Here is a 288,358-nt window from a genome sequence, read left to right as displayed (position 1 = left end):
AATCTGCACTCATTTCTTTCTTTGCCCTTCACATTGCCTTCTCATAGCTACACATTCCCATTTACCACTTGCTCCTAAGCCCAGGTCCAAGGCCTCCCAGTATTACAGGGTAGGGGAATTATACTTGATATATTTGGTAATGCAAAGACCCATCCACTGACAGTGAAATGTGGAATGACTATACCAGTGAGCTCTGCCTCATATCTCTCTACTAGGAGAACTCAAGGTGCAGAGTCACCAAGTCAGGGGTCTCCCCCAGACACATTTCTACTGCTCTTAGAAACCTTTCTCTGGCCAATGTTACTGTTTCCTAAGGATTTATAACCTGGTCCATGTTACCTTTTCTCCCTAGTCTTGCTGCCAAAATTAACTATGGTGTATTAATCTCCTTGAGATACCATAAAAAATCCCATAGACTGAGTGGCTTAAACAACAGAAATTTATTTCTAAGAGTTCTGGAAGCTGGAAGTCCGAGATCAGGGTGACAGCACAGTCAGGTCCTAGTGAGGGCTCTCTTCCTGGACTGCAGAAAGCCACCTTCCTCATGTGTATCCACATAGCCTTTCCTCTATGTGGTTGACAAGAGAGAGAGAGACATTAATCTCTCTCTCCTCCCCTTATAAGGCCACCAATCCTATTGGATTGGGACCCAAACCGTATGACCTCATTTAACCTTAATTACTTCCTAAAAGCCTTGTCTCCAAATACAATCACCTTGGGGTTAGAGTTTCAACATATGAATTTGAGGGGAACACAATTTAGCCCATAGAATATGCAACTCTTTCCATTACAGGTAGTAGAAATCAACTTTATTTTATATTTTAAAAAAATGGTTTAGTTTTACTGAAATAAAAGGTATAGTGGTAAATGCACAATAGCCAGGAACTTATATACCGTCCTCAGGCTCTCTCTTTCTCTCTCCCTCTCAGTCTCTTTCAATTCTGCTTGCAAATGCTGTTTCCATTCTGAGGCTATTTCCAAGATAGTAATACAATGGTAACTGTATGTACCTAGCTCATATAGCTTTTTTTAACTGCAAACTCAAAGAAAATGGCAATATTTTCTCAATAGCTCTGGTAAAAAGTTCCCCAGAGAACTCTGACCCAATTTTAGTAATGTGCCCATTACTCATACAATTATACTGCGGCCAGAAGAATGAAGGACTAATTGACCAGGACTGATCACCCTGGACCACTCTGGAACTGGGGTTTGGGGATTTGTTGAATCAGCACAAGAAAGGTTGTGTTACCAGAAAGAAGGGAAACTTACCAGGAGATTCGCATCATAGCCACTCTATTTCTCTGTAATGGGCTGGCTCCTTTTAAGCATTATTTTCAAATGTCTTTTTTGTACATTAGTCTCAATGCCCCCTGAAGAGTCTGCTCAAGTGTTACTAACTCCCCTGAGCCCAGATTTCTGCATATAAGAAGAGGTATTTATATTTATTCTATCCAATATTTTGTTTGAAATGGATACACTCCCAACCCAAGTACTACTAGAAAGATGGTCCCCCATAGAAATGAGAGCCTCTCTTCCTCTGGGATCCTTTTCGTTTTTCCCAAAAGTGAAAATCAGGAATATAATGGTTGTCTTTTTTTAATCCACAATTCATATTATTGCACAAAAGTACTTTCAAGTATTTTTAACATGTTAATGTTTATATATCATGAAGTATGTCCTAATTGCACATTTTTAGCATTTGAAGAACTTGCTTAACAACTGACAGTTAACGTTACTTCTATAGTGTGGTTTTCTGTGAAAACTATTTTCCTCTCTCTTCAATTTTATTTAGCTTACACCTCCCCTATACAACGTTTCTAAGATGGAAGTTCCAACAGCAGTGTGGAGCGGTGGACAGGACCCTGTGGCTGATCTCAAAGATGTTGGGAATTTACTCCCTAAAATTACCAGGCTTATCTATTTCAAGTTAATTCCACACTACAGTCATGTGGATTTTTACCTTGGGCAGGATGCACCCTATGAAGTTTACCAAGACCTAATTAGATTGATGGAGGAATATTTGCAAAATTAAATACACTTTCCTTTCTCTAAGGAAGCGGGTTTTTGTCATAAGAATGTGGCGTACAGACCCTAAGGTGACCCCTCCAATAATTTTCACCTTCCAGTGTCCATGAGTTTGTGTAATCCTCTCCCCTTGAGTGTGGGAGGGACCTGAGACTTGCTTCTAGACAAGAGAATTGGCAAAGGTGATGGGATGTCACCCACTGATTACATTCTATTATGTAAGAATCCATCTTAGCAAACTGGAGCAAGAGATTCTCCTTGTTGGCTTGATAAGGCAAACAGATATGTTGAGGAAATCCACATGGGAAGGAACTGTGTGTGACTTCTAGGATCTGCAGGTGGCTTCCAGCTGATAACATGCAAAAGATTGGGACTCTCAGTCATACACCTATGAGAAAATTAATTCTGCCTAAAACCTGGATGAGCTTGGAAGCCCGTTCTTTCCTAGTAAAGCCTCCAGTTGAGAAAGCAGCCTGTCTAACACCTGGATTGCAGCCTGGTGAGACCCTGAACAGAGGACCTAGCTATGCCATGCTTGGACTACTGACCCATGGAAAGTGAGATAATAAATATATGTTGTTTTTTGTTTTTTGTTTTTTTTTAATTTATTTATTTATGGCTGTGTTGGGTCTTCGTTTCTGTGCGAGGTCTTTCTCTAGTTGTGGCAAGCGGGGGCCACTCTTCATCGCGGTGCGCGGGCCTCTCACTATCGCGGCCTTTCTTGTTTCGGAGCACAGGCTCCAGATGCGCAGGCTCAGTAATTGTGGCTCACGGGCCTAGTTGCTCCGCGGCATGTGGGATCTTCCCAGACCAGGGTTCGAACCCGTGTCCCCTGCATTGGCAGGCAGATTCTCAACCACTGCGCCACTAGGGAAGCCCTATATGTTGTTTTAAACCACTAAATTTGTGGTAATTTGTTATGCACAATGGTAATAAACTACTACTATTATTATTAATAATAAATTATTATTAATATCGTTATCTTTATTATTATTGTATCTCTGGTTAGAAGCTTGAGAAACCCAGTTTCTTATTTCCATTATTTCCCTGTGTCTTATTTCTCTTGTCATGATGAACTTCCTTGAATATTTCTTGTTTTGCAGATCACTAATGCTCCATTCTCTCAGTGTTTGTCTGAGTCAATTTTGCATTTCTTTCTTTCTTCCTTTCTTCCTTCCTTTCTTTCTCTTTCTCCCTTTCTTTCTTTCTTTCTTTCTTTCTTTCTTTCTTTCTTTCTTTCTTTCTTTCTTTCTTTCTTTCTTTTTTCTTTCTTTCTCATTATTGTAGTAAGGACACAACGTGAGATTTACCCTCTTAATATATTTTTCAGTGTATTTTTAAGTGGGTCATCTACCCAGGGGTGCAGGCCTTGACTATACTGCATCTTCACCCCTCGTTCCTGTCTTGTTCCTTTTTTATATCTTTATTTGTGGAAAATATTTTCTGGTAGTTTTCAGGTCATTATCATTGATAGTTGTTCTATAAACAGTTGTATTTTGGTGTGCCCATGGGAGGAGTAGAACTCAGGGTCTTCCTACTCTGCTATCTGGGTCACTCCCCCCTACAACATTGTATTTCTTAATCAGGTAGGATTTTCTTGTTTTTATTCCTACATCTTAAAAATATTCTATCTTAATTTATAATTTATTTTCAGTAGGAGTCTCAAGGTACATCACCATCATTCTCACCAATCATATCAATTTAATACTTTTACTTTGATTTTGTATTTCATGTTCAGGAACCTGAACTAGAAGCTTCTAGAGGGGAGAACACTTTAACATGGAACCATTTTTCAGTTCCACTATAAGCCCACTTTGCACAGGACTTGGGGAGTCACAGTCTCCTGGGTGATAGGGTGTCTTTGTAATCCTTACCAGTCGTTAATATTAAAAAATTTACTCTGCACCTTTTGTGTGTTAGAGGCTGGAGATATCTGATGAAACAAGGAAAACATGGTTCTTACCCTTTTAATTTATATTGAGTTGAAAATATGCTGGGGAATTTCAACCCAACAGGGATGTAATAAAAATAACTAACATTATTTGGCACTGGTTAACTTGTTTAGCATTTATCAAAGGCAAGGCCAAAGCCATCTATTTCTGCCCACATCTCTGTGATACAGGTACCATGCTTATCTTATTTTAAGGAATACCACTGATGCTCAGAAGACTTAAATACTAGCTAAGGTCAAATATTTAAGAATTAGAATCAAATCTGGATCTTGAGCCCAGAGTTACCTGAATCCAAATTCTAGCTCTTGTTACTTCTTTGTTTTGTTCCCCCTAAAGATATAGATGAGGAAACCCAACGTAGATTGTCCTAATTGGACAAGGTCCTGCTTGTTAGAGAATTTCTGAGGCTCTGTACAGTGGGTAAGGCCAGAATTTAATACATTTTTAAAGTAAACAGTGACACAAAAGCAAAATCACCAGAGCAACAGAAAGGAGTGGTTGAACCAGAAACAGGGACAGGGGATGAGACGGGTAATGTCAGGACAGAAGAGGAATGTGGGTGAGTATGTGAAACAGGCTACCCAAGTTCTGAGTCAAAACCAGGTTGGCCCACAGCAAAGCCAGTTTTGGCAGCCTGGTTGGTATTTATCTGACAATCTGTTGATAGGTGTGTTGTTATAGCTTTTCCATAGTCACAACACTTTAAGGAGCAGAGTCACACACTTGACCCTACCCAATGTAATTCATATCAATGAAGCCCTGTCCTGCAACACTGGAGAATTACCCAACCCTCAGCATAACAATCCTCCTTTCTATATTTAGTAGAATCAGAAATTTTGGAAGGTCACTATTCTTTGTAAGTAAAGGCCTTTCCTTTGTCTTCAGACCTGAGATTTCCTACATGAGGCTGAACATTTCACACTTTTTAAGTTCCATCTTCCAGATCTAGTTCTTTCAGCGTTGGTTCCAACCAATGCGTCCTGCACACCAATATGGTGTTAGATGGATACATTTGACTTAGTGAAATGAACTAGTTCTGTTAGCCTTTCCTTTCAAGGACATCAAGGATAATACCAATAGTGATAAAGATAATCATAACAAAAATCACTCTCATTTCTGAACCACTTCATGTTCTATTCAAAGTGCTTTCACAGCTATAATTACCTTCCTTTTTATTTTTGAGAGGTAACAAGGAATGGCTATGTATAAGTGCTCATGTCAGCATTAGCCATTGGAAGTTTCAGATCCAGTTCCACAACTGATTAGCCATGTGACCCCGAAAAAATCATTTATCACTGATTCCAGAAATTTCCTTTTCTACAAAATGGTGACACTATTTTCTGCCTACCCCATCTTCTGTCACGGAGACCAAAGATGTACATGAATCATATTTGCATAGCACAGCACATGGGCCTTGAAGTCACATTGTTTAAGTTTGGCTCCTAGCTCCATTATTATCTTTATATCCATAGACAAGTTAATTAATCACTCTAATCCAAATTTTCCTATCTGTGAAATGGAGATAATGTTAGTACCTTTATTATTGAGTTGTTATGAGATAATGCATTAAAAAGATTTAACATAATGCCAGTTACATAGAAAGAGGTTAATAAATATTTTTTATAAAATGCTATATAAAGATAACTGCTTAAAATTTTATTCATGAACAAATTCCCATACGGAAAAATAGAAACTTAATTTACATAGGAATTAATTATTCCAAGACATTAAATGACATATGCAAAGTCATATTTAATCGTAAGTCCTACTTTCTTGCCCTCTTAAGATTTTGATATATTTATCTGAATAACATTAAAAATAGAAATCATCTCTACCTATTATTTTGAAACACTTAACATTTGCCAGGCATTATACTAAGTGCTTTCTATACATTATCTTGTTGGATTCTCATAATAGTCCTGAAGATGAACTCCATGTGGCTTCCATTTTACATGTAAGAGACTGAATCTTTGAAAATTTAATAACTTCCTGAAGTGGTAGACCCACTTTTTTGGGGGGGAAATGACTCCAAAGCTGTATCACTATAGGGGCCAGTGCTGTTAATTAACATGATGCTATACTACTTCTCACAATGCAGTATTGCCAGAATATTAGTATTTGTTAATCAATTATTCTCCATTTATTCACAAAATCAGTTAAATAACCTCTAATATATTATCCAATGCTGTGATCAAAAAATAGTTGTTGAATGGCTGGGAATGCCATCTTTGTCCTCCAGACACTTGATTGGGTCCTGTGGAAACTGGAATACTTTTAAGACATGTAATTAATATATATTTGGCTAAGACTCATTTCTCAAAATTTTCTTAGCATACATAATTAAAGGGGCTGTAGAAGTGAGGGGGAGGGTATTAAATAAGATCTGAGCCTTGACAGGGGAATGCTGGCTGGCAGGGCACAGAAAGGCTTCACAGGGAAGCACCTCTTTGGTGACTATGGCATGTCAGACTGGCCAATTCCAACACCTGACCTTGTCAGTGTCCTAGAAATAAATTGCACTTACACATGCTGAGTCATATAACTGAAACTTACAGGAAGCTGCAAAGCATAAACCAAAGCATGTCTTTATAATTTACATTTAAAACTATAATTGTTAAAAGAACTATATCAATTTTTTTGGCCAAAATAGTGCATTCTTTCCCTTTAATAAAACGCGTAGGAAGTTCTAGTATAAAAATGCTACTTGTTTGTGCAAGGGAATAAAACACAGAGGAAGTATGTGGTTTAACAAAAATCATCACCTACACAATCATTCAAGTACACTGAGCCTTCTTCCATAAGGAAATAACAGTGTAAGCACTTTACACGAATTACCTTATTTAATCTTAACAATAGCTTTATAAAATGGTACCATTCTTATCCCTACTGTATAGATTAAGGAATTGAAGTTTGGAGATATTGGGCCACTTGCCCCAAAATATCAGTTCTCTAACTCTGGAATCTTGACTTTAGATACCAAGCTCTTAATCTTTATGCTATAATGTTGTGAGTATTTATTATGAAGTAGCTAGGCATTCAGAACATGAAGAGTAATAAGGTAGACACTGTTCCTTCCCAAGTGGAACTTACAGACTAATGAAAAAGGCAGATATTCTACAGCTGCTTACTCACATAATTAAATCTTTAATTATAACTGTAATGAATCCACCAATAAGAAGTCCACTCTCATCAAGGTGGACAGGGAATTATTCTTTGAGGAAATGAAATTTTGGCTGAGATCTGTAAAATCTGCCAGATGGGACTACAGGCAGGGAACTAGCTCAGGTGGCAAGGAGCTAGGTTTACCAACGGAAACTAAGGAAGCACAGGGAGCCAGGTTGGAAATGGGACGAGATGAGTTTGAAGAGGTAGAGCATAGTTTTACACCTTCCTAGCCACTCACAGAATTTTGAATGTTAAGCCATTAAAGAATTTTAATCTCAAAAGTGCTTAAAACAGAATCGGATCTGTGATTTAAAATGATGACAATAGGTACAATATGGAGAATGAATGAGGTGGTTGTAGGGAATCTAGTTGGAAGGTTGCAGTGGTCCAGCTAGTGATGAAGATAGCTTGGGCTATTACATGGCTATTGAACTAACCATGAACAAATAGTTCAATATTGAGGAATCAGCGCTCTTTTGGGGACAATTTGTATTGATACCCATGGTCTCAAAGCAAAATCTCTCAAGTAAGCTGCTATGTTACTTATACACATATGTATCAGTTGCTTTTTATTCAATCAACACTCTCAGAAGCGTTAGATCCAGGAAGCTGTCAAATGTGTAAATGATTTTAAAAAATAACAATTATTTTGGTGACATTTTCTCTATTAGGAAATGTTAAATCATCAAAAAAAACCTTTTAAATAATAGTTTGGCGTTTGTTATTGGATAGAGTCAGTGTAACAAGCCATCCTTCCAGGTTTAGTGACTTCAAGAACAGTGGTGGATATCATGCTTTTGATAAAGGACTATAGCTAAATATTTGTGCATATGTCTTTTTGCTGGACAATAAGAACTCAGAGCTCATTTGGGGAGCAGAGGTCAAGCACTTGAGAAGGTACGTTTGATGGTTCAAATAGTAGGAAGTTTGATAGGCAGATATTCAATTCAGGTCAATCTATGACACAAAGTTATATATTTGGGATGAGTACTATATGAAACAATAACGAATGTGGTTGAAGAAACGTTTCAACAACAAAAAAGAAAAAGCAGCATAAGACTGAGAGCACACAGCTACACTCTCCAATACATGCCATTAGTCAGATGTGGCTATTTAGCACTTGAAATGTGGTTAATACTAATGGAGATGTGCTATCACTGTAACATAATATTCAGATTTCAAAGACTTAGTGCAAAAAAAAGAATGGAAAATCTCTCATTAATAATAATATTGATTACATGTTAAAATGATAATATTTTGGATCTATTGGTTTAAAAGAAATAAAAATAGAATTAAATTTTATTTATAAAATGAATTATAAATAAAAATTTGATTTCATCTGTTCTTTATGCTTTAAAAAATGTGGCTGTAAGAAATTTTAAATTGTATATGTAGTTCACATTACATTTCTATTGAACAGCACTGGTATAGAGAAAAGAGTAAAGGTAATTATCCCCAAAGAAATCTGGTTATTTGTAGAAAAATTTGAATAATTCTGAATTTATAAGATTTTTTTAAAATGTATAGAGAAAATGAGAGAATATAGATTGTGTGAAAGATATCAGATTGTGCCATAGCAGTTACCAAGTTTAAGGATAATTTGGAGACTGAACAGCAGAAAAATTATTATTGAGTAATAATCTGTTATTGTATTCGTGTGCAATGCATTTTATGAATAATAGTGGATTTATTCCAGATTAGTACGAAACAAGATTGCTCATTGCTATGAATTTACTGTAAAATTTATTATGTAACTCATATAAAATTTACTATATTTATATTAAATTACTATTAATTACTATATATTGATGTTAAGAAAAATGTCCTTTGAAACATAATTAAAAGGAAAGAGACCTAGTAGAATTTGCAGCCAAGCTGGTAGTGTCTCAAAGTAAAACATCTGACATGAAGTAAATACTCAATAAATAATTAAGAATTCACTATTATTGCTAATAATAACTTTATCATATTCCTCAGTAACTAAGCAACATTCTCTGGATGCCTAGATTTATCCACTAATTCATTTATTTACTCAGCAAATTTTTGATGTTGATGGTGATTAGGAAAAGGATGAAACACAGATACTATGATATTAAAAGCCATCTACCCATTTTTCAGTAGTGCTGGGGAGATTTGAGGTGATTTTACTGTAATTTAACCAAATAAAAATTCAGGAAAGAAACAGGAGCATATATCAAAATAGCCAGTGTTACCTTTTTACATATTCTAATCATCATTTATTTACTTACATAAATTGATGAAACTATTAATATATCTAAAACTAGATTCAATTGGAATTTTCGGTAAGCATTCCGTGTGTGTTTAAAAAGAAAATCTCCATTTGAATATACCTCCTACAGGAATTCAAATACAAAATGAGCTGTAGAGCATGCCATACATAAACTCTGCACATTAAGTAAGCAGTTAAGCAGTTAAACCTACCTGGAGGAATGGAGGGTATAAATTTCCTTCTATTCAGTTGTATGACCCTTCCTCTTCATTCTCACAAGCTTTGATCTTTGCCACCAATTAAGTTCTGATCCTGCCCCTACAGGCCCTGGATGTCCTTAAAGACAACTTCCTGAACTTTTGGCTTTTGGTATTAACTTCTCCTTAAATGTAAGTGATATTTCCTTTGAGCCTTTTGGATTGTGATGGGTGTACATTGGATTATCTTATTACGGCCTCTTTTCAAAAACCTTAATATTTCAGTCATTTATGACAGATAGAACTTTGTATTTGTCATTTCTCTCTGTGCCTCTTTGTCATAGCCATACTGTGTTTGAAGGCGGGTGTAATAAAGTGGAGCTGAAATGGGGATTCATTGACACCAACCCTGAAGAGAACATGTTCCACTCTAGTAGTAATCTGAAAAACAAACATCATTTCTTATAGATATCATAAACCCTGCCAACCTTGCTTTATGAGTAAACAAAATTTTTAAATGTAATTTAAAGTGCCTTTTCTAAAGCCAAAGTGTGCTAATCTATCATTTTACACACACATACACACACACACACACACACACACACACACATACCACTTATGGCTTTCTTGAGTCCTGTTGGAATTTTAGGATGCATAGTGGATTAGACAAATTATCTAGTGGGCAAGTGACAAGTTCCATGTTCCTGTTCATGCAAGGTATTTTACTCAGGGCAAAATCTGTCTCAAAGGTGTGAGACTTTAAATTATTTCTTTTCCAAAATTCTCCTTAGTTTCTATTTTGTTGGTTATAGCCTAATCTTTTTAACTTTACATTGTTTTCAAGGGGAAATTATGCCCCTTTTGATACAAAGTCATGTGTTAAGGAAAAGCAGTCTTTGGGGAGAAAGAAGCAAACTAGTAAACAAAAAAATGAGACATTGTAATAGCAAATGTATTTTGAATTAGAACATTGGAAAGAAAATAACAATCATTTTCATAAATAAGACACCAAGTTCAAAGATCTATGTTCAACGGTCTATTTTCAGCCATCTTGATAATGGACTGGGTAGCCACCATTAACAATTGGTGATATGATCCTTGGGTCAAGATAGCAGAAATGCCACAGCCCTTCTGAAAGGTTGTCCCTTAATCTACATTTTGCCCAAGATCCCTTTCCAGTTCTAATATCATCTAGTTTTATGAAAAAGAAAAAAAAGCAGGGAAAATTTGACCCTCTAGAGAATAGGAGTCATCATTTTACATTTCACAGCGTGAAGGAAGAAGTTTCAATGTCTTTTGTTTTAATTCATTTCAACATATTGAATACTTATTCAAATAGCTAGGTTACATAAGAAGAATGACGAAAGCATTTGGAAAAGACTAGCTTCATTTATTTGAGACAACTTTGTGTCTGTACAAGAAAACAGATAGAAAGAATTCTCCAGATTATTTAGATAAACCTCAAAGTTGAGTAAGAATATGGGAAGGCAATGGTGTAGAAATTCTTCTGAGTTTTAAGCTAGTCTACAATCCATAAAGCCCTGAGAAGTTTAACTATAGTCATTCTATTTCCACATAAAGTCATGACAACAAAGCAACATTAATAATCTTAACATTGTGCTTCCTAGAACTCTCCAAAGAGTCCACTGAAATTTTCTTAGAAGGGATTGTTTTTAAAGTCCTCACCCATGAGTGGATCCAGGCAAGTCCACACCCCTCTGCCATTGACACATACCTTTGCCCATTGTCATTCAGGGCAAAGCATGGTTCGTCTTTCACCAAAAAGACTGAATGAGTATGGACTGGTACATAAGCTTTCCACCTATTCCAGCAAGCTGAGTTCTTCCTTTCTCTCCATGTTTGTTTAATTGGCTCAAGTGGAACCGATCTTAGGATTTGGACAAATATGAATGTTTGTTTTTGAAAGGATTTGGGGATGAGTCCAAACTAATAGAACTGAAACTTCTTCATGCTGGGTAGCAACTGACCCTCCTTCCCACTGGGAGATGAAAGAGATTCAGTTACTGCTTGGGCTTTACCGGCATAAAAAGTGAAGTAGAAAATGGGGGCACTTCTGCCTTCATTATCCAGTATTTCTGGTGGAGCTTATGTTGCAGCAAAAAATAGAAATGAAGTTTTCCCTCTCCTGAGAACAAGGAAAATAAAGGCAACAGTGAACAGGCTAGAGAAGAAACATAAACCGGCCTGAGTTAATCAATCCTAGTTTTAACTGTTACTAATCTGTAGTGTCTGTAGTTAGATTTGTCCTTCACAAAGCTAACCTGTCACCTCTAATCCTGTGTAATTTAGGCAATTTACATTCTGCACCTGGTATTTGCTCCCCCTGTAATCTCTTGTAGCAAATCACCCCTTGTAGCTGTTTGCATTTCAGAAAGGAGGTCGCAGACCGTTAACCCAGAGACTACCGGACCCAATTACTAGGTTGCCCGACTCCAGCAGTGACTGTTTTGAAATAATGCAAGAAGAAGAAGAATGCAAGACGTTCACCATTTTGATGCTTATCACTCACTTCGGACTGCGAACTTCCCTATAAGAATCCCTGTAATTCCGCAGGAAAGGGGGGCACAGTTCTTGAGGTGCTAGCCTACTGGGTCTTCCCTTTGCCTGGCAAGGAAAATAAAAAGCCTCTCTATTTCTTATCCTCCAAATCTCTGTCTCCATATTTCTATTCGGCATCAGTTCACAGGGAGCCAAAATTTGTTGGCAACACTTAGAGCTAAAATGTCTTCATTCTCCTCAGGTCTCTATGCCAAAGTTAACAGCAGGTCGAATCCCTTTGGCCTAAGGATTTTGTTTCCTCTGCTAGTTCCAAACCCTTTCTGGCCTCAAAAGTGAGTCAGGCTGGCCTCAACTTCTCAACGGAGTTATAATCAATCACTTTCCTGCACATTACATGGTTGACATCAGTAGGTTCACAAACATTGCTTCAGTTAACTCTCATAATGAACTCTGGTGTTGAGAAGGTAGATATTGTTAACTCTGATTTTGTCTTAGGATCCTGAGTACATACTTCCACTTTTGACCCCTTGTTTTGAAAATGTGTCTGAACCCTCCCAACGGTGACAGACACTCTGTGGAAACGTGGAGGATTCAGTCAAACTGGTTATTTGTCCCTAGGCATGTGTCACTGTCCAGGGTTTCTTCATTTCCATGGGCTTCCTGTCTCTCATTTCTCTAGTTTCTAACTTCAGTCATATCTCATTCTTCATTTTGTCACATGCAAAATTTCAGAAGTTCTTCATCACTGAGAGTCCTCAGGAACAAGGGAAGTTCACCTAACTAGGTAAGATCAAGATTTATAACAATCGGGAGACAGGTTGGGAGTGGTAGCCAGGTGTAAGGGCTCTGTGCTGAGGCTGCCTTTGTTCCTGTCCTAGTTCTGTCACCTCTCTGTTCTGTAACCTTGGGCAGATCTTTCATCTCTCTAAGCCTCTGTTAATTTCATTGACAAAACGAGAATGATAAGAGTAGCTGCTTTCTGGCATTTCTCTGAGGTTTAAATAACACGATGTGAAGCATTTAGAACAGTGTCTGACACAAGCTAAGCCCTCAATAGATATTAGTTATTAGTTTCTAAATGTTTTTAATTATATAACATTTACAGAAGTAAAATCATCTTCATCCAGATAGCAAATTTATGGAAAGCTATTTCACTTCAAAAGTAAATTCTGAATTTCTAGAAGTCTGTCATTAATTTGTTACAGTAAAGCCTCTCTGATGTTATTCTCTTGTTCGTTCTTAGATTTTAAAAAAATAGTGAAAGCTCACACTGGGCTTAGTGCTTTGTGTGTCACTTAATCCTCCCTACAGCCCTATAAGGTAGGTTACATTGTTATCCTAATGCTACCAGCGAGAAAACCAGGAGACAAAGCTACTGAATAACTTGCCCAAGGTCAGAAATCTTGTTCATGGTGGGGCTGGACTTCAAACTCAGGCCATTGGACTGCACCTCCACTATGATGAGTAATCTGCATTGTGATTATGGTCAGGCTGGTTTGAGGAGACATGCTTTTAAGCCGTGCCAAGGAAGAGACATTGCACATTTAAATGTGCAAAATTTGCCTTTGGGCGTCCACAAGAAAAATAATCACATCCCTTAAAACTGATCATAAGTCTGTTTGTTTGATGCTTCGTTGTTCGTTGCTCTTGTTGTTTTGGGGGGTTGCTGGATGAGACTAGAGGATAACTCCACTTGTAGCTTTGCCATGGTATGGAAACTTGTCCTCTGAATCTTTATGTGTTCTGGCAACTCACAGGTGAGCAAAGATTTAAATTAATTGAAAAACTTGGATTAAAATAAAACAAAAAATAAGCCTTCATACTAGATTGAATTCATTTCATTTCTGGAAGTGGACTATGTCAGGGCAATTTCTATGTGAAAAAAATAGATTAATAGTGCTCGGAGTTAGCTCACTGTATTTACTCCCTTCCACACTGTCTCAGCTTTCTCAGGATGTTAGTCAAGTTTTCATTAGGGGAATATTTTAATTTCGTTAATCAACTTTGACACATAACATTAATCTGTGGTTATTAAATGTTTTATGCCAGGCATTCACATGATGTGGCTGTTTTTAACAACAACCTGTTTGATTTGTGGAACTTTAAATGCTGGCAGATTCTTTAATTTGGAGAAAGAAGCAAATCCTGAAGTGTGGATGAATATTGTAAGTGATGGAAAATTCCAAATAAATTTTATAAATAAATAAAGCAGATTAATTGATTGTGAGATATTAAAATTCCTGTATGGCAGAAAAATCTCTGATAAGAAAACATAAAACATGGGTGATTTTTAACATTTCTCCAAGAGTTAAGCTAGGTAGATCTTTTTTGGCTGAATAAGTAATAATTTCTAGCAATATAAAGCAGAATTATATCTTTTATAGATAACTTCCTCTTTTGAATTTACATTTTTAAGAATATTAAGAATTTCTATTTTAAGCCCTCTGGATGATATATATGACTGCCCTCTACTGGACTATGGTTTTATTATCTTTAAACCAAGAGGGGTCTCAAAAGACAATTGACACATATATATGTATAACTTAATCATTTTGCCCTATACCTGAAACTAACACAACATTGTTAATCAACTATACTCCTATATAAAACAAAAAGTTTAAAAAAATGTGGTATACACACACACACACACACACACACACACGTACACACACACACAATGGAATTTTACTCAGCCATAAAAAAGAATAAAATAATGCCATTTGCAGCTACATTGATGGACATAGAGATTATCATACTAAGTGAAGTAAGTCAGAAAGAGAAAGACAAATACCATATGATGTCACTTATATGTGGAATCTAAAATATGACACAAATGAACTTATCTACAAAACAGAAACAAACTCACAGATGTAGAGAACAGACTTGTGGTTGCTGCGGGGTGGGGCAGGGGAGGGTTTGGGATTAGCAGATGCAAACTATTATATATAGTATGGATAAACAACAAGGTTCTATTGTCTAGCACAGGGAACTATATTCAGTATCCTGTAATAAACCATAATGGAAAAGAATATGAAAAATAATATATATAATACATATATGTGTGTGTATATATATATATATATATATATATATATATATATATAACTAAATTACTTTGCTATACACCAGAAACTAACACAACTTTGTAAATCAACTATACTTCAATCAAATATATATATGTATACTTAAAAAAAAAAAAGACAAATGACTTGAGAATATAGTTTTGTCAGAAGAGTGGGTCAATGCTAGATATTATCTCCAACCCCCCGAAAAATTTACTACTAGCAGACATTTTCTAATAGTTTACTTTTTTTTCTATCAAGACTTTATGTAGTAAATTAATTTTACAGTTACCTGGGGCTACAGATTTCAGATAATTTACCCCAAAAAGCACACACTAGTTGCTTTTTTCTAGTTCCTTTTGATAATCTTTAGAGAAGATGTTTAGCTAACGCTCATATTTTTACTGGGCAGAGTGAAATCATCACCTACAATGGCTACCCCAGTGAGGAGTACAAAGTCACCACTCAAGATGGGTACATACTCAGTGTCAACAGAATTCCCCATGGACGAAGAGACACTAGGAGCACAGGTAGAAGATGTGTCTCTCCTGAGAAGGAGAATTGCGTATGACTAAAGTTTATTGCTGACTGTTCATTAAGACAATGACTGATTTATCAAAATTGGTTTGAATTTTGGATTAGTCTTTACATTGCTAACAGGGAATCTCATTCTTTTCCAATTCTCTGAAGACAGGAAAGAACCTAAAATTACAAAGAGCAAGACTGATCTTCTTGACTGCCGCCAGGCTTTCTTCTTAGGGAGTAAATGCAGAGGTGGAGCCTACATTTTGTTAGCTCATTACTGATTTCTCATGTGGAAAATTGCTGTATTCCGAATAGTGGATTTCCTCACTGTTGGAAAGAGATTGGCTGGGTTGTATGAAGCTGGCTGTGGGGTATCCCAAGAGTCTCTCCTGCCCCCTCTAGAATCAACAGGCCTCCCTCTGCAGGATAAAAAAAAAAAACCCAATTAAATGACAGTGGCATTTCTGAAACTTTTTCCAGGAAGGAAAACTTTAACATTCATGTATGCTTTGACCGAGGAACAGACAGTTTATGCAATGAAAGAGCATGGGGTTACTAAGGCTTCATTCTAGAATGTGGAACAAGCCATGCAAAAGCAGATGAATTACACTCTTTAAAAGGGGAAATATAACTGCAAAGCCCCTGAGGAGGGAGAGAGAAGAGCAAGCAAAACATCTGCAAAGGCCCAGTGACCTTTATCTACCAAATCATTTACCATGAGATGATTCATGGTAAATGAGACCATTTACCATGAATCATCTCATCTCCCAGCCACATTCAGAGGCAGCTAAAATCATGTAGTTCAAGAATTCAAGAGTTTCACAATAAAAACTGGGAGTGGGACATGGGTAGGATTACTATCTAAAATATGAGATGCCCAGTTAAAGTTGAATTTCTGATAAACAGCAGATGAGTTTTTCGTGTAAATCTCACTTTATGATGTACTTATATGAAAAAGTTATTTATTGTTAATCTGAAATTCATATTTAACAGGGTATCCTGAGTCGTTTTATTTATCTTTGTTTTTGTTTTTGGTAAATCTTGCAATACTAGGCACAGCGAGGGGTGGGGTAGGGAGGTGCTATGAAACATAAAAGGAGAAAACTTTTACAAGAAAGACTACTTAAGGAGGGAGAATTTGGGGAAGATTTAGAGTTAAAAGACATTTATTAGGTGTATCTTTCTAAATGCTTTAAATGAATTAAGTCAATTAAATCTCCCAGAAACCCTATGAAGTTGGCACTATTAATAGTTATCATTTTACAGATCATGAAACTGAGGTAAAACAGGTTATGTAATAGGCTCGAAGTCACACAAATGGCAAATGACAGAACCAGAATTCAAACCCAGAAAGCCTGACTCCAGAACCTGTGCTCTTAACTACTAAGTTCTAGAATCTTCCATCCTGGTTCTCTTCCTCAGAAACTTGAGAGTTCACAAGAGGGCATTGAGTTGATTTTACTGCTATAGTTTTCAAATATTCTTCAGTGCGCAGAGGCTGGGGGTTTGACTGGAAGTTTGGTGAGGAACTGGTCATGGTCCATTTATGCTCACCTCCCCCTCCTCCTGGAAGAGGCATAAGACTCCATGAAACATGATCATCTTCATGTCTTTGTAAGTCAAACCCAGGAGATATGTAAAAGCGAATACATAGTGAATACATGTAAAAGTGAATACATAGTGCAGAGCAGTTACAAGCACACACTTTGGCATGAAACAGAACCAGGCTTGAGTCCTACCCATGTACCTTATTAGCTGAATGACCCCTTAGGAAAGTTACCTAACTACCTTAAGTCTCCACAAGTATAAAATGAGGATCCTCAAAGTAGGAGCTACTTTATAGAGTTATTGTAAGAATTTAATAAGCTCATGCATGTCAACCAATCAGCATAACACCAGGTACAAAGTATGTGCTCAAAAAACTTGTTACGTGATTACAACACTCTACACTAATGACAAGGGGAAAAGTGAATGCTGTTTTTGGTTTTTGCTTTTCCCAGTGGGGTGTGTGTGTGTGTGTGTGTGTGTGTGTGTGTGTGTGTTTCTGTCATGTTCCTGAGATGCTCTATTTATTATAAATTTCTCTCTCTTCCTTCCTCCCTCCTTCCAGGTGCCCAGCCAGTTGTATACTTGCAGCATGCTCTGTTTGCAGACAGTGCCTCCTGGCTTCAGAATTACGCCAATGGCAGCCTTGGATTCCTTCTAGCAGATGCAGGTTACGATGTATGGATGGGAAACAGTCGGGGCAACACTTGGTCAAGGAGACACAAAACACTCTCAGTGAATGAAGAGGAATTCTGGGCCTTTAGGTAAACTATATCTATGAAAGTTCATGAAGGCAATTTGAGACAAGTCCTTTAAATCTAATAGTGTGGGTGGTATTAACAATAATGTATGATACTTGGAGTCACAAAGCTCCTTGTAATTTCTATTAACATCTTGAAGGAAATAAATAGCAAGAAGCTCTGATTTCCACTGATTCTCCAACAAGCGAATTATATCATTTCAACAGGGTCATTTTAACATACAATTCTCTCCAATACTATACATTATAAGTATGCCCCAAGGGACAGCTTAGGAAATTCCTGTGACCAAAGTATGCACTCACTCAACCAATGTTTATTGAGTGCCTACTCTATGCACTGTTCTAGGCCCTGAGCATTCAAGAGTGAACAAAGTCTCTGCCCTCATGAAGCTTATGTTTATCCTAGTGATGCTATTACAAGTCTTTTCTCTTGGACAGCCAATCAGTTTTGCAAAGAAGATGTGTATCAGTACCATATTTTACCTACAGAAACTGTGGTTGAGAATGTATAGAATACCATTCTCAGGAAAGCTTTAACATGAGATCTTTAAAACTTTGTTAATAGGCAATAGAAAAGAATCTTTTGATATGCTGACTGCTTCTTTTAATGAAAGTGTTTTCTGCTGTCACCAAAGGACAGGCTGATGCCTGCAGTGGACATTCTTTCTCAGGCTTAAACTCCCTGTTGGTTTAAAACCTGCTGCTAGAGCAAAACCATATTAATGAAATATTCAGTACCCACTGACAAGTTGGAAGGAAAGAAAGAATAGATGAAATTGTTAGGGTCAGACCTTTTGCCCCAGGTCAAGCATTGGGAAATATTTTGTGTGGTTGGTCCTTGGCTGGGAGCTTGGAGCTTATTTACTATAAGACATCACAGCCATTCTCTTATACTGGAGAGTACCAATCTATATTTCCTCTCATGTTCTTCTAATAAGCAGGCCCTTAGTTCCTGAGGTACCTAATTCTACTATATGTTATTTAGGCCTTTTTTGTTCTCTTGTATTAATGTTGGTTGAACTGGTACTATAGGATTTTGGCATATATTGAATATATCTCTATATGGACAGAAATATTAATAATAGCAACATCTGACTGAGTGTCTAATAGCAGCCAAAGTCATTCCTTTAATCCAACCCCTATAGCAGCCCTGCCATATAGCATTATCATGTTCATTTCACAGATAAGGAAACTTAAGCTCAGAGCATTTAAGTAACTTATGGAAAGTTACTCAGCTAGCACATGGTGGAATCATGATTTACAACCAGTTCTGTTTCCAAAGCTGGGTATTAAGTGGCCCTAAGAGTCTTGAAGTTCCCTGGGGGAGACTGAAGTAGAGGCATGCAAACCAGGTAGGGAAAGGACAGCAAAAGAAATGCAAGAGAAGGGAACAAAAAGGAAGAATGACAAGATTAAACTTCAGATAATGTAGTTTACACAAGTCTCAAATCATTCCTGTTATCAGAAAGTAACACATATAAGTGCAACAAAGAAAAGCTACAATAGCCTATATGTAACTGAATAAATAATGAAATACAAACCAAGTAAGTGGACAGCACAGAATTCTGTGTGTAAAAAATAAAAAAGCAAGTGCTCTGAGTTTTGAACTTACTTGGGAATATTTATAAGTTTCTGTTTTATTTTTCAGCTTTGATGAAATGGCCAAATATGATCTCCCAGGAATAATAGACTTCATTGTAAACAAAACTGGTCAAGAGAAGTTGTATTTCATTGGACATTCACTTGGTACTACAATAGGTATGTTTACAAGGGTCAACACTTTACAAGGGTCAGAGCCATGCAAAAGTTCACCTTTGAATTGGAACAGAGTAACTGTTTTACATTTATGGTGTCCTTAATTCTCTGTCCTGTGTTGGACACATAACCCTAGTGCCCTAAGTGGCTGTGAGCCTGAATTCCAGAGACTGTGAGTATGTAGGACGAGCCTTTCATCTATTTCCGGTCACCGCAACACATTTGTAATGGTGATGTAATTTCCCAGGAATAATGTGTGCTCAAAATCCAAACAGGTATTTCCAAAGAGTAAGTCTCTAGATCTCCTCCAAGCTGAAAAAGTAAAGCCAAATGCCATGAAATATCATTATCAATATCAAACATGGAATTTTAAAAAATAAAAAAGAGGGGCTTATACTCATATTTGAACAAATTGAAAAGGTATGGTAACATTTTGTTTGTGAATCAGGCCACAAAAGCTTCCTACAATAAATCAACTGGGCTTATCCATTTAGTGTATGATTTAATATTTATGGAGTAGCAATTAATTGTAAGCACTATATAGATTTTTTTAAAAGTCCAGGAAATGTACTTTGAATGTGTGGTTCCTAGATTTTTTTAAAAGAAATCAATAGTCTAGTTCCAAATAAAAATTTAAAGGAACCCATACTATTAAAAATATAAATTTGTTAGTAATCTTCCACTAAAGTTTCCAGTTTTAAGAGACTGGGTTATATGAAAATGCAGTATTTTAGTTTGGGTGAAACTGTGCAAGAGACAATAAATATTCCTACAGTAGTCTCATTATCACCATTACCATCAGGAGCAAATAGGTGTTTACCAGTGCTTTGTACTGATAGGCAGCTTAAAATTTAGACTAGGCAGTGAGCATGAGAGCAAATACACTAAAAGAACTAATCAGGGGACCCAACCCCACTCCCCAAAAAACTGTCACTAACAGGAAAATAATTACACCGTAATAGCTAAGACTTAGGAGACTTTACTATGTTTAGGGTCCTCTGTTCAGGACCTTTCCTACAATCTCTCTGTCTAAGCGTCAGAACAATCCTACCATTATTATTTCCATCTCATAGAAAAGGAAACAGAAGTTCATAGAAATTAAGTGGCTCCTTCAAAATCTCTTAATACATAAGAGGTGGCACATAAATTCAAACCAGGTCACTTTGACTTCACCGATGGGGTGCTTGGGCGCTGTGGAGAAACTGTAGAGAGAAGGATGACTTGAGTGGTGTCTTGAAAAGTGGATAGGACTTAGATATGCTCTCATATCTGATTAGCAGAGAAAACAGTAAATTTGATCATCAGGGCTCTGCGTTACATTTAGGGCATGAAATTTTTCGGTGAGCACTATTTGCCTTTTGAGCAGAGAAATTTTTGTTATGTGGGAAGGGCCTACTCTTTATAGGACATTTAACAAGTCAGGCCCTAGCCCCTTAAATAATAGTTGGGCTCCCCAGTCAGTATGACCATCAAAAACTCACCTCCACACATTTCTAGACATCTTCTAGGGGGAACAATTATGCCTGTTTCAGTCTTTGTATCAATTACTCAGCCAGTTCCTTTTCTGGCTAAGAGAGTTTCAATATTTCAACAAGAAGTTCAGAAGAAAAAAAACCCCTGCTATGGCTATGTACACACACACACACACACACACACACACACACACACACACACACAGTGGAGGGGGGCCCAGGAAAGTACCTCAGGGAACCAAAACACAGAGATCCTCCACATAGCCTTTCCTGTGTGAGGCTGATCCCTGCCCTCAACCTCAGAGTGCTAGATATGGATGCAATGCTATTACTGAACAATCAGAGCAAATGGAGACATATGGTCCTTACTGGGACCATGGTGGACTGAGGGAAAGCCCATTCCCTTTTGGATGCAGGGAAGATTCCAGAGGTTTTGGTAAGCATCCAGTGAAGCACTGAGAGCAATGAAATCTCATTCGACTGTGAGAAAGAAAAACTGTGGAATAACTGGACGATAGTGCAGAAAGAGCTGATTGATTCACCTCCCATGAACTGATTATTTATTTCTAGAGGCTCTGTGACTCACTCTGACATCTCAGAGTTGGTGGTAAAGTGACAATATTGCCAGCACTTACCCCACGCTTGGGAAGTGAAGGTGTCCCCAGTTTACTTGGCAGGAGTTGCTTCAGCAACTTATCCTTCACTTTCCCCAACCCAGTTAAATTGTCCAGAATAAGAGAAAAATGGAGACTTGAGAGCAGAGAGGGCTGAAGGCAGATTAACTTTGCAGGATAACTTAGAAGAGTTTCCCAATTCATCCCCAAGATCAATGCAGTAAAAGGATAAAAATGACAAAGCAGAGTCCCACTTTTGTTAGTAGAAACATTGCCTAAATACTTCTAATTTTTACAAGATTGTCTTGTCTCCTGTTCTCTCAGGGTTTGCAGCCTTTGCCACCATGCCTGAACTGGCACAAAGAATCAAAATGAATTTTGCCTTGAGTCCTGTGATCTCACTCAAATACCCCACGGGCATTTTTACCAGTTTTTTCCTACTTTCAAGTTCCTCAGTCAAGGTAGGCGCTTCCTTTTGCCAAAAAGTATATGAGAATCTCCTTTTGGATGATAGATCCTTATTATTTTAAAATCTATTATGAAACAAAAGTAGGACATTTAGATGAAATCTGTAGAAACCAGACTCTGGGATCATGTGCTTGGAGTGTATGTGCCCTTGTGTGTGTTTGTCTATGCCACAATGTCTACAGCTCCCATATACAATTCACTATACTCAGTTATTAACAGACCTGAGTATAAATCAGAATTTCTAACTGAGCTGACTGCCGTGTCAGTTTAAGATCTACTCACAAGTTTCCTTGTTCCATTCTTATTCCCCTGGGCATGTCAATGAATTCACAGTGCCCAAATGGAAGACATTTTCCAAGTTACATGTGATCACTGATATCCCTGACTTTGATGTTAGAAAAGCCTGAATAATATAACCCTTCCCATATGGGAGCTTGCTCTAATTTACTGAAGCTAAGATTCCAAAGCGTAAATGTCTTAGAGCTGAATTATTTATTTAAGTATTTATTGGTTATTTTCCAATGGTTGGAAAAGTAGTTTGATGGTCAGTTGTGAGTTTGGGATTTTATTCTTTGAAAGTTTTTTTCTGTTTGCTTTTTGTTTCTCTAAAAAGGTCATTGCCACAATGAACATAGTATTTTATCAAGATTGCCCCTCAAATTTGGGGCAAAGGATAGAATAAATTTTGGCCAAAATGAAGTCAAGGAGACCAATTAGGGTATCACAATAATTCATATATAAAATGAGGTCCTGGTTTGAGGTGAAGAGGTAGAAATGGGAAAAAAAGTATTTGTGAGCTAACACAAGGAAGAACTTCCATGAGGCCTAATGATTGGTTTGATAGTAGTTTTTTGGTATTGTTTAGTAAGCTCAAGTGATGTAACTTCCCTTTTTTGTCGTTGATAGTTCTATTTTAAAGTGTGCCGACATCAGTTAGTTTTAGATATTTACTACATTTGGGCAGAGTTGAGCAGACAAATTAGTTGAATTAAATTCAGAGATAGACACCTATTTCTAAATACACCAGTTTTGCATATGTGAGGCTTTGCCTACATAGGTCGGGTCTGAGGCACATATTGTCCCTGACTTATCTCAGTTTCTTATCCTCTACTGTCAAACTTCCCGCCACTTTAAGTCCCATTCTCTGGCCCACCCCCCATTTCATAATATCCGTTGCCCCTAGAAGCTCCAGTCCTCTCATCAGAGATGCCCGCCCAAGCTTGCTTTTCCAAAAGCCCTAGAAGTTTTAACTATGCTGCCTCCCAAGACATCAATTGTTTTTCTGTCCAGTGGCACCCTCCCTTCAGTACTCCATCCTCTACCTTTCAGCACAAAAGCTGGCTACTCTGGAACACTACCAGAAAGGTGATGTGTACACAAGTAATAGGGAAAAACCCTGCTTTTCCTTCCTATTCAAGGCAATATTTGACCTTAAGGAGAAACTGCTCTACCTTTCTTGCCATTTAAAGAGAAATACAGGCAATCGCTGATTGGACAGAATGTGGGGGAGCTTCACCATGGAGAAATTAGCTAATTTGAGGTTGAGGGTCCTTACTGCAGTCTCCTTGTAATTTATGTTTGATGATATTAGCTGGGTGGAGACCAATTCATAAATAGTAAATTTTCCTGAATGACTTGATCTCCTTGACCAAAACAGCAAATAAATATACAAATATAAGTAGAGCCCCGAGAATTCTCATTCCTGGGATGAATGGAATGTCAAGAAGTCTGAAAATGGTCCTCGAAAGAATAATTATTTTTTATTTTTACAGAGGCTTTTTGGTACCAAAGGTTTCTTTTTAGAAAATAAAATAAGGAAGTCACCTTCTACCAAAATCTGCAACAATATAATATTACGGGTGATATGTATTGAATTTATGTCTTTATGGGCCGGATTCAACATGAAAAATGTGAACATGGTATGTATAATGATTCTGGGGCCATTTGATGCTTTTAGAAATTCCAGCTTTTCTTTGATTCATTTTGATGTATCTATTATACTACATAAATTAATGTGGCATTCTAAACTTAAGGGCAGAGATTTGCTATGCATAGAAGATTAGATATTCAATGGACCATGAATGTGAAGACTGAGGAAGACAATAGGCAGCTTCATCCTTTCATACCTGGTCAAATTTAAGAAAATAGTTGTTCCACAATAGGTAGTGGTTTCACATGTTCACAATCAGCCACCACTTAACTACAGTCAACTTGATTTTATTTCAGTACAACACAGTGCATTAAAAAATAAAATAAGATCCTAGAAAAGAAGTACATACAAGCATTAAATTTATTCCATGTATGCCTTCACTTGTTGGGTGAATTTAACCTCAAATAAAATTCATCATTTAACTTGGAACATACAAGACAGAATGGAATGGAGTGTAATCCCTTTCCTATGAAAGAGCAGAAGTCCTGTTTCATCAACTCCTTGTTTCCTGTTACTGAGAATTCAAGGAGGAGGAGGAGTTCAGACTAAAGACCAGTGTGGCTGAGTAGTTATCTCTGTCATATTCCAAATGGCAGCCAGCGAGACTGTTACAGTGAAGCTAGTTCCAAAATAGCTTTTCTCGGCCAGCCACCCAGCCCACATTCTTTAAGAGGATAAGTTGTGTTAGACCAAAAACCTTGAGGAACAATTGTTCAAAGCCTGCTTCTTCAAAAGTAAAGATTTTTAATAGTTTCCTTGATTTGTTCCATTATATTCTATACATACAATTATCAGTACTATTTTATGTCTACAATTTTCATCTCTATTATATTTATGAAGATTGAAGTACAGTACACATGGAAGTGATTGATTTTTAGCTTTTTTTTGCAGTATTTTATTTCTTCCTTACAAGAGCACAGCAAATTGGTAGTATGATTTTTAGCATGTCCATTTAATAGATGAAAATACAGAAACTCAAAGATGATAAATAACTTCCCAAAGTCACAAAGCTTATCATTAACAAAGTTAGGTCCTGAACTCCAGGATTTTTGATCTATTGATCTGTGACCATCACATCTGTGCACACACACACCCGCAGCCCCACACACATGCACTTGCACAGAGTGCCTTTCTTGGTTGCTTTGCTCCATGTCCACTGTTGCTTCTGCTTCAAAATAAGCAAATTATCCTACAGCTTCAGAGCTGATGCAGGTTTGCTCTCAAGCAGCCCATGCCACCAGTCAGCCCATGGTTCACCCACATTCAAGTGCCTGACATGAATTTGTAATTATCTAGATGATTCTTCCTTGCCATTTTCAAAACCGCAATATTTGTTTATTAGTTCTTAGCATAATTATGATCTGCTTCTGAAAGGCATAGTTTTTTCGTTGGGTGATTAATGCTGTAATACGTGTCCTCTTTCCTTCAGAGCCGAATGGATGTGTATATGTCCCATTCTCCCACTGGATCGTCAATACAGAACATCCTGCATATAAAACAGGTAGGGTCTTTGTCATGGAAAACTATTCCCTTAATTTTCTTTATATACAAAAGGACAGAGTTAGCATGTCTGTTCTAAGAAACTTAGCAGCTGGCTTCCTTTTTGCCCTTGTCACCATCTTTATGGTTTGATTTCCCTGGATTTTAAGAGAAAGAACAAGGGATGGGGCAGACCAAGTAGGTGACATAAATGAACCCCATCTTAAATCAGAGCTTGTAAAATAGGCCCTGAGCTGAAACAAAAGGTAAACTGGGAGAGTCTCAGGAGAACTGAGCCTTCCCCAGAGAGAGAAATACCTGAGATTTGATTTCCCCCCAATGAGGCTTGGTTTTCCACTAGCTTTTCCTTCAAACCAAGGAGATCTTTGCATCACTTTCTGTCGACCTTGTTTTTCATACTGGTAAAATTTATTGATATCTTTCTGGTGATCCCGAAGCCTTATTTTCTTCCCAGCGTACAGTGCTTTCCTAAGATTTGCTGTTAACAATCATGATTCTTACTGTGAATATTATTTTTCTATAAAACATTTAATTCAGCTTTACCGATCTGATGAATTCAGAGCTTATGACTGGGGAAGTGAAGCTGAGAACATGCATCATTACAATCAGGTGAGCTCTTCAGAGTGACCCCAGAAGGGTGGCTTTGAAAACTTACAATGATAAATTATTTGAGAGTAAAAAGAATCCTAGCTGGCAATTGGTCTCATTCACATTGGTTGATAGAGATTTTTTTTTTTAAGTCTAGTTTTAATATGTATTCATTTCAGAAAATCTGGAAATAAAAGAATTATATACTAAGGGAGTTAAGTCATTTATAATCCCTCCACCCAGAGATAACTATAGTAGATGTATCAATATTTTATTACATTTATTCCAATCTCAACATCACTGCTTTTCCACAACTTTCAATCTTGCTTTTTTATTTACAGTCATAGCAAAACATAACCAATGTTACTGAGGGGTTTTTTTAAACATTATTTTTAATGGCTGCATAATAATGAAAATTGTTTTATAAAAATCTATAAAAATTTACAGAGTAAATGAATACACGCTTCTTGATACCAACAGAAGAAAACTAGGATTACACATAAAAGAGAATTTTCCACCCATGAAGTGTTGAATCTTAAGGCAACTTTTTCCCTCTAACTTTACGCACCAAAATTTATAGACTCATTTACCCTTCCTATACTTTTAATCAATCCTGTTGCCACCTTCCTTTTTCTAAGTCAGGGGCTGGGCTTCTCAGTATGAACTAAGCACATTTTTCTGATGTTTTCCCAGACTGACATATTTAAGGCTATTACTGCAAACATAGATCGATGAAATTGTTTCTGAACATCAAATCAGTCAATCAGACCAGTCAATTTCTCAGTAATGGATTGAATTTTTAGAGAAATGATTCTACTAGCCCTTAAGACAATGAGAGCTATATATAATTTTATTATTATTTTTAATCAGCTTAAGGTGTGATTTACATACAGTAAAATTCACTGATTTTATGTGTCTAACTCAGTGAGTTTTGACAAATATATTCATTCATATAGCCACATCACAAGCAAGATATTGAATATTTTCATTACCCGCAAAGGTTTTTTCCTGCTCCTCAGACAATGTATATTTACAAATGCATATATTTGCAAATGCTTAGAAAAAGGCCAGAAAATAAATAAACAGCAAATGTTAAAGTGATAACTTTCAAAAAGGGGAAGAAAGGAAGAGTGAAGTGGATGGACATGAAAGAGTAAAGGAGGCTCTCATTTTGGATTTTACATACATTTGCTTTCTGTCATTATTGTAATGAGTATGTTATAGTTATATATTGTTTACATTTACAAGAAAATAAAACAAAAAACACACACACACATAAGACCATTATTGTCAAGTTCAGCTTTATTGAGGTAAAACTGACCAAAAAATATTTAAGATTGAAGTGTACAACATGATGACAAGTATTGAGAGTGTAAATGGCCTCAGAATTTACACACAGTTAGCTAGCTGGTCCTACCCTACTCCAGGTCAATCCTGTTTTATTTGTTTGTAATTTTAGATCATTGGAAGCCAATTTTTATTACATTCAGAAGTATCAACAGTTTGTCCTCTCCTTAAGTTCCCAGCACAATCTCTTTGTCCACTCTATGTTTTTTTAAGAATAAGAGGATTAACCCATGTAAGCCTCATGAGGGTAGGAATTTCCTTCTCTTTTGTTCACCAGTATTGTCTCACCTGGCAGAGTACCAGGAACTTACTGGCCCCTTAATACTTGTTTGTTGCATGAATGAAATTTTTTAACTTCCCTCTAATCCACCTTAAAATCTCTGTCTTCTTGATTCTCTCCTTCCTTTCACTCTCAGAAAATGAAGGTCCTCTTATTATCCAAGTTATCCTGATCTTGTGCCCTCGACCCCATCTCTTCTCATATCTTCTTACTGGCTTCTCTTATTATCTTAAATGAACTCCTATCCCTTATGAAAAACAAACAAAAAACCTTCCGTCAACCCATCAATTCTATCAAGTCATCCTTCCATCACTCTGTTTTTATCAACATTTTTTAATATTTAAAAGGGAAGTGGAGAAGTATCTCCACTTCTCCACTCACTCCTGAACCCTGGAAAATGTAGTTTTGGTCTTCATCTTCTTATTATAGCTACTCTATTTAAAGTTGCTTGTGGCTTTTAATTGCCAAATATAATTGCCTATTCTCACCTATATCTTGTGTTAGTTACCACAGTCTCCTTGCAACTCACCCCGCTGATTTGGACTTCCATAATATAACGATCTCTGATTTTTTTCCTTCCCTTTTTGATTGCTCCCTTTGTCCTCTGACTGGCTACTCTCTGTCCCCCACTGCTCTCAAATTGTCAGAATTCCTCCAAAATTCTTCAAATCTCTCTCCCCTTTGTCTTTGGAGAATTTAGCCATCCTTATAGCTTCAGTTACCCCCTTATGTGGATCATCCAAACTGCTTGTCTAGATTTTTTTCAGGACCCATTTCCAACCTATTTATTCTTCAAGTCATCCCACAAACTGATACCTATACAATCATCCTAAGACAGAGCTCTGAGAAATGAACTTGCCTTGTCTCCAAAACTTCTGAAAGCTGCCCAGCTGCCTCAGCCTTTCATTTAGACCTTGACTGTCTCCAATCTTATATCCTACAGTATTCCCTTACATATTTTCTTTTCTGGGTACACTGGACAGCTTGCCATTCCTGACCATGGCATACATGCTATTCCTGCCTGCTGGAAAGCCCTGCCACCTTCATCCTTGTCTGTAAAATCCAACCATTCCTCAAGAGTCATTTCAAATGACTGCTCTTTATATGAAGTCCCAGTTGGAAATAATTTCTTCTTTGTCTTCACTTCCATTGCATTTGGGGAATGTTTTATAGCATTTAATATACCCTACATTGTTTACAGAAGTTTATTTAGCCATCTTGCCTTGTTCCTTCACACTCCTTGAATATAGAGCCCATTGCATGCTTTCTTCCTTTGGTCATAGTAAAGATTCAGTAGTCTCTATTTATTTGAAGTCAGTTGTTGCTCTGAGGAGCTTCCGCTCATGAATGCACTTTCTCTCTCTTCCATAGAGTCGTCCCCCACTATATGACCTGACTGCCATGAAAGTGCCTACTGCTATTTGGGTTGGTGGAAAAGATGTCCTTGTAACACCCCGGGATGTAACCAGGATACTCCCCCAAATCAGGAATCTCCATTACTTCAACCTATTGCCAGATTGGAACCACTTTGATTTCATCTGGGGCCTCGATGCTGCTCAACGTGTGTACAGTAAAATCATAGATTTGATGAAGTCATTTCCCTGACTGCAATACATCTACTCTTCAGGTAAAAGTTGCTTCCAAGCCCATAAGAGGCTTTGGGGAAAATACTCATCAGCAGTGAGTTCTACTCCAGCATCCTTCACCTTGTTGCTGTCGCTGAGGTTTTCCCTTATCACGGCATCCCAGCTAGGAATTATATCTACTGTGCTGCTCTTTCTCTAAGAAATGTCCACATCTGAAATCTTAGAATCTTCCCCTCAGTCAGGGCTAGGTCCATTTTTTCATCTAAGCCCTAGTAAACTCTTCTCTACTAACTGTGCACTTCAGGGAGGAGTTAAAAGAGGCCTTTCTCTTTCTTATTTCAAATAAATATAGTGGCTTCATGCAAATGATACTCACTCCCCATCCCCTTTTTCCAAGGATTGAATATCAGCATACGAGTGCTGGCCTAGAAAAATCTTGTCAAGGGAGTCATTTGGCAATATGTTTCGGGTGGCTGTGATCTTGTGGCTTTCTTGAAATCACAATTAGCGCAATAGTCATATGGTCATCTACAGACAAGCTATGAAATAAGTCTGATCCACATCAAGCATGAAAAAAAGAGCAGAATGGAAAACTAACCAGATTTAAGTACTCCAGGAGTTTGTTTTACTGTTACAAGCTAGGGGGAAAACTAACTCTTAGTAAGCATACGACTCAACTGGAAGAAGTGGAAGGATGTGGCTGTAATAGATTAGCCTACTAGTTATGAACATTTAAGAGGCATTGGACATCGGTTGATATGTTTACAGAGAGAAAAGAGGGCATTGGTTAATATAAGAATCTGGTTAAGTGGGGGTCAGTTAAGAGAGCTCCTGTGGGATTTGTCTTATTCATCTACTGCTACAACAATGCTTTGTAATAAACAACTCAGTGGCTTACAACAACAAACATTTATTTTTTTATGCTCACAAGTCCACAGTCTGGCTGGTATGGCTCTATTTTACACTGAGATCACCTGGGCTTGGCTCAAAGCTGTGGGTTGGGTCCAGGTCTGCTCCACATCTTCTCTTCATTCTGGAACTAGCAGCTCTCAGGGTTATGTTCTTCACATGACAGATGCCAAGAGCACAAGAGGGCTAGCTAGATCACGCTAGCATATTTGAACCTCTGCTTGTTCACATGCCTTTGGCTAATTCAGATCACATGACCAAGCCTTACCTCAGGGGGGTAGAATAGTCTGCTTCACCTACAGTGGGAAGCTGCAAACCACATGGCAGAGAGTGTGGATATATAATGCTATTATACAGGTAGTGCAGAATTGGGGAAGATACTCCATTCTACCATATATAGGCATAAAATTCAAAAGACAAAAATAGGGAATACAATAAAAAGTAAGTCTTCCTCTTTCTCCCAACTCTTGTCTTACACTCTCCACTTCAAAGACACCTAACTCTTACCAATATTTTGCGTATCCTTCTACAGACTACGCCATGCATATTCTAATGGATCCACAGATACCCATTTAGTTTTTTCTCCTATCTGTACCGTACTATTCATACTTTTTCCACGTCTTGCTTTGATCACTTAGTATATCTTGGAGATCATTCCCCATCAGTTCATATGGAACACTATTAAAGGTTACATGGAAATTCATCATTAACAGAGATTAAGATGAATTAGGATTTTTTGTAATTACACACAGTGTTGTAGAAAATAATGTACAAACATAAGTTTATACTTTATACAAATATCATTTATACCTACAGGATAAATTATCTTTGAACCAGTAATTCTGGTTCAAAGAGCATGTAGAATTTTAATTTTGGATGAAAATATTTTTTAACTTTGTTGGTTGACATGAAATCGCAAATCATAGCTGTTAGGGTGGCTATTATCATTAAAACAAAAGACAACTAGTGTTGACAAAGAAGTGGAGAAATTGGAACCTTTGTACATTGTTAGTGGGAATACAAAATGGCGCAGTCTCTATAGAAAGCAGTATGGAGGTTCCTCAGAAAGTTAAAAATAGAACTACTTTATAATCCAGCAATCCCACTTCTGGGTATTTATCCAGAAGGAATGAAATCAGGATATCAAAGAGGTATCAGTACTCTCATGTTCAATGCAGTACTATTCACAATAGCCAATGTAGAGAAGCAAACTAAATGTCCATCGACAGATGAAAGGATTAAAAAATGTGATTGATAGATATAAATATAGATATAGATATAGACATAGACATAGACATAGATATAGATATAGATATCTCACAATGGAATTTTATTCAGCTTTCAAAAAGAAGGAAATCCTGTCATATTCAATAACATCGATGAAACATGAGGACTTTATGCTAAGTGAAATAAGCCAGAAAGACAACTACTGCATGATTCCACATACATGAGTTATCTAAAATAGTTAAACTCATAGATGCTGAGACCAGAATGGTGATTGCCAGGAGCTGGGGGTAGGGGACAATGGGGAGTTATTAATCACAGGTATAAAGTTTCAGTTTGCCATTTGAATAAGTCTAGAGAGCTGCGGTACATTGTGCCTATGGATAAGAATACTGTATTGTACACTTAAAAAACATGTTAAGAGGGTAAATTTCATGTTAAATGTTCTCACCACAATAAAAAATTATTAAGCTATATATTTATAATGTGTGCATTTTTCCTCTTATATATATTTGAATTAAAACATTTTTAAAATTTTTTTTTAATTTAAGCTTTTCTACTTTAAATCAGTAAGTTGAGAAATATAGAAGAATGCCCCACTCTTACCAATACTACTGCTTTTTTACATATTTTATACTTTAGCTCTGCATATGATAGCAAGTATATTGACTATTATAGGTCAGAGTGATAGTTTACTTTTGGTTAAGAGTTCTACCTTAAATATCTCTTTTAAAACTTATAACCCCATGAGATAGTACTATGGTATGGTCATCTTTACAGATGAGGAAACTGAGACACAAGAAAACTGAGGCATAAAAAGTCAATTTGCCTAAGATTGTGTAAGTGAAGGAGTCATGGTTTTAACCCAGGAAGTCTGACATCCCAAAACCCACACTGCAGCATATACTTGTACAACTGGGCTCAAATGGCATATGGAACACCATAGAGGTCATACTTGTATTACTCTAGACTAAAATTACTTGGAAAATTAAGGCAGGAGATGGGAAAATGGTTTTTTATTTTTAAATTTTTTGTTTTGCAAACTCTAACTTTCAAATTGAGATGAGTGGATAGAAGTACCATATGATCTAGCAATCCTACTTCTGGGTAAATATCCAAAGAAAATGAAATCACTATCTTGAAGGAATATCTGTATACTCACATTCATTGCAGCATTATTTGCCATAGCCAAGACCTGAAACAACCTAAGTGTCTATTGACTATGACACTTAGGTAATGAGAATGTGATATATGTATGTATGTATATATATACACATACATACATATATGTTCATATATGTATATACAATGGAATAATATTCAGCCTTTTTGGAAATCCTGCCATTTGTGACAACATGGATGGACCTTGAGGACACTATACTAAGTGAAATAAGTCAGGTTGAGAAAGACAAATACTGTATGACCTCACTTATATGTGAAATCTAAAAACATCAAACCCATAGAGACAGAGAGTAGAATGGTGGTTGCCAGGGGCTGAGGGGTGGCGGGAATGGGGAGATGTTGATCAGAGAGTACAAACTTTCAATTATAAGATGAACAAGTTCTGAGGATCTAATGTACAGCATGGATGGTGACTATCGTTAACAACACTGTGTTGTGCACTTGAAAGTTGATATGAGAGCAGAGCTTTAATGTTCTCACTGTAGCAACAAAATGGTAATTATGTGAGGTGAAGGATGTGTTAGCTAACCTTATTTGTGGTAAACATTTCACAATATATAGGCATATCAAATCATCACAATGTATACCTTAAACTTACGCAATGTTAAATGTCAACTGTATCTCAATAAAGCTGGTAAAAAATTGAGATGAGTGTAAGATTTCCAGTCAAGTCAATTATAACACATTTTCATTATTTTATCCAAAATATCAGTATCCTTGCATGTAGGCATAGAGTCTAGCAATCCATCATGGATGAGGAACTTGGCTACAGACTTTGTAATACAAATTTATGGAAATTTTGGCAATGTTTCTCCTTTTTGTCTTAACCTTGCATTTATGCGAAGCAAGAAACTCATGCTCACAACCCCATAACAGGCTCATTATATTACTATAGTTTCCCAAGCTTAAACAACTCACTGATATTTTTTAATGGAACAGGTAAGTGATAACATTAATTTCAATCAATGCAAATTCATGTCAAATGTAAATTCTTTGGTGAATTTCTTTCAGGAAGTGTAATCAGTTTCAGAGAGGTGAAACCAGACTAAAATAATGGCTTTCTGAGACTCATTAATCCAAAAGCTAGGAAGATATTTGACCATCAGGGGCCTTGCTCAGCTCCAACCACTTCCCCATTCTCCTCCCATGGGAAGCTTACCCACATCTTCCAAGGTCTGGCCAAAACACCACCATATCTGAAAAGTTTTTCCTGAACCTCATGCTCCAAAATTAATAGTTCCTCTTAATAAATCTTTTTTGTTATGTTCCAGAATTATCTCTTTGAAGAGTTTTGTGTAAATCTATCTTCCTAATAAATTTTAGGAAGAGGACAGGAGTGATGTCTTTCTTATCTTTTAACTTTTTAAAAACTTTTTATTTTGAAATGATATAGATTGGTGGGAAATTGCAAAAATAGTACAGAGAGGTGCCACCTACTCTTCACTGTTTCCCCCAAAGGTAACATCTTACATAACTATAGCATACTCTCAAAGCCATGAAATTGACCTTGGTACAATCCAGAGTTTATTCAGATTTCACCAGTTTTATACGCACTTGTGTGCGTGTGTGCGTGCGAGCGTGTGTGTGGGTGTGTACAGTTCAGTGTAATCTTATGTGTAGGTTGTGTAACCACTATTGCAATTAAGATATAGAACTGTCTGATACCACAAAAATTTCCCTCATGCTATCCACTTATAGTCAACAACCACTCCCATCACCCCCCATCCCTCCTTGGACCTAACCCCTGGCAACCACTAATCTGTTCTCCATCTCTATAATGTTGTATAAATGGAATCATGCAGTATGTGACCTTTTGATGTTGGCTTTTTCTCTCAAAGCAATGCCCTTGAGATCCATCCAAACTGTTAACCTGTATGTTTGTTCCTTTTTATTGCTGAGTAATATTCTACAGTATGGATCCGCTATGGTTTATTTAACCATTCACCCACTGGAGTACCTCTGAGTTGTTTCCAAGTTTTAGCTTTATGTTTTAACTTTTCATTGCTTTCAGCAAGGGGACTTGACAACAGAAAACACTCAATTAGGATTCATTAATTTGAATTAATTCCTAGTCTCACCCAAAGCTGAATTCTGTGCTGATACCATCTCTAACATATATACGGACCTAGAGGGAAATGTCAGTTCTCTAAAAGCTTCCATTGACTTACTACACCATTCTCCACTCATATTTTAATCTGACATTTAGAGATTACAAGATATTGATGTGCTCTGTTATAGGTAATGAACACCTGGTCCCAGACTGTCAAAGCATGTCATCAACAGTGTGGGATGGAGAAGCTCTGCACATTGAAAACAGAAGCCAACAAATCAGCATTGGGGTGGAGCAAAGGGAAAATTACTAACCACATACTGTACAAGACTTATCATAAGGCTATGTGGTGATAAGTTTTATGTTTACAGTTATAATGAAACAATACTATTCATACTATAAAAATAATATACGTGTATGATGGAAAATTAGGAAATGCAAATGTTATTAAAATTGTTTAATACTAGGTAATGTCTTTAAATAGATTTGGGGGGGGGGGGCATGACATTGGTGTAATGCATATCCGTATATCCAGTTATTTAAGGTTTGAAAGGCAAATACAGAAAATTACAAGTTTTTAAAAAACTATTCTTTTATTGAAAGGACTTAGTTTTTCTAAGTAAGCAAAGATCTGATAACGACAATATGAAGTACAGGAAATATTTAATATGACATAGAATCTTTGCTTCTTAGGCAGATTACATAAAAGGCAAAGAAAAACTTTTATAATCTTTTAATAACAGAAGACCCATGATCTAAGATATCTTATGACTTTAACAAAGAGGAAATTAAACTCCAGTTTTGTATCAGAACATTATGAGCAAGTCTGGGAAGGTACTCAGGAAACTTTTCTAATACTGAGGATGGCATCAAGGGAAAACCTAAAGTGTTGGCAATGATGAAGCCGCCACCTCAAACGCCTCCTGGGGAAATTCCTGGAGAAAAACTGTCTTCACGATGAAGAGTTCCTTGATCCTCCCCATTCTCCCTCTATTCCATTTTCACCCATCCCCTCTACCTTCAAGCTGAAGGGGTCATCTCCCTGTCTAAACTCTGTAGTTCTTTATTGCTCCTTGTCCTATGGACCTGGCCCTTTCCTACCTTATGTTGCCCTGACTTATAGTCATCGACCAGAGCGAGACCACCTGCATGCAGGGACTTTCCTTTACCCCTCAGCAAGACTTGCAAGGAGGTTTACACTAATCCAATGTCCAATGCATGATATCTCACAGATTTTCCATTGGTGATTTGCATTCTTCATGAATGAGAAGGAAGGTGTTTTTCCCTGTCTTGCTGGCTCACCCTCTACCATCTACAGAACCAACTGTCAACAGAGGCAGAAGGGAAATTCCATCAGTTCATCAGGGGAGGCCTCATGCAAAACAAAGTGAGGGGCAGAGTCATCCCTGGATTCCCTGATTCTCCCCTAATTTTAAGTAGGGTGGTGTTCTACTAAGGCAATATTTCCCAAACTTCAGTCATTCACATTCCTCATTCACAATGTTTGCCCCATCTGTATGCCACCTATAATACTGCTTATTTAAAAGTCTCAAAATCAATTTGCCTATTTAATTAAATAACTTTTTAAAAGAAACTTTCTACAGTTACTGTAAATGGGAGGAAAAAGTATTATTTGCCAAAATTTGAGGATAATAACAATAAAAAGGAGATAATTAATAATAAATTAGATGACTAGTCAGGACACTTGAGTTTCAGAACTGCCTTCTTTTTGTTAAATATGTGCTCTTTGTTTGAAAGAGAGATTAGCGAGTGCTAGAAACAAAGACATAAACCAAAGTTAGACTTTCTTCTTGATGCACACAAAAGATTGAAAGAAATTTGAGAGGGAGACTATGGTAGGATGAATATTGCCCCCCCCCAAAGATGTCCATGTCCTAATCCCAGAAACCTGTGAATATGTTACCTTACATGGCAAGAGAGACTTTACAGAGGTGATTAAGTTAGGATACTCGAGGTGGGGAGTTTATTCTGGGTTATCTGCATGGGTCCAATGTCATCACAAAGGTCCTTATAAGAGGGAGGCAAGAAGGTCAAAGTTAGAAATAGGAAATATGACAATGGAACAACCAGAAGTTGAAATGATACACTAGGAGCCAAGGAATGCAGGCAGCCTCTAGAAGCCAGAAAAGGTGAGGAAACAGATTTTCCCCTGAAGTCTCCAGAAAGAATGCAGCCCTATCAACCTCCTGACCTTAGATTTCTAACCTTCAGAACTGTAAGAGAAAAAACTTATACTATTGTGAGCCACTAGGTTTGTGGTCATTAGTTACAGCAGCAGCAGGAAACTAATACAGAGACTAACTCTCACAATCATGTGATTCAGCATTATTTAATACCATGCACATGTACCAGTTAAAATCTTCCAGAGCCCCAGCGGTGTATACCTACACTTGGGAAACACTGCCTAATGAACTCCACTAGGGCATCAGGGAAAACGGTAGCCACAGATTAAAGCAACTGTAGAAGAATTTAAGCCTGAGGCAGTGAAGCTGGTTACTAAAATGGTACCTGATTATAGGGGAAGCTCTGTGTGGTCGGTGTCCTGCTTCCTCCTCTGCTTTGGCCTCCCTTTATACTGTAGCACCTGAGCCTGAGCAGACAGCATTCCTGAATCAGCCTTCCTTCAGTGAATGGACTCTGTACTGAGGTAGGTCATAGCTAGAGTTCCTTCTACTCCTTAATTACATTGCCTTTCTCTTAGATTAAAATAGACTTGGGAATATTTTCTCAAGTTAAAAAAAAAAAAGACTTACTGTGTTTTTGTACCATTGCAAAAGTAAAATTGTTTATTACAGACATTTTTAAACATAGAGAAAAGCTAACAAAGAAAATAATAAATAACCAGTAACTTCAGCTCCCAGAGGAAACTACTTGATTAGTATTTTGATAGATTTTTCTCTGGTCTCATTTCTACTCATGTCTGCTTATAACTTAAAAAATATTCAGGGCTTCCCTGGTGGCGCAGTGGTTAAGAATCTGCCTGCCAATGCAGGGGACACGGGTTCGAGCCCTGGTCTGGGAAGATCCCACATGCCGCGGAGCAACTAGGCCCGTGAGCCACAATTACTGAGTCTGCGCGTCTGGAGCCTGTGCTCCGCAACGGGAGAGGCCGCGACAGTGAGAGGCCCGCGCACCGCGATGAAGAGAGGCCCCCGCTTGCCACAACTAGAGGAAGCCCTCGCACAGAAACGAAGACCCAACACAGCCAAATATAAATAAATTAATTAATTAATTAATTTAAAAAAAAATATTCAATAAATACTGTGTAGTAGCCTTCATTTTACCCATTAAAACATATTATGAATACTTTTGTATTAGCTGTAATACACATCTACAATATTTTTGTAATGACAGAACAGTATTGTGTTGTAAGGATCAAGTAGAATTTCTGTAACCATTTCACTCACATGGCTATTTATGCTGTTTCCAACTTTTCACCCTGTTCCTTATAAATATTTTTGTTCACTATTGCTGGCCCCTAGAAATAAATTTCTGAATCAAGAATACTTAAACTTTTTATACATATTGCCAAATTTCCCATCAGAGAGTTATAAAAATTAACATTGAAAAAGAATGTTTTTAAAAGAGAATTAAATGCATGTCTGAGTAAATAAAAGAGAGGAAAATAAGTGATAACCTTTTGGGAGAAGAGAGTAAGAAGAATATTTCATATTTTATATGATAAGCAGGGGAATATGCTTGCCTGTTTCTTGACTTGACCATCTACTGGAGAAAGAAGAGGGCAGAAGGAGATGCTCTGGAAATGGAGTGACTTCTTAGAGGGGAAAAAAATAAGTGAGGAAATTTTTAAGGGTATTTAGATGAATTAATAAACACCTCTAGAATCAGTGTTTTCGGGTTACAGAAAGGTATAGCAGATGGACAATCCCCATTATGGCAAAATGTGGAAGGTCTTTTCAAGGCCATTGCCTATTTCAGAAAAGTCTTGTGGAAGGTACACACTCAACCAATAATAGATTTGATGATTTAATCGATACAGACAATCAAATTGTGTAGACAAAGTAAATTTCTGCGTTGGCTGTCTACACAAATTATTAGTTGGAGAACTTCGAAATTCCTCACTTGCTAGGTGCTGTCAAGGGAAAGCCCATGGCATCCACAGCAGCCTAGCCCATCCAGGCAGCTTCGCCTAGACCTCACATGGCAAACTTTATCCACTAAAGAGCATGGTCTGTTTTCGGGATCACCCATTCCAGGTTCCGTATACATTAAAATATGAGGTAGAAAATTTCCAAGTAAGCCTTGTTTTCAGTCTTCTCCACCTCAAGCCAAATTGAACAGAATCCCAATAATAAGAACAACAACAATAAATAACAGCAACATATTCGGTAGCTTCTGGATGCCAGGCATCACTCTGTGCACCTCACACATATTTTACTTAAGCTTTACAACAATGCTGCAAGAAGGTGTTATTATTATTAACTTATAGGTAAGAAGAGAAAAAATCAGAAAATTGTCCAAGGGTCCACAGCTGGTGAGAAGCAGAGTTGGGATTTGGACCCAGGTCTGTCGGATTCCACTACAGTTAATTGTCCCTTCCAGGTGGGACTCCCTGCTAGGTGTCCCTGTGAATTGAGGCCTCAGTTGGTATTTCCAGGCTACATAACTAAACCTACACATTCTCACACTTACCCCTTTAATGACCCTGGGAAAAATTTTTAAAGAAACTCAGTGACGGCTAGAGTCTTTTATAATCCTCAATTGTACCATCCTTTATTAGGTGTATTATAGGTTTTAAAGAGCAGGAAAAAATTGTTTTTCTTCTATATCTTTAAGGGCATTGTTTTAAAATTGTAAAGTTTCTAGATTTTTCATTGTTTGTTTTGATCTATTTTATTTGGTCTGTATTAATGTGATTAATAATAGGCTGCATATTCCCTGTTGGAAAGATATACTAGACATATCACAGACAATCAAATAAACATTTCAAGACAGGAACCCTTGGGGAGAATCTTTGGAAATCATACATCATGTTAGTAACAGGGTGAGGTAGGCGATCAGCTGCTATGTTCTGGGAACAAAGAGAGTCTCAAAATCAAGGCTGCTCTTGCACTGCTGGTGGGAATGTAAATTGATACAGCCACTATGGAGAACAGTATGGAGGTTCCTTTAAAAACTAAAAATAGAAGTACCATATGACCCAGCAATCCCACTACTGGGCATATACTCTGAGAAAACCATAATTCAAAAATACACATGTACCCCAATGTTCATTGCAGCACTATTTACAATAGCCAGGACATGGAAGCAACATAAATGTCCATCAACAGATGAATGGATAAAGAAAATGTGTATATATACAATGAAATATTACTCAGCCATAAAAGGAATGAAATTGGGTCATTTGTAGAGTCTGGACCTAGAGTCTGTCATACAGAGTGAAGTAACTCAGAAAGAGAAAAACAAACATCGTATATTAACGCATATATGTGGAATCTAGAAAAATGGTACAGATGAACCTATTTGTAGGGCAGGAATAAAGCTGCAGACGTAGAGAACGGGCATGCAAACACAGTGCGGGAAGGGGAGGGTGGGATGAACTGGGAGATTAGGATTGACATATATACATTACCATGTGTAAAACAGATAGCTAGTGGGAACATGCTGTATAGCATAGGGAGCTCAGCTCGGTGCTCTGTGATGATCTAGATGGGTGGGGTGGGGGGATGGGGGGAGGGAGGTCCAAGAGGGAGGGGATATATGTATACATATAGCTCATTCACCTCAGTGTACAGCAAAAACTAACACAACACTGTAAAGCAATTATACTCCAATAATAAAAAAAAAAAAATGCATAGAAAGGAGAGGCAACCTCTGAATACAGAGACACTTACCATCTAATGATTTTACAGGGGGACAGTGGATGTTGCTAGGACGTCCCATCCCATGAATGCTAGTGAGGTGATAGAAGGGGCCTCTATTTATCCTATTTCCTCTCGAGACCTTCTCTCTGTTTTTACTCCCCATGCCGCTTGCTTTCCTTAGTCTCCATCATGCTGAAGTTGGTCTTACACATTTGGGAAAGTTGTTTCCCTCTTCTGGGCCTGTTTTACCTGTGAAATAAACTAGTTGATCTGTTAGGTGTTTGTTAATCTCATTGTGCTTTATTCCTATAAATGTGATCACTTAAAAAATCAGGGCAGATGAAAGCAGAGTTGAACACCAAGTACTTCCACACCCCAGCAGCCAGGGAAATTCCAGTGCCTGCCACTTTAGTGTCTTTGCATGACCCTTTCTGTGGTTTAGTTCCCCTCTCCCTTCATAAGGATCTGTAGTACTTCATGCTACTCCCTGTCTGACCCCAGATTTTAAATTTGGATCCACCCAAGCCTGATTCATCTTTCAAGTACCCCTGGACTAAAATAATTCCAGCCATTTCTCTACTGCCTACATCAAAATTTTCAAAATCTCAAAGGGTGACAATATAAGTAGAGACCCTGCTTCAGCTGGTTTAGGGTGGGAACTGAAATCAGCATCATCAATCAGATGATTCTCAGTCTGATTTTCTTGCAAATGAGAGGTAAAATCAAGTCTGAAAACTTCTTCTGCACCTGGTCCAGTAAAAGCCAGTGCTTTGAAACGAACACACAGTTGATATATGTATTTGTCATCCAGAGGATAAAACACTGTGTTCTACAGTTGGTGAGCATAAAATATTTTACTTATGAGACTAGGGAGCATCGCGTAGAAAAGACAATGAGGAAAGGTCACATTTTTTCCTCAACTGCAAAACAGACAGCTACTAAATCATGATAACAAGCTCATATGCAAAACAACTCTAAGAGGATTTGTCAACGGATACAAAAAAAGCAATGATTTTAAATACTGATTTTAAAAATATGTTCACATACCTCTTCTAAGTAGAATTTTTTTTCAGATTTATATTCATGTACTGTGATGACTCTAGGTCAAGATTTCTCAACCTCAGCATTACTGACATTTGGGGTTGGGAAATTCTTTGTTTTGCAGTCCATCCTGAGCATTGTAGGATGCTTAGCCGCACCCCTGGCCTCTAACACTAGATGCCAGTAACATTCCTATAGTGATGACATCCAAAAAAGTCTCCACGCATTGCCAGAACTCCCCTGGGAGATGAAATCACTCCCAGCTGAGAAGAATTGCTCTAGGAAAATCTTGTAAGCTCAGAGGCTTCAGGATTTTGTAATATAAGATGAAAGTGTAAAGGTGGCTTTCATGGCAGTGGAATCAGAAAAGACTATATAGTAAGTGATACTGGTAAAATTAAACAACTACTTAGAAAAAATAACCCAGATTCAATACCTACCCATACTAAAAAATAAATTTCAAATGGTCCAGAGTTCTAAATGAAAAATATTGTAGAAATATTGAAAAGAATATAAACTATATTTGTATAACCTTGGAGTAGAGAAAAACTGTCTTAAAACTCAGAAAAGCCAGAAACCCAAAATGAAAACCTCAAGAGACTTAACTCATAACATTTTAACACTTCCGTATGATGAAGTAATAACTAAAGAAAGGCACCACAATCAAAAAGTTTAAGAGAGAAAGAGAAAATATTTGCAATATGTATAACAAACCGTTGATCAATATTCGTAAAAAATTAAAAGCCCAGACAAATTTTTTAAAAAACACAGAGAAAACAGGCTAATAATTTGCAAAGGCAATTCATAAAAGAAAATCAAATAGCCAAAACATTTAAAAAGTCTCAATTTCATTATAACTCAAGAAAATGCAAACTAAAATTACAATGAGATGCCTTGATCCCATCATATTGGCAAAATTAAAAAGATTTATGAAGTGCAGAATTGATGAAGGAAGATGTGGAGAAACAATCATGTTCATGCCCTATTAGGAGAACTTACATTGGTTTGGTCTTTTGGAGGCAACTTAGCAGTATCTATGAAAATGTAGATGGCATACATTACAGTATAGATTTATATCTATAAATCTTTTCTATAAAAATACTCTCATATGTGCTCACTATATATATATATATATATATATATATACAAGGGTAGTTGCTATGGTATTATTCATAATAATGAAACATTGCAAACAAGCTAAAAGCCATCAACAAGGAATATTTGGTCCATCATCATATCTTGATACATACAATGTGGCTTTATGCAGTCACATAGAATGAGATAGTTTAAAATATTGAAATGGAAAGGACTTTTTATATATGAAAGAGACTTTCAGAGCTGTATATAAATATGTAAATATACACATATTTATGTAAATGAATTCATTCATGTAAATAATGTTATATGTATGTATAATTATCAGTATGCATAATTATGTATATATGTAAACTTATAAAAAGTGTCTTAAAAGACACACATCAAACTATCAATGGGAATTAATTCCAAGAAGAAAAGTAGGATGTACATCTCATTCCATGTGTTTCATAGTGTTTGAAGTTTCACCACAAATATGTATTCTACATACTACATAATTTTTTAAGAAAAGTGATAAAGTTGAACTAAATGATTTCAGAAGTGTATGATTTGGGCTCTAAGAAACTATGACTTAATCCTAGTTTAGAACTAAATCTGAAAACTTAAGCCACCAAGCTTGTGTCCATATCACAGGATCTTTTAAGAAGAAAAGATAAAGGGAAAGGAAAGACAGTTCTTTAAGCACCCACTATGTGCTTATTCCATTTGCATACGTTTTCCCATTTATCCTGATAGCACCTCATTTTTTGTTTTTTAATTTTTTTTTTTAATGCTATTCTTGTCTGCTTACATTCTTTTTATTTATGTATGTATGGCTGTGTTGCGTCTCCGTTTCTGTGCGAGGGCTTTCTCTAGTTGTGGCAAGCGGGGGCCACTCTTCATCGCGGTGCGGGGGCCACTCTTCATCGCGGTGCGCGGGCCTCTCACTATCGCGGCCTCTCTTGTTGCGGAGCACAGGCTCCAGACGCGCAGGCTCAGTAGTTGTGGCTCACGGGCCTAGTTGCTCCGCGGCATGTGGGATCTCCCCAGACCAGGGCACGAACCCGTGTCCCCTGCATTGGCAGGCAGATTCTCAACCACTGCGCCACCAGGGAAGCCCGCACCTCATTTTTACTGAGGCTCTGAGAGGTTAAGTGGTTTAACAAAACTCACAGGGCCAGGAAGGGGCGGAGTCAGGATTCGCACTTGGACCAGTCTGTGGGGGATATGATTGCTGCTCTCTACATCAGAGGTTTCATAGTTTCACTAGTTGATGAAGACATTCCAGCTTACCTTATAAAAGTCAGATCAAAGCACAGAGGGCCATGACTCCACAAGAGCCAGTGTGCCCACAGTTGGGCTGGCTCTTGCTCTCTCCCCAGTCCCCACCACGATGTGTGTGTCTGCAATCAGTCCCCGATCCCTAGCTGCTGGACCTGAAGGCACTACTGAGGGCCCCAAGAACACTTGCAGTCACTGTGAGCCCTGTAGCACTCACCAAGGACCACACCGCTGTCGATACTGTGGATCCCAGCAATCTGAGCCCAAGACACATCACTCCCTGGTGCCACCACACACTCCTGTACTTGGTGCCCTGCACAACTCGACCTGAGGCCATAGCACACTTCAGCATGCCCCATCCACAGGTAAAAGTCTTCCTTTACCACAGTCAGACCATAAAGTCTGGAAGAGACGACTGTGTGTCCAAATACAGACACCTACACAAGGCTTTAAGGATCACAAAGAATGAGGAATACAGTAAACCTTCATGAACTGGCCCCAGAGAAATGGAGAACCAGGAATTGCCCAAGAAAGAATTATAAACAATTGTTTTAAAGATACTCAGCTACAGGAGAACACAAATAAACAATTTGATGGTATCAGGAAAATACAAGAACAAGATGAGAAGTTCAACAAAGAGATAGAAAACATATAAAGAACCAAACAGAAATTTTGGAGCTGAATAATACAATGACTGGTACTGAATAATAGAGAATTTCAAAGGCAGACTGAAACAAACAAAACAATGAATCAATGAGCACGAAGACAGATCAATTGAAATTATTCAATCAGAGGAACAGAAAACAAAAGATAAAGAAAAGGAACAAAGAGAGTCTATAGGACTTACAGGATAAATTAATGAAAACAATGTACACATCACTAGAGTCCCAGAAGGAGAAGGAGAAATTCCCAAATCTGGGGAGAAATTTGGACATCCAAGTTCATGAAGCTAATAGTTTGCCCCAAAATATCAATTCAAAATGACTTTCTCCAAGATACGTTATAATAAAACTATAACAAGAAAAACGATAGAAAAAATCAATGGAACACTGAATTAGTTTTTTGAGTAGATAATCAAAATTGACAAACTGTTAGCTAGACTATGAAAAAAAAGAGAGATGACTCAAATAAATAAAACTAGAAATTAAAAAAAGGCAACATTACAACTGATACCACAGAAATACAAAGGATCACATGAAACTACTATGAACAATTGCATGCCAACAAATTGGATAACCTAGAAGAAAGGGATAAATTCCAAGAAACATCATGATGTTAATGGACCAGTACTGTATATTCTTGAATTTTCTAGAACTTCATAAGGTGATAAGTTTAGGTATAAATATTTGTGTTTTTAGAAACCAACTCACCTACAAAGGTTATACCTTCTATAATACCAGCAACCTCAATATTGTGCCATGGTTATTTTAAAATCCTGTAGTTTTCCTTGTGCTTCAGCATAAATATAAGTACATTCTGTTGTCTTATTTTTCAATAATCTTTAAAATGTTTTCCCAAAGATCTAAATTTTTTTAAATTTAACTACAACTTATTTTAGAGATTAATAACTTTATTTTAAGACAAAACAATTTATATTTTAAAAAAAGAATCATCACATGTTGATTAATGCAGCTGAGAGATATTGATTGGTGTCAAAATGACAATCGTATATTTTCAGGCATGTCTAACAAACTGGGAGGGCAGATAAACCAAGAGAGCATTTGCCTGATGGCCCTGAGTCTCTTGTGAGATAATTCATATTGAGAGAAGGAGTAGGGCATCCGTTTGTACAAAAGTTTTGGTCATTTGATCATAGAGTGATTCTGACGAGAGCACTGACTTGGACCTTCAGGCAGATTCCATGGCACAGCCTTCATTGGACTTGAGGTTTTGGATTATAGAACCTGAAAGAATTGTTTTAATAAAACTCAATTCAACCTTGGGGGAAAGCAGCACTTGAGAGCCCTTTAACCTGCAACTCAAATAGAAAAGAGGAATTCACTCCCAGTTTTGATTTTTTTTATACTCTTGTGTTACCGGTGTGTGTGTGGAGGTCGGGGTGTCCTGTTTTGTTTAACTGATTCAATTTTTTATAATTTTTACACACAGTACATCTATAGGTAATGATCCTCTATTCACTTTTTTCTTAGCTTTTCCTTAATCTCTCTCCTATTTGACCTGTCCCTTTTAATGTAATTTTGATATTTAACTGATTTATAGATAGTGCTCATTAGGGGAGATGCATTTTCTTAGTTTCAAGATGTCAGGATACTTCAGATCCTCCTTTGTGTATTGAGATGTCAAAAAACCCATTTTAAAATATCACAGCTTTCCTTGATGGAAACTTCTAAAGAGAAATCTCTCAAGATAAACAATTCCAAGTTGGAGGTCACACTGGCACATTTGGATTCCCCGTTCTCTATAATGATAATTTCCACAAGCTGTGGGTTGCTCAGGTGTTGAGGGCATTGTTAAAATTCTGCAGTGGGGAAGAGCTATACTTATTTCATATTTGTTCAAAACGTAGCTCTTTGAGGTGGACCTTGCATGTCACTTTCTTGCTTCCAAACTGACAGTTGTGAGCTCATAAAGTCACCCAAGAATTTGATAGCCAAATTGAACTCTATTTTCTCTACATTTGCTTGTATGCAAGGAGAGCACAGTTTCTAAAGGCTGTAAAAGAGGCCGTGTTGAAGGGAAGTAGTCCTACCATCAAAAACGTAGGATTTTTTCAGAACTAATCAGTTTTTTGGCATCAGTTCTTTCATTAATAAGTCTATACAGTATTCACATGTATATTATGTGAGAGTTGACCTCACCTGAATATATTGGAACAATGTGAGATTATATGTCCCAAATTTATAATGAAATTATTGAGAATTGTTCTGAATTTTAAATCCAGAGAGAACTTTTAAAGAGGCAATTCACAGAAACTGATGTAATTGCTTTCGATAGTAGGTGAGCCTTTGTCCTTGAATGCAGAACATTGAGATGTTACGTTTTATTCCCATGCGTTAATAATATTCAATGATGAATTAAAACACCTGAATTTTAGTTATGGCCTTGCCACAATCTAGCTAGGTAATGTTGGACAAGGCTTTTTAACATATCTTCCCAAATGAAAATGAAAGGGCTGAATGAGATTTTCTTTCCTTCTGGCTACATAACTTTTTTTTTTAATTGAAGTATAGTTCATTTACAATGTTGTGTTAGTTTCAAGTATATAGCAAAGTGATTCAGTTATATATATATATACACACACACATATATGTATATTATACATGTATTCTTTTCCAGATTCTTTTCCATTATACGTTATTACAAGATAGTCAGTACAGCTCCCTGTGCTATACAGTAGGTCCTTGATATTTACCTATTTTATATATAGTAGTGGGTATATGTCTGGCTGATTAACATTTTAAAATCCTAAAATGTCAATATTGGGAGCCCAAGTTCTTTTCCAAAATTTTATTTTGCATAAGTTCGGAGTGAGCTCAGTGGGTGCTGAGGACCTGGGGCTCTGCCAAGTGTTGGGCAAATGCTCCCTCTGCCCTCCTAAAGTAGGTCAGATCGCTACTCCGTAGCACACATGAGATCACTAGTGGTGGGAATGTTGAGACTGCTCCAGATAAGAGCTGCAAGCTCACCTCATGACACCTATGCAGGCGGCCCAGAGTGGGTGAGGCTGAGAGTGTGGGCAGCTGTCTACACACAGACTCACCATTCCTGTTCTGGCTTCCCCTCCTTCACCAACCCACATTCCAAAAGCCTCTCAATTAGTGTGGCTGCTGGTAGCTCAGTTCGGAAGAGCTGATGTAAAAGTAAAGAAATATTTTACTTTAAATAGCATTTTTTCGTAAATTCTAACACATTCTTTACTTAAAATGACAATAACTATTCTCCTGGCCTGCTTAAATATTAGTAGGCTAAGGAATTGCTCACATGGCCACATAGTTGATTGAACTGGGGCATTTAGTTCATGAAAATAGCTAGGTTGCAACTCCTTTTAGTTATTGCAGATAATTTAATGACCAGGTATCCATCAAAGGAATCTCTCAGCAATTAACTAGTGATTACAAACCCAAATAAAACTTTTCATGTCTATTTAGTTGAGCTACCTAGAAATGGCCTAAACATGGAAGATTCATTTTCTTCCAATCAATGTTCTTGCCCATAACTAAAAATAGAAAATGTCCTAAAATTTTTTGACATTCTTGATAAGTAAAAATGCTTATCACTACATTGACCTTCAACCAAAGGACAGTAATCGTTGAAGCCCCAGACTGTGACTCTAAAGGGTCATAAAGTTTTCTGCAGACTTCATACCTTTCTACCTATAAAAGATAGATAAAAACTAGGAAAAAGTTCATTTGTAACCTTTTTTCAGATCCCACATATAAGCAATATCATATGATATTTGTACCTATTTACAAAACAGAAATAGAGTTACAATTTTCTACAGGTGTAGAAAATAAATTTATGGTTACCAGAGGGTAAAGGGGGGAGATAAATTGGAAGATTGGGATTGACGTATACACACTACTGTATATAAAATAGATAATTAATAAGGACCTACTGTATAGCACAGGGAACTCTACTCAATACTCCATAATGGCCTATATGGGAAAAGAATCTAAAAAAGAGTGGATATATGTATATGTATAACAGATTCACTTTGCTGAACACCTGAAACTGACACCACATTGTAAATCAACTATACTCCAAAAAAAAAAAATTTTTTTTAAAGAACTAGGAAAAAAAGAAAATGATGCTTCCTATGGTCCATATTACCTGATGATGAACAGGGATTTTATGAGTTGTATCATATCACATAACTCCAGGTTGCATCAAAGAAAGTTCTTTCTACACACCAAGTTGTGTGAGAGAGTGGGAGGAGCAAGATAGTATTGGGACATCCTGGATGTTGTTTCCATTCTACTCTATATTCTTTTGTTCCTGTCAACCAGGCTTGTTTAAGTTGCTTCAGAATTTGGAGAAGAAATTACAGCTGGAAAATATATGAAAGAGTTTTTAAACCTACAGATTCTTCTGACTTTAGAATCAGTTGTTATATTACCAAGAACAGATAAATGCAGATGTTGGACCATGTCAAAAATCTTGTCAAGAGAGTGGATTGTTTCACACAGAAACGAGATGTGTCTTCTGATTCTGATGGCACATTTGTTCCAGAGAAATGTGAATTCAGGACATATGCCAACGAAAGCTGTGGACCCAGAAGCATTCATGAATATTGTAAGTTGGGATTTTCCATATTTGGGGGGAAACAAAGTACCTTACATGTTATTGTTTGTCTCTGTGTATTATCTGCATTATATATTATATTTATATGTGGTGGTGATTTCTGCTAGTAGAGCATAGTTGTAAATTAACATATTGTACTGGAAAGAACACTAAGTTGGGTGTGGGTAAACATGGGTTCCTCTTCAACAATTTCAGTAAATTTAGGCAAATGACTTAATCCCTTTGAGCTTCAAACACAGTTTAACTTTTTCTTGAATTCTTAGGTTCATTCCAGGAGCAGTTAAATCATTGCAGTATCTTGGGTCAAGCTCAGACCCATGATTATTTCCACATTGTCTGTGCTTTCTGTTCTTTTTCTACTTTTTCCAATATTAGAACGATGTTAGACCTCCTCTCATACTCTCAGGACAGCCATTCTAGTAACACCCTGTGCCGCCCAATCTATTTAATCCTAGTTTGAGCTGGTAACTCTGTGGATTAGAAATAAAAGGACCCCTATGAATGCTAGAGAGGTCCTCCTATGAGTAAACTTCATGAATGAAGTGAAATTTCTAGGTATCTCAGAGAATACTTTTTGGCTTACTTTCACATTCTTAGTTGAATTTTAACAATGTCCACCATATAGTAATACTTATCCCATAGCAGACATTGTGATGAAAGCTGTAGAGGTACTGTTTGATTTTCTCTTTTTTGTTTTTGATCATCTCAATAGGTCAGAAAAAGCTTTTGATTTTATCTTCACTGCCCTATGCCATAGATAGGACCATCCTCATTTTTCCAGTCAAGGAACTGAGATTAAAGAGGTTAAACAACTCAAATCAGGCCACGCCCCTGGTAGGTAGAGCTAGAATTTAAATCCAGGCCTGCCAGAACACAAAGCTCATAATTGTGACAACTATGCAATAAACCCTTCCAGGGAAGGAGAGGCTACCTCCAGTTGAGTGAGGTGATTGTGTGTAATGTTCATGTTCCACACATTTATCATAGATTTAACATGCTTTTATACAGATTTAAGACCTTTTTTACAGAAGCCTCCTTGAATGAATTCTAAAATTCTGACAGGCTACAGAAATATTCTGAATCTACATGAATGCCAAATATCAGGTTTCTTTTGACCATTCCAACTATTGACTGTCTTTTGATGGTTTGTCCAGATAGTTAGCAAACTGGTGTAGATCCTTAAGGGCCATCCTTCTGGCCCTGAGAAGTTCCCATACAAATTCCTCTAGGTCGTTAAGTGAAGGGGATCTCTTTAGTTGTAGGTAAAGCCAATCTCCCTTGGCCTCACCCACTGGGTGTGGCCAGCACCTACACACTGTTTGGGCTTCAGGAGCCCTAAGACTAAAATCCAGTGAATTGGACTCTGTTATTTAGCAGTCATGCATGGAGAGGCAAAGTAAGATAGAAAATTCTTGTAATCTCTCATATAAATTAAATGAAGTAGAATAAAAAGTGCTTCAGAGTCTGAATGGGTTTGACTCTGAGTACTAATTTATATGGATATAATTTATCCTGTATTTTGGTATACAACTGTCCTCATTCAGGTATTTTTCTAGCTAGTGTTAGTTGAGCACCTATTAGGCCCCGATACTGTGTTATGCACTGAGGTTACAGAGAGATCTAAGCGCCCTGACTTCATGGAGTTTACAATCCAGCAGAGAAGACAGAAACTCAATTCCTAATCACTCAAAACTAATCACAAGAGAAGAGAAATCAAAGAAGAAAACATAAAATAGGGGGACTTAGGGAATTTAGGAAAGTTTTTCTGAAGAAAGGTTTCTTAACCTGAATTCTAAAAGATGAATAGGAGTTACTTGAAAGGGAGGGCACGGGTGATTTTTAGTTATAGTAGTAGCTAATGCTCATTGAGTCCCTACTATGTGTCAGCCAATCTTGTTAGTGTCATATATGCATTATCTTTTTACATTCTTTGCAATAATCCCAAGGACTATAAACCACTGGTATACCTAATTTACAGACGAATAAACTGAGGAATAGGGACAAGTTAACTAAATTTCCTAAGATCACACAGTTAGTTTATGCATTAGTGTGAGAGCCAGGATTTAAAAACTCAAGCAGTGGGACCCCAGGACCTTTCTCTTAACTATTATGCCCTTTTGTCTTATATACTACACTGGGCATTTAGCTTTCTCCTCTCTTTTTCCTTTAAAAGCAGCAGCTAATAGAAATAATTCCCTCCTTCTCTAACTACAGTAGGCAGAAACTGAGGATACTGAGGAGATCGCAGCAGTTTTATATTTTACAAAGAGTTTCTATATGTAACAACTGTATTGAGTAGGGGTCCTTAACCAGGAGTCCATATATAGGGAAGAGGAAATCTGAAACCCCTGAAAGTATATGGTGTGTCCATGTGTATATCCATTTTTATATTTTCCTCAAATTCACTGAGGGATCCTTAACCTAAAAGTGTTAAGAACTACAGTCAACCCTCCATATCCGTGAATGCAGAACTCGCCAATACGGAGGACTGACATACTACCCCATTTTATGTAAGGGACTTGACCATCCTCAGATATTGGTATCTATGGGGTGTCTTGGAACCAATTCCTCGCAGATACTGAGGAACGACTGTACTGCTCTTGAGTCTGGTTTTAAAGCTGAAAAGAACCTCAGGGAATACATGGACCAGGGGTTCTCATAAGCTGTCCTGCCCCACTGGCTACATTGGAATTCCCTGATCCCTAACCCAAAGTGGGCCCAGGAATATTTATGTTGAAGTGTCCCAGATGTTTCTGACACACACCCAGGTTTTGGAATCAGTGTTCTTTTCCAGTGGGTCTCAAATATTAGAGTGCATCAGAATTTTCTAAGGAGCTTGTTAAGACACAAATTGCTGGGCCCCAGCCCCAGAGTTCCCAATTCAATAGGTTTGAGTGGAGACTGATCATTTGCTATTGCTACCAAGTGCCCAAGTGATGCTATGCTCTTGGTCCAGAGCCCACATTAAGAACTACCCTTCTAGTTCGATCTCCACATTAAAGATAAAGAAAATGAGCACTGGAGAGGGTTTGCTAATTTTTTTTACAATAACATAATTAGCTAGTGAAAAGCAAGGAATTTCTTGTCTATCTCTTCCAGCATCAAGGAATCTACTTTTTACCGTATAATCATTGAGAACATAACCATACAGAACTGAACTCAAAAAAAAATTGTGTTTTTTCCATAGAGTGAAATCATCCAACATAAAGGTTATCCCTGTGAGGAGTATGAAGTCCCAACAGAAGATGGGTATATTCTTTCTGTTAACAGGATTCCTCAGGGCCTAGTGCAACTTAAGAAGACAGGTATGGTTCACCCTATGTTACCCCAACATAGCAATCCTTCCTACATTAAACACTTCCTTGTGATGTGAGTGTATAGAGGGAGTCTGGGCTCTTGGTACAGACTGGACCCATTGTTCCAGCCAGAAGATGCCTTCAGCTACCTCACAATCCCCATCACCACTGCCCCATCCCCAATTATCTCAAATAAACATAGTGTTTGCTTTTCAAAAAACACCTTCAAGTAAAGTTCATTTCTTGATCCCTTCTAGTACTTAATTCATTCCCCAAACCCCTCCTATATAGATATTCTAGAATATCCACTGATGATCTCTTAAGCAGATGACGCCAACCCTTGCTCATGAAGAATGCAAACTCTGCCATGGCATCTGACCCCCACCCTAGCACACTCTATATTCCCCATCCAGACAGCCCTTTAAATATTTAAGACATTGCCCAGTTTTTCACTAAAGTCTTTTAAAAAATTGGGCACTATGTGTACATTTAAAATTTTTGGTACATGTTTCCATATAATCCCTTTTTTTTTCTGTATGGGATTTTTGGCTATTGTTGGCTTTTAAGAAATTCACCTTCATTACTATTAAAGTGTAATAGTACACTATTGCCCATCCTTCATCTCTGTTTGGCTCTATTCCTTTTAATACTCTAGCTCTATGTTTATAGCAGCAACTACATTATCTGTCATGTGTACAGATAATGTAATTCCTTATTGTGTTCTTTCTGTATGCCAGGTACAATGCTAAGTGCTTTATTTGTGTTAGTCTCATATAAGTTTCACAATAATCCTGAGAAAGTGCCACTCACAGAAGTTAAGTAACTTGCCCAGAGAGTCTTTGCTAGTCCTTGCTAGTATGCTGCAAAATCTGCACTCAAATTAAGATTTGTCTGCCAGTGTAGCCCATGCTCTTACCTAGAACCAGAAAATGCTGGGGGAATGTGATTGAGCTTTGGTATAAAGAAGCTGCAGGGTTCTGTTTTATTCCAATTTATATTTGTGCAGCTTTTTGAAAACCAGCTTTTTTTACACCAGCTGAACAGCCGTGCCTTATATATGTCCAGCATGCCCTTATCTCAGTGCCTTTGAAGTTGCAGTTCTCCTTCTGGACAACTGTTTCATCAGATATCCATGCAGTTTGCCTTGGCCCCTCTTTCAGGCCTTCTCTTTCCCATTCTTCCTTCGACCACCCTATTCAAAATTGTAAGCCCTTGCCAGCTACTGAGATTTAGCCCCTAATCCTGCTTAATTTTCCTTATAGCACCACTGATATGATAGATATTTGCTTGTTTGTTTATTATCTGTCTCTCCCAACAAGAATGTAAACTCAGCAGGCACAGAAAATTTATCGATTTTGTTCAAGGCTATAAAAAGTACCTAAAAGAGTGCCAAGCACATGGCAGGTGCCAATAAGTATATGTGGAATGAATGAATGAATTTTATATAAATAAATGTATAGCCTGGAGACACAGAGAGAACTTTTTCACTAAGCTCCACAAATCGGGAGACTGTGGCAGTTCATAAGCTTAGGGGTCACCTGCAGCACCTATTCATGGATGGAGTTCTGTTTTCTCACGTCCTGTTTATTTAGACTGTTCACTCTTTGCCCAGGCGATTGGAGTTCAAGGTATCAGCCTTTAAGGTCCAGTCGGTGCAGAATACTCCCCTCTAGTGTCTGATGTTGTTCTTGCAGCTCGCGTTGGCCTCTTTAAAGAAGAAATCTCCCAGCCATGAAGGAAAAAAAGATTTCTAACCGTCTCTTCAAAAAGAGGGCCAATGTTTTCTTTTTTTGTGACATCTTCGTCTGGTTTTGGTATCAGGGTGATGGTGGCCTCGTAGAATGAGTGTGGGAGTGTTCCTCCCTCTGCTATATTTTGGAAGAGTTTGAGAAGGATGGGTGTTAGCTCTTCTCTAAATGTTTGATAGAAGTGGCCTGTGAAGCCATCTGGTCCTGGGCTTTTGTTTGTTGGAAGATTTTTAATCACACTTGCAATTTCAGTGCTTGTGATTGTTCTGTTCATATTTTCTATTTCTTCCTGGTTCAGTCTTGGAAGGTTGTTCTTTTCTAAGAATTTGTCCATTTCTTCCAGGTTGTCAATTTTAGTGGCATATAGTTGCTTGTAGTAATCTCTCATGATCCTTTGTATTTCTGCAGTGTCAGTTGTTACTTCTCCTTTTTCATTTCTAATTCTATTGATTTGAGTCTTCTCCCTTTTTTTTGTGATGAGTCTGGCTAATGGTTTATCAATTTTGTTTATCTTCTCAAAGAACCAGCTTTTAGTTTTATTGATCTTTGCTATCATTTCCTTCATTTCTTTTTCATTTATTTCTGATCTGATCTTTATGATTTCTTTTCTTCTGCTAACTTGGTTTTTTTTTTGCTCTTCTTTCTCTTCTAATTGCTTTAGGTGTAAGGTTAGGTTGTTTATTTGAGATTTTTCTTGTTTCTTGAGGTAGGATTGTATTGCTATAAACTTCCCTCTTAGAACTGCTTTTGCTACATTCCATAGGTTTTGGGTGCTCATGTTTCCATTGTCATCTGTTTCTAGGTATTTTTTGATTTCCTCTTTGATTTCTTCAGTGATCTCTTGGTTATTTAGTAGTATATTTTTTAGCCTCCATGTGTTTGCATTTTTACAGTTTTTTTCCTGTAATTGATATCTACTCTCATAGCATTGTGGTTGGAAAAGATGCTTGATACGATTTCAATTTTCTTAAATTTACCAAGGCTTGATTTGTGACCCAAGATATGATCTATCCTGGAGAATGTTCCATGATCACTTAAGAAGAAAGTGTATTCTGTCGTTTTGGGATGGAATGTACTATAAATATCAATTAAGTCCATCTTGTTTAATGTGTCATTTAAAGCTTGTGTTTCCTTATTTATTTTCATTTTGGATGATCTGTCCATTGGTGAAAGTGAGGTGTTAAAGTCTCTTACTATGATTGTTTTACTGTCGATTCCCCTTTTATGGCTGTTAGCATTTGCCTTATGTATTGAGGTGCTCCTATGTTGGGTGCATAAATATTTACAATTGCTATATCTTCTTCGTGGATTCATCCCTTGATCATTAGGTAGTGTCCTTCTTTGTCTCTTGTAATAGTCTTTATTTTAAAGCCTATTTCATCTGATATGGGAATTGCTACTCCAGCTTTCTACATGCCAATATCACTGACGAACATAGATGCAAAAATCCTCAACAAAATACTAGCAAACAGAATCCAACAGCACATTAAAAGGATCATACATCATGATCAAGTGGGGTTTATCCCAGGAATGCAAGGATTCTTCAATATATGCAAATCAATCAATGTGACACGCCATATTAACAAAGTGAAGGATAAAAACCATATGATCATCTCAATAAATGCAGAAAAAGCTTTTGACAAAATTCAATACCCATTTATGATAAAAACTCTCCAGAAAGTAGGCATAGAGGGAACTTACCTCAACATAATAAAGGCCATATCTGACAAACTCACAGCCAACATCATTCTCAGTGGTGAAAAACTGAAACCCTTTCCACTAAGATCAGGAACAAGACATGGCTGCCCACTCTCACCGCTATTATTCAACATAGTTTTGGAAGTGTTAGCCACAGCAATCAGAGAAGAAAAAGAAATAAAAGGAATCCAAACCGGAAAAGAAGAAGTAAAGCTGTCACTGTTTGCAGATGACATGATACTATACATAGAGAATCCTAAAGACTCTACCAGAAAACTACTAGACCTAATCAATGAATTTGGTAAAGTAGCAGGATACAAAATTAATGCAGAGAAATCTCTTGCATTCCTATACACTAATGATGAAAAATTTGAAAGTGAAATTAAGAAAACACACCCGTTTACCATTGCAACAAAAAGAATAAAATACCTAGGAATAAACCTACCTAAGGAGACAAAAGACCTGTATGCAGAAAATTATAGGACACTGATGAAAGAAATTAAAGATGATACAAATAGATGGAGAGATATACCATGTTCTTGGACTGGAAGAATCAACATTGTGAAAATGACTCTACTACCCAAAGCAATCTACAGATTCAATGCAATCCCTATCAAACTACCACTGGCATTTTTCACAGAACTAGAATAAAAAATTTCACAATTTGTATGGAAACACAAAAGACCCTGAATAGCCAAAGCAATCGAGAAAGAAAAACAGAGGTGGAGGAATCAGGCTCCCTGACTTCAGACCATACTGCGAAGCTACAGTAATCAAGACAGTATGGTACTGGTACCAAAACAGAAATACAGATCAGTGGAACAGGATAGAAAGCCCAGAGAAAAACCCACATACATATGGTCACCTTATCTTTGATAAAGGAGGCAAGAATATACAATGGAGAAAAGTCAGCCACTTCAGTAAGTGGTGCTGGAAAAACTGGACAGCTACATGTAAAAGAATGAAATTAGAACACTCCTTAACACCATACACAAAAATAAACTCAAAATGGATTGAAGACCTAAATGTAAGGCCAGACACTATCAAACTCTTAGAGGAAAACATAGGCAGAACACTCTATGACATAAATCACAGCAAGATCTTTTTTGACCCACCTCCTAGAGAAATGGAAATAAAAACAAAAATAAACAAATGGGACCTAATGAAACTTAAAAGCTTTTGCACAGCAAAGGAAACCATAAAGAAGACGAAAAGACAACCCTCAGAATGGGAGAAAATATTTGCAAACGAAGCAACTGACAAAGGATTAATCTCCAAAATATACAAGCAGCTCAGGCAGCTCCATACCAAAAAACAAGCAACCCAATCCAAAAATGGGCAGAAGACCTAAATAGACATTTCTCCAAAGAAGACATACGGATGGCCAACAAATACATGAAAAGATGCTCAACTTCACTAATCATTAGAGAAATGCAAATCAAAACTGCAATGAGGTATCACCTCACACAGGTCAGAATGGCCATCATCAAAAAATCTACAAACAATAAATGATGGAGAGGGTGTAGAGAAAAGGGAACCCTCTTGCACTGTTGGTGGGAATGTAAATTGATACAGCGACTATGGAGAACAGTATGGAGGTTCCTTAAAAAGCTAAAAATAGAACTACCATACGACCCAGCAATCCCACTACTGGACATATACCCTGAGGAAACCATAATTCAAAAAGAGTCATGTACCACAGTGTTCATTGCAGCACTATTTACAATAGCCAGGACATGGAAGCAACCTAAGTGTCCATCGACAGATGAATGGATAAAGAAGATGCGGCACATACATACAATGGAATATTACTCAGCCGTAAAAAGAAATGAACTTGAGTTATCTGTAGTGAGGTGGATGGACCTAGAGACTGTCATACAGAGTGAAGTAAGTCAGAAAGAGAAAAACAAATACCGTATGCTAACACATATATATGGAATGAAAAAAAAATGGTTCTGAAGAACCTAGGTGCAGGACAGGAACAAAGACACAGATGTAGAGAACGGACTTGAGGACACGGGGAGGGGCAAGGGTAAGCTGGGATGAAGTGAGAGAGTGGCATTGACATATATACACTACCAAATGTAAAACAGATAGCTAGTGGGAAGCAGCCACATAGCACAGGGAGATCAGCTCGGTGCTTTGTGACCACCTAGAAGGGTGGGATAAGGAGGATGAGAGGGAGATGCAAGAGGGAGGGGATATGGGGATATATGTATACGTATAGCTGATTCACTCTGTTATACAACAGGAACTAACACAACATTGTAAAGCAATTTTACTCCAGTAAAGATGTTAAAAAAAAGGAGGGCCAGTGAAATTCATCCTGAAAACAACTGAAAGATGTCTATAAGCTTGTGACAAAAGACTTTTTAGGTACTTCCCTGGTGGTGCAGTGGTTAAGAATCCGCCTGCCAATGCAGGGGACATGGGTTTGAGCCCTGGTCCTGGAAGATCCCACATGCCGCGGAGCAACTAAGCCCATGCGCCACAACTACTGAGCCTGAGCTCTAGAGCCTGCGAGCCACAGGTACTGAGCCCGCGAGCCACAACTACTGAAGCCCTTGCGCCTAGAGCTCGTGCTCTGCAGCAAGGGAAGCCACCGCAATCTGAAGCCTGCGCACCGCAATGAAGAGTAGCCCCCACTCGCCGCAACTAGAGAAAGCCCGCGTGTGGCAACGAAGACTCAACACAGCCAAAAACAAAGTAAATAAAATAAATAAATTTTTTTTTAAAAAAGACTTTTTAAACTTTTATTTTATCAGGTTGGCTTGTGGGTTTTTTTCACATGAAGGCCTGTAATCATTAAACCATTACATATATATATGTATACACACACACATATTTATGTATATATATGGTAATATTAATATATATACACGTGGGCTTCCCTGGTGGCGCAGTGGTTGGGAGTCTGCCTGCCAGTGCAGGGGGCACGGGTTCGGGCCCTGGTCTGGGAGGATCCCACATGCCGCGGAGCGACTGGGCCCGTGAGCCACAGCTGCTGGGCCTGCGCGTCTGGAGCCTGTGCTCCGCAGCGGGAGAGGCCGTGATGGTGGGAGGCCCGCGCACCGCGATGAGGAGTGGCCCCCGCTTGCCGCAACTGGGGAGGGCCCTCGCACAGAAACGAAGACCCAACACACCCAAAAATAAATAAATAAATTAAAAAATATATATATATATACACGTATATATGTATATATGTGGTAATATATATACACTCACATATATATACACATATACATGTATATATGGCAATATTAATAATTATATATACTCTATAATACTATATAATATTATATATTAGTTTTATATTGTATATTAATTTTATGTTAATAGAAATGTTACATAGTATACATTATAGTATAACATTAATATATACACATATATTCATGTATAATTCTATAATATATAAAAATATATTAATATATAATAACATAATTTCTTTTTATTAATATATAGTAGCTATGATTATTATATATAATTATCTTAATCATTATACTATACTACCTCCTGGGGCACTTCCAATTTTCTCTGATCCCAGACAAGTCTAGTAATAATAATAACTACACAAAAGCAACAATAGAGGCCAAACTTTATTGATTCTTTCTCTGTGCCAGGCGTTGTGCCATCTGCTTCTTTTTTTTTTTGAATTTTATTATTTTTTATACAACAGGTTCTTATTACTTATCTATCTTATACATGTTAGTGTATATACGTCAATCCTAATCTCCTAATTCATCCCACCACCACCACCACCACCACTCCCACCCCCGCTTTCCCCCTTGGTGTCCATACGTTGTGCCATCTGCTTCTTGTGTACTATTTTATTTAATCATAACAAAAATACTATTTTTTTCACGAGGCAATCAAGGCACAGAAAGGTTAAGTAACTGGCCAAGATAATCAAGCTAGCAAGCAGCTGAATCAAGATTTGAACACAGGTTTGTCTAACTGGAAATCTTTCTCACATTAAGGGATAACGAGAAAGGTGTAGAATATTTCACGCTGTTGAAATTCACTTCTTTGTAGGTCCCAGGCCTGTGGTGCTACTGCAGCATGGCCTGCTTGGAGATGCTAGCAACTGGATTTCCAACCTGCCCAACAACAGCCTGGGCTTCATTCTGGCAGATGCGGGTTTTGATGTGTGGCTGGGGAACAGCAGGGGAAACACCTGGTCTCAGAAACACAAGACCCTCTCCATAGACCAAGATGAGTTCTGGGCTTTCAGGTATATGAAAATCTTGAGAGTGGAGGTGGACACGGATGGCTTTGGGAGAACTGGGTAAAGAATTATGGCTTCTGGTATGTAGATAAGTTACTTTGGTTGGCTCATCAATATCCCAACATAATATCTCCCAATTGGCTTAACTGACTAGTGATTCTTTGGATTATGTAAATTGGGTTCCCCAAGTAGAAGGTTAGTCTGGTGAATGGGATGAAAATGGTGGTTAGTGTTAGGTGATTGAGACCGGAATGGGACAAGTGTAGGTTCCTCTCCTTTCAGATGAATATCCTGGGACTAAGTCTTCCCTGAGTGATGACAAGGACTAGTACCCCCAGAAGAAGATGAGGCCAGGCAGTATTAAAAATATACGGGGAACTAATAAGCCTTAGGGACCATCAATTTGATTAACACATCTCTCACACTCTTACAAAAGTTTTTTAGTCTTTTTATTTAAATTACCTATTGATATTCAACTTTCTCTTTATCCATTTCACCAGAGAAAGGCCCTTGCAACATCTTTAATACTTTTCATATAAAGAATCTGAATGGCCCTGTGCTGTTCTGCTAATAGAATAAGAGGACACCTCCACCAGCAGGTGGAGCTTGTGCTAACTAAATGTTCATTAAGATGGTTATGTCTCTATGATAATATCTAGAGAAAACAGCAGTTTGCTAACAGCCTGTGACCCCAGAGGCACCTATGCATCACAGGTTTGAAACAAGTCCATTCTGAGTGTTGTAAGGGGCACAGTAACAAGCTGATGGGGTCAACAATTCAAGGCGTTGTTTGTAAACCATGGGGGCTGCTTTTGTTTGTTCTGATTATAATTTTTCATATAACTTTGTCTTTTCCCCTTGTAGTTATGATGAGATGGCTAGGTTTGACCTTCCGGCAGTCATAAACTTTATTTTGCAGAAAACGGGCCAGGAAAAGATCTATTATATCGGCTATTCACAGGGTACCACCATGGGTAGGTTCCAAAAAAATCGGGTTTGTATACTCAGAAGAAATGTGAGCAAATGACGCACAGCCAGGCCTGGGATGAGGCATCGCACACTTCTCTCTGATCTGGCCTTATCTGCTTCAGGGCCACGGGATTCTAGTTTCTCTCTGCCCACCCTTCTCCTCCACAACCTGCAAATATCAGCTTAAACAGAGAGTATACAGGCTCTTTTGAAATAGACCCATAGTATTTCAAATATAGTGACCATGCCCTGGCTGTATATGATAGCCTTTTCCTCCCAAAGGCTCCAAAGAGATTGTCCCTTTGTAATTGGGAGAATTAGTCTCTACTTTACAGGTATAGAAACCTACACCTAGACTTAACCGGTGTCCCGTACCTGGTCTATGGAAGAAATAAGAGTTGGACTCCAGTTCACTAGACAACTTGTCTACTAGATTATGTTCCAATTTGGGTTCCAGAAAAGTTAGAGATCCAGGATAACAAGCAAAACTCTGCTATCTCAACACCCATTATGTTACAGAACATGCTTCTTATCAATAAACAAGACAATTTCTTTAACTCTCGCTTTCTCTCACTGTAAAGATTTATTAAAAATACCCCCAAGAATCTGAGAATTAAACAAGAACCATGAAAGTCTCCTGCAAAGTGTCTAACATATAGTTACCTCTCAAAGTCCATGTTATTGGACTCAATAATTTAATTTAATAATTCACTGAGAACCTAGTACTGGGCAACAAGTATCTAAATGTCAGAGGGAACACAGAGCAGTTGTCGCTGCTGTTGTTTTTCCTTGTCAAGGAGCTTATAATTTCACAAGAGAGTTAAAACACAGTCACGTGTAATTGCTGAAATATCTTGATAAAAGTAAAATAAGCACTTTATTAGTTCTAGGATATTCAATATCCATGCTGACATATTTCTCTATTGCAGGCTTTATTGCATTTTCCACCATGCCAGAGCTGGCTCAGAAAATAAGAATGTATTTTGCTTTAGCACCCATAGCTACTGTTAAACATGCAAAAAGCCCTGGGACCAAATTTTTGTTGCTGCCAGATGTGATGATCAAGGTGTGTGACTCCTCAGAAAATTCCTTGTCTAGGCACAAGAGTTTTCCAGCCCATTTGCTAAGACATACACTTTTACGTTAGAGACACTTCTTTTGACTGTAATGTAATGACTATTCCATTTCATATTTTACAGGGATTGTTTGGTAAAAAAGAATTTCTCTACCAGACCAGATTTCTCAGACAGTTTGTTATTTACCTTTGCGGCCAGGTGATTATTGATCAGATTTGTAGCAACGTCATGTTACTCCTGGGAGGATTTAACACGAACAACATGAACATGGTAAGTGGGAGCCTAGTAAATTCTCAGTGTCCCAAAGCAAAGTGAGGAGTTATTAGTCTCACTCCTTGAGGGTGAGCTAATGCCAGGGAAGACTTAGAGAAACTATACTCCAAGAAACTCCGTTTTCTTCAAATCGTAATAATATGCGGAAAACGCTTCAACATGGTCTGAGTCAAGGTTAACACAAGGGCGTGACTACACATTAACTTCATAGATTAAAGATCGAAAAGGTCTGAAAGCAGCTTTACTACAGTGAATCAACAGATGCAAAAAAAATATGATTAGAACCCAGAAGTCAAAAGAGAAAACTGCCATGCGCCACCTACTTCTTCTTTCTACTAGGGTGCTTCCGGTTTGTAGCTTAAGTCCTGTGATAGGCTGTCTGGGAGTTTCGGTTTGGCTAAGGCATAGCTACAACTTGGTAAGTGTGACAGTGGGTTCCCCAGGAAGCATACTGTGAGATGGAGATTTGTGTGCAGAATGATTTGAGGTTAGGCCCTTGGGATAACATCTAGAGAAGGGAAGGAAACAGGATTTGGTGGATAAAAAAAAGTCCAGCTGTGATGCAGTCCCAGTGGGAAACTCAGTTGATCCTCTAGGGGTCTGTGAAAATGGGATGACCCTTCAGAATTGTCCCAAGTTAGCATCAGAGGGCTGGGTCTTTATACCCCCATATCAACTAGTCATTTAATGCAGACGACACCAGTAATCAGGAGACATTGGGCAGGGCAGCTCTTTGCAGAGGGAAGAATACCCCAAGGACACCAGACAGCGAACGGGCTATCTGCCAACAGCTGGAAGAGCATGTTTGTAATTCCTGAGGATTGTTTTCCTTTTTTAATTAATGATACGATTAATAGCTACCTTTTGATAAGCATTTTATTATATGCCAGGCTGTTAGTCCCTGTAACAACCCTATGACACAGGTATTATCAATATTCCCACTTTATAGATTAGATTTAGTGGATTAAGTAATGTTCCCAATTTCACTTAAAAATTATATAGCAGAGGTGAGATTTGAATACAGGCCCAGTTCCTGAGCCTTCATCTTTAATTACCCTAGGAAAGTTTTTCAAAAGATGAAGTCAAGATGTCTAATGAGAAACTTTTCTCTGATGAAGAATATAGGATACGTTCAGTGGCATTTTTTTACTTATGTGCATGTGTATATTCCTGTTTCATAGATAACTGCTGATACTTTAATGATGTTCCCATTTCTTAGTCTGAAGCCTGGAGATGTGGTCTTGACAAGGTGCACATCTTGTGAGTTTTTCCACGTCCCACTAACTACTCATGCTTTATTACAGAGCCGAGCAAATGTGTATGTCGCTCACACGCTTGCTGGAACATCTGTGCAAAACATCCTGCACTGGAGCCAGGTAAGGATGCTGAATTTGTAGTCTTTGTTAAGGGTCTTTGTGCAGTTTGTCTGGAATAGTTAAAGGATGCCCTTTGGACAGCCCAGGGGTTATTTCACATTTATTCCAAGATGACTCGTGATTCTGTCAACGCTTTTTCAACTGTGAGCTTGATCTAGAACACTGAAACTTTTCAGGATATGGGAAGAAAGGATTGGCCCTGGGACATCTTTAGTGGACCTTAAAAGTGTGAATTCAGATGGTTCAAGTGAGACCTTTCTCAGTCTCTAGCCATCTCAATGATGAGGCTGGAGATCACGTTTCCACATTCTCCTTTCGGCTCTTCCAGCAAGACAGTGTGGTCAAGTAGTCATAAAAATGTAAATGTGGACCTAATTACCCAAGGAGATTTTCACAGGAGTCCTTTGTGCCGCAGATTTCACCTGAGGTCACAGGAGGGAATGTCCTGATTACCAGTCACAGGAACTGTCTCTAGGCGCTGTGTGGTGGGTTCCTTCAGAATTAGTTCAAGGACAATGTGGCTGCTAATTATTCTTTCACATGTGATGAAACACTGAACCTAATATTGCTTATTATAGACGATACTATAGAGTGACCCCGATTGGCTGTGGAAATAAGAATGTACATAGGACAGAGAGCTAAGCATCACCAACCTTAGATTCTTACCTACTAAAAATACAACTTTGTTAAAAAAAAGTGGGAGACTTTTAACTCGAGCAAAAAGTTTTAATAGTGATGATGACACCTATGAATCCTAAATATTGGTCCTATCTGTTTTTCTAACAACTTAGAACCTAGTCAAATTTTTCTTCAAATGTCATTGTTATGTTTTAGTATGTGTGTGTGAGAGAGAGAGATTTTATAATCAAAACCAAAGAAGAATTCTACACTGGATTAAATGTTGGTCAACTTCTCCCAGAATCACCACGTTGCACAACTCTAGGGGTTGCTCTCCCATTGTAGCCTACAGAGTTGTGCAGGATATCCCTCTACGTAGACTACAATGGGGATACACTTTTTAGAGTTGTATAATATGGTGGTCAAGTATTTCTATAGCACATTTTTCTCCCTGAAAGAACCTTATTCTTGCCTTTACACTCTCCCGAAGATTATCCTAAAGTTGAACCGTAGAGCAGCCTCAGCCTTTGTTCTCTGCTTCCCTCACAATTGCAGACTTGGTAGCACATTTTCACCCCTCCTCCCACCGTTATCCCATGACACATTTGAATGCCATGTAAATTTTTGTTTCCTTTTAGGCAGTGAATTCTGGGGAACTTCGGGCATTTGACTGGGGCAGTGAGACCCAGAATCTGGAAAAAGGAAATCAGGTAACAAAAGCAAATACCATCTGCTGAAAATATACCCTTTTGAAATGTGTGAGAGGGAAGTTATACTGGCAGTTTATTCTAGAAATGGGAGTAAAATACAAGAATTCAAGTAGAATGGAATACTACTCAGGCATAAAAAAGAATGAAATAATGCCATCTGCAGCATCATGGATGGACACAGAGATTATTATACTAAGTGAAGTACATCAGAAAGAGAAAGGCAAACACCATATGATGTCACTTATATGTGGACTCTAAAATATGACACAGATGGACTTATCTATGAAACAGACTCACAGACATAGAGAACAGACTTGTGGTTGCCAAGGTGGGAAGGGGATGGGGGGAGGGATAGACTGGGAGTTTGAGATTAGCAGATACAAACTATTATATATAGCATGGATAAACAACAATGTGTCCTACTATACAGCACAGGGAATACAATGGAAAAGAATATGAAAAAGAAACAATTCAAGTAAAAATAATTAGTTCTGGTTCACCTCCATTTGAAAATGGAAAAGTTCAAAGCTTAGCCAAGAGACTTTTTTTTTTTTTTTTTTGGCTGTGTTGGGTCTTCATTGCTCCTCGAGGGCTTTCTCTAGTTGAGATGAGCAGGGGCTACTCTTTGTTATGGTGCGTGGGCTTCTCACTGCGGTGGCTTCTCTTGTTGCAGAGCATGGGCTCTAGGTGAGCAGGCTCAGTAGTTGTGGTGCACGGGCTCAGTAGTTGTGGCACGTGGGCTCAGTAGTTGTGGCTCGCAGGCTCTAGAGCACAGGCTCAGTAGTTGTGGTGCACGGGCTTAGTTGCTCCACAGCATGTGGGATCTTCCCAGACCAGGGCTTGAACCTGTGTCCCCTGCATTAGCAGGCGGATTCCCTGCTAATGAGATGCCAGGGAAGCCCAGCCAAGAGACTTTCAAGGGTTAAAGAGAACCACTTTTATAATGCAGTAGGAGAACTTTTTTGATGAGGCTGCCTCCATAAACAAGGCACGGGGCTTCTTAGGAGCAAGATGGGTAGACTTAGTGAAGGGAAGGGTGTAGTCTGTGGTGGCTGCTAGAGGATTTTTCAAGATTAAAAACAACAACAACAACAGAAGAAAACCACAAATGAGAATGGCAGGGGTGAGGTTGGTTCATGGTACAGTAAAAAGAGTATTAATGACAAGTGAGAATTACTGTATTAGTTTTGCCTCTGCACTACAGATTTGTGTGATCATGGCTAGGCTGCTTTGATTCTTCAGGCCTCAATCTCTTTCTCTTTAAAATAAAAATTATTGGACTAGATAACATGTAAGAGTTCTCCCTGGTCACACTTTTAATGAATATGTAATTTGCAAGTGAAAAATATAAAAAAATATTACCCAAGAAAATCTGTGTGTGTAATCAATGTTATGGAATAAAATTTAAAATAAAAGTTATGGAGAATTAGAAATGAGTATTAAACTTTTCTAAGCATAAAATCTTCACTGAAGATTATTAGTTAGCTTGTGTGAGAATGTAAGCAAATATTGACCACACACATAAAGCTGGAGGGAGCAGAATACACACGCAGGCTAATCTTTGAGAGTCTCATATCACACTTAACATCCACTTCTGTAGATATACTTCTGTATATCTAGATATAAAAGTCTCGGAAATTGGACAGACCACTGTCATGCCTCTGAATAGCAAACTCTCAATCACAGGTACCAGCTACATTTTTAAGATCCTTCTTCATTGTTTCCTAAAATATATCTTTAGAGAAAACATCCCAGTTCCAAGATAAGATTTAATTTATCAACATTTAAGGTCATGAGTTAGAGAGAATGTGACTTGTGCAGAGCAGGTGCCAGAAAATGGTCATGGAAAGAAAGAGAAAACACACATGCAAAAAGGTGTCACAGACTCACAGAGCCTTAGAGCCAGACCTGACTTTCAGTTCAGTCTTTTCACCTGTTAGATGAGAAAAACATATTACAAGCTCCATAGAATATTCCAACCTTTCATATCTAAGTGACTCTATAAAAGAAAGGTCTGACCACCAAATTCCAGTATATGTGTGTGGAGGGGAGTTTCTCCCCATGAACAAACAATTCTCCAACACCAGGTGGGTGACAGAGTTTAACTCAATTCTGACACTGTCTACCCAGAGATAACATCAGATTCCACAGGTTGAGGGCTCGGTCCCACAAGACTATCCTCCAGTTCGGATGCCAGTTGCAAGCCCAGGTTGTCACCTGTGTGTCTGACCTGCTGGCTATAATTCAGAGGTTCCCATGATCCCCTTCTCAGGCTGAGGTTTGATTAATTTGCTAGATTGGCTCATAGAACTCAGAGAAACACTTTACTTACTAGATTATTGGTTTATTATAAACGGATATAACTCAGGAACAGCCAGATAGAAGAGATGCACTGAGCAAGGGAAGGGGAGCAGAGCTTCCATGTCTTCTCCATGGGGCCACTATCCCCACATTTTCATGTGTTCACCAACCTGGAGGCTCTGAACCCTGTCCTTTTGGGGTTTTGTGGAGGCTTCCTTACAGAGGTCCAATTGATTAAATCATTGGCCACTGGCGATTGAACTCAATCTCCAGACCATCTCCCCTCTCCAGAGGTCATGAATGGGACTGAAATTTCCAACTCTCTAATCACTTGCTTGGCTCCACTTCTGGAGCTCAGCCCCCATCCTGTTCAAAAAATCACCTCATTAATGTCACAAAACACACCTTTATGGCTCCTGTCACTTAGGAAACTCCAAGGGTTATTAGGAGCTCTGTACCACAAATGTGGATGAAGACCACATACATATGTCTTATTATAACTCACAGTATCAGATGCTATAACTTCAAATTCTTAAAAGCCACAAAGAGAAACAAGGACTGCCGGGATTGGAACCCCGGCTCCTGGGTGGATTTTCTGAGTGAGAAGCGGACCTTGACATGTCTGTTGAAAGTTCTGAGTGTTGGTTAACTTCAAGGGCTCTCAGTCAGCCAGCTTGATCTAGCAGATCTGTTTGAATAGGGAAGTTCTCAAGAATTAGGAATCCTAGATAACCTTCTTTGGGTGATGTGGGACTGGACCCGGAATCTAATTTTTATCTCCTCTTGGTCCAACTCCCTGAGTTCCAGTGCCATTGACTTCCCCATGTTTCTGGAGACACAGTCAAGCTGGGCGTGCCCCAAGGGCTTTCTGTTAGGACAGAAAACCCCTGTGAACACCCAAGTCCTTTTCAGTAGGTTCCATCCTCTTGTCTTTCTCTGTAGAGTATCTTCAAATCTGACCTCATGAAACTTTGTGAAATTATCTTTGAAAAAGATAGGAGCGTTAACTTTTAAAAGGCACTTTGTGTGTTAAATATTTATTAATAGGAAGGAAAAGAATTGAACATGTAATGCCTAAAGTGCTAGGCAATTGAGTGAGATGTTTTCTCATTTAATCTAGTAAATTATTTCAGATATCATCCCCATTTCGCAGATGAAGAAACTGAGGTTCAGTGAGGCTAAGTCATTTTTTTACCTTCAAGTAGGGGCTGGAGCAGAAACTCTTAATGCAGTTCTATATGGCTTTAGTGCCCATGTACCTTTCATTACAACACAAGGCATATTTACTGTGTTTATTAGAAAAGTAAATTATGAGTCTGGAAGTCCAAATGTTACCTACAGTTAAAAACTATTCCTTTTCTCTAGCCAGCTCCTGTAAGGTACAAAGTTAGAGACATGACGGTCCCTACAGCAATGTGGACTGGGGGTCAGGACTGGCTTTCAAATCCAGAAGACGTGAGAATACTGCTCTCCGAGGTGACCAACATCATCTATCATAAGAACATTCCTGAATGGGCTCACGTGGATTTCATCTGGGGTCTGGATGCTCCTCACCGTATGTACAATGAAATAATACATCTGATGAAGCAGGAAGAGGCCAGCATTTCCTAGGGAACTGTCAGTATCAGATTGTGAAGCATCTGATAATGACAAGTCTTAGGAAAAATCTCATGAAAGATGGGGCCGGGATACATGAATGGAGGACTTCAAAGATTTCCAGCACTGGAAACCTACCATATTAGTAGAAGGGAAGTGGAGAAGGGAAGGCAGAAACACAGTATACATTCCTTCAGATTTTCTGCATTTGGCACTAAAACTGGCATTTAATTTTTTCAATTAATTAAATTACTCATTGGGTGAACATACTTTTCATGTGCTATTATGTGCTCTGCCATCTTGAAGGGTAGGTTTTACCTGACAGCTAGAAATTATCTAGACATTCTTTATGTCATTCAGGTACATTTCCTTAAAACATTTATTTTTTTGTCTACGAGCCATATTTTTGGAACAATAAAGTAAAAAGACAAATTGGGGTCAGAGGTCTTAAATCTCTGGATTGTTGTTGAATTTGACAAAATAAGCTAGACGTTTTCACCTTATTGCTACAGAGACGTAACACTACCTCAGGAAGCCAAGCTGCTTTAACCAAAAAAGAAAAAGAAGGGACTTCCCTGGCAGTCCAGTGGTTAAGACTTTGCCTTCCAATGCCATGGGTGCGGGTTCACTCCCTGGCCGGGGAGCTAAGATCCCACATGCCTCGCAGCCAAAAAACCGAAACATAAATCAGAAGCAGTATTGTAACAAATTCAATAAAGACTTTAAAAATGGTCCACTTCAAAAAAAATTTTTTTTTTTAAAAAAGAAAAAGAAAAATCAATGTACAAGTAGAGATGAAAAGACCAAGTTTTGTAGTTGAGTGTCAGAGAAGATAATTTTGTAGGGTATTTTGAGTTTTCTAATAAATGCATTATGCATTGCGTAAAGCATGCACGTGTATTTCAGTACCTAGGTTCTAGTCCAAGCTTGTTTGAGAGTTTACAGCTTGCGGCTAGGAGACCTTCTGGTTTCCAATGTCTGGCCCAGGTTTCTGCCTTCAAAAATTAAACGCTGGGGGCTTCCCTGGTGGTGCAGTGGTTGAGAATCTGCCTGCCAATGCAGGGGACACGGGTTCGAGCCCTGGTCTGGGAAGATCCCACATGCCGCGGAGCAACTGGGCCCGTGAGCCACAACTACTGAGCCTGCGCGTCTGGAGCCTGTGCTCCGCAACAAGAGAGACCGCGACAGTGAGAGGCCCGCGCACCACGATGAAGAGTGGCCCCACTCGCTGCAACTAGAGAAAGCCCTCGCACAGAAACGAAGACCCAACACAGCCAAAAATAAATAAATAAATTTTAAAAAAAATTAAACGCTGGGAAGAAAGTTTTAAAATGTCATGAGCATAATAAAACATTATGCTTTGATCTTGACAAAGGTACTATTAGACAATCACCCCAACTCATTTATAAATCTGGATTTATTTCTTTAGAAAATTGTCCAATTTTCACACAGTTTCAAAGACAACAGTTATAAATAACATGGCATGGTAATTTTGCGAAACTCTGGCACCAAATTGAAGGTATACTGGCAATGTGTTGAAGGTATACTGATGTGTGAAGTTTCACTTGCTTTTTTTTTCAATCCTCAGGGTCACCTGATAACTCAGTTCAATGTGAATGGATCTTAAATAATGTAGAAAGAGACGTTTAAGGGCTTCAGAACCTATATCTAGGTACAACTACTTCCCTCACAAAATATGTGCCTTAAGGCACTGTGCATAGTTCAATAAATATTCCTGGATTTGATTTTTATTAGACCTTTGCTCTGTTCAAGGATGGTAAATCTTTCATTCTTAGACTATATTTGTTACCACACGGTGTGGCTTAGTCCATGTCTAAAAATATTCATGATTCAGTCTTGCTTTGCAAAATTCAGTCATTTTTATTTTTTTAATAAATTTATTATTCATTTATTTTTCGCTGCATTGGGTCTTTGTTGCTGTGCACGGGTTTTCTCTAGCTGCGGCAAGCGGGGCCTACTCTTCCTTGCAGTGCACAGGCTTCTCACTGCGGAGGCTTCTCTTGTTGCGGAGCACGGGCTCTAGGCGCTCGGGCTTCGGTAGTTGTGGCTCGCGGGCTCTACAACTCAGGCTCAGTAGTTGTGGCGCATGGACTTAGTTGCTCCGCGGCATGTGGGATCTTCCAGACCAGGGCTCGAACCTGTGTCCTCTGCGTTGGTAGGCGGATTCTTAACCACTGCGCCACCAGGGAAGCCCTCAGTCATTTTTAAATGTGCTTATTTCTGCTCTGTGTCACTGACAAAGGACTTGAGAGAGATATATTGATATTCACAATCTCTCCTCTAGAAGTATAATCCAGACACTACCTCATCATATAGCTCTCTTTCTTGTAAAGAATTACTTTATCCAAATAATTGACAGTAATAGTTTTAATTTTGTGAATAAAAAATAAACAGTCCTAACAAGATTAGTAACTGCCTTGCATTCACAAGAGAATCATAAAGCTATTTTTCAATAAACAACTTGATAGTTACATAATCTTGTTCAAAATCAAGATGGCTCTTATTTGTAAACTGATAGCAAAACATCTAGAGGTATGCTGGTACACTGGCTCCTTGGAAAGGAAAACAAGGCTCTGACTTGTAGCATTTGCCAATATCTGTGGTGACAACTGATAGACGATTTTGTTGAAGCTGGAATATGTATATACGAATCTCTAAACCGGCACACATACACACACCATTCTATACAAATGTGCATGCTTTGATTCTTCCTCTTACTACTCAAAGGAGCCTCAGAAGAACAGTTTTTGTCCTGGGGCAGGATATGGACAGGACAGCCTCTTTATAAGAGCAACACAACTGAAAACAGATAACATGGATAACGCTGATCCTCTCCTTCAGGGGAGACTGAGTTTGAAACATCACCCTTTTTTGACTGAAGTGGAGAATCCGACAGCTATAGTGTTTCCGCTAGAAGGATTTTGACCACAGTGAACTCCACTGAGCAAAAAACATTAGAAATACAAAGCTCTTCCAAAACATTACCCATGGCAACCATAGTTATCCTCATACCATGGTGACCTCCAGATTGAGTGGTCTACAGACCAACAGTCCAAGATGGAAATAGAATCCAGTCCTTTTTGTACTTCTTCCTATGAGGTCATAACGATTATGATGCTTTCCTTAGCAGTAATTCAATCTGGGAAAATTTTAATCTCCGTGCAATATCCAGGGAACTCTCACCATGCTGAGGAGAAAAAGAAATCTTAGCTATTTATCTCCGAGAAAGTCAAATGTCAATGCAATGACCATGTCATCCTATTAATGCTAGAACCAAATGACAGACAATGTTGACTGTCATTCGGTTCTAGCATTAATAGGATAACTTGATTCCTTAATGAGGACAATTAATTTGCTCTTATCAGAGGCAATTAATTTATGTCAACACAAAGCCAAAGTGAGAAGGTTATGATGATAGAACCTCAGACCATGGTCCACAGATCCTTACCTTATTCTTTATCATGGGGTCTGCATGGGCTTCAAGGAGCAGAGGAATGAGAGTCTGGTTTTTCATTTTGCAGGCATAATGTAGCGCAGTGCAGCCATACTGAAACACAAAGGATCAACGTCAATCGGAATCCTTACACACTGCAGCATATGGCTTCTTTAGCAAGCACTTTTCATATTTTGTAATGTACAACTAAGCCAAACAAACAGTCTGCAAACCATCTTTGTGGAACTATTTCACGCAAGTAAACTTTTGGGAGAAGAAAATGATTGCAAAGGTTTGGGGCAAAAGGTGAAGACAAAACCTTATAAACAGGAAGAATTTAGCCTATGGTACTCCTGTTATCACTGTTCTTACTGTCATTTGGATTTCTCTTTGACCTTTGTCCTTATCTTTCCTTAGTTTGCAGATGGGGGCCTTCTCACCAGTGGGTTGGGATCTTGGCTGCAGCAGCAGCTGTTAGGATTCATTGAGCACTTACTATGTGCCAGGCACTCTGCCCAATGCTTCACATAATGATCCCTATAAGATTGCCAACAAACACATGAAAGGATGCTCAACATCATTAATCATTAGAGAAATGAAAATCAAAACTACAGTGAGATATCATCTCACACCGGTCAGAATGGCCATCATTAAAAAATCTACAAACAATAAATGCTGGAGAGGGTGTGGAGAAAAGGGAACCCTCTTGCACTGTTTGTGGGAATATAAATTGATACAGCCACTATGGAGAACAGTATAGAGGTTCCTTAAAAAACTAAAAATAGAACTACCATATGACCCAGCAATCCCATTACTGGGCATATACCCTGAGAAAACCATAATTCAAAAAGAGTCATGTACCAAAATGTTCATTGCAGCTCTATTTACAATAGCCAGGACATGGAAGCAACCTAAGTGTCCATCAACAGATGAATGGATAAAGAAGATGTGGCACATATATACAATGGAATATTACTCAGCCATAAAAAGAAACGAAATTGAGTTATTTGTAGTGAGGTGGATGGACCTAGAGTCTGTCATACAGAGTGAAGTAAGTCAGAAAGAGAAAAACAAATACCATATGATCCCTATAAGTAAGGACTAGTGATGTTCCCATTTTACAGATGAGGAAACCGAGAGTCAAGTAAGTTTAAAACTTGCCAAAACTCACATAGGTAAAAAGTGGCAAGCCTAGGTTTACACATAGGCATTCTGACTCGAGCTTAACTACTGATGGTGGAATTTTGTAATCAGAGCCTGTATTTTTCTTAACTCCCCACCAGTGGTGGAGCAGTTCTTTTAAAAATATTCTATATTCAATAAAAATGTTATTCCCATGAGTTCAGTGGCAGAATATAAACAATATCAAGGTTGCCTGACGCAGTAAAAAGGAAGGAAGGAAGGAGGGGAAGGGAGCAGAAACTAAACGTACAAGTGTTTCGGAAAATAAAGCGAGCAACTTTATAGATGACAACTACACTACCCACAAATACCATTTGCAATGTTATTTCAAAGTGACTAAAAATATAAACTTACACAATCTATAGCATTAACTTCTGCACCAGCGTTAAGTAGCATTCGTACAAGAGACTCATTCTGCTTTGTCTTTGATACCTATGACAAACAGCAAGCACGAGAACAAGAGAGGTTTATTTACAAACATTGTCTCCCTCTTACGTCTGGAGTATTCCAGTCAATAGGCTTCATTTTAATCCCAACACCCCTATGCGTCTATGCATCTTTCTTAAACTCTCCCCCACCTCCTCACTGCCCATTAATATCAATTAGGTAAAGCCATGGTTGCCAGAGTGTGGTCCTGGAGTAACAGCATCTGCACCTTGGGACCTAAAAATGCAAAATCTGGGGCCCTACCCCACACCTGCCAAATCCTACTGAGGATGGAGTCCAGTGGCCCGTCTTTCCCTTCCTTGCTCAAAACCCTTCTATAGAATCCCATTGCTCCGGGGGCAAAAGCAAAGTCTTCAGCCTGTGACAAGGTGCCATATATTTTGCCCTCCACTTATGGCCCCAGCCATCTCATCCACACCCCCGGCTCACCTTGCTCTAGGCACATTGGCCTTGGTTAGTCTTTCATTCCCACCAGGCTCCCCCGTGCCATAGAAGAGCTGCCCTGAATGTTTCTTCTGCCTAGAAGGCTCCTCTCTCCTCTTTGCCTGGTAAGTTCATGTTTAATATCTCAGCCCAGGCCCTTCTCCCTCCAGGAGGCTGTCCCTGACCTAACTGTCCAGGCGACATCTCTCTCCTCTGGGCTCTCCTAACACTGACCATCTCTCTCTACCAACTACCTCATAGGAACTTCACATGTGTTCTGTCACTATTGGATCAATGACTTATTCTTCACAATCCTCTAACTCTCACGAGGACAAGGACTACACCTGTTTAGTTCATCATTGTATTCCTAACACCCAGCACAGTGTCTGACACATAAAAGTCTATAATAAGTATGTGTTGAATGATTGAACACATGAATGAAATTAACTAGGCTCCTCAGAAATCCACTTTTCCTGCCTCGTTCCCTGAGATTCTGACCACAGGACACTTTGAGCATCCCCCCACCATCCTATTCCGTTAGGGATCGTGGCTTTCTCTGCTCAGGTGGGCATGTCCTGGAGTTCAGTCCCTTTACCACTTAGGAAGCGCCACCCAGCTGTCTTCTCTTTGGGCTTCCCTCCTACGTCAATGTCTAAACTGCCTTTCTCCTCTTATCTTCCTCTAATATAACACAGTCTTTTCTGATCCTTTCCCCTATCATTTCCTCTCATGTCATTTATTCCTTAGGCATCACAAATTTACAATTTCAGGCCCCATGAATTAAGATAAAACACGTGCAATCAGAGCTGAGTTATTCATAATAATTCGTATATTTGCCCAGGGCTCCAGCTTTAAACATTTTACTGTCTTAGAGAGCAAGGTTGTGTGTCAACAAATTCTGAATGAGCCTTGCCAATCATAGTTGTGATTTTTTTCTTCATAATCTCCAAAAGCATTTGAAAATGAATGGCAGGTTTACCCCACCCCAAAACTACAAATATTCAAATGCTGTGTACTAAATACACAATTTTTCAAGAACTTTTCAAGGGTATAAACAGAGTATGTGTTTATCAGTGAATTAGAGTTTCCTCTCTCTCATAAATCCAAGCATCAAAATCAATGTTATCATATTTAATTATAGTTCTTCAAAATGTAAAACATTTAATTATCCAAGGAGATAATAACATTACCTACTGGCAGATTTTGTTCTGGAGTTTATGTTAACAAGAATAACTAACACCCATAGTCTATTAGCAAGAAGAGAAGGGAGTTGGTCATTTAACTGGAATAAATTACGTATCTGTTGAGTTATCTCTCAAAGGCAGAACTGGCCACAAGAGGAACCAGATGGAAAAAAAGTGAATGAGTCAGTGCAAACCTGTCGCTCTATTTGGAAAAAAAAAAACAAAACACCTCAAGCTTCATCTTCTACTCATAATATGACTGCATTCCTCTACAAACTACATCTTCCTTTATGGAAGCAGCTTACTGCATGCCAAAGGTTCCTTCAAACATGAATAAATCTACCAACGTGAGAGGTGGGCTTCAAATTCTCTGTAAAGATCTCCTGTGTTTGTCAGCTTCTGGTGCAAGTCTCCTGGGATCTGTTTTTTAACTCACACCAAGATGGGTCCTTAAAAATCAGAAACTCAAAAAGATATGTACAAAAATCTAAACTCTTCTTACAAAAAAAAAGGAGAAAAGAAATAGTAGGGGGGCTTCCCTGGTGGCACAGTGGTTAAGAATCCGCCTGCCAATGCAGGGGACACGGGTTGGAGCCCTGGTCCAGGAAGATCCCACGTGCCGCGGAGCAACTAAGCCCGTGCGCTACTGAGCCTGCGCTCTAGAGCCCGGAAGCCACAACTACTGAAGCCCGAGCGCCTAGAACCTGTGCTCCGCAACAAGAGAAGCCACTGCAGTGAGAAGCCCGCGCACCTGAACGAAGAGAAGACCCCGCTCAGCGCAACTAGAGAAAGCCTGCGTACAGCAAAGAAGACCAATGCAGCCATAAATTAATTAATTAATTAATTAATTAATTAAAAAAAAAAAAGAAATAGTAGGGAGGGGATTTTTTTTAATATTCAGGATTTTTGCTTTTCCTTCAGAAGATTCTTGAACAAATTTAATTTATTTTTCCTAATAAACATTGCACAGATTATTTTACCATTGACTGATTTCCCTGGCTACCTTTCTTCTTGCTTTACTTCAGTCATAACATTGCATGTATGTTAGAGATGCCATTTGTAGAATACAAACCAAGAGCTTACTTTGTTACTATTTATTTACATCTCACCAACTTGGCAAAATTTAATGACTCATGCTGTCGATCTCTTACTCATTTATACTCATTTATCTTTTGCTCTCACGAGTGTTGTACTCACCATGAGGAAATAGCCAATAAGCAGGACAGGCATTAAGAGGATAATGAGTAGATAATCAAAGAAGGTAAATCTTTTCTTCACAGCATAATGCAAGCAGGTTCTCTGTTTCTAAAAAATTAAGAAAAGGACTATTTATTAATAAAATATTGTTTTAAACTGCATATTTTTAGATTACCCTATCAAAAAATTTAGTCTGCACTTTTTATTTTTGTGGTATCCATGGCATCTCTTTCTGTGGAATAAATCTAATTAATAAACCCAGAATTCCATTGACCAGAATATTGAACACAGTACAGTCTGAAGAAAAAGTTGGGCCATAGAAAGACAAGTGAAATGTACATTTTACGAATCATCAAAAGATTCTCACATTCACTTTGGTTTGGGGAAAAAAATACATTGAGATATAAACATAGGACAATTTAGTATGAAAAGCTATAGTTACTCCTTAATCATCTATGGTACACAATTATTCATTTTGTGGTTTGTTTATAGGAAAATTTTAACCACATGGCAATTTTTCCATGTTCCTACATGAACACAAGCAGTGCTGGACGAATGGAAATAACTCAATTTAATTCTTCAAATACATGAATAATTATCAGGTGACAGATTTAAGCTTCTAGGAATTGCGGGGGATATAAAACCTCAGGGCCTCATAATCAAGCAAAGGTAGACCGAAACACACACAAATAAGTGTAATGCAAAACAAGCTATGGTGACTGGAATTCCAACCAAATCAATGAGAAGAGAGGAAAGTCAGGAAGAAAAGAGAGGTTCATTTCTACTCTTCTTAAATAAGAGTATTTTTGTTTTTCTAATATCAAGGTATCTGTGTTCTCTGTAAAAATTTTATAAACTAGACAATAGTATAAGGATAGAATTTAAAATCACCCATTATCAAACAGCCCAGAGTTAACTGTTGATATTTTGCTGTATCTTCCTCCAGTCTTTAAAATGCATATATGTGGAATTTTTCAGTGTAGGATCATACTGCACATGCAAAATTATATCTGCTTTTTTTTCAGTTAACATGTAGAATATGTGCATTTTCCTATGCCATTTAATATTTTTAAACACGTAACTGTTATGGCTGCACTGTTTACCGTTCTATGGAGCTGTTCGAATTTATTTAGCCAAACCCTACCTGTTGAACATTTCAAGTAATTTTAACTTTTCATTTTCACAAATAACATTGCTTGAATCCTCATGTATAAAGCTTTATCAACATTTCTAAATTTGCCCTTAGCATAAGTTTCAAAAAACAGAATTCCTGGCATAAAAGGCATTGATGCTTCTCACACCGTACTGCTAAATTGTGCTCTGGTAAAATTATAATGATTTACACTTCCTTCCTGATCAGCATTTGATTTTCTGTCTTAATCCTGGTCAATCTGGCACACCAAAACGAACAAACAAACAACACAACAAAAAGATATCTTTATGTTTTAATTTAATTTGCTTTCCATACAATCCACCACTCTGTTAGGCATGTATGTACGTCTGTACCAACACCAGAGCTTTTTGTTCGCTTGCTTTTAAGGCCTCTGTTCAGTACTTCTGAAGATAACTCAAATATAGATTTAAGAAACAGGAAAGCACCAATTCAGATTATTAATGTACAAGGATTAGTATTGGGGAAAATGGAAAGGATTAAACCTTTAAAAACCATTAAAAATATTTTTTAAATGGACAGTTGCAAACCAAACACTTCTCATAAAATCTCTGCTAAGGTATCCACTGAAGTCCTTCCCAGGATTTCCATAAGCAGCCTGGCTCACGTTCTCTGCAAAACAGAGATAAGCATGCCTCCTCAGCCCCGTCCCTGTGTTGACAAACATCTCCCTCCCTCAGCTTCCTAACCAGCAAGTCTCCTGAGAGGGCACCAACCCAGAGACATCTGTCTTGGCCACCCCATCTCACCACAAGGCCACACACCTGGTTCCTCAGCTGGGTGCTGGGGCAATCATGTCACACTCCACTAAGCAGCCTATCTGTTAGATTAACGCAGCCGTGACTTGCTTTTAAACCCAACCCACAAAAAATAGGAAGCACAAACAAGAAAGTCCAGTAGTGGACTTCCCTGGTGGCACAGTGGTTAAGAATCCGCCTGCCAATGCAGGGGACACGGGTTCGAGCCCTGGTCCGGGAAGATCCCACATGCCACGGAGCAACTAAGCCCGTGCGCCACAACTACTGAGCCTGTGCTCTAGAGCCTGTGAGCCACAACTACTGAGCCCAGGTACCACAACTAGTGAAGCCCGCAGGCCTAGAGCCCGTGCTCCGCAACAAGAGAAGCCACCGCAATGAGAGGCCTCTGCACCACAACGAAGAGTAGCCCCTGCTGGTGGCAACTAGAGAAAGCCCACGGACAGCAACAAAGACCCAATGCAGCCAAAAAATAAATAAATAAATAAATAAAATTTAAAAAATAAAAAAATTAAAAGAAAGTCCAGTAGTGATCCATTTTCTGATAATATATTATTACTCCCAATGAGCTAGACTTTAAACTGACTTGGAAGGGAGAAGTGGGGCCCTATAGGCTATTTTCCCTCATTGAATGTACTTGAGTGGGTACAGGGCATTCATAATTATTACAAAGAGTGACTTTTTATATTGACTTAGTGTACTTTAAATGTTGCCTTTACTATGATGCAGATACTGGATGTTCCCATGGGGTTCTGAAAGGATGTTCACAGCATGTCCTGCTCTTCCTTAGTTCTGAAGACTCCATGTCAGCTAATAACACGTATTTAAGTATATTCTTCATGCCTTTCTGTCTGGTTTCAAGTAGCCTCTGGTTCGTGAGCATATTTGTTCTTGGCAAATTTCTCAGTGAAATTCTTTTATTCCACAAGCATATTATAGGATCTTCTGGAGATCAGAACACTGATATAGTAGGTAAAAATCCAACTAATGAAATAGCACCACCAGGTCAATACTTGTTTCCCAGGAAATCTTTCCTTTTACTTCTGTAATAGTGAGGAAGAGGAGCAGGGAGAGAAGAAGGGCAAAGAAAAGCATGGGGAGGAGGAGGAGGAGGAAAAGAAAGGAAGAAGCTCTATCCAGAAAAATGAGTGAACCATTCCTTTTTTTTTTTTTTTTTTTAAGAAATACAAGGACATAATTAGCCATGAAACCCACAAAATATGCCTGTTCATTGACCTATGTTTTATTTTGCTTTTTAGCCTGGTAATATGGCCTCAGTGTGTGTCAGTCTCTCTAAAGTAAGGCCCAAAAAAATTGTTGGTGTTAGGAGCTACAAACAATAAGCAAATGACATCCACTACTTCCACTGGTGCGAGGAGAAAGGAACTACCATGGTCATGGCCTCACCTGGTTTTTGAGGTTCACATCAGCGTTTCTTCTCAGAAGGAAGGAAACGATTCTCAGGTGCCCTCGCCTGCAAGCGCAGATCAGGGGGGTGTCTCCATTAAAGCCATCTTGAACGTTGATACAGTTGCCGTCTTCCCTCACCCACTGCCACACTTGACCCAAGTTATTCTGATAGGCCGCCTGGCAGATGGGCTGAGGAGAGGAAAACAAAAGCAGGTTTTGAAATATAGGAATAGTTAAACCACACCAAGAAAAAAAATCACCCGACACCTTAAAATTCCATATTTCCAAATTGTAATCTACTGCTTTGTTGATGAGATTTGGGGTCTCAGTGATGTCTAGCCATAAGTCTAGAACAAGCGTAGGGCCACCAGGGACCCCTTACTATTTCCTAAATTGCTTGGCACACAGGAATGTTCACTGAATGGACGAATGAGTGAAAAGATGGATGCAATATTGCCAACTCAGTAAGGAAATTGTGTGTTGAGTTCATGGATAAATGATGCCTGTCAGAAAAGCAGGTTTCTACTCAAGATAAAATCTGCATATCGGAGGAGTTTAGGGCACCACTAAGTAATGGGACAAAGACGCATGGCCCCCTGTACTCAAGGAAATCTGCACAGTGGGAAAGAGCTATTTTAGACAAATAATATACAAATAACGAATTATATAATTAGCTGCAACTAGATGCTTTTTATTTTAGAAAGCATTATAAGGAATTTTGCAAAGCACGATGGGAGTTTAACAGCAAGATCTGAGCAGACATCATCTTGCCTACTTTCCCTCTCTTCTCTCCCTCTGGACTTCTCTCTTTTTTTCAATATCTCATGTTTAGTTTCTTCCATTGGGGCCTCTGCCCTTACTCTACAAAACAAACAAACAAACAAAAAGCCAAAAAAACAGCCACTTTTTCGCCTCTCTCTTCACCTGGCTAACTGCTAGCTCATCCTTCATGTCATAACTTATTTTCATTTTATCTGTCTTTCCTGAGTCCAGCATTCCTTCACAGCAACTGACAAAACTATACCTCTTTTCTTAATTATTTATAATTGTGTGTTGCAAGCTACTGTGAACCAGGAGGGGTTGAGGCCACAGTGAGTGAGGGAAAGCACTGAAGTTCAGGCTATAAATTCCACATGAATAGAGGCTACTTCATTCCATTCACTGCCATAGCCCCAGCATATATATAACACAGCACTGGGCACATGGTAGGCACACATTAAATAGTTTCAGATTGATTTTAATTAGACAGTATAAAAAAGCACTTAGAATACCTGGCACATGAATGATGCTGAATTTATGGAGGTTATTATAATTGCTTATTAAGTATTAATTAAATTAATTAGCGATATCTGCCAAGAGGTAAAGAAGTGATGGTCAGAGCGGTTGCAGGAGAAATCAGAAAAAGACATGGCCCCAAAGGAGGCAAAGTTTTTTTAAAAAGTTAGAAAATTAAATTAAATTACTAGACATCACGTAGTGTTTTGTTGCATGAGGTGTAAAAGCAACTGAAAAGGTTCTATGCTGTTATAAACTTTGTCTCCACTAGGGGGCAGCTCAGGGTCATAAAAGCACTGACAACATAAGTCTATAATCCGAGGGGACGGAAAAAAGTCTGTTAGATAGAATTAGCTCTATGGAAAAACCTACTTCATTTTTTAAAAAAATTTCGCATACACCAATGAAAATTTGCCACTGATGACTACTACTCACGGGCTAGCACTTGGAAACTGATGGTCTTCTACGCAGAACTTGAAAACAGGTGGCTATAGAGTTAATTTTTCTGCTAAAAAGTAAAATGTCTTCCTGGCTCACTTAGACATCACATACAAATTGTTAATTCTTCTTTTCCTAGCATTTTAATTTACAGTATTTCAAAAGCTGGAGTTTTTCATGTAGTGATCTGGCTTTCCAGATTCTCTTTAAAAATTGAAAGGTTTGACAACACTGGGCCCACATTCACACAGGACACCACACAAAGCTCCCTCTGCTTGGGCTCCTCAAAATCTTCACTGAGGGCTTCCCTGGTGGTGCAGTGGTTGGGAGTCCGCCTGCCAATGCAGGGGACGCGGGTTCGAGCCCTGGTCTGGGAGGATCCCACATGCCGCGGAGCAACTGGGCCCGTGAGCCACAATTACTGAGCCTGCGCGTCTGGAGCCTGTGCTCCGCAACAAGAGAGGCCGCGGTAGTGAGAGGCCCACACACGGCGATGAAGAGTGGCCCCCGCTTGCCACAACTAGAGAAAGCCCTCGCACAGAAACGAAGACCCAACACAGCCATAAATAAAGAAATAAATAAATAAAAGTTAAAAAAGAAAGTTTTTTTACCCCTCCCTCAGCTGCCTAAAGAATTTAGATAAAAGATTCTCTGACATAAATCATACCAATGTTTTCTTAGGTCAGTCTCCCAAGGCAATAGAAATAAAAACAAAAATAAACAAATGAGACCTAATCAAATTTACAAGCTTTTGCACAGCAGAGGAAACCATTATATAAAAAAAAAAAGAAAGCGCCTACAGAATGGGAGAAAATATTTGCAAATGATGCAACCGACAAGGGCTTAATCTCCAAAATATACAAACAGCTCATACGACTCAACAGCAAAAAAACAAACAACCCAATTGAAAAATGGGCAGAAAACCTTAATATACATTTCTCCAAAGAAGACATACAGATGGCCAGTGGACACATGAAAAGATGCTCAACATCACTAATTACTGGGGGAGAGATAAATTGGGAGATTGGGATTGACATATACACACTACTATATATAAAATAGATAACTAATAAGAACCTACTGTATAGCACAGGGAACTCTACTCAATACTCTGTAATGACCTATATGGGAATAGAATCTAAAAATGAGTGGATATACGTATATGTATAACTGATTCACTTCGCTGTACAGCAGAAACTAACACAACATTGTAAATCAACTATACCCCAATAAAAATTAATTTTAAAAAATCACTAATAATCAGAGAAATGCAAATCAAAACTACAATGAGGTACAACCTCACACCGGTCAGAATGGCCATCATTAAATAGTCTACAAATAGGGACTTCCCCGATGGTCCAGTGGCTAAGACTCCAAGCTCCCAATGCAGGGGGACTGGGTTCGATCCCTGGTCAGAGAACTAGATCCTGCATGCTGCAACTAAGAGTTCGCATGCCGCAACTAAAGATCTCACATGCCGCAACTAAAAGATCCTGCATGTGGCAACGAAGATCCTGTGTGCTGCAACTAAGGCCCGGCTCAGCCAAATAAATAAATAATTTTTTTTTTAAAGTCTACAAATAGCAAATGCTGGAGAGGGTGTGGAGAAAAGGGAACCCTCCTACACTGTTGGTGGGAATGTAAGTTAGTGCAGCCACTATGAAGAACAGTATGGAGGTTCCTCAGAAAACTAAAAATAGAATTACCATATGATCCAGTAATCCCACTCCTGGGCATATACCCAGAGAAAACCATAATTCAAAAAGATACATGCACCCCTATGTTCATAGCAGCACTGTTCACAATAGCCAAAACATGGAAACAACCTAAATGTCCATCGACAGATGTATGGATAAAGAAGGCATGATACATATATACAGTAGAATACTACTCAGCCATTAAAAAAGAACAAAATAATGCCATTTGTAGCAACATGGATGCAACTAGAGATTATCATACTAAGTGAAGTAAGTCAGAAAGAGGAAGACAAATACCATATGATATCACTTATATGTGGAATCTAAAATATGGCACAAATGAACCTGTCTACAAAACAGAAACAGACTCACAGACTGTTGGTTGAGATCAGACTGTGGTTGCCAAGGGGCAGGGGGAGGAGAGGGATGGACTGGGAATTTGGGGTTGGCAGATGCAAACTATCACATTTAGAATGAATAAACAACAAGGTCCTACTGTAGAGCACAGGGAACTATATCCAATCTCCTGGAATAAACCATAATGGAAAAGAATATTAGAAATAAGAATGTATACATGTGTAAAACTGATTCACTTTGCTGTACAGCAGAGACTGGCACAACATTGTAAATCAACTCTACTTCAATTTTTAAAAAAAGCGGGGGTGAGGGGGCCCTGTTCTGGAATAGAGCTTTCAGCAGAGATCGCTGCAAAGAGTATGGGGGAAACTCAGCAGAGCCTAAAGATCAGAGTTCACTCTGTGTCCCATTGTCTCTGCAGGCCCAGCAAACATTTATTTACCAAACATTTGCTTTTCCATCTTTTGTGAATTACCTTCCTCCCCTTCAAAGTCCCAAATCACTACCACCAACACCCTCTCTGTCTTTAGCTGAAGATGGTATTTAACGTGAGGGTTTCAGCCATTTTGGTGAGTTATTCAGTTTTCCTGGGTCTCTCCCATGTATACATGTTATCAAACTTTTGTTTGATTTTCTCCTATTAATCTTCCTCATGTCCATTTAATTCATAGACCAGCCAGAAGAAGAGGAAGGGTACGTGCCTGGCTTTCAAAATAGCTGATAACTGTTTTCCAGGCCCTAAAATTTAAGAAGCGCCTCTGGGGAGCACAAGACACGTTCAGTTTGTTGATGATTAACTAAACTATTCTGTATGGGTTATTTAACATAACCGTGTTTTACACTGCTCCAAGTTAAATAGAAATCACAGCCGGAAAAATAGTTGACATTATTTGAGTACCATGGAGGAAACTGAGCTGCTTGCACTGTAACAGAGGTCTTGAAAAGCAAAGTTTTTTCCCCACCATCCCCACTTTCAGTATTGCTTCCCCTGAAGTGTAGTGGATCCTCCCTAATTGTCAGTCTAAAGAGGGAGACTTTGGAACTCTGCCTTGATAAGTTGCTTATTAACCGTCTCCATGCTGCAGCTCCCCCCATTTAAAACGTTCCCTAACAATTTCTGAGGAGAATCTGTGGGTTTTTGGGGTTTTTTTAAAAAAAAAGCTTCCAGTCTTGGTGTCTTCCTAACTGATTTAATAGATTTTTTTTTTAATTAATTTATTTATTTTTAGCTGCGTTGGGTCTTCGTTTCTGTGCCAGTGCTTTCTCTATTTGCGGCGAGCGGGGGCCACTCTTCATCGCGGTGCGCGGGCCTCTCACTATCACGGCCTCTCTTGTTGCGGAGCACAGGCTCCAGACGCGCAGGCTCAGTAGTTGTGGCTCACGGGCCTAGTTGCTCCACGGCATGTGGGATCTTCCCAGACCAGGGCTCGAACCCGTGTCCCCTTCACTGGCAGGCAGATTCTCAACCACTGCGCCACCAGGGAAGCCCAAATCTGTGGTTTTTGATGCAACACGGTTCAGATAGTGTACAAGAGAAACGTGTACACTAATGAAATGTCTTCCCAGAAAAGGCAAGAAGACGTTTTCTTCCTCTTCAACTTAGGAAATCTTAGGGAATAATAGTGAAGGTTTTATTTTATTTGTACAATAAAGCTCAAGCCTTTCCTTCTGATGACTCATTTCTTCACATACCGTGATTTAAATTTCTTAGTAAATTCTTTCTTTCAGATAAATAAAAAAGGCACAGGAATTTTTTTTTTTTTGTCGTAGGTCCACTTAACCTTTATGTAACATAAAGGACAGCCCCAGCAGTGGTTGGATTATGAGGAGTAGTAACAGTGAAGGGGAAATCAAGGAAGGGCACACATTTATCTGTTTTCTATTCCTTCTCCAACAAGGTCTTTTCAAGAATATGATGTTGTCTTCACAGCCAGGAAGTTAAAGAAGCTTCATTACCACACTTGAGACCTGAGAAGCTCTGAGGCCAGGGCAGGGCAAGAAAGCCTTTGCCTCCAATCATGAGGAGAAAGGACGGAGGAAGGGTGGGTTCTAGCTACTTGATCTAGCCAATCGGAGGCCCTGATATCTCCCTACTACCTCAGACCACCAAAGAGGTAAATGCAGGGCTTTGAGGAAGCAGTAGTGTCACTCTCACTGCCTCCTGGGCTCCAGGACTTTCTGCCAAACAATGGCTGCCCAAGGATGGGGATGACCATGTTAAACTGACATTATTTAGAATTACTGGAGCACCGTGATGACAAAAAGCAAATCAACCTTTAGTCAGTATTATTAGTCTCTAAATTCGGAATAGACAATAAAACTTATTGCCTGTACCTAGACGAACTGCTCTCACCCATACCTTTCATATACCACTCAGTTATTCCAACTGGCCCAACTTCCCATGCTTCAGATTCTCCATACATACACCCCTTCCGGAGAGTCCGGAACACTCTCCCCAAGATTCCCAAGACTAGATTCGTATTCCTCAGAGTTCAGCTCGAATGTCACTACCTCATTGGAGCCTTTCAGGTTAAATCTAATTACATATGTACACCCCTCTTATATACTCTCTCTTTATCCTGTTGCTTCCTTGATTTCTCTTTTCACTACTTACAATTATTTTTTTTTTAACTTGTGTATTCATTTTACATTGGTAGCTCCAAGAGGTCAAGATCTACTCTTATTTATTTATCACTATGTACCAGGAGCTAGCATGTGCCTGGAATATAGTATGTGATCAATAAATATTGTTGATTAAATAAATGGATGACTGAATGAATGAATAAATATTTACAAATGTTTAGTGCCGGTTTCTGTTCATACATTGAAGCTATCATTTCCTTTTTAAAATGTGATTTAGTACCACATTATCACTTGTAAAATACTTAAAATATACAAGGAAAGAATCAAGAAATCAGTTGGGATAGAACCTATTTGGTGCTCTTTTTAAATATACAATGCCAGGGCTTCCCTAGTGGTGCAGTGGTTAAGAATCCGCCTGCCAATGCAGGGGACTCGGGTTCGAGCCCTGGTCTGGGAAGATCCCAACTGCTGCAGAGCAACCAAGCCCACGAGCCACAACTACTGAGTCTGCGAGCCACAACTACTGAGCCTGCGAGCCACAACTACTGAAGCCTGCATGCCTAGAGCCCATGCTCCGCAACAGGAGAGGCCACCGCAATGAGAAGCCTGCACACCCCAGTGAGGAGTGGCCCCCGCTCGCCGCAACTAGAGAAAGCCTGTGCACAGCAACGAAGACCCAACACAGCCAAAAATAAATAAAATAAAATATTTTTTTTAAATAAATAAATATACAATGCCAAAATCTTTAAAGGGTTCAATACCCAAACTAAGTAGATAGAGATTGTGAGGGAGGCATTTTTTTCAATTGCCTTTGCCTGTCCTTTTCCCTTATCATGGAAGGACACAATGTTTCATGCTGAACCCGATCTCACCCAGCTATCCTGTTTTATATATCAAAACTGTGACCAGAAGAAGTTAAGTGATTTCCCCCAACTGCCCCGAGTTTCTGGCACAGTGGGGACTAAATTCTAGGTTTCCTGGATTTCCGGTCCAATGGCCTTCCCATTCATTACATCTCTATTCCTGTTCCCCCTGAGTTCTCCTCCTCGATGGTACCAGCTCCCCCAAAAAGCCCTGCTCAGCCTAAATTGCTTTCTCTGGACACTGTATATTTCAATATGATCCCCCTCTTCTTTAAACCATTTGCTCTTTTTCTATGGTAACATCTTCCCATCTGAAAAACAGATATATTCCTAAAACATTAATATTAAGAGTGCGTGTATGTGTGTATGTGTGTGTGTGGGTACCACTGTTCATAGGTAACTTTAACATTAGACTTTCCCAAAGTTTAAAGGGATACATCATTATAATATAATTTTCTAGATATTCCTTTTAAGGCCTTGTTTCCCCACCTGACAAGGACAAGAGCCTGGAGAATGTTCTTTAGATCTCCTAAGCACAAATTCTTGAGCTCTTCAAGTTCTTATACAACTTCCTTCTTTCTAATTTTTGTAATACTTTGCAGTGTGCAACACTTCTCTACAGGGTGGGAGTAAAATTTACCTCATTGGAACCTGGATTTAGTTTACCCTATTCTTCTAACAAAGGGAAAAGGACAAGAGTGTAACTTCGTGGGGAAGAGCGTTGGCAGAAGAGCAGAGTGGTTAAGACTAGCTTATTTATGGAGGGTGACATGCCTATTGAGAGAGCTTTAGGGAAAGAACTTAGCATGTTCATCAGGACATGAGCACAATTTCCCTGAATGTACACAGGTCTCTAGCCAGTAAGTACTTTTTAGCTGCATAACTCTAGGCCAGTTCCTGAAACTATCTTTGCCTCAGTTTTTTCACTTGTAAAATAAGGATAATCATAGTGACTCTTTTATATGGTTGGGTGAGTATTAAATGAGTTAATACCCTTAAAATGTTTAGAACACAGCCAGGCACATAATAAAGGCCTAATTAAATACTTGTTATTATTGCAAATAGTATGAACAGATATGTGTGATAAGGGTTTAAATCAGTGGACCCCAACCTTTTTGGCACCAGGGACCCATTTCATGGAAGACAATTTTTCCATGGACCAGGGGAGGGGGGGATGGTTTCGGGATGATTCAAGTACATTACGTTTATTGTGCACTTTATTTCTATTATTATTACATTGTAATATATAATGAAGTAATCATACAACTCACCATAATGCAGAGTCAGTGGGAGCCCTGAACTTGTTTTCCTACAACTAGATGGTCCCATCTGGGGGTGATGGGAGACAGTGACACCCGAAGTCTGTTGCTTATGTCCAGTCTGCTCCATAAGATGCAGCTTAATTGTCACTTGCCATTCACAGATAGGGTTTTGATATGTCTGCAAGCAATTGATTTATTATGGTGTCTGTGCAGTCAAACCTCTCTGCTAATGATCATCTGTATTTGCAGCTGCTCCCCAGCACTAGCTTCACCTCAGATCATCAGGCATTAGATTCTCATAAGGAGCGTGCAGCCTAGATCTCTCACATGCGCAGTTCACAGTAGGGTTCGTGCTCCTATGAGAATCTAATGCGGCCACTGATCTGACAGGAGGCGGAGCTCAGGCAGTAATGCGAGCGATGGGGAGCGGCTGTAAATACAGATGATGCCTGCCCGCCGCTCACCTCCTGCTGTGAGGCCTGGTTCCTAACAGGAGTTGGGGATCCCTGGTTTAAATGAATCAGACCTGTTTAAAAGTCTGGCCTGCATAACCGGGGGTGATCAATCCAAGCTTAGTTCTCTCACTGAGCTCTAAGCATATCCTCTACTGCAGAGGTTAGGACCCACTCTGGGACACCCCCTCATTCTCCCCTTCTTTCTTACAAATATATTAGAAACAACCTAAATGTCCATCGATGAACACATGGATAAAGAAGATGTGGTACATATACACAATGGAATATTATTCAGCCATAGAAGGAACAAAATTTTACCATTTGCAAAAACAAAGATGGACCTTAAGGGTATTATGTTAAGTGAAGTAAGTCAGACAGAAAAAGATAAATAACATATGCTCTCACTTTTATGTGGAATCTAAACAACAACAATGAAAAACAACAAACAAATAAGCACACACACACACACAAAAAAGCACATGAATATAGAGAATAGATTGGTGGTTGCCTGAGACAGAGCAGGAGGTCAGAGGTGTGAGAAATGGGTGAAGGGGGTCAAAAAGTACAAATTTCTAGTTATAAAATGAATAAGTCATTGGGATGTAATGTACAGCATGGTGACTGTAGTTAATAATACTGCATTGCATGTTTGAAAGCAGCTAGGAATGTGGATCTTGAAAGTTACCACCAAAACAAAAATTTGTAACTATGTGTGATGACAGATGTTAATGGATTTATTGTGGTGATCATTTTGCAATACATACAAATATTGAATCATTCCTTTGTACACCTGAAACTAATATAATGTTATGTCAATTATACCTCAATAAATATATATGTATATGCTATATATATAATAGCATAACTATTAGCAATGCAAGGCTCTAGAGGGTAGCAGAATATGAACCTCAATTTACACCTCTTAGTGTAACAGGTATTTTGAACTAAAGGCAATTGAGAAGAAGCAGATACAAAGAATGTTCTCTGCCCTCCCCCTCTTTAGCTAAAAGCAGGACATAAATATGTGAAGGTGTTGCCCCTTCTTTCTCTACCAGGAAGGACAAAATTACCTTTGTCAGCCCAGAGAAGTCACCAAAGTATTTTACAGAGTAAAATTTCTAACTAGCCCTTGTCTTCCATTAGCTCCCCTACATATTTGCCTTCCCTCAGTTTGCTGCCTTAGAAACTCAAAGTACTTTTCCTTTGTCTTGCCACTCCTCTAAAAATTTATTTTTCTTTTGTTAAGATGCTATGTGAGCCCAAGTTCAAGTACCTCTTTGAGTTACTCAAAGTAGTATCACTTGTGGTACTGAGTTGCATGGAAACACCATTTATCCCGACACTACTTAAGACTACTGAGAAATAAAATATTGCCTGCCATATCAGTAAACAAAGGATGTCACAGTCATCAGCAATTGCAGTCACCACCAGCCACCAAAGGTGAGCCGGGGAGCCCCGAGGGAACTCCGAAAGGAAACAAAGAATACCTGCCATCTAGCAGCCATCAGACTGCAGCCACTCCAAAGGTGAGCCCTGCGGAAACTCAGGATATGAAAACACAGGATCCTGGCCCCATATAGCTGAGGTGCATATCAAAGGAGTGATTTTAGTGAGCCCAGACTCTTGCATCTTCCCATACATAGAAAAGTACTAAATTCCTTAACTTGACATATCTAGTTTTCTTTTATTAACAGTAATTTTTTCTTCCTACTACCTGCCCTTTGTTGCAAAACTCCTATCTGTCCTAGCTCACCCTCACCTCCTCGGAGCAGTTTTCTCAGGGTTATTTGACATGCTGCCTCCTGGGCTTGAAGTCCTCAGTGTGTCTGCTGAATAAAACATAACTCTCAATTTTTAGGTTGTGCATATATTATTTTAGTTGACACTAGCTTTGATTCAATGTTAATTATGAGCTTTGAATAATTACTTATGAGCTTCTAGGTAAGTTAGGGTCTTTTAGGGGTGTGTGTATACGTGTGTGTGTGTGTGATTGTCGTATTTGCTTTCAGATATCATAGTAGATTCCACATTGCTTTGTCCTCAATATATCTGAAAAGTGAAAAGTTCATTCCACTTCCGGGGATATTCTCACTGATACTTATAAGTATCAATGCCTTGCCTTGACTCAACCACTTGCCAAATCCACACCCCATCAACAAACAATTACATTGCTCACACAAAGACTTCCTTAAGTAATTATTTCCAGGACCTAGACTGTACGCTACAATCTGGCTTCTCACTGCATGGTCCAGGACCAGCAGCATATTGCAGAGATGAAATGCATTATCTTATGCCCCACCCAGACCTACAGAATAATAATCTGCATTTGAACAAGATCTTTGAGTGATCTGTATGCACATTAAAATTTGAAAAGCACTAGCCGAGGGCAGCATTTTTCTCCCAGGGGTGGTAAACTGATCACCTACATCAGAATCACTTGGGAGGCTCCCCTAAAAAGCAGGCTTCTGAACCGTACCTCAAACTGAGTGAAACAGACTCTCTGGGTTGGGGGCCCTTGAAACTGCATTTTCAACAAGTTCCACTTCCTGGTGCTTAGGCAATCTAGGGCTTAAGAAAGGCCAGAGTAGCATTTTAGAACATTACATGTGTTGACATTTTCATATATGTGAGTTCTTCACCAGCCTAAAGTCACTGGGCAAGACATATCTAGAAATATAAACTAATCAAAGAAAAGTTGACTACAGAAAGACACACACACACACACACACACACCTGGCATTAGACATAACTGCCAACACTGAGAAACTGCCTTCAGTATTAGAAGAAGCGCCCAAAGAGGTTCTGTTGAGCATCTGCAATGAAATGCAGACCGACCGGTTATTTGTGTGAGAGAGGAAAGGGAGCAAATCATGAATAATAACCTCATTACACCTCTTGGACTCTTGTTTAAACATGACTCTCTTGTACTCCTTTGAAACATTGTTAAAAATCTATTTGATTCTAGTAGGTTACTCTCAATACAGGAAAAAGCATTTCTGTATCCATCAGCTGTGAAAAGAAAAAACTCAAAATATCAAAACTACATTCTGCTTTTATCCTTCTTCTACACAGGGATAGACTTTATTAGTAATTGCTAGAGGTGAATTTCCTTTCAAATATCAAGCGGAAAGGCATTACTCTATACCCACATTTCCATAAAAGAGCCAGGCTATCTTTAGTCTGCTTAGAAAATCCAGTTGAAGACAATTTTCACTTGTCCTCTGGATGTTTGACATCAGAAAACACAACTCCATTAACTCCCTTTTCATAAATTTCATTTTACAGATCCAAATTACCCCCTCAAACATCTGGACATCATGACATGTATACTATATGGCTCTCTACTAGCTACTATCTAGCTAAAGTTTTAGGATTGCAAAATAATTTGCCTTAAAATATTAAAATATCAAAAAGACTAGCACACTGGACTTTGTTTTGACTTAATGCTCTTACAGAAAGTTAGACAGATGAAAAGGAGACATTAATAGGGATAGGAAATTCCATTTGAAAAGCATAAGCAATTTTTAACATCTTGGGAATCTTATTTCCAGAGAAGTTACATACCTCAGAGTATAGGATTCCCATGCTGGTCCTTCACAGACTTATTTCACAGCTTCTTGAATCTTCTGGAGGTATTTCCAATTAACATCAAAATCCTTCCCAGTCGAGAGAAAGGTCCCTAGAAGCCCAGGTTGGTGGCAAGTCCTTTCTTTCCACACCTGTGAGTGTTCTTCCAGCAACCTACACAGCAACACCCCTTCCAGAGAGCCCAACCCAATGAAACAAGGGCATTAGTTTACCGTGTAATGAATCACCCAAGTTGTGCATCATCTAATGTTACAACCCCGAGGAACTGGTTTCTGAGTCATACCTACTCTGCCAGTGGTGACATGTGGAAAAAAGGAAACAAAGATGAGGCCGGAAGAAAAGTTCTCACACGGGCAGAAACGACTCAGGGCTCAAAACAGGGTACTGTGTTTAGGACATTTCCTAATTGAAATCTGGTTTTCAGTGGCTATTGAGAAAGGCTAAGTGCAAACAAACTCGCTTGTTAGAACCATATATGTCTGCATAGGACTTGACCTTCATGAAAAATAATCTTTAAAACTGATGGATTATTGCTGTCTTTATGCACACATAAGTTTATTTATTATTCCTTGATATTTTTTATTAATATAGACTAATTAAAATAATAAAGTCAATTTATGAGCTATAGTATTTTATATACATAAATGTGCTCATAATCACATTCAAGGGCATCTTTGAGTAAAGTTTGAGCAACTCAAATTAAAAAACCTAAACTTTTTGAAATATCAGTCCCATTTACATTCTAGTGAATTCAATTATACTAAAAGGTTTAAATTACACTTATAGTATTACCATATTTGATTTTCCTTTATAAGCACTTTAATTCTGAGCGTAGTGTAATACATTCCCAGCTAAACGATCTTGTAAATCTAATAAACTAATAAACTAAACTTACTCTAATATAATAAATATTAAGTCATCCTAAACATCCTAATACTGTTTCCAAATTTAGTCAATTTATAATATTCCATTTTAAAATCATGTCTAAAATCAATTACTCTATTATACATCAATTACTCTCTTATACATTTTAAATGGAAACACCAGGCCACTTGGTCAAACGTGCTAACATGCCAAATCTCTTAAACATCGTAGATATTTTGTATACCAAATATGATACCAAATATTCACACATTTTCTCTGAACTTAACACAATCACAGCAAAGTGCTAAACTTTCCCAGAATTAATACACACAGCCATGAGAGAAAGCGTTCAACCATCCCAAGCAAACTGATTTGATCAGTTAAGGTTCTTTGTGGCCAAGATTTGGCGCCAGGATCCAAGGCCTAAGCCTATATATATATATATATATATATATATTTTTTTTTTTTTTTTTTTCAGGGAAATTCTTCCTACTCCAATGATGGACACAATGGGCTATTCTTATCATTGTTATAATGAGACTTAGACACTTTACTATGGACTTAGCTTTGGGGCCTACCTCCCAGGAGTTTTAAGAATTAGCTAATTCTTCTGTTGGAGACGGAAGCCTGCAATACCCACTAAGATTGCAGCTGACTTCCTCTTTGGCTTAGTGTCATTTCGCATTTCTTTATTTCCTAAGACATTTAAGTGTCTTTCCCACTGACTTAAATCCTTTGCTCTCTTATGCAAATCTTTCGTAATCCCCTTCAGCTTTCTTTGTAACCTCTTCTAACTAATTTGTAGTTTCTGCAAACTCTTTTCACCCTAACTGAACTCAAAAGTCTTCTTTAGGGAATTCCCTGTCAGTCAGTCCAGTGGTTAGGACTCTGCACTACCACTGCAGGGGACAGGGGTTCAATCCCTGGTCAGGGAACTAAAATCCCGCCTGCCACGTGGTACGGCCAAAAAAAAAAAAAAAGAGTCTTCTCTAATTTCTTATCAGGACCACAACTCCTCTATTTGGATTCTGTATCTCTCCCTTGACTGCATCTTGAAGGTGTAAGGGTTCAGGACAAGCTTCCCCAAAATGTGCCACTTTGGCATGAGGATTATTTTGAACTAAAGGCAATCAAGATCCTGTGGGTTCAAGGGAAACTATTGCCCCTCCCTTAACTACCTAGAAGAACTTAAGTTGGGGTTTTTTCCCAGAAAAACGTTATTACTGGAGGTAAATTTTATCTAAGTGGCCCAATTAATATGGCAGGGCAAATATTACTAAACATGTCCTCTTTTTATTATTATCCCGTGAATGAACTTCCTGTCCTTGGAAGCCCCAGGCCCCTGTCCCATTCCCTAGCTCAGGATGGCACACATACCTTATTTTACTTTTCTGTCACTGAACCTCTCATGTATGTTAGGTTCCTATATGTACAAAATTAAATCTGAGTTTTTCCTGTTAATCTGTCTTTTGTCAATTTAATTCTTAGACCAACCAGAAGAACCTAGATGGGTAAAGGAAAGGTTTTTTTCCTTCCTGACAAAGGGTAGCAGAATGTGTCACCCTAAAATATGTCTTTTTAGCATAAGGATTATTTTGAATTGATTATTCTTGAAAAACTGCAGATCTCTGAAAGCAGTAGAATTTACCCTTTTGTAAGGGAGATTTACATTTATAAGGGAATTCTCCATTTGTAAAAGTGTCTCCCTCACTGTACCAGGAAGAAAAGGATGACTTCTGGAAATTTATCAATGGAGAAGGCAATGACTTAAATCTGCATAACACCCTTACCCCTGTTTTCTGTGCTTTTCTTGGTCACCTCCCATAACTGCCCCTCCCCCAACATCTTCTTTTGTCTTTAGCTGAAGGAGGTATTTAAGGTGGTGGCTTGGCCATTTCCAAGAGTTTTCCTGGGTCTCTCCCATGTGTACATGAGGTATACATGTTATTAAACTTCTGTTTGATTTCCTCTTGTTAATCTGTCTTTATTACAGGCGGGTTCTCAGCCATAGAACCTAGAAGGGTAGAGGGAAAATTCTTTTTCCTGCCCTACAATCTGGTTCTAAAGGCACAATACACATTATAATTGTGAAAGATGAAATGTTTGAATGGACGGATGACACTAAAAACAAAGTAATAAAAAAGCAGTTGATTCATTGCAAGTGGCGAAACACTTGCACTTGTCTCTAGGCCAGTGAACATTGACCAGGGATGATTTTTTTCCCCAGGTAAGACTGCCAGATCTAGCAAATAAAAATACAGGGCACTCTCTGGAGACATTTTTGGTTGTCACAACCAGGTGTGGGCATGATACTGGCATCTAGAAGATGGATGCCAGGGATGCTGTTAAACATCCTACAGTGCACAGGGCAGCCTCTCACAGACAAGAATTATCCTGCCCAAAGTAGTGCTAAGGTAGAAAAAACCTCTTCTAGGCCAACAGGAGAACTAAAGGTGAAGAAAGAGGACTTGGATCACTTATACTGTGAGAATGGAATATAGTCATAGAGGAGGAAAGAAAACCTTTCTCTTCCTACCCTTCTAGGTTCTTGCTGGGGCTCAACAAAAGACAGACCAACAAGAGAACAGCAAAGGGAAGTTTGTTAGCATGTATATCTTACATATACATGAGAGAAACTCAGGGGATGTGTAACTCCAAGAGGTGTTTAGAATTTAGGACTAGATACCATCTTAGGCTAAAGGAAAGGTGTTTGGGGCTTCTGGAGAAAGTTGGAAGGGGAGCGGAGGCAAGTTATGGAGAGGTGGCAGGAAAAGTGAGGTAAACAAGGGTTAAGTGATAAAGTTTGTCAGGCAGATTTAAGTCAGTGCCCCCTTTATTGCTACAAGTTGTTCAGTGTCTTCTACTAATGTCAATTTCCTTTATAGATATAAATTTCCTTTACGAAAGGAAAGCTTGTACCCTGTTTTTAAATCTTGTCTTGCATCTGCTGGTTCTCAAAAAAATAATCCATATGCCAAAGAGGTCTGAGAAACAGATAATTTTTTAAAATTGTTTAGGGTTCACTATCTGGCAAACTGAGCCTTTACAAAAAGGCTTAATTACAAAAACAGAAGAGAAAAAGTTCTAGGAAACAACTTTCACGCATGAACATCTATCAAGAAATAATATTTGAGTCAGACACTACAGGCGTAAAATTAAAGATGTCCATTTCTTATGGCTGTGTTTATAGCCAACTCCAGCTGACCAGCACCTAACTCCCTGTGAGGAAAAAGAGGCTCCTTCAAGGTGTAGCCCAAAGACTTGACCCCCAAGAGAGGTTCAGTAGAGCATACCTAGGGATCTTAACTCACCACATTGTCTAATGGCTCCCACTGGAAGCATCTGATTAAAGGAGTGTCATGATCATAATTTCATTTATATAATAAAGCCAACACTCTGCCCATTGTGTGGAGAGTGGATTTGAGGCAGACAAGAGAGAAAACAGCAAGACCAGTTAGGAGGCTACTGCATTAGGTCAACTGAGAGATTATGGTACCAAACAAAGGCAGAAGAGCAGCAGTGGGGATGGAGAGAAAAGGAGGAACTATGAAGGACGTAGGGTGCCACGTCAGCAAACCAAAACTTACATAACTTTCGTGTCCTTGTAAATGCTCTGCTTGACCAGAAACACAGTATTTCCAGCCAGTCAGTCCTCAAACACCAAGAATCTGTTCTGATATCCTTGTTCTAAATAAGGTCAGATATGCAACCCCAGGGTAATCAATTTAAGCCAAATACATTTTCCTTATGCCCTAATTGACCTGCTAGCCTTGTGAAGAACTCTCCAACCTCCTAACCAATCATGCCCTATTTCTGTGTTGCTGCTTCTAACAAACTTTACAACTCACTCCTGCCCAAACATCCTTGGAAAGAGGACTCCACTGTTTCTGAGGCACTGTACTCCTCCAACCCATTGATTGTTTCCCCTTAAATAAGGGACATCAAACTAAACGGTTTTATTTTCGTCATTTGACAGCTACTACCTCCTGGCACCAAACACACTTGTTTATATTTTGTTCTGTGATGCTGACACTAGCTCCCTGTGGACTATATTTCTTTTCTCCCCACTGACCTCATGTTAGATTCTCCCAATAGGGACCCCTCAAGGGAGACTACAAGGCTAAGGAGGGAGAAAGAGACCCGCTCATTCCACGTTTGCTGATCCTATCAGTTTAAGCCCAGCAATAGTATTTCATTCTAGAAACAGCCATTGGGCCAACTTTTTTTTTTTTTTTTTAATATTTTGGCCCCATCGCACGCTGCATGTGGAATCTCATCTCCCCGATCAGGGATCGAACCCGTACCCCCTGCGGTGGAAGCGCGGAGTCTTAACCACTGGACCGCCAGGGAAGTCCCTTGGTCCAGCTTCGTTTCACACTCCCTGAACCGGCCTAATCACCCCCGCAGAGGCCCCAGCACCAGCTGTCTCCCCTCCCACTGCCAACCTGATGCAACTTCTCTGCTGAGCTCCTCCAGCATTAGCAACTGCCAGACAGTGGCCCCTCTTCAAGCCTGGGTCCCAAGAATTTCAGGGTCCTTCCCCCAAGTTCCTAAATTCTGATAACCCCAAGCTCTGCTCTCTGTTCCTCCAGTCCAAGAAGTGGTGGTTGCCCCCTGCAATCCTCTCTCCGTTACCTCGGGGTTCTCTCTTTCCCTTTTCAACCTTCTGATACCCACTTAACTGAGTCCTTATATTAAATCTTTCTGTTGAAATAACTAGTGTGGTTTTCCTTACTGCACCCTGGCTGATATAATATTCTAGAGATGTTTAGACACTAGAAATAGCAGGAATTCTTACTCTGATATGAGATACATGGGAAATAGCATATCAAGGATGACATGCATGTTTGCTCCTTGGGAAATCTGGCAGATTTTGATACCTTTCACTGAAATTCAAAACACTGGAAGAGGAGTCAGACTAGGGAAGGGCTGGGGAGAGATGATTTGTTCCAGTTTGCATAAGTTGTGAGTAAGGGACACAAGTGTAGCACAGGTAAGGAGAGATATCCAAAAGTAAGTTTGTTATGTGGTTTCAGAACTTTGGAGTAAGAGTTGTTCTAGAGATAAAGGTTTTGAGAATTATTAGCATATCAACCAGTAGTTTTCAATGTAAGAAATGAGAGAGTTTAGATACCTTATTTTAGACTTTTTTTCTCATCTACAGCCTGTATAAATTCCTTGGTTGTATAGGGTTATTTCTTCTTTAAATAACGCAAGGACATTGGCTTTTCATTTGAGCCACCTTTTTAATGCTAAGAATTGCTATTTAATCAAATAAGTACTTTTGCTAATCAGAATGTTTCTGTTTCTGAGTTTTATGCGTTGGAGTCCTGCCATCTCATTCTGTAATTCTCTCTTGTTCTGTCAGCGCTTTTTATATCATTTGTTCACTTAAAATTAAGTCCAGGATTCAGAAGCCAAACAGCAGTAATACTTCTTGTTTTGTACTAATATAGGGTTTTTACTTCAAGACTTAAAAAATCTTGTCAGATTTGAAATCACTTTTGAATTTTCCAGTAAATACAGAAATTTATGGTAATGGAGAAGGAAGTGGGGTCAGCCAAACTTTAAAATAAAAAAAATACCGGCATTGCAAGTTTAAATTTAAAATAGGTTATTTAATTGTTTAGCTCTTATGCAATGATTAATTCCACAGTGTGTTCTATTTCTGTGTCATCCTTTACCATGTGCTTACAGAATTAGTTATTATCATGTGCTTTAATGGAAACTCAAAGAGTAAATATCATGCTTGTGGTCCCATAGTCATTGGAATGCTGAGATTTTTGTTTCTTAATTTTGTTAGATAATTTAACATATCTGAGACAAGAGAGTTAATTTTCATTTCTTGGTAAAAACAGAAAATAAAACTAGGAAGTAAATATATTTCTGACAAATCCTGTTACACTGGATGGCTGTTTCAAGATACAGTCACCTACTTCTGCAAACTTTCCACTATTTCTCCACTGACTCAAGAATCTGCTGGATGACTTAAATTGTAAGTCTCTTTCAATTCCGTAGTAAAGCCAGTTTCACAGTATGAGACAAGGTATACACTTCAGGGTGTGAGTTTACTACTCTGACCCACGATGAAGAATGTAGCCCACTTTACCCTGTGACCTATAATTTTCTTTTATTCCTGACGTCTTTCAGGGCTTAAAAAAGAGATGATTTATATCTACTCCCTTATGAGGTCCTAATGTTCATTGTATTAGATTCAGCTCCAAGCCTATGAAATGCAGTCTCAAGTTCTTATGGGATTTTGTTTGGTTGGCTCTAGTTTATAATAAAGTGTTTTTTTGGTATATATACCCTTCCAATCTTCTTCCTATGGAAATGTACACTTTATTTATTTATTTATTTGAAAAAATGAGATTTTTGGCATGATTTTTTTGCATCTTATGTTTTCCCTTCAACAGTACGTATTGACACCCTTCCATGTTACAAAATAGTCTTTAATATCATTTTTAGTGACTACCTAGCATTGCCTTGATATCAAAGATAACAGCTCTCATTTATTTAGCACTTACCATGGGTTGAGCCCACTGCCAGCTGCTTATCATATATTGCCAAGTTCAATCCTTGTAGTAATCCCTTGAGATAATAATAAAAAATAATGGCTAGCCTTTATTGAGTGCTTACTGGACAGATCTCAAGAACCTCATCCACCTTACCCCACTCAGTGCTATTTTACAATAACCCTGTGAGGTTAGTACTATTATCACCATTTTTATGATGAGGGGACTAAGACTTCGAGAGGTAGGATTACCTGCTCAAAGTCAGCAGCCGGCAAGTGGCTGAGCGTATCCAAAAGCCTTTCCTTGAACTACTGTGCACTCCTGCTACCTCTAAGAGACTGTAGTGCATTTGATCTTAACGTGCTTTAGACCTCAGAGGCAAGTAGACTTCTTGCTGTTATGACAGTTTTTTGGTTTCCAGATGTTTGTGAGCAAACATCTGTTCAGCTCCCCAGACACCACTAGACCACAGAAACTCCATAATGCTTGTCATGAGCTTGGATTCCCTGAACTTTTAAGAATCCAACTCGGGGACTTCCCTGGTGACTCAGTGCTTAAGAATCAGCCTGCCAATGCAGGGGACACGGGTTCGAGCCCTGGTCCGGGAAGATCCCACATGCCACGGAGCAACTAAGCCCGTGTGCCACAACTACTGAGCCCGTGCCCTAGAGCCCGGGCTCTGCAACAAGAGAAGCCACTGCAATGAGAACCCTGCGCACCGCACCGCAAGGAAGGGCAGCCCCCGCTCGCCGCAACTAGAGAAAGCCCACGCGCAGCAATGAAGACCCAACGCAGCCAAAAATTTAAAAATTAGATAAAAAAAAAAAGAATCCAACTCAACCAGCTATTGTCCTGTTACATTTTAACACAGGCCTTATTAACTCTGACCAAATAAATGTCACAGAAGAGAAATCCACAGCTCTTAGAATGTTCCCCTCTCAGAGCAGGCCCTCCTGACATGAGCTCTGAGGCTAACAGCCTCATTTGCAGGTGGTCAAACAGAAGGCTGAATGAGCTAGGAGCTAGGGTCAGGTTTCCTGTACAATTTCCCAGCCCCTCGCCTCACGGCTCCTCTTCTCCCTGTAGCTCCTTGTCACATAGGGCAGGTGAGAAATGTCTGTTGGTTCACTTCTGCCTCCTGGATGACTGAGCACATCCTGGAGCCCAACAGTTGGCAGCCCGTAACACTCAGACGAGAGGATGGGGAAATGCAGCCAACACAGCTGGAGAGTCTGGTGAGCTCACACAGCAGGCACTTCTATGGGCTTCCAACCCCTAAGGACAGTGCTGGACCTTGGCTTGGGCTGTGGCATGAAATGTTAGGACACCAGATTTCCAATTCCTGCTCTGATTTTCTATGTGAATTTGAACATGCTTAGACTTCACTTTCCTCATCTGTGAAGTGAAGGGGCTAGACAAGATTATTTCTCAAGTCTTTGAGTTCAGAGTTGTTTAAGTTTATGCCGAAATGGTGTCCTAACTAAATATTTCAAAAATGAGAGACGCTGTGGCATAATTGAAATGAACATGGGCTTTGGGATCTAAGCGACAGAGGTTCTATTCCTGGCTTTGTTACTAAAAGGCTGATGACTTCAGACAACTTTTCTGACTACTGGTTTCTTCATCAGAGAATTGAAAAGGTAATCATCAAAATTAAATGAGCTAATGATTAGAAGTGTCTAAATTATAGCAAACGTAGGAAATTGTAAAGAGAGTCATCAATTCCTCCCATTCCTGTGCACGCTTATTGCTCTTCCCATCAATATGGGACAAGCTTGTGATTTGCTTGACTAACAGGATGTGACAGAAAGGATGCTACGCCGATTCTGTACCTAGGCCAGTTTATTTCTCACCTTTACTTGGGATCCAGCCATGCTTAAAAAACGTAGGCTAGACTACTGCATGACGGGGGGCCAGAGAGAAAATCCCACCCAAACTCCGGTGGCTTCAGCCACCCAGCTGAGGCACCAGACATTTGAGTGACAGCATCTTGGATGTTCCAGCCCCAGGAGCTCCCAGCTGAATGCAACCACATGAGTGACCCCAGCAAACACAATGTGAGATAAAGGCACCTCCTAGCAGAGCTCAGCCAACTCTCAGAATCATATGTCTTTTTGATTCACTAAGTAAATTTTGGAGTGGTTTGTTACACTGTAAGAGATAACTGAAACAATGAACACGATAATTCATAACTGATATGAATATTAGTTAATGTATTTTGATCTCTAATTCTTTGCTACTTTGTTTTCACTGGAAATTCATGGTTTTTAAGCTGACTGCTTCCACTGATTAGTTTTCCCTGTCCTCCCACTTCTCCCCTTATAATCAGACTACATAACATAGGAATATGACTGCAGTGTATATAGTCAGAGTTTCTCCACAGATAGAATTTCCCCTGGAAACAAAGGGAGAATCCAAGATGACAAAATGCACTTAATATGAGCTCTCTGGACTCCAGAAGAGGATAGGCCTGGCTTGATTTAGAAGAAACCAGTTTTGGGTGGGGTAGCTCATTGACCCTAAATGTTCCTTCCAGCTCCTGATTCTCTGATTCCTTACGTCAAGAGCTGGGTTAGTCATACGGTGTAGCCAGAATATTAGATGCTGGGTCAGATATGCTTGTTGGAATGACTGGTGATACATTTGCATCAAAAACATCAGGGATCAAAAGATTGAGGAAAACATTTGGACTCCTCTTTTGATAAATCTTACCTCCCTCCAACCTCCTTTCACCTCTGGGTTCAGTAGCTCTTTTTGCATCTTGCCGTTGGTAGAGCTTACAGTGACATGCAGTTAGTGTGATCACTGAATGGAGTGCATCTCTTTTCAGTAGTGAAAGTTAAGAGCACATGCTCTGGACTCAGAGATGGATCGACTTGCTCAAAAAACCTTCATATTACTTTTATTTATTTAGTCAATAAATATATATTGATTACCTACCATGTGCAAGGCTCTATTTTATTTTATTTTAATAAACTTATTTATTTATTTTTATTTAGTTTTGGCTTCATTGGGTCTTTGTTGCTGCGCCTGGGCTTTCTCTAGTTGCAATGAGCAGGGGTTATTCTTCGTTGTTGTGCACAGGCTTCTCATTGCAGCGTCCTCTCTTGTTGTAGAGCACAGGCTCTAGGCACGTGGGCTTCAGTAGTTGTGGCACGTGGGCTCAGTAGTTGTGGCGCACGGGCTTCATTGCTCCACGGCATGTGGGATTTGCGGACCAGGGCTCGAACCCGCGGCCTCTGGATTGGCAGGTGGATTCTTAACCACTGTGCCACCAGGGAAGTCCCAAGGCACTATTTTAAATGCTCAAAACCAGTAGCAAAAAAGAATGATAATGTCTCTGGCCTCATGGAATTTATTCCTCTAGTTCTTCACCTATAAAATGGAGGTTTTAATAGTTCGTACCTCAGAGGGTTGCTCTGGGGTTAATAAAACATTATGTATATAAATAACACAGTAAAAGAACTCAACAAATATTAACTATTATGGATAATATTATTCAGCCTAGTCTACTTAGAAATAGAAGCTAAAGGAACTTGTAACTTTTAAATTGCCTTGCTAGTCTTATTTTATTTGGATATATTCCATAAAGAAAAAAATGTTTAAGTAACCATTTCAACAGAAAAAATATTAAATATATAAAATTTAATGTTTTTCACATATTATGTTTAAAATATTAAATAGAAAAGACAGTAGCAAAAATTTTTGTATTTACCCATGGCTATTTTTTGTCTCCAAGGAGAAGATAATAATATTGCTGTTTTCCAACTGTTATCACCCATACTTCAGTGCACGTGTCAGAGTTGAGTTCCCCATGAGCTATGAACCTGGTTTGAACCAAATATTGATCCCTAGTTTATAATTCCAACCTTAGGGGACCATATTCAGGAATTTTGGCAGGGACTCAGAAAGAAACCAAGAGTGGGGAAAGGAAAGAGCTATCTGACAAAGAAGGCGGTGACTTAGCTTGTGCTAAGAAATATGGGACCTTTACCTACATTCCGTCCAAAATTCTGTTAATGACTCAAAGACGTTTGATGATCCAAGATGGAAGATTCTATACAGCTTCAGAGCTTGATGTCCCTCAAAGTTTAGCCCCAGTGCAGGTGGGAGTATAAATTGCTATAGCCACTCTGTAAAATTGTCTGGAAGTATTTACTAAAATTCTGCACATGACTATCCCATGACCAGGTAATGCTACTCTTAGGTATATACTTAAGCAAAATGTAAGTACCAAAGACATACAAAAATGTTCAAGCAGCATTATTTATAATAGACAAAAGTTGGACTCAACCCAAATTCCATCAATTGTAGAATGGATAAATAAAATTTGATATGGTAGTATAATGGAATACCACACAGCAATAAAAATGAACACACTATTGTTACATGCAAAAACATGGATAAATCACACAAATATAATGTTGAACAAAGAAGTCAGACACAAAAGTGTATATACTTATAATTCCATTTTTATAAAATTCAAAAGAGCAAGCTAATATATGATGTCAGGATCAGAGTAGTGTTTACCTTTGGGAAAGAGAAAGAGATAGTAATTTGGAAGGCACTTGAGAGAATTTCTGGGGTATTTGCAATGTTCTATTTCTTGATCTGGGTTATGATTTCACAGATATATTTGCTTTAGGATAATTAATTGAGCTTATGAGCTGCACATGTTTCTGTATGTATGCTACTCTAAAATTAAAAATAAAACACACATACACACACCAAGGTCAAGGCTTCTACATGATAAAGGGACTTAACAAATATGCTCTTCTAGGACCCTCTCCCCCAGTGCTGCTTCCCCACTCCTAGCAACTTGCTGTTCTCTTAGAGAATCTTCCCATCTTCAGTCTTGCCTCTTTCCTTGTTATCCCAAGTGTTGGTGACTGGCTTCCACCTATGGTTCTGGCAGGCCTTGGACACCTGTAACTTGCCTCATCCTAGCCGTGAATAATCCATGGCTCCATAGGAAAGCATCTTCTTTGAGATATATGAAAGGAAACACTGGAATTTGGCCATATCTCTCTTCTTCTCTTGGAAGGATTCTGGGGTACCCCAGCTTGCCTTTCTATGCACAAGTCATAAAACAAACAAAAACAAAACAAAAAATCCCCCAAATCATCCAAAACAGTTAGAAGAAAGCAGAAGTATCATTACCACTTAGAGTGCCATCTGGTGTATTTTTTGCCTCGTGGCATAAACATCACTGCCAAGAGCCATGGAATTTAAAGCCTTTCCCTGAGGGATATTATAGACCTCTTTCTTTAGATCTAACCATTGACAGAGTCCTAAGAATTCCGGCTATGTCTCAATTTGAGAAATATAGAATAACTACTGATGCAGTGAACATTTGTCTGTACTTCTGCCTGTGTTCCTAAAAGCTATGTTTGGAGACTTTCCCACTGTGAAAACTGTAGAAAAACAAATATTGGATTTCCCGGACTCCTGTTCACCTCAGACATGGGCATATGACCTAGGGTCCACTGATTAGAAGCAACTGCCACCTGAGCTTAGTATTGGAAGTTTGGAAGAGAAAAAAGGCTGAGACTGCCATTTCCATTCTAGTGGTGGCCTCCAGTTTCTTAAGACAGCAATGGGAGTAATTCTAGCAGCAAGGTGCAAAAACTGATGGATATGAGGTTTTGCCCTACTTTAAGCTAATAGGTTCACGTGCCACAGTTGGATGGATGCTAGTAGAAGACACTAAACCCTTGGGTCAAAGACAAAGGACTCTATTAATCATGGCACATCAAGCTGGATGAATATTAGCATATGCACTAGTTAGCTGCCCTTGATCCTAATTTTCATGGGAGCAATGCAAATGGGCCAGATAGATGCCTGAACACGCAGTGGTTGTGTTACAGGAGACGAACCTGGATCCTTTATAATGGGCAGTGAGCATGTCTACTCTTTGCTCTGGAGGGAAATACGATATCTTCTAAGGCTTCTGCTGTGCGAACATCCTTGAAAGATAATCTGAAACGAAGGCAATCAGTGCCTCTGCTTGCAAGACATGCAGAAATGCAAGACGCCAATGAAGAAGTGTCTCCTAACACTTCAAGGACCAGTGTTGATGGAACTGGGGGCGTTAATTGCAGTGACTCATCTGAACAATGGTGTCAGTGGTACCTTTACCAGACCAGTTCTGCAGCATTATTTTCAGCACTGGCCCAGGCTGTACCATCTCCAAATCTGATTCTTGGACCCATCTGGAGTTAGTGAGCTCTGGCCAATATTTTCTACTTGATTTCTTTCACTCACACCTATCAATGCTGACTGATATATTAAAGAAGTGGTGAGAAAATGCCTATACAAAACCATTTCTTGTCCTTTATTTTGGTTGGTTCGTTTAGTCTCTTAGGTGTTGGGTAAATCATCTGCCTTCTCATCCCCCAAAGCAAGTATAAGCTCTCTCCTCGGTCCAGTCTTAAAGAAAAAAGGAAGTGATATCTGTATCACCTCAAGATCCCGGACCTGAGTTAAAATCCCCAGATAATACAGTTTCTGAAGGTGCTGGATCTCTGGCCTGCAAATTGCTAGAACCCTAGAGATTTTGTCTTAATCAAGAATACAGAGAAACTCAGCTTCATGAGGACCATTGATGAGTTTTTTCAATTGTTGTTCTCTTTCTCCACAGCAATGCTCCCTAGGATAGCGTTTCATGGTTCTTGCAAGATGTAATTTTTGTTTATTGATTGTTGAATAATGGTCTTAGTTTTAATATTTCTTGATTAGCATACACTACCATTGCTGAGAATCATAAAAAAAAAAACTTAGGCTTGAAAGATTACTTCTCAAATAGTTCACAATTTGATATTGACTTTCTTATCTAAAAATGTTATTCAAAGTTTCACTATTGTCTTGATAGTGAAAAATACTTTTCTAACAATTTTCCAAGACGGATTGTGTATATTGCATCATCTTCCCTCTAAGACCAGCTACTTTGATTATATTCCAACTCTACATTTCCAGTTAATTAAATATCACATAATACTCCTTCTTAATTTAAAGAATCATGGACTTATAGAGAAGGAAGGGGCCTTAGAAGTCATCTTCTGGTTTACTGCTTAATTTTAAAAGAAGGAGGGAATCCTACCTGCTATAAATTTTAATACTCTTTCTATTTCTTTTAAAAACATTCCATTTGTTATATTTCATTTGAAACAAAAAAGTAATACTTGCTTATTTTTTTTAGTTGGAAAATAAAGAAGCCAGTTTTTTAAAAGTCACCCAGAGAAAATTCATTATCAGTGTCTACATGCATTTTTCCCAAGCTCTTTAGTTCTCCCTGTATGTATATTTTCACACACCTTAAATTACAATGTGTATTTCATTTACATCTTGGCTATTTTTCCACTAGTTGCACATCACTTTTTTCTTAAAGTGCCAGTGCTTCTTATAGATGTCCTACCTTTTTGCCCAAATGATGAGGAAAGTTAACAGTTTTATGAAACAGTTTTCAGATATTAAGTTGCTTTCTAATTTATTTTTCATTTTATATACATAGTCTGTTGTTAAAATAATCTCTTCCCAAAAGTAATTTTGAATTGAAGGGCTTCTTTAGGTTTAAATGGTATGGTAAACAGTAGAGTGTACGTGGCTATGATAAAATGTAAAGTTAGATTTATGTGCCCTGATGTAAGTGAAGACTGTGCTGGTTCTTTCTAAACCAACATGGGCACTTACGTGTCCTGGAACTATATGACCCCGAAGAAGAGAAAAGAATGTGGGAATTCCTGCTGGGAAATGGAACAGCTGTGCAAGATCAGGATAACAGATGTCATTGAGAAGTGTGGTCAGGACAAGCTAAATAACATTATTAATAATGGTAATAACGTTATTTAATATTGGCTGAGAGTTTGCTATATGCTAGGAACCATACCTTAAAGGCACTGTCTTACTTAATCATCACACAAACATCAAAGTAGATATTATTATCATTACTATTTTAGAGATCTGAAAATTGAGGCATAGAGAGGTTCAGTAACTTATCTAAGGGTGAAGAGTTTGTAAGTGACAGAACCAGGACTCTTGAAGCATCTCTCTTGGTGCTAGGCATTTAGAAGTCATCCAGTAGGGCTTCCCTGGTGGTGCAGTGGTTAAGAATCTGCCTGCCAATGCAGGGGACACGGGTTCGAGCCCTAGTCTGGTAAGACCCCACATGCCACGGAGCAACTAATCCTGTGCGCCGCAACTATTGAGCCTGCGCTCTAGATTCCACGAGCCACAACTACTGAGCCTGCGCTCTAGATCCCGCAAGCCACAACTACTGAAGCCCACGCGACTAGAGAGAAGCCCGTGCTCCGCAACAAGATAAGCCACCAAAATGAGAAGCCTGCGTACTGCAATGAAGAGTAGCCCCCGCTCGCCGCAACTAGAGAAAGACCGCACGCAGCAATGAAGACCCAACGCAGCCAAAAATAAATAAAAATAAAATAAAATAAATAAAACATTAAAAAAATATATAAAAAAAAGTCATCCAGTAATGATCTGTTGAGCTGACATAGCTGGATGTAAACATTATATTTTAGGAATGTATTTAAAGATGTAGGGGGAATTCCAGTGGTTAGGACTCTGTGCTTTCACTGCCATGGGCCTGGGTTCGATCCCTGGTCGGGGAACTAAGATCCCTCAAGCCATGTGGCACTGCCAAAAAAAAAAAAATAGATGTGGGAAAATGTTCACAATATGTTAAGAAGAAAAGGTTATTTAAAATACTCTAATGTACATTCTAATACTAATTAGGTAAAATAAGTATATAGAGTGATATATGGAGTGTATATATGCACGCGCATGTGTGTGTGTGTGTATAGATGAATCTGAGAACAAATACAACAATGTGTTGGTTTTTTCTGGGTAGTTAGATCACCGATGATTTTTATTTTCCTCTTTGAGATCTCTATTTTAGAAATAGTCTCGTTTTATAATAATAGGAAGCAAATAGTGTGCTGTTTGCCTCAAAATGTTGGTTGGGTAATTGGTTAAATGGTATATTAGTCAAAGGTTTCCAGAGAAATGGAATCAATGAGGTAAATATAGAGATATGTATATAGAGAGATTTATTATGAGGAGGGTTGGCTCCCACTGTTATGGAGGCTGATAAGTCTCATGATCTGCCGTCTGTAAGCTAGAGGCCCAGGAATGCTGATGGTGTAGTTCCAGTCTAAGCCCAAAGGCCTAAGAACTGGGATCACCTACCTACGTTTGAGGGCAGGAGAAGGTGAACGTACCATTTCAAACAGAGGGAGAAATTTTGCCCTTCCACTGCCTTTTTGTTCTCTTCATGCTCTCATTGAATTGGATAATGCCCACTTACATTGGTGAAGGTGATCTTCTTTACTCAAGCTACCAATTCAAATGCCATCTCTTCCAGAAACATCCTCACAGACACATCCAGAAATAATGTTTTCCCAACTATCTGAGCGTCTCTAAGCCCTATCAACTTAACACATAACATTAGCCATCACAAATTGTATCCTACCAAGCCTGGGGTAAGAGGGGAGGAACGTGTTATCATCATAAACAGGCCAGTATGCAAGCAGATGTGGCTACCAAGGGTATCTAAGCCAAGCCTCAGAGTCTCATCCTAGATTTACTCTATAAAGCACCCACTGGGGGTTCTTAGTTTAAGGCAGGGCCTCAGGGGCATAGCCTAGATACCCTCAGCAGAAGACTCACTGGAGGCCTTAGCTTTTATAAAACCTTCCGATCAACCAGGTCTGTCTCCTGAAACAAAGGCTTTATCCCAGCCTCACCTTCCACCCTCAACCCCTCTGGCATCTTCAGATATCCCTGTCCTTCAGTGACAGATTTTCTTTTCCGTGACCAGGAAGACAAAAAAAAAAAGGAAAGAACATATTGGGGATAAATCCAAAGTTTTCCATCTTACTCCCAGATGCTTACCTCCAAGTCCTCTCCTCTCCAAACCATTTTTTTTCTCTTTTTTTTGGCCACTCCGCTTGGCTTGTGGGATCTTATTTCCCCAAGCAGGGATCGAACCCGGCCCCGTCAGTGAAAGCGCCGAGTCCTAACCACTGGACCGCCAGGGAATTCCTTCCAAACCATCTTGAACAGAGTGGGCCGATTTCCCTTTCAAACTGGTTTTTCACATTGATGTGTTTAGTGAGAGAGATGTATTTCCTTAATAACTTAAAAAAATTATTATTATACTTGTAATAGGTGCTCTTGGCAGAAATATTGAAAAAATAGAAAAATCATACAATTAGAAAAACTACAAAAAAAAGAAGAAACTAAAAATCGCATATAAATCCATCCCCTGTCATCCAAGAGCTTCCAGAATTCAAATCATTCTCTAGGCACTAACACAATGCTAGAGTAGTTATTCCTATTGCAAGGGCTTCCTTAGGCTAAGTCAATACAGATTTTAATCAAGTTAAATCAGATCTTAATGAAACATCTGCTGACAGATGCATTTTGTCTCCTTAGTCTAGCCTGCATTGCAGATATCTCTTTTGGGCTCAGATATCAGGGCTGAAAGAGTATCCAAATGCTTACAGGTAGAGCACACCACTTTCCAGGAAAGTAAGCTTGGATATTTGCATGCTAAATGGCCTGTAAGTAGATAGGCAGACTCTGTGCCCCCAGCCCTCAGACCCCACTCCATACACACACTATTCTGTGGCTAAAGAACTTGCAGTATGGCTCAGGGATGTGTCTCCATCTGACTCCGCCCAGCTGACTGCCCCGCTAACCGGGACTCCTCTTTCACTACCAGCTGTATTGGTGACTATTTATTGAGTGCCCACAGGGTGCTGGTCACTGTGCTAAGTACTTTACTATAACAGCTCAGTGAATAGTTACAAACTCCCTTTGAAGTATATTATTATCCCTGTTTTATGGATGATGAGGAAACTAACATTCAGAGAAGTTAATTCACCCGCTCAAAGGTCACACAGCTGCAAAGTGGCAGCATTAAGATTCAAACCCAGGTCTGCTGACTCCAAAGCCCTTTCTCTTAATCATTGCAGTAAATGTCCTCATTTTTTGCAGACATGGTCCACGTTCATGGTTCTGATGATCCAAGTACAGAGGAAAATGCTGAACCAAGATTGTGTAAAGGGTCTCCCACTCAAACCTTAACTCCTTAAAGATCCCACCTGGAAACCTAAAATTGAACACTCAGGGGTCAGTAATTACTGCATGGCTGACGTCTGTTGAATTTTTATATTTGGTAAGATAGTTCCTATCTCCCTGAAGCGCCTCTACCTGATGGGATGCTAAATCAAAGAACTTTGTTTTGGGATGGATACCACATGCCTTCGACCCTATACTTTTCTTTTCATCCTTTCCTTCTGCCACTAGATGACTTGCATGTGACAAGAATACATGTTCATATATGTTCTCAATTTTCCACTCTCTTCTTGGACTTGGAGAGGTAGCAGGAGGTGGTGAGAGGCTTCTTGCTTATAAGTTAATTCCTGGTCTCTCTTTCCTTGTAGGGAATCTGAATAATGTGAGAATGAGTCATTGGAAAGAGTCTAGGAAGCTATGTAGATTTCACAATAAAGACAAGGGGCTTGGAGTAGAAAAGGAACACAACAAAAACCTTGGAGTAACTGCCATTTACAAGATACTAAATAATGAGGGGGGGAAAAAACCATTTAGCATCATGAAAACAAGTCCTTTGGCATCTTTGTGTCACACAGCAAAGTTTTAACTTGCTATCTAAAGTCTGGATGCTGAATGGATGTTTCTTTGAATGCAAGAGTGTGCTAAGAAAGAGTTCCAAGGCAGTAGAACATGGGAAGTTTGGTTCTCTTGTTCTGAAAACAAGTCCTCATGCCTGCATTACTGATACCATCCTTCAAGATCTTACTGTCTTCATTAACTCTTTCCATATTCCACAGTCTTCTATCTTCCTTTTGCCACCAGGTCTTTCCCTCTGCTTCCCTGCCTGGAGGAAGAAGTTACTAGGCTCTGGTTACCCCCTGATTACCAATCTAGTCCTTGCCTTCCTTTGGGGTAACTGGTGCACAGCTGGCTCCCCCATTCCTTTCCCAATACCCCCCTCTTCACTTCCCTGTAACATGGTGGATGTGCCCACCCCTCTTCTGAAAATGTACTCTTCACGACCAGTGACTTATACATGGGAAAATCCAATTGGCCTCTTTCAGACTTTGTTCTCCTTGCCATCTCTGCAGCATGTGGGCCTGTTCACCACCCCTTACTTCTTCTGTCCCTGTGGTTCAGAGTGCCAGCTCTCATCATGTCTGCATCGCTCCGTATTCTCACCTGGAAATAACGAGGGTGATGATACGACCTACCTTGTTGGGGTGTGTGGATAAAGTGAGGTGATGCAAGCAAATCACTCAGCACAGGGCCTGGCTCAGAGAAGGGCCAGTAAAGGGTGGCGGTTTTGTAATTGATATTCCCCACACTCAGTTATGCCTGGCTCTCTTCTAAGATTGTCCTTTTCTGGCTCTTCTTCCTTCTGCAGCCCAGTACACATGGACATTTGTTAAGGTTCAATCCATGGTGCCCAGGCCTTCCCCATCCATCCTTGAGGCTTTCATCCATTTTCTGGCTTTTACTTATTACCACTCAGCAAATGTCCTCCAAATCTACACCTTAAGGTTAACTTCCCAGGATTACTAGGCATTTCCACCTGACTGCTCTTCATTCACCTCCAACACATCACCGTCTCATATAGCCTATACTATTGCTTGATTTTTTTTCTAGCAATAATAATGTGAAAAATAATAAAGGGAAATCTCACAAAAATGGAATTGAGGGGCCAGAAGAGTGAGCTCTCCCACATATACCACTTGCCATCAGTACAGATTCCAACAGGGACTTCCCTGGTAGTGCAGTGGTTAAGTCTCCATGCTCCCAATGCAGGGGACCCAGGTTCGATCCCTGGTCAGGGAACTAGATCCCACATGCATGCCTCGACTAAGAGTTTGCATGCCACAACTAAGGAGCCCACGTGCTGCAACTAAGGAGCCTGCCGCCACTAAGGGCCAGTGCAAATAAATAAATATTAAAAAAAAAATACAGATTCCAACAGAAAGAGGCATACCTTGCACCTCTGGCGGGAAGAGACACTACTTTACTACCACCACCAGGAGGAAGGAAAATTTTCTCCTTGCCTGGTAATAGCTCAGCTAATGAGAGTCTGTCACAACTCGGCCAATGAAAAGCCACTGTACTTTGAACCCCTCCCAGTATCTTCCAACGGACTTCTTTTTTATAACAGCCCCTCCCACCTTCCCAGTCTCCTCTATAAAAGTAGAGTTTCCTCTCTTTTGCTTCATCAGACTTGCATGTGGTTTGCCATAGCTGCACGTCCTGAATTGCAATTCTTTGCTGCTCCCAAATAAACCCGTTTTGCCATAAAAATAACTGGCTATTTTATTGCTTTAGGTTAACAATAGCACCATTCTTTTTGTAGTCCAGGCTCTAAAACCTCCTTCCACCCCTTCCTGCCTTACACATAGTGCTAGATGCTTTATAGATATGCTTTTATTTACTCTTCATAAGAATTCCATTGGGACTTCCCAGCTGTCCAGTGATTAAGACTTCGTGCTTCCACTGCAGGGGGCGCGGGTTCAATCCCTGGTCTGGGAACTAAGATCCCACATGCCTTGTGGTGCAGCCAAAAAAGAAAAAAAAAAAAATTCCATTGTAGTTACCCATCAAGAAACTGAGGCTTAGAGAAATTAACCAACTTGCCTTTGATGTACAATTTGTCCAACGAAAAGTACCCATTTTTTGTGCTCAACTATCCTGCCACTTCATATCCAATTTCACAAATTCATTTATCCTTTATAATATGTAACAGATACCCATTTGTTTCTATGTGGCATTTGAGTTCCACTTTAATTCTGACCCTTATTGTCATATGTTTTGCAGATTTGCAGTCTTCTGTCCTCCACACCTTTAGATTGTACCCCTTCCTAGATGCACAACCCTTTACCCTTTGGCCTCACATATGGCCTTCTGATTTCACAGGGTTAAGAGAACCAATTGACATCATGTCTGGGAAAGGCATGTACCGTCGGTAAAGGTAAAATCTAACAACACTAGCTAGTGGCGAGCTAACCACGTTTCCTGACTGTAATGGAACAGACTCAAGACTCGCCTGTGGTGCTGCAGTCTACAGTGACCTTGACAAGTCAACGCCACTTTCACAATCTCAGTTTCCTCCTCTGTGAAGTAAGGAAGTTGGACTAGATGATATCTGTGATAACTTCTGATTCTCAAATTTGAAAACTCTGCTTGTTCAGGAAAATGTACCCTATTTTCCACCTCAAAGAATGGTAAAGATCTTTCTGACTAAAAAAAAATGATTAAGTCAAAGAAAGGCAATAACAACAACCTCTTAGAATTTCTCCCTTCTCTTTTTGGAGGGCAGAGTGTGTTTTGTGTTTATTCGAGCCTCTGAAAACATAATGGATTATGACAGAGTGACCTGTGATGGCAAAGTTTGACATTTAGTCAGAGAAACTGAATAGATGAGTGCATAACAATGACAGAGTCATGCTTATTTTGTGGCTTGGGGTCAAAGAATCCTGCAGTTTCTACGAGACTTGTATGAAACTATGTGGCTTCATTCAAGGTCTATTTTGGACTTACTTCAAATGGCAAATAGGTTGCTAGCAACTGAATTGGGTCTCCCCAGATGTGACTCAAAATGACCGTACTTAAAGACAGAACTTTTAGGGAGTGATTAAGGTTAAATAAGGTCATAAGGGTAAGGTCCTAATCCTACAGGACTGGTGGTCTTATAAGAAGAGGAAGAGAGAGAGAGATCTCTTTCTCCCCTCTACCCCCATATGAGGACACAGTGAGAAGGTGGGTGTCTGCAAGCCAGGAAGAGAGCCCTCACCAGGAACCCAGTCGGCCAGAGCCTTGATATGAACTTCCCAGTTCCCAGAACTATGAGAAAAAGTTGTTGTTAAGCCACCCAGTCTGTGGTATTTTGTCACAGCAACCCGAGCAGACAAAGATATTAGTGTTTATCTACATTATGAGCCTAAGCTTTAAGCCCAGCAGCACATGCCTAAATGTATATTTAGAGATCTGCTATTTTTACTATTTGTCCTTGGAAAAGGTCATGCCTTTGCTTACATAGCAATAGATAAGTTTAAGAGTTGTATTTTAGGAAGGTATTATTCAGTCCAGTGAAAACTTCAGTGGGCACATTTTTCTATAAACAGAAGGTATTCTTTTTCTGTTGACCAAAGACATTTTAAATTTAAATAACAAGTACAATGCTATCTTGTGTGTTTTGCACTGTTTCTGCTCAAACCTACTGAATAGCTGTTGAATAACAGTCAAAGCTTACCATAGAAGGATTTCTATTGCATGAAGCAGCCCCAGGGGAGATGTGACCGTCACAGTATATGTTTTGACAGTGAGGGTGAGGGTCAGATGCTTTTCTACCACCTCCTTCCCGCTCTCTCTCCACCTGTCTGCCCCTCCCCACACATCCTTTGTATCTGTAAGTCAGCCTGCAAAAAAAGGTCTTTAGAAAAAAATCTATTGCTCCAAACACTACTAATATTTGTTCCGCATTTATCAATATCTTATGTACCTAAATCCAAGAGATTAAATAATGTCAGCTGAAGAGAGAATTCACATTTTCATCAAATGTCTGTCTGGATGTTGAAATGTTAAATAGTAGTAAGCCTTATATCTGTAAAGCACATCGTAATTTCCAAAATGCTTTCATATGTATCAGCTTCATAACTACCTTAAGAGCTTCCCAGCTACCTTTGTAACATGGCCATCATTCCCATGTTTTGATGGAAACACTAGGCTCAGAGGAATGAGGTTCCAGGAATTCTGAAACCTCACCTAGTATCCAGTATACTGGATATGAGAACATAATGGACATAGAATTCTCCAAGCCTAAATAATTAACAGGAAGAGAGCAGCAAAATAAATCTCAGGGGAGTGGAAAAACTCAAACGTGCCTGCAGTTTCCATTTTTGAAGCAGTTGCTTCCTGCATTTACTGACACAGGCTAGTTGCCACAGTTATAATTCCTCAACGAGGTTTGAGGAAAAACTAGGTTATTCAGAGCTTATTAGTTCCTTAATGGCACAGATTAGTGGTTTTTGCAAACTTTTCAGTCTCAGGACTCTATACAGTCTTTTTCTTTTTAATTTATTTTTTATTGAAGTATAGTTGATTTACAATGTTGTGTTAGTTTCAGGTGTGCATCTATACAGTCTTAATCTTAAAAACTATCACGGACTCTAGAGAGCTTTCATTTAAGTGAGTTATATCTATCCATTTTTTACTATACTAGAAAATAATATAGAGAAACTTAAAATATTTATCAATCTATTAAAAATAATAAACTGATTACACGTTAAACTAAACATCTCATTTTCATTACAATATAATGATATTTTTCCCAAACACAACAAAAACTAGTGAGAAAATTGGCACTGTTTTATATTATTACAAATCTCTTTCACATCTGGCTTCATAAGAGGTGACTGGATTCTCACACTTGCATCTGCATTCTAGCTGTGGCGACATCAGCCATGTAGCTCTGGAAAACTCCACTGCAAACTCATGAGAGAATGAAAAAAAAGTCAAAGAATGGATTTGTGTTTTCGTGAAAATAGTTTTGACCTTGCTGAGTAGACTGGATAGTTTTGACTGTCTGAAAAGATTTCAAGGGTCACTTCCATACTTTGAGAATTATTGGTATAAACAAAAGCAAACCCCAGAGTTTTAAGAACACATGTTTTTAAGAATATAGTCATTTCTGAGGTACATGCTTTTAAGTACACAACCTATGAGATGAATTTTTCTTCTAATAGAATGAGTTGGGTATTTTAATTCATTTTTCCCCTTGATTTTAAAGATAATCCAGAGCCAGGAAATTCTATATCTGTGAAACAAAGAACAAGAACTCCAGTCCATCTGGTCTCAGCAAGGACCTCTGGTAAGGGCGGTCATTACCCCAAGGAGCACCATTTTATGTGCAAACACCAAACAATTACAGGAGGGCACAAATTAATTTCAGCTTCTCAATCAATGTAAATTCAACACTGCCCACTTTCTCCTTGTACTGTCAGTTCCAATAAATAAGATTCTCTTAGGATGTCGACTGATGGGGAGAATAAAGGCTACTCCAAACTCGTCTCCAAACCCGTGGACTTTTGGGTGTCCCAAGGAGAGTGGCAGACCTCCATGTGATGGCCAATCAGAGGCAAGAGGTTGCCTCTTTTTCTTGAATACCAGCACCCTGTGCTCATCCAGCTTCTCTGAACAGATCTATCTCTGATGTTGTGGAACAGGAGAAAAATCTGAATGCTGACTCCCTGTTACTTATACAGTGAGAAAGGTATTAATGTTTCACCACTTATCACATTTGGGAAATACTCCAATGCAGCATTACTTAATAAAGCAATTTAGAATGTAATGTCCTGTTTCTATATGTACCATCAACTAAACAAAAGACAGGGGAGTCCCTTAATTCATCACTCTTCTTTGTGAAATAGTGTGTCCTTCATTTTTTCCTCTCTCTCTTCTTTGTTCCTACCTTTGTCCTTTTCTCAAACATTTATTATGTACCTATTTTGAATGAGGCACTGTGATAGATACAACCTTATATTTTTCTGGCTTCCAATATTGTTTATTTTTAATTATTAAATATTTCTTTTCCTTAAATAAGATGAAATCATGCCCTTTATAGGAAATTTAAATTACAGTAAAGTATGAAGAAGGCAATTATAATTGCCTATAACTAATCTCTAGGGATAATTTTAATAAATTCTCCTAGATGTTTTCCCTGTGTTTTTACCTACTTGAGATTATATGTTTATGCAGTTTTGTATAGTTCTTATTTATTTAACATTGTATCATAAGCAGCTTCATCATAAACATAACTCTAATGCCCAAAGTTGGTGATAAATATTCCAGTGGAAAAATCTGATTCCTCATTTCAGATTTCCTTAGGATACATTGCTTCCTGGAAGTGGAATTACTTTGGGCAAAGGGATGTGCATATTTTACAGCTTCTGTTAACATACTGTTAAATTCCTTCCCTGGCAGTGTATCCAAATTATACCACCAGATGAGGGGGCTCATTTCATTGCATCCTCACCAGTACTGATGGGCAATGTTTATTTATACACAATCTTTGTTAATATAATTGATAAAGGCAAAAAAATTCTATCTTTTAAAGGGATTTATATTGAAATAGAATCTTTAAAAGTGCAAGCAAAATTATGGAACACTTTAAAATTCTCTAAGATAAAAGATGTATAAATATTTCTGTGCCCACTTTTCATTAATTCAGTTAATGAAAGGGAGGCAGAGCTTGGATCAACCCAACCTCACTGTGTCAGAGTTCTCATGGCAAACACTAAAACCAATTCTGGTAACTTAAGCAGAAGAGAAATGTCTTGGAAGGCCATTACATAGAATACCAAAGAGACAGAAAGGTTGGAGAATCCGGCTCATGAAAACAGGCAGGGCAGCTTGGTAGCTGGAATCAGAACAGGCCACACCACCCAAGCAGCCCACTTAGGACACCACTGGTACTGCCATTGGACAGTCCCACCTCTCACCGCTGGCACTGCTGTCTATGGGCACGAAAGCTACTCCACAGATAATGGTATTATTTCTAAAATGTCCCTTTGAATCAGACTGCAGATTCAGAGACTTGGGTAGGAGACTCTGATTGGCTGCACTTAGGTCACATGATGCTAGCTGCTAAGGGGAGGAGACAGTGAGTGCTGAGCGATTTTGCCTTTTATGAGAGTTTGGGATTCCAGGCAACAAGACTACGATCAATGACCACTATAAATATTTATGTGTATTCTTTGTTTCATAATACTTTTTAGGAATCTGATTAATCTTTTTTTTTTTTTGGCTGCCTAGGGTCTTAGTTGTGGCACGCGGGATCTTCATTGCTGCACGTGGGACCTTTCGTTGCAGCACACGGGCTTCTCTCTAGTTGTGGCATGCGGGTTTTTCTCTCTCTAGTTGTGGCACACAGGCTCCAGAGCATGTGGGCTCTGTAGTTTTGCAGCATGCGGTCTCTCTAGTTGAGGCGCGCAGTCTCAGTAGTTGTGGCGTGCAGGCTTAGTTGCCCTGCGGCATGTGGGATCTTAGTTCCCCAACCAGGGATCGAACCCGCCTCCCCTGCATTGGAAGGCGGATTCTTTACCACTGGACCACTGGGGAAGTCCCTGATTAATCTTAATTATCACTGAATTTTAGATTGTCTAGTAGGTCATGAGATTATCTAGTTCCAAACTACACACTCAAATGTCTACCATATCCTCAATGTCAGGGGATGGGGCATATAGGAGTGGTGGGGACTGGGGAAAACTGAAGAGCATCTTCCCAGTCTAAAGGATACACCTACTACTTAGTTCTAGCTGATGGCTGCTAGAACCCACCATGAAGCAAAAGTTGACAGTCCTTCCAACTTTCCAGCACATGCCCAAAGTCTGAATTTTTGTTAAAATTTAGACTCAAATACAAAATTAGAAAAAACAATGACACCACTGCTTCTTAAAAACCAAGGCTGCAGGCTGCCTGTAATAGTCAGACCTCTCCATTTCAAAAACCAGTGCAGGGAGATGAGGCCTAAGAGGGTGAAATGCCTTAGGCCAAACAGCTCACTTGGTGGCAGAGCCGGGGCTAGAAGTTTGGTCTCCTGAAGAAAAGCAGGTTAGAAGAAGTTCATGTTCCATTACCTCTCTCTGCAGTCACTTCCCTCTCTTGGAAGTAACCTCCCAACCAAACTCAGGAAAAGTAAAAAAATGTCTGCGTTTCACCCAGAAGTAGTAGTGTTTGTATAATGTTTACACATTCAGAGATTTACACATTAAAAGCCAATAGGAATAGCCTTTGGTGTCTGATCAGAATTTAAATCTTAACTTCTACAACTTTCTAGGTGGGTCACCTGAGACAAATTACCTTGCTTCTCTGTGCCTCAGTCATGGGAAAAGTAAGAGTACCTTTTATAAGGGCTGTGGAGAGGATGAAATAAGATTTTATGTAGAGTGCCTGGCTCAGTGCCAGGACCATACTAAAAACACCGCACATGATAATAATATAATATCCAAAAGATATCATAATAGCCTGCATTACCCCAGGACACAGAGCGGGGAGAGGGGAAGAGGACCTAAACTGTTTCACGGTGGGGGGTGGGTTATGGATAAATCTCAAGTGTAATTCCTAATACGGTGTAAGTGGGGTTTTCACGAAAACCCTAGCCTTCCTCTGACTGCGATGCGAGTTCACGGTCAAATCCAGCTGTATCACCTCACGTGTTACACTTAAAAGGCACCCACTCTGGTCCACCTCAGTGAAACTGATGGTGGAGCGAAATGAGAGTTCAGGTGGTTCTGGGCTGAGAAGGGGACGGGCAGGGTTTCAGAAGAGAAAGTCGCACCCGATTGTTTCACATTCGCTCTAGGCCGAACCGCGGGGACCTGCTTCCACCCGCGAGCGTTTTCTGCGGAACGCGGGAGGCCGCCGCCGAGGAAGGGGCGGAGGCAGAGGCGTAGGCGGCACCCAGGGGCCGGGGCAGAGGAGGCCGGGACCATCGCAGTGACAGTTTATTTTCCTGCGGCGGCGGTGGCATCAGGGACGGCTGCTGCAGGCTCGGGATCGCCAGGCCTGCGCGTGGGTTTTCGAGGGAGCTCTCTGCGCTGGGCGCTGGGGAGCTACGGCAGCGAAGGGGAGGAGGAGGAGAGGAACGCACGGAAGCCAAACGAGTGAAGGTAGCAAAGCTCCGTCAGTCCGCAGAGAAGCGGAGGAGGGTCGGCAGAGTGAAGGGAGCGGGCGCCTGCTCGCTGGGTGCCCTATCACCCTACTGCAGTGCCTTCCAGCAAAAGCCACCGCGGCCCGGGCTGCAGCGGCCAGACGGATGCCAAGGCCACACGGCAGGCGCGGGGACAGCCGTTGCAGTCGCCATCCCACGCGGGCTCCGGACATCAGGGGCTGGTGGTGAGTAGGCGCGCTCGCGTGTGTGTGTGTGTGTGTGTGTGTGTGTGTGTGAGTGTGAGCGCGCACCGGCACAGGCGAGTGTGCACGCCGGGCGCGTGTGCCCGGTGGCCTGGCGCGCGCCGGCCCCTCTTCCGCTGGCGACGTTCTGTCCCGGGCTTGCTCCGCGGGAGGAAAATGCGCTTTGCGGCCGCTCACTTCCTTCCTGCCAGTCCTGCGGTCGGCTGCCTCCGCCTGCGTTGCCTCTGTCCGCCCCCCAGCGGGCTCCGAGGGGTTAGTTTCACCTTGATGGGGAAAGCAGGAAGCTGTGGCTCCTGGGGGCAGGGTGGGACGCCGGCAGTGATCTACCTCCACGCGGGTGTTTCTGGTTTAGGCTTGGGGCGCGGCCTCGGAGATGGTGTCGGCGTTCAGAGAGACCCCCGCATTGTCTTTGGGGGTGCGTGGTGTGGGGAGGGAAGGGGCGGCGGTTGGAAAAACAGGCGTCCTTGCAGGACCGTGTGTCATGCCTTTCTAGACGATGCTTACTGTTACGCCGTTTATGAGCCACTCATAAGGCATTTTCCCTCACCTGAATAATTTATAAGCCTTAACGAGAGCCTTTAATGAAATGCACAAAGAAGTGGAATGTCACTAAAACATAATTTTCCAGAACTCTCTGAAACAACCCACACCGCTGATAGCCAAGAGCCTAAGGTGCTGTAATTACTGAAATTTAAATATAAATAAATAAACAATAAGTAATTCGGGAAACAGAACCTGATCGAGAGGATTGAAGAAAATCTTAAGTGTCTGGGTGTCTTGGGGGTGGCTTTCTGGAAATCGGTGTTTGAATCTTTGAATCTTTCAAAGTAAGCCCCAGAGAGCCCAGTGCTTTCCAAACATCCTGCTAATCACTGAGAATAAAATGAAGTCCTAGGCTTTAAGGCATTTCTAAGTTTATAATGGATATCACCAGGATGCTGATTTATGATCTCATGATTCAAGGCCCTGTCAAGGTCAATATGGCAGATTTGTTCCAGCAGTTCAATTACACGTGAATGTTTGATTTTCTGTTTCAGGTTTTGGGGAGTAGTTTTCTATGGTTGTTTTACACAGAGTTTAAGCCACTATCTTCTATGCTTTTCCAGACCTTGTTTCAGTTGGCAGTCTTATGTTTGTGGGATGGATGCTAAATTGAACTTCAAAAAGGTACTCTGTTTTAAAATATATATGTATAAAAAATGTACTCTGTGACTCTATTATTGTAGACATTTTATAGCTACACTGTAAACATCTATGTTTCTTTTTAATACTGAGTCAATACCTTTGGGAAGGCACTGGGAAGTAGGTTCCTCTTGTTTACCGTTTGCTCCATTACATCTTCATTCAAAGGCATGAAATGTTATTAGAATCTCCCTGGAAAATGAACAGGCTGCTTGTTTTCTGTTCAAGCGTATATGCAGCAATTTGCTTGCCTCTTGGGAATCGGCTCTTGAATATACTACTTCACCTGTAATTTATGTATTAGCTGGTTCTTGGGAATTTTAAGAAGAAACTTGTTTTCTTACACTCTTTTGTAACATAAGCACCATTTAAATCAGCAGGCAGAGAATCCAAGTCCTTTACCCATACTGTGGTCTTCAGGGCCAGTTTCTTGCGTACTTTTGCTCTGTTTGATAGGACTCATTCCCATTGAAAGGCTTGGAGGGAGAAATGGGAGCATCGTGGTCCCAAGGGTGTCCTCAGCAGAGAGATTATTCCTGGAGGGGAGACTGTTTTGGGGATCGGCTTCTGAGAAGGACTGATAAAAAATAAAGAATTGTTAGTAATAGTTACCTCTGTTTACTTTTGGCACAAAGGTCTTAACACAGTTCGATCACATTCCTCCTTCAAGGACTCTTCCCAAGCCTACTTACAGCTACAATCCAGAGAGCGAGGTTGCCTTTTATAGAGAAGAAAAACCTGGTAGTTCTTGCTCAGGATCTGAGGGGTAGAAGAAATAGTAGATGCTGCCCAGAAAATGCCAGGTGCCTTCAGGGAGGATACATTTACCAATTAGACACACTTATAAACCACTGGATTTGTGATTCTGTCTAATCCTAGCATTTTTTTCTCCCCCCATGAAAGATTTAGGAGTAACTTCAATTGAAACTATGAGAAATGACTCATGGTCATCCTTGAAAATATGAGAGTCAGTTCTCTACCCCTGAGGGCTAATGGATGTCAGCTGCCCATTAAATATTTGTTAAATGAATACCAATTCTAGAATCTTCCCAACCTTACTACATCACCTCTTCTAGTATTGATTATTTTTAGCCATAACTTTATATGAATCATCAAACGTTTCATTAAATTGGAGCCAATTGATATAGTCAACTAAGACCAACTTCCTCAACTGAAGGAACAATAACGATCCCGCTAAAACAAAACAAAACCAAACAAAGAAAAAAAACACTGTATTGGTACTTACTGACTTGCTTATTTCAGCTATCTGAACATGTGAATTGTCCAGTTGGATGTGTTGAGTGTACATTCAGAAATCCTGAGTTGACATCGTAATGTTCAACTCAGGAATGATCTAGATGTAGCTACATCTGGATATGCCTTTTGTCAGAAATTAGTTGCATTTCTAAGCAAATTAGATGAACTTCTAGTACAATCCTTCATCTCCTCATGTTGAGTAGAAAAGCCAGTTAAACATTTGGCAAATTGCTAAGTCTTCAAAGTTCATATTTGATTTTCTTTCTAAATTTTAAATTAAATCCATGTTATGTTTGTCCATTGATGTGGTTGGCTTACAGACATTAATTCAGACCACTGGCTACTTAGTAACTCATATTTATTAAAAGCAGCCCCTTGATATAAGCACCAGTAATTCATATGTTTTGATTAGCTCTAGCTAGCCTTTCAAAATACTCTTGGAAATGAGTGCATTGTGTGATCTTGAATATGAAGAGTGTTATGCCTTCCCTTTTTTTTTTTTTTTTTTTAAATAGTTCTGACTTTCCGTCCCCAGTCATTGGAGGTTTACCCTATGATTCATGATCTAATTTCAGGATGAACGATTAGAAAGCTGACTGAAATTTGTCTGGATATTAACATTATGGTGCATATAATAATGCAGATTTTTCTCTGATATTCTTCCCTTTTTGTCCTCCAATCAAGCTTGTTTCATCCTGAATAAAAATCAAGTGAGATCCTTAAACATTTAAAAATGTTTTCCTGTTGGGCTGTGTCCAAAATAAATAAATAAAATTTAAAAATTGCTTATTACTGTTGTGAAGTAACACAAACACTACTACTATTCTCTGCATAATGAAACATGGCCATTCTTTTTTTTTTTTTTTTTTAAATTAATTTATTATTTATTATTTATTTTTATGACCGTGTTGGGTCTTCATTTCTGTGCAAGGGCTTTCTCTAGTTGTGGCAAGCGGGGACCACTCTTCATCGCGGTGCACGGGCCTCTCACTGTTGCGGCCTCTCTTGTTGCGGAGCACAGGCTCCAGACGCGCAGGCTCAGTAATTGTGGCTCACGGGCCCAGTTGCTCCGCGGCACGTGGGATCTTCCCAGACCAGGGCTCGAACCCGTGTCCCCTGCATTGGCAGGCAGGATTCTCAACCCACTGCGCCACTAGGAAGCCCGAAACATGGCCATTCTTATCTAGTATTCATTTGATAAGTAGGCACCTGAGCACTTGAACTAGAGTTAAAGGCATGTTCCTTCCATGTCTTATTAAGGCCCTTGAAAGCAAGGGGGTGGAATTTTGATTTAGATAAAGTAGCCAATTCAAGGTAGGTTCCTTGAAAGGAGTATGTATGAAAGCATCTTTTGGGAAGAGCACTTTGGCAGTTGGGTGGGGAGTGAGTGGGTTAACAGAAGGAGAGAGTGGAGGTGAAATCTGATGTCAGATAATGACAGCCTGACATAAGATCCCAGAGACACTGAGATGAAGAAGGGAAAACTTCAGACAGCCAGACATCAGGATTCTTTGTTTTATGTGGAAGAGGAATCGTAAACCTGGGGCATAGTGTGATCACACACGTATTCCACATCCACGGGACACCTCACCAGTTGACCACAGCATTCTTTCCTGCCGAGCCCTGGTGTAACCTCAGAATCTTGCAAACGTTTGACAAATAATTATTAATAAATATTAGTTATTAAACATGTGCTATATGCCAGGCACTGTACTCAGCCTTTACATTTGTTATCTCAAGGATGATGGAGTGGTTAGGAACGTGAATTCTTTTTGCCATTTACGAGTTGTGGGTCCTTGGGTAAGTTACTAACTTCTCTGAGCTTCAGTTTCTTCATCTTTCAATTGGGATATTAGTTTCTGTCTCATAAGAGTTGGGGAAGGATTAAATGAATAAATAGGTATAAATGAAAAGTACTGAGAAGTGTCTGGCACAAGGTTAACTGCTACATGTATTAGTTGTTACTATTGTTATTAATTCATAAGACAACCTTATGGAATAGGTGCCATTTTGCAGATTAAAAAATTGAGGCACAAAAAGGCTAGGTAAATCACTCAGGGTCATAGGCTGGGATAGAGTGATAGAGCTGGGCATCAAACCCAGACAATCTTGACTCCGGTGTTTGCTTTCCTAACTTGTGTGTATCCCTGATCACATGCCAGGTGCTGGGGACGCTGACTGGGGAGAGAAAAGTGGGGGCTTGTCCTAATGAGATCCCGGGCTGCAGTCATTTCCACTGCAGAGTTTGTCTTCTCCTATATAGAATTAGTACCCAATTATTGTACAAAATTTTGGCTATTTTTCCTTGATGTTTTGGTATTTTGTAAATGTGTTTCATTAAATACTTTAAGAAGGGGTCCAATTTGTGTTTTCACATATGCTTTAAAAATAGGTTATTTTTTGTTTTTGCCTAACAGTTGACATATGCAATACATATTATAATCATTTGTAATATCTTTCCTTGTACCTAGTGATCCTTCGCTGGAGGCAGCAGGATATGTCTCCCTAATATAATGTATAATATATACATTATATGTTTTATATATATTGTGTGATGTAATATTATTTAACTATATAATATATATTAGATGCATTTTATACAGTGTATGTCGTGTATACATAATATAATGTATACATTATATATAAGGTATGTATTATAAAATATATACATTATACTACATATTATATGTAATATAATACATACTGTATAACGCATTGTGTTAGGGAGACATTTACGTTAGATGTAAAGAATCACTGGAGAAGAGAGATGTTACAAATGAGTATGTGTACATTATATTATTGGAAAGGTATCAGTATTCTGAAAAACTTCTATGCCATCCACCTTTGTCCACACTCTCAGAGTCTTATATATCTCCCATTCAGAAGCCATGTGAAGTTATGATGACATTTCATAACCATTTTTATTCAGAATATTTTATAGAGTAAAAGCAGAGTAAATTTTAGCTGTTCTTTGACTTGACATAATTACGTCTAATTATAAAAGGCCAGACATTTTTATTATTGGACCTGCCATTAACATTATATTATACTTTGACTATACCTCAATTTAAAAAAAAAAAAAAGAGAGAGAGGCCAGATTTTAATTATAGGTGGGAAGACTGCTGTAGCAACAAAGAATCAAAAATTCTGAATTCCTCCAGAACTTCTTTAGCAAGGAGTATGTCATCACTGATTTCAATATTTTAACATTACATTAGTCCTCATAATTCTTTATTCTCATAAATAAATTTCAGAGATTTGTAACTAGTATTGTTTTTTTCTAAGGAGGCAAAAACTTTTCTTGGTCTTGTGTAAAGTTCACGGATACTATTTAGTTGAGGAAAATTTTTTAAATCTCATTTTAAAAAATACAGTCTGCATTGTTTGATTTTACCCTTTTGTTCAAATTACATAATTATTTAAAGTCCAGTTTCTTTTAAAGGAACTATTTAAAAATGTTGTGAGTTTAAACTTGACTAAGTTTGAGTTTTGGTGAATTTGGTGTTTTATTTTGTTTTTAAACTTTTGCTGTACTTAGGTTTCAGTGCTTTCACAGTAACTGAACCAAAGATTCAGCCCAGGCTCATACAAGAGATAGCTAGCTGTTCAGGGACTCATCACAAATTACTCATTTTGATTGCTTGACTTGATTTGACTCTGGTTTATTGGAAACAGGAGGCCAGTGATGACTCATTTTTAACCCTTCCAGTCCCCAGTTAACACTGCCTGTTTTGCCTTTGCAGGTACTCAGGGGGAAACTCCACTGTGGGTCTTTTTTGGGAGTGTTACATTTCAAACTTGAGTGGCTAGGACAGTAATCAACTGTGCACCTTTTCATTAAAGGCATAAAGAAAACTGCAGTCAGTAATGGTGATCAAGTTTAAATTCAGCTCATCTAAGGACCCTGTAATTTTATTTAATCTGTTGCTGGAGCCCTGTCTTTTAACACCGGAAGTATGCATTTCAACCACTGAGAAGAAATATGGAGAGGCATTTATGCCTGTGGGTTCATGCTTCAGTCTTCTGATAGATTGACTTCAGTTCTTTTTCCAATCTGTTTTGTCCTTGAGAGGTTGGTTTATAAACTGTTCCACAGGATACATTTTCTTTAACAAGAGGAACAATTGGAAGTGGTAGATAGAATGAGATTAGAAAAGAGAAGCCTGGAATAAATCCTTCATACGTTCCTGTTTTTGTAAAATGGGGCGGAGAAACTGCTTACTGAATCAATATAGTACTTTAAGGAAAAAAAAGATGAAAATCACTTAGAATCATTGGTGGGTGTGGAACTTTTTTTTGTCCAAGTATTGAAAAGTTCAAGAAATTCAAATGTGGCTCTTGAAAGAAATGTAAATGACCATCACATTCTTATGGCATCAAGGTTCTTTGTCTTTTGTCAAATGTAATATTATTGAAAGACTTAGAAAGGTAACTAGGGCAGTGCATTTCAAACTAGTCTCAAAAAACCAGAATGACTTCCATGCCACCCCCATAGGTTATTATTTAGTAAGTTTGGGCAGGGCCTGGGAGCCTTATTTTAACAACCTTTTCAGAGGATTCTGATGCAGGTGGTCAATAAACCATACTTAGAGAAAAACCTATTTAGAAGCTAAATCTAATTTTATATGCAAATTTGTTCTTCTGTTTTCAAGCTTTATGCATTTATTCCTCTGATTTTCATATACATTTTTATGGAATAACATATCCATCAAGGCTGCCTTGGAGTTTTTGTAATGGCACCCAACACTGTGTTTAGTTTTCTTATGAATACCTGTTTTCAGGTGGAAGAAATCAGAAAACCACAGAGCTGGCAGGAAAGAATGTTGCACCTCCTTCTGAATGGCAGATGCTGGGATAGGGCAGAGAGGGTTTGATCAAAAAGAAAAGTAGGGGAAGCCTTATATATTGGGAAGCAGTGGAAAGCAAAGTCTAATAATGCACAGCACTGAGGGCCAGCAAGGGTGTTTAGACCTCTTCCATAGACACTAGGTTATCAGTTGCTTTTTTGATCAGGAGACTAACCTGATGCAAACAAGCCTTACTCTTGTGCTAGGGACACATGGTACGTGGTCCAGAAGAGAGGATTAAGGAAAGGCAGAAGGGAGCAGGGTGAGCCCTTGGGGCCTTGAATTTGGCGGGACTGACTGAAGGGTTCATGCAACAGGGTTCTCCCGCGCTGTTTTCCTGAAGGTCTATAGCCAATCAGCTAACTGCTCTCTCCAGCAGCTGCATGTTATGGTGTGTAGCACCAAGGCTGCCCAGCCATCAGGCCAGATAGCCTCTCTGGGTTTAGAAAGCCCTTGAATAACTGTTTCAACTACCACTACCTTCATAACATTGTGAGGCAAGTGTCTCACCTTAGACAAGGGAAACAGACTCAGGGAGTAATTGATCAAAATCCACACATCTGGAAACTGGCAGGGCTAGGCTTCAAATCTGGAGCTACCTACTGACAATTTCTAGGCTTTAAAAAAAGTATAATTTGTCTGATAATGAAGTGATACATACTTGTAACAAATTGTACCGAAATGAATAAGTTACATATGAAATCCTTCATGATTTCATCCTTGAGAGAACAGCTGAGAAAAATCCAGTGCATGTTGTTCAGATACCTTTCTAGCAAATGCCAATATACATTAAATACATATGTATTAGTACTACAAGGTGGGAGTCCTACGTTATATGCTATTTTACAACTTGCTTTTTTTTTCACTTAATGCTGTAACGCGGACAACTTCCTGGTTCAGCACATATAGACATAAATCTTTTCTAATGGCTTCATTTCCTGTAGAGATTCTTTATTTCAAATAACATCCTTTTGACGGCTATGTATTTTAATTTCCAAAATTGTAATATTTTTAAGCCATGCTACAGTGGGAGCAAGTGTGTGTGTGAGAGTGTGTGTGTGCGTGTGTGTATTAGTGTATTATTTGGGCAGGACAGTCTATGGGGGAAACTTAGAATTGCTTGGTCAACAGGAATGCGTATTATTTTTTTTAATTGCCAATTTTTCTTCCAGTCTTCATCAATATTAAGTATGACCAATCACGTAAATTTTATCAATCAAATAAATGGAAATACCATTTCAAATCCATAGTTTCTTAATTACTAGTGAAATTAATATTTTTCACGTGCTGCTTAGCCATTTATATTTCTCTCATGACGTGTTCATTCCATTTGCTGATTTTTATTCAACTTTGTATCTCTTTCTTACTCTTCTGCAAATATGCCCTATAGTTTAGACATAATCAATATTATATATGTTGCATATGATGCAAACTTTTTTCCTTTTGTTGTCATTTTACTTGTTGAAGGGATTGTTAAGGTACTAATTGAACATTTTAAAAATATTTAATTTTAAAATAATTTCAGAATTCCAGAAAATTGCAAAAATAGTACACAGAATTTCTGTATATCCTTTTTACCCATTTCCCCAAATATTAACAGCTAATATAATCACGGTAGTTATCAAAATCAGGATACTAACACTGTTACAATACTATATTGTCTAATCTACAGATCTTATTCACATTTCACCAGTGTCCTTCTTCTGGTCCAGGATCCCATACAGGATCACACATGGCATTTTTTGTAATGTCTCCTGAGTCCCTTTTGATCCGAAACATTCCTTCAGTCTTTCTGTCTTTCATCATCTTGACACTTTTAAGAACACTGGCCAGTTTTTTTTTGTAGAAAATCCCTCAGTTTGGGTTTGTATGGTATTTCTTTATGAGTATATGACCAAGAGTGTGACTTCGTTTGGAAGTGGTCAAAAATATCTGCCTGAGGAAGAGATGCTTAAACTAACACTGGAAAGATACAGAGGAAGTAGAAGTGTGCAATGAGGGTGAATAGAAGGCTGGTGGGTTGGCAGCTGGATCAGACCCAGCTTTGTGGGACCTATTAAAGATGCATGATATTGACAGTGATGGAAAGCTATTAAAGGGTTTTAAGTGAAGAAATGACAATATCTGAATAGCATACCTGTTGAATGTAGAATTAAACAAAGGGGAGCATGATGGAGACAAATAGACCAATTAGAAGGCTATTCTAGCGATGCAGACAGAGTAAAGGGTGACACAGATTAGGGTACTGTAAGGAAAGTTGGTGAGAAAATGCAGATTTGAGAGATATCTTGGAGGGTGACTCAGCAACTATAAGTGGTAGAATGGATGTGGAGTTGAGGGAGGGAGGAGATTCATGGTGACTGTTTCCAAGTTTTGCCAGGTTGTGTGTAATTGGGTGTTGATGCCATTCACTGAGATACAGGAGAAGTTTTCTCTGTTGAAGTCAGAAGCATCACCATCTCCACTTCCCTTAGATGCCAACGTTTACAGTATCTTTGCCTACTTACGCTCCTATATTTTCCGGTCTGTCCACTTAACTTCCAGGTTCTATGTTTTTTTTTCCCTCAGAATCGTTCCCAATAGCTATTTATCCTTCTACATTCTTTTTACCACTCTCAGTCCAGTTCTGGGGTATCTCCAACACAGTTGCATACTTGCCTCCTTTCTGAATTGCCGATATCTCTTCTCTATGTAAGTTTATCCATCACTCCCAGACTTTTTTTTTTTCAGCTTCGTTGAGGTATAATTAAGAGACTACTTCAGTTTAATAAATATGTACTTAGTTCCTAGTTTGGGCAGATCACCTTATTGAGCAGAGTTGAGAATTAAATAAGAAGCTAAGCAAAACTGAAGAGATTCAGGGTCATTTTGCCTAATGATAAAAAGAATCTGTATCCTTGTCATACTCCTTACATAAAAATAAATTCCATACAGATCAATGGTATTTATTCAAAAATAACTAACCATAAAATTACTAGGAGAAAAGATTGGTAGACATGTTTTTTAAAATTTTTTATCATCAGTCAGTTTGAAGACCTTTTAAAGAATGATGAAGAACCCAGATACCATAAAAGAAAAAAAGGATCCTTTTGACAGCCTAAAATTTTAAAATTTTGTACAAAAAATTAAACAACCTTCAACAAAAACTCCAACTAAGCTAATAAATATAGAAAGAAGGATAGAAATAGAAAATTCACCATTTTCAAACATCACAGTAATAATCACTTCAGAAAAGAATAATCTTTAGATGCTAAAATGAATGGGCAAAAGTATATTTGCATATTCGCAAAGTAATTCCCTGTAAGACACTTTGTAATTACAAAAGGAAAAATAGTATCTTTACAGGGGAGAAACATGGCAGACATAACTTAGGTGATCAAAGTAAACATCGCTGATAACGGCAAATCAGTGTCTCCTGATGTACTGAGAAGGACACACCACCACTTCTGAGATATTGTTGCCAAAATATGCATGACCACCTCTGTTGTATTTCGTATTTGTAGCACTTACCGCAGTTTTACTGATATATTTGTGCAGTTAGTTGTTTAGTATCTTAGTACCTCTGTTCTCAACCTCCTGCCTCTAGCAGAATGTAAATTTCATAAGATCAATATCATCTGTGTCTTTGCTCACTAGTTCCTAGCAGGAAGTAAGCGCTTCATAAATAATGTTGAATAAATAAATGAAGGAATGAATTTACTTGGAGCTGATACTTGTGGGAAAGATATACAGTAGTTATTAGCCTTGGAACTATTGAGTGAGAAATCACAGTCGGATATCCTGGTGAAAGTGGATGGAGTGAAGACACAGTGCTCAGATTAAGCCTTAAATGAAGCCTTGAAAGAAATGTGTCCCATGGAATAAAAGTATGTTAAAAGACAGAAAATTAATAGGTAAGATGCAAGGTGAGGGAAGTGGGAGGAAAAAGGAAATGCCTCTACTTCATTTAGAGCAAAGCAGGAGTTTGTTCTAAAGTAGGTACTGTTCAGCTGATCAAGGCGGGTATTTAGGGGGTTATTTGTAACTGTCTTAGAGCAGTTTTATCTGATGCAGTGAGTCTCAAGTTTCAATGTGCATAAAGATCTCCTAGGCTGCTTGATAAAAATAGAGCTCTGTGGGGCACCCTTGGCAGAAATTCTGACTTGATGGGGCATAGAAATGTTTCTTATTAATAACCACCCTCCTCCTCCACTGAGTAATTATGGTACAGGTGGCCCAGGAACCACACTCACAGGAAACTTTACATCAGAGTAGAGGGGTATAAGCTGCAGGGAAGGAAGATAAGAAGGAAGTGAGTGGGGTGAGCAAAGAGAAACAGTGGATGCCACTTGCTAACGGCTTTGGCAGTATAGGGAGGGGGCTCTTTAAACATTTAAAAGTAACCTGCCAGGGAAAGTGGTGAAGGGACACAGCCTGTTTTGATTTTGTCCACCTCGTTGAAGAGATTGTCTAGTTCAAAACCAAAAATGTGACTGCAGCTGTCTATTGAAATGTGTTGAACAGTTAGAATATTTCCTTTGGTTGAGGAACACTGGAGAAGCCGTGTATGAGAGGTATTCTGGGACAGCTTTTGCTTTTGAAAGGAGTGCTGGACTAAATTCATGTCTTTCAAGCACTGCCCTTAGGAAATTTATGAAAATTAAATAAAATTGATTAGTAATGCCCAAGGACTGACCTCATCTCTGGGCTTCAGGCATCTGGCAGGCAAGAAGATGATGTTATTTAAAAAGTGTATTTCTGACTCATTATGCTTCATTGGATTAGATAACTTGTGGATAGTATTTTCTTTTCTTTTTTAACATCTTTATTGGAGTATAATTGCTTTACAATGGTGTGTTAGTTTCTGCTTTATAACAAAGTGAATCAGCTATACATATACACATATCCGCATATCCCCTCCCTCCTGCGTCTCTCTCCCATCCTCCCTATCCCACCCCTCTAGGTGGTCACAAGGCACCGAGCTGATCTCCCTGTGCTATGCAGCTGCTTCCCACTACTTATTTTACATTTGGTAGTGTATATATGTCCATGCCACTCTCTCACTTCATCCCATCTTCCCCTTCCCCCTCCCCATGTTCTAAAGTCCATTCTCTACGTCTGCATCTTTATTCCTGTCCTGCCCCTAGGTTCTTCAGAACCTTTTTTTTTTTTTTAGATTCCATATATATGTGTTAGCATATGGTATTTGTTTTTCTCTTTCTGACTTACTTCACTCTGTATGACAGACTCTAGGTCCATCCACCTCATTACAACTAACTCAATTTCATTTCTCTTTATGGCTGAGCAATATTCCATTGTATATATGTACCACATCTTCTTTATCCATTCATCTGTCGATGGACACTTAGGTTGCTTCCATGTCCTGGCTATTGTAAATAGTGCTGCAATGAACATTGTGGTACATGACTCTTTTTTTTGGATCCCCATTCTCTTTTTTTTTTTTTTTTTTAAACATCTTTATTGGAGTATAATTGCTTTACAATGGTGTGTTAGTTTCTGCTTTATAACAAAGTGAATCAGTTATACGTATACATATGTTCCCATATCTCTTCCCTCTTGCATCTCCCTCGCTCCCACCCTCCCTATCCCACCCCTCTAGGTGGTCACAAAGCACCAAGCTGATCTCCCTGTGCTATGCAGCTGCTTCCCACTAGCTATCTATTTTACATTTGGTAGTGTATATATGTCCATGACACTCTCTCACCCTGTCACATCTCACCCCTCCCCCTCCCCATATCCTCAAGTCCATTCTCTAGTAGGTCTGTGTCTATTCCCGCCTTGCCACTAGGTTCTTCATGACCTTTTTTTTTTTTTTCCTTAGATTCCATATATATGTGTTAGCATACTGTATTTGTTTTTATCTTTCTGACTTACTTCACTCTGTATGACAGACTCTAACTCCATCCACCTCATTACAAATACCTCCATTTCATTTCTTTTTATGGTTGAGTAATATTCCATTGTATATATGTGCCACATCTTCTTTATCCATTCATCCGATGATGGACACTTAGGTTGCTTCCATGTCCTGGCTATTGTAAATAGAGCTGCAATGAACATTGTGGTACATAACTCTTTTTGAATTATGGTTTTCTCAGGGTATATGCCCAGTAGTGGGATTGCTGGGTCATATGGTAGTTCTATTTTTAGTCTTTAAGGAACCTCCATACTGTTCTCCATAGTGGCTGTATCAATTTACATTCCCACCAACAGTGCAAGAGTGTTCCCTTGGATAGTATTTTCTTAAAAGCAAATTGCAATAAAAAGGGAAGTATGTTCAAGTGGATATTAGAGTTTAGTGGCTTATGGGTGGCTTATCTTTAGAATGCATAATTTCCAGGAAATTTTAGTATTTCAACAGCAAGATAACACAATTAATCTCATATGAATCTATCTTGGCAAATTAACTGAATTTCTCCCCAACTCTTCAAATTCATATTCCAAATGTTTTATGGATTTTTAATTGTTTTATGAAGATATTAATTGAATCACCTCATTTAAAATGTACAACAGAATCATAAATTAGTATATTTATGAGCATATGAAATGCCTTTTGAATACCAGAATTTATTTTATTTTTTTATTGAAGTATAGTTGATTTACAATATTGTGTTAGTTTCAGGTGTACAGCAAACTGATTCAGTTATACATATATATATTTTTTTCCAATTCTTTTCCATTATAGGTTATTACAAGACATTGACTATAGTTCCCTGTGCTATACAATAAATACATGTTGTTTAGCTATTTTATATATAGTAGTGTATATCTGTTAATCCCGTACTCCTAATTTATCCCTCCCCCCCTTCCCCCTTCAGTAACCGTAGCTTTGTTTTCTATGTCTGTGAGTCTGTTTCTGTTTTATAAATAAGCTCATTTGTATTATTTTTTAGATTCCACATATAAGCGATATCATATATTATTTGTCTTTGTCTGGCTTACTTCACTCAGTATGATAATCTCTAGGTCCATCCATGTTGCTACAGAGGCAATTATTTCATTCTTTTTTATGGCCAAGTAATTTGAGTACCACAATTTAGAATTTACATTAAAAACCAGCACATATTTTGAATTAAACTGTGTCTTGGTCGAATAATTATGCATTTGAATTTCTTAACTACATATTCCAGGTGGTCAGTCCACAGACATCGAATCACTCTGCCTAAGAAACAAGTGGAGGGAATGGATGCCCTTTTATTTCTTTGGCAGGAAGAAGACTATGAAACAGATGTAATGCTGGCCTGAAGTCTCATTTCTGCAATAAATCCTATCACTCTTGTCCAAAGCCCAAGAATTTGACCTTCCCCTGATTTCACCATCAGCTATTAAATATTAATTGCCAGTATCGCTGTGTGACTACGAGTATGAACTCTGGGATCTTACACACCTAGTCTTGAGTCCTTGCTCCACCACTTACTTAAGTTGCTTGCCTAGTCTAGGCTCAAGTTTCCTCCCCTATAAAATGGAGATAATGGTCATTATCATTTGCTGAGTGCTTCCTGACACCAAGCATCGCGCTCTTGGTTTCACAAGCATTTTCTCACTTCACCTTCTCACAGGTCTTTTCCTTAGTTACTATTATCAACCCCACTTTGCAGTCTGGGTAGCTGTGATTCTGCAGTTATTGCTTGGAGTCAGAATTTGAACCCATGTGGTCTGACCCTGGAGGCTGCATGTCTAATCTCTAGACTCAACTGCTTCCTATTTGATAAGGCTGTTGTGAGGGCTGAGAATGGAGGTCAATGCATTACGTCAGATAACCAGGGAAGGAAAGCTTTTGGTTAGTATGTAATTAGTAACCAATTACTATAATATAATTATGATATTATATTATCATAATAATATAATTATTATTACGATAGCTCTTTTGCTGAATTAAAGGTGATATACATAGTCCTACCTCACCTGCCCAGAACTCAACTTGCTCTTATGTAGAAGACAGTAGAGGAAAAAAACGGTAAGAAAAATGATTTTTCAGCAGCCAAATTAGAAATCATGTAGCAGTCACTGTAATCAGCATATAGTTTATTCACAGGAGATCCTTTCAGACCCATGTCCAGTTAAACTTTAATTTTACAAATAAATTTAAATTATTTTATCAGTAATCAAGATAGACTAAAAGGAGAGAAAGACTGAAGTCAGAGAAGTTTAGTAAAGAAGTTGTCTTTTAAGTGATTTTCTAGATGAAAGCAAATTAGAAATGGAGGGAAGCATTGCTGTTGGCAGGTACGTTGAAATAAAACTGTGAATCATGAAGAAAGAGTTAAATAACATATTTAGTCAAAGAAGAATATAATATTATGATAGAAAATATTTCCTTCGAAAATTGTTAAATCTCACAAAATTCTTCCCCTTCTTCTTCTTCTTCTTCTTCTCCTTCTTCTCCTTCTTCTTAATATTAGTATTAGTATTAGTATTAGTATTCAGAATTAGCGCTTTCACATTGGATTCACATAGGTAAGCACTTCCTTACGTTGCCAGAGGAATCCTGTATCAATTAGGCAGCAGATTACAGAATCCTAAGAGTGCCTTAAACAATGGTACTTATGTCTTACACAATAACAGTTCAGAGGAGAATGGTTTCAAGATAAGCTCAGCAGCTCAAACAGTGCTGCAAAGAGCCAGGCTCCCTCCACCCTCCACCTCTGCCATCCAGCTGGGTCTTAGGCTTGACCCGCCTGGGTTGCAAGATGGTTGCTGCATTTCAAGTCTTACATGAAGACACAGGTCCAGCTGATGAAAGGCACATATTCTCCAGACTATCTCTTTGTATTAGAGATGAAAGTATCTCAGAGTCCTCCCAATAGATTTCTCCCTTCTGGTCCCATTGTCCAAGATTTGGTCACTTGCCAACTAGTCAAGTCCTGAGTGCCAGGGAGTCTGGAAAAGTGAATATCTCTAGTGAGGCTGGGCCCTGCTGGCAGGAAGAAGCGGGGGTGGGGAGAGTGGGCGGCTGTTGGATAGACAACTGACAGCGACTGTCAAAGACTAATTGCAATGAAGCAAGTAGTTAAACATTAGTCATCTCTGCTATTTATAATAGAAGCCTACATCATCTTACTTTTCTAACCATTTGATGTGAAAAGGGACTGATTTTCTTTGAGTTTTCTACTGCATGCCAGGAACTGTAATAGAATTTGTGGTGTGTGTGTTTTAATGATCTTTATTTATTTAATTTGGTCACGCTGCGTGGCATGCGGGATCTTAGTTCCCCAACTGGGGATGGAAGTGGACACCCCCTGCAGTGGAAGCGTGGAGTCCTAACCACTGGACCTCCAGGAAATTCTCTTTTTTGTGCTTTTTTTTTTAACCTCATGTAAGCTTCCACTGAGTTCTTCTGGAAGGGTGTTATTTCCCCCCATTTAATAGATGAAGATAAAGTACACAAAAGGGTTAAATAAGACACCATAGCACTCCCACCTCACAAGTGGTAGAAGCTGGTTTCTCCTACACGTATACTGCCCCAAACCCTGAGCTGCTGGGCTAAGGGTGCCCAAACATCTCATCCTGGTGTCAGAATAAAAATTGTACTGCACTATGAGAAATAATTATTTTATGGCCCAAAGTGCGACTTGATTGCCCTCAGGGTAGCCTAGACTTACCTCAAAGTAATTTGAAACATATATTGGGCATGGTGATTTATTTAATAATCTTTCCTGTAGCAACTGCATTCTTGCTGATTGATCTAATCTTAACCACACTGCTGAGGTATGTTTAACTTGGGATATCCTTCTAGGGATAAGAGACAAATACCTGATACCTAGCAGGTACTCACATGTAGTACTTACAAGTGTATAAAAAAGACAAAAAAAGCTATTTCTAATATTCAGATCAAGTTTCATATTTATCTCATCAGTATTTTAGTACAAATAATGTTATCATCTGGGTCACAGCATATGATAATTTCTGATTTACAAATATTATATAAAAATAATCTCTTGAGTATAAAAAAATAATCTTTGGTTTTAACGTCTGAATCCTTCCAAATGAACAGCAAGGATGGGCTTAGATCTTTTTTTTTTTTTTCCTGAAGCAGGTCCCAATCTGTAAGCCTGCTGTGACTCAGGAGATGCTCCTTTCTGCCTCTGTCATTTAAGGCGTGGGAGTGACCCTTTAACCTCCTTTTATCTAAATCAGATTAGGTCACTGCAGCCCACAGTCTAGGTTATGATCATTTCCTTTATCTCCAACTAAGTAAATTGCACCATGTTCTTCCAGGAAAACCTGAACTCTGACCCAGTGGGGAGAAGAAAGGCTGCTTTTGGCCAATTAGAAATGAGACTGCAGCATGTGGCATGAGGTGTCCTGGCCTCTCTCATCTGCCGCCCCTGCTTATCCAGTTCCCTGCAGCACTCAGCCTGAAAGGAGTACCAGTGAGAAAACGACACGTTTGGGCGATGGTCTCACTGGCTGTCCTGTGTGCCCGGTCTCTCAGGAGACTGTTTCCTGCCTGGTTAGTCTTTGTATTCTGGAAAAATCTGGCTCTGTGTATGCAAGTTAAGTCAGGATTCTGAGCTTAGCCCCCCCGCCCCCCAAAAAAAAGTATTTAAGAAAAAAAAAAGAAAGAGAAGGAAAATTAAGGGAACTAATAATTAAGGCTAAAAAGGTCACAAAAGAAACACTGTGTTAACGGGTTAGATATTGTCCTCTTTTGTTCTTGGCATTACTTGCTGCTGGTTTTAAAGGGCAGAATCATAGAGCTGCTTCCACATTTATTTCCTTGGGGGCAGTTGAGACATAGAGACATCCAGTTGGGACCCAGAACCCAGAAGGATCCTGCTGTTGGGCTATAGCACCAAGAGGGCGTAGAGAGAGTGAACTGTTAAAACTCAAGAGCTGAGAAGTGCCAGTTTGGAGAGGGTCCTGCCCCATCCCAGGCCACTCTTGAATGAGACTAGATTTTTGCCTCACCCGCTCTGGGCACAGTCAGGAGCTGCTCAGATGGTTCCAGGAGCTACTTGTTAGCTGCTCCGCTGGGACGGGGGTTGGCTTCCGTGTGCTCGTTGTGAATATGTGGTTCTGATACCTTTCTGCGCCCGGTTTCCCCAGGCCCTTGTGTGCGAGGATGAATAGAAATTGGATACTCTCCCTACTCTTTAAAAGGTCAGTTTAAAGAGGAAAATGGTGTGTCTTTCGAATCTACAGTGAGGAAAAGGGTCTGGAGATAAAGGCAAGAAGACAGGAGCTCTACAGCCAAAAGAATTCTCAAGAGGTATATTACAGGTTAAAGATGTCACAAAGCTGTAGTTCAGATGTTATCAAGCTGCAATAATATGGGCTCTTCTGGGGGCAGAGAGTAGGGAGTAGATTGAGATTAAATCAGGCATTCCTGTTGAATATTTTTCATTAGTTGTAAACCACTCTGAATTGATGAAGTGGTGATGATCCCAGTTGTGAATGAGGGAAGTGAGCCTGGAAGGGTCCAGTGAGGATGACCAGCAAGTAGGTAATAAAGCCGGGACTCATACCCAAGCTGAAGCCAAAGGCTGTCTTTGCACTATGTGCTCCTGGAGCCTCCACTTTGAAAAGGGATTTTATATTTTATTCCTGCATGATGTTGAGTCCTTCCCCTGCGCCTTTGGCATCCTCTGGGTGTCTTGTTTCAGTGTATTTCTGATCCTCCAAATTGCAATGTTTATCTTTATCTTTAGCACTTGAAGTCGTCTTCAGCCTGTCTTCCCATGACAGTTGCTGAAGGGTGAGGATTTGGAGAAGATGGCCCTGCCAGTGTCATGCCAGCTCTCCTGTCATTAATGTTACATGGATTACGTCCTTCCTTTAAGTACCATTTGCTTATAATTATGGCACTTAAGTCATTTGCCTTTCCTCCGGTTGGAAATGAAGAAAATAATGAACATCACATTTGCTGATCCACTGCAGTCTCCAGCTCTCTGTACCCCCCCAAGCCGTCATCGCCTCTCCCCCACTGATCTCCCACTCCTCCCGTGCTTCCCAAAGTGCATTTTCAACAACACCACAAGGTCACTTTTTAAATTGTAGTGCCATTGATGTCGCTCATTTGCTCATTGCCCTAAATAGCTCCCCATTTCACTCCAAATAAAAGTGAAAGTCCGTATGGTGATCTTGTGTCCTTATGGAGGACTTACGTCCTCCTTACCTTCCTTGCCTCTCTGATTTCATGTCCCACCCCTGTCCTCTCCTCTCACCCTGCTCAGACACACTAATAGATGCGTTGCCACCTTAGGGCAGAGAAAGCCTGGAAATGTAGGTTTTACGTGGGTGGCTATGTGTCAACTAAAAAATTATATTTTTATATTAGAAAAGGAGAATGGGTATTGCAGATTATATAGCAGTCTGCCACATTTGCTCTTGTGGGTCTTGGGTTCTGTGAGGTAAGGTATCTCTTATTGTGCCCTCAGTTTTCTAATTATTTTAGTGAGACCTTAGTAGTATAAATGGAAGGGGATAATTGACCATTATTTTTTCATCTTTTAGTTTCTCATGGCTCACTATATTTCTGGTTAGATTGAAGTAGCATGGTGAGGTTTTGTTTTGTTTGTTTGCGTAGTTGATCTAGAGCAGCGGGTTTTCAAATTTTTTGGTCATGAGACCACTTTACACTCTTAAAAATTATTAAGGGCACTAAAAAGCTTTCTGTGGGTTATATCTATTTATATTTACCATATTAAAAATTGTAGCAGACATTTACAAGAAGATGCAAGTGAGCATAGCCATTAACTTGTACCCTATGGAACCCTCCACTATACAGATGGATGGTAAAAAAAGCAAATAATGTTTTAGTAATATTACGAAAATAATATTGACCTTGTAGACCCCTTGGGGACGCTGTATCACACTTTGACAGCTACTGGTCTTGAGAACATAACTTGTTTTTGCTGACATTGGTAATTGTTTATATTGCAGGGGATAAGTGCTAGGACTGCAGATTGAAAAATAAAGGAATTAAGGCAGGACCACTGCCACTGAGTTAATGGTCCAAAAAAAAGCATTTGACTGACCAATGTATAAACTTCTTTCATATGAGATTTGAGGGGAGTTGGTTTCTGTTTCTGAATTATAAATAAATTTGTGTGGGGGAGTTAATAGAGTTAAAGAGAGATTTAACTATTGGTTTTCATCTATAGGAATTTAATAAATTCTGGTGTTCAAGATATATTGAATTAAGCATTTTATACGTCTAGAAGCTCATGGCAGAAAAGTTTGATTTTTGTGCGCGCTTACAGTTGTTTTTGGCCGCCCAGCCCTGAATCTACCTTTTCTCACCTGGCACATCCCACTTTGCCTCCTATGGAAGTGTGAAGTGCTAGATATTTGCATTTTTAACCACCTTTGCAGCCTGGCTGCAGGCATGTGACCTAGGTTCTGCCATTCAGGCACCTCCACCTCATATTTGGAAATAGAAACTAGTGACATGAAAAAATATGTGGCACCTCCACAGGTGGTTTCCCGGACAGCAGCTGGTGTTGGTGATGGAAGCCGCTGGCTCCCCCGCCCATCAGTGACAGGCAGCAGACCAGTGCTGCTGTGTGATTTGGGGTCGTGTTGCTGGGTATGTAGCCTCCAAGCCCAATTTATCTGGCCTTCTTGGAAATTTGTGACCTTTCCATTATCATTCTGTGGATTCAAGAGTCGGTGCCTTTGCTTGCAACTAAGAATCCTGCTTGATACATTCTCAGATGCAGTGTCTTTCAAAGCATTGTTTGGAAGTCTCATGTATCAAAATCACCTGCACCACATCCTAACAATGCCTATCCTTGGGCTTAAAACTAGTGGATCCAGAATCCTTTTGAGTTCCAGGAATCTGCATTTTAAACAAGTCTCAGGGTTATATGATTTTAGAACTGCTGTGCTAATGTTTCCAACTTTTTAAATTAATTGTGCTCTGTTTAAAGATCTGAGTAACCCCTAAAAGAATTCATTCTTGGCTTTTAGGAGACCCTAATCAATGAGTAACTAGTATTTCCTTGTCCTCTTCTCTCTCCACCCAGCCTCAAATTCTCCATAAGCCTCTTTGTTCTGTCTCCTTAACTCTTTTAACGTCTTTTTTTTCTGTTTTATTCTCACCAAGAAGTGGTAATTCCCCCAAAGGGATTGCCTACATTCAGTGGTCCCAGGATTAATTTGTATTTTAAAACTGCACTGTGACTGGGGCCCTCTGTAGGTCCTTTCTTTCTTGGGCATTTCTGCAACCTGCAGGCCTACAGCTTGATGTGTACTCCAGGGATCACTGGAGAGGATGAAGGGGAACGATCAGAACACACTAAGTGACTTTCCTTGGAAGGATTTTCCAGCCATGGATTCAGGTCAGAAAATAGCACGGAAGGATTGAATAATCTACTTCTGAAGTTTTCGAGAATCATAGAACGTTGTAACTTGAAAGAGTGTAGCTTAACCCCCTCATATCATGAATGAGGAACTGAGGAGAAAATATGTGTTCAGCGTCGCATAAGTGATTAGTGGAATATAAAAGCCGACATAAATTTAGAAGTGGGAAGTGATCATGCAGAGCTCGACCTAAACTAGCATACAAGGAAGGAGACTAACATTTATTGAGTGATTATTTGAACTTGGGTACGTTCACTTAACATCCCTGAGCCTCAGTTTCCTCAACTGCAAAATCAAGATTCTAATAATAGCGGACATTGATATGATATTGACTATGTGCTGGGAACTGTTCTAAGCACTTTATGTGCTAAGTCATTTAATCCTTACCACAACGACATGACATAGGTACTATTATTTTCCCCCTTTATTCAGGTGCACAGAAAGGCTAGATATTTACCTGCAGTCACCCAGCTAGAGCATTCATTTTCTACTGCTGCATTGTAAATCACCCCAAGCTTCATGTGTTAAGACAACATACATTTATTATCTCACAGTTTTGTGGGTCAGGAGTCTGGGCACAGCATAACTAGGTCCGCTGCTTGGGGTCTCACAAGGCAGCAATGGAGGCGTCGACCAGGGTAAGGATCTGATCTGAGGCTTGGAGTCCTCTTCCAAGAGCACGTCATTCTTGGCAGAATTCATCTCCCTACTGCTGTGGAACTCAGGATGGCTGAGTCTTCCAGGTCGGCAGGAGAGGTCTCCCACTCAGGATAATCTCCCTTCTGATTAATTGAACCTCAGATGATTAGGGGCCTTAATATATCTGCAGAATCTCTTCATCTTTGCCATATGACAGGATATAATAAACATGGGAGTAATTTCCCATCACCTTTGCTATGTTCTGCTGAGATGAGAAGCCAGTTACAGGTCTTGGCCACACTCAAGGGGAGGGGCTTACATAAACCTGTGGATTCCAAGGGGCGGGAATCACAGCACCGTCTTAGAATTCTACCTACCACAGCCAGTAAGACTTAGTTTAAGCCCAGATGGGCTCCAGGGCTGAGTCCATGCTCTCAATCACAATGACCTTCTTTCTCCTTTCGAAGCAAGTAAATCCACTTTATAACCTTGCATAGTGTTCTAAGTAAGATAACACCCAGCAGATTCATACTGGGTACTAGGCAATAACTAATTCTCTTCACACTTCCTTTTTTAAAAGTCTGCTTCAAGAAACCTTATAACCACCTGCAGTTTTGTATTTTCAGGAAGAGATTTCCAATAGTCTCAGATTATATAAGTTATTTCAATTTGTTCATATTTTTTCTGAGGCAGAAATAAGCCTGGCATTTGGGATTTGAGACTTGAGTTCTCAAGAAATAACCATAGCTCTGCTTTTTGTCTTTGAAACAGATGAAGTGATTGAGAAGAAACAATAAACACCATCATTTTGTAGACAGGACAACATGGATCCGCCGTTAACGGTGAATTCCCTGGTAGGTGGCACCAACCGATATTTTACATGTGGTCCGAAAACCCCAAAAGAAGAACAGAAACACACTGAATGGGAAATGAGTCACAGTTACTTCAAGAAGTTGAGCACTTGCCGTTTTCATCCATCTGCGTGGTCCTGTCCTTTGAGGAAGTGATTAATAAAACCACCTTTGCTAGAATTAAAAATAATGCTTTTTTTTCCATGAAAGTGTGAAATTTTAATCTATCTGGTTCGATTCCAGGAGTGTAGTCCTTTAGCATAACACCGGGGAGAAGAATTTCACAGATGACATTGTAGCAGGTACTTCAACTTCTTTGTGCCTCAGCTTCTTCCCAGATAAAAATTAGAGGCTTACCTTGTGTGGTAATGACCAAGGAAATAATTTTATATTTAACACCTAGATGCTGCTTTGGGATCTTTGTGTAAATGTGTGACTACTTGAAACTCTCATCCTTTTCATCTTTTCCCCTTACAGCCAACATAGTACACACCTTCTTGAGCTACATCTTAGAAGAAATAACGTGCTGGAGAGGAAATAACAGGGGCCTTGGGATCCCATGAGCTTATTGTGTGTCCCAGATCAGTCTCTGAATGTGAATATAGGAACGTTATATAATCTCCATGGCCCTGTTTTTGTACTTTGTGCCTTACAGCTTTTGGAAACCGTAGTTTTAATGTTGCCAGCCTGTCCTTGGGGCTTGATAAATGAAAGCTGTCATTACCCTCCCCCTCCTCCTGATGACCCTCCCAAACCCACTCACTACCCCTGTAGCCCTGGGAGCAGCAGTATACTGAATACCCTATACACACAAAGTTTAGCACCAGAACATAAAGAAATAGAAGGCCTGGGGCTTCCCTGGTGGTGCAGTGGTTAAGAATCCGCTTGCCAATGCAGGGAACACGGGTTCGAGCCCTGCTCCAGGAAGATCCCACATGCCACGGAGCAACTAAGCCCGTGCGCCACAACTACTGAAGCCCGGGCGCCTAGAGCCCGTGCTCTGCAACAAGAGAAGCCACCCAATGAGAAGCCCACACACCTCAACGAAAAGTAGACCCCGCTCGCGGCAACTAGAGAAAGTCCGCGCACAGCAACAAAGACCTAACGCAGCCAAAAATAAAAATAAATAAATAAATTTATTTTAAAAAAAAAAGAAGAAATAGAGGGCCTGGTTCTTGCTCTGAAATAGGTTAGTGTTCTCTCTCTGAGGAAAAAGTCCTTCACAGATGCTCAGTTGCTTTTGAGAGTATGTTTGAGGAGCAGAAAATTGGAGGAACTTTTCACTTTCTGACCCCATATTGTCAAGGCACTGTGGGAGAATAAAGGCTGACCCATTTCCACCTCTGCAGAGGAAGGAGTCATCCTTATGGAGTGCCTTGTGTGTTTTTCTAGAACATTATGTAGGAATAATTAAAATTTTAGTGAACATGTCAATGTAAAAATGAACACTAAGGCTTTTTCATCTGGAAAATTTATTTACATCTAAGAAGTTCATATGCAAATGAAACACTACAGATTGATGAAGAGTTTAGGCTATTTCCCAGTTTATCTCTGAAATCAATTTTAAACTTAGGAAGGGTAGCACCATTCCCGTAAAGGGAAAATAAATCTTATTTTTTTCCTTCAGATAAAAAGATAATCTAATTATAATCATGTTGCTCCCTCTCTTCCTCCTTTATTTGATACATTTATTGGTTATCATCTGTGTTGCAGGGAATATACTACATTCCAGAGGACAGAGATGAGAGTAAAATGATTCCTTTCCCTCATGGAGTTCATAAGGAGTCAAAAATACTTGTATACAAATTATAATTCAGGGTAGACTGTATAGTAATAAAAAACGGACAAGTTACTTTTGTGCACACAGGAGGCTAGAAGTCTGCTTTAGAAAATGCCCTAATTTCCATAGATTTTTTTTTCCAGTAACTTTCTGATGTCATTGAAACATTTACCTGTGGTCAAATAACAATATTTTTGGAACACAGGATTATTTGTTTACGTTGGGTTTATGGCTGCTTTCACACCAGCAGAGCTGAGTACCTGCCATGGAGACTATATGTCCCACTGAGCCTAAGAAACTTGCTATATGGCCTTTAACAGAAAAAATTTGGCTTTTTCACCTTTCAGAAGCACTGACTTTTTATTGAAGAATTGAATAATTATCCTGAATGTATATGTTCCATGTTTTTTCAGATGTGTATAGATGCTGTTTTTATTAATAAAATACAAATGTATTAATATCACAGACTTTTTTTTAGTAATTATTATTATTTTCTCAGTCAGGGACTAATTAATGGTGTAGTTACTATTATGTCGGGCTCTGAGAGTGTCTTTATGTTAAAAAGGGGGTGGGGGGAATGGCCATATGCTTGAAAAGGTTTTTCCTGGAATTATTGGTGGGGTTTTATTCAGTTGGTAAAGATACAGGGAGGCCCTGAAAGCTACTTATAAAACCAGATGTGTTTTGGAATAGAATTGAATCCTGATAGTAACTTCGAATCCAAGCCATCTCTTTGGAGGCCCTTCAAGTATAATGACATGATCCCTACCCTGGTAGGAATTCATCTCTTGGCTTGCTTCTGTGAGGATATAAGGGTCAATGATATTTTACCTAAAATGACCTAAAACATTTGCATACCCAGGAACTGCCACATATTTGTAGCTGAAACCTATAAGAGGTCTTAGTCCAAAAGAGTGTATGTTTACCCTGGAGATGTGTGTCTGTTTGGTGTGTAGACCACACGTTTAAGCAAAAAGACTTATTTTTATCATATCACTAACTCTTATGAAAAACTTTCCTTAGGTATTGATGGCAGGTATTTAGTACAGAAAATACATGTATAATTTCAGTCATGTTCATTTCTTCTTATAACCAGAGATTCAAATTCGACTTTGCAGAAAAAGTTAGCTGCGATGCCGGACCACAGGGATGTTTCCCTCAGCCCGGAAGAGCGAGTCCGCGCCCTAAGCAAGCTGGGCTGTAATATCACCATCAATGAAGATATCACTCCACGCCGCTACTTTAGATCCGGAATAGAAATGGAGAGGATGGCGTCCGTGTATTTGGAAGAAGGAAACTTGGAAAATGCCTTTGTTCTTTATAATAAATTTATAACGTAAGTGTTTTATTTTAGAGGTCTTCAAAATGAGAAAATTGAGGAAAATATTTACATGGTATTTTGGTGAGACAGCTTAGATGCCGGCATGTTTTCATATTCAGACTGAATTTACAGTCTCCCAAAGCATGAGATGTCCAGGTTTTTAAGTTACCAAGTAATGTGCTCAAAGGCGGCCTCACACCATCTCTGAGGCTTAGGGATGAATGATCAGGGATGGGGCGAAGCTCAGGGATGTCAGACACCTTTCAACAGGCCAGCGCAGTAGCCAGCATGCCTCTTCCCTCTCTTCACAGATAAAATTTCTTGTTTTGTGTCAGTCTTCCTTCACAGGAATGCAAGCTTTATGAAAGCAGACATCATATTGTAGCTCCATCTACAACACCTGGAACGTGCCATTAACATTTTAAATATTTAATTTGATGGGTTGAGACTAGGGGATAAATTGACGATCCTAGGAAGGAACTGATTCCGGGACAGAGTGTAGTAGTTGGTTTCACATTGTGGTTAGTATTTTTTAAGGCAATTATTTAGCTGTGTAAGAATTGTATGTATAAAAGAGCTTCCAAAATATTGAGTGAAAGTGGCTTCATCAAAACAGCCATGTAAAAATATCACACTTCACATTAGATAGATATTTGTTAGTAAGATATCCTAGTTTGAACTAAAAGAAATGGGATTTGGGTTTTCCATACCAATTTGCCAGCTTACTGATTGGGAGGATCTCCTGTTACCAAAAATTATTTCATCTGAGCTGAACCCCTTATTTTTGTTTTAATTGGAAATCACACATTGATTAATTGTATTAGTTTAGTTGGGGACTTAACCTGAGAACATTCGAGAAGCTGAAAGATCAACTGTTTTAAATACTGCATCCATGATTCTACCATGGACGAAATTAAAGGCAGTTAATATGGTGTGCAAAGTGGGCTCTGCACTTTATTCAAGTGAATTAACTTCTTGGAAATTTAGAGAATGGTTGGCAACATTCATCCTACCTGGGAAAAATCGAGTTTCTATAAAGTTAAGCAATAACTATGAAATTGGACGTTATAAACTGTCATTGATAGCACACATTTTCCATTTTAGTTTCGGAACTATAAGTTACTAATGGATAATATTTTTTTTCACCTTCTTCTGGGTTTTATACACACACACACGTAAGTGTGGTAAAGGGCCACTACACTCTCTGAGTTACTGAGTAATCAGAATATTTGAATTCTCTCCTGTCATTAACGATATGACCATAGGTAATTTAGTTATCCTCTGTGAGTTCAGTTCCTCACCTGTATAAATGAAAGACTTATGGGTGAAAATCTCTGAGGTCTCTTCAACTCTAAATGTCTATGACTTTATGCTACTTACAAAAGCCTTAGGCAACTGACATACCTTATGTAGTTTCTTTAGGCTTTAATTTTCTTATTTGAGAGATAAGAGTTATAATACCATTCCTCTGTATTCTATAGATGAGATGATCAGTGTATGTGTGATTTGTAAACAACAGAACATCAGTAGCTATAAGGTATAACATATTCATTGATCAAAAATAGTATTTGCTTTAAGAGCTTTTCATTCATTTAACAAATATTTATTGAACATTCATTATGAGAGGGACACCATTCTACAGGCTAAGAATACATCAATAAGGAAAAAACAAAAACAAAAACAGAATTTCCTGCCCTTGTGGAAGCAATATCTTCACTTTACCTGGAAGCAATGTACCTGGTTTGCTGTACTGATTTCCCTTCATTTTTATTGTCCCTTGTTCCTCAAAGGTGATGAAAAATAATTAACTCTTAATTAGCACCTCCAAATCCACTAAGGATTCTGTCTGACATGTCTCTGAGTTATGAATTTTCATTTAAGAGTTTTTAATATAGACACCATGGCACTACTGATTCATCAGTGGCCCTTTGAGTCTTTCAATGGTGAGAAGGGGTTACATCCATCTTTCCAAACTCTTATATTTTCACGTGATCCTCAGTGTTGCCAGCACTACACATTAGTAAAATGGTGCTCAAGTGGGATTTAGTGCCGAAGACGCGAGAAAAACCAAAGTGATGTGGTCTCTTCAGGGAGCATCCCAACTTTAACCCTCTTAACCTCAGTGCTTAGTTTGCTGAGCTTAACTACCCTGTAATGCCAAAATCATACTTGGGCCAACCTTTGATGGAAAGGCAAATGGAAAGAATATAGGTTAAATAATGTTATTAACAATGTCCTTTTTGAAAAGGAGGCTCATTCTCAAATCAGAAGCCATCACTGAGCTTTTTCTGTCATATAATGCTAAGGACGTGTTTTCTTTTTCTGCAGTTTGTTTGTAGAAAAGCTTCCTAACCATCGAGATTACCAGCAATGTGCAGTACCCGAAAAGCAGGATATTATGAAGGTATTGTGGGATAGACTCTCCCCCGGGGGGTTCAAATGTTCCACAAGCATCCATTATTGATTCATCCCCTTCCTCTCCTCCTCTGTCTCATCCTCTCAAGAATTTAAGCACAAAAGATTCACTCCATTAGCTATGATGTTTCGATCTCTTCCTAGACCTTTAATCATCATTACTGTGGGATGTCTACTTGAAACGAGAAAAAAAAAAAAAGAAGAAAAAGATCAAGAATGTACTTAATCATCTTAAGACGTGAAGAAGGAATTATTTTATGATTCCTCCCAGAGATTGAAAGAATGGTTGTCTATTTCCCCATACTTATTTGAGACAGTCATTTTGACTGGTTTTGATTATTCCATACAATTCTGAACCCAAAACCTATTTGAATATCAGTGTTGATTATTAAGGCAGCCACAAAGTTCTAGTCATTTTCTTCTTATAGTACTAGCCTATGAGACAATAAAGTGTTTAGTGAGTGGCCTGAAATATTCCAAAGGAAAAGGAAGGTTGTTGAAATGTATTTATTTACCATCAACATTTGCTGCATATATAGTTTCAAATATCTTTAGCTAAGAATATATCCTTTTAGATAACATTTTTTAAATGTTTTCCATTTATTTGTCTTAAGTAGTTTGGATTGATTTTATATGATGGAAGATAAAACAATGTATACAAAGTCAATCACAGTATGAAATTTTAAATTACTCTCAAAAAATATTTTTCCACATAACAGAATAAAAACTTTCTTACCAGCTATGTCAGGCCTGGGGGTGCCTGTAAGCAGAACACAAATTTTTGTCAAATGGTCATCTACATTTAAAAATTTCTGTACACTATCTGAAGGGTCATTCATTATCAGGCCTTTGAGTAGCATTTCCCCTCAATTCTCTTGTTCATGTAAACTCAGAAAATTCTGTATGGAAACCAAGGCTGCCAAGGTGACTCTTTTACTCTAATTTTGGGTTGTTCTTATTTTTACTTGTAGGGAAAGAATTCTCCAAAAGCATATACATTTTCTGTTTGTGATTGAATAAATGGGTGGGTGGATGGATGGATGACAAAAGATTGGCTAGAGTTAGGAGTTTTAGTCCTAATGAGGCCATTAGCTAGTTGTATGACATTGGACAAGCCTTTCAATCTCTCTAGGCCTTTGTTTCCTCATCTCTACAAAGGCGGGGCTGGTGGGTGCTTGGACTGTATCAGATTTTCCTGCATTATGAATCACTGGGAAATTGTTTGAGATCCAGATCCCAATCCCTTCTCTGAACATGTTGTCTCAGTAGGTCTTGGGTTAGGCCTGGGCATCTATATTTTTATAAAAAGTACCTCAGCTGCTTTTTACAGTCTGTTAAGCCTAGGGATCCCTACTCATGGTGTTCTCTGAGGTCTCTTCTAACTATGATGCCATAAAATTTACCTACCATGGAATGTGCAGTTACAAACCCACTACCTAAAAATGAGGTACCTACTAAACAAAATGCTTATCTAACCAGTGAAGTCAATAAAGGTCTTACAAAGGGGATAATTTTTTCTCTTCTCTACTGATAAGTTATATTTTGGAGCCCTAGAGAAGATTGATTTTTCCACGATCATCTTTGGTTACTTGTGTCTTGATTTCTAATGCACATACCAGCTGCTTTTCTTTCTCAGCTGATGATCTGAAAGCTGACTATACTGAAAATCCCACTAATCAATATGTATATATATATTTTTAAAAGAAACTGAAGGAGATTGCATTCCCAAGGACAGATGAATTGAAAAAGGACCTTTTAAAGAAATATAACGTAGAATACCAAGAATATTTGCAAAGCGAAGTAAGTTCAGTGGGTACATTTATTGCATGACTGTTTTCTGTGCAAATATTTTTTGAATTTCGTTTTAATGAGTTTTTCAAATGTCATATGCATTCAAATTAAAAATTAAAAATACAGTGATATAAAACCCATAAAAAATTCATGTTGATATCCTGCTTAAGCACTTGCACCAAGGATGTGGTATTTTTATTTCCTGACAACATCTAATAAAGTGAAGCATTAGAAAATAGACTTCTTACAGTGATTTAAACAGAGCTTTTTGACCAACTCTTGCCAATGTAATCTTGAGCCAGATGGCTGCTGTTTAGCAATGAAAGGAGACAGTAAGAGAGGTAGGGAGAACAGTATATGGTTTCTGATGTGTCTAATTATGTATGCCTTGGAAATGTGAATTTGATTCTTAAATATTATAATCAGTATAACATCTAGATGGAATAATGGCTAACCATATGAGTGAAATGTAATCATATCACCAAGGGGTGATGGCTCCTGGATTCTTATTAAATAGAGAGTGAAAATGAAAATGATGTCTGAGACTGAAGGCCATTGAAGGAAGAAGCTGACCCATCAGTCTATAAGATACTCCAGTTCAACACTTGATCTCTTAATGTTTACAGCATAATGATAAAGGTTGTTTTGCTTCTTCGTTTGGCTATGTGTTTATGTGCTTTGGAAGTTGTCACTTTTACTGACTCTCAGTTCAGTCCGATCTTGTTACCTCGGAGTGTGGTCACAGGCCTTCTCTACTTCCTTTGGTATAGCTAGAAGGCAGATTTGAGTGAGTTGTTTGCACTGAGTGACAGAAGGAATGTTGAAATGAGAAGATTTCCTCCAGTGTGGATACTGATGATTTGATTTGAACTATAAAAGATAAAAGTGATTTTGGCGGCTTGGACAGAACTGTAGGAAGGGATTTAACTTAACAACAGTCCATTTAAGTTCCCTTCCCTACTCAGCCATGTGCACGCTTGTCCCCTCAGGAGCTCTCTGGGAGGAGAAGCCTCAGCAGTTGTTACCTGGTCTGCCTTTGGTGACACCAATTACTTCATAGTCCACAGTAGGATCCCAAGCATATGACATGTAGAAACCTTTGGGGGATAGAATGGCAGGCTTTACGCCTTGGAGAGATGAACAGACACACTGAGAAGCCTTTGCTACAGGCAACACTCACATCACCTGGGAGCCTGTTGGAATGCAGATTCTCAGGCCCCACCCCAGACCCACCGAAGGCCAATCTGCCCTATAACAAGACCTAGAGTGCATATCAAAGTGTAAGCTGATATGCTGTAAACTTGCACCGCTGTAAGCTCTGTCCCCCACCCCACCCCTGCCTTATAGTAGCTCCCAAAGTCTAGTTTTCATCAGAATTATTTGGGAAGCTTGTTAAAGATTTATTCTCTGACCTAATAATGCCTGGATATTTTTGTTAAGACTGGGGAGCTTGGGAATCTTCATTTTTAACAAAACTCCTAGTAGTTTGTTCTGATAGAGTTGATTGGACCACATTCTGAGAACCATTTGTTAGTGATTCCCCCTTCTCCATAAAGTTCCAGCAGTATGAGTTATAGAGTCAAATGCAAAAGCTTCTAGGGTGGCACTGTCCCATAGAACTTTGTATGATGATGGAAATGCTCTATTTGGCACTTTCTGATATGGGAGGCACTAACCTGTGGTACTTCAAATGTGGCTAGTGAGAACTGAGGAGTTGAATTTCTAATTTCATTTCATTTTAATTAAACTTAGATAGTCGCACGTAGCTAGTGGCTACTATATTGGACAATGCAGTCCAGGGTGATACAACTATTTCTGAGATATGGTCTGATCAGTCAGGCTGTGCAGACAAGCCTGACTTTGATTTACTAATATATAAAAGCACAGGAGGGTGGAGGGAACTTGATTGTCCTGGCCTGTCTCTGGTAAAATATGAGTGGATTTAGAACTGCTCCCGTAATCAGATTAAGGGGCTTTTGCCACGATGTTATATATTTTCCTGGCAGTCTCAGGAGTGTCCCTGTGGGCATATCGCAGTATCTAGCTGTGTCTCTCTGTCTGCTAGAAGATTGAAACTGTCTAATCCCAGTTTGATGCTTTTGCCTTGGAAACTAACCTTTTCTTCTGGCAACCACATTTTTTTAGAACAAATATAAAGCTGAAATTCTCAAAAAACTGGAGCATCAGAGATTGATAGAGGCAGAAAGGAAGCGGATCGCTCAGATGCGCCAGCAGCAGCTAGAATCGGAGCAGTTCTTGTTTTTCGAAGATCAGCTCAAGAAGCAAGAATTAGCCCGGAGTCAGATGCGAAGCCAGGAATCTCCAGCAGAGTCAGAGCAGATTGATGGGAGTGCTTTGTCCTGCTTTTCCACACACCAGAACAATTCCTTGCTGAATGTATTTGCAGATCAGCCTAATAAAAGTGATGCAACCAATTACGCTGGCCACTCACCTCCCGTAAACAGGGCCTTAAAGCCAGCTGCAACTCTAAGTGCTGTTCAGAGTAAGTGAGGAAATGCACCCCACTAGACATGGAATCTCCTCTAATGGAACTGTATTTCTGTGACACCTGGGAGGGGTCTCCTCATTTTATTGTTAGTTGTGGTAGTTCCCCTACATGATGTGGTGTGAATGACAATATCACCTGACTTTTGCTATATGTAACCTCAGAATTCAGGAAACGTGATTGACCCCCTGGTAGAACAGAGACTCCATAATAAACAGCACTGTATTTGATCATGGTACAGAGATTTTAAAAGAGAGAAATTCCGAGCATTTTTTTTTTTTCCTTTCACGTATTTTGACCAAGAAGCACTGAATCCTAAAGGTAAACACACTGGAGAGGAAAGAAGATGCTGGAAAACTTGTTGGTTCAGAACCTTGTTCAGTCATTAAATTTAAATATTTAGCATTTCCCTGGCCCAGGAGGATCTGTACACATGGGTGTTAACCTCCAAAGGGGTTATGTGTTTCTGCCAAAAGTTAGTGCTCCTGGACTGCTACATCAGTGCTGGCAGCTTTCCAAAACCAAACGGGAAAATTTCCCAGCAGACACTGTTAAGTGGAGTTTATATTTCCATTTATTTTGAAAGAGTTATGATAAGCAACCATTTTATAAATTACTCTACTGCCAATTATTTCCAAAAACATGGTGCTTTTACCTAATGATCCCCAACTTTCATAAGATATAAGTAACACATGGCAAACACAAAAAAAGATTTATCCTACCACTTATAGAATATGAGACGTATTCTATGCAGCCTATGCAATTTGTGCCAAAAGAAAACACACACATACATGTAAATAGTTGATGTAAGGCACAAAGATGTAAAAGTGCTTCCACCTTCCCACTTGTATATAAATAATTTATACGCAAGGGGTAATTTTACCTTCCTTCTAGTCAATGTTCACTATTACAAGTCTTAAAATGAAATACAGAAAGTGGAGCACCTGATTATTTCATTTTTGAAATTTATATTTACCTGCAGTCACTTGCTAAAACAGTTTTGAAGGATGGGATGTAAGGTTTGTTCTTTTTGTTTTTTCTCCCTTTTCTGTTTCTTAGATTTAGTGGTTGAAGGACTGAGATACGTCGTTTTATCAAGAGATCTTTGCCACAGATTTCTGCTCCTGGCAGAATCTAATACAGTGAGAGGAATCGAAACCTGTGGAATACTCTGTGGGAAACTGGTATGGTCTTTGTTTCATATCTTCCCTGCACAGGATACTTTCAGTAGAGCTGGCTTTCTTGTGATAAGCTGAGCAGAACAAAAGCATCCTAAGTTTTGTAAACATTATGAAATTAATATAGATTAATTTCATAAAACTACTCTCATTATTAATGGAATTATCCTTCTAGAAAATGGATTGTAAAATTTCAGAGATACTATAAAAGTTTATTGTAAAGAACTAATCAAACCATAAGTTAAATCTTTGTTTAGAAAAAGGGTGGCTTTCAGATTTTCAGATTTCCAGAACCATCTAGTTTTCTGAATCACATTTCCGTTGCAATTGTTAGTTTCACATATATTCCTATAATTAACTCAACCTGCTTTTGTCTGTTGTAGGTATAATCTTGCCACCCTTTTTCAGATACATGCAGAATAAAGCTAGGGTTTTGTTGTTTTAAGGCAGTAGTTTCAACAAACTGAAATCTTATAGCACAGGTCATATTTAAGTATGGAAGATTTTATCAGAAATAAGTGATGAAAGACAATATCAAACTAGAAGGAGACAAAAGAGAGCAGATACATTTAATTTCCTACTTCAAGAAAGAGGAACAATGTTTCTTTGGAAGTGCCTTTGTACCCTCTGTAGGGTATCAGTTTATGTTTCTAAGTCCAGGCACATTTTCATCCCTGAACATTTACCTGGGAACTGTTATTTAACTGAATAAGATGTTTCATTCAACACACATTCTCCTACTGTGTTCCAGTGTTGCATCATCACATTTCCCCCAGGGCAGAAGAAACACAGGAGACAAGCAAAGGAGAGTGACCTGCCATCTCCTCCCCACAGCCACCTTCTTTGCCCGGCAGGGGGCAGTATGCTATGGTTGCTTCTTCCCCAAGACCACATGTTGTACTTAGTTTGAGTCACTCATTCATTGATTCATTCTTCATTCATTCCTTCATTAGACAGGCATTCAGTCGCCTACAACAGCCTCAGTCTTTGCCACATGATGCTTATAAAGAACCAGAGAGATGATTAATTATAAATGGAGCTGGGTGCTCTCAGTGGAAGTGCAGGGTATCATGGGAAGCTGTAACTGGGAAACCCTGTCTGGGAGGGTCAAGAAGGGGTTCCTTGAAAGCCGACGTTTATACTACATACGTTTAGAATACATAAAGTTAGCCATGAAAGGAGGGGCTGGGATGGAGAGAAGTATTGTAATCAAGGCCAAAGGAATAGGGCCCAGTTTGCAGAAGTGCCCTAAGACTAGAGACAAGATGGTGCTGTGCAAGGATGGACAACTTCCCATCACACAAACTTCTTTTTTCTGAGGATCCTATCACTACTTTACAACCCTCTTCCTTTCAACTCCTTTTACCTAAGGGGGGCAATTTGTTTTTCCTTTCTCTTTATCTAATTACCAATCCAAAACATTACCTTAATTATGGAAAATCCCATTGAATTCCACCACCACCCCCCAATAGTAGAAGAAAGTCATAAATCTTCACGCGAAATTAAATAACAATTAATAAACTAAAAACAAGACCATCAACCTTCACAAACCTTAGAAATGTCCTTCAATAAAACCACAACATGATTTAATTAACATCTCCCTGCCAAATAAACCTGCTGCTGTTTTGTTCTGATTTTTTCCTTTGCAGACGTAATATAAAACACCATTATTTATTAGCTAAACTTCCAGGGACCAGCCCAGGATGCTAATTCCTATTTATGATACATTTTATATTGTGAAAATGGGTTTCAGGCTCCAAACAACTGACTCTCAAATTTTTGGCAGATGGTCCGTGTTCAAGTATGGGGCTTTGTTTTTGAATTGTGATGGGGTCGGGGTGGGAGGAGGATGATATAAGTGGTGGGCACTTTCTAGTCTTATTACAACATTATACTTCCTACTCAGGCTTTTTTTTTTCTGTCAGATGCTTATTATTCTCTTTGCTATTTGTTTTTCAGACGCATAATGAATTTACTATTACCCACTTAATCGTGCCAAAACAGTCTGCGGGACCAGACTATTGCGACGTGGAGAATGTAGAAGAATTATTCAGTGTTCAGGATCAACACAATCTCCTCACTCTGGGATGGATCCATGTACGTTTCACCTTTTGGGTTTCAGTTTACTTATTTATTTTTTTTGGCGGGCTGTTTTCCTTCTGGAGGAAGTTTAGCTTAAGAAATAGTTTCTTATTTTTTAAATTTTCAAGTGTAATAAATGTCATCGTTTTAAAGCATTTTCTTCAATGTTAGGCCGTGTCTACATCTGTCAAATCCAGATTTGGAGAGGGCTATAGTCTGCTTTTTCCTACCGTTCCAAGTTGAAAGAGAGATAAACGTTTGGAAATCAGCTGACTTGTTCTGATGACTTTATGTAGTCTAATGGAGACCTAGGCAGATTTTTAACTAATATGATTAGACAATTATTAACATTCTGTTTCCCATGGCTGTGGGTCTAGAGTAAATTATTTTAAGAAAATTTCTGAAAAGGTCTCTTTTAAAAAGGTGTTTGTACATATCAAATAGGGACCTTACCCTCCACTTCACCTCCCCTACAGGCCAAGGATGTACGCGTCGCTGTATAAACAGCCACGGAGTAGGGCCAAAAACACTGGGTTCCAACATCCACCAGGCCACCATAGGAGCAGGAAAGGGCTTACAAATCAAAAGACATGAGTTTAAATATCAGCTCTGCTAAGAATTCACTATAGGAATGTTGGCGAGTTATTTAAGCAATCTGAGCATCAGCTTTATCATCTATAAAATGGGGACCATAATAATGGACTTCATGTGATAGTGAGATAATGTCAGTGAATTTCTTAGCACATTTTTTCTAAGAGCTCAGAATATTGTAGCTGATGATATTTGGTGATGATACTGTACTTTTCCTATCCGTGGTTTCATCTATCTGGGGACATTTTTCCGTTCAGTCTCACACATCTGGGCCTGGGGTAGGAACAAGTCATCTCACGGCATGAGATGCTAGTCAGGATTTCCAGGGCACATCCTAGGCACCTCCAAGGGCCTCTGAAGAGTGAGAAGGAGCCATTTTTTATTTTACTTGCTTTATAGAGAAGTATTGAGGAGGAGCAGGACACACATCCTCACCCACACCTCAACACACACACACACACACACACACACACACACACACACAATCACCAAGCTTTTGGTGTTTTGTAATTCAGGAGGGCAGAGGAGACTAGTCCTAGCTCCACCTGCAAATTACTGTGTGCCTGTACAGTCCTTCAATCAGGACTCCTAGCGTCCTGTTTCCAGGTTCCCTCATTGATCCAATAGGGCTAATGAATGCCTTCTCTCCCTCACCGGATTTGTGTGAGCTGTAAGCAACATACTGGACGTGAAAGCCCTTTGAAAACTATAAACCACCTCTCAAATACAAGAAATTATTTATAATGAAGACTTTGCAAAAATTTTCTGTATGTCTGTTTTCCTTACCAGTATGCGCCTTACTGTTTGCTTAGAAATTGGGTAATTTTAAGGCATTATTTAGTTTAATGTAATTTCTGTAACAAGAATGCATTTTAAAGGAAACAAATTGTAGCAAAGCAATTGTAACATAAACTGAGAAAGAATGACAGTTAAATTACACTTAGGTTGAAAAGTCAGTGTTAGTTTATCTCATAAAACATTTCCCAGATCAGAAACAAAAAAGATTTTCCCTTATGACATGTACATATAATGTATGCAATAATGAAATCATTTAAATAATGAATTTAGCATAATTTTAGAATCCTAAGACTTTGTTTTTTTTAATTTTACCATGTCAGATTGTTGTGGTTCAATGAAATCAGTAACATGTTGTATTTCTAAACTTCAGTGGTTGTAATGACTTTTTGTTATGGTTTTTATTGGCACAACAATAGCAACAAATTCCAGAGCTAATATTTTTCAGATATACATTGGTCATAGCAAAGAAAGGTTGAATCAGAATCAGATGGATCCAGATTTCAATTTAGACGTCTCATCTTAACTAGCTCTATGCCCTTCAGCATGTTATTTACTCTTCTGCTTAGCTCAGTTTCCTCATCTGGTAAAATGGGGATAATAACAGCACTCATCTCATCTTGTAAAATTAATTCATGGAAAAGTGATTAGTTCAGTGCCTGGCATGTTATTCAATTGTGATAAATGGCATCAGCTGCTGATGTTGTCATCATCGTCATTACCATCATCATCATCATTTTTATCTCCATAGAATGGGGGCATGGGATTGGAGCACCATTCTCCCATGGGAGAGCTGTCCTTATTGGAGCTGGAGTGATTCCTCTTGGCAGAAATGAAGGACTCAGAATATCTTAAGGTGCAACACAAAGACACAAAACAGAAACAATGAAAACAAAACAAAAACAAACAACAGAATGTCTTAACAGTGTGCATTCAGTCTGGAAATAAGTTGAAGGGAGAGTGATTTGTCTGTTTGACAATCTGCTTGCTGCCTCCATGGCACTAGAGCTTCTTTGAACACTTCTTACTTTTTCATCAAGGCATAGAAAGCTCTATGTATGAATAGAAGGTTTTCACTGAATCAGGTAATAGGCAGTCAGACCCTCCCACTCATGCCCTCACTAAAGATTGGGGCTTTAAAAGTTAATTTCTATTCTTCAGTTGATCTAGGTCTTTGCAGACCCATAGTTATTTTTTCCCTGCCGAACATTTATCTTTCTATAAAGAGGTATCAATGGATTTTACCTTCATTTTCTTAAATAAAGTAGAAAGGGGTTTTGAAATCTTGCATTTCTTCAACAGATCATAGTTATGTGTAAAGGCATGAAGGGGTTTCTATGGGCCTATGCCCTCTAGTTAATAATGACAACATTAGACAGTCTCTTCAATAAGACGTGCTGGCAAAAGTGTAAAACAGCTACATGTAGAAGAATGAAATTAGAACACTCTCTAACGCCATACACAAAAATAAACTCAATATGGATTAAAGACCTAAATGTAAGATGGGATACTATAAAACTCTTAGAGGAAAACATAGGCAGAACCCTCTCTGACATAAATCACAGCAAGATCTTTTTCGATCCACCACTTAGAGTAATGAAAAAAAAAAAAGATAATAAATAAATAAATAATAAACAAATGGGACCTAATTAAACTTAAAAGCTTTTGCACAACAAAGGAAACCATAAACAAAAGGAAAGACAACCCACAGAATGGGAGAAAATATTTGCAAATGAAGCAACTGACAAGGGATTAATCTCTAAAATATACAAACAGCTCATGTAGCTCAATATCAAGAAAACAAGCAACCTAATCAAAAAATGGGCAGAAGATCTAAATAGACATTTCTCCAAAGAAGACATACAGATGGCCAAAAGCACATGAAAAGATGTGTAACATCACTAATTATTAGAGAAATGCAAATCAAAACTACAATGCAGTATCACCTCACACCAGTCAGAATGGGCATCATCAGAAAGTCTACAAACAGTAAACACTAGAGAGGGTGTGGAGAAAGGGAACCCTCCTGAACTATTGGTGGTAATGTAAATTGGTACAACTGCTATGGAGAACAGTATGGAGGCTCCTTAAAAAACTAAAAATAGAACTACCATATGATCTAGCAGTCCCACTCCTGGGCATATATCTGGAGAAAACCATAATTCAAAAAGATACATGCACCCCAATGTTCATTGCAGCACTATTTACAATAGCTAAGACATGGAAGCAACCTAAATGTCCATCAACAGATGAATAGATAAAGAAGATGTGGTACATATATACAATGGAATATTACTCAGCCATAAAAAAGAATGAAATAATGCCATTTGCAGCAACATGGATGGACCTAGACATTATCATACTAAGTGAAGTAAGCCAAACAGAGAAAGACAAATATCATATGATATCACATACATGGAATCTAAAAGAAAATGATACAAATGAACTTAAATACAAAATAGAAATAGACCCACAGACATAGAAAACAAACTTATGGTTACCAAAGGGGAAAGGGGGAGAGGGATAAATTTGGAGTTTGGGATTAACATATACATACATATATACATGATATATAAAATAATCAACAAGGACCTATTGTATGGCACAGGGAACTCTCCTCAATATTCTATAATGATCTATATGGGAAAAGAATTTGAAAAAGAATGGATATCTGTATATGTATAACTGAATCACTTTGTTGTACATCTGAAACTAACACAACATTGTAAATCAACTATATTCCGATATAAAATAAAAATTAAATTTAAAAATGACAACATTACAATAAAAACAGCAATAACAACAGCAATCATAAAAGCTAATGATTTTGATTCCTATCTATCTCTGTGCTAGGCACTGTTTTAAGAATTTTACATGGATTGTCTCATTTAAGTTTCATAACAATCCCATGAAGAAAATGATTATTATCCTTATTTTACAATTGCTGAAATAGGCATGAGGAGGTTATGGAATCTTCGCAGTGTCTTACAACCAGGGAGCGATGGAGCCAGGACCCAGCATGATGGGGATGTTGGATACATGCTTTAAGTGGTCACATCCCTTTTTCAAGGGTGGTTGGGGTTTGCTGTGAATTGCAAATCATGGGGGTGCACGTGTTTGTCTCTCCTAAACACAGGTCTGTATATAGCCCCAAACCTGGAAGACAGCTCTTTTAATTTATAGTCTCCCCTTCCCTCCCGTCATGTGAGATGAGTCCCAAACATCTTCAACACCTCGGAGAGCTCTGTTCCCTCATCTGTAGGGAATGGGGATCCATGAAGGGATAGCAGCATAGTGTGGAATATTCAGCGAAACTCCTCCTTTTATGTCCACGGTGTTGTATATGAGTATCTCTGGGTTTCCAATCACGGTTCTGCTCCTTGCGAGCAAGTCCCTTAAAGGAGTCTCAGGATCCTTGTATGTAAAACTGAGTCACTAAGTATCTCCCAGATGAGTTGTGATGATTAAAGGAAGATCTATGTAAAGGCTTTGGCAAATTTTCAGTTTTACGTTTCCCAATAAGCAGAAAGTACATAAACACTCCCAAGAGCCTCTTCTCAAAGTCGTCGTTATTCCATAGATGCATAAAGGGAAGGATTATGTCAGCAAGACATTTTCAGAATCCTCATTTGATTAATGATGGTAAAAAAGAAAAAGCAAATAAACTAGAGTTTTTTCTTGGCATGGGCTCTGACTTTGGCCAGCACTCAGCTATTGATTGTCCAATAGGATTGTCCAGTAAGAGTGTCCTCTTTTCTTTTTATAGACACATCCAACCCAAACTGCGTTCTTATCCAGTGTTGATCTCCACACTCACTGTTCTTATCAGCTCATGTTGCCAGAGGCCATTGCCATTGTCTGTTCACCGAAGCATAAAGAGTAAGTATGACTATTGAGAGGGTTCAAGTAAGGCTTTGTCTGGGTCTGCTAGGTTCAAGTGTGTCCACACACCAGGTTGTAGCACTTGGATAAGTAGGCAAACCATGCCCTTGGGAAAAAGAGATTGGTGCCTGCTGGCTTCCATAACTTGTAGGTCTGCCATCTTTTGCTTCTTAAGGTCCTTTCCCTGGTAGAATTACTGGTTTTCCTTCTTTACATGACCTTGAAGTGGATAAAGCAGATGTTATTCCAGTTTGCTGTCTGAGATCTTAGTTCTATTGTATGATTACTGCTGTGAGAAAATTTCCAGCCTTGGGAGTTCCCTGGCAGTCCAGTGGTTAGGACTCTGCACTTCCACTGCAGGGGGCACGGGTTCGATCCCTGGTCCGGGAACTGAGATCCCACATGCTGAATGGTGCGGCCAAAAAAAAAAAGAGGAGAAAATTCCTAGCCTTAGCTTAATTATCTCCAAAACCTTCCTAAATTTGGAGGACAATGATTATATTAGCACAATTATGAGCAGAGGAGTCAGACAAACTGATATCGGAATCCCAGTTTGGTACCTGACCACTGTGAGCCTCAGTCTCTTCATCCCTGACACTTACCCATCACAGATTGATGTGAAGGTGAAACTAGATGATAGTCTACATAAAGGGCTTAGCGTAGTGCCTGGCACCACAGCCAGCACTTAGTAAATATTTCCTGCAGCTATAAATACTATTTATTTCTCAGAAATATTGCAGGTTCAGTTCCAGATCACTACAATATAGCAACTGACACAATGAAGTGAGTCACATGAATGTTTTGGTTCCCCAGTGCATATAAAAGTTTTATGTTTACATTGCAGACTATTAAGTGTGCAGTAGCATTATGTCTAAAAAAACAATGTACATACCTTAATTTAAAAATACTTTATTGCTCAGAAATGCGAATTATCATCTGAGTCTTCAGCAAGTCATAGATCACTGATCACACTTTACCATAACAAATATAATAATGGAAAAGTTTGAAATATTGTGAGAATTACCAAAATGTGACAAAGAGACGTGAAGTGAGCAAATGCTGGAAAATGGCTCCAGTAGACTTGCTCAACGCAGAGTTGCCACAAACCTTCAATTTGTAAAAATGCAGTATCTTCGAAGTGCAATAAAGTGAAGTACAATAAAATGAGATATGCATGTATTAGAGAAATTAGAAATATCCATCACCTGTAATTTCCTCCTATGGGGTCTCAGCTTTTCTCCCAAGGTCTCACAGCAGTTCAGGCACTTGGCGGTAGCATCGGTCTCTTCAGTCTTCCTCTAGGCCATCAGCACAACACTGGTTTAAAAAAAATCACTGTAAAATTTTTAGTTTGTCGTTTCTTTCTCCATTCCCTTTGAAGAGTATGTATGCTTGTGCCATTCAAATTAAAGCATCTGGAAAGCCCAAATGACCCTGAATTTTTGTACCTTTTTTTCACTCTGAAACTTAGCACCTGCATCTTCAGGCTCACCAATGCTGGCATGCTTGAGGTTTCCGCTTGTAAAAAGAAGGGCTTTCATCCACACACCAAGGACCCCAGGCTGTTCAGTGTGAGTAGACAACGTTGGTTATTTTGGGCACATAGTGTTTATTTTTCACCCCCTCCTTTTTTTTTTGATTGAAATATAGTTGATGTAATATGTTACTTTCTGGTATACAATATAGTGACATTTTCATACCTTATGAAATGATCACCATGATAAGTCTAGTAACCATCTGTCCCCATACTAAGTTATTAAAATATTATTGACCATATTCCTTACGCTATATATTACACCCCTGTGGCTTAAAAAGATGTGAGATATATATATATACATGCACACAATGAAATATTACTCAACCATAAAAAAAAACGAAATCTTGCCATTTGCAACAACGTGGATGAATCTAGAGGGTATTATGTTAAGTGAAATAAGTCAGACAAAGAAAGACAAACACCATATGATTTCACTTATATGTGGAATCTAAAAGACAAAACAAACAAAACAGAGTCATAAATAGAACAAATGCGTGGTTGCCAGAGGGAAGGGGGTTTGCAGGTGAAATAGGTGAAGGAGATTAAGAGGTAGAGACTTCCAGTTATAAAACACATAAGCCTCTTTTTCTATTTTTAAGGAGAGAAATAGTAGCACTATAATATAGGATAAAACACTTTATTGCTTAGTTTGGAATTTTCTTATCTCATAAAATTAATCAATCTTTGTACTTTCTTCTGATTTCTTGTCATTACTATTTTACTTACAAAAGAATGGCAGTATTTCTGTAGCAGAGTTGATTATACATAAAGTTTCCTTTCCATTTACGTATCTGTGTGATACTTAAACAATTAACAGTTTTCTCCAGGGTTCCAGCAAGCAAACGATTATTAAAGAAAATGATATTAAATGTGTCCTGAATTATTTCTGCTTGATATGGCCAAATTAGTTTTTCATAACAGTTCAATGAAAACTGTAATCCTATTTTTTTGATTAGCTTTGTATAGCCCCAAAGTAACATTATTGGAGTACATCTTTTCCTGTTTGCTTGGCTGTTCCCTGGCTGTGACATCAGAGAAACAGTATTTTGAACTTAGAATTTATTTAAAATGAAAATTACTTGCACCTGTTGTAAACATTTTCTTGTTGTCGAAAATGAATACATATGATTGTATTTGTTCTGAGTGGAAATATTTTTAAAATTAGAAACATTTTAAAATTAGGAAATTCATACTCCCTCCCTAAAGAGAATCATGTTAAACATCATGAAGTAAAGCCAATTTTTTCTTTCCTAGATATGCAAACATGTGTTGGTAAAAGACATAAAAATAATCGTACTGGATCTGAGGTGATATGTTCCGAAGATTAGCACCGTCCACTCCAGACACTTACCCATGGACCTGTGGTTGCTGGATTTTCCTAAGATGTTTCCAGAAATGACTGACATTTTATATTTATACATTTTAGATCAGAAAGTTTGATATTTATTACTTTTGCATATTTTGAAGCTTTCTTTTTGGGTTGCTTTGTCTCAAGAGAGGTTACAATGGAGTTAAATCAATACTATTAATGTGCCCAAATACTATGACCAGATAATAATTGTGCCGCAAACAACAATATGTCTGGAATTCTTAAACTTTTTTCTTGACGTATAGTGGGTGTACAATATTATATAAGTTCTAAGTGTACAACGTAGTGATTCACAATTTTCAAAAGTTATACTGTCTGGTATTTTTAGAGGTCTCTGCATGTGTTTTCAGAGCTTTAGATGTTTTGCTGTATTATTTTCATTCCTGTAAAATGTAGTTCCACATAAGAAATTCTGAGTACCAGGGGGTTTCCAAGACAGGCCATATGTTTCTGAGACTTTTCCCTGCGGTGGTCAAAGAAGGATGTGAGAAGAAACACGGCTGCAGACACTTGAGCCCATCGTGTGTTTTCAGTGTCAGCGAATCCTGGCTCAGAGTCTGTAGTCATTCTTAGTGTAGGAGACCAGAGCCCTGAGCTTCTACTCAGGGATCAGGTGTCAGAGGGCCTGAGATAGCCTATGATTCATTAACTTGATTTAGAAGACTAAAAGCAGAGACACTTGAGAGAGGAATAAAAAAAGGCTCAGATGGAAATGTAAAGCCTATTTCTGTGAAAGTCAATAGGGATGACAGGGAGAAGAAATGAGGTATAGGAAATACTGATAATTCTCAACCAAAAAGAATAAATCAAATCATTTGGAAAGAACATTCATAATTAAAAGTATCTATATAAACCAAGGCACAGGGAATAGGAAGAAAAATATGTTTAAACTGAATAGGGTATCATGAATACAGAGTTATAGTATGACCAAGGCTTGGAATGGAATTTGTGACTGGTACCCAGATAATAAAGGCATTTACGTGGATCAAAATATAATAGATTAATAGAAGGAATGGGGGACTGATGGAGTATGTTGGCAAGTTGAACTGGTAGGAAAACATTATGAAGAAAATGTAGCCCAAATAAAAGGAGAGAAGAATGGAAGTCAAGCTAATCCGATCTAACCTTCTCTGTTCCCAATGTCTTGTGTGCCAACCTCAGCTTTCCCAGACTTTGCTTTCCTCCTGGCATTATATCTGAGTTGCCTTAATGATCTTGTTTGCATGTACTAGCATCCACTTTTTAGTTCAAGGATTTCTGTATTCCTAGGAGGAATATTCCCTGCACTCTGTGCTTGGATGAGATAACATTCCTCCCCCACTTGTCTCTTCCCTAATACAGGTATCATGTCACCTAGCTTCTACTCTAGCTCTCATTCATAAAGAGCCTACTGTGGGCAGCTCAGTGACTTGTATCTGCCTATGACAACTTGTAGGCTTGGAGAGTTCAGGTCCCAGACTCCAGAAGCAAGAGCTTTGCTTGCCCAATGCACGGGGACTGTAGTCTATAGTCTCCGACAACTAAGGGCATATTAACTCTGCGAGCCTGGCTCCACGGACAGCCCACTATCCCCCGAGTGATGCTGTCCTCAACGTCTTAGCATTTAAGGACAGCATGATATTCTGACATACTTGATCACAGGAAAAGATTATGTAATTTATTCAAGTAACAATGACTGTTGGGACTAGGGAGAGTTGAGAAATGAATGATAACCAAAGATACAGTAGTAGACCAAGAGGATGTCCAATGAGAGGTATCTGATGAAAAAACTATGACCATTGAATGGTACCTAGAGATAGAAAGGACTCAATTGAAAGCCAAGAACATTTGGCTTCTTAGATTTCTGGAGAGAATAGAAAGAGCTACTCTGAGCATTCAGAGCCAATTATATCGCTTCTGAATAGCAAATTAGAAGGGAACTCTTTTTTATTTTTAATTTATATTTTATTTTTGGCTGTGTTGGGTCTTCATTGCTGTGCACGGGCTTTCTCTAGTTGTGGCGAGCGGGGCTACTCTTCGTTGCGGTGGCATGGACTTCTCATGGACATTCTCATTGTCTCTCAACAATTCTCTTGTTGTGGAGCACGGGCTCTAGGGCACACGGGCTTCAGTAGTTGTGGCACGAGGGCTCAGTAGTTGTGGCTCACAGGCTCTAGAGCTCAGGCTCAGTAGTTGTGATGCACAGGCTCAGTTGCTCCGCGGCATGTGGGATCTTCCCAGACCAGGGCTTGAACCTGTGTCCCCTGCATTGGCAGGCGGATTCTTAACCACTGTACCACCAGGGAATTCCGGGAACTCATTTTTCATTAAAAAGATATACCATATTCCCTAAAGGAGTGGGGCATTCTTGGCATTTTTATTCCCTTGCAAGGGGACGCAAAATCTCAGACCTGAGACGAAGTTTGAAAAGCTGCTCTTGAAGGGCGTATGGTTTTCTTATTGCCAGGTGCAAACCCAACTAACCAGACTTCCCAGGAGGACCTTGTCACAGAGCTGAAGGACCCCTGGAGGCTGCAAACCTATGACTCGCCCTGCGTGGAAGAATGAGTTCCTGATGCCCTGTCTGAAAGAGGAGCCATCAGAGGTGTGGCCACGCCCCTGAGGGCTGGGCTGGCCAGGAGCAGAGCCCACGTGAGTCACCGTGGAGGCCCATATGAGTGTGAGTGTGTGTGTGTGTGCGTGAGTGGGTGGGTGTGCGACCATAGACGTTCCCTGGGAGAGCTTCCTCTGGAAGATCTCATTCCCAGCAGGCAGTGCAGCTCCCTCTTTTGAATATGAATCCATTCCAGAGCCCCATTTGCCACTTCCTTACCTTCGAAGGCAAAGATAGTTCATTTCTTTTCAGATTTGTGCTTCTGTAGAAAATGAACCAATTACGCCTGAGCTTCCTTTGTATTTTTTTTTTAATTTTTATTGGACTATAGCTGATTTACGATGTTGTGTTAGTTTCTGCTGTACAGCAAAGTGTATCAGTTATACATATATATATATATATATATCCACTCTTTTTTAGATTCTTTTCCCATATAGGTCATTACAGAGTATTGAGAATTTCCTTTGGGTTTTTTTTTTTCTTTTTTTTCTTTTTTTTTAACATATTTTCCTTTGGTTTTGAATGCTAGTCTGTTTGTACTCAGTGCCTGGCACCTGGTATGTACTTGTTATGGGCTGAGTTGTGTCCCCCCAGAATTCACATGTTGAAGTCCCAGCCCCCAGTACCTCAGAATGTGAATGTATTTGCAGGAAGAACCTTTAGAGAAGTAATTGAGTTAAAATTTGGCCACTAGAGGGGGCCCTAATCCAATGTGACTGGTGTCCTTACAAGAGGAAGAGATCAGGACACAGACACAGAGGGAAGACCCTGTGATGACACAGGGAGAAGATGGTCGTCTACGGGGAGAGAGGCCTCAGAAGAAACCAAATCTGCCAACACCTTGATCTCTTACTTCCAGCCTCCAGAACTGTGAGAAAATAAATTTCTGTTGTTTAAGCCAACCAGTCTGTGGTATTTAGTTATGGCCACCCTAGCAAACTAATATAATACTCAAAAAATATTTACTGAATTTGTTTTCTTTTTTTCTCAGAGATGGAATGGAAATGACTTTCTTTGTTGTCATGCAGAAATCATTCTCTTCTCCATAGACCTTGGAACAAAGCAGGATGTCTGTGGATTATTCTCAGCTACTGAAGTTATTCTTGGTTTCTTTTTAGTAGAATTTTACTTGTGGAAAAAATGGCATTATATTTGAGATACAGTATCAGTTAAGGCCACATCCTAGAATTGGTTCAGTATTTTCCCCCCAATTCATCCCCTGCTGCACCCACTTCGGTCGTGCTGGAAATTGCCTTATTACAATGGTTTGGGCTTATATCGAAATTTCTGTTGCAAAACCAGCTACAGTTGTCCCAGATGTGGAAAGCAGATGTTTCTCTTCCAGCATGTCTTGCAGAATTTTCTAGCAAGCGAATGTCTTCTGTGAAAAGGATGCTTGAGAAATGTCATGTATTTTGCAGAGATAAAGGAAGAAAGGTAAACTTTTAGCTCCTTATTCTTAGAAGACTTTAGCTTGTTATTTATTGTGAAGACACAAATATGCAAAGAACACTTCTCTGTTTTTTTTAAGAAACTTGTTTCCTTTTCTAGCATCTTGGCTCTTCACAAGGCAAGAATATATTTTTCTTGGGGGCAGCTGACAAAAACATAAGTTAGTCTGGGGAGATGCAGAGGATGAGGGAGAGAAAACAGGAAAATGGAGAAGGACCCTGGGGGAGAGAGGGTAGAATTAGAATACTGTAGACCGCAGACAGGCTTTACTTAATTTGTTTGAAGTCAATGTCTTGGGCATTATCTAGACCAAAAGACATTCTAAAACCAAATGGAGACGAATAGTTTAGTTTAGTTTTGTCTTGTTTTACCTCTGTCAAAGAGGATTAACTATTCATCTGCATGGAGTTAACCAGAGTTGACTGTGAAAAACTAAAATTGTTTACTCAAATTAGTCATTGTCTGGGTGGGTCCCAGATGTATCAATGTAATGAGTGGGGAATCTGTATTCTTGAGTCCCAAGAGGACATTTAAAATTCCTCTCTTCAATTTGTCAAGAAAAAGCATTTATAGGTTGTTCAAAAAATAAGCTCCATTATGTGTCCTCCTAATATAAAGGCTGATGAACAAGAAAAACAAACAACCCGAAGAAATTTACTCTATTCTTGACTTTGGGCAAGGTTTCATTACCTACAGAAATGAGGTGTGTGAATTAACTGATGTTGCAGGGTTTTTTCAGCAATAAAGCTTTGTACTTACTGACATTTTTTCCAGGATAATACATAATTTTAATTTTTTAATTAAAAAGTAATTTATTGGGGTGAAATTCACATAACATAAAATTAACCATTTTAAAGTGAACAATTCAGTGACATTTAGTACATTCACAGTGTTGTAAAACCATCACCTCTATCTTCTTCCAAAAAATTTCCATCTCTCCAAAGTGAAACCCCTTACCCATTAAGCCATTTATCCCCATTCCCCTCTCCCAACCCCTGACAATCATCAATCTGCATTCTGTTTCTATGGGTTTTTCTATTCTAGAGATTTCATATAATTGAAATCGTAAAATATGTGAACTTTTGAGTCTGGCTTCTTTCACTTAACGTAACATTTTACAGGTCTATCCACGTTTTAACATATATATCAGTGCATTCCTTTTCATCCATTGTATGTGTATACCACAATTTGTTTATCCATTCATCCATCAATGGACATTTGGGTTGTTTCCACCCTTTGGCTATTGTGAATAGCACTGCTATAAGCATGCATGTACTTATTTGTTTGTACAAGTTTGTACAAGTGCAAACGTGTACTTGTTTCAGTATATGTTTTCAGTTCTGCTGGGTATATATTTAGCGGTAGAATTGCAGGGTCACATGGTAGTTCTACGCTTACCTTTTCCACAGCAGCTAAACCATTTTATATTCCCACCAACAATGTACAAAGTTCCAATTTCTTCACATCCTTGCCAACACATTATTTTTTTATTATTATAGCCATCCTAGTAGGTGTGATGTGATATCTCATTGTAGTTTTGACAGAGCAATACATTATTAAGTTAATTCTTTTAAAGCCAACTTTTAATAATAAAATCAGAGGTGATATGATGAAGGCACCTGAGGTTTCTAGAACCCACTCTCATCACATTCTTATTGTTGTGGGTGACCAGTCCCAGGCCTTTATCAAGTTCACTAGAACCAAGTTCAGAAGCAGAATTTTATTTTGTCAAGGATGGTCAACTATTTGGGCTGCAACCAACTAGAGCCACAGTAATAGCGCTCTAAAATACTACTTTTGCTTTTCATTAAATGCAGTGGTGTATGAATTCACAAGAAGATTACATCAGAACATCCATCTGAAATCACAACATTTTCTGTTTTTAAGAATGAGGGCTAGTTCTAAATTTGGAGGATACGATTCGCCTGCTTAATATATTTTTGTCTGAGTAGGTGATGCCATTTCGTAAAGGAAGGTTGAAGTTAAATGATTTTAGGCCATTTCTTAAGGAGTTTTAGATTGTAGCAGATGCAGAGAGAGCTAAAGCAGGGGAGGAAAGAAGTGATCCAAGGAAAGGACTGAGGAATAAGGTTCAAAAACTGAATATGGAGGGGAAGAAATAGAAGACATGATCTAGGAGGAATAGGAGAATGTGAAAAGGACATCTTTTGATTTGGTGTGACTACAGTGCTTTTTCTCCAACAAGAGGAAACCTGCTTAAGGACCTCTGAGCTTTAGGCCACTGAAAACTGTCATGAACTACGCTGCAGAGAAGCCTGTGTCATCATCTGTTTCCCTTGAAGTTAACATGTTACAAAACCAATCAGGCAAATGGTAATCATTTGTATTCCCTTCCATCTTTAAGGGGCATGAAGTTGCCACATAAAGAACAGTCTGGGGCTTCCCTGGTGGCACAGTGGTTAAGAATCTGCCTGCCAATGCAGGGCACACGGGTTCGAGCCCTGGTCCGGGAAGATCCCACATGCCGCGGAGCAACTAAGCCCGTGCGCCACAACTACTGAGCCTGCGCGTCTGGACCCTGTGCTCCGCAACAAGAGGCCGCGATAGTGAGAGGCCCGCGCACTGCGATGAAGAGTGGCCCCCGCTTGCCGCAACTAGAGAAAGCCCTCGCACAGAAACGAAGACCCAACACAGCCAAAACTAACTAAATAAATTTTTTAAAAAATACAAAAAAACAAAAAACAGTCTGGAATAGCTGGAGCCATCAGGAACAAATTAGAGTGAGAGATGGTGGTTTTAGGGTGTTCGTTTCCCAGATACATTTCTGAAATTGAGATGAAGAATTGAATTAACCTGTAAGAGAAAATGCTCGGGAATGGCAAGTGAATCAGAGATAACAAAGTTCTCACTCAGCGTTGCCTTAATAGCTTGTAATCGTTGTCTGATTTCAAGACAGACATTTCACAGAGAAAATGTTATGAACTCTACTTTGGAAAATTATAGTCAAGTATAGTCGCACTTCTGAAGTCTATGTGTGGGTTCAGTTCTTTGTGTTCTCTTTTCTGCACATGCAACATCCTCTCCCGTCTCGGGGCCTCTGCCTGGAGCACATTCCCTATACGTCCCACTTCCTCTTGTCCAGCCTCAAGCCTCTCACTCCCCCCGCTTTTTTTCCTAGTTATCTCTTACTCTGTAAACCTCTGCTTAAGCGCTACTTCCTCAGGGAGGCCTCCCCTGGGGTCATAAGAGCTCATACCCCGTATATTTCCACTTTTGTAACCCTCATGATGCACCCTAGCTACTTGTTTAATGTCCATTTTCCCCATAGATTGTAAGTCCCATACAGACAGAACCTTGTTCTTTGTATCTCTAGTATGTGCCCTTCAAACATTACCTGAATTGACTTGGTTCTCCCAGGAGTAAACATTACTTAAACATCTGGTTTTCATACTCGGATGCAGAAGAACCACGTCCCCAGCTGTCCCATCTCCTTCTCTCTTTTCTTTGTCCGATCTTTTTGAATAAGCTTAGTTGCAGTCAGCGAGTGTGTTGGCCCAGACAGCCCCCTCCCTTGTGGGAACTGCAAATTCTTTTCCAGGCTGTTCTTTGTTTGAAATCCTGCTAAAAATACTCAAGCTCGGCCTGACTACACAAATGATGCCACACAGGCAACGGAGAATTATTCGTTTTTAAAAAATAGTGCTTCCTTCTGCTGATATGCTCACAGCAAAGGTTGCATGATGTGGATCAATGTTATTAAAAACTCATGTCATCTTCAGGGGCTGTATGGCCTGTTGTGGGAAAATTGGTGGTCATAGGAGAAGTGTTAGAGTTTGGTTTGCTATTGTTAGGGGACAGAAGAGGACTCACGAAGCAGCCAAACCTGTCTGTTGCTGGGTTTACCTCCTCTGGAGATTCATGTGAGGCTCAAGAGACGCTGCCACCTGCCCAGTCCTCCAAGTCATGGGCATCTGTGGCATGAAGGGGAGGAGTTACTGATCTATGACTGGGAGGAGGTGCTTAGGCACTGCGGCTGGGTGCTCACAAGGAAAGAACGTTTCACTAATGCACATTCGGTGGGTGGTTCAGGCTTTCCTGATTTTTGTCTCTGGCCACGCCAGTTTCCAGATTCTGTGAGAGACTGTTCTAAACGCCCTTTTCTTTACCGGAGAGCTCGCGCCCTCTGGTGGTGAATGTGAAGTACAACACTACAGTCAACTTGGTTCACTTTACCTAAACCCTGCAGTGACTACAACGGGAATGCTTGGTGATCTTTGCCTCAATTATGAAAGTCATCTGTTTCCAAGTATTTGTACACTAATCCTTAAATTTCAATTTAGTGGGTATGGAGTGCCTTGCCTGCTAAGCATAAACTTGCAACTGGAAAATTTCAATCATAGCACGTTAACAGTGGTTCTCAGATTTTGATGTGCAGAAGAATCACCAGAGAAATCTGATTAAAGCTCAAGTTCCCAGCCACAGCTCCAGACCTCCTAGTTTCCATCCGTAAAGAGGCCGTGAGAATATCCAATCCACAGGACTGTTGTAGGATAAAATGAGATCCTAATATAAAAGGCTTGGCAGGATCTGGTCATGACAGTTACTCAGCACATGCCAGCTCTTATTATTTGTAGTATTAATCTTAATTGGCTGAAGCTACAGGGCAGAGGAGACCAGGGGAAGCTTGGATTTTCTGGACCAAACAGGCATTAAATCTTTGACTCTGAGGTCTCTGCAGTGAGATGGACGGAGATCCACCTCCTGACTCCCAAGGACAGCCAGTGACTGCTGACCGCACTCAGATGTTTATACCCAGGAGGACAAGTGGCACCCAGCCGGGGAGCTGCGAGGATGCTAAACGGCCTGGGCAGAAAAGTGCTTTGAGACAAAGACGCTTAAGGGCAGGGAAAGTATTTTTATACATCTTTGTACCTCCAGGGCCAGTTGGGTAAAAGAGAAGTTGGCAGCTCTCCTATATAATGATATTAAGGGAAAACTTCTGTTTCTTTCTCTATAAAATGTTTGGGATTAACATATACATACTGTTATATAAAAAGCAGATAACCGGGACTTCCCTGGTGGTCCAGTGGTTAAGACTCCACACTTCCACTGCAGGGCCACAGGTTCCATCCCTGGTCGGGGAACTAAGATACTGCATGCCGCGTGGTGCAGCCGGTCAAAAAAAAAAAAAAAAAGGATAACCCACAAGGACCTACTGTATAGCACAGGGAACTCTACTCAGTATTTTGTAATAACCTATAAGGGAAAAGAATCTGAAAAAGAATAAATATATATGTGTGTATAACTGAATCACTTTGCTGTACACGTGAAACTAACACAGCATTGTAAATCAACTATACTTCAATAAAAAATTAACGTCAGGGCTTCCCTGGTGGCGCAGTGGTTGGGAGTCTGCCTGCTAATGCAGGGGACACGGGTTCGAGCCCTGGTCTGGGAGGATCCCACATGCCGCGGAGCGGCTAGGCCCGTGAGCCACAACTACTGAGCCTGCGCGTCTGGAGCCTGTGCTCCGCAACAGGAGGGGCCGCGATAGTGAACGGCCCGCGCACCGCGATGAAGAGTGGCCCCCGCTTGCCGCAACTAGAGAAAGCCCTCGCACGAACCGAAGACCCAACACAGCCAAAAATAAATAATAAATAAATAAATAAAGTAGCTAAAAAAAAAAAAAGAAGAAAAAAAAAAATTAACGTCAAAATAAAGTAAAATAAAATGGGCATGATAATAATATTTTCCCCAAAGAGTTCTGAAGAACAAATGAGTGAAGATATGCGTGAATCCCTTAGTGGTGATGATTGACACCAGTGGTCCTTGGAAAGTATTGTTATTTTTCCCATCCCTTCTGGTGTGAAAGTAACTGTAGTATAATTTTCAGAGACAGATATTGATTAGAAGAAGGCAAACAGATGATTTAGATGTGTAGTGAGATTTTAGAGCACCATTTCTGTTTTTTAAAAATCTGTTTCCCCTGGTAAACTTAAGTCATACTTTCTTTTAATATATATTTAAGTTTAATTTGTTATATATAAAAAGTCATATATATGTGCATGTATAATATATGTATGTATGTGTGTGTACAAGCACACACACACACACACACACACACACACACAGTTGTTGTTTTATTTTCACCCACCAGGCTACCAGTCAGGAAGTTATAGAGAGCAAAGTTATATAATGACTCAGCAAGTTGTGAGTCAGTGTGGATTATCCTGTTGATACATTTTAACCCATGTTTATGTTTATCTCCTATGGGTTTTCAAATTCTTCCCACTTACAGCATTGGTTGGCACTTCCCGTGTTAATGTGATTCTACCCTTTCCTGGGAAACGTACACATCCTGGTTGTCATTTCCTCGGCCATACCACTAGAGGGAGCCACTCGGTAATGGGTGAGGTCAGCCTAACAGAAATAACATGATCAGCCTGGTGCTGATCAGAGGCCAAGGCGACAGGTTACAGGTAACATATTTCAGATTTATTAAAAAACACATAGGTAACAAGTCAGAGCTTTGGCTAGGAATGATTTGGAAAAGAATTGAAGGCATTATTCCACAAAACATTCACAGTGTGTGCTAGAGACAGAGAGCAGGGAAGTGTTCTAGAAGCATTTGCGGTGGACGATGGATGGCCCGGCCTCGTCGTACTCCTGTTTGCTGATCCACATCTGCTGGAAGGTGGACAGAGAGGCCAGGATGGAGCCGCCAATCCAGACGGAGTATTTGCGCTCGGGAGGGGCAATGATCTGTTGGTCAGCATGAGAAAGAAGGGCCATTAATGCACTAGGACGGGGCCTGGGCATTCCAGCATGGTCCGAATTTGGTGGCCCCCGCTGAAGTTTCATGGACAACAGGGACAGTCTTGGCTGTTAGATGCTGAACCCGAACCTGAACCCTAACCCATGGGGTGTGAATAAGTTGTGGATTTAGAGATTCTTCAGTGAGCACATTTGGTTTCCCAGCTTCCTTTTACACAATCTGTTCCAAAGCATCTATGACACCCCTGCTGCATTCAGTCTACTATTGGGCAAACTGAAAGTTGGCCCCAAATCCTGCACGGCCTCCACTTAAGCCCTGACAATGTCCCTGACTTCCATAAGCTGTTCTTCAGAACTCAGCACGACACATACGCTCTGTGGACACAAACACCAGCAGCTTCAAGGAGAAGTTTTGATTGTGCCAGAACTTACCACACAGGAACTTACTATAGACCTGATTAAGTACACTGAGATGCACTGTTTAACACAGAGGGGCCCAAGCGTCCCCCACTGGGATGAACATTCCCCTGGGATAGGTCCAGGTTAGGCTGCATTGGCTGGTCCTACCCACTGCACAGGCCTGGCATATAAGGACATGTTGACATTTCTTAAATCAATGAATGGTTTAGGCTCAGAGAGCAGTGAATCAGGCCAAGGGTATGTCTCCCTACAGCAACTCTAAAAATAGCTATAGTTGAGTAATTCCAAATTCCACATCAGACTTGGATACTTGGGTAGAAATGAATATGGACACTTGGGCCAACAGATAAGGTATTTCTGAAACGGTGGTGAAAGGGTTTAATTTCTGTTCATCCCTAGAGCTCTGGCTGAACATTTATTTTTAATACAAGTAGCTGATATTTACTGAGCACTTACCATGTGCCGAGCACTTAGCTAAGCATTTTACATGTACTATCTCATTTAATGCTCATAACCACTTTGAAGAGTAAGTACTGAATTACTCTCCTATTCCAAATGAGGAAACAGAGACTGAGAGAGGTTTAAGTAATTGACCTTGATCACACCGGTTGGTACATATCAGACCCAGTATGCAAACCTGGACCTCTTCCAGGTATTTTTTTGTTTTGTTTTAGAAATAACTTTTCATTTTCGTATAATTTTAGTTTTACAGAAAAGTGGTAAAGACAGTGCAGAGAGTTCCTATAGACCAACCCCCACCCCCATTCAGTGTCAGTTTCCCCTAGTGTCACCATCTTACTGTGCCAGGTTTTTAATGGTTTGCTCTCATCACACTGGAGCTCAAAGTTCTACATTCATTTCTATTCAAGACTCCAAGTTTGAAGAACTAGAAACTACCCAACTCTAGCTGGGTGTCTGCCATATACCCCCAACCTAGGTTGGCTTTCTCAGCAACCCTAGAAGCTGGTTTCATGTCCCTCCCTCCAGGGTGGGAAGATGAGGAGGTAAGTGCCAGTCGGAGGGGCATCTGAGAATCACAAATCCTCAGAAAACAGTCTCTCTCCTCTTAACCCGCAGAATTCCGAGCCTCTAATGTGGAGAGAGAGCATGCTTCAGTCTAGCCCTCCCTGTTATGTTAGCTGCAGACCCTTTCAAAAAAAGAGTGCAAATAACAGAGAACTTGTCTGAATACCTCTCGTGTGTGTGAACTGCCCCCAGGGTGCCCCTTCTCCTGCTCCCTGGGACGTGGATCAGAAGGTCCCAGCCTGGCCTCCTGATTTCAGAGTGATAACAGCCTTTGAGAAGTCACCAGTTTGCCTCCAAAGAATGATGGCCTTTTAATCTGAGTTTCTTTGACTGTGACTCAAAACTCACACAGTGTAGGGGTTCTGATGGATCAAGGACTGAGCTTGGTCATCCTGAGGTCATGCTGCACTTTTGAGCACTTGTATCAAAGGGTATGTCAGACAGAGAGATGAAGATAAAATTCTAATTCCTGGCCACTGAGACGGAGTCACATTTAGTACTGGAAGAAGAGTATACACTACTGAATCTACAGGGTTTACACCTCTTCAGAAATAAGTCTGTCTCATCTGTAATATTTGTAATGCTCTATACATGACATGCACTATTTTTGTGATGAGGAAAAACAACAAAATGTGTATTTTAGTGAGATATGGACACATGGGGGGCTCTATTGACCTTCACTGCAGCTGCTGAAAGTAGCTGATTGACAAGGATAAGTATAGATTAAATTTTGTACAAGATAATTCAACTCCTTTATGAACTGAACTGACCTATATCGTTTAACGTATGGGACTTGTGGACTTTTAACCACTGCCTAGCTCTAAAACCCGTGAGTGCATGTGACAAAGATGTAGCCTCTGAAGAGTCCTTCACCTCTGGTTGTAGGGCTGGCATTGCCAGCAGGATACATGGGTCCATCACTGAACTGTACCTTGATCTTCATGGTGCTGGGCGCCAGGGCCGTGATCTCCTTCTGCATGCGGTCGGCAATGCCAGGGTACATGGTGGTGCCCCCGGAGAGGACGTTGTTAGCATAGAGGTCCTTCCTGATGTCAATATCGCATTTCATGATACTGTTGTAGGTGGTTTCATGGATGCCAGCAGACTCCATCCCTGGAAAAGAGACACGGGCCATGGTCCTTGGGTGGTGAATAAAGCCCAGGTTGACGTGGAAGACGATGCGAGCAACTGGATGGTCTTACACTGGACCAAAGATAGGCAGGCATGATGCTCTGGGAACCAGCCATCTCAGGACCGAAAGGTCCTCAAAGGCCGCATGTCCTCCTACCTCTTGTCTAGGGAGGAAGCCCTGCCTCAGCATCTCTGGGAGGGTGGGCGGCTACAACATCATATCCCTAATTTTTAATAGACTCACTACTATAAATGATTCAAATAAGAAGCAAAGTCTTCAGATTGCCAGCAGAAGTTTCCACTCTGAGCCAATGTTGCAGCCGTTGCTCAGAACTCTCCCAAGTCCCTCTTTGGCTGCTGCCTTGTTCTTACTCCTTAAAACTATATGATGCCGAATCATCCAAAAAAAAAAAAAAAAAAGCTTCATTTTATTTGGACAAAGACTCGCTTTTCTTCAATCTTTGCAGTTTTATGATGTAATACTAATAATGCTTAGTGATTAATTACAGCCAATATCTAATAAGCATTGAATGCTCATTTCGGCCAAGTCCTGGGCTGAGTGCCCCCCACACAGCTAGTGTAATCCTCACAGCCACGCTATGAAATAGGTACTATGACAATCCTCATTTTATAGATGAGGACACTGAGACTTCAGGGTCCAAGGTCATGAATAGAGAATTAAGGCTCAAACCCAGGCTCACCCCTCCCAGAGCCTGCCCTCTGTAAACAACTATGCTAACCTGTCCCCCAAGGTCAGTGCTAACGTAGGATTGGGCATTTCCATTTTTCTCTCCCCCTATTATTCCCAAACTCAGCATTCAACCTATCTTTCCCATCCATCCGGTGGCTCCACTGTGTCCTAAGCACAGAGAGTATCTGATTCTTTCACTGTAAACCACACACCAAGAATGCTTTGGGCTTGACTACAACATAGACAATGCTTTCTTAAAAAGAAAACTCCTTCTCTGGCCTCCTTAACTCTTAAAAATGTGACATTCTTTCCTTTGCCCTGGTTTAGAAATGCACTCGGTTTTGTGGCCCCTGTCACATGTCCCCACACGCAGAAGGGTGCTGGGGGCTGAGGGTCGGCTGGGTGCAGGAGGAGAGGGTGGTCTCCCCAGAAGCAGGGGCAGGGAGTGCTGCCTACCGATGAATGAGGGCTGGAACAGGGTCTCTGGGCAGCGGAACCGCTCGTTCCCAATGGTGATCACCTGCCCGTCAGGCAGCTCGTAGCTCTTCTCGAGGGAGGAGGAGGACGCCGCAGTGGCCATCTCGTTTTCAAAGTCCAGGGCTACATAGCACAGTTTCTCCTTGATGTCCCGGACAATCTCACGCTCAGCTGTCAGCGAGATACAAACATGGTGGCAAACATGGTTTGCACAGGCGGTAAAAATCCACCTGCCCTACTTCAGACTCTCCTACAATACAGGCTCCATCCACAAAGTGTATAAGTTCGATATTACATTCTGCAACCCCAAATCCATCAGGGCAATTAAATTATAAGTCCACTACGGAACCGCTTCTGTTCCCAGCGGAGTGCCTCACACAGAAGGTTCTTAGCAAATATTGTCTGGAAAGTTCAGGACAGGATGAAAATGAGCTGGCTAGAAACAGGCAAAGAGCAGGAAATCCTTTGTACATTAACTTTTTTGCACGATTAACTAATGAATCTCCATTATAAGTGCTTTATAACCGTTTGTTATATTGGATTTTCAGTTGACCAGGAAGACGCATGCCGAAGCCGCCCCTTAGAGGCCCCTACAGTTTCAAAAAGCTCCAGAGACCCGTGTCATCTGGGCCAGGTAGATTCTAGCTCAAACCCTTGGAAAATTCATCACCTTCCAGAAAGAAGCAGGCCCTGGCTCAGGACAAGTCCCAATTGAGAAGGTCCCAGTGGTGCATGGAAGAAGTGGGCAGGCAGACCGCTTTCAGACTCCTGCCCTCTGAAGTTCTAAGCTATTTGTTCCATCTGGGCCCCTGGGAACATTTTGGAAGCATCTTGGAATTCTTCATAGGGAGTAGAGGAGGAACAGAATTCACTCAACTGCCTACTCCAAAAGGAGATTTTAACATCTTCAGGGCTCAAACTTGGAGTCTAGAATAAGCCTCAGGGATGTCCAGAAACCTAAACATTTGGACAAGACCAAGCTGGCCAAGGGAGGGCGGACAGCCAGGGTCAAGGGCACTGAGGACGTCCCGACATCTCTAGTATAGTCTGCCTCTGCCTCTCGTAGATAGAGACCAGGTGACGCCAGTTTATAGTCTGAATACAAATGTGTCTCTGCCTGCGGGTTGATATTAATAGTCACTAACAAGTGCTGCATGCTTCCTCAGGGCCAGGAATTGCATGTGCATGATCTCATTTACTACTCACAACATCCTTGTGAGAAAGGGTCTATGATTACTCCCATTTTACAGATGAAGAGGCTATGGCTTAGTGAACTTGGGCATCTAGTCCAAGGTCACACAGCTAGTGAGTGGCAGAATTGGGACCCAAGTCCTACTGAGATGTCTCCAAAGACTGCCCATCACCACGCCATACCATCTTCAGTCTCTATGTGTGAATGGAAGGGATTAAAAAATGTTCAAATAATGCAATTCTGACCAGCTCATAATACCAGATGGTTATAACTGTTCTTCTTGAAGAAATAGTGTAATCGGTTAGCGATTTCACATAGCAAAATATTCACTGCTTTGCCCTGGGCATTAGAATCAGGCCTTGATATCTGCAAGGCTGCCTCCCGTTGTTTCCCTGGATAATCACCAAGTCCGGGAAGAACACCCCGCCCTTACACCCCCTCCCTTTATCTCCCGAAGGCCTCACCTGTGGTCACGAAGGAATAGCCTCGCTCAGTCAGGATCTTCATGAGGTAGTCGGTGAGATCTCGGCCAGCCAGGTCCAGACGCATGATGGCGTGGGGCAAGGCATAGCCCTCATAGATGGGTACATTGTGGGTAACACCATCTCCAGAGTCCAGCACAATGCCTGGGGGACAGTTGTACACAATAAAAGTCACCAGGGCAGCTGGTATGGGATCACTTACTGGTCTAATAGAAGGGGAATTTCTAAGCCTCTTATTTGAAAGGAAGGAAGCCATTATTTGATAGGAGATGTGGGGCAGGGCTGGATAAAGAACAAAAAAGAAAAGAACAGGAAGAGGGAAACAATAGGAGAAGTCCTCCTGGAAATACAAGTTAAAGGGCTTAATTTTAAAGGTGAGAAGAATATCTCTGAGGGCTGGAATTAACCCTGTCAATTTGAACTAAACCCCGATCCATCACAACCCGCGTGTTTATGAACCGTTAAATCCTGTAACTGATGGTGTATTCAACTGAGGCTCTCACCCCTCCCCACCACCTACCAGTTGTACGTCCAGAGGCGTAGAGGGACAGCACTGCCTGAATAGCCACATACATGGCTGGGACATTGAAAGTCTCAAACATAATCTGCAAAGCAATTCAAAGAGCTGAGTTAGTGATGTTGCCAGTCTTACCAAGGATGCACAAGACAGCATCTTGTTGAGGAATGCAGAGGGCCCACGTGGTTCTGGGTAGAGGAAACTAAGGTAGAGGAGGGCCAGGGCAGCCTTGGTTACTAGTCAAGGAGAAATGAAGGTGTAAATGAAGAAACCATTATACCAGAGGCCTGATGGCATGGGGAGGGGGATACATGACCAGCCAGGTATAAGGAGGGTCTAGCTTCTGGCCCTGGCCCTGACTTGAACATGACCTGGGAGAATTCACCAAACTAACAGCTGAATAATGTGGGCTTCATTCCAGGTCTCTTGATTACAAATGGAGGAGGAGTTTGGATGAGAAGCGTTCTGAGGGTCCTCCAGTGTGAACAGTCTAGGACTTGATACTGTTATCAAAGCCAAAAGAAACAAAAGACAGCATCTATACTTCTCTGGTGTATGAAAGAGCCTTTTTTTTTTTTTGGCCACACGGCTTGCAGATCTTAGTTCCCCGACCGGGGATTGAACCCAGGCCCTCTTCAGTGAAAGCTCAGAGTCCTAACCACTGGACCACCAGGGAATTCGTGAAAGAGGCCTTTTAAACCTGAAGCTCAGACTGGTTGAGATGAGCCCTGTTCTGTGGTCTGAGGTTCGTTTAATCTGTTCCACTTTTTTATGTAGTTGCTGGGTCAATGCCAGCCCTAGAATCTGAGGCCACTCTGGCTGCAGTGAAGGAGCCCTGATTCCTGGAAGAAAAGAACCGCCTGCTGGTAACAGAGAACCAAGTATGAATGTCAACGTGGCAGCTCATGCAGTCTAGGGGCACGATTAGAACCAGAGTCCCTCCGGGTCAAGCATTAGAAATCTGTGCCCACGGAGATGCCCGCAGACCACCATTTCTCCATCTGCAAAACCCTCCCTGGTCCATTCACCAGAGTGAATATCTAGCATCATTTACTAGACGGCCATAATTCCCAACTATATTTTTTACCATTCACAGGAAAAATAGCCCCCATAAGAAACAACATCTCTTGCTACATGAGCACTTCCCAGGCACACAGATGTTCCCCTGTAGAGAACAGCTGCTAGTGTGTTGGTGTAGCACCTAGAACTCTTCCGAGAAAAAGACCCTGCAGTATTTACATTTATTATTCTCCGAGGTCAAAAGATCATGGGCCAAATCCAAGCTCTGCCACTTCTAGCTGTGTGACCTTGGGACAATCACCTAATGTACTTGAGCCTCGATTTCTTCATTTATATTATCAGCATACGAATAGCTCCTGCTTTGCATTGTTAAGATTTAAAGAGACAATGCATATAAAATGCTTAGTCCAGTGCTTAACCATAGCAAGCATGAAATTGACACTAGGTGTATTTACTTAGCAGCTCATCCAAACTGGAAATCTTGTCTGGATGGTGGAACGGATGGTCTGAGACCTGATCCAAAACCTTTGAGCTTCAGACAAGTCACAATAATGACAATAATAACTATTTGTTGAAGGTTATCATACCAGGTACCATGGAACACATTTAGCCTTTACCTCATTAATCTTCACATCAATCCTTTGAAAAATAATAGCACTAATATTATTCCCAACATATGCACAAGGAAACTGAGGCTCTGAGAAATTAAGTGGATTCTTTAAAGTCACATAGCTGATTAAGTGACAGATCGAGTTTTCAAACCGGGATCTGTCGGACTCCAGAACCAAAATTCCCCATTTTTATGTTATCCTGCACTTTGAAATGACTTCTCCTTACAAGGTTTTAACCTAAACATGTCACCTTTTCAGTTAAATCTTGGAAATTTCCTGTTGCTCTTGGAACCAAGGGGCCATTCCTGCAGTAAGGATGCGCCGGGGCTTTGGAATCCTGGAAAGTTATCAGCCTGTGAGTGGACTGTTGGGTGGGCCTTCTCACTGCTGCCCTGCACAGCCCCTTTAACACAGGACTTTCCCCAGACCCCAAAGTGCTGGGCCCTGGAGTGCATATTTACCTGGGTCATTTTCTCCCGGTTGGCTTTGGGGTTCAGGGGTGCCTCGGTGAGCAGGGTTGGATGCTCTTCAGGGGCAACACGAAGCTCATTGTAGAAAGAGTGGTGCCAGATCTAGCAGGGGGACCGGAAAAAGCACAATGATGTGATGCTGTAAGGGCACTGCAGTGCTCGAAAAGGGATCAGAATGGGCTAATGAAACCAGGTCCAAATAAAATACTAGAAGTATTCATTATGTGTCCACATTTTTACAGATGCAGAGACTGAAACTCAAGGGCTGTAAGTAACTCACTGAGGATACACAGCTAGCAGGTGAATGAGCAAAAATGCAAACCCAGGGCTATGAGGCAGGATGGAGTAGTGGTTAAGGGTACAAGCTCTGGCATCAAACCTGGGTTCAAATCCTGGCTTAACCACTTCTTGGTTATGTGAGCTTAGGCAAATTTTAACCCTTCTCAGCCACAATCTCTCCATGGGTAACATAAAAATAATTTGTCCCTGTCTTAAGTCAGGGAACCCTAGAGTTGCTATTTAGCTCAGTGCCTAGCCCAGAGTAAATGTTACCATTATTCAACTATATCTTCTTTACCCCCTATTTCCACTTTAGTTAATACTCATGGGCAAATGACTTAGAGTAGCAAGTAAAAGGACAAATGAACGAATATATGAAAGGATGAATGAAGCTGACCTGGAAACCTAATTGCCATTTTTAATATTTAAGGGAAATTTTCCTCCCCCCCATTCCCCTCTTTGCTCCCCAGGGCTGAGAGAAGCCTGCCTCGGTCAGCACACTCTGGACCTTTTGTTCATGGGCAGACATTTGGCCTTCAGGTGTTTCCAAAAAAAGCCAGTTCCTATTTGTAGCATGTCCGTGTGATGTACTTTGGACATACTTGTGTTTGCTTCATGGTTGAGCAGCCTCTTTATTTTTTTTATTTTTGAGCTGTTTCTTTTTTAAATTTAATTTTTATTTTATATTGGAGTATAGTTGATGTACAATGTTGTGTTAGTTTCAGGTGTACAGCAAAGTGATTCAGTTATATATATACATATATCCACACTTTTTCAGATTCTTTTCCCATATAGGTTATTACGGAATATTGTGAGCATCTTCTTTAATCCCTGGATGCCATAAAGAACAAAGCATCGTGAAAAAGGTTCAGTTAATTAGTTATTTTTAAAAGCCTGAAAATTCTCCACTAGCACCAGAAATATTAAATTCATTCAGAATTAAAACAAAATAAAACAAGAACTGCTAGTGAAAGCTCATACATTAATAAAAGCTAGATCGACCTTAAAGAGTCTTTATCTTATTGCAGTTACTTTGGTTTTGAATTTGTTGTTTCTAGAAAGGAAATGAGACTCCTGAAAGTTCTATTCCTTTGATAGTGTAAAAGCAGCACAGTGTTCAAGAAATCAAAAAAAAAAAAAAAAAAGTGAAGAAAAGAAATTCTACCAATCGTATTATATACTATGGATACTCTGAAGCATCGTTTAAAAACCAACCAATCTCTCTCTCTCTCTCTCTCTCTTATTCTTCTCTCTCTCTCTCTCGAAGACCCTTTGAATTTAAATTTTAGAAATTATGGAATGCTTTATTTGTTCCAAGAATCTTTCTCCAGGTGCATCCCTTCTGAGACGCTGCCAGCTCCATGGAGAAACTCTTAAAAGAGTATTTTCCCACTATTAATATCTTCTTCACAGTGAAAACTGCAGTCTTAACCAAATCCAGAATCTTAGACGCAGTAAACCTCATGAAACACAATTTTTGTAGAGAAGCAGAAGTTTCAGCATTATTACTGATAAATCCTAGCAACACTATTTTCTTTTACACTAGTGGGAGAGAGAGAGAGAGAGTGTGTGTGTGTGTGTGTGTGTGTATGGAGCTGACAGATATATGAAAGTCCAGATGTTCTGGTTCTAATATATTTGCTGCATTTTAAAAATTTAAGTCACTTTCTCATTATTTCTTCTGCTTTTTCTCTGATCACTTGTGTTTCCATAATGTTTCTAATGGCAAACATCAATATCCTAGAATTTAACTCTTCTCATTAGCTCTGCTGTATGGATCTGGGAGATAAAGACTTCTCTTAATGCAACACAGGGAGATACTTTTAAAAATATTTATTTAAAAATTTTTGTCATGTGCTTGGGCTTCAATATGTTGAGGGACATTCAGGAATGTATGAATGTATAGTTTTCTACAGTGAAAACTAAAAAATATATATATTTTTTAAATGTTCAGGGTGAGTTAATGAAAAGCTTTCAAGAATGGGTGGGTGAAGGCAACCCTTTGTTCTCCTGGCTGCTACTCATATAATGCTTGTCCTCGGAGGGCAAGCCAGTGGACTGAGCAATAGACTATTAATTCCCACCATTGTCTAAGGACTACTGTTCTCATCTGCAGAGCTAGCTCACTCTAATTGGTTTATAAACCCTGTTAGGCAAAGGATTTGCTTTTTTTTTTTTTTATTTAAAGAAACAGTTCAGGATTTTTTTTTTTTTTCCCCAGTTAGTAATAATCTAGAAGGAACATCAACAAGTAAAAGTACAATTGGGCAAAGTGAGCCAGTTCTTTTCCCCAGCAGTAGCAAGATGTTTGGAATCTGGAGCCACAGGAATTATGCATGAATCTCCCGGTACCTTTTCCATGTCGTCCCAGTTGGTGATGATGCCGTGTTCTATCGGGTACTTCAGGGTCAGGATGCCTCTTTTGCTTTGTGCTTCATCACCCACGTAGCTGTCTTTTTGTCCCATTCCCACCATCACCCCCTAAAAAAGATTCAACATGTCACGAGCCAGCCTCTCTCAGAACTTGTGAACTGATTACAGTCCGAACACAAAGGGTTAAATCATTGCGATAGAAAGTTCCTTCCGGTACCAACAATGATACGCTGAATCCTACAGTCACTAAGTTCTTAAGAAACAGACTTAGTTGATTGGAAACAGGTCTGACTAGTTCTCTCAAATAGCAGAGAACCCTGGGGGTAAGGCAACTTTGTGTCATGTATCTTCTACATCCCTTGATGAGCTCTCTTAGGGCAAAGATTGTATCTGTCTTGTTCGCCACTATGACAAATTGCCTGGCACATATTCGGCACTCAATCATTATTTGTTGAATGGATATGTAAAATTTTACATATTAGTTAAATGGCATTTTGCCTCTTATAAATCCTTTAAACTGTACTTTTGAAGTTGTCACCTACCCGAGAGTATATCTAACCGTTATAAGCAAAAACATTATTTCTACAAATGATCACTCTGTGCTTGATTTCTCATAGATAAATTCATACCAATCAACACTGACACCTGCCTAAAGTAGTGGGATGTATTTTTTAATCCATTAAGTGGGATGTATTTTTTAATCATTGAAGCTTTAAAAAAGAGAAAATTCTCATTACTAAAATTTAAAATTGCACTGGAGTGACTTAAAATTGCAAAACAGTCGTGGCTACTATAGTTCCATAAGTAGTGATTTATGCAAAATATCTCCATCCCAAAAGCTCAACAAAGGGACAGAGTTCATTCATGGGGAGAGGCTTCTATTATTTGTTCTTGTGAATCTATGCCAAATTGAAAGCTTAAATATCAATCAGATAGGCTCAATGTGCAAAATACATTTCTGCTGTGAGGGAGAATTTCTGAGACGAAACTCTCAGTTTTTACCCTGTGGCTGCCGTCAACATTTTGTTTCTGCATAATGCTACGTAAAATTACCACGTGGCTGTCCAGATATATTTTGTTGACAGCTAACAGATGTAAAATTACATTTGGTAACAATGCTTATTTTCATCTAACATTAGGTTCTGTGAGAGTGAGTGACCTGGGCTTTTATTTTAGTTTCTTTCCAAACACTAGCTATGGAATACATCAGATAACCCATAAACTCATAACTATTTCTGATGCTGATGACAATGATTACATTTAGACAAAAAGGATTTATGAAAAAGAGTCAGTCTTTGTATCTGATAGACACCCAATAGATAATCTATCAACACTGTGTATTAAATTGGCACTTATTTCTAGACGTCAATCATCAGAGGTACATTTTTAACATGGTTACATCATTTCCGGGCAGAGAGCAACAGACAATCTATGAATACCCATAGCGGGTACCAGAGACAGAGAGGGACCAAATCTATAGCCTTGTTTCTCTCTGTTCCAGAGAAAATTTTCCTCACCTGATGTCTGGGACGTCCCACAATGGACGGGAAAACAGCCCTGGGAGCATCGTCCCCAGCAAAGCCAGCCTTACAGAGCCCAGAGCCGTTGTCACACACCAGGGCGGTGCTGTCCTCTTCTTCACACATCTTGGCTGGAGCTACGACACGGGGTCCTGCAGGGAACAGGGAGGAAGCCACCCCGCTGTTATCCAGCAGTCATGGCACTTAACCTGACCACTCCCACCTTCCAGGCTGGGTTGAGACCCCTCCTGTGTACTCCTAGAGCGCCCTCTGCTGATTCTTATCTAACACAGCATTTATCTCAAAGTACTTTCATTAGACTGAAAACTTTTTATAACTAAAACTCTGATTTCCACGTTCATACAACAGGTCTCTAGCACCGTGGCTGGCACGTCACATGTGCTCACAAGCACTTTAAAGACTGACTAAGTAAGTGAATGAATGAACTACTGCAGAACACATATGGAATATCAGACCATGAGATCAGATATTCACAGGGACAAGTCATTTGTTAAAGAAGTATCTGGAATTTGCTGTCTGTATTCAACCATCTTCACATTTTTCTAGATATGTTATAACTTCAAATTTTCTTTCAAAAACGTAGATTTTGAGGAATGGGTAGCATGTGAAAATTTGGAAATATTGACACATTTAATGTAAAATGTTTAAAAGAAAATTCTCTTTTGGATCCTGAGGACTTTAAATTTTACCCTTGGAAAAACATTAGAACCAATCAAAACTTTCTAAGAAGGTGCTTTAAATTTTAGGGGCCACAGTTGTTCCATTAATGAAAACCACTGCTACCCTGTAAGCCAACAAGCCAGGGTGAATCCAAAACTTTACACATCATGCAGCAGAATGCTTTGTTGCCATTAAAAAAGATAAATAAAAGGATAAGTTACAGGTATATTCTTATGTAATACTAGGTTAGAGAAAGTAACATTGTACGATCCCATTAAAAGTGTATTTTTATGCACTAGAAAAAGATTAATCATATTTACCATGATGTTGATGGGGGTTATTTTTGAAGTGGTGGGTTTTCTAGGTGTTTTAAATGATCATCCCTGGGTTCTGTAATATTTTCTAAATAAATTGAGCATGTATTCTTTTAGTAAGAAAACAATATTTTAAATATCCCATTGTTAAGCTTGGATCCCACGGCAAAATTTGGAAGGCTGGAGCAAAAGTAACAACTTAAAGGTCTGGGAAATTGAAGGCTTATTAGAGAACGTTTTCATTTAATGCCCTCATTTCTCAAATGAGAAAACTCAGGGGAAGTGATTTGCTCAAGGCCACACAGGGCCTTACAGGCAAAGTTGAACCAGAGATCAGGTCCCCTTGGCTACGCTTCAGCTTTCAATCTAGACCCCTTCCATTGTCTAAGCAGAATTAGGTGAAAGTAGTCTTTAAAGGGAAGGACACTCAGAGTTCTCTGCCTGACTTTGAGATGATGGGATTTCAGGTTCAGGAAGATTCTTCTAAGTTGGTGAACTCATTGCACCCCCAGGCCTAGATATAAAAGGCAACTCTTTTAAGGAAATTTCTGAGACATAAGAGAAGAAAAAAAAGCTATTACAGTTTGAGTTGTGCCAGACCATTCCCATGAAACCAATGCTCCGTCTTTCCAAATGCCTAGAACTTCCATGTCAGTGTCTCATGCAACATAACCCTTTGCAAAGAGCATGAACCTCAACTGAGAGGACATATCTTAAAATCCAGGACATGTACTATTATCGCCAACTGACAAACCAGGAAATCAAGACTCAAGTTGGAATGATTTGTCCAAGATCCCAAAACTGGTAGAGTTAGAACAATAAAGATGACAGCACATGATGACTATGGGCTTGGATTCTGGAGTCTCACTCTGGATTTGAGTGTGGCCTTCACCGCTTAGAAGCTGTGTGACTTAGTAAGTTATGTAACCTCTCTAAATCAGTTTCTTTATCTATGAAACAACAGTAAAACCTGTAGGTAGCACATAGAGTTCTTATGGGGATTAGATTTTCTAAAAGGCATTTAAAATAATTTATGGTGGCATATACATTATGAATTCTCAATAAATATTATTTAAAAATTATTAGCATCATTATGTGATTATTATCATTATCCAGATCTTTTTACTTCTAGTCTTTGCTTTCTCTCCACACTCCCTCCAGGCCTCCCACAGAAACCTTCAACTTGTGGATTCTACTCGTAAGAATGGAAAATGAGGGTTATCAATGGCCGACTTTTTCTTTTCCCACCCTTCCCTTCCCTTTCCAGACACTGAATTATGTTTGGCAGTCATGTGATTTGGCTTCCTTCCTAGCAAATTAAGAAGCAAGAAGAGAGATGAGAAATGTAAGGGAGAGAAGGCAGAAGAAGCGGTCGGAGTCTGAGGCATGAGTCAGAGGCGGTCAGCACCGAACCAGCAGCCTCTCTGGATGTGCTAAGCAGACTTGCCAAGACAAAAGTAAGGGCCGAAAACAGGATAAAATATTTGGAATTAGGAGGCTCTAAAAACGTGATGGTGTGGTCACTATGAATACACATGTCCTTAATAACCCTTTCCTTGGGCAGGAAGTGTTTGGGGGAGTGTTAGAATGCACTGCAGACCAAGTAGGCTTAACGCTCAGCATCAGCAAGCATGCAGAAAATTCAAAAATCTCAAAATTTGGTAAATGTGTTTTTATTTGGCAAAAAAAAAAAAAGAAAGAAAATGTCCAGGAAGAATTTTAAAATCTCTAAAAGGAGCACTGTCGTTAGAGAAATCTGTGTCCCCAGAAAGGACCCGGCTCAGTGGTTTGCAACTCTTACCTAACCTGATGAGCAGCTGGGTTTGGAGCAAAGCATTTCCTAATTAGGTAAAACACACTCGAATGTCTGCTTTTGGAACAGCACCCGGGTCAGGGGGTTTGCTCCAACCGACTCGAGCGCATCTCGTGCCAAAAATGAGGAGTTAGTGGGAGGGGAACGCTCCGGGTCCCAGCTCGACAGTCTTGAAACACAAACCATATTTAGTCATGAATCACAAAATAGAAGGAAAATCTCAGTGTGAAAACTCCAGTCCGGGCTGAAGCTGCCAAGCCCTGATTTACAGCAAAGAGCAGCCTGGGGTGGCAGGGCTGGCTCCTGGGTCCCGCCCGGCTGAGAAATGCAGACCAGACATCCCATAGGCTGAAACGCAAACAGCTGTCAGACGCACACCCAGCTCCCTCTCTCTTTATTCACAAAGATTCAGCTGGGCTCCTGCTGCGCTCTGCTGCATACGACCCACCAACCGAGACGCATATATCTTGAAGTGTAAGCTCACAGTTACACGCAAGAGACTTTCCCACAGAAGACACTACCAATGAGAGCCAGAGGAACCCAGATGCAAATACACAAGGAGCCAATATCAAAGGCTAGGCAACGGACGTCGGTTCAATTCTAAAATCCACTTCCAGGCCACGTAGCTGCACCAAAAGTACAGTCCAGTGAAAAATCCCCACACCAAATCTGAACCACAAGCAGATACTGGAGTTTCCAGTGCCTAAATATAAATCATCACGTAACTTACTGCAGACAGCTTGACTGCGTCTCTGAAATACGCTGCAAGACCCAGGCTGTTGGTTTAGTATAAACAGATGTTGCAGGTGACACACATAGATTTCACTCCATCTTGCTCTCCCCACCCTTTCCCACACCAGGCTGCGTCTTAGCTTGGATTTTAAGGTTAGATAATTAGAGCTAAAAGCTACAATTGTGTTAGTAGTACAATCTTCATTCAAAAATTTCAGAGTGTGTGAGCCTGGCCAAAATCCCCAGAGGTGACATCTGATTATACTGGGGAACGTCAGAGCCGCTGGAATCTAAGTCACATCCCTGGGCCGGTGCCACTTACCCTGAAAGTGCTCAGCTGGGCTTCTCTCCTCTGGCTGGTGTTCGGGGAAGCTGAACGCTGAAGGATTATATAGCCCCTTGGTCTGCTCCCCTCCCACTTGCTTCCCAAACAAGGAACAAAGACAGACTTCAGCCCTCCGTTCAGTCTAACACAACCATATAGGGACCTCGGCACAAAACTCTCTAATCTGGGTGGCCGGAGGTCTGGGTCTCTTCCACCGCATTCCACTGCTCTGCTCATGAAAAGGCAGGCAGCTCAGCTGCCTGTGGGAGATAAACACCCCAAGCCTTCAGAACAACTGCTGAAATGTCCAGAGATACTGAGTGAGCCTCATGGGGCAGATGCAGGCACGGTTCGCACATTCCTCAGGAGATGCCAGCCGGCTGTCTTGCTAGCGTTTCGGGTCATTTCCTCATGAACCGAGCACAGAAAGAAGCAGTCTCTGAGGAGCAGGGACTTTTAAAAATTCCCCTAAAAACGGGGTCTGCAATGAAGAAAGAGATGCTGCAGTGGTCCATAAGTTTAGAGAGGGAGTGAGACCTTTGGGGTCGTCAGTGCTGGGTTTATGAATCAAGTCTGGGGGGGGGTGTTGATGGAAGTAGGAACTGAAGTGGAGACAGGGTTGAGGGCCTGTGTTTTCACAGAGGCGCTTGGAAGTCAGCACGACCTTAACCATTTTGGTCCCCTGGTTCATTAGCTGTGTCTGCTAATTTGTCCTGAGCAATATAGCAGCATGAGAGGGGCTGCCCTTCAAGCAGAGTCCATGCAGGCACCTGTCACAGAGGCAGGCTGAGAGCAAAGGGCGTGTTTAAGGGAAGGCTCTCTGGGCCTCCTCTTGCCCCGCTGACGCATCTGACAGGTGACAGAGGTAACAGGTGACCCAGGCATTCCTCAAAGGAAGGTAGTGAGTAAACACCAGTCTGACCTTAAGCTCTCATTCCCAGGTGACAACAAATAACTTCAATGGTTTTACATTTGCCTCTTCCTCTTCGCCAAGCCAAGGTTCTAACTAAATTCATGATAGAAATATTTTTGATGGCTACCATGAGCGTTTCTGCTGACATATGAGAAAAATCCCAGGATGAATGTCTCTGTTTTACAGCTGTGGCCAGCCCTTCACTCACGTTACTGTGTCTGACCTGTTTGATTTATGGTACACACACACACACACACACACACACACACACACACATTTATCTTTGAGAAATTGCATGATTGATGATTATATAATTTTATATGACTTAAGACTAAATGATAACAGATTGCTCTGTATTTTTCAAGGATGTGTCAACCGTTTCTAGTTTTTGTCAACCAGAAAACACAATTGTGTGAATGTTCAAACTTGAAGACTATGCAATATAACATAAAGTTGGGCATTTGGGATTAATCTAGTGGTTCTTATCACAGGGAACACGTGAAGCAGAAATTCCGTATTTTCCTCATTGGGGGGGCAATTTGAGCAGAGGTAGGATCCTTCCTCCTCCCACTTCTGTCTCAAACAGTGTCTGTGGAGTCCCTGACAGTTTATGTAGTTTATGTTTCTTTAAATACCGAAAATAAGAGTTTTGATGTTCATCTTCGTGATTCTTATGTCATTTTCTCCCCTTGATTCTACCAGTGTGCATTCACAGCCCTGATAGCAATCAGACTATGATGACACGAACAGACATACAAGACGATGATTCAAGGTTTAGTTGTGTTTTTTTTAACAAATGCAGTTTTTTTTAATATAAATCTGATTCTTTTTTTTTAAATTAATTAATTAATTTATTTATTTTTGGCTGTGTTGGGTCTTCGTCTCTGTGCGAGGGCTTTCTCTAGTTGTGGCGAGTGGGGGCCACTCTTCATCGCGGTGCGCGGGCCTCTCACTATCGCGGCCTCTCTTGTTGCAGAGCACAGGCTCCAGAGGCGCAGGCTCAGTAATTGTGGCTCACGGGCCCAGTTGCTCCGCGGCATGTGGGATCTTCCCAGACCAGGGCTCGAACCCGTGTCCCCTGCATTGGCAGGCAGATTCTCAACCACTGAGCCACCAGGGAAGCCCCCAAGTTTAGTTTTTCTTACAAGTTTTTTTTCCTTTTTCCTTCCTTCCTTCCTTCCTTCCTTTTTTAAAATTTATGACACTAACCAGGGAGGACCTCTTACTGAAAATAAATTTCTGAACCAGTGATTAAATGGTCTCATTGTCTGGGTTTGAGATTTATACTTTCATACCCCATCCAAGTCTCCTCAGTGAGAGAAAGCAGCGCTGGATGAGTTTGTGTGTGTGTACAGAGACATCTCCAGTCAAGTGGCCAGATATCTTCTGGGGCTCTCAGCCATGTATCCAAGAAGTTATGGAGCAATTAGAAAAACAGTAGTGTCTGATGACTTGGTTGCCATTCAGGAAAACTATAAAATAAATTCCAGGCTATAAGCACATTCAAGAATCATGCCCAGATGTGTGGTTCTACAAACAGCACATACCCTCTTGGTAGCATTATCCAATGATGATTTATTGTATATTCCTTGAGATCTGGGACAGTTTTAATCCTCTATAATCCTCAGTCCAGAGCTGAGTAAGCAGTGAGTGCTCAATAATTGCCTAATGATTTCTTGATTAATCTTTATCCCCACTACCACGTGGATTTCACTTGGCTGTGTCAGTGTGGGCAAACAGCCACATAATATGGATGTCTGGCAAAGAAAATGATTTTCTGCTGCAGTTGAAAATTTGGGCTGTAGAAATTGTTTTCTCTAGACTGATCACACTCATTAACTATTTTGTTCAGCTCATAGAATTCATTTTGCCTGAGGAGACTCAATGAGAGCAAGGCATCCTTTCTGTTTCTATTTCTCAGAATTCTCCAGGTTCTGGAATTCTCAGAATCAAAGGCTGAGTTCTCCTAAGACAGCCCAAGCAGACAAACTCACCCAGCCCATGCTGGCACAATGGCCATTCCAACCACATCTGCAGGGATTTGCTGGACTCCATTCTGTTCTTTGCTTGAGCAAATCAGAATTTTTTTATGGCAAATTTGATTTGACACTTCCTACTGGAAGGTAAATGCAGGTATTTTGGGGATATGCTAACACTCAGTAGATGGTGTTTATTTTCGCAGTGTTCTTACTTATTTCAAAATCTGAGAAGTTTGAAGGAATCTCCCATAAGAGAAGACAATTGGCACACTAAATGTGAGAGAAACAACCTGCAGCATAAGGAGGAAATGCAGTGAAAATCAGCCTTCAGCCCTTGTCTTTGTACAAAGGCAAAAATTTTAGAGCAATACACAAGGGATTTTGATTCAGAGTTCAAGCTCTAGAGCTACCACTAGCTCTGTGTCCTCTCTCTCTCTCTCTTTTTTTAAAACTTTCTATTATATATTGGAGTACAGTTGATTAACAATGTTGTGTCAGTTTCAGGTGTACAACAAAGTGATTCAGTTATACATACACATGTATCTATTCTTCTTCAAATTCTTTTCCCAATTAGGTTGTTACAGAATATTAGGCAGAGTTCCCTGTGCTATACAGTAGGTCCTTGTTGGCTATCCATTTTAAATATAGCAGTGTGTACATGTCAATCTCAAACTCCCTAACTATCCCTCCCCCCCGCACCAGCTTTCCCCCCTGGTAACCATAATGTGTCCTCGCTCTGACTCTTAGATTTCTTATATGAAAATAGGGTTAATAATCATATCTTATCACAAGGTGGTAGTGAGATGTGAAGAGTTAATAAATGAGAAGTGCCTGGAATACTGCCTCGCCCGTGGAGAGCACTATGGAATTATTAGCTATTATTATCATCCAGTGTTCTATGAGGGAAAGTTAGATCTAGAGGTGAGAGAGTTTCTCAGACAAAAAAAAGTACAGACATAAACTTTTAACCAAAAGAATGTGACACTCTGTGTTAGTTTCCTTTTGCTGCTTTACCAAATTACAACAGACCTGCTACAAACAACAAAATGTATTATATTACAGTTCTTGAGGTCAGAAGTCCAAAATAGGTTTCACTGGTTTAAAATCAAGATAGTTATCTTTCTTCTGGAAGCTCTGGGGGAGAATGTGTTTTCTTGTCGTTTCTATTCTAGGGGCCACTGCATTCCTTGGCTCATGGCCCCTTCCCCTATCTTCAAAGCCAGCTTTGTAGCATCTTCAAATCTCTCTTTCTGACTCTGACCATCCTGCCTCCCTCTTAGAAGGACCTTTGTGATTACATTGGGCCCTGCTGGATAATCCAGGATAATCTTCATATTTTAAGATGATTAACTTAATCACATCTGCAAATTCACAGGTTTGGGGGATTAGGATATGGACGTGTTGGGGAGGCCATTATTCTGCATATCATATATGTTTATTCAATCACACACAAATGTATTTTCTGTTGCACATCAAGGCATCTGTAACAGTTTCTCACATAAAGAGAAAATTTCCACCAATGGCGTTGACATTAGAAATACTTATTAACATCCAATAGACGTTTAGAGATAATGCACAAGTCCTGTATTAGGAAAGGGATCAGAAAATCCTAAAGCTGTCTGTCCACAATGCCATAAAGGCCAACTAAGAAAGTGGAATAAACTTGTTCACTCCTTTAAACTTTTCAGAGTGTCTAGACTATGTAATGTTTTACAAGGTGTATTCCAGTGCTTTACTATATTTTATTTTATTTGTAAAAGAAGAAAATGCATTCAGGCTTGCAGAATAACACCCTGTTAGATTTTGGAGGCAGAACAGCTTTTAATATTCTCGTCATCAAAAGATAACTTGGGGCTTCCCTGGTGGCGCAGTGGTTGAGAATCTGCCTGCCAATGCAGGGGACACGGGTTCGAGCCCTGGTCTGGGAAGATCCCACATGCCGCGGAGCAACTAGGCCCGTGAGCCACAACTACTGAGCCTGCGCGACTGGAGCCTGTGCTCCGCAACAAGAGAGGCCGCGATAGTGAGAGACCCGCGCACCGCGATGAAGAGAGTGGCCCCCGCTTGCCACAACTAGAGAAAGCCCTCGCACAGAAACGAAGACCCAACACAGCCAAAAAATAAATAAATAAATAAATAATAAAAGTGTTTTAAAAAAAAAAAGATAACTTGGGAAATTAGGGTTAATCATGAAGAATCGAGAGCTCCACAAGCTGAGTTGAATTCCTGGAGGAGAAGGACACTATGATCCCTTGGTTAACAACACTTATGTTTTGCCTGTATCTTCCACCTTACCTACCCCCACTCAGAAGTAGTATGCTCCAACATTGCCCCAATAGTCCTGAACAATGGACTTTTCCACTAACAAATCAGACTAGCTCACAGCTTAGGATCTCTGCTCTTGCTGTTCCTCTGCCTGGAACAGTTTTTCCCCATTTACTGCTCTAACTCCTCCCCCCAATCCAGTTCTTCTTCTGTCATGCTCTACGCAACCTCCTCAACTCAGCTAGGTGTCACTAAGCCCCAGTAAGCCTTCCCCACCCCCCTCCACCTTCCATTTTGGTTAAGTGCCCCTCCTCTGTTTGCCCATACCATACCATGTTCACCTTTCCTCTGGGACCCACAGCATTGCTCATCTATAATGCACCTAACTTCCAGGCTAGAGGGCAAAGACTAAATGCTTTTGAGGGCAAAGACTAAATTGATTTCATCTTTGTATTCCTAGAGTCTAAAACATGCAGTAAATGTTTCTTGAACTGAACTAAATCAAGCACGGAAAATGCTTAACAAATAGTTTTTAAACAATGAAGGTCAAAGTTATTCGGAGGAGAGGGTAAATAATATCAATTAATATTTATCAGACCTCTGTTCTCTACTTACATGAACTCATTTAATCTTCACAGCAGCCATAAGGGACACGGTTATTCCCTTTTATAGGTGAACAAATGGGGGCTCAGATAAATGAAACATCTTGCAAAAGCCTTCATAGCTAGTAAGTGGTTGAACAGGAATTCACACCCAGACACATCTGTGTTTGACCAGAGCTTGAGTTCAAATACATACACAGAAGTGTGGGTAGTCGCCTGGATTAGCATCCACCAAGGTAGAGGGCAGCAAGAGGTCAAACCATCGTGCCAAGGCAGGTGACTTCACTACTCAACAGTCGTACCTCATGAAATCCTGGGCACATAGGACAACACTTCACTAGCTGTCTCAAAGGAGAGAAAATGTCCCACCATCAGCTCCTCCCTTCTGCCCCGACTAGACTCAAACCCCCTAGCTTCCTACTGGTTGAAGCTCTCCTTCAAAGCCCTGGATCTCAAGGATGACTGTCATGATTTGCCTGGGACATGGGACTTTCAGTGCTGAGGAAAGTTCCGGGTGAACCAGGACAAGTTGGTTATTCTATTCTTCACCAGTAAGAGTGGCCTGTCCTATGTGTTACTCATAGGGCATCTTTAGGGACAGTTCCTCTCAGAGGGTCTTGGAGAAGACCACAACTATCCCCTTCACAGCAGTGATACAGACCAGCACTGTCCAACAGAACTTTGTGCAATGATGGAAATGTTCAATATCTGCACAATCTGCTAGAGTAGCCACTAGCCACCTGGACTATTGCTCACTGAAATATGGGTAGGAATTGAATTTTTAATTTTATTTAATTTTAAATAAATGTAAAATCCACACGTGGCTAGTGGCTACCATATTGGACAGCAGGGTATAGAAAGTGATTTTTAAACTTGACTAAATCACTAAGGGGCTTTAAAAAATCCCAGTGCTCAGGCCACACTCCCGATCAATTAAATCAGAGCATCCAGGGTGGGATACAGGCATCCAAATTGTAGCCAAGGATGAGAACCTTCAGAACAGACCAGGGATCTCAAAGCATGGTCTGTGGATAGATTGCATCAGAATCAATAAGAGAGTGTGTTAATAATACACATACCTGAACCCCCTCCCACCCAAACACACCTCCTAAATCTTAATCCCTGGGGAAGATCCCAGAATATATTTTAAGTTTTAGAATAGATTTAAGTTTACAGAAAAGTTGTGAGGATAGTACAGAGAGTTCCCATATACCTCACACCCAGTTTCCCTTATTATTAACTTCTTACATTAATATGGTACATTAGTAACTTGTCACAATTTATGAACCAATAGTGATACCTTGTTGTTAACTAAAGTCCATACTTTATTCAGATTTCCTTAGTTTTTACCTAATACCCCATTTTGTTCCAGGATCCCACCCAGGACACCACATTACATTTAGTTGTCATGTTTCTTCAGGTTCCTCTTGGCTGTGACAGTTTCTTAGACTTTCCTTATGTTTAAAGACCTTGACAGTTTTGTGGAGTACTGGTCAGGCATTTTGTACAATGACCCTCAACTGGGAATCATCTGATGTTTTTCTCATGATTAGACTGAAGTGGTATGTTTTGGGGAGGAAGAGCCCAGAGGTAAAGCAATGCCATTCCCATCGCTTCATGTCAAAGTACATGCTGTCAGGATGACTTATCATGGTTGATGTTCATCTTAATCCCCGGGCTGAGGTTTGTCAGCTTTCTCCACTGTGAACTTACTCTCCTCCTAACCCCTTCCACACTGCACACTGCGGAAGTCACGGTGCACAGCCCCCACTCAAAACGGGGAGCTCCCCTCCATCTCCTTGAGGGCAGAGAATCTACATAACTTATCCAGCATGAAATCTATTTTTGATAGGACCCCCAATGATGCTTATCCAAACCGAAATTTGGGAATCACTGGGCCGAAGGGCAGAATCACCTGATGTCCTGGGGTTCCTTCCAGCTTGATGACTCTCTGATTGTCTGAGTGTGGATGACATGGTGGACGGTTGGATTTGCTGGACTTCTGTGGAGACTGACTGATAGTTACTTATTTAGTCTAGAAACCAAGTCTTGGATCCTCTAGACACAAAACAGTGGATAAATATAGAATTGTTGATATTACCAGCGTGGAGTGTTTTGGAATTGGAACCCAGCATGCTGGAGGAGACAAAAGCCATACCAAGGAGAAGATATACAGCGCTTTGGATGGGAGTGCTAGACACTGCTGAGGAGTCAGCTAAAGAAGAGAAAGTATCAGCTATGTCAACCAGAGGAATGGTGTCATGGGGGCCCAGGATCCTGGGGTATTTAAGGCTGTGGGAAGAGGGTCACGTGGCACATGAGCAGTACAGGGCACCTCAGAGCTACAACAGCATTAACAACAACAATGACGAACATCTATTAAGCTACTGGCATGTATCAGGCTTCAGTTGTACTACTAATATATCCATTCTTTAAATTAGGAAACTGCAGCTGAGTTCAACCCAAGGTCATACCATTACTGAGTGATGGATTTAGGATTCAAACACAAGTGTGTATGACTTTGGACCTGAGGTTAAAGCAAAGGATATGGTCAGCTTTATTCTTAGAGGAAGGAATCATTCCCAAAGTTATCTGAAGGACGTAGTACACATACAACAGGTGACAAGCAACCATGCTCCTACGTGGGAAGTACCTTTATGAAAGTCGCTGACTTCAGAAAAACGATACAGGGAAGGCAAGCTGAAGATGAAACCAATAGCAAGAGTTTGGGCACATGAACTGTTGAGAGAGTTTATGGTGTAAAAGGTAATTCAGAGACTCATTTGTCCTTAACAGAAGCCTTGAACTAGTAACAAACTGCTACACCAAGGGGAAAGTCTATTATTATTGCTGTTTATAAACCACAGAAAATCTAGGCAACATGGATCCCAGTTTGGCTTTAGCAAACTGCAGTTAAGAGACTCAACCTGTTGGTTTCTCAAGGCATTGATTGACAAAGTGTTACATGTTAATAATCAAGGAAATGGCCGGTGAGAATCCTTATGATGGTGAGGATTGTGAGTGGCCCAGAAGCCTGGCCATACACAGGAATGGCTCTGAGTACCCAAGAAGGCTTAGTCAAAAGAAAGGATCTTGGGGAGACGTGAGGTTTGCCTAGCGGCCTGAAGTGATATCAGGGAGGAGAGTGGGTGTCTTCATGTTTCTTGAGAAAATATAACTAGCAACTATGGGTCACATCTACGAGAAAACAGATTTCATTACCCCTTACCTAGAAACTTAGGTTAAAATTTCTAACAACCCAATAACGTGGAGGACAAATTGTCTTATGGGGTAGAGAACACCGTGTCCATTGAATTAATTAATTGGAAGCAAGATGGTTTCAGGGCTATTGTAGAATGGATTCCTGTACTATGTGGAAAATTTGAAGAGATTTTAAAGTACCCATTTACTGTTTGGCTCTCCAGTCTTTCGCTGCGGTATGAGTGACACCATACTAAGTTTCTTGGATGAATGATATTGCCCACATCTGTTCCTTAAAAAATGAGAAAGATCAATACTAATAATAATAACTCCTGTTACAAATATGCAACATGCAACTATTATAGTGTGATCCTTTCCCAATTTGGCTGATTTACACACTTCAGAAGAAAACTTAGTGCAGGCAAGCCGGGAGTAGCCACAGTGCAAAAGAAAGACCTCTGATATGGGAATTCCACCGTTCTGAATCTGCCACCAAGAAGCTACTGTGACTGGGGACAAGATCTCTGCATCGCCGAATCTCAAGAATTTATTTCTGAAATGAAAGTTTGAGCTCTTTTGCCTCTCGGTTTTCTTCTAGTTCTGACATTCTCTTCCATATCCTCTTTGCCTTTATCTTTAGACAGTGTTTGCTAAATCTCAGTGAGAAAGTACTAGGCATTACCATTCAATAAAAATCACAAGCTTTGACACTAGGCTTTGCTGGTGATGCTCCAGAAGATATTAACAACAGAATTAACAACAGAACAACTTCTGCATTGATTGACCTTTCTACTTCCTAATTTTTTTAGGTGTGCACAATCTTATATATGACATTTTTGTCATGTGTCGGTCATCTATGTCCCAAAATCTACAGCAAGTTTTGCAAATCTAAATGCCTGGAGAGGCAAAAATGACTGAAAAGGTCAAGTGATAACTTTGATGAACAGGGAACCCAGGTATCCTGTAAAGGGGTCCTCCCCCATTCAACTCTCGTCTGTTGTTGATATGCTAGTTCAGAGTTGCTTGGTTTTCCAGTTTTTAAGAGAAGGCAAATTGCAATTTTTATGGACAATCCCCTGATTTTTAAATGATGGCAATTAATTCACATTAAGAAAAAATTTAAGGAGGCTAAGGCCATCCTTTCTGGGGGACTTCAGTTCGTAAACTGAGGTACAAAATAATAACCACCAGTCCAATCACAATTCCAGTGCTCCCTGGGACTCCATCCTACAGTATTTCAATAGATTATTAATTTTAAAAGGGGAGGAGCAGAAGTGTGAATTGCTCTCAAGGGTTTGTTTAAAACAATACTTTACATGATACACAGAATAGCAGGCAAAAGGGCAACAAATCCAGCGAAGGAGGTGGTCTCAATTAAGAATATTTCATATATACTTACAGTATCTACATATCTTGTACCAATAGGCCTCTTTCCTTCTATGTTGCTGTAAGAATTCAACTATCAGGAGAGCAAGAACATTCAAAGGAAGCTTCCTTCCACGCCTCCCATTTGCTGCCCCCTTGCAATTTCCACTTCAAGCTTTACAAACATTTTTAATGTCCTGACTTTCCTCTTTCCTTCAAATTTAGACCATTCTGCCTCGGAGCCCTCATGCATCCAATTTCCAGAGCCTGAGATACCTTCCTACTTCTTATTCTGCTAAATGAGGTTCCTGCCTTATTTCAAAAGCCTGCTCAAATAAAGCTTCTTAGATTAATTTTTCCCCGTGGAGAATGTTCTATCACTCCAGTGATTCCCTCATTACATTTCTTTGTTATAAGCCTCTACATTTTCTCATGTGTGCCCTGCGCTCACCATTAGGTTGCCAACTTTTACAGGCAGCCCGTGTGTTGGTTATTCCCTGAGGGCACAGAGCCCTTCCACACAGACTGGGAACTCAGGAATGCAGTTAAGCAACTTCCTATTTCCCCCAAACCTTAAAAGAGCTGCAATGACCATCTCAGACATTGAAAATAACATTGTTATTTTCAGAAAGTTTTCCTAACGTATTTTAAGAAAAGAACAGATAAGATGCATACGATAAGGAAGTACTCTGGCTCTAGGCTTTCTTTAGCACATTTCAGGGTTATTACAACATTCTAGCGTTGCCCTCTTGTCCTTAAACAGTGTGGCTGTCTAGTATCACAGCCTTAGGAGGTCAGGCACACTAGCTGCATCAGTGTACACCCACTGCTGAAAACCAGTGCCCAGAACAGAACCCTCCGCCAAGCAGGCTGGACCACAGTTTGGGAGGTCAGGTTACTCGGCAAAGCAGCCAAGGGTGGCCATTGGGCTTCTCTTTGCACTTCTGCTGCAAGGGGCAGATTTTCCCAGGATTGCTGAGCAGAGGAGCTTTTTACTAAAGGAATAGCGAACTCATTGGAGGAGTCTCTATTTTATGATACACCACTGGTTTGGGTTGACTTGCTGCCACCCGATTATTGATCACCATTATAACTGGTCTCTGGGACAGCCTTACAAAAAGTAAGGCTTAAATGTAGTTAACCAATGCATTTCCCATCCCAGTCCTTGAAAATAGTGAGTTGGAACAGAGTTTCTTAAAGCATGGCCTAAGTGTATAGAACCTTAGACATTGGAATTACTCGTTAGTTTCTCAAAATGAACATTCCTGGGGTTCACCTGAAACAGATTCTTTGGGGTGGGGTTTGAAGATGTGCATTTAAACAAGAGCAACCCAGAAGCACTGGAGCAGAGTGTAGGGAGATAATGTGACATAGAACTATCAAAAGTGTAGGAAAATTGTGTAGGTGGGGTCATTATTATCATTATCATCTCTAGTTAGATTACAGGTCCCAGGCACATGTCTTCAGAGAGCAGACACAGAGACAGGGGAAAGCAACTAGGCGAGATTAGAAGGCTTTGTTCTATTTTAGGCTCTGTCACTAATTGTCCGTGTGGCTTTGAACAGTTCACTAACCCCTGTGGCCTTGGTTTTGTCATCCATAACTATAAGTGTGTGGGCCTATATATTTTAATGTCCTTTTTACTTCCACTTATCTCTGATTGAAATATTAAATCTGAAAATATACAGTATAAACTGGCCTGATGGCATCTATGAGGTAATAGGCCAAAGAGGTTGATAGTTTTCACAGAAGGAAAGTGTGACCCAGATACAGTGGCTGAAATTCTGCCCCAAGAGCTGGTACCTTATTATCCACTGGCTGTGTGTGACTTGCACCCCAGTCTCCTCATTTGCAAAATGACAACGACACTGGCTCAACCACTGCACCGGGTTCCTGAGCTGGTAGAATTTACAGAAAGACATAAAACTACTCGAGTGTCTTGAAAACTATAAAGTGCCAATCCAGGGCAAGCTGTCACCTAAAGGAGGATTAATTCAGCTGAATATCAGGTGTTGGGAGATGCTTAAATGTTTGTTGTCCAGAGTGCCATGGGAAGCCTTGGAAACTTAGGATTCTCTTAGATGATCCTGAGGTTTGAGTGAGACGATTCCATAGAGAGCAAACGTGGCCTGATCGGCGCTGAGGGAGGGCAGGCTGTGTGCCGAGATCGGCCGGGAGCTTACACAACACTCTCTCTCTAGCATCAGACACACTTTTAGCCCCTAGAAAAGAAAGGGAACACGAAGGGCCCCATGAGATATCTTCGGATGCTTCAAGAAGTCTAAATGCTACAATTTGGAATTCAAGGCATTCACTTCCTTTTCCAACAAAATTGAGACCCTATAGGGTAATTTCAGGCTGAGGAACTCCCACTTCTTTAAAACCTGATTGGAATTTGAGATAGTTGGAACAGGCCGAGACTCTCACTGTATGTGATGAAAAGCTTCATAAAGTAGGAGAAAGCATATGGGCTTCGGAATTAAGTTGGATTCAAACACCAGTCAGTTGTGACTCAAACACAACCTAATTTGAGTCACTGGGCAAATTATCCAGCATCCCAGCTCCTCAGTTTTCTCATCTGTAAAACAGGAATATTGTAACGTCTACTCCATCAAATTGTTGTGAGTACTGACAGGAGAATGCAGTGGAATACTGAATTCTGGTTACTTTCAGTAGAATGTTCCTCAGCACTGTTCCATGCTTACATGTATTTGATCACAATCCACATTCCCTGAACCCAAACTGCAAATGCAGCACATCTTAGCAACCTTCAAACACAAACAAAAATAAGCCTAAGAACCCTTGTTTCTTAAACTTTCAAAGATTAAAGATAAATGTATAAAGTAGAACAAATTGTTTCATAATTTTCTTATCATAGGCTATGTCTTGTAAAGGCCAATAAAAAAAAAAAAACAGCTGAATCTCTGTGAATACTTCAGCCAGTCCAGAAGCCATGAAGCTTCACATCCCTGAATCCAGTTTATTTTACTTTTCTGGTGATATATCTGATTACCTTATGCATTTATTCTTTTTCTTTTATTGAAGTATAGTTGATGTACAATGTTATGTAAGTTACAGGTGTGCAACATAGTGATTCACAATTTTTAAAGGTTATACTCTGAACCCATTTCAATCATCACTAAATCAAAAAATAGGAAGATGGTTGACAAGTCTTCCCCCATCCCCTAACTTGGGACCTTACTAGAAATAAATATAAATTTGAGTTTTTAAAATGAATCTCAAGATTTTGTTGGTATTATCATCATACTGCAATCTTATATTTTATCCAGAGTTCAAACTGTAGTGTCCAAATAACAACTGTTTTTATTTTTTTGGTGTAACATATAACAATAACTGAGATTTTTCAGTTGTGACCTGAAGGGGTGGCATGGCCCTGACAGTTCTTCAGAAATAAAGTATTCAGTTCAGTAGGGTTGTATATATAATGATTTGTGGACAGCTTGCATGTTGTATAGTAAATCTATATGTAAGTCTTTGAAAACTTGTAACTCAGATATGTTAGATTTAGCAACTCTCATTTATCCAGACTATCTGACTAATCACAATATTTAATTATGTTTCCATAATGGTCACATCTATGCATTAATGAAATTCTTTATTTTGCAGTAATTTTCTTATATGTAATATAGGTGATTCCTCACAGGCACAGGAACCCAGGAAGACTTCAGGCAGGGTCTTTGGTCACCTTGGGTTTAAAATTCATAATAGAGCAATACAACATGTTTGTTTTCCTGAACCCATGACAACGAAGACTTTACCCAAAATCCAGCTGTGGATGGTGGTAACAGAGCCACTCCGCTGACCTGAAAGAATGCAGGCAGGGTCTATATCTTGTGCACATATTTGTTGATGGAGTACTTTTTTGGTAGAGAGGAACAAAAAATTCTGGCTTCTTCAGAGAACTGGATGCAGGCAACCCCTCCTCCAAAAGTAGTCAAAATACCACTCGGGAGAACCTTGACTTTATAAGGGAAGGCAGCTTCTGAGTCACAGAAAGTCTTTTCCTGCTTAATTCTCACTGGCTGGCCTGGAATGAGGCTCTGCTAAAAATGTTTCAGGCAACTGCTGATTTAGGAATTTCTGTCCTCTTTTCTAGTAATGAAATGTGTATGTGTTGTGGAAATTCTACAGATCCCTATACCTCATTCACCCCTTTTAAAGTCTTTTTCTTGGAAAGTGGATGTGGATGGAAGATTTCCCAGACATACAGAAGGAAAAGTTTCTGTCCATCAGAACTTTATATGGGTTTGGCATTTGGTGGTAAAACACTACATTATTTTATTTTTTTCCCAGACTACATAAAGATGGAAAATGTGTCTGGGTAGAAGATCCTTCTGAATAAGAAGAAACATCCCAGAAAACATAAAGGTTTAGGGGTTTGGAAAATTATTATCTACATTGCATTAGGATCTTTTCCCTCACATTGAATGGTACTCAAGACAATTTAAAAGTAGGATCCTGATGGTTGAACCAACAAGTATAATCCTAAGTGATGGGAGTGGGGGAAATTGGGACACATTATTTCCATAAAATTAAAATAGCTTTTTCCAATGCCCTGTTTGCCCTGTCACTTCTCTCATCTCCCGAAAAACTTTCTTGACTTTAGTGTCAATATTCCATCTTTTTTTTAAAAAAAAAAACTGCTTTGTAAGAAACAAATATTTCCACATTCTGCTATGTTTGGGGCATCAACTATGCCTAAACCCATGTTGTAACCTGAGCTGTCACTCTGCCTCTATATGACTTTGATGTCTCTATTTGAAAGGAAACAACCCACCCAGAATGGCGTATTGTCTTATTGTGCAAAGGAAACTTTCGGATACTTCGGTTTCATCTCTCATTATCCTTTTCTGGCTGGTTTACTCCCACTCAGATTTTTCAGATCTCTGAGATGACCAACTTTTTGTAAGCCTTTCCTGAACACCACACTCCCTCCCAACTAGATCTCAGTATGTACTTTAAGAGCACTCAACCTTCCCCTCATAATACTTATCAGTATTTGTGATAGTGTGTGATTCTTTCATTATACCCACCTTTCTCACTAGGCTAGGGCAGGGACCCTGACTGTTTACCACGGTATCTCCAGTGTCTATTAAGTGCCAAGGGCATAGCAGGTGCTCAGTAAACGTCTCTCACGTGAATGTTGGTAAATGATCAACTCTGCCTGGACTTTGATGATGAATGAATGCCTCTAATCCTTCAGGAAATAGGCACTTTATGCAGAATATGCTGATAGCAGACCACACTAATAACTAAAGAAAGATGAATTTAAATGCATTTCTAGTGATAGAACAGTGTTTTCAATATTCAAGGAATCCATAAATTCCATACATTTAATGTTAAAATGCAGGATATGATGCTTAAGAAAAATTTTTACTTTTATGTAAAAAAGTAAAGCTTGCAGCTTACCAGCTCTTTCTCCACTCACAGGCAGTCACCACTCCATTCAAGTAGATCTATTTCTCCAAGAAGCATCACTCCAATCTCCACATCCTATTCCACTCTCCAGAAACACTCTGAAATCCCAGCAAAGTCTTGTTGACCTGACTGTCCTCTCCTTTGAGTTCCCTTTTGAATGCAGCAAATTGCTGAGTGTTCTCTGACTTCCATCCCCACTTTTATCCCAAGGTTTCCTTGGAGCTCAGGCTCCTGCTCCTAAGAGAGGGCATTCAGTTAGGAATGCGGGGACCATCTGAATAGAGCTAGTTCTAGCTAAAAACAACTCAGCCCTAGCAGTGAGTACTAGGGGGTGGGAAGAAGGACATCATACCAGAATATTAATATTGCATTTGGAGAGTCCCGAAATTAGACACTTTGCACAGCTTTAGAATTTTCCACTTGGTATTTATGAATCCAAAAATCTGACAAAGAGATATGTCTGAATTTGTGTCTGACACTGGGATTTTACCACCAAAACACAACAAAATGTAATGACAAACTTTGTCTTCGCTTACTCTTATCCATAAAAGGGACAAATAGTAGACATATTCCTGAGTGATGGAGTCTGATTTTTAAGCTCTTCTCAGACAACTGTGGATTGGGACAGGAAAGGGTTTTCCAGAACACCTAAGCTGGAGAAGGCAGGCTCCAACCAAAAGACATAGACTTGCTGAATGGATACAGAAACAAGACCCATATATATGCTGTCTACAAGAGACCCACTTCAGACCTAGGGACACATACAGACTGAAAGTGAGGGGATGGAAAAACATATTCCATGCAAATGGAAATCAAAAGAAAGCTGGAGTAGCAATTCTCATATCAGACAAAATATACTTTAACATAAAGACTATTACAAGAGACAAAGAGGACACTACATAATGATCAAGGGATCAATCCAAGAAGAAGATATAACAATTGTAAATATTTATGCACCCAACATAGGAGCACCTCAATACATAAGGCAAACGGTAACAGCCATAAAAGGGGAAATTGACAGTAACACAATAATAGTAGGGGACTTTAACACCCCACTTTCACCAATGGAAAGATCACCCAAAATGAAAATAAATAAGGAAACACAAGCTTTAAGTGACACATTAGAAAAGATAGACTTAATTGATATTTATAGGACATTCCATCCAAAAACAACAGAATACACTTTCTTCTCAAGTGCTCATGGAACATTCTCCAGGATAGATCATATCTTGGGTCAGAAATCAAGCCTTGGTAAATTTAAGAAAATTGAAATTGTATCAAGTATCTTTGATACTTTGATACTTTGAGACTGATTGTAATTTTAAATGAATACAATTGTGTTCTCTTGGCATTTTAAAATGTATATCCATAATTAAGAAATTATGATAGAAAGAAAATGTTGAACAGAATTCCTTGAAAATGTTTCATTAAATAAAGCAAAATGTAAATGTCCAGGCGCTTGGGTAGAATTGAGGTTTGAAAATTAAATAATTATTTCTTTTGTCAAACGTTATTAGACCCTCTTAGAGGCTTAAATCAATACCATGTTTGTAGAAGAGGTTTACATTGAGATGCTTGACTCTGGTTTAGGGAGTTTTTCCTATGCCCTCTAGATTCCTTTGAATAAGCAGCAAAATGTTCTCCTCCGGATCCCAAAGGAAAAACTTATTCCCGACATCTTTGGCATTGAATGAATTAACACTTTTGTGGACTGAATTACTAAAAAGCTAAAAAGAGTCTTGACTCACACTTTCACATAAATAGGTGAAGCTGAGAAAACATAACTGTCAATACACTTGGAACTCTACACATCTGCACGAGCCTGTTTTCTGTGGACACTGGGAGAGCTTGTGCACACCTCATCTGACCTGTCAGCTAGTGCAAGGAGAGAGAAAAGACTCTGTTCTATTGGTACCAACCACAAAGGAAGGAAGAAATGAAAGCTGTCAGGCTTGTGCTGAGAGCTAGTCATCAGTCAGGCCCGGTCCATTTGCACTAAAGCTCCAGCTTACCCTACTGCCAGGGAACCTAGAAGTCCCAGGGTATCTGGGGACCACCCTGGGAAGGGGATTTTATTAAAGTAGATCTTCTCTCCCATGAACACACAGTAAATTGTGGCACTCCTGGCAGCAGCTTCTCCATAAATCCTTCCATGGTACCTGAAGCTATTATAGAAGCAACCCTTTGTCCTCTTGAATCTCTTAGCAATTTTGCCTTTCTTATACTAATAATAACACTAATAGGAACTAATATTCATCAAGAAATGACTATGTGTCAGATTCTGTGCAACATCCTTTCCATGAATTACCTCTACCTTCATAACAAGCATATAAAGTACTTTCTGTTGTTAACATCTTCTTTTAACAGACCAAACTAAAAGCTCAGAAAAACTAAGTAACTGTTCCATGACCACCTACTTAATGTTTGTGGAGTCAGAATTTGACTTCCAGAATCCATGTTATGAGCCCATAGATTATACTGGCTGCCTCTGTTCTTCTAGGAGACAGGACCCATGTCCTGTCCATCTCTACATCCTAAGTCTTCCCTTTCTCCTGCCGCTGCAAAGGTAGAGACTTGCCCAAAATGCAATACATAGTTTTAGAATTAAAGCCCAGAAGTGAATTGGTCTTCAGTTTCACTTCTGGGTGGGAACAGGCTGGCTTGTTATTACTTCCTCATTGAGGGACATGAAAGGGTCATGTAGCAATGTGAACTATTTGGCTATAGAATTGAAAGAAAATAAGTTTTCTCCATATACCTTCAGAATTATAACCAAGTGAAAGCCAAACCGTGGTTGATAGTCAGAGTAACCTAGAAAGTTCCCCTTCTCCCTCACCCTGTTTAATAAAGCAAATCTGTTTTCACTTGGCCACCCCACTGTATATACCCAGAATTCTACCATCTTCCATAAGACAACAGTAGAGAAAGGCCCTTTGATACAAGTGAGCCTTTGAAAGCAGTCAGTATGGGAAAATGTGGTCTGTACAGACAAAAGTTTCAGTCCTAAGAGGATGCCGGCACCCGACACTCTCCCAGAGCAGACCTGAGGACACAGCATTTTCCTTGTCCTGATGTACATCATACTAAGCCAGTTGTCCTTCTGTCTCTTCTGTTTACTGCAGGAAAAATAGGATGACCAGAAGCAGAGAAAGGAGAAGAATAAAATGTGCGTCAAAAAAACGGGCACTGGTGGGAAAAAAAAACATGCTATTTTATGTTTAGGAACACGGTCCAATGTCTGAAACACTGGAAAACAGAGAAAAACGAGCACAATTCAAATTATAGATTCTTTAGCTGCTATTAAGCCAGTTCTAATGGGCTGCACTGGTGTGTGTGTTGGGGTGGGCGACAGAGAGGGGGGAGGTGAAAGCTGAGATAAAGGGAAGAAAAAAATGGGGTCAGTGAGCTTCCAGGCTCTGCAGCAGAGAGGTTTGGCAGCCTTGGCTCCTAAGGAAGCCAGGCCTTGTGATTCATCACAGACCAGATTCCTGCTGACTTCAAAGAGAGATGTTCATGAGGAGAAGATGCCAGCTTTCAGGAGGGAGGAAAGTCTGGCCAAGTAATTGTCATGAACCCTTAAAATGTAGGCTCCTCATCTTGAGATGATATTAAACTCTGGTTAGTGTAGTAGTCATAAGCCTAGCAAAGAATGGGAAAGAGAACATAATGGTCTCAAGCTGAGGCATCCCTCTCTTTCCCTCTCTGTCTCTCTGCTTTTCTATTGTTGATGATGCCATTGTTGTTTATCTTAACATGTCTGCAAACCCTGAGTTTTGGGGAAGGACAGCATGGATGTAATTATTTTGATCTTTCTGTCAAAAATCAGGACAAAGTCTTCCCTGGTGGCGCAGTGGTTGAGAATCTGCCTGCCAATGCAGGGGACATGGGTTCGAGCCTTGGTCTGGGAAGATCCCACATGCTGCGGAGCAACTGGGCCCGTGAGCCACAACTACTGAGCCTGCGTGTCTGGAGCCTGTGCTCCGCAACAAGAGAGGCCGCGATAGTGAGAGGCCCGCGCACCGCGATGAAGAGTGGTCCCCAGTCGCCACAACTAGAGAAAGCCCTCTCACAGAAACGAAGACCCAACACAGCCAAAAATAAACAAATAAATAAATAAAATTAAAAACATAAATAAATAAAATAAAATAAAATACATTTACTTACAAATTAAAAAAAAAAAATCAGGACAAAATTAAAACCTCATTCAATCAGAAGAGGTTAAAGGGGCTTGCCCTTATAATTTGCTAGCCATCTGGTCCTGCATCTACAATCAAATGCCAGGTGACGCCATGCAGAAACCGCAAAAGCCATTTCCAGTGTCTGTGTCCTCATCACACACCTCCTCATACAGTAGGAAGTGCTTGGGAGACTTTGGGGGTAGACCCTGACAATACGGAATAGTAAAAGTTACACTTCCTACTTTTAAGGAGCTTCGAATCTAATTATGGAGATTGACAGACAGAAGCAGCAAAGCAGAGTTGCAAAGTCTGTGGGTTCTGAAGACATCCAGATGGGCCCACAGACTAAAGAGGGCTTATTCCTACTTGAAATTTTATCTTATGTTTCATTTTGTTCACTGCCTCCAATTTCCTCACCTTTATGGTTTAGATGAAAATTGAAGAGCTCAGTTTTAGGCACATGAAGAGTTTGAGGTGACGACTGGAAAATGAGAAGGAACGTAAACCTAAATCAGAGCATGAGGTAGAGATTTGAAAGTCGTCTAGAAAGAGGTGATGGTCAAAGCTTTAGGGCATCTTTGAGAAAGTGAGGGGAACAGAGGGCTGAGGAGAGCATTCATATAAGCAACAGGAGGCCAAGCATAACCAGTGTGAAGACGGCAGGGTAGGGGGAGGACCAGAACAGTGGTGTCTGGTGAACCAAAGGGGATGAGTGTTTCTCAGGCCAGGGGAGGCCAGGGCTGACTATTATAATCACTCTGTAAAATCCATGAAGGCAGGGACCACACTGGTCTGGCTCATTGCTATTCCCAGGGCCTAGTACAGTCCATGCCACAAACTAGATACTCATTGATATTCACTTAATTAAGAAGATTGTTGGGATCCAGACTTCAGCTCAAAGCCTCTGTTCAAAGACAGTACCATACGACCCAGCAATCCCACTACTGTGCATATACCCTGAGAAAACCATAATTCAAAAAGAGTCATGTACCAAAATGTTCATTGCATCTCTATTTACAATAGCCAGGACATGGAAGCAACCTAAGTGTCCATCATCGGATGAACGGATAAAGAAGATGTGGCACATATATACAATGGAATATTACTCAGCCATAAAAAGAAACGAAATTGAGATATTTGTAGTGAGGTGGATGGAGTTAGAGTCTGTCATACAGAGTGAAGTAAGTCAGAAAGAGAAAAACAAATACCATATGCTAACATATATATATGGAATCTAAGAAAAAAAAAAAAAGGTCATGAAGAACCTAGGGGTAAGATGGGAATAAAGACACAGACCTACTAGAGAATGGACTTGAGGATATGGAGAGGGGGAAGGGTAAGCTGTGACAAAGTGAGAGAGTGGCATGGACATATATACACTACCAAATGTAAAATAGATAGCTAGTGGGAAGCAGCCGCACAGCACAGGGAGATCAGCTCGGTGGTTTGTGACCACCTAGAGGGGTGGGATAGGGAGGGTGGGAGGGAGGGAGATGCAAGAGGGAAGAGATATGGGAACATATGTATATGTATAACTGATTCACTTTGTTATAAAGCAGAAACTAACACACCATTGTAAAGCAATTATACTCCAATAAAGATGTTAAAAAAAAAAAAAAACAAAGACAGTAGAAAAGGATGCCCTTCTCTCAAGCAACTTGTTTTGTGATTAGCAATGTGTCTGGTGCCAAATAAAATCAAGTCCATTTATAAGGCAAAGATAAGTAAGAGTGGGGTAGTTCAGTTTCAAGTTGATATGGATTTATCTGAAGTGTAAAGTTTTAAAAGGAGATTATTTTCACAGACTCCAGATATGAAACTCAGTCTCACTCAGTCTTCAAAAGTACTGAGAAGAACCCTCTTGCACTGTTGGTGGGAATATAAATTGGTATAGCCACTATGGAGAACAGTATGGAGGTTCCTTAAAAAACTAAAAATAGAACTACCATATGACCCAGCAATCCCCCTACTGGGCATATACCCTGAGAAAACCATAATTCAAAAAGAGTCATGTACTACAATGTTCATTGCAGCTCTATTTACAATAACCAGGACAAGGAAGCAACCTAAGTGTCCATCAACAGATGAATGGATAAAGATGTGGCACATATATACAATGGAATATTACTCAGCCATAAAAAGAAATGAAATTGAATTACTTGTAGTGAGGTGGATGGACCTAGAGTCTGTCATACAGAGTGAAGTAAGTCAGAAAGAGAAAAACAAATACTGTATGCTAACACATAAATATGGAATCTAAAAAAAAATGGTTCTGATGAACCTAGGGGCAGGACAGGAATAAAGACGCAGACGTAGAGAACGGACTTGAGGACACGGGGAGGGGGAAGGGTAAGCTGGGACGAAGTGAGAGAGTAGCATTGACATATATACGCTACCAAATGTAAAATAGATAGCTAGTGGGAAGCAGCTGCATAGCACAGGGAGATCAGCTCAGTGCTTTGCGACCACCTGGAGGGGTGGGATAAGGAGGGTGGGAGGGAGACGCAAGAGGGAGGGGATATGGGGATATACGTATGCATATAGCTGATTCATTTTGTTATACAGCAGAAATTAACACAACACTGTGAAGCAATTATACTCCAATAAATATGTTAAAAATAGAACTGAGAAAGTTCTACATTTGGAAAGGTCACAATGGGATGAAGCAAAGAGGGAGTGGGGTCAGTTGACAGAGGGGTAAGACTGGTGTTCCAACCCAGCTCTAACAAATACTGGCGTGCGATACTCAGGCAAGTTACTTAAATTCACCACGCCTAAGGTTCTTAACCTGTAAAATGAGGATAATCTTAAATAGTAAGATATTAGGATCAAATGAGATTGTGCATAAAGCACTTTCTAGTGCAGTTAAACTGTTGATAAATGTTAGTAATGTGTCAATCATTGGGCTGAGAGAGGAAATGCTTTTTTTGAAAAAATTGGCCAATGCTTTATCCTTCATCATTGTGGTTTATGAACTTTCGCTATACTGACAACATGAAAAGAAGATAGGAAATTCTATTTTGCATGAGGGCTAGACTAGTATCTAAGGAAAAGAAAGCAAAATGAAGAGATGCAATCCCATGGTGTGGGGAAGCCCCAAGGGAAAGCAAGGGAGGGGCATTTTCCAATTCCATTCAATGTCTACTTTGTTAATAAGGCCACAAAGAGGTAGATGGGCAGAGATGGGAGACATGAGGTCATAGGAAGAGGGAACTGTGAGAGAGGTAAGAAAGGTGAGGTGGGGAATAGGGTAGGAAAAACTTAGGCAAGGTATCTTAGACCCTTTCAGAAAGAGTCCCAGAACCAGATAATATATGTTCTAGTCTGTGCTCTGGTGTATGCAAAGGTTTCCGATTGGCCCTATATTAAAAAAAAAAAAAAAAAGCAAGAGGCAAACTCTCATTCACTAAAAAGGTGGTAGATATCAAGATATTGTGCAAAGAGCATAGGCTTTAGAGTCAGACAGACCTGGGTCCCTTACTTGCCTTGAGAATTTGATCAAGGTACCTGTTTATGTGAATAAGAAAAGAATAAATATATGTATATGTATAACTGAATCACTTTGCTGCACACCTGAAACTAACACAACATTGTAAATTAACTATACTCCAATACAATAAAAGTAAATAAATCAAAATTTTTAAAAAAGTCTTTCCTCGTAGATGTGGGTAGAATTAAATGAGATAACATATGGAAAAGGGTCTGATGCATAGCGAATGCTCAGTTAGCTAGTACGTGCTGGCTCAGGAAGAGGGCAGCACCCTGTTAAATGTAAGAAGCAATTATTTGGCTCATATCCCAGCTCTACAGCTTACTCACTATGTGACAAGTGCAAGATCCTTAACCACTTGGGGCCTCACTTTATTGCACCTGTATGATGGGTATAAGAAAGACCTATCTCTCGGGATTTTTATTAGCATTAAATGACATGATATTTATAAAACCCTTAGAATAGTACCTGGCTCATATTAAATGCTCTAAATGTGTTAGATATTATCATTAAAAGGTAATCAAAAGCTGCACGTGTACTAAGTTTAACATAAAAAAGTTTTTACATGGGAGATCCAACGTGGGGTTTTTGGTTTTGCTTTTTTTTTTTTTTTGAGAAGGGGAACGTAAGACATAAAAGGCAGAGTATGTGGCACCGAACTGTAAGATACATGTCCCCATGACAGAAATAAAGAAGGCAGAGATTCGCTGAGGGGGGAGTTTATGGACATTTATGGTCATATTATTCTGATTGGCTGAGGGGGTCAGCAGGCTTCTTGCCAGTTTTCTTTCTGTTCACGGAAGTAAAAGCTCAGTGTGTTTGAAAAGGAACTCAGTTTCTTTTTTCCCTTCTTTCTCTTGATAGGAAGGATTTATTTACGTAGTCAGGGCAGACTTGTTTCTGCTAAGTGAAAATTTGGCCTAGGGAGCATAAGAATAAGCTAAATGGAAACCGGATAAAAATATGTTTATTATGACATTATTTGGTTTGTTGACTTCCCTACATTCCCTACCTAATACCATAAAAGAAACCCTCAGGGGCTTCCCTGGTGGCGCAGTGGTTGAGAATCTGCCTGCTAATGCAGGGGACACGGGTTCGAGCCCTGGTCTGGGAAGATCCCACATGCCACGGAGCGGCTGGGCCCGTGAGCCACAACTACTGAGCCTGCGCGTCTGGAGCCTGTGCCCCGCAACGGGAGGGGCCGCGATAGTGAAAGGCCCGCGCACCGCGATGAAGAGCGGTCCCCGCACCGCGATGAAGAGTGGCCCCCACTTGCCTCAACTAGAGAAAGCCCTCGCATGAACCGAAGACCCAACACAGCCAAAAATAAAAAATAAAATAAATAAATAAAGTAGCTATAAAAAAGAAAAGTGCTTTAAAAAAAAAAAAAAAAAAAAAGAAACCCTCAAATAATAATACAGCTGGTCAAAATGTTACAAGTGGAGTCAGCTTGTTTGTATCTGTATGAGATCAGACAACTGGACTGATGGCTGGTTTCGGTGAGCTGATTACCTTGCCAACCCAAGGGTCCTCTCCAGCTGTGCCATCTACATCTTGTGGGAGCTTGTGAGAAATGCAGAATCTCATGCTTCTCTTCAGACCTACTGCATCAGAATCTGAATTTTAATAAAATCACCAGGAGATTTATCTCCATATGAAGGTTTGGAAAGCATTGAGTTAGAGTGTGGAGTTATGGCCACACAATCTTAATCATTACAGTCTTCATTTCAATCCAGTTGACATGGACAAGAGCGGGGCGAATTCTTAGAAGGGGCGAATGGATATAAAGACAGCAAAATTTCTTACTTGATAGAATTGATCAGTGCAATAAAGAGTACCCTTAGCTCATGAAGTCTTAGGAAATAAAGCCTGAAATGGAAGAAAATAAAATGATAAAAGTATGACATTAATCAACGGGAAACCATGCGTTCAACAGAACCACAAAACAATCAGGTTCTATACTTGCTTAGAGAGTTTATGTCTTGATCCTAAGGCCATTGATTTAACTTGTTTGAAGAGGGAGTAGATTCGGCATGGACTTCAGAACTTCACCTCGGCTACCTCATAACCATGCGACTTTGGGTAGGTTGCTACAACAAGTTTCTTATCTATGAAATGGGATGGTAACAGGACCTACTTCATGGGGTAGTTATGAGGCTTAGATGAGTTAATAGGAAGGCAAAGAATGCACAAATGTCTGTGTTAAGATTAGTTATTATTAAGCGTTAGACATTACTATTAACATCTGTTTATGTATAGCTGATTCACTTTGTTATACAGCAGAAACTAACACACCATTGTAAAGCAATTATACTCCAATAAAGATGTTAAAAAAATCTAATTAATATTATTGGATATTATTATGAATAATACCTTAGTTTTGTTGGATTTCACATTCCTTTCTCCTTAAACAATTCTCCCCAGCATATTTTCATGGTTTAAATAAAAATAAGTTTGAAGAAAAATTTTAAAGCCCCTTGGATGACTTGGAAATTCCAAGATTTCAAAGCCAGGTGAGTGGGCGATGCCTGCTTTGTATCTTTGCTCAGTCTCAGCCTCTCCAAACACAGCAGACTCATACCTACTACAACACTTGGGAGAGTCTTCTAGAGAACCATCCTTCCTAGAAGGTGGTGTGTATTTGGGAGGAGAGGATGCTTAGAAATTTAAAACAATTTTAAATCATATATCCATGACACCCTCCCTTTTTGGGCATTTCTCATGATGGGTTTGAACAACTTTATAATAATCACTCAGGCACATCACAAAGCAAGTTATTAAGATCTTTGTTCTTTGTCAACACCCATTTGGTGGACTTGAACCAGCAAATGAACCACAGACATAGCACAAACTGGGCATGCAATTTGCATTTAGTTCTTCAGGAAACCTTTGGACCTGTCTAAATGGTCAAGTCACATATGAAGAGAGAGACCTGATCAGAGCCAACAATAGATGATCATGAGAACGAGGAGCCTGAGCCAATGATTTCTTTTTATTTCTTTTCCAAAAAGTTTAAAATATACTGTTTCCTCTGTGGAGAAGCCAGGATGAGGGGCTGCAGGCAATGTTTACGCTCTCTAACCTGGTGAAGAAGGAAAAGCAGTACACATAAATAAAAGGGCACCAATGTTGGTAACTTTGGGCCAAGGCCATATAAGTTGTTACCTATGAAAAGGTGCTGGTGATCCGTGTAGTCTTGAGAGGACATTTGCACACTGCAAAAATTAAAATAATATTACAAAATACAAGACCAACTCCCAGACAAATCATTATCACTGAAAGCGCTTAGGTTTGCCAGGTGAGAAAATTGAGGCTGAACGAGGTTAAATATTATGCAAAGCTTCTCACAGCTAGTGAAGTAACTGAACTAGGATTTAAATCCACGGGTCTATCCTCCTCACTCTTCTGTATTAGTTGACTAAGGCCATCTTCTGCAGAAAACTATCTACTTCTTCCTTCTCTCCAGGTGCTCTGTACTCTAAATTAGCCTCCTGTTCCCCTGTCATCTCTCCTCTAATACCTTACTCTGCATTTTCTCTCTAGCTTTACAGGACTTGCTGTAACCCTCCCCTCTTCCCCATCCATCATCTCCCTTGACCTGTCACTCAGCCTGTTCTAACAGGGAAAGGTTTGTGCCCTGGTGGAGGGTTGCCCCCAATCACACTTCTCCAGCACTAGATGGGGCTTAACAGGCAATGACTGTCCCTAACCCCATGCTGCTCTGACATCTCTTGCTGTTGACATTACCTAGAGATGGGCCTGAGGCCCAGGTTTGCTGGTCTTTTCTCTGGCGGTCATTTTGGAGGCAGAGAGGAAGGCTAAAGCAGAGACTTTCACGTCTTAGGTCAACCTTTCCAGAAGTGTAGTGGTACCCTTACCACGGGTGGTTTGGGAAACATTTTTAGTGGTATGCAGGCAAATATTTTGTTTCAATGGTTGTGTATTTATTTTTATAGATACCTTCTATCTTTGGTAAGGAATGCTGATTTTCCATTTATAGTTACAAAGTAATGCTTTGTTTTTAAAAATAAATTACTTAGGAAACAAAGCAAGTTGACTTAAAAATATATATTAGTTAAATGAAAGTACAAGTAGACCACAGATATGGCAAAATGTAGACTGAGGTTTAAGAAATATAGCCTTAAAATAAGCCTTGGGGCTTCCCTGGTGGCACAGTGGTTGAGAATCTGCCTGCCAATGCAGGGGACACGGGTTCGAGCCCTGGTCTGGGAAGATCTCACATGCCTCGGAGCAACTGGGCCCGTGAGCCACAACTACTGAGCCTGCACGTCTGGAGCCTGTGCTCCACAAGAGAGGCCGCGATAGTGAGAGGCCCGCGCACCGCGATGAAGAGTGGCCCCCGCTTGCCACAACTAGAGAAAGCCCTCGCCCAGAAACGAAGACCCAACACAGCCAAAAATAAATAAATAAATTTATATAAAAAAAAATAATAATAAGCCTTAAATCTCATCTGCCTCAGATTAGCACTTCTTGAAAAGTGGTCCCTACCTTTTCGTGTGTCGGTTCTGAACACCTTGGGTGGGCCCACTTTTCGTGCGTGGATTCACAGAAAATCTGTGCTTTCAGGGCACTCAGGGGAAGAGTGCCCAACTGGATTACAAAATCAGGCCCTACAGAAAGCTGTTTTCTCCACCTACTTGCTGCTCAGGGTGCTCTCTGCGTCCTAGCCACTACAGTCTAAATGCTCTCTAATCCATTGTCTTTTTCAAGTTCTTGCTCAAGAGGTAGGTTAATATACCAGTGTTCACGGTGGAAGACGTTGGGAGATTGAGTAACTTGCTCCACATCCCAGGGGCCAAGCTTTCCAGCTTCTGTCAGCCAGGCTCCAAGCACTTTTCCTTGGAGAAAAAGGAAAAGTACCTTTCCTGTACCTTTGGGACCATGAACACACTCATATAGGAAATAATACAGGAAAGTGGTTGTAAGCTACTAAACTTGTCTTTCTTTCTACCTGAACTGTGACCCCAATTCGCAACCTGTCCTGTGACGGCACCTCATTTAGGAAGAGCAGTGCCAAAGTAGTAAGTAGTATTTATTGAGTGTGCTAAGTGCTTTGTATACATCATTTCTTTAACCCTGAGAGAAATAAGATGTTCTTTGGGAGATGAAAATGTCTCTATGATCAGGTTCACAGATTACATATCCAAATCAAAACATGCCCTCTTCTTTCTTCCATTTCCCAAGAACTCAAATATATTTCTATTCATGGGTGGAAACAGTATTCAATTTTATTCATCACTTGGCTGATGTGGTATCTGGTGCCCTCTAGCTATAGAAAAATTCTTTGGTAGAAGTGATGTCCCTAGATCTTCGGCCATCTCTACAGGCTTGTTTAGGCCTTTATCCTTACTTGAGCCTGAAACTGCAACAGTCCATTTGTAACAACTAATTTTGATAACAGAGAATTTCTTACACTGATTATAAGCTCTGATGACATAGTAGTTAAGATTCTTTTAGCTGTAAGAATCTGGCTTAAGCAAACACTGAGAATGTACTGAGCCAGGTAACTGTGGGTAGTCTAGGTTTTGATTTCAGGACTAAATCAATCCAGGACTCAGGCGACACTGCTAGGCTCAGCCTCTCAGTGTGGTTTTCTCTCAGCGTGGGTTGACTGTCTTCAGCTCTGGGAGGAACGACCTCACCAGTTCCGCACTTCAAATATCCCCACTTCAAATGCAGTGGAGAAAAAAAAAAAGAGTTTGTGTCCCACTGTTTCCAGGAAAGCTCACAACAGAATGTGATATGCTGGTTGCCTTAACCAAGTGGGATTCCCTGTCCTCCTCTCCCCTCACTACACACACACACAGGCCCTGGGATTGGTGTCAATGCCACTGTGATGGTTAATCCTATGTTGACACATAGGATTATGTGTCACTTTGACTAGGCCACAGTACCCAAACAGTTGGTACTATCTGAGGTGTTTCTAGGTGTATTTCTTGAATGGGATTAATATTTAAATCAATAGACTTTGAGTAAAGCAGTTGCCCTCCATAGTGTGGGTAGGCCTCATCCAATCAATTGAAGGCCTTAAGAAAAGGACTGACCTCTCTTGAGAGAAAGGGAATTCTGCCAGCAGATGGCCTTTGGATGAGAACTGCAATTCTTGCCTGGGTTTCCAGCCTGCCCTGCACATTTTGGACTTGCCAGCCTACATAATCACATAAAACAATGCCTTACGTCTTTCTCTCTATATATACATAGGTCTATCTATCTATCTATAGGTAGATAGATAGATAGATAGATAGATAGATCTAGCTATATAGATCTTGATATCTGTCTATATATATCCTATTGGGTTTTTCTAGAGAATTCTGACTAATACAACCACCCACATCAAATAGCTAAGAAGAGGGAAGAGGAACAAAGGCAACTTAGAGATGCTATTACCAGGAAGAAGGGGGAAAGATGTAGGGTAAACAATCATGAATGTGCACTGCAAGTGGGGATTATTAAAATCAATTTGTTGCTATTTAGTAAGAGCAATTTTTTTGACAACAATTTTTAAAACATTTGTGGAGAAGAAATAAAAGTAGTCTTGGTGGTGAAAAGGTATTGGAGGTTTTCTTGCTCCCAGCTTTTTAAAATAGACAGATGTGTGTTTAAATGTTATTCAGAATGAAATGTTCAATGGTAAGGATATCTTTAGAGTAGAAGAACAGGCTTTAACTCATATGGTGTGGTTTCAGTAAAATCAGGACGGTTGTCCAAATTATCTCCCACATCTGGTAGAGTGCCGGAAATTCTGTTACTAAAATTGTATTTCTTTGCCCTTGAAGGCTTGGAGGCCCGTAGGAATGCATTGTTAAATAAAAATAACCCTTAGAGATGTCTGAACTGTTTCTCCCAGAGCACCAGCGTTCCTAAGGTGGTCATTCAGAAGGTGTCCTTCAAACGACTCCATAAAGAAGACAAAGAAGGCTGGGGAACAGTATATATCATAGCCCCCTCCTAGACAGTCACAGTGTATATTAGCATATTGAAGGCTCTGAGAAGTCTTGGATTAAGAGACCTGTTTAAATTAACCCAGAATTTTCTAAAATCATTTGATCATGAAACACATTTCTCCCCCACAAAGCATCTGTAACTATTTCATTGAACTTGAGGGTAATTGGGTGGAGGGGGGCGGAGCGGGTTAGAAAGAGCAGGGCCTCAGGAACAAGAATACCTAAGTTTAATTCCTGGATCTGCTATTTATTAACTAACCAAATTGCCAATGTTGCTTAAACTTTTTTGGCTACAATTCTTTATTTATAAAGTAAGTTTAATAATCACCTACCTCACTGGGTTAAAATGGTAAATATTAAGTAAGGAAGAACCATTTGTAAAAGTTGCTGGCTCATGATTCACTCTCATGAGATGCTGATTTTGTCAACTGTTCTGTCTGTCTCTCTCTCTTTCTCTCGCTCCTCCTTCCCTTCCTCCCTCCTTTCTTCCCTTCCTTCCTTTTATGATTTTTTTAAAATTTCAATAAACTTTTAAATTTCAGAACAGTTTTAGGTTTACAGAAAAGTTGCAAAGATAATACACAGTCTCTCCACATCCCACACACACACCCCCAACTTCCTGGCTCCAGCCCCCCACCATTCACTTCTTTTTGTGTCTGTTTTGGGCTGGGAACTGTAGGAACGGGCCTGGCCAGCCAGGGTCTTCTTCACAGCACTATCAATCTGCAGGGAGATGAAGCAGAGACAGGTAAATCCATACCTACAAGACTGGGGTCATGAGGGCAGTGCAAAACACCAGGTGAGTGAAAGCATTTAGGAGGGTGACCTCACCCAGACTTGGGAGCCCAGAAAGGCTACCAGAAGAAAATGTCCACAGAGAGGGAGCCTGATGGATGAGGAATGAGCCAGGCAAAGGGAGGGAAAGGAGAGTGTTCCTAATGGGATACAGCCAACTGGGAAGGAAGAAGAGCACCAGAGTGAGGGTGGAAAGCTTCGTGAAGGACGCCAAGGAAATACCGCTTCACTGGTGCCCAGCCTAGGAACTACTTTCAGAGTCATGTTCGTGAATGATGTCATTATACAAACTTTCTTCTGTAAAATTCTTGCAGAACTGGCTAAACAGACAGACCAACTTTTCCAAAACAATAGTGACTTCGAGCTGTTAACCAAAGCACTAAAGTACTGCTTTTTTTTTTTTTTTTTTAAAGAAAATTGGCCAGGAAATAATGAGTAACAAAGGAGGGGAAGTAATTGTGAACTTCTAACACAGCTGGAGCTGTGTGATTTGTCTTGGGAGTTAGCTTTGTACTCCTCTTGAAAAATAAAAGGTAAGGGGTCCGCCCTCTTCGGAATCCCCAGAGCACAATATCTGAAACTCTTCGTTCGGTAACTCTCACTACATACACTAGTCCGGGGACTCCTGTGAGCCTCTCAGGTCACCAGCACAACACGTGGAGCTGAGGGAAGACTGGGTCTTTTCTGAGAATCCCAGCAGTTAGCCGAGGCTGCTGCACGGAGGCAGGATGTCTGCGCTCTGGACCCCAGTCCTCCCCAGCCTTCCCAGTTTAAACTGCGGAAGAGTTTAGAAAGGACATCAAGCCCGCTCTCAAGATCCTCACCTGAGCTAGGCATGCCAGACGACTGCGGAAACGCCCCCAACGGGGAATGCCCGTTTGTGCAACAAACCCTGGCTCTTCCCCACTCCCGGCTCTACACCCCCGTCACCCCCCCACCCCGCCCCGTGCGCGCGCAGGCTGAGTTGCAGAATCGAAGGCGCCCTCCCCCACCCGGGCGTTCCCCAGCAAAGCTTCCTCCTCCAACCTCGGCTGCCCCCCGCCCCCGGGCCCGGCGACCTTTCTTTAAGGCTTTTCGGGTCTCTCAGAAGAGCCACACGCAGGTGCTCGGAGACGCTACTGGAGAAAGAGAGAAGCGCTACCGGAGTAACTGTGCGTGAGCGCCCCGGGGCGGGCCCCGGCGGGAACACTCTCCCAGGCTGGCTGGAGCGCGGGGAGGGGCCCGGCGGGGCTGTCACTTTCCACGGGGTGTGTGACCCGCTCGGGTGCCAGTTGGAGAGGCTCCTTCACTTTGGCGATTGCTCCACAGCCATGTCCGAGATCTGGGTTCTCTGGCCACTGGTGAGTCCCCTCCTGCCCGGGCGGGGGCCTCTCCCAGCTCGGCCACTGGGCGCGCGCGGTGCGGGCGGGCGCGGGACTTAGCTCCGGGGGCGGCGGGGATGCGCGCGTGGGCGGCGGGCTTGTCCGGCCTCTGACAGGCCGGCTCACCAGGGCTGCCAGGACTTTCCCTGAGGGCGGGATCTCAGGAAACCGGGGAACTCGTTTTTCTTGGGGCTGGATATAGAGCGGCCAGCCCGCGGGGCAGGCGGAACAGCTCCGGGTGCTCCCGGGCGACGCTGTCCGCCGCCCAGAGAGGGGTGGGCGCGGGGGGCGGCCCGGGGCCTGCGAGGTTTGAGGGTCGCTGGAGGGACCGGAGACAGGAGGGGATCTTCTGGACAAGTCCGTACAAGTCACGCCGAAGCCCCGCTGCTGTGCTGGTGGATGTGCGCGCCGCGGGGCGGTGAGAACCTGCGCTCCCTGAACTGATAAAAGTTTTCCGGTAGTTCCCAACTTTAGGGAATAAATCAGCCCCGAGGCGGTGGTTAAACCTGAGGCTTTGGACTGCACCGTTTCTTTCTCGAAAAAGTTATCTTGGGGCTGAATGCGCCTTAAGAGACTTGTTTACCTTCTTATCACTACACAGAAAAAGAAACTGTTTTGTTTCCCTTCCGGTGATCCCTCTCCTTAAGACTGTGAGTCACCATCTCAGGTTTGGTCTTTTTTTTTTTTTTTTAATTTTCTTCTCTCCATTTTCTTTCTTGTTATCTTTCATTGCTCGCTGAACTCCGGGGCGGTAGGGAGCCTGGGCCTCACTGCTCAGGCGGTGGTACCCGCTGCCACCGCGCACGCGCTGGGGAGCCTGTACTTGGCCCAGAAGCCTAAGCAGTAGCTACCTCTTCTGGAGAGTCCCTACCTCAGCAATGCCAGCCTGGTGATGGCTCATCGAAGACACTTGGCCTCAAGAGGTTCATTTGAGTTCCGAATTCTCTGAAAGCCAACCGATTCTTATTTTGTTGGGCCCCATCAAAGTGCCAGGCACTGTGATTAGAATGTCTACGAATGTGATCTCAGTTAATTAGCAGCTGCGCAGTAAGGAAGATGTCCTCATCTCCATTTTACAGATGGCGAAATGGGGTTCAGAAAGCTTAAGTAATTAGACCGAGTCCTAACTGTAAGCGGCAGGGCTGGGATTTAATTTAGATCCAGTTCCGAACCCCGGGCGGTTCGTTGATTGCACCTGATGTCCAGATGACACCAAGAGTTGAAAGGAAAAAAAGCATTGATGTCTGGAACAATCTTATGATTGGAAAAAAAAAAAATTCTCCCTGATCCTTTCAGAAATAATGTACAATATTTGGGCTCCTTTAGAAATTTTCTTCGAGAAAATTTAGGATTCAAAATTGAGAAACCATTTATACAACCTCAGATCACACTTTTCTCTTCCTTATCATTAACCAGTGCCTTATTGCAGTGTTAGTTGCTTTGACAATCTCTTAGTTCTTGGAACAACAATACTAATAAGTGTAGCAAAATTATCAAAGCCCAGAGCTATGCTTAACTTTTATACTATAGCATCTTTACCAGAGGTGCATGTTTAAAGCACCAAGGAAACTGCTTTTCTGAAAGAATGCATGCATATTCACACACACACATATGTGCATATATATATACACACACATTTATTTATATATACATGTTATTATAATATCTATAATATATATTAAACATAATTTGCTTATTACCATTATATATGATATATGGCCTAAGAAATGAACATTTATCAAATAAAATTTATCAATACAGATGTGTAAAAAGAAAAAATCTGACATAACCCTATCACCTAGATAATCATTGTTTGCATTTTGTAGTATATCCTCTATTTCTCTTTTCTAATATGACTCTTAAATTTAGTTACACAGAATGCTGCTCTGCACCCATCACTGGCACAGTATCACGCCTCTATTCTTAAAGAAGTTTCCACACCATTATGTCACCTTGTGTGTCTCCAGAAAATGCTTGCTTTTATGACTTCGCACTTAGCAGGGCTTTATTTACTGGTGTGCAAATAAATTAAATGGGGGCGCGAGTGCTGATCACATGGAACACAGAAGCAAATTTGGTTTAATCATGTCAGTGGGCTGGAAGTGGATGGGAGGGAGCGGCCACATTTTCTCTTTTCCTCTTTCTTCCTCTAGTCTTCTTGTCTCTAGCGCAATCTGTGGTCAGCAAATATCCCATCCTTTACCTCTTTGCTTCTCTTCCCTTCTTTCTTCCCTCTTGGAGTTTTCTTTCCCCTAGTTTCTGGTTGTCATTTCCATGGGACCGACGATAAGTCAGTTTGAAAGCCCCAAACAATTCACAAGTGTCTAAAGGATACAGAAAAAGAGGCAAACTTGCTTTAGAAATTTGTGTGAGAAATAGCTGTGAGGACTGCTGCTGCTTCTTTTAATAGCACGTAGTCCTGATAGGTTTTGTCTTATACTGTTTAGGTCTATGGTTAGGCAGTTACTAGATTAGCCATTTTCCTCTCCTTTATTTCTTAGAGCACTTCTCAAAATTATGGTTGAGGACAAGGAGAGGGTAGCTGAAAAAGAAGTCGGTGTATTTATAGGTAATCATACAGAAGAGTTTCAGGGACAAAACAAAGGACAGTTGTTTAGTTTATAGTTTAATAATTTTTCTTAAACCAGCCTAAGAAACATGAAATAGGTTGCAATGTGTTTCTGTTTATTGTTGTTTTTAACAGGTTTTCCTTAAATCATAAAAAACTTGAAAATTCTTATGAATAAAATAAATTATGAAATGTAATTTAAAACATTAACAACCAGGATGGAAAAACAGAAATTTATAAAAGATGGCAAGATTGGAAAGGAAAAATGAAATTGATATATGGAAATCTTCGGGTCCTTCATGACTAGCTACAATTGGGTGAATGAAAAATCTTCTATTGTCTGTCTCCATAATACAATTACCACCCTTAGTGGCAAAATTAGAGTTTAATTTAGAAAAAGCAATTTTTATTCTTGCGTTGAGTTTATAGAAGGCAAAAGGTGAAAGGCAAAGAGGACTCAGGATTTGGATGTTGTCTCCAAGTAAGTTTCTTTGGGACGCTAAACAAGTAATTTACTTCTAAATAGTTCTTAATAGTGGAAGTGTCAGTATTTCAAAGGAATCTCTCTGAAGGCTACTAGCACTATACCACAACTGCCAACGACAGAGTAATCATTTTCTAAGAGATGATCAAAAACCTGAATAAGGAAATCCCCCACTTGAAAACCCCTAGTGAGTTAAGTGCCTTTTGGTGAATTATCTTAGTTTCCAAAAGTCCCTTAAATGAGCACATGTTTTGTAGTAGGTACTAAAGACTTATTGACTTATGATGAAAAATAATAATATAAGTAATAATGTAAAGATAATAACATATATAGCTTATTACCAAAAAATTATTTGTAGGACCATTGTAAGTACCTTAATGGATAGTATTGTATTCTTTTTTTTTTTTAATTAATTAATTAATTTATTTATTTATTTTTGGCTGTGTTTGGGTCTTCGTTTCTGTGCAAGGGCTTTCTCCAGTTGCGGGGAGCAGGGGCCACTCTTCATCGCGGTGCGCGGGCCTCTCACTGTTGCGGCCTCTCGTTGTGGAGCACAGGCTCCAGACGCGCAGGCTCAGTAGTTGTGGCTCACGGGCCCAGTTGCTCCACGGCATGTGGGATCCTCCCAGACCAGGGCTCGAACCCGTGTCCCCTGCATTGGCAGGCAGACTCTCAACCATTGTGCCACCAGGGAAGCCCAGTATTGTATTCTTTTTGCTATGTGTGTGTATCTATTCACAAAAGTGGGAAAACAGCATTTAACTACCTAATAAGTCCTTTCATTTTTGGAAGACCCTTGCTTTAAAATGAAGGAAATAAAATGAATAAATAAATAAACAAAATGAAATAAAATAACGTATCTTTAGCTTTTTATGTAGTTGGACTCCTAACACCAATTAAGTATCTTCCATTCAGTCTTGAACAGGAACAAATAATTCAAAAGTACTTGCCTACTTTCATAATATCTTCTTTGAAGTGAGACTGTGAGTTGTAAGGCCCAAATTAGAAAGTTGATCATTGTAAGATTGTTAACTTCACCTTCCTCAGGAGGAAATGGGCTAGTTCTCCTCTTTGATCACAGCTCCCTTTCTGATTTGGAATGAGCTTTTGTGCAACCAAGCCATCCCCATCTTTGGGCAGTTAGAAACAGCAGCCATTGCTCTATTGGACACCTGGCCCGAGATCCACTAAGTGGGGGATGATAGACTGGCTCAAGATCCACCAAGTGCGGGATGATAGTGACTTTTGTATGAAATTGTGCATTTTGAGTAAGGCCAATCTTGTAAGTCAGCAAATCTGACTACAAATTCAATCGGCAGATGTACTCAGCCCAGCAAGGCAAGCAAGCCTACCGTAGGTAGGTTTTGTTAAGCTGTGAACTGGGATAAACTTGGAAAATTAGAATAAACTTTGCTTCGGAGTCATTAACGTCAGGCTGTCCTACAGTCAAGAGATGCAGCATTATGGATTTAGTCACCTCTGTGTTCTGGGAGGCCATCAAAATATAAGATGTAAGAAACATCAACACTTTTGATTTCTGAGGTCAGAGATCTTAGAAAAAAAGAGAGGGGAGAGAGAGAGAGAGAGAAAATGAACTCAGAACATGTGGTGTAAGGCTCTTGCCCCTTGCTGAGGATTGAGCTATGGGTTTTAGCCATCCTCACAAAAGGATCCTTGTTCCTAATGGACTGTTTTTTCACATGGATGTCTGTATGGATTTAGGCCTGATTTCAAAAATTGGGCTTACACTGCCCCAGACTATGTTTTGTATACCCTGCACAGTATTGACACATACCGTATGTATGTATGCAGGTATGTATTTTTAATATTAGCTGCCACCACTTATATGTTGGAAGATTTTGGTTTCTCTTGAAACATGGAAGATCTGGACCCACATGCCACCTGACCCCCACTCCCCTGGATCAAATGGCTGCCCCTTTGGTCCACGTGCACCTCTCCATTTGACCAGCGCCTCCTACACTTTGTTGTCTGTTCCACCTGGATGCTTTACTCCTGTGAGAGCCCTGTGACCCCTCTGGGCATTTAAGAGCTCTAGGGTTCTAGTTTAGGACTTTGTAGCCCTCCCATTACCCATTTCCTCCACCAAAGATGACTTCTTTTCTTTTCGGGCTTATTTTTAGAAGGGTCATTATTTCTCCATGAAAAGTCAAATTCTGATTTGCAAGTGCAGAGCACAGATGCTGTTAGTCTATAACACTCTTATCTTCTCACATGTAAATGTAGTTGCCTGCTAACCTCAAATTTTGCTTCCTCCAGTTGGTCTTCAGCTGGGAGGAGCATCAAAATAACCACCAGGGTTATTAAATATTAAGTAACAAGGTTGAACATAATCATAAGGATACCCCATTCTCAGAGATCCAGATTCTTTAGGTCTGTTTTGGGACCTAAGCATTTTTAAATTTTTAATCCATCACTACATGATTCTAATGTCTTTCAGGGTTTTGAAAACGATTTTTCTAACTCTAGCACTAAACTCAAAATCTAATCCCAGATGGAATTCTCTGGGTTTCCTCATTTTGTTTTATTTATGGCTTGATTCAGTCAGGGGTCTAACCAGTCACGTACTCCCACTGCCTCAACTATCTCTCTCCTGGTCTTCCCAAGAAACTAGCCTTAAGAAAGGATGAAAACATTACTGGAATAAGATTAACTTGTGTAATTTTATTTACACATTTTGAAAAAAGTAAGAATGAATGGAATCTTCACTTATCTCTTTAATATAGAAAATTTTCTTTTATTTGTTTTTATTTCAGTTTTTCAGTAATGCACCTACTACAAAATGTCATTACTATTTCCTTACCCTTTACACAAATATATTAGAGATGCATTATACAATCGGAAATGGTGAACTATTAATGGTCTTTTTAGAATTCCTTTTTCCTAAAGTATTGATAAGTAACTAAAAGTCTAAAAAGCGAATGACCAGAACTAGTCTGTTGTTCCAGTTGTGTCCTGGACAGTAGGGGACAGTGAGATTTCAACCCCCTGGTGGGGCCTGTAAGACTGGGAAGAAGTTCAGGTTCCTATGGGCCCCTGATGATTCCGGTTCTGAAGACTATTTGCAATCTCTTGGCTATTTAGTTCAGTCATAGTTCAAGATGGGAAATCCTAGTGCCCAGCTATGAGGAATTCCCAAGTGTGTATGCACCACTGACCTCCCTCAAATCCAGAATCTGAGGGAATTAAGAGATGGTGGTTTGGGCCTGTATTCATTTCCTGTGGCTGCCGTAACACAGCGCCACAGACGGAGCGGCTTAAACAACAGAAATTTATTTTCTCTCAGTTCTGGAGGCCAGAAGGAGGCTAGACCCTGAGGTAATGATCTCTTCCTCGCCTCTCTCCTTGGCTTGTCAGTGGCCTTCTCCCTGTGTCTTCACGTCGTCTTCCCCTTGTCTGTGCCTGTGTCCAAGTTTCTTCTTATAGGGACACCAGTCATATCGGATTAAGGTGCACCCAAGGACCTCATTTTAACTAATTTCCTCTTTAAAGACCGTGTCTCCAAACATGGTGACATTCTGGGGTACTTGGGGTTAGGACTTCACCATAGGAATATGGATGAGGGAGATACAGTTCAGCCCATAGGAGTCTGAATCTCTTGAGCTAGCTGTGTGACATGGACCAGTCACCCCACCACCAGTTTGGGGCATAGCTTCTCCTATAAGATGAAGGGCTTGGGTTGGGTCATCTCTAAAACTCTTCACCATGATTACTGGAGAGCTTGTAGTCAGCTTGAATATTTATAATCAGTCTGAAGTGTGTGCTCAGTATTGAAAAATCTCACTGACTGTTCCAGACGATGTCTACTTATTCTTGCCATTTGAAGGGCTGCTATTTTTCACCACCAGACACTTTTTTTTTTTGCCTCGGCTTTTTAAAATTCTTTTCCTGTTTGCTTTGAACTTCACTAAGAACAGAAAAAAAAAAAAGGTGATTTTTTAAACTTCCTTTTCAAACCCTAGCTCATCTCGTAGGGCCAATTGCCACACTGCTTCTTTGAAGTAATGCTAATGGGATTCTCAGTTTCTTCCAGTAGTTTGTTTAATTCAGTCACTGCAATGTTACTCTATTTGTAACTGCCATATTAAATCTTGGGTGTTTATGATTCCTGGGAAAGTGTGGAGAGCTTGTCAAAGTGAAGTGATATACCTCAAGGGTGGTCATCAGTTTCTGGGTCTAGCCATTCCTGCTCCATTCCTGCTTTGTTTCTTCTATGTAGTAACCAGGTTGGCTATGAAAAGTGATTCATCACTGATGCAGATAATTAATAAAAATCCAACTGTTCTCTCAGTTTCTCATCATCTGATAACAAGGGACAAACTCTCACGTCACCCTGTTTCTGAGAGTTTCAAATGGAGCAAATGCAAAGATTGGAGGATAGGAAGACTTCTGATTCCTATTTGTGCATTGCAGATCCCCACCCCTGCAAGGGACGCACAGTGGGTATGATGGCTGTTCTCAGAAACTCAGCACCCAGATTGGAGGAAGGGAAACCTAAACTCTCCTTCTTTTCAAGCTGCAGACCAGGGCTGGGAAGTTTCACCTTCCCTGCCAGCCAGAACCCCAACCAGGACAATCCTGCTACAGTTTTCCCAGACTAGAGGGCAGGGGACTGACTTCTGGTTTCCAGGAAGTTCCTGCCAGACTCCCTCCACCTTCAACATGCATTTGCTTTGAAGGTTCGTTGTATAATTAACACACAGGCGTCTTGCCAACAATTGTCTGAAAACAAATTGAGTTGTTTGTGTGCCTAAGTGGAGAAAGCAACTAGGAAAGTAATTTGTAAACCTGAAACAGCCCAGAGGCGTTTGGGCCAGAGGTGTCGAGTCCTCCCTTAGCCAGTCCTAACTGTGGGTTATTGGACGAGTCATTTCATATACTCTGCGCTCAGCTTCCTCAGCTATAAAATAAGACCGTAATAATTCCTCACGTGTAGATTTATTGTGATGACCACGAGGTGATGTATGTGAATGAATTTTGTAAAAAGCCAGGCAAATGTCTAGGGTTTGGTTTCCTGACTTAACATTTCCATGAACGATTCAGAAGGAGAGAGAGAAGCAAATTTTCTGATTTGCAGAAACTATTAAAATCCTGTAGATAATGAAAGACGCAAGGAGATCCATTTTTAAAATCTATATTGAAGCTGAGCAGATGCTCATATGGTCCCTTTCTGCTTTGACGTTCCAGGATTCTACGAGATTGCAGCGTCTATGGTTATGATTGGCTGTATGATCCCACTATGGCTTCAGTGGTCAACACGTTAATTACCAGTGTGATTCAGGAGACATTTACTTTTATCTCTCTTAATAGCTAGCTTCTAATAATGCTTTTGCTGAGGTCCTCAGGTATGTCCCCATTTGGGCTAAGCCAAGTTCCTCTGGGTGTGACCTGCCTGGAAAGCCCTTCCCTGCTAGTCATCCACTTGCAACAAGTCACTGTCCAAATGTCTTCTTATTCTGTGGCCTTCCCAGACCACTCTTCCTAAAATATCACTACCTCACCCTTCAAACTCTCCATGCCCCCTAAACTTGCTTTATTCCTTTAAGTAGCACTTATTCCTCCTTGACATATTGCTTATTTCTTTGTTTCTTTATCATTTCCCTCCACACGATGCTTAATATTATGTGTCAACACGACTGGACCATGGCACCCAGATATTTGCTCAAACATTATTCTGGATGTTTCTGTGACAGTTTTGCTTGTTTGTTTGTTTTGGATGATTTGTACATTTAAATTGGTAAACTTTGAGTAAGTTAGATACCCTCTGTAAGTGAGTGGGCCTCATTCAGTCAGTTGAATGCCTTAATAGAATGAAGACTGAGATTCCCTAAGGAAGAAGGAATTCTGCCAGACTGCCTTTGGACTTGAGCTGCAACTCTTCCCTGACTCCTCAGCATACTGGCCTACCCCATCAGCAGAATTTGGACTTGCCAAGCCTTTAAGGTTGTGTGAGCCAATTCCTTAAAATAAATCAATCTCTCTCTCTTACACACACACACGCGTGCACGTGCATGCACACACACACTATTGGTCCTGTTTCTCTCAAGAACCCTGACTAATACAGCACACTTCATTTACATATAAACTGTATGACAGCTAAGTCTTTATCTGTTTACTGCTCTGTTCTTGGATGTCTGTCTGGCACATAGTAGGTACTCAACAAAGTATTTACTCATTTAAGTAATTGATTAATGAGTTAGCTAATATTATTCCCAGCGGAATATAAAATTGAGGTCTCGCTGACTTTTTAATCTTTGTCATGATGGAAATTTAAAATTAATTTTATTCCTTTTTTTTCCATTTGGTTATCATTTGCCTTAGTTTATCCACTTTTCACATCTTTGATTTAACTCATTTTCTGGCCTTTTCAGCTTTTTTGAAAAACAATTTTTTGAGCATTCTGATCATTTAGTTCTTTGTGGGTTTCCTGCCTTGTCACAGTCAAAAACACCCCAGTTTCTGCCTGGAAAGTTTGGGTTAAATCTTTGCATACTACAAACTTGAGCTAATGCAAAAACTTAAAAAAATGCAAGCTGTGTGGAACACTGCTTACATAATATCTTGTAAGACTTAGAACATCCTCTTTAGACCCATTTTCTTTATTTATCCTTGACATAATTCTTTGATGCTGAACTAAGTAGGAGATGTTTCCAGAAATTCAGCTCTGTGAAGCAGGTGTGATCAAATATGAGATGAGTTTGGCGCTGGTATCTCTCCATGGCCAGTGATGTTTATGTCTTTCACTGTTCTACTCCAAGATTCACATTTCTCAAATTCTGAATGTATTTTGGACAGTGGGTTTTGATTTCCAGTCAAAAACTTGAAAACTAAAGCAAAATTAGAAAGTACATTTCTTTTAGACATCTCCAGAAAGTTTAGTATATGTACAGTTTTTTTTTAGAAATAACACTAAGGTAACAATTCATAAATGTTACATTACATAAATGTTAAGCACTCTCTGAGTGCTTGATCATTTAAACCAGGAATTGTGGACCTGCTTGTAACATTGTCACATGACTGCTGGATGCAATTAGCATACCAAGGAAAGGATGGGACCTATAGTTGTAGGGGACACACACACACACACACACACACACACACACCCACACACACTATTGGGTATCAACTTTGAGCACCTTTGACTTGTCAATTTTGGCTACCCAATTTTGACTCAGATCTCTTTGAGTTTAAATCTGTGTCATTTTCTTCAGTTTCTGGTGAGAAACCAGAATTGAAAGAGAAGGAGAGCAAGTAATATCTCACTGTTAACTCCCTCTTCCCAGCCACAGAGGCGGCTGATAACAGAAAGGAATTGCTTCTACTCAGTTTGGTTGCTTAGATTCAGTTTTCCATTATCTGTTGCAAAAAGGACTTAACTGATTCTTCTAGCTACAGAGAGTTTTACATTTGTTTGAGAATTTTCATGTGCTGGCAATGTCTGGAATGTTACATGGTTAGTATATTTAATTTCTGACTGTCAAATAGAACAAAGTTTGTTATAGAATAAGGATCCTAAAAGGTGAATGACTTTCATTTGAAAGCCCTTCCCATCTTAGCAGTTAACCCTTTGGTGTGATTTCAATCACATTATTATTTCCTAAAGTGCCCAATTCAGTTACTGCTCATTAACTATTGATGCTCTGATCTAGAAGAGGGACTAATATTAACAGGATGACAGGATGACCTTCTGTAGAAGAGGTAAGAAGTGGGGAACTGTCATCTTGAAAAGAGAAATTGATACTAATAAATACTTCTTGTTCAAAGCTGCTTCAGAAGAAGATCATAGATTCAAATGTGTTTTAAAAAGTAAGAGTCATGCAAATATAACATTAAAAAATCCCCCAGTGATTAATACATTACAAATAATATGCCCATGTGCAAATCTGCTTTTGGAAACTTAACATTCATTTTCGATTATGATCAATGTTAGTTGTCTCTGTGTTCACAGAACCCGGCACACAGAAGGTGCTAGTGAAATGTCTGTTGGGTTGAAAAGGCAGTGGTTTGATAGTGAAGCCAGTATATTTAGGCATAATTCCTCTGATCTGTTTACCATTTCCAATTATTCTTTACATAGAATTATTCATATAGAGAAAGTAAGCTATATTTTATGGTGAGTTGGGTGTAGGGGATGAAACACTGTAATAAGAGTGAGGAGACTCAGACAAGTCCTAGCTCTCTACCTTTTGCTCATGAGTGACCCTGGATAAGTCAGGTATTTTCTTGACATTTTGGTGTGATTTTCCCTCCTGGAGTCTGGATGTTAGAAATGCATTTTAAAATACATCAATACATCCATCCCAGGAGGAAAAGGTGGCAACCGCATCTCCTTCGTCCCTCCTTCCTTGGAGGTCCCATGGTATCTTGTGACTTAGAAGGGATGCAGGCTTTGGTGACAAAGGGGGAAGGGCTAAAAGGGAAGATGTATGGACTCCTGTGGCAGTGATTTATACACGAAGAATATTTAGTTCCCTTGACCCAGAAGATGACATAAAGTAGAAAAAAAAAAAGTATGCCATGAAAACTATGAAAAATGACCTTGAGAAAAAAATCCTCAGAACCAGTAGTTTAAAAATTTTTGATGCTTAGCAATGAATTTACATATTCCACATAAGATGAAAAATTATTTGTATTTGTGTTTAGAGAGACAAACAATAAATGTTTAGAAAACCTGAGAAAGGAATCAAACAGACATTACCCCAAAATGTTTCCATACATTTTAGAGGCTCATTTTTCTAAGGAACTCAAGCCTAACTAAGATAAATTTGACACAATGTCACTTGGACCTATGGGTTTTGTCTCCAGAAAAAAAGGAACAAATAATAAATTAAAGATTGGTTCTCTATTAAGAGAAGTTCATTTTTCCTGAATAAAAGTGAAGAAAATCCTGTTGGATTTATTGTATGGTTAGATAACCAGGAAGGAGTTCATCAAAACTGTAGATTCTATTGTTATATATAAAAAAGGAAAAAACAGAACATGCTGTAAGCTAAGTACCAGGTTTGGGAGAAATTATCACTTTTTATCCTCACAATAACCCTTCAAGGCAGAAAGTACTGCTGTCACTTACAGATCAGGAAACTGAGGATCATTGAGGCCCTTTAACTTGCCCAAAGTCAGTGTTGGCAGCAGAGCTGGGATTCAAACCACAGTCGTTTTGAAATTTCATGTTTTTTCCTACTCTGCTATGTTGTCCCTCACTGGAACTTTATAATAATAATAATAATAATAATACTGCTTACCAGGCACCTATTTATTATGTGTGAGGAATTGTGCTAAGAACTTGAAGTGCATTATTTTATTTAATCATCACAACAAACCTATGAAGAAGAGATTATTTCCACCTTATAGATAACAAAACAGAGACTTGGAGAATTTAAGTGACTTTTCCCTCAGTCATAGGGCTGATGAGTGGGAGCCGTGACTTTTGAGCCCAGAGCTGTGGCTCCTACCATCCGTGATGCTGTTTCTTGGGTAGTTTGGAGAACCCGAGGTCTGGACTGTCATGCAATAGATCTGCTCCTTTTTTGGAGACGAGTCAGTGGAAGGATGGAACGCACGTTGATTTTGCCTGTGCATGGCAAATAAAATACAGCCATTTGGGGTGGCTTACACCTATTTACCAAGTTGCTTAGTTCAGAAGTCAGTAAAATTCTCTTCATGTTTTTCTTTTACAGATATTTACCTCCATTGCTGGACCATTGTCTAAAGGTGATAATGCCCATGTGGCTGATAGCAACTCTGAGATGCTGAAACTGAGTAAGAATATTACTAAAAAGGAGAGCTGCGTTGAAGGCCTGCATCGTGAGCACAAATTTTGTTGTCAGCCGTGTCCTCCTGGTATGTTATACAAAAAAAATCTAGCGATCAGAATGAAAATCAGGGTGAGGAGTAGCATATCATAATAATGAAGAGAGTGTTTTCACAGCGTTTAGTTCTCCTGCATTATGGCCTGACTGGGAAGGAAAAAAAATATGCCATTATTTTCCGAAGACCAGCTTATGTCATCTTTATCACGCTGGTTTGATGTGAGAATAAGTAAATATAATTTATCAATGACATGTACCTCAGAAATGAGAGGATTTATTTATTTAGCTCCATTTTTCAATAGCAAAAGCAGACTAATTTGTGGATATTAAAACTTAGCACATCAGAACTGGTTAGAATATATCATAATAATTGTGGAGCTCTGAAGGCAAGGGACTTCTATCCTTAAGAGATGTCTCGACACTTCCCTTCGATCAGAAAGCCCCTGAGAAAGCTGTTTGTCCTAGCACTGAAGCCTGCAAAACACATTTGCCTTTTACAACCGAATAACTAGATAAGCTAGGAAAGCAATGGACAAAAACCAACCATTTTTTAAAATCAGTATTTTTGAAATGAAAACCGATTTCAGATTGGAAATCCTTCAAACAGTAGCAAATTGGAAGCTAAGCAAAATGCAATTGGGCAGACTTTTTTTTTCAACATGGAGTAGAGTTGACTACTATTTTATACAGATATGGATCTCCCAGTTGCATTGTGAAGGAAAACAGGAAGATAAAGGAAAACAACACATGGGCATATGCGATAGATTAATAGAACCATAAAGGATGGTGGTAAGTTTCATGTTTGGCTTTCCAGGCCTCCAGCACTCTAGCTGCTAAACAGGCACGGGCCCTGTTTATAAAAAGATTTTAACAGTCCTTCTTGGCCTTCTCTCCAGGTTTTAATAACCCTTATGGAAAATCTCTCATAATCCAACCCATTTATATTTAAGCGTATTCACATTTACTCTTCTCCAAATGAGAATGAAGAATGGCTTTCTGGCTTTTTCGTAACTTGCTAAACACCATCTATTTTTCCTGTGAATTGAGACCTTTACTCCTATTTTTAAAACCTAAAATGCAAATTAAAATGAAGATAATAAGCTTTGAATATCAAACTGTTAAGGACTTTGTTTGCTTTTTGTTTGTTTGTTTTGCTTTGTTTTATTTTCATTTTAGAAGTGATCTCAGTCCTGGTGAGTTTGCTTGTGAGATAACTCTCATATGTCATTCTTGGAATGTAAATTGTTAAAAAACCTTTTAAGAAGGAAATTTGGATATGTGGATCAAAAATTTGAAAATACACTGTTACAGTAATAGGTTTATAGAAAAATGTCTTAAGAAAATAGTCAAAAATAAAAGAAAATATTGTTTGCATGACATTTCACTATGATACCCAATGATGTAAGATTAAGTAAATTTTGGAGTATTCAGAGACTGGAATATTATGTATCAATCAAAGTCATGTTTTCTGATATATTTCTGATATAAGCCTCAATGTATATAAATTCCCTTAAGAGATTTCTAACTGATCTGCTGGCTGGATTAACTAATTCCCTCTGCTCCATCTCTAAAAGATCCTGGATGGTGTCCAATATATACTAAACACTCTTTCCACTTCTATTCCTTTTTTTTTTTAATTTTAAGCTTATCAATATTCAGATTGCTTCCAAATTTGTTTATGCTCATTGGTGTTGTGATATTAATATGTAATTTAATTTAATATTACATAAACCAATATATGAATACACAGAAAAAACAGATTTTATTTCTATGAAAATTATTTTGAATGCTTTGGAGAATTTCAGTAAAGTTGGGTTACTGAAAAAAATGTTAATGAATTAAGTGGAAGCAAAATACATGGAAAAATCACAAAAATGTTAAAGCCTTTCATACAGATTATTGGTGTCTTTAAGTTTTCTTTCCATCAAAAAGAAAGGAAGAAAGAAAAGAAAGAAGGAGGAGAAAAGAAAGAAAGAAAGGGAGAAAGGAAATCAGGGACTTCCCTGGTAGTCCAGTGGTTAAGAATCCGCCTTCCAATGCAGGGGACTCAGGTTCGATCCCTGGTCGGGGAATTAAGATCCCACATGCCACGGGGCAACTAAGCCCGCGTGCCGCAACTACTGAGCCCACGCACCTCAACTAGATAGCCCGTGTGCTGCAAACTACAGAGCCTGTGCACTGCAACGAAGATCCCATGTGCTGCAACTAAGACCCAATGCAGCCAAAAATAAATAGATAAATAAAATAAAGATGAAGTCGGATTTTGCCCCCCAAAAAAGAAAAGGGAAATCATAGGCGATGCATTTTGGATGTGACTTAAGTGAGAAAGACTGTGGAATTCTAATAACTTGTTTCTACATCACAAGAGTGGCAAATAATTATATAGTTACATTTTATAAATTGAAATATTGACAGTATTTTTTTCAATGATCCCTTATGTGAACTGACATTTTTAATCAAAAAAGTCCTCATCACATCACCATATCCAATAAGAAGGATTCTATGGTACACTGCATGCATTTTATATATATATATATATATATATATATATATATATATATATATATATATATATATATAAAATGTATGCACACACATACATATATATGTACACGCACACACATATACTCACATGTATATATGTGTGTATTTATATGCATAGGAATGCACCAAAATGAAAACAGTATCTCAGAGTGGTTGATGTATAGGTGCTTTTTACATTTTCCTAAATTTTCCAAATTTTCTACAATGAGCATATGTACTATTATACTCAGAAACAAATATATTTTAAAATATTATTTTCAAGAAAACAACTACTTTTTTAATATTTTGATAAATTTAGGTTGTATACATTGGAGGAAAGAAAGAACTTGTGATATTGTATCCCTGTCATGCTGTAGGCATTGTGCCAGGCACATTCTGCAAGGTAATTCATTAAAGAGGCCAATTCATTTAGAAAGCAGTATAATCCCACTGACAAGCAATTAAAGTTGTACTTTGGCTTGGTTTTCTTAAACATACTGCTGAAATGGTATACAACCCTTATGCACTGTATTTAAATTTGGTTCTGAGTTTCCACAATGTATTTTTTTTTCTAATGACCTATCATTACCTTTGTTTACTAAAATATTGTATATGTTTAAATTTCATAATTTGTTTATGTAGTATTTTATTTTATCAAAAAGAATGCTATGAAATCATTAAGAAAGTCATGTTCCTAGGAGAGACAGCATACATTATTTTTGCTGTTCATGCACATACGGCAGATTAAACTTTAGACTTAAACTGCACACCAGCTCTGGGAAACATCCTGGAAGGTATTACTGGATACTTCTGCTAACATCCCATTGGCTGGGACTTAGTCACATGGCCATGCAAAGGAGGCTGGGAGATGTAGTCTTGACTCAGGGCAGCCATGTCCCCTGGTAAATATCCTGTTCCTATGGGAGAAGGGAAAATAGATATTGGGTGACAATCAGGGATCTCTGCCACATTGACTAATCCTTTTCAAAGTCCTAAATTAGGGAAAACGTAAAGACATTGTAATGTGTTGAACTGTGTACTAATCACCATTTGCAGTTAGGTTTTTGGCATCCAGAGTGGGCATACCAAGTAAATAATTCCTCCCTAGAGTGATCCCAGGAAGGCAAATGGGGAAGCTTTGACTTCAGAGAGAGAGTTATGGGACAGTGTTAAAAAGGAAAAGGCAAAGCAAGTGAAGGACCATGTCCCAGGGCACACATTCTCCAGTGCAGCAGACAAGCCACGGGGACTGTGAGATGAAGGCAGAGAAACAGAGCCCCTGACCTCAGGGAGCTTCCAGTCTTGGAATGTAAACTCCTACACTTTACCAGCTGTGGTAACACTTCAAAAGTTTTGTCTTAGTTTGTAACATGGTAGCTGAAATCTTTACCAAGCAGATATTGAATAGTGTTTAATAGCTCAAGTTCTGGCATCAGACCCTGCTTTCAAATCCTCCCTCTGACACTTAGAGGATGACCAACATATTTTGGTTTGCCTGAGACGTCCCCAATTTTAGCACTAAAAGTCCCACATCCTGGGCAAACAGGGATGGTTGGTCCTCCTAGCTATTAACAAGCTTCATGTCCTTGGGCAAGTTACTTGACTTCTTTGAGTCTGGTTCCTTAACTGTAAAATGGACATAATAATAGTTCTGACCATGTATGATTATTGTGAACATTAAATGGAAATATGTTAATAGTGTTTAGCAGAGTCCTTGGCTTAATAAGGGTTGATATTATCATTTATTATTACCATTATAAGAATTGTTATGGGTCTGATGGGTGCACATACATTTTACTTGCATTCTTCTGGATGGAAACTACATGCTGTACTGGAATAAGTGAAACTGAGTATTTGTGTTGGTTTTATAACATATTTCTCATGAATGGCAAGGAGCTACTGTTACTGAGGAATTTTCTTTTCAAATTTAATATAGATCTCCAATGTTCCTTCTTTCACCTTCTCTGTATACTAATCTTTTTTGTTGTTGTTCTACTAATCTTTTTTTGTTGTTGTCATGGGATCTAAAATGAGAATATTTTCTGAACAGTCACGTAAAGTCATTGTCTGAAATGTTACAATAAATTTTCTTTTAAAAGGCAAAAATAAAAAAAAAAGAATGCTATGAGGTTATTAAGAAAGTCATGTACCTGGGGAAAGAGCGTAAATTATTTTTGCTGTACATGCGAGGGGGACAGATTAGATTTTGCCTATTCTTTTTAATTAGTTATAACATAATAATTACAGTCACTAGTCAGGCTTTTCTCTTAGATTTCCCTTTATATTTTCTATCTCTTTCGTCTTCATTCTCTATTCCCTTGCCCTCAACTAGCTTTCCCCACAGCACTTATCACCACTTGCCGTCTTGTATTTATTTGTGCATTGCCTGCTTCTACCTTGACAATGTGTAGCCTTTGGAGACCAGGCTTTGTCTTATTTCAGCTGCAGTATCTCCAGCTCCTAGAAAGTGCCTGGCACACGATAGGTATTTAATAAACACTTCTTAAATAAATGAATTTTCCAGAAGGCATTGTTGTATAATGCTTGCTAATAGAAATCCAATGACTCATTTTATTTTTAAAGTAAGTAAAAGTAAATGCGAATATGATTTAAACTTTTGCGTATTAAGATAGCAAACCTGGTAATAAATTTTGTTATAAATACGTTCATGCCTGCACATCATAACGTATTCTGTCCCTTAACGGCAAAGGAATAGAAAGAAAGGGGAGTGAAAAGGGAACTGTGAGCACTTACTAGGCAGGTCCTGTGCAGTAATGTTAGCCATGCAAGAGAAGTATGATTATCTCCATCATATGCATGAAGAAATTAGGCTTAGAGAGATTAAGCACTTTTTTTGGTTTGTTTTGTTTTATTTGGCTGCGTCGGGTCTTAGTTGAGGCACGTGGGATCTTTTGTTGCAGTGCACTGACTTCTCTCTAGTTGTGGCACATGGGCTCAGTAGTTGCAGCACAAGGGCTCTGTAGTTGCGGCATGCAGGCTCTCTAGTTGTAGTGCTCAGGCTCAGTAGTTGTGGCATGCAGGCTTAGTTGCCCTACTGCATGTGGGATCTTAGTTCCCTGACCAGGGATCGAACCCGCATCCCCTGCACTGGAAGGTGGATTCTCAACCACTGGACCACCAGGGAAGTCCCAGATTAAGCACTTTGTTAAAGATATTGTTGCTATTAAATATTTGACCAAAGTCTTTAGAACTTCAAATGTTCTCTTCCTTAAACAATACTGTCCTTGTCAGGATCTGTGGACTTTGGAAAGTAAAATAAGTCAGAGAAAGGAGAATTAATTAGGTAACCTCAGTGGCCAGTGGCAGCCATCTCTACCATGAATATATACCTAGCAGCCTTCTTTCCTCCTCCCCCCAAAGTTGGTAAAGGCGTCTCTTCCAGTGCTTTTGGTCATTCTAACCTCTGTTTTATATGCTCCTATTTTTAATCATCCTATTTCTGTAGGCATATTCCTCAGTGACTCTTTTAGCTTTTGTCTTGGGAGAAATTCCGTCTCTTGCCACGATTTTTACAACAACTTTCTCCCCTACTATATTTATATTTCATTAGCTTAGCCCCTCCACTCCTGTTTTATTGTCATCCCTGCAGACTTCCCTTGCTGCTGCATGACTACCTTGCATTTAAACACTTGCTCCGGTTTTTTTCTTGGGCAGGCAAACGGAAAAATGATGATTGCAAAATCGATGGAGGTGAACCAGAATGTGTGCTCTGTGCAGAGGGGGAGGAGTACACAGACAAGCACCATCATTCTTATAACTGCAGAAGATGTAGAGTTTGTGATGGAGAACATGGTAAGTGTCTTAAAAAACAATCGAAAGGGACCAATCATGGTACTGCATGTAGCACCATGTATAATACAGTCTGAAATTGGGACCTATTCTGGCACTATGTCAGCAAACAGGAGGGACAGGATGGGCCTGGCTGGGGTGAAGCAGGACCAGGTACTGAGTGACATTTATGAGTCAAGTCTAGGCAATTCTCCCAGATGTAGGAGAACGACTGAACGTAAACATGGTGAACAGGGTCCATCAGCTCCAATCAAAATTGCAGGGACTTTTTTTTTTCCTGCTTTGATTTATGCTTGTATAATGCCTTTTGTTCTTAGCCAGAAAGAGCTCAGACGCCTGCAGATACAAGGACAGAGAAACCCAAGAGGTGGGTGGGTTCCTCCCCCTTCCTGGGGGATCTGGTTTGTCCTGATAATTCCAACTGGGGACCTGAATTTTCATGGATATCCCAATCTATCTTGAGGGTTCAGATTAAAATAAAACGGAAGTATTCCCAGTTTTGTTAGACATCAAGAATTCTCTGGATGTAAAGCTTTTCTTATCCCTATGTAGGCTCTAAAGCAATGTTTCTCAACCCTGGCTGTACATTAGAATCAAACAGGAAGCTCTGAAAAATGCCAACATCTAGATCCCGTCTCAGAGCAATAAAATCAGAATCTCTAAGTGAGGGTTTTGGCATTGGTCTGATTGAGTAGGTCTGGGGCAGGGCCTGACATTCTGCATTTCTAACAGGCTCCCGGGTGAGGCTGATATTGCTGGTCTATAAGCCATAGTTTGAGTAGCCAGGCTCTAGATGAGAAAAAGGGAGCCATTTAAGTACAGGTGGGGTTGTCTGGGTTGCTGGATTGTCTGTCCACTTAAAACTCTGCTAAATGATTTCAACTCTTTCAACCTGGGGTTGCCTATTTGGCATTTAAATGCTAGTTGTGTTACTAAAGGTGTGATGGTGTGACTGCTAACATAAGCGCTGGATCTCAAAAATCCATGCAGCTCCTGCCCATCCTTTTCATCGTCCAGTTATAACTAGCTGCTCTAATTAATAGTCTGCAAATTGGTTTTCTAGGCCTAGAAGTGGAAAAAAACTGTATCCGGACCCAGAATACCAAGTGCAGATGTAAACCAAACTTTTTTTGTAACGTATCTCTGTGCGAACACTGTAACCCTTGTACCACGTAAGTTTTAGTCTTTCTCTGGTTAAAACACTAGGTATATCTTGAGAGGGAATGTTTTCCTAAAGGGAAGCCTCCAAGCAACTAGATAACCATTTCTTCACCCAAACATCCTATATCTAAACATTTATTGAACACCTCCTATGTGCTTGATACTGTGCTGGCTGCTCAAGCCAATGATATGAGCAGACACGGGCCAGGCTTTGAAGGTCTAAGGCTAGAGGCAGAGGGTGTCAAGAAAAGCAGTGGTTATTGTGTTCACACCACGTGGCAAGAAGAGACTTGTACTCAGGGTGTTGAACTATATAGGAAAAGCTTTCAACTCTGCCTGGGGAGATGGATAAAGATATGACACATGGCTTGAGTCTTGAAGGAAAGAAAGAGCCTTACCAGATGTACACGGATGGAAAGGACATTTCAGGCAGGGGAACAGCCGCTGCAAAGAGATAAAAGGAAGCTCTGGAGAACAGACGACCTGGCTGGAGTGTAGGAAAGACTGAGAAGGAGCCAGGGTCAGATCATGAATGACCCGTCTTTCATGCTAAAAGAGCTTGGTTTTGACCCAAAGATAGAACACCTGATTATAGATTTCACTTTTCTTCTGATTAATTGGGTGATTTTGAGCAAATCACTTAACCTCTCTGAGCTTCGGTTTCCTCATTCATAGGATGCAGATAATATTCATTTGTCTTATCGACCTAATTTTTGTGAAGATCAGACTGGGTAATATGTGTTGTAAAAACAGCTTTCGCTTTGTAAGATGTTGTTTTGTATAAATATAAATATTTAGGATTATATTCATGTGCCTCTCCTTAAACTTGTAATTCACCTTGGGAAATTTTTAGGAGTTCACTTAGTAGACTTGAAATGCAGGGACGCGATGCCTTATGTCTCTTATTTACTAGAAAATGTTAAATTATGTGCAGTTAACCTAGACTGTCCTTTCTAGCCTAAGTGTCTGAGAGTACGGTCATGGTGACAGTATAAGTAGGGATTGGGAGGGGAACTAATGTAGTAAAATAATGATAATAATAATAATAATAATTCTAAATACTTCATAATCTTGATTTAATTTTCTTTTCACAGTAACCCTTTGAGGCAAGTAATATTATCTCCTTGTTATTGATGAGAAAACAGGCTCATGGTGGTTAAGTGACTTGCCCAAGCTCACCTAGTTAAGTAATAGGCAGAGCCAGGTTATAATTCAGACAGTTTGTCAGTGTTTGGCTGTCTGAAGAAAATCCCACAGGAACCTCTTGAGTGTTGTAATCACCACTTGATGCTAAAATGGGTAACCTTTAAGGACCACCTAGGTAGACTCCCTAAGCAGCAGCCTGGGCAGTGGCTATTGTCTGGCCATTTTATTGTTCTATGGGACTGTTTGGAAATTGCTTTTGGCAATTTATGATTTTAAGAGCACAGTTTATGACCAAATTAAACTTTATTTTTGTGTCTATTTCATCCTTTTTCTTATATGTTGATGTTTTAATACCTTCTTTTACCTCAAGGCATTTTAAACCATAGTCATTCTTCAGGATATTTTTCATCTAAACAACAAAATTATGTTATGACTTTGCACCAGTGTAGTTGCTAATTGATAAATATTTGAGGGAATATGTTTGCCAAAAATGCAAAAATGAATAAAATGGCCCTGGATTTATAGTGTGTCATTGAAAATGATCAAGGAATCAGTCCACCAGGCTTTTTGAATTCCCTCTGTATTTTTTTCTAGGTGTGAACATGGAATCATTGAGAAATGCACACCAACCAGCAACACCAAATGCAGAGAAGGTAATTATTTCTTTTTATGATTATATTCTCCTTTCTCCCAACCCCACTGTAAAATATGAAGAAAAGCCAATCCAAAACTTTTGATTCTTTGAGAGTACTTTGTTTTAATCTTAAAAATTGCTTACTTTCATTTACCATGTCCAGTGTTCCAATCTACAGGATCCAGATCTAACTTACACAGTTTATGGGCCCTCCTGATCCTCATTCCAATATCTGCACTAATATACAGGGGTAAGTTCTTACTTTGTTCAAACTGTAGATTGAAGTAACTTGGGAAGTAGTTGTTCACAAGAATTCCCTCCTGTCTCCTACCTACCAGGAGAAAGAAAGCTCCTACCAGGTAGGCAGCTCTGGTAAGGTGTTAAATTCCTGCTTCTAAATGCACCCCTGAGAGCTGGTAAGAACAGATGATGTTATCTCTCAGCTACTGTTTTTGAGCAACCATTCTGGGGCACTGATTGGGTGTTCCCATCCTCCCCATGAACAAGGGTATTTGTATTTAGGCAGTAGCTGAGTGGGCCAAGAATCGGAAGTAGTCCTTCAGTCTACATTGAGATCATCCCATGCACAAAGAGAATTCAAGGAGCGAAGGCATTGCAGGGGACACTTGATAAATTCACCCCTGTCTGTGCCTCCTCTCCCTTGTCCAGACTCCATGCTTTTTGATTATTTCTCCACCTTAACTTAAAATACTGTGGCAATACCTTTTATGTGAGGGTTACTTAGTAAAGTCAGCACGTAAACCAAAATTGGATATACTTATAATTACTCTAGAAAAATCCCTTTAGATCATTCATACAACACATGGTGGTGCCAACTTTCAATAACTCTGAAACATCCAGTTTTTCTTTTTCTGTTGGAACAAATCACTGTTTCTCCAGGTCAGCTGAAGATAAAGAGATTGCCTTGCCGTTAGAGATTGTTCAACTAAAAATATAAACTCAATGTTTAAACACTTAAATCGTGCTCGGAGACTTCTAGATTTCTTTCTTCCACCTCATACTGACTTCAAGGCATACACTTATTGAGTATATATATTTGAGTTATTTGTGAGTGTGTGTACTTGAGTTTCGGGGCATTAAGTGCCACTTCATGGCAAACTGATGCCGACTTTCCATAGCCTGTGGCTTCTGTGCCCAGCTTCAAGCCAGTGAGAGGGGCTGGTGATGGCCACACAATAAGTCAAAAGCCAGCTTCAGGCTAGGCCAGTGTGTGGTAACTGGACGGCGCCACTAAGGTGCGGCATATCTCTAGACCACTTGACCCGGTGGGATGGAGTTTTCAAAATCAGGACGAATCTGCCTCTTATGGTGCTCGGTTGCTTTAAATGTCAATGAATGAGTTTCTCCTTTCTTCTCACACTTCTCTTAGTATGAGAGTATATTCTCACATGCTTCCTACAAGGCTGAGACATGAGTCTGATAGAAATTTCTTGGATCTTTCAGAGGTGAAAAGACGGCGCAGGAATAGAAAGAATGGTCACCAGAAATCTGTAGCCTCAAATACTGTAAGTGTTGAAACATGCATCAGCTTTCTTAAAAAGATAGAGAAGGTAGTCATTCAGCTTTTTACTTTTACCTTTTTAAAAACAAACATTTATGATGCCTGTGTGTGCATGGGTTATAGGGGCATCAAAAATGAATTAAGATAGGGTGCCCAGTTGATAAGAAGCTTCTATACAAATAACAAGAATTAATTCTTATTAATAAATTCTCACTTACACAAAGGGAGTTGAGAAAAGGACGTGGCCAAGCTTCCATGTCCCATGTTGGTATTATCCTGAAGAGAAATGCAGAGAGACATCCTTTACCAGAGCAGGGATTCAGTATCCAAGTCCAGGCACAGAGATAACACTTAAAGCCATTATAAAGGTACATCTCAGCTTTCTCCAGACACTTGTTACCTTATCTGTCACCATATCTTGTTACAACATGGAATCAAAGCATTTCAAATAGCAAAAGAGGGAGTTCCCTGGTAGCCTAGTGGCTTTCACTGCCGTGGCCTGGGTTCAGTCCCTGGTCGGGGAACTGGGATCCCACAAGCCACGCACAGAGCGGCCAAAAAAAAAACAAACAAACACACACACATATAGCAAAAGATACACTGGGGAGAGTAACCAGTTCACTTGATGAATAACGGTTTTCTCATTTGGGGCCAGTGGGGCTTAGGGTTCTTTAAATCAATATGGTACAAAATCATTTCAACTTAAACTATGTTGTCGTGTCAAAAATTAGAATAGTTACAGTAAAGAAAATTTTAGAATGATTATGGTTATTATGTTTATTTTCATGAGTCTATATAAAGAATAATCTCAGCACATTCCACAAATTACTTAGGTTCCTTGCCTCCGTAAAAAAAAAAAAAAGCCAATATTCCCTAGTTTCTGGTTAGGCTGGAAACTTTCAGAATAAAAATTTGAATGGTGAAAGAATCCTCCTTAGTCACTTAGTCTAAATTTATACATTTAGAGTATTTTATTACATTTAGAGTATTCTATTACATTTAGAGTATTCTAAATATATTTTATCTCTCTCCTTCCCTCCATTTTTTTTTCTCCCCAGGAAATGATGCCACTGAATTTCACAGGTAAGACTTTTATCATTTTATTTCATCGAGATGGCTTCCTTAGGAGTCACAGGCTAATTTTAGAGTTAAATAATTTTGCGAAGTTCAGTAACATATAGTGGGGTCTTGCCGTTTCTTGAGGTTCCAGTTTTTCCTGCTCACCAAAAAGGGTTTATTAAGCAGTTTGTTTAAATGTATAACCAATACTCAGGTAACATAAGATGCTGTATTCTGAAGGCTTAATTTTCCTTCACAAGCAGTTAGGTGTAGTATAGAACTCCTGCCTACATTGACTCAGAGGCTAATCTGAATTGTAGACTCAGTTATTGGTGTATCCTAGTTCCGTAACACCATTCATGATTCTATTCTGTTCTGTTCTTCGACCTGTGAGTCAGTGATAAGATGGTCATATAAACTCTTGGCCAGCCTTTTAGATGTGTCGGTCATTGATCATCAAATCCATAGGGACGTTAGAGATGATCTTTTCCAGCCCTCTTACTTTATAGATGAGAAAAGGAGGCACAGAGATGTTATGTATCTTGCCCAGGTAATAGAGCAAATTACTGGGGACACGGGAGGAGTTGGGATTAGAACTCAAGGTTGTTTTTGTTTTTCCCTGACTGGCTCTTTAGATCTCTAGGACTTACCCATATTCTTAAGTACTGTAAGAGGAGAAATAAACATGGTTTTCAGAAGTGGGAATTTTGTTTAGAAAAACAAATTTTCAGAGACTATTCTCTATTTTTCAGACGTTGACTTGGGAAAACATATCATTAGTATTGCTGAACAAATGAAAATAACTGAAGTTAAAGAATTTGTTCGGAAGAATGGTATGGAGGAAACTAAAATAGATGAGATCAAGCACGACAATCCCCAAGATACAGCTGAACAGAAGGTCCAACTGCTCCGTAATTGGTATCAAAGTCATGGGAAGAAAGATGCATATTGCACTTTGATTAAAAGTCTCAGAAAAGCCAAACTTCATGCTCTTGCAGAGAAAATTCAAGATATAGTCCAGAAGGACATTACTAGTGAACATGAAAATGCAAACTTGCAAAATGAAAATGAAAGCTTGGCTTAAAGTGAAAAACAACTAACTCAGTTCTGAGAATATACTAAAGAAAGATTAATGTTTGAATAAGTTCTGGGTAGCTGCAAGCTGTAAATATTGCTTGGCTTTTTTTTTTTTACTGGGTGTCTTTTCTTTTTTCATTTATTAGATTTGTAGAGCTAATATGTTTACAGGCTTTGAGCATCTCATGATTCTGCCTTCAAGGAAGTTTAAAATCTAGTTGGGAAGATGGACACAGTTAAGAGTAAATACAGGGGCATGTTAAGTGCGCAAAAAAGAGCGTATGCAAAGGACAAAAGATTTGAGATCATGTTCAAGTATCTAACATGTGATTCTGTAAGTATGAATGTAATTAACATATGTAAATACAAATGCCTATCCACAGGCTGACCTCATTCCATAAATCAGTAGATGTGATCTTTTGTTGTCATGTCACAATCAACTGCCTCTAAATTACCTCCCCAGCTCCACTGATAATTCTAGAGATTTTACCATATTTGTAAATTTTGTTTACAGCTTTGAGAGGAGCATACTCAGGGAAAGCTTGCACATACATCTGAATGCAGAATTTAATAAGGTTCTACCTCAAAGGTCTTTGCATAGATTACTGGCATTTCATGGTGAAATATTTCAATTTTGAATTCACATAGAAAATGCAGACTCAGTTATAATGCTTGGCTATTTTATATTTGCTCGTCACTTTGGATCAAAATAATCCACTTCTTTCTCAGGTGTCAAAACATTTTGATCAGGAAAGAATTACTAGATCATTGGCACCTCTCCATTTGCTCCTTGATGTGCGTCTTGGTGGCCTGTGCACCCCCAGACTTGGAAGGACAGCCTAAGAAACACTTAACTGATTCACGCAAAGCTGGGACTGCCCTTGGAAACACCTAGCTTAGTTTGGAGAGACTAACTGCTCTTACGGAAGGTAGCTTTGCGGCATAGCATGAACCCATGTCTACCACCAAAGCTGATAAGGTAGATTCTTATTTTGCTCCATCCTCCACAAAATGTTCAGTAACTCCTCATGTGTTCTCTCTTGATGCGAAGGCAGCTTATACATAGCAAAAGTGAAATCATATCAGGTTTCAGGAATTGCTCTTGTTATTTCCTGTAGCTTCTTAGACAAACAAGCCCCTCTCCCCACTACCACTTCCTTACTTTTACATTTAAACACTTTCGAAAGTTTATACGAAATGTGAATGTTAATAAATACTATTAATATTTATATAGTTGTAAGCTAAAGACATTTATAAGCTGAAACAGATACTCAGAACTACCTAAAGAGCTTCCATTGATGGAAGGTGTTTTCCTCTTATGTTTGGAAATAGAAAATATAGGTAAAACTATTTAATTAAAATCATGTTTTTGGTATCTCTGGTTATCTCTTTTTTTGGTGGGGGCTTGCTTTTTGTTTTTGTTTTCTTTTTTTCTATCTATTGCTAAATGTAACCTGTTTATAAATCTTTCATCCTTCCTTTGGTCTCTTAGGAAGTATTTCCTTTTTAAAGCCCTTTAGTAGTTAAATAATTTCCTCCATAGGCTGTTACTCTCAAGAATACCCCTCTCCTAAACAACACATAATTAGTTATTATGTGAGGATTTACTATAACAGGATTATATATCAGGCACTGAACGTGTGGTTAAGAAAGTAAATATTTCAAAGGGTTGGTTTTACTGGTAAGAAAGCTAAATGGGGATTTTGAAATAATCCTTCCTGCATACTTTCCATTTCTGGCTACTTAGTGACCACTGGACTATCTCTCTTTTTTAAAACTTAATTTTAATAATATATTTTGTTTAACCCATCATTTCCCAAATATTATCATTTCAACATGTAATCAGTATTAAAACTATTAATGATATAATTTACATTTTTTTTCATAGTAAAGCCCACAAAATCTGGTTTGTATTTTATTTATGCTTACAAGCACATCTCAGTTTGGACTGGTTACGGCATTGATAGTTCAGGTCTATATCTTTGTTAGGGCAGATCTGGCAACCTTAACTCTATGGCTGGTTTAGCCCTACTACTACTTTTAGCCCTAAAAGTAAAGTAGTAGTTTAGCCCTACTACTTTAGGTCTACTACTAAAGTCCAGTACTCTCTGCGTCTTTTCAATGGGATCTCTTCACTCTGGTTGGTTGGAGTGTCAACAGTCTCCTACCCCTATGTCAGCTTTGGGAATTGTTCTGCTTACAGCACCCGTAGCTGTCCTTTGCTGGCTCTTGGCATGTGCACATAGTATCAGCCAAAGACTCCAGAGAATCTCTGTACCGATTTCTGGAACTCTTTTTCTATGTAGCTTCCTTCTTTTCAGTATTCTGTTCCGAAAAGCCTGGCAGCCTCAGCCTCCTAAACTTTACCTTCTGCCCCTCAACTCGACAAGATGACTGTTCTCTGCTTAGAGTTCCTCCTGTACTAGGATTGGGAAAGGGCTTGTGGGCAGGAAGCCTGAGTGATCGTAGGGATCACCTCATTAGTTTCTCTTCTCTAAGGCATAGTCCGCACTATCTGTTACCTGGTTTTCTGGTTCTAGACAGCAGGGGGCAAGTCCGATACTAGTTAATCTTCACGGCCAGAAGCAGAAGTCCTACAGGCACACCTCATTTTATTGTGCTTCGCTTTATTGCATTTCACAGATACTGTGTTCTTTACAAACAGGTTTTGTGGCAACCCTGCATCGAGCAAGTCTATCAGCGCCATTTTTTTCCCAACAGCATCTGCTTACGTCATGCACATTTTGGTAATTCTTGCAATATTTCAGACTTTCTCATTATGATTATATTTGTTATGGTGATCTGTGATCAGTGATCTTTGATGTTACTGTTGCAAAAAAAATTACGACTTGCTGAAGGTTCAGATGATGGTTAGAATTTTTTAGCACTAAAGCATTTTTAAATTAAGGTATGTACATTTTTTTAGACATAATGCTATTACACACTGCAGTATAGTATAAACATAACTTTTATATGCACCGGGCGACCAAAAAATTTGTGTGACTCGCTTTACTGCGATATTTGCTTTATTGTGGTGGTCTAGAACAGAATCCACAGTATCTTCACCTTGTACTTTGCAAGGTGAAGTTGAGTTAGAGAACATCCTGTACCTACTCTGGTAAGTTCCAATCTGAGAATTTCAGGTTCCTTTGGGAGGATGAGGGAAGTTGAGAAGGTCTTGGGACTTGGTGGTATGGCTCTTTCCCTCATAGTTTCACTTGAGTGTGACCGTTCCCAATAATCACAGCCATGATCCAGAGTTTGAGGTGGCCCTTTGGTTCAAGATCACCCTTATTGTGGTGAACCTGGTCTGGTCCTCTTTATGGTGGACATTCTGGGTAAGAGTGTCACCCATGAGCTGCAGAAAAAAGGTTAGAAAGAGGTCGTAGATCATATGGTGAGACTTGCTTACTCAGACATCTTGGTCTTCCTCATTGGTTTGCATATGGAGTTCTCCCAACTTCGATTTGACCAGAAATTTTTTAGCTATTGAATCATCAGTTTCTGTAGAGCTGTCTGGATAAGGTATATAATCAATGCAACTTAGAATTTTTTCCATCCTTGCTCCTGAAAGGTAATTTATCTGAGTATAGAATTTTATGCCAGAATACTTGCAGTTTTCCCTCATCACTTTGAAAATGTTAATCTACTGTCTTCTTACATTTATCGCTGCTGATGGAATGTCTACTGTTGGTCTAAATATCATTCCTTCAAAGGTAATGCTTATTTTTTAATTCTGATAAGTTTTAAAGTTTCTCCTACCTTTTCCTTGGTGTTCTGCCGTTTCACTACAACGAGCTTTAATGTAGATTTATTTTTACTTAACTTATTTAATAAGAGTAAATTTTTTTTTTAATTTTATTTTATTTTATTTATTTATTTATGGCTGTGCTGGGGCTTCATTTCTGTGCGAGGGTTTTCTCTAGTCGCGGCAAGTGGGGGCCACTCTTCATCGCGGTGCGCGGGCCTCTCACTATCGCGGCCTCTCTTGTTGCGGAGCACAGGCTCCAGACGCGCAGGCTCAGTAATTGTGGCTCACGGGCCTAGTTGCTCCGCGGCATGTGGGATCTTCCCAGACCAGGGCTCGAACCCGTGTCCCCTGCATTGGCAGGCAGATTCTCAACCACTGCGCCACCAGGGAAGCCCAAGAGTAAATTTTTAATCAGAAAGATAGGGCTGTAGCTTCTGTCCTGTCTGGAAAATTCTCAGCTATCTTCTCTTTCAGAAGAGTTTCTTTTGAAACTCTTAGTATTATCTGGTGAAGCTTCTTGGCTTATTCTTCAGGTCTCTTACTTTTACTTTTTAAATTTTTTAATATAATTGTCTCTATATATTGCATTGGGGGGAATTCCTCATCATTCTCTTCAAATTAACTATTTTCTTTCTTACTAATCAGGCTGGAGTATTATATCCACTGAGGTATATATTTTGTTGTCTACATTTTTCATTCTTAACATTTCTAAGTGCTTCTTTCACATTTTCACTTGTGCCTGTTTCATTTCTGCTTGTTTTTCATTGGCAATTTATTAGAGTTCAATAGATTTTATTCTACCATCTATCTCTTTCAAGATCTTACAGTTATTTTAAAGTCTTTTTTAGAATTGCTTTGTTATCTTAACCTTAACTGCAGTGATTTCATGCTGATTTTGTAGTGCGGCTTTTCTGGTGTTATTTTCTTCTTGTATTTTTGAGCTCTGTATGTTCATCCTGGATAACAGATTTGGTTTTTTTTCTTATTTCTCTTCGCTCACCTCTATCTAGTAGTTTTGTGGCTTCTTTTACCAGGGCTTCCAGAGTCCCCAGTTCTGAGCCTGGATTTATAGATGCGTTTTGCAACTCACAGCCCTTGGTGACACTGGGGCTGTCACATATTCAGTCATGTATCTGGGGGCAGCTTGGCTCAGTTCCATGTCATGAGGTTGTGCCTAGGTCTTCCCGGATCCCAAGCCCCACAGCATCATATAAGCCATAGTCCCAGGCAGTGTTTGGCAGAAGTTCTGTTTAGCTGTCTTTCACCAGTCAGAAAGCTCTGCTGCCTCAGTCCCCGATTTTAAGAAGGGAGCCTGGCTCTTGTCCTCTGCCTCAGGTGGGCACATTTATTCTTGGCTAAACCCAGGAGCAAACTCTGCTTTCCTTCCAGGCATTGATCTCACAAGGCTTTGGCTTCTGTCCAGGTCACTAATTATCTTGCTGTTGTTTTCCATTCTTCTAGCAAGGAAGGATTTCTTATTCTTTAGCCTGGCTGTGCCTTTTAGTTTTCCTTTTAAAATGTGTTGTGTATCATTGCTGTTTGTTCAGATTGGGAGGGGGTGACCCTCAAGAAGCGCACTTACAATTCTATATTAACCCCAAGACCCCAATTTTGTCATTAGATGATCAGAAACAATGTTTTGTTTTGTTTTACATTTTTAAGTTACAACTAACACTCAAGTTGTTTTCAGTTACATAGAGCCCTTTCATAGAAATCAAGAGAGAAGAACAAGAGACTGTAGGGTTTCTCAAGTGGGCCTGAGGTTTATTATAGTGGTGAATCTAGAGTCCTACAGATCTGGGATTAAATATTTATTTCTCCTTAAGGGTAGAAACACATGTTTTAATCTCTTTGAGCCTTAGTTTCCCCATCTATGAAATGGGAAAATTGTTTCAATATTTTGGAGTTTTTATGGGGACTAAATAAAATGTATATGAAGTATATACCATGGTGCCTGACTCTATACCTTGCAAGATAGTAATAAAAAATCCAACTGAGATGCTTAAGCAAAATGTAAATTGATTGGCATATTTTACTAGAAGTTCAGAGATAGGGTTCAGAAGCACTAACCCAATCCAGTGCCTCCAGTCATGATTCCTTGTGATTCTCTTGGATTGACCCTCTTCATATGGATCTATTTGTGGGACTGATAGTGACAAGCTGCCAGGACCTACCTGTGTATCACAACATCCAGAAAAGACAACAGTTATGTAGGGGGGGTAAGATGTGCTGGTTGGCTAAATCCACATGCCTCATTCTTTGAGCCTGGGGTAGGATCAGGTTCCCCTGAGTTTCCAAATATGTAGTTGGGAGGAGGACTCTTGTTAAGAGGGTGAAAGGGGGTTCTGGGTAGGAGTGCTAGGATGTTTTGGGTACCCAACTCAAACTGACAATAGAAAAATGTAGTACCTTCTAGCACAGGCAGTCCAAAGGCATGGCTCAGTGGTACGGCCAAGCCTGCTTGTACCAGCTCACAAGAGTCAATTGTTCAACACTCAGGAATTTTGTAAGCCAACTGTTAAACTGTTGGTAGCTTGATATTGCTATGGTGGGAGTAATTACCTTACATTTTTAAAGTAGAAGAGATCAGTTTGCTATGAAACCCAGTGAACATCAGGAGACTTCTGCAGGTTTTGCTTAAAAGTCCTATGTTTAATTTCTAGCCACCAAGCGAGCGTCTGTCTGGTAATACTTACATTGATGAAGCTAAGACCAAGCACTTTCTTCTTTTTTTCCATGAGAATGTTTGAAGGGAGGGATTAACTTCCTGATATCAACAGTAATCTTTTTTTTTTTAATGAGAGGAGACGAATCTAGTTGGTAATATTAGCTGCCTTGTGAGATGTCTCCAGTCATCAACTGTCATCTCCTATTGGAGCCACTAACCCAGAAACACGGAGGCTGGCTGACACCGGTGGCCACTGAACCAAGAAAGCAGACCCTCTCCTTTCCCTCCTGCTCACCCCGTTTTCTCAGCTTTCTCCTCTTCACCCTCTTCTATAGCACCGGCATGAAATCACCTCTCTCTTGCCCTCTCCTCTCTTTGACTTCTCTTCCCCATGTTTGTTCTTCTTTTCCTCCATCCCATGCTTTTGCTGTGCGCTTTCCCTTCTTTCTCTCTCTCTCTTTCCCATTGGTTTCATTGGGAAGGTTATGTAACCATGGCCAAAAAATATTTTTAAATTAAAAAAAAGACTAAGGATCTAGAGATCCAGGATATGTTGGCCCCAGAAAATATTTCATCAGGGTACCTTGGATCTACTGTGCATATGGCACTAATGACCTTGTGGCGTCTGCCCTAGATGAACAAGCTAACTTCAGCTAGGAGGAAAAAATCTCAACTACAAAATTAAAGGCCAAAGTTCAAAGGACTAGTCAGCTGGTCCTTCAAATGCATCAGTGGAGAGTGAGAATGGCTCAACACATATCCATCAATGAAAGATGCACCAAGGTCAGCAAGAGGAAATGTCCCCTGTTCAGTGACAAGGCTAGGGACTTCCCTGGGGGCGCAGTGGTTAAGAATCCTCCTGCCAACGCAGGGGACAGAGGTTTGATCCCTGGTCCGGGAAGATCCCACATGCCACGGAGCAACTAAACCCGTGAGCCATAAATACTGAGCCTGTGCTCTAGAGCCCGCGAGCCACAACCACTGAGCCGGTGCACCACAACTACTGAGGCCCACACGCCTAGAGCCCGTGCTCCGCAACAAGCCACTGCAATGAGAAGCCCGCACACTACCACGCAGAGTAGCCCCCGCTTGCTGCAACTAGAGAAAGCCCATGAGCAGCAACAAAGACCCAAAGCAGCCAATAAATAAATAAACTAATTAATTAATAAAAATAAATTAAAAAAATAAATAAGAAGGCTACACTTTGCTTTCAGTTGGCCACAAGATGGCAGTGTTTCTCCTAGTACTAACTGCCCTGCTTGGATGAAACACTTATCCCTACCAAAACATATCCCAGTCATCTCATATTTTGATTCTTTTTTTTTTTCCTAGTAGAGGCGAAGCACAGCCTGGAGTAGTAGGTCAAGACTCAGTCTAGAATCAGGCAAATCCAAGTTCAATTTCTGGCTCTGCCACAAACTAACTTACGACCTTGAATTGAACATCTCCAAGTTTCTGTTTCCTCATCTAGAAGATGAAAGACACATCTGGCTTGCCCTTCTTGTGACTTTGAGAGGAACAAGAAGAAAATACATGGGCAAGTGTAATAAATTATAATGTACTATGGAACGAGTTGTTAACCATTAATGTGCATAAGAATAATCCGAGGAAATTTTTAAACTGCATATTTCCCAGGTCTTGCTCCCAGAGATGTTCAGTAGATCCAGGGTCATGCCTGGGAATGTGCATGTTACCAAGCACCCTTGATCATCATCATGCTGAAGGCCCTTGGACCATAATTTAAGAAACCACATTGTACAAATACCAGTAGAAAGAGAGAGATTAAGGCACAGAAGTTATTCTTAACTTCCTTTGTAATGGCACTTATTATTTTCTATTTTGAATAAAATTTTATGAAATCCCCTCTCCTCATAGATGAACTAATCAAAGCAGAATGTGTATTTTGTTCATCCTTTCATGTTCACAGCAAGTATTTGGAAATATTTATTGTGTGATAATCAGATCTAGGATAGTCTGTAGAGCATCCCTAAAAGCTTTACCCCATTTATGGGTATATTTGGGTAACAGGACTTGACAGACTTAACAGAATTGTCTTAGCTTTGCTTTTGGACTCCCATGGGCTTATCTTTGCTTCCAAATAAGTGACCCAGTACCTTCTGGTAATGGCTGGATCATGGGCTTCACCCTGCCGAAAGAAGCAGATGTGCAGGAAGTTTAGCAATGAAGTTTCAGGAATCTCCTGGAGTTCTCTGTCACTATGACTATCACAGACCACCAGGATTTTTTGACCAGTACTGGCAGCATTTTCACAATTTCTACGTAAAGCCTCGGCCCCCATACTCTTCCAAGGGTGCTCCTCCAGTGGGCTGTTGCCCCAGCAGAGAAGGTCCCACTCAAAGGATGAACAGAGCAGGAGAGCTATGCAGTCTGGCCCCTTGGGTGCGGGGCTAGGGTGGGATAGTTCAGACGTGACAACCCCAGCACCTGGATGTGTGTGTTTCTAGTTTCATCTTAGGCAACAGGAGATAGCAAAGTTTTCCAAAAGGGCTATAGAAATTTGCTTCACTTGGACCTTGTTCAGACTTCACACTGCTACAGAAAGGAAGGTGCTTAAACAGAACTACAGAATTTTTAGTCTTCTGGAAAATCCTTGTTGAGTAACTGTTTTTGAGCCAGGCACCATTTTAAGCCTTTCACTAAAATGTTAATAAAATATCCAAAGACTCTGCTATTTGTGGAGCTGAGATTCTAACCAGAGGAGACACACAGTTAACAATAAGTGGACTTGATTGCACTTGGTCTTTGTAAAGACCATTTGTTGAATTGGTGGAACCCTGAATCAGTAAATGAGGGGGGATCTCAACACAGCACTTTCTACACCCCATCCTGCCAAGTCCTTGTACAGAGTACACTCTGCCCTTGGGCACTTTCTTCACTCTGCCAACTTTTCTAGGGATTGACCTATGCCTCACACCTTAGTCATCTTTTCACTGAGACAGGACTTCCTTAAGAACACAACATTTGGAAAGTCCCTTTCTTCACCCCTCTCTTCTTGTTTTTAATTGAGATGAAATTCACATAAGATTACCCACTTGAAAGTGTACAGTTCAGTGGCATCTAGTATATTTGCAGTGTTGTGCAAGCACCGCCTCTATCTAGTTCCAAAACAGTTTCATCACTCCCAAAGAAAACCCTGTATCCATTAAGGGGTCACTTCTCCCCCTCTCCTCCCTCCAGCCCCTGGAAACCACCAATCTGCTTTCTGTCTCTAAGGGTTTAACTTTTCTGGACATTTCATATAAATGGAAACATATAATATGTGGTCTTTTATGTCCAGCTTCTTTCATGAAACAGTGTTTCCAAAAACATTTAAGTGAAGCTGCAGATTTTAATTCTTCACAGTCAGAAAAGGAAGTGTAATGCCAGCTAGTTCTTATCTGATAGTAACAATCAAAGGCTTTTCTGATTTCTTCAGCTTCAGAAGGTGACATATACAATGATTGTCAGACTTCTATTTTCTAGGGCGAGTTTTCTTTGGATAAAGATCTAGAATAACACCTGAAACTAACACAACATTCTAAATCAACTATACTCCAGTAAAAATTTTTTTAAAAAATCCAGAATACAGGTGACAATGGTAATAGCTTTGATAGATCATTTCATAGCCTTACCTCAATTTCTGCCCTTACTGTCAATAAGAGCAAATGTTTCAGTAGGGAAGTTTAGTGAGATGTTTTCCTGCAGGGAGTGAGGATGGAGGGTCTCAGATGTGGAGAGCTTTGAGGTAGTCTTACTCTTCTATTTATGGAGAAATATCAATGGACCCCTCAAGAATCCTTTTCAGTTTTAACTCCATCAATGCATTTTATTCCCAGACTTTGAGGTAGGTATTATTACACCCATTTTAAGGATGAAGAAACTGAGGCTTTAAGAAGATAAAGCTTTGTACAAATTTATACATCTTTCTGCTGACGCCTGAGACTGAGTTTTTATACTCTAGAGAAAGTTCTAAAATAATGAGCAGTGTCATTTGCAGGAACTCTTAGTCATACCCTCACCAGAAGCCTAATGAACTTTCATTGAAAACCAACATGGGTCTGACATAAGATTTAGAGTTAGTTGAGAGGGTGCCTGCCCCCACCTAGAGAAGGCTCTCAGTGACACTCAGCAAAGATGACCAGGCCAGGCTCAATTCAGCCAGGTATCCTCTGTGCCTCATACCGCTTTTCACAAACTCTGTGTGTGTGTGTGTGTGTGTGTGTGAGAGTGTGTGTGTGTGTGTGTATGTGTGAATTCCCTATTCTGTTTCAAGTGTATCAAATGCAGTGGTTCCTAATGAGAGCTATAGTAGCATTCTTTGTTTCCACGTGATGCTTTCATGATTGCTCTTGACAAAATGTTTGAGATGGCAGCTAACTGGCTTTAGAAGCACACACATACACACAGACCTTTAATATTACCCTTTGTTAACTCAAGAAATATATATATTTCAGGAATATATATATATATTCTTGAGTTTATCTCATGGTGGAAATATATAGCAGAAAACATCTATACTAATTAACTAAATAATTTCTTTTCTAATGAGGGATATCAAGAAAAAGTACAGGTGCTATGAATTGGTGTAACAGGGAAACCTAATCTAGACTGGGATGGGGCTAGAAGATTAGGGAAGGGCTTCTCAAGGAAATGATGTCAAACTGTGTATTCTTCCATATCTAAATGTATCTCTATATAGATATGAACAGATATTCATGAAAAATTAAAACATGATTATCTCCGGGCAGTGAGCATTGGAATTATGTGGGATTATTCTTTTGCACACACATGCATACACACATATATAAAACAAAAGTTATTTTTTAAGGCATTTCCTATGCAGATAAGGTACATACACATTTGTTGAAAGTTAGGTTTAAGCACAATCAAATCAAAAACTGGTTTAATCTCTGCTGATTTTGTATCTTTGACTTTGTAACTTTTACTAAATAAGGAGCTATTTGATGTTCATAGAGAAACTTAGGAAATCTCAGATGTTTTATTTTTCTGAGAATTGGATTGCAAAATAGTTATTACAAACTCAAATAATGACGGTGTCTGCTGGACCCTAATTGAAGCCATCACACGGGGCTAATTTTCCTGTAACACCAGGCAGTGAACCTCCTTTGTGATGAACTCACTCATGTCACAGCACCTTTGCTGTCTGGGTATGTGAAGAGGCTACTGGGCAGAGTCTCCAGTACTCGGAAGCTTGCTGTCTTGTGGGAAAGACAAGCCAATCACATAAAAGCACATTCTGAGTGCACATGGGCTGCATTCCCTTATTCCTGCGAATAACCCAAAATGTCAGGCAGGACATTTTGACTGTGGTCATTTAACCTGTATGGTAATGAGGGCACATGAATCACCTTGTGGGGTAAGTTTAAAACGTAGAGGACTGTTCTCATGTGTAGATTCTAATGCAGAGGAGCAGAGCTGACATCTGAATTCCTAACATGGTTCTCCATTAGTGAATTCCAGTGAAGACCCCCTGAGAAATACTGACCTAGAGGACCTGTAGGTGGGCTTCAAGGAGCCTTGAATCCTCTAAAATTATGTATTAAATTGAGGTTGCGTGTAAATTTGTCTAGGAAACAGCCCATTCTGTTCATCATCTTCTCTAAAATCTACGTTGAAAATGGGTTACAAATCACCTCCTTGAAGAATATTGATTGCCGTGCACTTCTCAAGGGGCAGATGCTCATCAGGCATTTCACTTCACTCCAACAAAAACCTGTGGACTAAATATTTTACAAATGACGAAACTGAAGCTCAGAGAAGTTAAATGTTCCCTCCACCTCCTCAACACCCCTGTACAATTCACCCATTTAAAGTGTATAGTTCAGGGAGGGTGGGAGGTAGACGCAAGAGGGAGGAGATATGGGGATATATGCATATCTAGAGCTGATTCACTTTGTTATAAAGCAGAAACTAACACACCATTGTAAAGCAATTATACTCCAATAAAGATGTTAAAAAAAAATAAAGTGTGTAGTTCAGTAGTTTTTGTATATTCATGGAATTGTGCAGCCATCACTATAATCTAAATTTAGAACATTTTCATCACCTCACCAAAAAAAGCCCATACCCATTACCAATGAGTCCCCATTTCCCCACCTCCAGCCCTAGGTAACCACTACTCTACTTTCTGTCTCTATATTCTGGACCTTGGATGTCAATGGAATCATGCAATATGTTGCCTTTTGTGACTGGCTTTTTTCCACTTAGCATAATATTTTCAAGGTTCATCCATGTTATACTATGTACCAGTACTTCACTCCTTTTTACAGGTGAATACTGTATAAAATATACATTGTATAGATGTATCACAATTTATCAGTTGATGGATATTTGGGTGGCTTAAACTTCTTGGCTATTATAAATAATGCTGCTATGCACATTCGTGTACTAGTTTTTGTGTGGACATATGTTGTTATTTCTCTTGGGTATATACCTAGAATTGCTGGATCATATGGTAACTCTATGGTTTACATTTTGATGAACTGTCAAACTTTTCTGCAAAGTGGCTATGCCACTTTACATTTCCAGCTGCAATGAATGTGGGCTCCAATTTCTCCACATCGTCCCTAGTACTTGTTACTGTCTGTCTTTTTGATTATAGCCATCCCACGGGGATGTGAAATGATATCGCACTGTAGTTTTGATTTGCAACTCAGTAATGACTAATGATGTCGACTTATAATTTATGAACCTATAGGCCATTTGTACATCTTCTGTGGAGATATGCCTATTCATATCCATTACCCATTTTTTGGCTTATTTGTCTTTTTTATTACTGAATTGTTGGTGTTCTTTATATATTCTGGATACAAGTCACTTATCACATATACGATTTGCAATATTTCTCCTGTTCTTTGGGTTGCCTTTTCACTTTCTTAATGATATCATTTGCAGTCCAAAACTTTTTAATTTTAATACAGTCCACTTTATCTATCTTCTTATCTTGTCACTTGTGCTTTTGGTATTATATCTATGAACCCATTGTTTAACCCAACGTCACAAAGATTTATTCTTATGTTTTCCTCTAACAATTTCATAGTTTTGTACCTTTAGGTTATGTCAATTTCAAGATAATTTTGTTATATGGTGTGAGATAGGCACCCAACTTGATTTATTGGCATGTGGATACCCAGTTGTCCCAGAACCATTTGTTGAGGAGACTTCTTTCCCCATTGAGCTGCCTTGGCACCCTTGTCAAAAATCAATTGACAATAAATATAAGGGTTTATATATGAACTCTTAATTCTACTCCATCAATCCATATATCTATCCTTATGCCAGGACATTTTGAAACAAGAAAATATGTGTTCTAGCTTTATTCTTTTTTTTCAAGATTGCTTTGGCTATTTGAGGTCTCTTGCATTTCCATATAAATTTTAGGATCAGTTTTTACATTCGTGAGAAATAAAAAAGCCATGTAACTGCAAACCACATTTTATACTTTATCTCCCTCTTCTTTCTTGATATTAGACTCAGAATATATATGTCAGCAGACATATATACTATTCAAGATGCTGTGTTATTAAATAATGTTTCCATATTCAATTTTCACCAAACTATCATCAAACAAAAACTTAATTATAGCTGGCAAAGAAGGAAAATCCAAAATATCTGTAATATTATGGGCTTTCAAAGCTATGGGATCTTAATAACTTACTAAGTGTTGTGCTTCAAAGGCTTTTATACTGTTGATGACTGATTACTATATAAGAGTTAAGGTGACATGCTTAAAATATAACATTTGAGATAAAAAAAATCCACTGGTATATTGTTAAAATTTAACAATTTGTTTCTAAATGATGAGATGGGGATTCCATTCTGCTCTAGGTGAGCACTTTTCCATAAATAATATACTGTAGGTGAGAGAAGTATTCCTACCAATGAAAATTCACGTTGTATATAACTAAGACTCTTTTTTTTTTCTTCTAAACTATATTTTTCAGCATTCAAAAGGAGCCCAGAATCCTATGATTTTGAAAAATTACATAATAGGAAAGTTAAGGAGAAAGAATTGCAAATATAATACTTTTTCTAGTAATGGAGTGTCTTGTTTATTAAATTCATTTAAGCAATGCTAACTGAACGCATACCATCTGTGGCAACAGACAGACGAGGTCTCAGCTTCACGATGCTGACGGTCAAGTGCAGGAGACTTTCCTCCAAGCCTGCCAATTTAGTACTGTGACCCGTAAATTCCTTCCCAATCGTTCTGCATTTCTAGCAGTGTGGCCTTGGCCAACACATGTAACCTCTCTGGATCTTAATTTCCTCGCCTGTAAAATGTCTATAAGGTTAAAAAGATTAGATGATGTGAACAGAGCACTTAGTGTGCAGCAAAGACATAGAGAAGAAGAATAGGTTATGTATGGAGCACAAATCTTATGAGCCCTTTCAGATTCCTTCAACTCCACCTATCTCCCAGGGCCCCAACTACTACTCCACCTATCAAGTACAGTCCCCTAAACTCTGCTTATCCCTGTCATCTGCCACCTAAGGCCACCCAGTAACTCACGCTGAGTGTGTTGACTCAGCCTTGACCGACCACCCGCGCTCTTGGCATTTCTGGTTCTGATCATCATTTCTGGGTTTAGACAGAATGCCACATATCAGGGTTTGGAATCTAGCATCCCAAGAGGTTACTGAAAAGACTAGATGACACAACCCAGAAGTACAGGGGCATTTCTCCTTGTGGGGAAAATTTTGACCATTGGAAAACATCCATTGGGAGGAGTCTAGGCAGATAAATCCTCTCTCCCTCCTCTTTCCTCAAAGGATTGTTTCTCCTTGCCACTCAACTGGAGAACATCCAAGTAGACAGATATGCCTGCTGAGCAACCCTCTGTGTCTTTTCATGACTTGTCATGGAGCAATAGACAGCATCATTTCTGATGGCTTCACATCCTTCCTTGCCAGGAATTCTCAGAGACACATTTCAGCAGAGTTCAGGTCTAAATTTTATTGCCATTACTTCCTTTCGTGGTGTAAGAATTTTTTTCATGTAGATTTTGAGTGAGAAATATCTAAGACCTATGACACAAACATTGATAAACTAGTAGAAAACTCATGCCTTGAACATAAGTTCCTGGAAGACTTTTGCAGATCAGGCTCTCTGGAAAAGTCGGAAATGATAACACTAGAAAGGAAACATTCCAGCTGTTCTGTCTTAAGGAGAAATCGTTTAACCTTTAAAACTCAAGCATCCTCATCTTCTTTTTCTTGCTCACTTCCCACATCCTATCTATCTCCCATGCTAGTCAATGGAACTTGTTAATATTTTTTTAACCATGTCCTTGATCTTTGTGCCATTATCAACTTATTCAGCCTCTACTCACCACACTTCTAGACAAAATCCTCAGAGTTGCTGGTTAGCCAGCCTCCAGTCTCACCCTACTTGAACCCATTTTCAAAATTGCCACCAGATCAGTCTTTCTTTTTTTTTAAACACTGTGTTATTAATATCTATTTATTTCATTTAAAAATTTTCCTTATTTTTTTTGGCTGCATCGGGTCTTAGTTGAGGCACACGGGATCTTCGTTGAGGCATGCAGGATCTTCTGTTACGGCGCGTGCTCTCTTCGTTGCAGTGCTTGGGCTTCTCTCTGGTTGTGGAGTGAGGTTTTCTCTCTCTAGTTGTGGTGTGAGGGCTCCAGGGTGCATGGGCTCTGTAGTTTGCAGCACACAGGCTCTCTCGTTGAGGCGCGGGAGCTCAACAATTGGTGGCACGCAGACTTAGTTGTCCCGCGGCATGTGGGATCTTAGTTTCCCATCCAGGGATCGAACCCAAGTCCCCTGCACTGGAAGGCGGATTCTTTACCACTGGACCACCAGGGAAGTCCCCAGATCAGTCTTTCTAAAATATAAGGCAGATTGCTTTGCTCTTCTGCTCACAAATCCTCAATAATTCCTCACCGTCTTTTAGAGAAAGCCTTCAGGTTAAACTCATTGTGTGACCACCTGCCCACCAGTATGGAGTAATTACAGGAGTATGATAAATATTGAGGAGGGAAATACTAAGTGCTATGAGAACAGGGAAACAATCTTACACTCTGGTTGGAATAGTGGGCAACATTTTAAGAAATGTGTTGATATTTGAGCAATGTTTTTTTGGAAACTAGATTTAGAAAGTGTCCAACCATTGACTCTTTACTGTTCTTTCTCCTACATAAGGGTGTTCACTCTGGCAGATCACATCATTGTCCAGAGTGTTCCCCACTCCTCCCTGTGAAAGGGTGATGCATGCAGGCCCCAGTGTGGCTGGATATACAACTTCTGCTCCTTCTTAAAAGAGGATCATCCTTTCCTGCCCCATTTGAAATGTTGTCCGTCTGGGCCACGTGATTTCTTTGCCCAATGACGTGTGAGTGGAAATGTGTGCCTCTTCTGAGTAGCAGCTTTAAGAGCCCTAGTGTGGTTCCTTCATTTCCTTTTCGCCCTTTACTATGACATCATTATGCTGCAGATGGAGGCTGCTCTTTCATCTGGGTCCAGAGCAAGGATTATTTGGAGTAGAACTGCAGCTGACCTACAATGGACAAGTGAAATGAGTGAGAAGTAAACTTTTGCTGTTATTAAGTCTCTGGGATTTGGGGGAGTTATTCCTGTAGTAAAACGTAGTCTAAGCTGATCCACATGTTCACAGACAAGGTGTTTCAGTTATCAATTGTTGTTTACAATCCACCCTAAAATTAATGGCTTAAGACAGCAATAATCATTTTGTTTGCTTACAAATCTACAACTTAGGTGGAGCTTGGGACTGGAGAGAGTTGAGTAGCGTCTTTCTGTTCCCTGCAGTGTAAACTAGTGCAGTTCAGTGGCTGAGGGCTGGAACCGCAAGAAGGCTCACTCGCTCCCTCTCTCCCTCCTGTGTCTGGTGGTCGAGGCTGGCTGCCACCTGGGATCTCAGCTGGACTTTGGTCAGAACACCAACATGCAGTGTTTTGATTTACCTTCCTCACAGCATGGTCACTGGCTCTCAACAGCAAGCACGCCAAAAGAAGCAAGCAGAAGTTCCATCGTCTTTATAACCTAGCCTTAGCAATCATATAGAGTCATTTCTACAGCACACCTCATATCCTAAACAAAACAAAACACAAAACAAAACAAAAGATTTGTATTTGTCATACATCGTTCTCCACAGAAACAGAACCAACCAAGATTTATATAATAAGAGAGAGAGTTTTAAGGGATTGGCTCATGCAATCATGGGGCTGGCATGCCTCCAATTTGCAGGGCAGGTAGGCAGGAATCTACATTACAGTTTTGAATCTGAAGGTGGTCTAGAGGCAGAATTCTGTCAGATTTAAATCAGATGTTACAAATTCCCCAGGAGAAACACAGCTCTAACCACATGAGAGAGATTATCTGTTCTTTTTGTGATTCAACGACAACAACATATATTCATGGACACTAGTGAAAAGTAGCTATTTTACAAAAAATTTCATAGGGCAGAGGAGGTTAATAATGCACATTCAATTTAAAGATACTCTAATTACAATGAAAAAAAATCAAATCAATTTAATGGGAAAGGAAAAATTCAGAATGTAGAGGTGAAAAAAATGATTTGAAAGAGTGAATAAAAGGAGAAGATGACAAATATTTGTCATTAAAATGACTTTAGAGTTGTGGTTAATATACTCAAACATTAAACCGATTTATAGATTTATTTCATCCAATTAATTAATAAAACAACCTAGGAAGGGGTTATAGAGTATCATCTAACCATATCATGTGACAAATTTGAAAGAACCCAGAGGTCAGGGTTTTAAAACTAATCTCATAAAATGAGTATTAACTTGGAATCTCCCATTGCCTTCATAAAAACTCAAAAAGAGTGTGTGTGTAGGTGGGTGGAGGGGGAGGGTGTTAGTGTTTCTGTCTGTGGCTCAAGAAGACTCATCTTAGAATTATGTAGCCTCCAGTTCTTCATCCTGGTCCCAAGCTTTTGACTGATACATAATTGTATTCAACTTATCAATTGTCAACCCAGAAACCAAAACCTAGTGCAAATTTTGAAGTATTTAACAAGAAAATTGAATATAAAAATTATAAATGCATTTAAAATGCTACCTAATTTAATTTACTAAGTTTGTAGATAATTTAATATGTTTGAAATGAGGTTATCGAACGTTAATCAAAGCCTCTTCCAGAAATAATAGTTCTTGTTTTACATAACCTGTACTCAATTAGTAAATATACAAGATTGACAAAAGATGTATAAAGTCTTAAAGAAAACTAGGTTTCTAAATTTTTACTTTAATAAGTTAACCAGTACAATTGGAATCAAAGTAATATCACACATGACTAAATTAAACGTATTAATAAAATATAGTGGATAAAGAGCTGAAATGTAGCACTAACAGTGTTTGGAAGTTTCTTTTCTATTTCTACTTTATTCTCAGTACTGAAAATGTGTTTCTGGCACCACATTCTTCATTCCATTAATTAGTTTGAATCCCTCACCATTTTTTGAGTATAACTTATAATAATCCTAGTGGTAATAGTCTATTAAGTAGCTCTATACCAACAATGGCTTAGTTCTATATATAACCTCAGGTACTGGTCTGTATGAATTACAAAGAAGAAGCTCATAATTTTAATTGCCAAGGAACTTGCAAAATTATTTTTATGACAAAAAAGTTACATTGATTTGAGTCCTTTATCATTCTATTTCCTTTTTTAATTGGGAAGAAACTAGTAAACTATTCAGAGACAAATATTCTCTTTCATCAAGAAGTTTTCCATATTGTATTCTTCTGAAGGCCAAAGAATGTGTTAAGTAAGCTTAAGTTATCAGTAAGATCTCTAAATATGCATATAAACATATAAAGTTATATGCTAAAACTTTTAACTCTGAGTACTGTATTCTGTGTGATTAGCTTCCTATGCACTTTGTATTGTTAAAATTATCTCTCATAAATATATCTTACTTTTCTAATTAGAACAAATTTTTTTAAATTTAAATGGCGTACACAATGTTCTAAATACCAAATAAGATAGTCATACTTACATAAGAATATATGACCACAGGGAACCAACCGAAAGAGCTCTCCATGGCCGAAGCTGGAACAACCTGAGCAACAAAATAACATAGTATTGGATTATAACCCAAAGTATAAAATAAATATCCACAAGTCCATACTGATATAAACAAATGATTGACTAAATTAACAAAGAAGGGAGAAGAGACAAGTCTCCCATGCAGAAAAATTCCAAATAATTGATGCAGATACTCCCTAATCTCTATGTGTGAGCTGTTTAGGGTGACTTCCTTCCAAAGAGTAGGATATGGAAATGGAGGGGAAAGTTACAGTGGAGAAACTGGACAAACACTGTCTTAGCCACATGATCAAGGTCAGCCTAAAGGTCATTAAGCATATTGACAGTGTGTAACCTCGGTACAATGTGATAAAAATGACACTTCATCTATGTGATCTTCCTTTCCCTAACTCATAGCCCCAGTCTAATCTTGAGACAACATCAGACAAATCCCAACTGAGAGGTATCATACTTGAGTAATAGTTCTCAAAACCATCAAGAAAACAAAGAAAACTCTGAGAAACTGCCACAGCCAAGAAGAGCCAATGGAGACATATGACTAAATGTAATGTGGTATCTTAGATGGGAAACTGGAACAGAATATAAACATTGGGTAAAAACTAAAGGAACCTGAATGAAAGGTGGACTTTAGTTAATAATAATGTATGAATGTTGTTTCATTAATTGTAACAAATGTACCATCTTATATAAGATATTAATAATAGAAGAGAGAGAGAGGTCAGCATTACAGTGGCATGAAATACTCCCTTTGTCTCTCCCCATCAATCTACAACCAGTAAAACATCCTTAATTCAATGATGGTTTCTCTTTCTAACACACCAGGACGCCAGAGAGTTACACATCTGTACATCTAAAGGTGGGGAGACCGGAACATATAGAAGGGACAAAACCAGGGGAACAGTGGAGGCAGTGCCTGTGATCCTGGACCCCCAGTCACGGTGGCTGAGCCAGCAGCCCCAAAGGATCTGGCAGCCGCAGGGAAGGCAGCATACACAACTCTGACGTCATGGCCACAGGAAACTGGGCAGCTGTGGCAGTGTGGCCTTTGGCCCTCTCCCTCCAGCCGTGAAGGTGACTGAGACTCTGGGCCTCTTGCCTACAGTGGCAGTGCCTGTGAACCCAGCAACCCCAGACACAGTAGAGACATCCACAACCCCAGCTCCTCCCCTCATCCCACCCCTCCCCCCATGGTTGTGGAGCCCACCACCAGGTGACCCTGGACATGGCAGAGACACCTGCTATCCCTATGCCCCAGGTGGCAACGCTAGTAACAACAGCGAAACCAACAGCAGCAAGGCACCAGCAACTGAGCCCAGAGGCACAAGCAATGACAACGAGGGTATAGGTGACACCTCTGGCAGAGGCAGTGGGGGGGTGGAAAGCACTGATTCCCAAATACAGGCATACCTTGTTTATTGTGCTTTGCTTTATTGTGTTTTTTATAAGTTGAAGGTTTGTGGTAACCCTGCATTGTCAGATGATGGTTAGCATTTTTTAGCAACAAAGTATTTTTTAAATTAAGGTATGTACATTGCTTTTTAGACATAATGCTATTACACGCTTAACAGACTACACTACAGAGTAAACATAAATTTTATATACACTGGGAAACCAAAAAATTCATGTGACTTGCTTTATTGCAATATTTGTTTTATCAGTAGTCTGGCACCGAACCCACAATATCTCAGAGGTATGCCTGTATAGCCAGAGGCAGCTCAGGTAAGAGGAACAAGAAACATGTGCTATAGTGCCACTTACTGAAAAACAAATAAAGGCCTCAATTACTAAACTTGAATTGTTAGAATCTAGTAAAAAAAAAGCTCTACCTAAAGGTGAATGGTGTTTGCTACTCCAAATGCACCAGCAGAGGAACAACCCGTCAAGTACCATGAAAAACCATGCAAAATAGTATCACAAAAAGAAAATGATAATTCTCCAGAAACCATACGTAAAGTCATGGAATACTGCAATCTAACTGATAGAGAATTCAAAATAGCTGTCATGAAGAAACTCAATGAGCTACAAGAAAACTCAGAGGCAGTTCAATGATCTCAGAAATAAAATTAATAAACAGATGGACTACTTTACTAAAGAGATTTAAACTCTAAAAAAGAACTAAACAGAAAATCTGGAGCTAAAGAACTCAATAATGAAATACAGAACACATTAGATTAGAAAGCACTGGAAATAGAACAGACCATATGAAAGAGAGAATTAGTGAGCTCGAAGATAGAAATTTAGAAATGATATAAGTAGAAGAGAAGAGAGAACTAAGATCTAAAAAAATGAAGAAATTCTATGAGGACTATCCAACTCTATGAGGAAGGGAAACATAAGGATAATGGGTATCCCAGAAAGAGAAGAGAGGGAGAAGGAAGCAGAGAGTTTATATAAATAAATAATAGCTGAGAACTCCCCAAGTCTGGGGAAGGAACATATACAAGTCCATGAAGCTAAGGGAACACCTAATTACCTCAACAAAAAAAGGCTTTCTCAAAAACACATTATGTTAAAACTATCAAAAGTCAATGACAAAGAAAGAATTTTGAAGGCAGACAGGGAAAAAAGGCAGTAACCTGCAAAGGAAACCCCATTAGGCAATCAGCAGACTTCTCAGCAGAAACTTTACAGGCCAGGAGACAGTGGAATGACATACTTAAAATACTGAAAGATAAGAACTGTCTGCCGAGAATACTCTATCCAGCAAAGTTATCATTCAGATATAAAGGAGAAATATTTTTTTGGATCTGTCTCCTCAGGCAAGGGAAACAAAAGCAAAAATAAACAAATGGAACTACATCAAACTAAAAAGCTTCTGCTCAGCAAAGGAAACAATCAACAAAATGAAAAGACAACCTACTGAATGGGAGAAGATATTTGCACATCCTATATCCAGTAAGGGGTTAATATTCAACTATGTAAAGAATTCAGACAACTTAATAACAAAAAAACAAACAACCCAATTAAAAATGGGCAGAAGATTTGAATAGACATTTTTCTAAAGAAGACATACAGATGGCCAACAGGCACATGAAAAGATGTTCAAAAGATGTTCAAAGATGTTACTGTATTAGGGAAATGCAAATCAAATCTATAATTAGAATTATAAAGGCTATTATCAAAAAGAATAGAAATAGCAAATGTTGGAGAGAATGTGGAGAAAAAAGCACAATTTTACACTGTTGCTGGGATTGTAAATTGGTACAGCCACTGTGGAAAACAGTATGGAGATTCCTCAAAAAATTAAGAATAGAACTACCATATGATCCAGCCAATTAATATCCCCCTCTGGGTATTTATCTGAAGAATACAAAAACACTAGTTCAAAACAACATACACACCCCTATGTTCATTGCAGCATTGTTTACAATAGCCAAGAGATGGAAACAACTTAAGTGTCCATGGATAAATGAATACAGAAGATGTAGTTAGTACACACACACACACACACACACACACACACACACACACACACACAGTAGAATACTACTCAGTGATAAAAAAGATAAAATCTTGCCATTTGCAAAAACGTGGATGGACCTTGAAAATATTATGCAATGTGAAATAAATCAGATGGAGAAAGACAAATACCATATGATTTCATTCATATGTGAAATATAAAACAAATAAATAAATAAATGAACAAACAAAAACAAACACATAGACACAGAGAAAAGAGTAGTGGTTACCAGGGTGGGAGAGGTGGGAGGGGGAGGGCAAAATGGGTAAAGAAAGTCAATTGTTAACATGATGGGTGGAAAATGTATACAGAAGTTGAAATATAATGTTGTACACATGAAACATATAATGTTATAAACCAATGTTGCCTCAATAAAAAAATAGGGGAAACGGGGTGCTAGGTATATGGAAACCCCCTGTATCATCATCTCAATTTTTCTGTAAACCTCTAAATCTGTTCTAGAAAACAAAGTCCATTAAAAAAAAATTCACTGTCTTCCAAACACAAAACTTTCAAAAATGGAAACACTTCCATCAACTATTCTGATGGAAGTCCAGGTCCAACTGGAGAACTTATGTGCTATGATTTGCGAGTGACTCCCAGGAAGCCTGTGCCCCCAAACTATTATGCAACGAGCCAGTCACTTCATTTCTTGAGCTCCTAAGACCTTTTCTTAACTTGAGATATAAATACCTTGTGTGTTTGGAAGCCTTAGAGGGAGGTAGAGAAGAGGGATAGTGAAAAATGTGGAATTATACCATTTCTTTTTTTGTTCTCTGGGTGGTGCGTTTTACCTGTATCACAATTTGATTTCGTAAAACTGAAGTTAGAGCTTTGCCTTCTCCTCTATATTAAAACAGTTTTGTATCTGTCAGCCCAAGCTAATCTTTTCCACCTTCCTCCTTCTTGCTGTGTTGGACTTAAGTTATCCTGGGTTTGCCTCATTTGTTGATGCTGGATGTTGGATTATAGCTGTGAGCTGTATTCCTAGTGCCAAGAATTTGGGAGTACTGTAACTGGGTAAAACATTTGTTTCTATTTTGAAAAATTTATATATAGTATAATGCGATATATATGGTACAGATAAATATAATACAATATTACACAGTGTGATACAATAATAAGACATTCATGTACTCACTACCTAAGTGTAACAAATAACAGTTCTCATAAGTGTTTCAAATATTTTAGTAAATAAAAAAATTAAAAATATATGCCCAGGAAAAAAACTATAAAAATACACAAAAATTCCACTCTAAGAATTCTGTATTGTACCTTGAATATAGTAGGAAGTTAAGATGTACAGCCTCAGCAAAAGAAAAATGAAAACTACAGTAAGCTCTGAGAAATAGGAAATTAATAGAAATCTGTACTCTTAAGAGGAGGGGGAAAATATCACATGAGTCTCCTCTTATAGTATAAGCAAGTAACTTACTTCAAAAGGATACAGAAGGGAAAAAAAGAAAAAAAAAGATACAGAAAGACTAAAACACAACCTTGAGTTTATCTTTCCTGGAAAAATACAGTAATGTACACACACATACACACACACACACACTAATTTGTCTCAGGGTTTTTTCTTTCTGGAACTTCCAAAATCACCAAGAGGTCAAATTTACTTTATTTCTAATTTCTTTGCCTCTTACTGTCTAAACAACCATCACCTTATCATCTGCTATCATATTCCTTGATTTAGACAGTTGAGTGATCTATTACATAACTCCATAATTAGTTCTTATCACTAATCATTTTGTTTATAATTTTATAACTTATCTCCCCAAGTGGACTGTAAATTCTTTTTTTAATTTATTTATTTATTTTATTTATGTTTGGCTGTGTTCAGTCTTCGTTGCTGTGCGCAGGTTTTCCCTAGTTGCAGCGAGCGGGGGCTACCCTTCGTTGCAGTGAGCGGGCTTCTCATTTCTGTGGCTTCTCTTGTTCTGGAGCACAGCCTCTAGGCATGCGGGCTTCAGTAGTTGTGGCTCGTGGGCTCAGCAGTTGTGGCTCACAGGCTCTAGAGCACAGGTTCAGTAGTTGTGGCACATGGGCTTAGTTGCTCCGAGGCATGTGGGATCTTCCTGGACCAGGGCTCAAGCCCATGTCCCCTGCACTGGCAGGCAGATTCTTAACCACTGCGCAACCCGGGAAGCCCTGGACTGTAAATTCTTTAACAAGAGCTTGGTGTTATGATTTTGGAGTCCCCGAGCTCAGTGACTTGAGAAGTTGTGCAGCTTGTAAATCTTCAACAAGCACATGTTGCTTGCTTGAGTGAACTGGTATTTTTAATGTGTATAATTAGTGGTTTGTTTGCATTTTTCAACTTCATTGAAAACCTCAATGAAGGTTGCATTGTATAACCTTAGCAAATGCCCTCTATTCCTGAGACCATCACTAAATCCTATTAATATTTAAAAGCCGTCTCAAGTCTATACTTCTGTAAGAAGCCTTTTCAGGCCCTCCAAACCACAGACATTGACATTTTTAATCCATACTGTTCTTATAGGGGAATAACTCTTATATTTTAGTTTATATAGTACATTATACTTACATTTAAGTTATATTGTAACTTACATTTTCACGTTTATACTTGTGGCACATGCTCTGAGCAATTTGACTAGAGATCACAGAAAGTCTGCATCCTGAAGTCAGAGGCCAGACACTGACTGGTATAGGACCCTAATCGTACAGGTTATATGATGCCATGCCTGGAGTGTTCTCCATAAACATTTGTGGAATAAATTAAATAACTTAAACCCTCCTGCTCTCAGTTTTTTCATCTATCAAACAGGTGTAATTGGATCTAACCTAGAAGAATTATTGTAAGGACTAAAAGACACAATGTGTTAAATGTAATCATATATAACAGAAAATGTATATTTCAGGACATATCATTGGCATTTGCCTGCCTTTTGGTTTCCCATAGACTTAGTGTGTTTTCTTTACATTTTTTCTTTGCCTTTGAAGGAAAACAAACCCAATTCATTTTTTATTCCTTCTCTCACTGTACTCCACTTATTTCATTCACGGCACTAATTATGATGCATATTTTTTGGTGTGCCCACCACCTTATTTTTAGTATCTTTCTCTAGACATCCAAGCGCACCATGTATTGTTCACCTCTATGACCTATGTGTGACTTACACTGAGCCTGACTACCCATTTGGACCTTCTTTCGAGGATTATCAAGTCTGAGCTGCATAACACAGGGTACACTCCTGAGTCACTTGTGTGAGTCACCCTCAGGACAAAAGGAAACAATCTCTGCTCCCACTCCACCCCTAATAATGAGCTAGGAGAACAAATTGTCCTTTCCTCTGAGGGATGTTGGAGACACACCGGCAGGAATAGGTTGGAAATTCCTCCCTTGGGCTGGGAAGTGCATTGGCTCCTGAAGGTCTATTAACTCCTTCAGGACAAAATGACTCATTTCCTAAGGACTTTCTTAAGAAGGAATTTTCTAATATTCTAGTGCTTAAAAATATTCAAGTGTACAAAAATATTTGAGTGCATACATATCACCAAAGGAGTTTATTAAAAATGCAGATTTCCCAGGCCCCATCTGCTGGGAGACAAATTTGTTAGGGGTAGTGCCCAGAAATCTGCATTTATCAATCACGACTCTCCCCCCTCCCCATTATATTGATGCAGATGGTCCTCTGGCCCCAATTCAGGAAAGATTGCTAGGCTACCAAAATTTCTTTTCTCCAGATTGGTCAGCACCTTCCTTGGCAGGGCCAGGTTAGTCCAAAAGCCCCATATAATATCAACTGGGCTGATAGGATGATACCTTTACCGCTCATTTGGTTGCTTTGGCAACATGAATTCTAGTAGAACCAGAAGCAATCAATGGAGTTAGTCATTTAGATACTCAGCAGTTTAAAAGATGAACTCAGGACCCCAAAATTCTGTCCAGTTCCAGATGACACACTCTTAGAGTGTTCTGGGATCTGTCCAGAAAAAGATTAAGTTGGGGAAGAGTTTAAAAACCATGACATATGCGGGGTGGCTGAAAGACCTGAGGACGCTGAAGGCTTTGGGAAAGGAGCTGTCTTCAGATAGCTGTAACACTGCTGTCATAATTTGGGGTGAGTGGAGGGGCATTTATTCTGTGTGGCTCCAGAAGGCAAAATATATTTATCCCAGCAGATTATATCCTGATCTGTACCCCACCCCTCAGTGCATTCAACTCAATGATCTGTCTCACAAACATACCTGGGATCATGATTACATCAATTTAGAGCAAAAATAAATTTAAATAATGATCAAAATTTGATTAAATCTTTGAAGCTGAGAAAAATACTTTAGTCTCTAGTCATTGGAAATTGTCCTGGTACTTTCCTCATCCCATCTCCAGGTCTTTGCTCACTCAGTTTCCACTCTCTGAAGTGTCTTTTCTCTTACTTCTCTGCCTGGTGACCTCCTATTTATTGTTAAAATTAGACAACTCTTCTAGGAAGCCCTCCTTGATTTCCAGGCAAAGCTAATTCTCCATGGGTCTCTTGTGATTCTGCATGTCTTGTGAGTGAGACACAAAGCGTCCTTTTGTTTCTGGCTGTCTTTTTAAGGATATTTATACAGCAAGCAGCCTTGGAAGATAGATACAATGTCTCCCTCTGAAGAGGAGGGAGTAGTACTTTCATACTAGATTCAGGTTCCCTAAACTCAAGGGGACCTCAGCTATGAAGCAAGCATCCAGATGGGTCTCTCCCAGTCACCTTTGTGGGAATTGCTGGGCAAGAGGAAGTGACACAAACATGAAATTCACAGTTTCCATGAAACTGTGTTAGACTAATTTGTTAGCTTGCAAGGAGGGTAAAAGCTCTGATCCATCACAGTTCTTGATAAGTGGCCTCCCTGTTAACTCTTTTTATCATAGTATTAGTCATCTCCAATACTCAGTTTATATTGTGATAAGCCCCACTGGAAGTAAGTGACCGTTTTTGTGTTTTTGCTTGTATATGTACCTCGTGTGATTCAGTGAAAGTATATAAATTAAAACAATTATCATTAGAGGAATTTGGTTGCCCTCAATTGAAGACTTAATATGTTGCACTGAATTGAATTCAATTACTATTATTTGCAAATCCTCCTGCTAGAGGAACTTTTTGAAGGAAAAAAAACTTTTTAGAAGAGAGAAGAGTAGAGGTGAAAGTGAGAGTGAAGTTATGAAAAAATCAGGAGCAATTTAAGGACACATTTTTAGGGCTGGGAGAAAAGTCCTCTCACAGGATGAGAAATGGGTTGGTTCAGGGAAACATTATTTAGACCCATCGGCCAAGGTGCCAATCAGGAGCTCTCTGCTAATACTTTTCAACTAATTTTTACCTCTAGTTGTTTCCTAATGGTCATTATCAGCAACCTCCTATACCTTCCCTAATTTAACATCCTAAGCAATGGGAACATAGACTCAGAATCAGAAATATACTCCCCCCAGCACACACATTCCTAATGAATATTGATGAACCATTCTAGCATTCTTTTCTTCTAAACTAGGAATCTGTTTCTCCACCTAGTTCTCCAGTTACCCATTACCAAACAAGAGGAATTGATACAGGCATTAAACCTATATGCCATTACAGACAAATCTCTCTGGAATGATTTTTCAGAATGGGATATAAATAAATGGTAAATCACTCCCAGAAGAGTAGTGCTGAACAAACGATAAGCCTTGTTATCCTAGCCCTGAAGAAGGGCAATCAGAAAAGTAACTTTTAGGATCAAGAATCAAACTCCCGCAGAGACGAGCACCAGATTCTATACAAAACCAGACACACTTGACCACAGCAGTTGTAGGACTTTGGCTTGCCCACTTCCTTTGCCCTCTCCACTGCTTTTTCCTCCTCAAAGGAGGAGAGGCATAAAGAAGAGAGGAAGGGCAGGGGGGGGGAAGTTCCTATAGTGTGAGAAACACACCAGAGGAAAACTCGCTGTGAAGCAATGTCTTCTAAATGTCCTTTGGGGCACTGTGCATACCACTTCTGGAGCTTCTGAGCGCATTGGGGAAATGCACCAGATATCTCTGTGGGAAACTACCAAATGTGGTCTAATACCATTTGGTGTCAGTGAAGATAGGAGAAGTGGGGGATCTGCGTTGCCTGCCGGATATCCTCGGCGGCCTCCTACATCATGCGTTCCTGCCCATCAGCACCACAGTCTTCCCATGCAGGAGCATGTGGTTTGGCTATGCCTGCTTGTAGCCCACATTTTCTGCTCCCACAATGAAGCCTTTTGGATAATCATCCAATACTTGGATGATCTTAAGGAAGCAGTTGGATTCCCAGGTCATGCTGTCTTCCCTGGGCAAACTGGTGGTGCATCAGAGGTTGTCATGTAGGGTTTAAAGATGATTTCATTCTCATGAGGACACCTGGCAAGAGGGACCCCAGCAGTTTCATAGAATCCTAGAGTCAGGCATAAAACCAAATATTTATTTATTTACAAGAATGTTTGCTCCAGTATGATTCAGAATAGAGAAAGAATCCAAAGAAACCTGAAATTACCAATAATAATGGTTCTGTTAAATTGTTTATTTGATGCCAATATGTTGGCAGAGTACTATTTAAGTATTTTTAAAGTCATGTTTAAATAGAAATTTATTCAAGTGAGAAAATATCTCTGAAATATGTTAGGAGACAAAGGAAGATACAAAAGATTGTATATAGCATGGTCCTCATTTTATGGCGTATATGGAAGATATTTACATGAAAATATTCACGGTGATTTTACCAGAAGGTAGAAATCATGAATGAATTGTTGATTTTCTCTCCCCTTTTTTGTAGTTGAACATTTTTTGTATATTGAATAATTATTATGTATATAATCAGAAAATTATATATTAATAAAATAGTGATAAATAAAAAATAAAATCTTGTGAGAAGGATGGTGTGGTCTTCTTGAGAAATATAAATAAGTTTGAGAGAAAGCTGAAAGCCTAAAAAACAGGTACTGAAATCATGTTAATGGATGAAATGACTCACTGTTGTAAAAATGTCACTTCTCCCCGAAGTGATCTATAAATTTAATGCAAATACAATCAAACTCCAAGCAAGTTTGTGTGTGTGTGTACATGTAGAAATTAATAACATGTCTGTATAATTTATGTGAGAAATGAAAAGATCCAAGAATAACTAATTCAATATTGCAGAAGAAACATAAACCTGAAGGTCTTAAACTACTAGATACAAAGACTTGTTATAGAGCAGTTAATCAGTTTCAGTGGGGCACTGGTGCAAGAACAGACAAATAGACCAGTGGAACAGAAAGGAGAGTCCAGAAACAAATCACATATGGTCACTTGATTACTGCAGTGCACTGGGGAAAGGTTGGTCTTAATAAATGATGCTGTGTCAAGTGGATATCTGTATGACAAAAAATTTCACCCCTACTTCTCACTGTAAAAAATTAATTCCAGATAGACAGATGTTATGACAGATAAAATAATTAAAGCTTCAAGCTTAAAGTATAGAAGACTGTCTTTATGACTTTGAAGTAGGCAAAGATTTCCTAAATAAAATACATTAAAAAGCACTGACCATAAAAAAAAAAAACCAGATACATTGGACTACATTATAATTTAAAATATCAGTTCATCAAAAGACATCACTAGTGAAAAGACGAGCTTCAGAATGGGAGAAGATATCTGCAAAACAGGTATCACAAAAGGGTTCATATACAGAATACATATATTTTAAAAACTCATAGAAAGGGAAAAAAGTGAATAATGTAATAGGAAAAAGTGGACAAAAGACATGAAAAAATGCTTTTCAAAAGGAAATACTCAAATGGCCAATCAACATAAGAAACGGCACTCAACTTTACAGGTTATTAGGGAAATGCTAATTAAAAACAATTTAAATACCAATTCACAATTACATGAATGGCTAAAATGAAAAAGACAAGGAAACCAACTCAAATGCACATCTAATCGAATGAATATATAAATTATGGTGTTTTCATACAACAACAGTGAAACAAGGCTACGTACAACAATGTGTGATTTTCACAAATATAATATTGAACCAAAAAAGCCAGTATATACTGCATGATTCCAGTTATATATTAATTACAAAACAAGAAAAAGTCATCTATGTGCTATATAAGGATAGTGGTTAACCTTAGAAGGATACTGCCTGTGAAGACCATGAAGGTGTTGGTAATGTTTTATTTTTTGACTTGGATGCTGATTACATGGTATGTTCACTTATTAAAAGAAGTCCTTAAGCTGCACACTTGTATGTGTTGCGCTTTAATAAAATGTATACTTTAAGAAAAATTGCTAAAGAAACCATTTCTACGTCATATTAAGTTATTTGGTGGAAGGGTGTTAGAATATGATTTTTTTTAAAAAAGATTAAAAGTATCCCACCCAACCTGGCCTCAAGTTTCTATGTGTGCTCAAGTCTTGAAACCTAGGCAGGACACAGGTTCCAAACATGTTTTCCTCTTTGAGTTTCCTGAGCTCTGACTGGCTCTTCCAGTAAGGTCTTGCCTTGGCCCCTCTTGGCTGCTCTCTGATCTTTGCGCTCCGATTCACAGCTTCCTGCCAGCCTCCAACTCGGCTCAGCCCCACATGTGAGCCCAGCTCCTCACGCCATGGACTGGCTTCATTCATGTCCTGTCTATGACTCCATCTCCTTGATTTTCACCCCTACATCAGCAGTCTCTGATAAGCTTACAGCTTGAGTTTATCACTATTCAGATAAACACTGATAGGAAAAATAAAAATACTAAAGATTTATTTTACAGAAAACAACAGTTCTCTCTCTTTCTCTGTTCTGGCTTTTGTAAAGCTCTGAGAAACAAAAAGCGTAGAATCACCATCACAGAAAAAAGACAGTAAGGCAAGAGCTGTAAAATCAAATACCCAAAGGGACCAGGCAAATTAAAAATGATTAAATTTCTGTAAAAAAACTCATTTTCCTATTAAGAGAAAAACACATGCTCACTTCCATTTTTCTAAAATTATACAGCTCTCAGTCTAAATTTGTGGTACAGGGAAATATGCATTTACTATACATTTGAAGATTAACAGAGCAAATACAATCATTCAGGGCAACTCCTCTTAGGTCAGACATGTACTGTAGCAAAGTGTAGGGCTCATGCCTTGTCTAAAACAGGTAGTGAGTGATATTCTGATCCGCCATGTGATGCTGCAAGAAATATAGACATACTGCAAGAAGAGATAGAACCTATATTTTTAGGTAAAATCTCCCAATTCCTAAATTTTAATTAAAAAAAAAAAGACTGTGTAAAGTCAAATAAAAAGTGTTTGGGGGCTGGATTTGGCTAATGGATTGTTATTTTGTAACCCCCTCTTATGAGCTGGTTGCATATTCATTAAATTCATCCCTTCATTGAAGAAATTTCAGAGAAATAATCATGATGAAAATAACTAGAGATCTGGGTGCTGCATACAAGTTTTCGACAAAGCAAGGAAGGGTCAATGTCAAGCCTTCTTTCTCAGATCCAGAGACAGAACCAGGTTTAGGTAGGTAAGGCAGTTTATTCATTTATTCATTCACACAGTGAACAGTTAATGGGCAGCTACTCCCCAGATGTACTTCAATTTGGCTCAATTAGAATTATTTAATTATTTTGAAGTAGACAACCAAATATAAGCAAATACACAAACCAGAAAAACTTTTGGTCAAATGATAGGCCTGGATTTCAAATTCAGAAACTATGACCCCTCTCTGGGAAAGCTTTTTGGCATCAGCTTTTATGGTAGTTACTTAGATGTTAGTCCTAGTCTAGAAGGACTCTAAAAGCCTCTTGAAGGCTGACCTTTCAAACCAAAGTCTAGCCATTGCTCAATTCAAATTCAAGATAGAGGGACTTCCCTGGTGGCGCAGTGGTTAAGAATCCGTCTGCTAATGCAGGGGACATGGGTTCGAGCCCTGGTCCGGGAAGATCCCACATGCCACGGAGCAACTAAGCCCGTGCGCCACAACTACTAAGCCTGCGCTCCAGAGCCCGCGAGCCACAGCTACTGAAGCCCGTGCACCTAGAGCCCGTGCTCCTCAACAAGAGAAACCACCGCAATGAGAAGCCCGCGCACCACAACAAAGAGTAGCCCCTGTTCGCCACAACCAAAGAAAGCCCACGCACCGCAATGAAGACCCAATGCAGCCAAAAATAAGAAATATAAATAAATAAATAAATTTATAAAAAAATAAAATTCAAGACAGAGAAACAGAAGATAGAGAAAAGTTTCACTAGACACACAGTTAAATAAGTTAATTCATGCAGAATGATATTTCAAAGCGGAAATAGCAGTTAGAGCTACTATTCTAAGAGCTAAGGAGAGATCAAGAGCAAAATGACATATGTACCTAAGGGATCCTGCTGTTCCACTTCCCAGTTTTTTTGTTTGTTTCTTTTAAAGAAAAAGGCACAAAGAATAAAATGTCTGTCATCCCAACAGCCTTTTTTTCCCCTCCTTTCTCTAATAGGAGGAGAGTTGAGGTCACTCCTCCTTTTTTTTGTTATTGTTACTGTCTCCGGGGTCTAGTTTTTCCTTACATACACAGGCCAGTCTTTAATAAATATTTTGCTTCTCACAATACCACCCGAGGACTCAAACATTAATTAATTCAAATGACAGCAATTACTCTTTTATGTAACATCAGTTTTCCAAGCTACTCAGGGGCTTCCCAAAGAGGTTGCAGCTGCCAATTCAACCCTGATTGAACGCAGAGCCGAAGTGAATTCTTTCCTGGAACCAAAGGGCGACTTTCTGAACTTTGTTTACAGAATTTAATTTCTTCTCCCTTTAGTTCTAACAGAGCTTGTGACAAAGGAATATGAACACATTCTTTAGGAATTCCAAGGTCAAGACCATAGGACAAAAAGGGCCCCATGATTTGTTCCTTCTTAACATTTTGTGCAGAAGAGAAAGCATTGTTAGATTCCCCTGCATTGAGGTAGTCAAAATCATGTCTGAGTCAGGAAAAGAACAAACAAAAAAAACCTTGCATTGGATTTTGTTTGCCTAGACCTCATCCTCAATAGAAAGGAATGGAAATGCTTGGCAGATTCTGTCTGCCCATATTCCTTTCTCCATACCTGCTTCTTCTAGCCTAACATATGCTGATTTACGGGCATAGGATGGTGCCTTGGTGAGCACAGCATAAGGCTTCTTGTCTCCTAGATTTCTCAGCAGTGACAGTCTCTAGAAGAAGACAATCTCTGAGGGTCACTAGTAGGACGGAAAAGTCTTACATTTGGAGTCAGAATTCTAGCTGGATGAGACAATTTCAATGGCTTCTGTTTTCTTATTTGTATAATGGGAATAAATATCTATACCCATATCTGTAGTTGCAGTAAAAATTAAATGAAGAATATGAAATATCCAGAATGGTATCTTGTGCCAAGGAAGTTGAATTTGAACTCCTAAGAAAAATGGCATCTTGAACATTGATCACAATATTGTATATTATTCACAAAACCCTAAGAGAATGGTCAACCTGAATTATTTATCAATATATGTCTCTTTTATTGGTTTGAAAAAGCCCAAATACTCTAGAATTTTACTAAACTATTCACATATATTTTTCAGAAGAGACACAGTCTCCAAATTATGCTGCTAGGAACACTAGCACATAACAAATCAAACACATTTTTTTCCCCACAAATGAACACATAAAAGTTTGCAATTCCAAATCCAGCTATCCAGAAAATTAATATAAAGGTCAAAACAGGACAATTTTTCTAGTTGAAAATCCTGTTTATTTTTTAATCTAAACATTTTACAAATCTGAAAAATAGGTTGGTTATATTTTAAATACTCACTTTTGGTTTATTTGGTTCTATTTGGTTAAAGGGTTATGGGATCTGGCCAGGCATTTTTTTCCCAGAATCAAGAGTCATTCTCTGAGGAAGATCAAACCCACTCAACTGTCTTGAAACACTGAACATCTGTACTATTCACGAGACTATGCAGGGAAACTGCATGGGTGTAATTTGTTTTTTTTTAAATCTTTATTGACATACAATGTACCTACAAAAAAGTGTGTACATCATAAGGGTATAGTTCAGCTGAATTTAATAAACTGATTGCACCCATGCAGCCAGCACCCAAATTAAAAAACAAAACAACACCAGCAGGGGCTTCCCTGGTGGCGCAGTGGTTGAGAATCTGCCTGCCAATGCAGGGGACACGGGTTCCAGCCCTGGTCTGGGAAGATTCCACATGCCGCGGAGCAACTGGGCCCGTGAGCCACAATTACTGAGCCTGCAAGTCTGGAGCCTGTGCTCCGCAACAAGAGAGACCGCGGTAGTGAGAGGCCCGCACACCGCGATGAAGAGTGGCCCCTGCTCGCCGCAACTGGAGAAAGCCCTCGCACAGAAACGAAGACCCAACACAGCCATAAATTAATTCATTAATTAATTAAAAAAAAGAAAAAACACCAGCAACTCAGAAACCCTCTGGTGCCCCCCCCAGCTCTGCCCATCCAAGGGTAACCTGATAGCACACAGAAATTTTACCAGTTTTTATACATTATACAAAATGACTCATATAGTATATATGCTTTTTTTGGTCTGGCTTCTTTTACTCAACATTATGTTTGTGAGATTGATTCATATTTTTGCACGTACCCGTAGATCAATGTAGTGTTTCATTGTGTGAATATATCACAGTTGGTTTGCCTACTGTGCTGATGGATATTTGGGGGTTTTTTTCCTTCCAGTTTTTGGCTTTCACAAATAGTGCTGTAAAAAGCTTTCTAGTGCTTGCCTTTTGGGGAGCATATGTATGTATTTCTGTTGGTTATATACCTAGAAGTAATATTTAAACATTTAAAAATAAGCATATTTTTATCTTTGTAGATAATGCCAAACAGCCACACAAAATGGCGGTGCCAAAACCTACTCTTATCAGCAGTATATGGGAACTCTGATTGACCCACGTCCTCATCAACACTTGGCATTGTCAGCCTTTTTATATTAGGCATTCTTCTGAGTGTGTAGTTATTATATGGAAATCACATGTGTATTTAGAAACAAATTTATTTCTATAAAGGAAAATAATATATCATCCTGGCCCTGAAGAAGTATAGTTGGAGAAGTAATTTTTAGGATCAAGAATCACACTTCCACAGAGATGAGCTGCCTACATATTCTTCACAAAGTACAGACACATTTGTCCATAGTATAGTTGTGCGCTATTGGTCATAGCTTACAGTTTTTGAGACCAAGGCTCAGATGTACTGAAGGCACAAATGAGCTGGGTACCTTTCCCAAAGTAATACTCTTCCTGTCCAGAAGTGGCACACTTAATGTTTGCTAGCAACTTTGTACATAGACGTTGGTCATTCCCAAGGGCCATGAACAAGAGTGAGTGGATGGATCACCACAAAGCCTTCAGGGAGATCAGAAAAGCTCAAATTTATGAGCTTTTCCAATGGTACCTCTATAAATTTATCATTACTTGATACAAGAATTGCTTTTACTATATTGAGGTACTTGTTAAGCATGGAGTCTGGAACCAGCTTGAGAGGATCTGACTCCTGATTCTCCTATTTACTAGCTGTCTCACCTTGCCCAAGTGTTTTAGCCTCCCTGTTCCCCAGTTTCCTCATATGTAAAATGTGGAAATAATAGTATATACTAACAGTGTAGTCATGAAGATTATGTGAGTTAAATGAGTTATATGAAGTGCTTAGAACAGTGCTTAGCACATGGTAGGCATTATGCAAATATTTGCGGTTATTTCATAGTATTATGTCATGAAACTGTGCCCCATCACCTAAGATAACCCTCCAATAGTTCTTAAAACCTGGCATCATACGTGGACAGATTCTCCTTCTAGAGTAGTCCATGGTCAAAGAGGAGAAGTTACCAGCCTTAGACCAAGTCAGGAGTCATGAATTATCAAGTCAACCATGCTGGTCAGTATGACTTTTGGGATCTCTTGCATCTGTTAGATTCTCTAGTTCTGAAAAGGGGCCAAGAAGTAAGTATTGAAATAAGAGATGTGGCTTAATATTTGAGCTTGCTAATCTTTTAATCTTGAAACTTGTTGCCTATTTCAAGGATGAAATAGGCAAGATAGAGAAGATCAATACCCTAAGTACCTTAGAGGAACTTATCCAGAAGTCAATCAAGAAATAAAAGTTAGTCTAGCTAAGAAGTTGTGTGTGTTGGGATGCATTGTTGATAATAATAAAAAACCAACTTAAAACTGCCCAATGATAAAGGAAAATTCAATGTGTGTGGATAGTCAGGTTTCAGGCACATTGTTTCAGCAATGCCTTCCTCCATGCCTTAAGATGACTGCCAGCAGAATCACGGCTATATGCTTTCTGGTTCACCTACAAAGACAGAGAGAGGATCTCTTCCCAACATCATTACACCAAAGTCCTAGGCAGTACCACAACTGGACCTGAGAGATTGACTCTGAGGCAAGAGCTATGCTGAAGAGGATAGCAATGATCTAATTGATCTAGTACAACCAGAGTACAGTCTGGAATTTGGTATAAGGTAAAC

The 288,358-nt window shown here is 39.5% G+C and overlaps 7 protein-coding genes across 28 annotated transcripts in view; 5 read left to right on the top strand and 2 right to left on the bottom strand.

The window, feature by feature from the left end:
- Positions 1 to 2,032, top strand: part of LIPK (lipase family member K) — a 14,375-nt gene extending 12,343 nt beyond the window's left edge. The window contains 1 exon segment of the mRNA XM_036829592.1: positions 1,793 to 2,032. Coding sequence (XP_036685487.1) covers positions 1,793 to 2,032 — 240 coding nt within the window.
- A 10,748-nt stretch (positions 2,033 to 12,780) lies between these two features.
- LOC118883043 (lipase member N-like) lies at positions 12,781 to 35,229 on the top strand. 3 transcript variants are annotated; one of them, XM_036829589.1, is made up of 11 exons: positions 12,781 to 12,873; positions 14,139 to 14,254; positions 15,564 to 15,681; positions 17,787 to 17,985; positions 19,630 to 19,739; positions 22,147 to 22,283; positions 24,063 to 24,209; positions 25,650 to 25,721; positions 26,258 to 26,329; positions 29,307 to 29,562; positions 35,075 to 35,229. In XM_036829589.1, the coding sequence occupies exons 2-10, from the start codon at positions 14,147 to 14,149 to the stop codon at positions 29,538 to 29,540; spliced, it is 1,197 nt and encodes a 398-aa protein (XP_036685484.1). In that variant the 5' UTR covers positions 12,781 to 12,873; positions 14,139 to 14,146; the 3' UTR covers positions 29,541 to 29,562; positions 35,075 to 35,229. The 3 variants fall into 3 exon arrangements, with proteins under 3 accessions (XP_036685484.1, XP_036685486.1, XP_036685485.1); XM_036829591.1 differs by lacking the exon at positions 24,063 to 24,209; XM_036829590.1 differs by lacking the exon at positions 26,258 to 26,329.
- Positions 35,230 to 49,102: 13,873 nt separating this feature from the next.
- On the top strand, positions 49,103 to 70,409 carry LIPM (lipase family member M). 3 transcript variants are annotated; one of them, XM_036829587.1, is made up of 9 exons: positions 49,103 to 49,381; positions 52,578 to 52,695; positions 60,165 to 60,363; positions 61,222 to 61,331; positions 62,256 to 62,392; positions 62,601 to 62,672; positions 63,980 to 64,051; positions 65,308 to 65,379; positions 69,046 to 70,409. In XM_036829587.1, exons 1-9 carry the CDS (start codon positions 49,148 to 49,150, stop codon positions 69,289 to 69,291), a joined length of 1,260 nt encoding a protein of 419 aa, XP_036685482.1. In that variant the 5' UTR covers positions 49,103 to 49,147; the 3' UTR covers positions 69,292 to 70,409. The 3 variants fall into 3 exon arrangements, with proteins under 3 accessions (XP_036685482.1, XP_036685481.1, XP_036685483.1); XM_036829586.1 differs by having other exon boundaries at positions 62,526 to 62,672; XM_036829588.1 differs by having other exon boundaries at positions 62,526 to 62,672; positions 69,050 to 69,188.
- Positions 70,410 to 71,398: 989 nt separating this feature from the next.
- On the bottom strand, positions 71,399 to 93,217 carry ANKRD22 (ankyrin repeat domain 22). 4 transcript variants are annotated; one of them, XM_036829490.1, is made up of 6 exons: positions 88,984 to 89,144; positions 80,497 to 80,688; positions 77,164 to 77,271; positions 74,267 to 74,344; positions 72,746 to 72,844; positions 71,399 to 72,484 (listed from the first exon to the last, which is right to left on the bottom strand). In XM_036829490.1, the coding sequence occupies exons 1-6, from the start codon at positions 88,984 to 88,986 to the stop codon at positions 72,407 to 72,409; spliced, it is 558 nt and encodes a 185-aa protein (XP_036685385.1). In that variant the 5' UTR covers positions 88,987 to 89,144; the 3' UTR covers positions 71,399 to 72,406. The 4 variants fall into 4 exon arrangements, with proteins under 4 accessions (XP_036685385.1, XP_036685386.1, XP_036685387.1 ...); XM_036829489.1 differs by lacking the exon at positions 88,984 to 89,144 and adding an exon at positions 92,994 to 93,217 and having other exon boundaries at positions 71,619 to 72,484; XM_036829491.1 differs by lacking the exons at positions 74,267 to 74,344; positions 88,984 to 89,144 and adding an exon at positions 92,994 to 93,217.
- Positions 93,218 to 120,822: 27,605 nt separating this feature from the next.
- On the top strand, positions 120,823 to 165,905 carry STAMBPL1 (STAM binding protein like 1). Of its 13 annotated transcripts, XM_036829382.1 has the most exons (14): positions 121,437 to 121,618; positions 122,473 to 122,533; positions 138,871 to 139,105; positions 139,702 to 139,755; positions 144,370 to 144,452; positions 147,348 to 147,565; positions 149,879 to 149,954; positions 151,670 to 151,765; positions 153,902 to 154,259; positions 155,322 to 155,446; positions 157,400 to 157,537; positions 162,675 to 162,787; positions 164,262 to 164,361; positions 165,582 to 165,905. In XM_036829382.1, exons 5-14 carry the CDS (start codon positions 144,423 to 144,425, stop codon positions 165,636 to 165,638), a joined length of 1,311 nt encoding a protein of 436 aa, XP_036685277.1. In that variant the 5' UTR covers positions 121,437 to 121,618; positions 122,473 to 122,533; positions 138,871 to 139,105; positions 139,702 to 139,755; positions 144,370 to 144,422; the 3' UTR covers positions 165,639 to 165,905. The 13 variants fall into 13 exon arrangements, with proteins under 13 accessions (XP_036685286.1, XP_036685279.1, XP_036685283.1 ...); XM_036829384.1 differs by lacking the exons at positions 121,437 to 121,618; positions 122,473 to 122,533 and adding an exon at positions 120,847 to 121,348; XM_036829385.1 differs by lacking the exon at positions 122,473 to 122,533.
- A 10,270-nt stretch (positions 165,906 to 176,175) lies between these two features.
- ACTA2 (actin alpha 2, smooth muscle) lies at positions 176,176 to 225,708 on the bottom strand. 2 transcript variants are annotated; one of them, XM_036827898.1, is made up of 9 exons: positions 224,987 to 225,708; positions 188,683 to 188,837; positions 187,145 to 187,273; positions 184,505 to 184,615; positions 182,416 to 182,500; positions 181,878 to 182,039; positions 180,201 to 180,392; positions 178,854 to 179,035; positions 176,176 to 176,464 (listed from the first exon to the last, which is right to left on the bottom strand). In XM_036827898.1, exons 2-9 carry the CDS (start codon positions 188,809 to 188,811, stop codon positions 176,321 to 176,323), a joined length of 1,134 nt encoding a protein of 377 aa, XP_036683793.1. In that variant the 5' UTR covers positions 188,812 to 188,837; positions 224,987 to 225,708; the 3' UTR covers positions 176,176 to 176,320. The 2 variants fall into 2 exon arrangements, with proteins under 2 accessions (XP_036683793.1, XP_036683792.1); XM_036827897.1 differs by lacking the exon at positions 224,987 to 225,708 and adding an exon at positions 192,548 to 192,619.
- FAS (Fas cell surface death receptor) lies at positions 224,742 to 252,320 on the top strand. Of its 2 annotated transcripts, none has more exons than XM_036827899.1 (9): positions 224,742 to 225,082; positions 237,852 to 238,014; positions 244,182 to 244,319; positions 245,380 to 245,488; positions 247,218 to 247,276; positions 247,421 to 247,507; positions 248,722 to 248,783; positions 249,838 to 249,862; positions 250,591 to 252,319. In XM_036827899.1, the coding sequence occupies exons 1-9, from the start codon at positions 225,053 to 225,055 to the stop codon at positions 250,920 to 250,922; spliced, it is 1,005 nt and encodes a 334-aa protein (XP_036683794.1). In that variant the 5' UTR covers positions 224,742 to 225,052; the 3' UTR covers positions 250,923 to 252,319. The 2 variants fall into 2 exon arrangements, with proteins under 2 accessions (XP_036683794.1, XP_036683795.1); XM_036827900.1 differs by having other exon boundaries at positions 224,957 to 225,082; positions 247,436 to 247,507; positions 250,591 to 252,320.
- The last annotated feature ends 36,038 nt before the right edge of the window (positions 252,321 to 288,358 follow it).

This window comes from Balaenoptera musculus, chromosome 16, assembly GCF_009873245.2.
Source record: "Balaenoptera musculus isolate JJ_BM4_2016_0621 chromosome 16, mBalMus1.pri.v3, whole genome shotgun sequence".
Taxonomy (NCBI): domain Eukaryota; kingdom Metazoa; phylum Chordata; class Mammalia; order Artiodactyla; family Balaenopteridae; genus Balaenoptera; species Balaenoptera musculus.
Note: the sequence above shows the minus strand (reverse complement) of the source record. Positions and strands in the feature narration are given on the sequence as shown.

Bases quoted from the DNA above. Each gene is read 5' to 3' on its own strand.
- STAMBPL1 (XM_036829378.1), top strand. From the start codon at position 144,423: ATGGATCCGCCGTTAACGGTGAATTCCCTG. The intron at 155,447-157,399 runs GTATGGTCTTTG...TTTGTTTTTCAG, and splicing joins GAATACTCTGTGGGAAACTG to ACGCATAATGAATTTACTAT. The intron at 164,362-165,581 runs GTGAGTAGACAA...TTTCTTTCCTAG, and splicing joins AGGACCCCAGGCTGTTCAGT to ATATGCAAACATGTGTTGGT.
- ACTA2 (XM_036827898.1), bottom strand. From the start codon at position 188,811: ATGTGTGAAGAAGAGGACAGCACCGCCCTGGTGTGTGACAACGGCTCT. The intron at 182,501-184,504 runs GTAAATATGCAC...ATTGCTTTGCAG, and splicing joins ACCGGGAGAAAATGACCCAG to ATTATGTTTGAGACTTTCAA. The intron at 180,393-181,877 runs GTGAGGCCTTCG...TCTCGCTGACAG, and splicing joins CTATTCCTTCGTGACCACAG to CTGAGCGTGAGATTGTCCGG.
- LIPM (XM_036829586.1), top strand. From the start codon at position 49,148: ATGAAAGAGTTTTTAAACCTACAGATTCTTCTGACTTTAGAATCAGTT. The intron at 49,382-52,577 runs GTAAGTTGGGAT...TTTTTTCCATAG, and splicing joins CAGAAGCATTCATGAATATT to AGTGAAATCATCCAACATAA. The intron at 65,380-69,045 runs GTAACAAAAGCA...CCTTTTCTCTAG, and splicing joins ATCTGGAAAAAGGAAATCAG to CCAGCTCCTGTAAGGTACAA.
- FAS (XM_036827899.1), top strand. From the start codon at position 225,053: ATGTCCGAGATCTGGGTTCTCTGGCCACTG. The intron at 244,320-245,379 runs GTAAGTGTCTTA...TTGGTTTTCTAG, and splicing joins AGTTTGTGATGGAGAACATG to GCCTAGAAGTGGAAAAAAAC. The intron at 247,277-247,420 runs GTAATTATTTCT...TACCATGTCCAG, and splicing joins CAACACCAAATGCAGAGAAG to TGTTCCAATCTACAGGATCC.
- LOC118883043 (XM_036829589.1), top strand. From the start codon at position 14,147: ATGATGTGGCTGTTTTTAACAACAACCTGTTTGATTTGTGGAACTTTA. The intron at 22,284-24,062 runs GTAGGCGCTTCC...TTATTTTTACAG, and splicing joins TTTCAAGTTCCTCAGTCAAG to AGGCTTTTTGGTACCAAAGG. The intron at 25,722-26,257 runs GTAGGGTCTTTG...CATTTAATTCAG, and splicing joins ACATCCTGCATATAAAACAG to CTTTACCGATCTGATGAATT.
- ANKRD22 (XM_036829489.1), bottom strand. From the start codon at position 93,014: ATGGGAATCCTATACTCTGAG. The intron at 74,345-77,163 runs GTGAGTACAACA...TGTTTGTCATAG, and splicing joins TTATTGGCTATTTCCTCATG to GTATCAAAGACAAAGCAGAA. The intron at 72,845-74,266 runs GTAAGTTTATAT...TTTGTGTTTCAG, and splicing joins AAGTTAATGCTATAGATTGT to TATGGCTGCACTGCGCTACA.